General features: G+C 41.3%; 3 protein-coding genes across 6 annotated transcripts; all 3 read right to left on the minus strand.

Moving 5' to 3' along the window:
* Positions 1-24,480: 24,480 nt before the first annotated feature.
* On the minus strand, positions 24,481-28,843 carry LOC101841805 (cytochrome c oxidase subunit 7A2, mitochondrial). Its single transcript, XM_005073701.4, has 4 exons — positions 28,692-28,843; positions 27,353-27,442; positions 25,253-25,337; positions 24,481-24,675 (listed from the first exon to the last, which is right to left on the minus strand). Exons 1-4 carry the CDS (start codon positions 28,707-28,709, stop codon positions 24,617-24,619), a joined length of 252 nt encoding a protein of 83 aa, XP_005073758.1. The 5' UTR covers positions 28,710-28,843; the 3' UTR covers positions 24,481-24,616.
* A 9,349-nt stretch (positions 28,844-38,192) lies between these two features.
* Positions 38,193-64,424, minus strand: Tmem30a (transmembrane protein 30A). The gene is given in 10 exon segments (XM_040740360.1): positions 38,193-40,699; positions 42,376-42,582; positions 43,452-43,601; positions 44,696-44,783; positions 48,367-48,474; positions 51,688-51,795; positions 63,863-64,226; positions 64,228-64,313; positions 64,316-64,350; positions 64,353-64,424. Coding segments are annotated over 10 exon segments (1,386 nt in total). The 5' UTR covers positions 64,399-64,424; the 3' UTR covers positions 38,193-40,505.
* A 6,139-nt stretch (positions 64,425-70,563) lies between these two features.
* Filip1 (filamin A interacting protein 1) lies at positions 70,564-243,506 on the minus strand. Of its 4 annotated transcripts, XM_013116041.3 has the most exons (7): positions 243,119-243,506; positions 170,737-171,015; positions 128,151-128,324; positions 123,689-123,867; positions 89,608-92,413; positions 86,798-86,855; positions 70,564-74,473 (listed from the first exon to the last, which is right to left on the minus strand). In XM_013116041.3, the coding sequence occupies exons 2-7, from the start codon at positions 171,007-171,009 to the stop codon at positions 74,433-74,435; spliced, it is 3,531 nt and encodes a 1,176-aa protein (XP_012971495.1). In that variant the 5' UTR covers positions 171,010-171,015; positions 243,119-243,506; the 3' UTR covers positions 70,564-74,432. The 4 variants fall into 4 exon arrangements, with proteins under 4 accessions (XP_012971495.1, XP_005073757.1, XP_021084997.1 ...); XM_005073700.4 differs by lacking the exon at positions 70,564-74,473 and having other exon boundaries at positions 86,011-86,855; XM_021229338.2 differs by lacking the exons at positions 70,564-74,473; positions 170,737-171,015; positions 243,119-243,506 and adding an exon at positions 134,243-134,359 and having other exon boundaries at positions 86,011-86,855.
* Between the last annotated feature and the right edge of the window lie 36,315 nt (positions 243,507-279,821).

Here is a 279,821-nt window from a genome sequence, read left to right on the forward strand (position 1 = left end):
GAAATCAGTATGGTGGTTCCTCAGGAAAATGGGAATCAATCTACCACAAAATCCAGCAATTCTACTCTTAGGCATATACCCAAAGGATGCACATTCATACAACAAGGACATCTGTTACACTATGTTCATAGAAGCATTATTTGTAATAGCCAGAACCTGGTAGCAACCTAGATGCCCCTCAACTGAAGAATGGATGGAGAAAATGTGGTACATTTACACAATGGAGTACTACTCAGTGGGAAAAAATGGAATCTTGAAATTTGAAGGCAAGCCAGGCGTTGGTGGCACACGCCTTTAATCCCAGCACTCGGGAGGCAGAGGCAGGCAGATTTCTGTGAGGTCGAGACCAGCCTGGTCTACAAAAGCTAGTTCCAGGACAGCCTCCAAAGCCACAGAGAAACCCTGCCTCAAAAAAAAAAGAAAAGAAATTTCAAGGATAGACTGAGTGAGGTAGCCCAGTCACAAAAAGACAAACATGGTATGTACTCACTCATGTGTGAATTTTAGACATAGAGCAAAGGAATACCAGCCTACATCCACACTGCCAGGGAAGCTAGGAAACAAGGAGGACCCTAAGAGAGACATACATGGTCTCCTGGAGAAGGGGAAAGGGACAAGATCTCCTGAGCTAATTGGGAGCATGGTGGGAGGGGAGAGGGAGTTAGGAGAAAGAGAAGGGGAGAAGAGGAGGACATGAGAGAGAAAGGAAAATCAAGTCAGGAGAAGAATACAGGACAGCAAGAAAAGAGATACCATAATAGAGGGAGCCACTATAGGTTTAAAGAGAAATCTGGCACTAAGGAAATATCCAGAGATCTACAAGGTTGACTCCAACTAACAATCTAAGCAACAGTTGAGAGACTACCTTAAACGCCCTTTTCTAATAGTAAGATTGATGGCCACCTTATATGGCATCCTAGAGCTTACATCTAGTAGCTGATGGAAGCAGAAGAAGACAACCACACCTAAACACTGAGTTGAACTCTGGAATCCAGTTACAGAGAGGGAGGAGTGATGAGCAAAGGGGTCAGGACCAGGCTGGAGAAACCCACAGAAACAGTTGACCTGAACAAGGGGGGACTCATGGACCCCCAGACTGATAGCTGGGAAACCAGCATAGGACTGATCCAGACCCCCTGAATGTGGATGTCAGTTTGGAGGTCTGGTTAATCTATGGGGCCTCTGGTAGTGGATCAGTATTTATCCCTAGTACATGAATGGACTTTGGGAGCTCATTCTGCATAGAGGGATACTCTCTCAGCCTAGACACACGGGGCAGGGCCTAGGCCGTGCTCCAAATGATGTGAAAGACTTTGAAGATCCCCCATGGAAGGCCTCACCCTCCCTGGGCAGCAGAAAGGGGATGGAATAGTGAGTCAGTGTGGGGCAGGGGAGGAGGGGAGGAGGGGAGGAAGAGGGAAGTGGCATTGACATTTAAAACAAGTTTGTTTCTTATTTACATTTTAAAAAGGGGGTAAAGATTTTTGGGAACTCTTGGGAGGGAGCAAGCACTATATCTTTAAATGATTCCTGAAAATGTTCTGGAGGAGGCAACTACTAAAGAGCTATTACTTCCATTATAATAAAAGCAGATAATTAGTAAACATAGGAATGATAATGGATTTAAATAATCTTGTAAAAAATCATGTCTAATTTCACAACAGAATTCCTGGCACTTCTATGGAAAAACAGCCTGTGACAGCAAGAAAATATAACCTAAGAGAGAAAGTACCAGTGTTCATATAAGAACTGAGGTTCTCACTTGAGGAAGATGGTTCAGTGGGGCATATGCTTGTGTTGCAAGCATGAAGATATGAGTTTGGATCCTCGGCAACCATATCAAGCGAGGTGAGGCAGCATATGTCTGCAAACTCAGCACTGGGGGACAGGGTCCTGTGACGTCAGGAGGATACCTGAGGCTTGTTAGTCAGAAAGCTTCAAACTGCAGGTTCAATAAGTGATCCTACCTCAAAAGAATAAGAGAATAAGGCAGAGAGTAACTGAGGAAGGTGTGTGTGTGTGTATGTGTGTGTGTGTGTGTGTGTGTGTGTGTGTATAAAAGAAATCCAAGTCTCACATCAAGAAACGCTGTTCATACCAACAACACATGGAGAAATATGACTGGCTTAGTAAGTAACGGTTGATAATTCAGAAGGAAGAAGCAGAGATGGGAATGAGGAGTTCGAGATGAGCCTACACTACATAATGAGTTCTTCATAGCCTTCATAGCATAGCCTTCATAGCAAGACCTTGCTCCAAAAAGGAAAAAGAAGAAGAAAACAAGGAAAGAATAAGGATTGAAAACAAAAAGCATTTTAAGATGGCTTAGCAAAGTCAAGTGACAGAGAACAATGGTGATGGTGAAATACGGGGAGGTGAACCAGATTTAGTAGCACAATCAAATGGCTTTAGAATTACTCCAGATATGATCAAAATCCTCAGAGATTCTTCCTAATAAAGAAAGTTGTTTGGTGATTTTTCCCATAAGATAAAAACAGAAGGGGTTTTCTTGAAGAATTTTCTTTCTACTTTTTTGGGATTTTGCAAATATGAAAACTACTAATGAAACAAATTTATATACTATGCAACAGGAGTTATTCAAAGGGAAGGGATAGCATACTTACTCCTTGGATCCAAAGCAAGCATGTCCATGAATAAATACATAATATCATGATATACAAATAAGCATCTAGGAAACTCCCACCTTACTGTCCATCAACTGCCCAGTTTCCTTCAGCATGCTAAAGGTACATGAAGACTCCATTCATTGTTTACATTGAAAAGGCTATCTCAAACTCTCATATGCACCTACTTTTTCAAGAGAAAAGGAGTTGTAATTTTACTTATTGAACAACTTCTTATCCTGGATTTGTTTCTTTTCCTAATAAATGTAGCTTTTGAAAGATTAAGATTAAGATCAGGCAGGGAGCATGCATGATAGAGCAATACCTAGGCAAGTGTTGAGTGTTGTGCGGGCATTTCCACTGTTTTGTAATGAAACTTGGGCTTTTACTATTGATTATTACTCTTGAAGAGGTTGAGTACTCTTCAGTACTTATTCAGACCCTTCCGTAGGAGCTAAGGCTAAGGGTCTCAGCATATAAGCACTGGTTTTGAATCCAGTTACAACATATTCCTCACACCTGAGCTCTGCTGTGAAACATGCATGGCCATAGTAGGGCTAAGAAAATGAGTCTCCAGCCATTGTCTTAGAGACTAAAAAAACTACCCTGGTATCTGAGCTCTACCTTTAGACAGCCTAATTCCACCCCTGGGGAAGGCCAGATCATCTCTGGAGTTTTGAAGTTGCCCAGATAATTCTGTTGGACAATGAGTAGACATACAGGAATCTAAAACATGTTGAGGACCCAGCTGCCACCCAGAAGATTAAGGTAAGGGCTAACCACTAATAAAACTGATCCCCTAATCATGGTTCAAGTGGATAGTGAACTGTGGATTTGATATAAGGATTAGTATTAGGGAAGTTATGAGGAAACAAAATTGATTGCCCAGGATTAGAAAGGTGGTGAGCAGAGAAACCAGAGTCAAAACAGGCTGCCTGCTTCCTAAGCCTCTTACACTTCAAATTTCATGTTGCACCCAGAAGAAATCTGCACACTATCATCACTGATTTAAAACCTAAACTAGACAAAATCATGGTACAATTTGATGTACCAGTGGACACGCTAAGTGCTGTTTTACTTTCTTGTTCTGACTAAAGTTTACACTACTACATATATATCCAAAAAGGAGATTAGATTATTTCTTCTGAAGAACTGCAGCTAATACTTTACAGCATTGATGCCTAATAGATTAGAAATACACTTCTGACAAAGCAATGACACTGAGTGGTCAGCCTGACCTGGTGGAGATGGAAATTCACACAGCAATGGGATCAGGAAAACAAAGCTCAGGACTGAGGAGATGGATCAGCAGTGAAGAACAGTGTTTGCTCTTCCAGAGGCAATTCCCAGCAACCACATGGTGGCTTGCAACCACCTATAAAGAGACATGGTGCCCTCTTCTGGCATGCATGCATATATACAGACAGAACACTGTATATATAATAAATGAATCAATCTTTTAAAAAAAAAAAGGTCTTTAATTCCAGCATACAGGAGAGGCAGGTGGATCTCTGAGTTCAAGGCCAGCCTGGTCTACAGATAAGTTCCAGGACAGGCTCCAAAGCTACAGAGAAACCATGTCTTGAAAAACAGAAAGAGAGGGGGGAAAGGGAGGGAGGGAGGGAGGGAGGGAGGGAGGGAGGGAGGGAGAGGATAGGAGAGGAGAGAGAACAAGGTTCTTTGACATCCTGTAACCAACTCCTTCATCTTGCAGCAACAAAATCTGAGAGCCACATGAGACAAGAGACTTGCTCAATGTCTTGTCACTATCAGCAAGGCCATGACTACAATCCAGGTGCCAACCACCTGGATGATCTTCTTTCAGTTAATTCTGGTACCGTTTCTGGGAATTTTGGTAATTTTACAAAACATTCTAGAATTCATTGCTTCACTGTCCCCAGAAGGGGGTTGGAATATAGCCAGGAAGGCTAATGCCTATCACAATATATCTGCATCTATAACCTTTTAAAGTTAAATACAGCAAACAAGCACTGACTTGTGCAACTTGGGCCACCCAACACTACCAGGCCAACTGACAGAGCTGAAAAAAAAGACCAGATTCCATGGCTCCTGCTCCAAATCAAGCAAAATGGGAGGGATCTTAGGTGTACATGCACGTACTCGGCAGCATTGAGAATATACTCACATTTCCAGGTGAAAGAACACGATGTAGACACAAAAGGCAAGCTGTGACTATTTCTCAACCCTATCCTTGGGGTCCTTGAGAGTTGTTGGGGAAGACCTGTTATTTGCCTGTTATTTGCCAATAAAGCACTGTTGAGCCTGTAGGAATCTAGATGGGTGGGGCTAGGAGTCCAGGAGGATTCTGGGAAGGAGAAACACAGAGAGTCAACATGTAACGCCATGGGGGTAGGAAGCCTGGAACTATTCTCCGGTAAGAAACATACTTAGATTAACAATTATGGGGTAATTACTTAAGTCAGAGCTAGCTAGTAAGAAACAAGCAAGGCCAACAGCTTCATAATGAATATAGCCTCCTGTGTGTTTATTTGGGACTGATGCGGATCTGGAACCAGGCGGGCGGGAAGGCTTCTCTCAAGAAAAAGCTTCTCTTAACAGAGAGTGTTACTCACCTTTCCATGCTCCTCTCCCAAGTTTCCCAACACTGCCATTCTACTGCTTTGGCAACAAAACATTAATATCAAATAGTGAAATTCTGAAGTCATGAGCAGAGGTTCTCAACCTGTGGGTTGCAACACCTTTGGGGGGTCACATATATCCTGTATATAAGATGTTTACATTACAACTCATGATAGTAGCAAAATTACAGTTATAAAGTAACAATGAAATAATTTTATGGTTGGGGGTTGCAGCATCAGGAAGGTTGAGAACCACTACTCATGAGACAGGTTGTTCATGTGTGGTTCTCTGAACCCCTTAGACATCCAAGTTCTTTCTACAGCACTGCTCTACATATTAAGGCTCTGTTTTAAAATACCGCCTGCTGCAGCATGTTTGCCTGAGCAAAAGACACAGCATAGAGATTTCACTGAGGAGAAAGAAGCATTTGCTACAAGCAGTTGGGAGAAGGGCTTATATGGTGGTGTCACCACCTCCCCTCCTGAAGGCACTAATCCCATACAGAAGATTCCCACTTACTTCTCCAAGTCCACATTTCCAAATCTTGGAGTGCAGACTTTCACCGTGTGTATTTCACGGAGACACAAACATTCAATCTACAACAGAAACACTTTCCCTTAAAGGAAGTCATTGCTTTATGACCTTGAAAAACTTTTTCATAGATTCTTTCATCAGTAAAAAGCTACTGGTGACCCACAGACACTGTGCCAGGTACTAAAGCCAAACCCTCTCAAAGTGTCAACAGTCCTCCATACAGACATCAGATTTACCAAGAATTTGACATTTTGTCTCATTCCACTCCGTCTGGAGAAACAGCTATCAAGCACAGAGGAGGTTTGCATGACTGTCTCCAGAAATTCCTGAGCTCTTGGCCTTCATATATAACACAATTTTGTCATTTGCTCTCTTTGAAGCCCTGCTTTGAGTTAGATGATCTATGGACACAGCAGGTCCCCAGGAAACAAAGGAGCATGGAATCCTCGTGGATGACATCACTCTTAGACATGTGTTTTCCCTAGCAAGTCATTTATTCCATTAAAAATTTCATAACAACTTACATTTGATCTTTCCTATAACAGATGTCATTGAAAAGATTACAGGACATCTTTTTTTTATAAACAAACATGCTGGAAAATAAAGAAGGAAAAATAAATGGAGCTATAAATAGACAGGAAATACATACAGGTTTCCAGAAAAGTCTGAGTATCTTATAAATGACTACTATGGGAGCACTAGTATGATAAGACTCTATTTGTACACAGAAAGTAAGTCACAGTAGGACTCACATCCTCTCAAACACCCAAAGACTCCCTGAAGCACTGCAAGCTCATGGGATTCCCCTCAGCTTTCACAGAACCTCGGATTAAGAGCAAGCCTCTACCACATCATCCCAGACTGCTTGGCATTGCCTGCCATTATCCTTTATTCACCACTCCAAGACCTCCTCAAGCCTGCTGCCCTGAGACTCAGAAGATAGCTCAGTTGGTAAAGTAAGAAAAATCATGAGGACCTGAGTTCAACCCCCAGCACCCACATAAAAATCTGCCATGGCAGCACATAGCTGTAAGCCCAGGGCTAGGAGTAGAGACAGGAAGATCTGTAGCACTTTCTATTCAGTCAATCTAACCAAATTGTTTAGTTCTAGGTTACGTGAAAGACCCCGACTCTAAATGGTAGGTGGAAAGCAATTGAAGAGAACACCAGACATTGACTTCTGGCATACATCACACACACACACACACACACACACACACACACACACACACACACACACGCAGTACACACAAACACACACACACAAGAACCTGAAAGATGAAAATACATGTACATATAAATATACCCATGTGAGAAAGTGTATTCTGTGTGTGTGTGTGTGTGTGTGTGTGTGTGTGTGTGTGTGTGTGTGTGTGGTTATGGGGATGGGACCTGGAGCTTCATACATACTAGGCAAGTGCCCCACCATCTAGCTCCATCCTCATCCTTTATTTATACCAAAATTATTCATAATAAATTCTAGAAGCTACCATATTGTCCATCGAATGAATAAACACAGGCTATGCATTGTTGTGGATATTTGTACATTGTGTGAAGATGTATTGATCTTATTGGCTTAATAAAGAGCTGAATGGCCAATAGCTAGGCAGGAGGTATAGGAGGAACTTCCAGGCAGAGAGAGGAAGTAGGAGGATGCCAATGAGGCATGAAGAGAGGGAGACATACTTAATGAAAGAATGGTAAAAAGTCACATTGTAAAACAGATTAATTTTAAAAACAGGTTAGTTTAAGTTATAAGAGTTAATAAGATAAGCCTAAGGTAAGGCCAAGTTTTATTAATTAATTAGTTATTTTTGAGCTGAGTGGCAGGACAGAAAAAAACTTATTACTATGCTTACACTGGATAAACTCACATATGAAGAGAACAAACTGCTGGTAATACGCAATATGGATAGATCTCAATGAATTTTGCCAAGTGAGACACAGTAATACATAAAGACATGAATGCTACATGTGATTTCATTTTTTACCCCTCCACACTAGCAAAATAAAAGGGAAAGAAATCAAAAGAGGGTAAGAGGAACTGTGATAAAGAATAGAATGAACCTTAGCACATGGTGGAAATGTTCCTATAATTATGGAATGGTTACAGGACTGTGTACATTTTATGATGGATTAACTCTTCTGGGACCTTTTGCTCTCCTCTGAACCCGGAAGCACTCTTCTCCTCCCCTTGGATATGCTGACCCTAGGTTCTCCAGTCTTTGTCCTTGGATGAGAATTCCACGGTTGACTCCTATGGTTCTAAGACCTTTGGAATTAGGCTGAGCCACACCACCCACCTTTCTCATTCTCCAGTTTTCAGATGGTCTATATAGGATTCAGCTTCTGTAACTGTGTGAACAAATAATAAGCTCCCATAATAGGCTCCTCAAAAAGCTAGAAGCAGAACTACCACACGATCCAACTAAACCACTCCTTGACATATGTCCAAAGACTTAGTACCTTACCACAGAGACATTTACTCATCCATGTTTACTGCTGCTCTTTTCACAATAGCCAAGAACTGGACGCCTAGATGTTCATCAATTGATGAATGAATAATAAAAAGTTTGGCACATTACACAGTGGAATATTACTTGGCTGTTAACAAAAATTAACAACTTAAATTTTTGAATTTTAAAAGTTATTCCCAAATTCATCAATATTAGTTTCTTTAAGAAACTGAATGTTTTTAAGGACTTATATTCTTTTTATTTTTGTGCATGTGTGTTCACAAACAGTGCCAGCAAAGGTCAGAAGATTTTATCTATCCTATGATACCACAGTTACAGGTAGTGGTGAACTGTCTGTCTGATATAGGTCCTGGGAATTGAACCTGGGTCCTCTACAAGAGCAGCAAGCTCTTTTAACTGCTGTGCCATCTCTGCAACCCAAGAAATTTGTTTCTTTTCATGACTGACCCTTGGAATTCAGGTTTCTGCGTGCCTTTTGCAGTGAGCTACAGTTTAAGAAGTACTATACCAATACATACACTCTATTTTAGTAGATATTTCTTGCTGACCAGTTTTACATGCCTGATCTGAGAAAACTTAGATAAGATTATTGTTGTATTGTTATTTTATCATAAAGCACCCTAAATAACTTCATATTGCCAAAATTTTCCTAGAGGGGAAAGGGAGTAACTATAAATTTCCACTGAGATCGCTATGTAATAACAAATTCTGCAAAGGACATCGCTATTTAATTTCCTGAAGCAGAAACAGTTTCTGGAATTGTATTTAGAACTGGGTCATGGGAACAGATTAGCCTCTAAACAACCATAAAAATGAGTCAAACAACAGAGGATACTCTTCAGGAATGTGTTTACCTACTGGCTATGTGGGAGATTATAATCAACAATAAAACCTTCCACAAAGTCCTTTATTTATTAATAAGAGTTTGAAATGTCTCTAACATCTCTATTTCATGGTTATCAACTATCTAAAACTTAGTGAGTCAAATTTTACTCTATCTCCTTTGCACAGACTGCATTATCACACATGAAAGAGACTCCAATGTAGTTCATGAAAACATCCTTCTAACAATCTTTGCTTCTTCAATTCGCTTCTTTTGTTCAAGAGTAACAGCAAGGTTTTGGATGAATAATTTTAGATGGATGTCAGCTGAATAATTTGATCTTTGTTGTTTTTGTATTTTTTCTGTTTTAGGAATTATAATACAATTACATCTCTCCCTTTCCTTCCCTCCCTCCAAACCTTCCCATGTACCCCTCCTTGCTCTTGTTCAAACTCATGGTCTCTTTACTGTTGTTGCATGCATATACGTATATACATATATATTCTTAAATATAATCTGCTCAGTGTGTATAATTTTACTTGTATGTTTATTTTTCTGGGCCAATCATTTGGTATTGGATAACCAATTGGTTTGCCCTACCCTGGAGAAGGGTAGTTTCTTCCATTCTCAGAATTTCTTACTTGCCTGCAGTTCTTTGTGTAGGGTTGAGGCCTGTGGTCTTTCTCCCATTCATTTTGGCATGTCTATTGGTGTCATGCTCATTCAGCTCATGTTTAAGCAGCCATGTTAGTGAGACTTCAAGTGTATACCTTCTGACATTCCTAGAAGACACACCTCACAGAAAACTCTGTTCCTCTGGCTCTTACAATCGTTGCCACCCTCTCTTCCACAATTATCCTGAGCTTAGGTACAGGAGTAGTGCTATAGATGTATCAGTTGGGATTGGGTACCATAGTTCTATATTTTGATTAGTTATGATTTTTACTTAATGGTCTCTGCCTTTTGAAAATAGAAGTTTCCTTGGTGAAGATTGAGGACTACACATATCTGCGGTCATGAGGACAGATATTAAGATGTAGTGAGGGATTGTGCTGGTTTGGTAAAGTGGCAGTTGTAGGTTCTCTTCCAAGATTCATTACTTCACTAGCCTTGGGTAGTTGGGTAGATTTCCAGTACCAGGCATGATCTCCTCTTGTTGAATGGATCTCCCTCTTGTTGAATGGATCTCCTCTTGTTGAATGGATCTCCTCTTGTTGAATGGATCTCCTCTTGTTGAATGGATCTCCTCTTGTTGAATGGATCTCCTCTTGTTGAATGGATCTCCTCTTGTTGAGTGGATCTCAAGTTCAATTAGAGAGCGGCTGGTTACCACTAAGATGTGTGTGTCACTACTACATCCTTAAGGTTATTGCTTCATGCTTGTTGCTAACGTAGTTCATAGTTGGTTGCTTCCCTCCTTTGGAAATGTGCACAGAGTTTTCTGGAATCATAAAAGGGTAATCCTTGGAGAGAAGGTTTCCAGTCTGCCAGAATTTCAAAGAAGATCTACAATAAATACTTAAAATCTTCCAATAACAACAAAATAGAAACATGAGATGTACTTAAAAACTCCTAAAAAGTCAGCATTACTCTAACACCACAAACAGGTAAATATAATAAAGAAAGAAAACGATAGTCAATATCCCTGATGCAGAAATTCAATAAAATATTCACAAACCAAATGTATGCACATATCAAAAACTTCATCTACCACAATCAAGTTGCTTTTATTTCAGAGATGCAGTTAAGGTCCAACATATACAAGTCAATCGTTAATAATATAAATGGACTTAATGGCAAATACCACATGATCATCTCAATAGAGATGTCAAAGGCCTTTGACAAAAGCTAACATGCCTTCACAATAAAAGTCCTAAAAAGTAGAGGAAACATTATAAAAGCTATATATGAAAAATACACATATGCAGCTGTAACATGTAATCTTCCTGCCAGCCTCCTGGGCCCTGTCAAGCTGTCTCAGCCCCCAAATAATACACAAGACACTATAATCATAAAGCTGTTGGCTGTTTGCTATGATTTCTTATCGGCTAGCTCTGACTTAATTGTTAACCCATAATTGCTAATCTGAGTATTTCCATGTGGTGGTCTCTTACCGGAGAAAGGGTCCAGACTTTACTCCTCCAGTGTCCTACATCCGTGACTCACTGTGCCTCTGTTTTCCAGAACCTTCCTCGACTCCTAGTCCCACCTATCTTGCTTCCCTATTATTCAACAACCAATCAGACAGATATATTTACAGAATGACATCTCCTATCATGCAACATTATCATAAATGGAGAAAAATTTGGAGCAATCCCATTATAAAGAATGACACGGGGTTGTTCACTATGCTCACTCACTCCTTTTCAATATGGTTCTTGAAATACTAGCTAGGGCAATAAGACAAGAGATTAAAGGAATACAAATTAAAAGGATATGAATAGGAATAGAAGTAGAGTCACCAGGCGAGGGGGTGCACATCTTTAATCCCAGCACTCAGGAGGCAGAGGCAGGCAGATCTCTGTGACTTTGAGACCAGCCTGGTCTACAAGAGATAGTTCCAGGACAGCCTCCAAAGCCAGAGAAACCCTGTCTTGAAAAAAAACAAAAAATAAAAGAAGTAAAATCATGCCTATTTGCAGATGATATGATATATGATATGATCTGATATTCCAAACGTTCCACCAGAAAGTTTCTGTAAGTATTCAACAATTTCAGCAAAGTGGCCAGATACAGAAACAACTTAGATGAATCAGTAGCCTTTCTATACAATAACCACAACACCTTGATAAATAGATCATTGAAATACTATGTACAATAGTCTCAAAGTAAAATATCCTGGGATAAACCTAACCAAGGAGGTAAAAGACCTCTATGAAAACTTCATATCTCTGAAGAAAGAAATTGGGGAGGACACCAGAAAATGGAAAGACCTTCCATGCTCATGGATTGGTAGAATTAACATTGTGAAAATGACCATCCTGCAAGGATACACAGATTCAATTCAATTTTTGGGAACAAAATCCCCACAACACTCTTCATAAAATGGAAAAATACTAAAATGTATAAGGAATCACAAAAGACCCTGGAAAGCCAAAGCAATCCTGAGCAAAAAGAGTAGCAACCTTGTTATTCAGCACCCTGGGTCTCTGTTGCAACACAGGCTTTGCCTTCACAGAGCCTTTCAATATAGCCTTTCAAGGCTTCCTTTCAGGAAATCTGACTCTGCCGTGTATTGCCTCACTCCAGCAGCTTCTTAGAACCTTGGCTCATTCCTCTACAGCCTCATTCTTATATTTTGTATGAGGGAAAAAAAAGCAACCAAACAAAAACATCATGTGAACTATGCTTTCAAGTTCTGTTGCTGGGATGAAAAACATCGGACTCCCTTAAACAACAGCTCTGGTAGCTTTTGTGGAGAAATCTAAGAAAATTTCATTAAGAAGTTGTTTTTAAGGAGAGAATTCCTTCAGCAACACTCTTAAGTCAGGCTTCTTTCAAGAGCTTACATTTTCCTTCCTTGGTAGGATGGGATCTTGCTTAGTGGTTAGTGTTCTGAAGGTATTCCCTCTATGTCACTGACGTCATGAAACAGCATCTGAACTATCTGAAAATCTAAATGTGCTTAAGTCCTTTTCTTCCTCACTCAATTACATTATTTTCTTCTTTCTGTCCCATCTCTCTCTCTCTCTCTCTCTCTCTCTCTCTCTCTCTCTCTCTCTCTCTCTCTCTCTCTCTCTCTCTCTCTCTCTCTCTCTCTCTCTCTCTCTCTCTCTCTCTCTCTCTCTCTCTCTCTCTCTCTCTCTCTCTCTCTCTCTCTCTCTCTCTCTCTCTCTCTCTCTCTCTCTCTCTCTCTCTCTCTCTCTCTCTCAGTTACCCTGGATGAGAACACTGAGCAATAACCATGCCACAGTCTGAATGTGGTTTTGTCTTTAAAACTCCTGATAAACAAATCAGTCCACTACTTTTTTATTTGGCCTTACTCAAGTCCTCAGGACATAGGCAGAATGCAGTCTGGTTCTTCATCACATGAACGCCCATCCCACTTCCTAACAGAGACCTTCTTTCCCTCTGAAACCTCGAGAGCTGGGCTTCCATTGCCACCACTCTGATCTTCCAAACTCTTATTAGGATGGTCCCTTCAGCTCAGCTTACAAAACCCTAGTGCTTCTCTGGCACATACTCCCAAACTCTTCCAGTGTTTGTGCAAACCAGTTTCAAGCACATAAGAACCACACGTTCAGGCTTATTACAGCAATGGTCACAGTTCTTGGGACCGATTTTATGTAGTAGCTGCCTGTCTAGTTTCTCTGACAAAAGCAACTTAAGGAAGAAAGGCTCTATATTGACTCACAATTTGAGGGTATAGCCCATCGTGTTGTGGAAGGCATTGTGGGGATAGTGGCTCTATCTGTGCTGCCCGTGTTGAGGTGGCTGGCGGATCCACAGGTAGGAAGCAAGAAGCAGAGCCATGACTGCTGATGCTCAGCTCTCTTTCCACTTTTTACTCGGTATGGTGGTGTGTTGGGAGCACCTCAGGTACCTTGATCTTTCGGAACCAAACCTGTACTTTCTAAAGTCTAAAGATTTATGTAATTGGCCTATAGCCCTAACAAAGGAGCCTTCTGGGAGTACTCAGAAGAGAAACCACAAAGGTAGAACATAGGAACACCATGACCCAGAAAGCTTGTCCAAACTCAGCCAACCCTAACCATCACCTAGACTACAGCCCTTAGCCCACCCATTCCTCTCCCTCCTGAACTTTTTTCTTTGCCAATATCCTGCTCTATGTGCTTCAATAATACCCTGCTATGTGCACACCTGGTGCACAAAGCAACCCTCTCACCTCCTTATCCCCCTCCCATTTTCCTGCTCTACCAAGTATATTAGCTGGCCTGAGAAAAATAAAAATTGCCACTTGGCCAGGCATGCGCCACCAATGCCAGCCTGGTCCTAGAGCCTCGTCAACCCCAAATAATACACAGAGACTCTATTAGTTACAATGCTGCCAGCCAATGTCTGGAGCCTCTCAATGGCTAGTTCTGTCTTAAGTGTTACACATAACTACTAATATATATAGTTTTATAAGGTCTTATCTTACCAAGGACACCAGTCTCATACGTACTGTCTTCCTGGGACCACATGGTGACTCCTCAGTCTTAAGTAAATTTCCCAGAATCCTCCTCAACTCCTAGTCCCACCTATCTTGCTTCCCTATTGGCCAACAGTGCTTTATTTATCAACCAATAAGACAAACATATACACAGAAGGACTTCCCCCATCATGTATACGCATTGCCCAGATGTATGTTTCTATGGCAATTCTAAGTCTAGTCAAGTTGATAATAAGGCTGACCATCACATAAAACATACACAAAAACTGGACTCAGGGCCAAGCAATGACTCACATATGAATATCCCTGGAATTTAGTATACAAAGGCAGACGTTTGAGGCCAATCTAGGCTCCAGAGTGATCCTATAGTCCTTTCTCACAATGAAATGCCTGGTATACATTTCAAAGTTCACCAGCCTCCTGATCTTTCTCACCTCAGATCTCTACTCTCTTCATACTCCCTCCCCCTATTCTCTCTCTTGCTATCCTGTATCTCCAGTGTTCTCCATCTTGCTATACTCTGCGATTCCTGATTCTCTGGCCCTAGCCATGTTCAGTCTTTTTTTTTTCTTTCTTTCTCTCTGCTCTGGACTCTTCCAAATGCCTCTATCTGTTCTTTCCCTCTTATTTACAATGAAAACCTTCCCCCTAACGGAGTGGCCATGACAGTAGTTTCTTTACTACACACCTTTCATACAAAAACAATCTGTAACTCCAGTCTCAACAGATCCCACATCCTCTTCTGGCTTTTGGGGCATTGCACACATACATGGTAAATGATATACATGCAGGCAAAGCACCCATGCACATAGAAATACTTTTTAAGCAATTGAGAAAGGACTTGAATAATAAACATTTCTCAGACGATATACACATTAAACAGCTAAACTAAAAAGTGCTTTGCAACACTATTCATAAAACTACAAGTCACGTTTTATACATGTTAGGATGGTTATCAAAAATATGAAGGTAGGTATTGGTAAAGATGAGGATAAAGGGGAAACTGCCTTCCATTGATGGGATGTAAAGTAATATGGCTGTTAAGGGAAACAATATATTACTATGGGGGTACCTGAAGAGAAAAATTCACAAGATACCTGATTAAGTCATATAGGGTCTTTATTTACTACCAGTGGGGCTATCCCAGGGAGTAGCAGGAAGCATCCTCAACTCCATTTGTTCAAGTTTTAAAGGCAAAACCTACAATTATGACATATAGAAAGGCAGCTCTTATCTGCAGTAAGCAAGCAAGCATTGTTTACAGAAGCAGAGAGAGAGCAGTTAAGTAGCCTGGCAGTTCTCATAACCTTTAGGTCAGGGACACATTGTATGAGAATTTATGGCTGACTCAGAGACTAGCTTACTCTAGAATTTTATGGATGGTCCACAGATCAGTTTACTCTAAGAATTAATGGTTAGTCTAAGTCACTAGAGACCAGTTTGTTCAAGATAGTTTTAGTAGTTAAAATATTCTTAGGAATACTTTCATGGGATGGCATAACTATAGTTCCATATAAATACATCAAATACTACCATATAAATTCTTCAAAAATGAGAAATAGGGTTATCATGTGACCCAGATATTCCACCGTTGGATATTTGTGTGTATAAATATATACAAAGTGAAATCAGTAAGCCAATGATATACCTGCTGAATATAGGTATACCCAAATGGGTGAACAATGCTACTCACAGAAGACATGGGGTATTCAATGAAAATCTCAGTGCCAGGCACAGGTCCCTAGGAATGTGGGGGTCAGAGAGGCCCAGGGGATAACCCAGGCTGTTGTTATTGCTCTTCTCTGCCCACTAGAATGTAAGAGCCATTGCTGAAAACACTTTGGTTGTGAGATTAAGGAAATGGCTCTTAAACTGTCTGGGGAATTCTTGCCTTGCTGACTGACTAGCTTTCATAGTGCTAAAAGGTATATCTTAAGATTTCTATTGCTGCGGACACCAAGACCATGGCAATTTTTTTTTTTTTTTTGGTTTCTTGAAGCAGGGTTTCTCTGTATTGTTTTGGAGCCTGTCCTGGAACTCGCTCTGTAGACCAGGCTGGCCTCGAACTCACAGAGATCCGCCTGCCTCTGCCTCCCAGTGTTGGGATTAAAGGCGTGCACCACCAACGCCTGGCCCGGCAACTCTTATAAAGGAAAACATTTCATTGAGCAGGCTTACAGTTTCAGAGGTTCCGTCTATGATTATCACGGTGGGTGTTGTGATCTTTAACAAAAAGGGGGTTGTGACAGAGTCCAAGTGGAAGGGTTTTTTATTAGGGGAAAAGGGATTGTAAAAGGGGGAAAGGGGAGAGGGGAGACTGGCCTCTGGGGACAGGAGCAGCAGGAAAAAGGAGAGGTGGGGGGGCAGGCAGATGGAGAGAAAGAGAATGATGGTGGGCAGGGCCCTTTTAAAAGGGAACACTGAACAGGCTCAGGTGCTCTTAGGGGCTGCAGCTGAGGGTGTAGGCTGTCACGACTCCAATGGCAGGTCAGTGCAGATGCCCGATTACTACAGTGGGGAGCACAGCAGCATGCAGCTGGGGCTGGAGAAGCAGCCAAGAGTTTTACATCTGGACCTGCAGGCAGCAGGAAGGGAGCCAGCGGGCCTGGTTTGGGCTTTTGAAACCTCAAAGCCCACCCCCAATAACCTACTTCCTCCAATGAGGCCACACCAACTCCAACAAGGCCACAACTCCCAATAGTGCCAGTCCCTATGAGTCTATGGGGCCATTTTCTCTCCGCCAGAAGCAGCTTTGTGTGATGCTGGAGGAGACATCACTAGCCTTATCCAGCACTGGACCCCACATGCCACAACACTCATCTACCAGGCAAGACGTGCCCACTGGTGCAACAGTGGGCAGACAGTTTACGGAGGTAACAAGACCCTCTCTAAACTGGATTGCAGGCCTGTCCCACAGGAGGGATCCATGCTTTGTATTGAAAACACAGTCAAACCCCAAGGCCGGGGATGTCCTAGGCACAAGAGAAGAGCCTGTTTATTTTGTTTGCTAAGTGGTCATATTTTCAAACTGCCTTCTAATATTTATGTTTTATCCATGGATCTGTGCTGCTCTCTTGGTCAGAGAAGCCGCTTTACGCAGGGGTCAGTAGTTGGCTGGTAACTGTGTATGCCCAGCTGTGGATGAATCGTCCATATTAACCTCTCCCTGTCCAACACTCAGGAGCCGCTGCACAAGAGCGAGCAGATGGGGAGAGCAGTGAAATGTCTTCTGGACCACGGCATGGCTATTACACACATGACCAGAGCAACTGCAGTTACCTGCGCAAGAGAAAGCCAGTTAAAAATTCAGCATGGAGCCGGGCGGTGGTAGCACACGCCTTTAATCCCAGCACTCGGGAGGCAGAGGCAGGCAGATCCCTGTGAGTTCGAGGCCGGGCTGGACCAACAACCTCCAAAACAATACAGAGAAACCCTGTCTCATAAAACCAAAAAAAAAAAAAAAATCAGCATGGAGTGGGAGGAGCTCCCAAGGTCCCACCTGTGGGAATATATTAGCAGTTAATGGCTGCTCGGGAGAGTCATTTTTCTTTGTGGGTGGTTGACTGGTGGGAGGCCCCTGCCCCAGAGGATGACTGCATACCTATGACCACATGAGCAACATGAACTGGATTTAGGGGGCTCTAAAAAGAAAAACAGTTATGAATTTGGGAGATGTGTTGTAAGGGGCCAGGGGGTTGGGAAATGGAAGATGGGTATTATTCAGATATATTACATATATATGTATTAAATTTTAAATAATAAAAATAAATTATAAAAGACAGCATTTAAATTAAAAACTGGAAGCACTGGGGGAAAGCGTGTGTCTAATACACACATTGATTGCTGCTGTACTCCCAATAACTAAGATCTAGAATCACTTAAGTGTACATCGGGTGATGAATACATGAAGAGAATTAGATAAGTAGGTAGTAGGTAGGTAAGTAGGTAGGACAGAAAATAGGTAGATAGATAATGATAGACAGATAGATGATAGATAGGCAGACAGATAATAGATACCCTAAAAATGAACAGAATGCTATTGTTTTCAACAATATGGATAGTTCTTATCCTAGTTAGGGTTTCTATTGCTGTGAAGAGACACCATGACCATGGCAACTCTTACAAAGTTTATTTATTTATTTGAGGTGGCCGTTTATAGTTTCAGAGGTTTGGTCCATTATCATCATGATGGGTAATTAGTGTGCAGGCAGACATGGTGCTGTCTACATATTGATCAGAAGGCAACAGGAAGTAGATGGAGGCACGGGGTGTGGCTTGGGCATATAAAACCTCAAAGTCCACCCCCACAGTATGGACTTCCAACAAGACCATACATTTTCCAGCAAAGTCACACTTCCTAATAGTATCACTCCCTAGGAGATTATGGGGAGCCAATGACACTCAAATTACCACAGTTCTAGAGGGCACTATGTTAGGGAACAGAAAGATAATCTCTGCATAATCTCATTTTAAATTAGAATGTTAAAAAAATGAAGTCATAAAGAGTAAAATTGAGTTTTGGAGAGTGAGGATTTTTGTTCAAAGGACAAAAAAACACTGGGTAGATTTTATTAGTCTTGGTGACCACATCAGTAAGAAGATCTTATTGTGATGGTTTGAAAGAAAATGCCCCCAAGGGGAGTGCCACTGCTAGGAGGAGTGGCTTTGTTGGAGTGCATATGACCTTGTTGGAGGAAGTTGGAGTCACCATGGAGGCAGGCTTTGAGGTCTCCTTTGCTTAAACTATGCTCAGTGTGTCCACAGTTCACTTCCTGTTGCTTGAAGAGCAAGATAAAGAATTCTCAGCTACTTCTTCAGCACCATGCAGTCATGATAATGGACAAAAAAAACCCTGAAGCTGTAAAACCAGCCTCAATTCAATGTTTTCAATTTTATGGTCATGGTGTCTCTTCACAGCAATTGAAACACTAAGACACTTATATACTTTGTTTTTGTTTTGTTTTTCGAGACAGGGTTTCTCTGTGGTTTTGGAGGCTGTCCTGGAACTAGTTCTTGTTGACCAGGCTGGTCTCAAACTCAAGAGATCCACCTGCCTCTGCCTCCCGAGTACTGGGATTAAAGGCATGTGCCACCACCACCCAGCAAGACGCTTATAAGAGTAGAATTTAAGCTGGGAGGTGGGAGGTGCACGCCTTTAATTCCAGCATTTGGGAAGCAGAGTCAGGAGGATTCCTGTGAGTTCAAGGCTAGCTAGCGTGGTCTACTACAGATTGAATCCTAGAACAGGAAGGGCTACACAGAGAAACCCCATCTCAAAGAACCACACACACACACACAAATAGATTTTGTGTTTTCACCACAAAAAGTAAATGAATTAACACAGATTTTGAGGGCTTTTTGCGGGGGGTCAAGACAGGGTTTCTCTGTGAAACAGTCTTAGCTGTCCTGGAACTCACTCTGTAGACCGGACTGGCCTCAAACTCACATAGATTTACCTGCCTCTGCCTCCTGAGTACTGGGATTAAATGTGTGCACATCATCATGCCAATAGTGCACATGCTAAGTATAAATAATTCTACAATGTATGAATACACCATGATATCATGTTGCGGAGCTGGAGAGAAGGCTCAGCGGTTACGAGTCTACACTGCTTTTGCAGAGGACCTGACTTCAGCTTCCAGCACCCATATCAGGTGGCTTATAACCATTCTGCAAATCCAACTCCAGGGTACCCAGTACCCTCTTCTGGCCTTAATAGGCACCTATGTTTGTGTGTACATTACCCTACATAGACAAGCACCCATTCATACATACACAATTAAAATGACATCTTCAGAGTTGGGAGAGATGGTTCAGCAGTTAAGAGCACATCTGTTATTGCAGTGAAGCTAAATTCAGCTCCCAGTGCCCACATCAGGTAGCTTACAACCAGCTGGAACTGCAGCTCCAGGAAATGTGAAGCCCTTTTCTGGACTCTGAAGGCACATGTACTCACATGTGCATATACACATATATAGACACATACACATAAAATTAAAAATTTTTAAAAATCTTAAAGGAAATTTAAATATTTTAAAAATGTGTATATATTGTAAACACTTTGGTATGCAAAAAATTATCAAATTCCTATATAAAACTTGTCAACTATTATGAAGTCAGATTGCAATCAGAAGAGTTCATAAACTGTTCTTTCCTTCAATAGTTATAGCATGCAAAGTGTAGGGGAAAAATTAGTAGAATCATTGTATCTAGTGTAAACATTAGAAACAGTTGTTTTCACTGTATTTATGGTCAGGTTCTAAAAGTACCTTGAGAAATGGTTGAAAACAGTGATTGTTTTCTGTTATTTACAGAGTTCTCCAAAGGCAATTTACCACCTTTGCACGACTTCTTGCTTTATCAGTTACTGCAAACAGTACCCAGTAAGGACAAAGTTGTAGGGGTGTGTGTGAGGTTGCCTTCAGAAAACACAGATCAGATCAAGGGCTTTGGATATGAAGAACTTGTTTTACCAAAAAACAACTTCTGTGTAGCAACCAATAAATACACTTCTGCAGGCTATTTGAGGTTCAGTTCCTCAGAACTGTTCCTCTTGCTGCCAGATTTGACTGTATTTGGAGTGACCCTCTTTCTTTGAATGTTCTGCACAGCACATATCACTGACTGCGAAGCATGCTTGTTTCTGGATGTGCGCTTAAGCGGTAGTTCAAAGAGGCAGACTTTCCCACTGGCATGATCCTTACTAGATTTACAAAAATATTTATGTGATAGCAAGAAAAATGATATCCTTCTTCTCTGTGCTCAGTAGTGCCCTCTTGTGGTAACATTGCTCTTTTGCAATCCCTCACAATTAAAACACACACACACACACACACACACACACACACACACACACACAGCAAAACCAAGAATTCTCACTGCATCAACAAACTGCTATTGAGTTGAACTGAACTGATTGGATTCCAGTGGAACTGTTTCAACTGAAATTGTTATTTACCATAAATGTATAATGGAATCTGGAATGCCAGCATTTTATTTGAGAGTGCACTGGGAAAGGAAAGAAAAGAAAAAGAAGCAAGTCAACCTTCCCTTGGAAAGTGGTTCCTGGTTATTTCGAGACAGGGTTTCTCTGTAATAGTCCCCTCCTTGTAAGACTGCAAGGCCCTACTTGATGGGCATCTTACTTCTTTGTCTGGGTCACCCACAGCAGTAACTACTCACTACCCTTTTCTCTGAACATGGCCAGAAACTTCAGGGCATTTGCTCTGGGTGGTTTCTTTTTCCTGAAATGCCTTTCTTCTTATACCTAATCGGCTACAAATCTATATGGATATTAGAAAAGAACGAGTGGAGGAAAAGGAGGAAGACCTTCAGAGAGAAGAAGCTGCCAAGCTGAGGGACTTCAGTCTGAATCCCAGTGAAGGAGTTAAAGAAGGTTGCACAGCCTCCATGGAGCCTGCTTCAACAATTGAACTCCCAGATTATTTGGTGAAATATATTGCTATTGTCTCCTATGAGCAACGCCAGAAATACAAAGATGACTTCAACGCTGAGTATGATGAGTACAGAGCTTTGCATGCCAGGATGGAAACTGTAGCCAGGAGATTTAGTAAGCTGGATGCACAACGAAAGCGCCTTTCTCCAGGTTCAAAAGAGTACCAGAATGTTCATGAAGAAGTCTTACAAGAATATCAGAAGATCAAGCAGTCCAGTCCCAATTACCATGAAGAAAAGTACAGATGCGAGTATCTTCATAACAAGCTGGCTCACATCAAAAGACTAATAGGTGAATCTGACCAACAGCAAGCAGAGTCATGGCACTAGAACTCTGCTTGGACCAGAAGATGTGAATAAAACTTAAAACTTATTTATTTAAAATTCCAGATGAGTTGCTTTAGATTCTAAAAGATGAAACTTTGCTTGTTGGAAGTTTCAGTATTAGTAAACTTGAGTTACTTTTTTTTTCTCCTCATCCTACTTTGCTTCCCTGGATTTTAAAGCTGCTTTCTTTTTCTGGTCCCCCCCCCCCCAATCCCCAAAGTTGTTAATAGAAGCAGTGTTTTAGATAGTGGGGATCCAGTGTCTATACTTCAAATCAATTTTTCCTTGAAAACTTGTGTTTGTCATTAGAGATGATTTTTTTAATTTAGGTATCAAGGATGCAATGTCCACACTTAAGAGTTGCTTGTATTTAAAAACAAAACAGTAATGTGCAAACTGAAATGCTTTTCATAAGCCTATTTTCTGACCTTTCTTAATGCAAACTCTTTGCCTTAAATGGTAGAATATATAGACATTTGCACACAATTCAAGGGTTGAAAAATAGAAAGTTGTTTGAATATGTGTGTAGTTTTCTATGCACATACACACACATACACAACACACACACACACAAAGGGCTGACTGGCTCTCCAGTGTTAAACCTGCCCTGCAAGTTAAACCCCCCATTGCAATGGCTAGTTGTGTACATTGTGTGGTTAATCAGTAGCTGCACTGTTCCCCTGTGCGACAGCCACGGGAAACACACTGTGGCCTACCAGCGTCAGAACGTGTGTGTGTGTGTGTGTGTGAGTGTGTGTGCGTGTGTGTGAGCTGCAGGAAGGTGAAAAGCGGCTACTCAGTAGGCCGGACACTCAGGTTAAACAACTGATGAGTGTTATAGCAGGTTATTGGTGATGTTTATTTGTTTCTGTCAAATTGCTACTTCTATTGTGGAAGAAAAAAGCATTTCCATTTCAACAGTTTGTCAGCTTTATTAATGTTGGGCAAAAAAAATTGATATATTATAAAAATGAAATATATAGTTTTGGGGCAAATGATAAAATTAAATGTGTAGGTAACCTACTTATATACTGCTATAAAGTATTTCTGAAGAGAGATATGCAAAGAAGCTATTACCTACATCAGATGTATATTAAAGATTTTTCATCCTGGATACCAGGAATACAAAAAGTAGATATATTTACCCATAACATACTGTGATTCATTGAACAGCACAAACTTTCATTTCATGGAGTTTATCTGTTAATGTTGATTTAAACTATCTCTTGTCTTATCATGTGGGAACATAAGTTATGTGGTCAAAATATAAGGATTTTGAACTAATGTTGATTCAGGTTGTGTTGTCTTGTATCGTCTTTTCAAAGTGCTGCTGGTTGAAAAGGGAAGCATTATGTTTACAAATCTGTTTTGAAATGTTTGACAAAATTTTGGTAGTATCTTTAATAAAGATGTTTGTCTCCAGCATCCAAACAAACAAACAAACAAAAAAAGAACCAGCAGTCGGAGGCGTTGGTGGCGCACACCTTTAATCCCAGCACTCGGGAGGCAGAGGCAGGTGGATCTCTGTGAGTTCGAGGCCAGCCTGGTCTACAGCATGAGTTCCAGGACAGCCTCCAGAACAATACAGAGAAACCCTGTCTCGTAAAACCAAAACAAAAAGTACCTTAAATCACTTATGAAAATTAACTAAAGTCCCTCTTGCTTGAAAAAAAATGCTACCATTCTTTTCAAGACATCATCAGTGGTTCTTTTCACCAGGAGACTATGGCTTGGTCCAGGTTCTAAGTCACTGGGGAACCTTCTCAGCTTTCAAAGACCTCTACTGTTTACTTCCTCCTAAGCTAGCAAGACACACACTACCATCCAGCAACCCTTTAAACTTCAGAATCTAAGATTAAATTATCAGTAACTGGCAACCTTTTGAGAAAACTTTACCTCCATGTTTTCATATAGCAAAGACTAATTTGGTTATTTCAAACAGTTCAAGCTTTCTAAATTTTTTTTATTTTTTGTCTAAAAATTTAAGCTAAAGAAAAACCTTACTCATGCACTTCCCTTAATTCTGACGTAGGTTATTTTAAGAGATTATCAGGGTACACCCTGTAGAAGGAAAGAAAAGTCTGACTCCTTATAATCCCCCTAACTTTTATAATTATTTTTAGTTTATGCTAAGGATTAGAATAAAATCATAAAAACTCATTCTGGATGTAGAAAAAGTCCTCAGAAGCCTAGTAAACACTAATACTAGGATATAATACACTAACATCTCAGCATAGAGAAAAAAGAGCAGACAGGACCACCACTTTACCCTGGGAACACATGGAAGGGACAGAGAGCAAAGCAATATCCTTTCAAGGGTCAACCTCAAATGACCTTGAAGACCACCTACTAATTCTTAGCGGCTGAAAGTAAAATTTCCTAAATAATGTCATAATGACAGTGCTTTAGAAAGATTTACAAAGGACTTTTTAAAAAAATTTTGTCCCTTACATAAGATTTGCAAGCACTGACCCAAAACTGATTTATTTTTCGGTACTGTACATTCAAGTGAAAAGGGAGACAAAGCATGGTAAAGACTGCTTTATTGGTGGCAGTTAGTACACATCAATAAATATTGATCCCCAAAGAAGAGCTCAGTTACTCATCAGATTCCTGGTCCGAGCGCTGAATGCAACTGAACCACGGGAAGGCTGGGATGAAGTCAGTTCTGCTTCTTGGGAAATGAAGCCATGGCTAACTGATAGATGGCATACACTGTTCCTGAGAAACACACGAAAACTTATTAGGGATGCTGGCATTTCAGTACATACACTTCTTATTTCAGCTCAAAGGTTAAAGGCAAAGCTGTTGTTCAGACAAGCTCGGAGGTAGGGTGTTTTCTTCTAGTGCCTAAGTTCCTGGGTTTGATTTCTAGTGAGAAGACACACACCTACACAACTCTTAATCAAACATAAGTATTGTGATAGATAATGAAATTTTTAAAAAATTAATCTAGTTTCATCATTACTTCATTTCTATTTTTAAAAGGTAGATATGTCACAATACCCTTCAACATAATGAATGCAAACTTTTGAATGTCCCTACTACTGGAGGCAGGGTAGTGTGAATGTTTGGGGAAAGGGACACTCACAGAAAGCGAACCACAAATCTGCGAGTGAACCTGTTTTAAAGGTCAGATTGCTCTTGGGTTGTATATTCTAAGTGGCCTCTCAATTGCTTATCTGAGGTGCTGTGAGATGGCAGACAGACAGACTACCTGCAATAAACACAGCCACAGCAAAAGTAAGGAAGGTGTCACTGCTGCTCCTGCCCTGGAAACACTCAAACAATGTCTTACCACCAAGTGTCAGAGCCATTGTAAGTCTGTAGAGGAGAGCATCAGATGTCCCGCCCTTCAGATGCACTGGGATCCCATTATCCTCCTGGGTGAAAAAACAAAGACATTGATACATATGTCACTTATTTCCAGTTAAGAGTCAGAATATTAATTATTCATATAAAATCCAATAGCTCCTGACACTCCCAGAATTTAAATAATTTAAGAGGCTTATAATTTTTATTCTTTCTCTACTGCTTTAAAATTACAAACATTTAAAAGACAGCATCGTTTTCAAGCTAACTGAAGACGTAATGATATCTTAAGGACTATACAAACTTCAGAGCAGGAACAATTACCCCTTGAATACAACAATGTAAATAGAAGGCCCATTGATCATTAGGAAGATTTTTCCCCTTATAAAATAAGGCAAGAGGCTTTGTTTATAACACTAGTTCACTCTTATCTACTTAAGAATTTAGTTTTATGAAATACATATTAATACTTTAACCACTTTAATTTTACTTAGGAAAAAGTTATAAATCACAAGACAAAAATCATTCACAATCTAATTACTGATAAAGGTTAAGTGCCATGTTCCATTGGGCCTTTCCCCAACTATTAACAGTATGGTACATATCACCATTTTTAAGATTTATATTTATCAATTCTCCTAAGTTATATATATTTAATATATAGAATGGCTTATGCTATATAATGATGTTATACAATATTTTCAAAAACAGCTTCTAAATCCATTCAAATCTCTCTTCAATGGCTACATAATATTCTACCAACTGAAAAATGTCTTAACTGAATTAGCCAATCCTTTAGCAATTTCTAGATTGGGTTCTTTAAAATCTTTCATCTATTTTCTTATATATATATATGCATGTATTCTAAAGTGTCTTAAAGAGGGTGCCTTAGATGACAGGGTATGTGATTAGTTTACAATGTTTCAACTACTAGATTAACTTCTGTCCCTAATATACTCCTGCTTAGCTTTAGCTTATATGGAAACCCTGTGGATGGTATTATATCTCCTGTTTGCCTGACAAATACAATGTTTTAAATCTTTCTATTTAGAGCACAGGGAGTGGGGTTGCCATTCAATCTGTTTGCTTTAAGAAGACTTGGCTCCAAGAGCTGACATAGAAGCTATAGTTTTTCAGTTCTAAGAACAGTTACAGTCAGGGTAATGTAGCTTTAAATCTATAAAACGAAAAACAATGACATGGTTACAACCATTTCTTGGTGACACTCATATGGTCAAGCTGGTGTATAAGTCTGTGTCCAGAAAGGGGCTGGAAGAACAGTGTTGGAGCCTTCATGGCTTTGAAGGAATCACCACATGGCAGTACTTCTGCTCCACCAACAGATAGGGGCCAGCAGTGGTCCCTCCATCTAGATCTCCAGAGAAATCATGTTCTGGCTCCACAAAAAGGTGAAGTCCAGATCTCTGCAGTTTCCCAATCCACTAGCTAGAAGGTGTTTAGGGCAAAGGGAACTGAATAGAGGGTTAGCAGTCAGGAGTAAAATGCCTGCAGCACTCCATAGGAGTATTCCTTGTCCAGACAGCTATGCTGACTTGATTTGCATTTCTTACAGACCTCAAATGATAAAACCATATTTGGAAAAACTACCCATCTGTTCCTTCTCCTTACAGAGATAAATCATATACTTTTAGGGCTTGATTGCTCTCTTCAGGTCTTTTGAAGTTTCCTTAGAAATCTTCCCCACCTAAGATTATTTACTCTACTCTTTCCTGTAGGTATGCTACGCCTTGTAACATCTACTAAATTTCTGCAACATACATTTTTTTTGTTTCTGGGCCTTTTATTTTCCTGTTCCTATACAATTACTTCCCAAAGAATGCCAATTCATCATAAATTACACACACACACACACACACACACACACACACACACACACACACACACCTATGCATGTTTTCCACCTCCCCAGGCACTTCTTGGATATAGCAAATAACCAGTTACCAAAGAGTCCCATATGCTCGAGCTTATACAAAAGAGGCTCTAAGAAGCAGACCTCTGGATTTGCTCCCTAAATTCACTTTCTGAGTTCTATTACAGGTAATGGTCACCTAAAATAGTTCAGTACCTGAAACAGCTTTTGTTTCTCTGAAACTTTGTTTTCAAAATGCCGTCGTGAAGTAGTGCTGATGGTCCTCTGGGTAACCTGACGGAGGGCCTGAGACAGAAAATCCACATCGAGTAAACAAGACTTAGAGCCTAAAGAAACCTTCTGAGGTCATTTCCAGTCCTTCACACAGTGAAAGGAAACTGAGTTAAACCATATCTAACTCATCAATACTAAATCCCAGGCTTTCTAGATGTTGTCTCTCCTCTGCTCTGTGTTTCACACTATGAATTGCGGTCTCCAGAAGCCATGGCCTATATAGCCTGTGCCTGAAATCAATCAATAGCATTTTATTTTTGTTGAACAAAGCACAATGAAACACAGAAAAAAATAAATTTAAAAGATAGACAACGTTCAAACATTTTCCTTTAGTATCCACATATGCTGAATACTTCACTGAAAAGTAAACCAGAAAGATTTGTTGTTTTTCAAGAAGGGTTTCTCTGTGTCACCCTGGCTGTCCTGTAACTCACTCTGTAAACCAGTCTGGTCTGGAACTCAGAGATCTGCCTGCCTCTGCCTCCAAAGCGCTGGGATTAAGGACATGTGCCACCACCGCCCCGCTTTTGGGGGGGGTTGGGCTACCCGAAAGATTCTTACTCAAGATTATTTTTGCAGTGGACGGCACACGCTAGGCAAGCACCCTACCAGTTACACACCTAGCCACCTAAGAAGATTCTAATGGCGTGTACGTCTTGCTTTTACTTGAATCAGTTAACATGCAGTCCACTTTCTAAATGGTAATTCTAAGTTACTAAAACTGTTAAATAATTACAAAAGAAAATCAAATCACATCTTTTTAATTTCTGGGAAAATACTTCACAAACCCAGTCAGAGGTGTTAAAAGGCAACTCGGAAACGCCATTACACTTCAGCCGTGAATACCCTTTAAATGCCAACCAAAATTGAGTAATTTCGTTCTTTAGCTTACTTCTGATGCAGATAATACCCGTGTAAATTTATATCCTTTCACTATGATACAAAACAAATGACAAAAGCCACTTTTCCGCCTAATGTTTCCAGGTGTCAACCCTCTTGCCCGAGCCTACATCAGAGATACAATCTTACCGATAATCGCCGGTTAACGGTAGTGACTAGGCAAGCAAATGTGGTCATGCTCTCCCCTCTACGTCTACCCGGCGATAACGAGCGGAGAGTATTCGGAAGGTCAGGGCAAGAGGACGCGGCCAAGGTGACTCCCGCCGCTGTCTTCTGCCCACTTCCAGTACGGGCCTCCGTCGGGGTCCCTGAGCCTCCGCCCGGACACCCCAGCACCAGGCAAACCCCAAAAGCTACTTACCAGCAGATTCCGCAACATCTTGGCTCAGTTGCTACCCACCAACCGCGACTACCGAACGCCAAAAGTCGGAAGCCACCGGGCCGGAAACGGAACTCCCTCCTGGCACCGCGCGTGCGTCCAGAAAGAGCGCTCGTTCCTGGAGGAGGGGCGGGGGGGGGGAGGGCGAGGAACTCGCGCTGGCGACCATAGAGACGAGAAACCGAGCTAGAGCGGTTGCTCGCAACGGCCTCTCTATCCCGCCTGCCTTCCGATCCATCTGTGCCATTCTGGGTCAGCGGCCGCTCTCAGAGCTGGGGCTGGAAGAAAGCAGAGGCTGTCTGCGACCCAGACGCGTGATGTCTGCAGCCCTTCGCTCTTTGGGGGAGTCAGTGGGAGACCAGACTTTCCGGAAATTCGCTAGTCATTTGAGAAGGCCTTTCTTTGAGCCATTGTTTACACGTCGTGCAAGCTTAAAAATGCAAACGCTCAACACGGATACAGTCCAGTTTGGGGGTTTGGCTTCCACAGATGAAAGTGGGAAGTGTTAAGTCTTCGTGCCGAGACCATACCGGGAAAGGCAGTGTTGGTATCCACGGGTATCTAGCACTTTCTTACGCTAAACTACGCGTGCTGGAAGCGCTTTTTGTGTTCCCAGACTCTGGAATTGGCTGGCTTCATTATGAGTCTGGGAAAACGCTGGAAAGAGGGGAGTATATTTTTAATTGAGTTTCAACATAAGTATCGATTGCGTCTTGCTTTCTCCGACTACACTCTATGGAGTTGGCCGGCGTGCGCGTATTTTCCAGATAGGCTGTCAGCGTTTTGCATCAGTCCGGCTTAACTATTCCTTCTTACAACCTCCTTTATTGTCTCTGCTCACCCTATGTATGTACAAGTAAAACCAATCTGCCCAGCACTACAACAAATATCTTTCCATCCTTTTGCAAATTAGAAATGTCTCATAGCCATTTTATGTAAAAGCAAATGATAAATGGGTTCGACAATGGTGTAGGAATAAAAACTGGTAATGCTTAATGCTTAGATTTTTCAAATCCTAAGGTATTTTTCTTCTTCATAACCTACTGAAGGGGCTCTAGCGGACCCAAACATGCAAGCATGGCTCTGGCAGGCTTTGCCCTTCTCCCATTCCCTCTGCCTTGCTAAAACAGATTACTTTTTTTTTTTTTTTTCTGTTTCCCCATCAAGTTAGGGTTTCTCTATGTAAGGGACTGGCTGTCCTGGAACTTGATTTGTAGGCCAGACTGGTGCTGGGATTAAGGGCATGCACAATTGGTTTGCATTCTTAAGAGCTAGTCACCAGGGTCTATCCCCATATTTGGTCACTTCCTCCTTCTGAGACTGACTACCTATGTCCAACCATAAAAGTACTGAAGTCCAGCAATCAAAAGCTCTCTTTTGTTTCACTTAATTAACACGCCCAGTTAGAATTAAACACTTCACCCTAACATAGGTTTCCCCTTTTATAAACTGTCGTTTGCCTGTGGACCCCATTTGTCTCCTCTCTATCCTTTTCTCTCCCTTTTGCTCCTTTCTCCTCCCTCATTCTCTATCTCCTGTCTTTGTCCCACTGGGGCAAATAAATCTCCTTTGTGCTAAGAACTTGCTCTTGGGGTTTCTTGTACAATACCTGTCCTTTTATCTAGTCTGTTAATTTGCCCGTTAACCTAACATACTTGAATTTTTCTTCCCCACCAAACTTATACACACCCATCAGGGCCAACTTATTTTCTACCACCTCTGAATGTAATCACATCTTTTGTTTTTTTGTTTATTTGTTTTTGTTTTTGGTGACAGGCTTCTCTGTATTGTTTTGGAGGCTGTCCTGGAACTTGCTCTGTAGACCAGGCTGGCCTCGAATTCACAGAGATCTGCCTGCCTCTGCCTCCCGAGTGCTGTAATCACATCTTTGAGTGTAATTACCATATATGTCAATAGTTAGGGTCTTGGGAATTTTCTACATTTATTTTCTGTAGTTGGAATTCCTTAGTTTGTGCTGTTTTCTCTTGTTTCACCACAGGCTACAAATTTCCCCAAGATAGACTGTATACTTATCATTCCCCTAGCACTACTAAATTAGAGGTAAATCCACTCACCAACAGTAAATGCATACTGTTTGACAGACCTAGGAATACTGACTGTCCAAAAAGAACCAAGAGTTCACATTAAAAGGACCTACTGCCGATACAGATCTTTATGACAACACACTTTTCTCTTTAGAGGATCATTTCATCTCAAACACATTCCATTTGAAAAAGGAGAGCACATGTGCAAAGTATTCACTATCCCATTCTCTCCTCCAGAATAAAAACAGACTTCTCTAAACTGTATGCCCTTTCTTTGGTCCTACTTTTTAAAATCCCATTTGAGGCAAGCTTCTGCATTATCAACAAATAACACAGCTGCTCAATTCCTTAGAGTACATTTTAATTTGGAAATAAACCATCAAGGAAAATAGCAACATGAGTTTGAAACAAGGGGGTTTTAGTGAGGCTTCCATGCACATTCTGCTGAAGTACTATTTCACACTGCTCCCTGTAGTTTTTGCTTGGCCTCTCATCCTTTCAACACCAAAATTTCAAACTATCCTACCGTTCTCTAAATGTGAACTGACATTTTCCTTAAACTCAAGAAATATTTTAGATGGCTAATGTACATCCTAAAGTATCTTATACTTTCTATTTTTTATTGTTACACCTTCTCGGCAATTTCCCCCAAACATTTTACTACCAGGATCAATTCTATAGGTGCAACCTCAACATCTAATCTGACCATTTATGATCTGCAATACCACCACTGCAGGCCATGCCAGCAACATCTCTTGCTTGGAGTTTTGCAAAATCTTTGTTTCCATCTTCTCTTCTGTTACCACTCATTCCCAGTATCCAGATGGAATCTAAAAATGCTTAATATTTCTTGACAAATAGTACCCTCTCCCCCACACAAAAAGTTATTACATATAAAAGCAAAAACAACTACCATTTGTTGGCCTCCTTCCACAGCTTTGTCAACTCCAAGGTTATTTACTAATTCCTTGTTTCTGCATTCTGATGTTTGTTTGTTTTGAGGAGGGTTTCTCTATGTAACAGTCCTGGCTGTCCTGGAATTCACTCTGTAGACCAGGCTGACCTTGAACTCAGAGATCCGCCTGCATTCTTAAATCATTATTTGGATAAAAAATGTGGCTGAAGCAAGGTGGTGGTGGCACACACCTTTAATCCCAGGAGCTGGGAGACAGAAGCAGGGAGATCTAGGAATTGGAGGCTAGCCTGGTCTCCACAGAGTTTCAAGACAGCAAGGGCTACACAGAAACCCTGTCTTGAGAGGAAAAAAAAAAAAAAGATAAAAGAAAATTGTGGCTGAAATTTGCCTTGGTCTATCAGACCTCACTGGTTCCTCCTATGTATGCTGGAAATTTATTACCAGAAATCTGCATTTATCCAATGACCCATAAGTTAACTTTCAAAATGGGTTCTTTTCCAAAATACCAGTTTGATGTTGCTTAACTTTGTTGATATTCGTTCTTGTTCTTTTATATTACAGAATGGCTCTTTTGAGTAATGCTTACATGAGATTTAACTCCAGATGCAAAATTTTGAAGTTGCTCGTCATTTTATATACTGAGTACAAATTTAATCAAGGCCCTGTCTGAGAAACTAGAATGTCTAGTGTCATTACTTCCAGATTACTACTATCTCCCTTTATTGTATATCACAGCTGGATTGATGGATCATTTCTTTACTTTTCTCAATCAAATCTTTGATGATTGTGGTTTCTATGTTGATACTACTTAAGCTATTACTGATGAACACAAGAGATCAATAAAACTCTTGGTAGATGGTAGAGCATACACAGGTAGAGGGAAGGGAACAGATAGTGTGGTATCATTTTGAAGGTGCCTTGGAGCCACTCACAGCTTTAAGGAGTGCAGGTTTAGAACACAAATTCCATTTTAAGATAATGCTAGCTGTAATTAAAGGTTGGAGAGCTGGAGAGGACCCAAGGTACTAGGGCCAGGGAGTCAGAAGGTTCTGTAATAACCCAAAAAAGAAGGGAGGCTGAACTTCAGCAACAACAGCAGCAGGACATAGATGAGTGGATACATATGATAGCACATTAAAAAACATGTACCTTGAAAAAAACAGTAGTGTGTTTATTTAGGTTAAGCAGCTGAAAAGCTTAGGGTTTCTACATTAATTCATAATAGAGTCAGTCTATTCAGCAATCCATGGAGAGTAATATAAAAGAAACTCTTTGGATAGGGGTTGTATGTGGCCCAGTAGAGTCTGGGCACAACCCCAATATCCATTCCACCTCCATCAGCAACAAAAGAAAATCCAGGATTATATGGAATGATTACTACTTTTGTGTTATTAACAGTCTAATTCAATATCAATCATTTTTTCAAGAGAAATACTAAATAACCTAGAGCTCAGGAGAGATATCAATGAATACACATAAAGATCCACTGTAAAGATAGTAGTGAAAATGGTAATTTACTAGGCCAGGCATGGTAGTTCACATCTTAATCCTAACACGCAAGAGGGAGGGGCAGGTAGAGTTCTGTGACTCTACATGCAGTCTGCTCTACATGCAGAGTTCAAAGCCATCCAGGGGTACACAATAAGTCACTGTCTGCAACAAATAAGGCATTAAAAATGCTTCTTTTGTTCCAGAAGTATGTGTATGAGTCCAGACCACAATCTCTAAAACTCCCAATATTTTATATGGTGAGCATAATTAATATATACAAAGGAAACTAAGGAAAATAAGTAGGGAGAAAAATCCGGTGTTATTCACAAGCCAGATACACAGGATAAAAAGGAAAGGAACATGCCTGTAAGAAGTATCGAGATCAAGGTAAATTTGTTTGGCTTGGCAGACATGAACAATTCATTGGGTATCTAGTGTCTTAGTTAGGGTCTCTATTGCTGTGAGGAAACACCACGACCAAAGGCAGCTTGGAAAGGAAAGGATTTAATTTGCTCCCACTTCCACATCACAGTTCATTATCGAAGGAAGTCAAGTCAGAAACTCAAGGCAAGAACTTGGAGGCAGCATCTGATGCAGAAACAACAAAGGAGTGCAGCTTACTGGTTTTTCCTCACGACTTGCTCAGTTTACTTTCTTATATATTCCCAGGACCACCCACCTAGGAGTGGTACCACTCACAAGATGTGAATTAATTTCACACCAATCCCTAATTTAAAAAATATCCCACAGACTTATCCGATCTGGTGAGAGCACTTTCTCAATTGATGTTTTCTCTTCCCAAACAACTTTGGTTTGTGTCTAGTTGACAGAAAACTGGCCAGCACAATTGACTCCTTGTCAGCTTGACACAAACACATCACCATTAGACCACAACCTTTCCTTTCTTGTTCATCCCCTAAATCTCACAGCAATATCAATATCAATATAAAGTAATACAATATAAAACATTCCAGCATTTTGTTTTTTCTTTTTTTCTGTTTTTTGAGACAGGGTTCTTCTCTGTGGCTTTGGAGGCTGTCCTGGAACTAGCTCTTGTAGACCAGGCTGGTCTCGAACTCACAGAGATCCACCTGCCTCTGCCTCCCGAGTGCTGGGATTAAAGGTGTGAGCCACCACCGCCTGGCTTTGTTTTTCAAGACAAGATCTCTATGTTTGTTTATTTATTTGGTTTGTTTGAGACAGGGCTTCTCTGTAGCTTTGGAACCTGTCCTGGCATTTGCTTTGTAGACCAGGCTGGCCTTGAACTCACAGAGATCTGCCTGCCTCTGCCTCCTAAGTGCTGGGATTAAAGGCGTGTACCACCAACGGCCGAATGGTTTCTCATTTACAGCCCTGGCTGTCCTGGAACTCAATTTGTAGACCAAACTAGGCTCAAGCTCAGAAATTCACCTGATCCTGCCTCCCAAATTCTGGGATTAAAGGCATGCACCACCATATGAAGCTTAACATTCCAATGTTAAAAAGTCCTACAGTCTTTAAAAATCTAAGCACAGTTCAAAGTCTCCTTAAAATATTCAAAACTTTCTAAAACTCCAAAGTCTCTTTAAAGTTCAAAGTATCTCAACTGTTGAACTCCTGTAAAATTAAAATCAAAATGGTTTCTTATTCCATGAGGGAATAGCCAGGGCAGTCACAATCAAATCAAAACCAAAGTCCAATAGCATGAATGTCAGAATTTTGGGATTCCCATATTATCTTCTGGGCTCCAAAGGGCTTGGCAATGACATTTCTCTGGCTCTGTCATACATAACACATAGATTATCTTGTAGGAGGCACACACCCAAGCAGCTCCACTCCAGGGATGCTGCTATGCTTGGTGATCATCACATCATAGTGACATCTCCAAAATATTGGGGTCTCCACGGCAATTGGTTGCACCTTTACCTATAGCCTCATCTGGGTTCTTTCCAGGGACTTGACCTTGCTACATGGTGCTACACCTAAACTTCTACCCATAACTCTTATCAGTCCTAGGGCTTCTACTTCAACTGAGGCTACACATTCACCAATGCCCTCTTCCAGTGTTAAGTCTTGACTGCTCTCCATGGCCCCTTTATGTATTAAAGACCAGAATCACCTTGGAAACTCTGGCACATTACCAAGTTGGCTGCCAGGAGTTGTAGACTTGGCCACCTCTGGACCACAGATCTTGTTGACTGACCACAGGTCTTATGAGCTAACCCCAAGGAAATGCTGCTGCCCCTCATCACCTCCTACCCCATGGTCTATGTCATCCTGGAACTTGCTATGTGGACCAGGTTGACCTCAAACTCACAGATCCTTCTGCCTCTGCGATTAAAAGTTGTGTCACCAAGCCCAGCTACTGTTCTCTTCTTAACCACTACCAGTTTTTCAACTCCAGATAACCAGCATCAACTATCCTAGTAAAGCTAAGGTTTTTATTTGGTGGTGTTGGTCACTCGTTAATCACAGTCAACTCTTCAGTTCCAGATGATCAGACTCCACAAGCGTCTTTAAAACTCTCAAACTTATCCCTGAAATTTCACAAACCAGGCCTTCATTGTCTGCCCCACTCTTACTTCCATGTTGTTTCTCTAGCCCTAAGTTCCAAAGTCCCCTCACAATGACCAGGTCTATTATAGGAATATCCTCACCACCTGGTACCAATTTGTGTCTTAGAGTTTCTATTAATGTGATAAAACTCCATGACCGAAAGCAGCTTGGAGAGGAGTTTATTTCAGCTTACATTTCTATATTACAGTCCATCACTGAGGGAAGCCAGGGGAGGAATTCAAACAGGGCAGGAATGTGGAGGCAGGAACTGATGCAGAGGACACAGAGGAGTGCTGTTGACTAGTTTGATCCTCATGACTTGCTCAGTTTGTTTTCTTATTTACTCTCAAGACCACCTACCCAGGTGGGCTAGGCCCTCCCCACATCCCCCACTTAATTAAGAAAATGCCACACAAGTCAGTCTGGTAGGACCATTTTCTCGGCCGGGCGTTGGTGGCTCACGCCTTTAATCCCAGCACTTGGGAGGCAGAGGCAGGCGGATCTCTGTGAGTTCAAGGCCAGCCTGGTCTACAAGAGCTAGTTCCAGGACAGCCTCCAAGGCCACAGAGAAACCCTGTCTCGAAAAACCAAAAAAAAAAAAAAAAAAAAAACCCCAAAAAAACAAAACAAAACAAAACACAAAGCAGGAAAAAAGTAATGTTTACCATAAAATCTTAAAAGGAGTTTAAGCCCCAAATAGATTAGACAGAGAGATAATCAACTTCAACAAATTTGTGAAAAACAACCAGATGTACTATAACTAAAGTGGACAGAGGAAGCTGTAATCTGAAGAAGCTATAGGATGAAATCAGTATGAAGCACACCTGTTGGTCCACAGGCCCTCAGAAGCTTAGATATGGAACAAAGGATACAGCAAAGGATAGACTTAGGGACAGGTCTGAAAATGGCAGGTTGAAACTAAAGTCATATCTCTAAGATGTTATTCTTCTTAGCCAAACTGTAAACTTGGTCAAAAGCCATGGTTGAGGAGCTCACAGGCCCCAGAGGTAAAGACTATTAATATTCTGCTAAAGGGACAGAGAATCAAATTGTCCTAGAAATTTGTATTTTTATACCCACAGATTCGTGTAGTTAATCAGAGAAGTTTCTTCACACAGTGGTTGGTGGTTAACACAGAAACTCACAATTGACAGATGCAGAGAGTAAATGTCAAAAGAACAGTCAGTCAAAAATGGGACATCTACATTACTCCTACAAGACTCATTATAGAATATGAAGATCAGAAAAGCCAGAGGTTGGGGAGGACAAGAACAAAATGCACACATGTGCACACACACTCAAGCATGAAGTACTAATGTATACACACCAAAACATAGGAGAGAGGACAACTATGCAGCCATCTGAAAAAGCCAGCATCTAAGATCAGATTCTTTAAAAGTAGTGGAGAGAAAATTGCTTTTAACTGGAAACTGTATGTGTAGTCAAGCTATTAGTGAAATATGAAGGTGATAAAAGGATTTATGTTACTTCTTTTTAATTAAAAATACATTTATTTATTTTGTGTGTGAGAGAGTCTCTGAGGAATAAAAGGAAATTTCTATTAAGGATTATTCTTTTTCATCATAATAGCTTTAGAATAACTATCCGACTTTGGAAACTGCACATACCTTCTTTCATATATAAAAGTCAATAAGGTCACCATGGTCTCATTTGGTTTTAGACAATATATTTATTTTAAAATTTCAAATAACATGAAAAATGTGCCTTTGACATTTACTGACTGATGGGTGCATGGACCAAAGTGATCTTAAAAATACAGTATTAGATCATCGAAACTCTACAACAGGCATTTTACTTTGTAACAGCAGCACTTCAGCCCCCTTCACATTTAAAATTACCATATTCACAAAGAACAAAACTTTGCAACCTAAAGAGCAAATGTAGTAACCTTCAGGCAGTGTTTCCATGCCAACAGTGTTCCCAAGCCCTGCCCCTCACCTACTTTATGTTAGGGTTTTCATTTGCTGCCTCCTTGCCTTCACTGCTACCATTGTCCATTCCCCTCGATATAATACCAACCCTAGCCAACCTGCTTAGACTCAAATAACAATCTTCCTGCTAAGAATAGATGCTCGTTGGTCACATGAATACGTCTCATGATTATGCTGTCAGTGATTAATAAATATAATTCGATAATTGATGGCATTTTATCAAATGCACACATGGAGAAGTTCAAATAGTGTTCTCAACCTTCCTAATGCTGCAACCCCTTAAAATACTTCCTCCTGTTGTAGTGACCCCCCAACCATTAAAATTACTTTGTTGCTACTTCATAACTGTGATTTTGCTACTGTTGTGAATAGTATAAGTATCTGATATGCAGGATATCTAATATATGATCACTGTGAGGGGTCACAAGTCGAGAACCATGGAGTTAAAACCAGGACTCCCTAAGCCTGGTTAAAACTGAGTACTAACCATTAGCAAGAACAAAGGGACATTGTTATTTTAGTAAGACACTTAAACATAACACAATTAATTTTGTTCACTTTTATTAATACAAAACATCCTAACAGAATGTTAACTTTTAAGATAACTAAGATTACAAATAAACTGTTACTATCCAATAAACCAATGATGTTCACTTGGCTCTTAATTGAATTATTATCTATTAGAACAGTTATTTTCTTCAGTTTATTTTAAACTGCCTTATGACTTCAATGAAATGTCTTAGCTCTTGCTTACTGAATAATTTATTTCAGTTAGAAAATTTCTCATGCCAAAACACTCCCTTGCAAGTTAACATTTTTTCTAAGCCTTCTACTTTGTCGCCTTAATGACATCAACTTTATGAATGTCCCAGTTTCTTCATATATACAATAGGAGTTGATTTCAAATGACAGAAGCTAGGGAATAACACAGACCATCAATGCACTTGTAAAACAGATAAAGCTTCAACTGTACTTTTAAAGATTCCATCTTCTCCAAGACGTGGGAATGTCAGACTTCTTTAGTTTTTCTTCAGACCCATTGGCCCCCAGTTAGAGAAAGAGATGCAGGCTAGCAGTCCTCCTTAAAAAGCACTTACTCTAGAAAGACTGGCAGAAATATCTCATGTCTTTGAAGAATCCCCCAAATAAACTGAACATCATATGCAAGAGAGACAATTTTCAGAACAGCAGCATTCTGAATGACTGACAAAAAAATAGTTTGAGAGAAAAAAGAACTTATGTCCTGAGAACTTTTTATATATCCATAAATCACATAACCAACCCATGCAAGTAATATTTTTATAAGTTAAAAGTCACCATGAATTACAAACTCTTTTAACAGAATTTCATATCATACAAAGCTTAAGTGGCACATTTCCACTATGAACCATTGAGTTTTTTGTTATCTTAAGCACATCTTAATCTAAACTGAAACATTACTCAGACCTTTTGATTTAAAATATAACCAAAAACAATAATTACACAGTCTGAAAACACAAGCATTACTTTAGTATAAAAACAAGTAATTTCAATGCAATGAAGTCAACTGTGATTAATACATACATTTTCATGCATGTGGAAAAATAATTTACATTCACTTCAGGAATAACTTCCATAGCAAACAAATTACAGCATTTATTCATTAAAAGAATATTAAAATAATTCTAGTTAGAAAATAAAGTAACTTCAATCAGATATATATATTATAATCTTTTTATCATGTACATACTCCAAATCCCCCCTGAATTTAAGTAGGAAATGTATAGAACATCTTTTTAAGGGATATCTTAGGAAAACTAATCAAAACATTACCTTCATTAAAGAGAATGTGTATACATATCCACATTTGTTTGACCTGTATGTAAAAATTTAATGAAATATGGAAGAAATTAGGATTTCAATTTTTTCTGGGCTATAATATTAGTACTAAGTTAAAATACTTACCTGCTAAGTAAGAACAGCTTGAGGTATTTCCATGGCAGAGCAATCACCTTAACACTTACATACCACAACAATGAAAGCAGTCTCCTTTGAACATTTACACCTGGCTTACAGTTGACAGAGGATGTGGGTTTGCCAAGCAGCTGTCCCATCTCACTTATATTTTTTCTTCCCTTCTGAAGTATAAGTTTCCAGGGAGATGATCACATAAACATTTCAAGCAGCTTGAACTCCAGAATGCAAAATTTTAGCCAAACGAAAAGGATTTAAAATTCTATCCAAGACCTACCTGACCTCTTTAGATATTAATTTCTATACTGGAAAAGCTAAGTATGTCCTCTGAAATCAAAGTTATTATCAAATAACTATAATAGAGAAACTGAACACATGAACACCTCAACAAGGAGGGACTTTAAGCCTTTACACACGACACATGAAAATGATGAAGTGTTTTATTTATATTTAGTCTTTCTTCAATCTGAACTGTAACCAAATTTCAAAGGGTTAGCAAGTCATTACACTCCTACATCTCATAATCCCTTTCTTCACACAGTAGGCACACATGTACAACATCATGTCAATATAATGTTATCAACACAGCATAAACGCTTAAGCAGTAGACTCATTTCATATGAAAGAGGCTCTATGCATCACATGGCCTGTCCCAATAAAAAGCAGGCATTAGAATGCCATTTTAGCAGTTACAATATTGATATGATCAATATACCTAATTTTTATACCCGTCACATATTTTCATAAGTCATCCATATGTAAGAAGCAAAGGACAAAGGCTTTTTTTTTAAAGTTATGTGCCAACTTCAAAATGACATACTAACCAGACATCAGCATTCAAAAGCTAGGTTGAACAGGACTGGCCTTGATGCACATGCAGTAGATTTGTTTTCAGAATATAAAGTTAAATGGTGATGTCAGCAGTATTACTACTGTTTCTATATTTATGATTAATTACTAGCAGTACAACTCCCAGAAGGAAGGAGATGGATCCAATAGTGATGTAAGCAATTCCCAAAAATGGATTTTTTCCTCCCATCCATGAAATAGTGCTCAAGATCATCCGTTTTCGTCCATCAAAAGAATGTACTGGGTAATCTGACAAGGGTATAGGAAGACTTTCTGTCTGTGGTTATTTGATGTTTAAAATACAAGTTTTAAAGTTAACATTTAATTATTTATAATTCACTTCTACAATGTTGATACATAACTTGGCTTGTATATTCTGAATCACAATAGATAGATAGGCAGACAGACAGATGATGATGGATGAATGAAACCATTTTTTTGGTGTTGTTTTTGAGACAGGGTCTCCTATGTAGTTTTGGCTGTCCTGGAACTATGTAGACAAGGCTGGCCTTTAAGTCACAAGAGATTTTCCTGACATTCCCTCCCAAGTGCTGGGATTAAAGGTGTGTACAGCTATGTGCTGCAAATAAAACCATCTTAAAAACCTAATTTAGAAAATTTTCTCTATGTGTTACTACACATTGAACTCAGAGCAAGGCACTCTACCCCTGATAAATATTCCCAGACCTGAGCTAGTGAAATGTTACTAGTAAAAGCCAAATGTTTTATCAAAATAATAAAATTCAAATCTATATATTAACTTGGGTAGTTTTACTCTTATTTACTACCTAAGAGGGACTAAAGGCTTCACAGTAATGTAACATAGAAAAATAGGCCAGATGAGCAGCAATGATGCCCACACAGGATGTTAACAGACAAGAAAGCAGAAAAAATTTGTGTAAGCATGTAGTTACAGGACAGAGAGCACTTTAAGTAGAGGGTCACAAAGCCTGATGCCCAAGTGTTAGCTGGCTCATTTGCAGCAATAACAAAACTCATGCTCTGAAAGAACTGATAGCCCAGACAATGCAGAAGTCAAAACTGACTGGTGAGGAGAGACCAGAGAGGAGACAGCAGTGTGCTGGATGGACTATTTACATGGCCCATTCTAGGATACTGCCAAGAGTGGAGAAGACAAAACTAAAACTAAAATTGGAACTGAAACTCCTGAGAAGGGGACCAACTGCAGCTGGCCCATTCTAGTTACTGAAATCAATCTTAACCTGAGGCAGGAATCATGATACTTAATCTAATTCTCCAAGGCCAGACACAGTATCAACTCAACTATATTCCTCTTCCTCTAAAAATATGGGCTCCCACTTCGACTCCATTCAGCTGTGCTCTTAATTTTCTCCTTATCTTGTACTTTTACAGCTAACTCCTGATATTTCAAGGCCCCCAGTATTGTTATACAATAAATAACAAACAAGCAGAGAGGTCTTGTCTTGAAAAACAAAACAAAGCCAGGCGGTGGTGGCTCACACCTTTAATCTCAGCACTCGGGAGGCAGAGGCAGGTGGATCTCTGTGAGTTCCAGACCAGCCTGGTCTACAAGAACTAGTTCCAGGACAGCCTCCAAAGCCACAGAGAAACCCTGTCTCGAAGAAAAAAGAAAAAAAAAAAAGAAAACAAAAGAAAAGAAAAAGAAAAAAGATCAACTCCACAAAGTTGTCCTCTTACCTCTACACATGTACCTTGGCACATGTGCGCATATCATACATGAATATATAACAATAAAGATCTTTAAAATTAAAAAAAGTAAAAAGGCTTGATATCTATGCAGAAATGGAATAAGACTACATTCAATTACCAGTATCACACAATAAACAAATCTAGAGTGCAAACTAACAAGTCACATTACTGACATAAAGCAATGAAACTCTTTCAGATTCTATGTATACACATAACTCCCCCCAAAAGGATACTGTATGTGATGTTCAAATAGTACTGTCCAGCTGGTAATGTTGGATGTAAATCATTTCTCCGCTCTATAAGACGGTATAACTTACGAAAAGTCGGTAACGCTGCAGTACGCATCCAAACAATGAAGTCCTCATTTATGAATCCATTATTATCCTCATCAGGATCTAGCATATATACTGGTTTATGCCAGTTTACTGGCTTTGTTGTATCTTAAATATAAGTTGGGGAGGGAGAAAGATGTGAAAACAAAACACTCAATTCTATGAATAGTTTTAAAGAAAATCCATAGCACTAAAAAGAAAAAAGGAAAAAAGTACAAAAACATAATGTGAATATTTTCAAAGGTATAAACATATCCATATCCTAAGGATATCTTAAAATCTAAGAGGAAAAAGAATGCAAGCAAGTAAAAAAAAATCTAAGAGAAACCAATTCTATCTACAACAAAAACTAAAAGACAGTTGATATTTCAAGAGAATTCAAAAATATAACTTAAGGCAAAAATGTACGACTAAGAAATGCATGGGCCAGTGAGACGGCTCAGCAGATAATAGTACTTGCCACCACCAGAGTGGAGGAACAGAATTCAACCACAGGACCACAGGGTTAAAAGAAAAAACAGATTTCTACAGCTCTTCTGACTTCTACACATACGCTATGGCAAACACATACATATGCTTGTACACACGCATACAAATATATAAATGCACAAATAAATGCAAACCAAAATTTAAAAAGAAATATTGCATTATGAAACTAATGCAGCATAGAAACAAATGTGTGTGTGTGTGTGTGTGTGTGTGTGTGTGTGTGTGTGTTATATGCATTATAAATAGGGGCTGATTAAAACAAACTCTGTTGCAGTTTGTAAAGATTATAGCTAAAAACACCAGAAAAATTCAAATCACAATGAAAAGCAAACGTTTCCTTTACAATTTTAGTACATGTGAACATTTATATAACTTGGTATAAGGCTGAGAAATAAAATGCTATTCTTTAAAAATAAAGACTCTAATGACACAATTTAGGCTACCTTACTCAAATTACTAGACAAGAGGGAATGCTGGTCATGTTTTACCTTTAAATTTGTCTTTGAGGCTTTCTTTTCCAGGCGGATTTCTGAATTTCACATTTTTATCTGTCCACCAAGCAATACCTTTCCTCTTCAAAGGAATTGGCGTAGGTGTGGGATCAGATTCATTGGCAATCAGAAACAACTCTAATGTATCTAGCATGAGAAGTGGAAGATATTACTAACATCTACTAAAAATACACAGCATCTGATCAACTCTATGAGAAATGAGAATCTAGGACTTTCTCTGAAAGCACTTGACAGAAAAGGCATAGGGCTAATGTGTACCCATTATTACAACTTTAGAATCTAGATGGCTAGATGGACTCCTCTTTATGTACTACAGATCTTGATCACGTTCCTGAATGACTAACTGATATTAGAAGAACAAGAATTTTAATACCAATCCAAAAAAAAAAAAAAAAAGGCAATGGTGTCCTTTTTCTCTTCTCTTTCTTTGACTACTGTTGCATTTCTAACTGCTCCTGCCTTTCCCGTTTTTGTACTTGGTAATCCTGAAGCACCGTTGATACAAATAAACAAGTTATGTTGAATGTGTAATACACACCAGCTACCAGGGGCTTAGTGTAAAACACAAAAAATATTTCAGTTACGTTTATATGCTGAAATGATACTATTTTGGCACACTAGATTAAATAAATTATTCAAGCTAAATTTTACTTACTTCCTTTGAGGGTTAATATAAGTACTAGAAGATTTGACACAGTTTGTATTTAGGGTTCAAACTGTATTTCTATCATGCAATGCATATCTAAATGATCAACTATAACTCCCTTTTAATGGTATAAATCAGTAAAAGTAGCTCCGTGGCTTTTACTTTTTTATACGAAATAGGAAGATTCTTATTTTCTTCTCAGAGATAGAAATCCATTCTCATAAAAGAACACTCAAAGGGAAGCCACGGAGCATTTAAATCCTATTCGTTATATGAGTATTTATCTTGAAATTGAATCTCATAATTTCATTCATATTACTAGAGTATTACATAGTTTCCTACTCACACACACAGTTTCCTTAGTGCACACAACTTTTTTTTTTTTTTTGGTTTTACGAGACAGGGTTTCTCTATATTGTTTTGGAAGCTGTCGGTCCAGCCCAGCCTCAAACTCACAGAGATCCGCCTGTCTCTGCCTCCCAAGTGCTGGGATTAAAGGCATGCACCACCACCGCCGGGCTATGCACACAATTTTCTAAACATCTGTCTGCATGAATGTTTATATCAAGCATACCATTAAACATGCTGTTGGCAATAGCTCCACATGGAGCAATTGGTTTGTCTTCATCTCTTCGGTAAGGTTCACATTCCTTACTTGGATTCTATTTTTCAGGAGACAAAAGAGAGAAAGAGGAGAGAAAGAGGAGGGAGGGAGGGAGGGAGGGAGGGAGGGAGGGAGGGAGGGGGAGAGAGAGAGAGAGAGAGAGAGAGAGAGAGAGAGAGAGAGAGAGAGAGAGAGAGAGAGAGAGAGAGAGAGAGAGAGAGAGAGAGAGAGAGAGATTATCATCTAGATCTCTGGAAAAACAATGAGCTACTCCTAATTACTAATTTAAAATTCAGCTCTTGTATTTTCCCCACTCATAAAGCATGGGACTTGTAAAGAAAACAAGCTCTAAACTAACACCACATTTGAGTACTCAAAATATTCTTTAATATTACAGTGCTTTTTAAATACAATGCTTGTTCACCTCTACATAGCTATACATGACTTACCAAATATTCTGCTTTTCATATCAACATAGAAACCACAACCACAAAGATTTCTGATTGAGAAAAACTACTTAAAGACACTACCCATTCTAGCTTCTTAGAGAAGTCCCTTGATAAACTTGGCCTTGCTTATAAAACATTTGTAATTTGGGGTTAAAACCTCTGTTCTAAAAAAATTAATACTCTAAAGCAGCTATACTAATCTTTAAATTATTCAGTATGCTGGCAAAGCAAAGCATGTGCCAGCCCTTCAGGCTTAGTCTTTACTCATTACTTACTAAGAGTGTCAAGGACAGGGAACAGCTGAAGTGTGTATCTGAAAAATATTCATTAGTACTTATGGAACATTCAAGCAGGCTACAGTAATCCCTACTTTTTTTTTGTAATCCATATTTTTAAACATTTAACAAAACAAGGTAATCTCAATTTGAACTTATTTTATATATGTAGTACACACACACCCTTTAGTTAACCTCTTGGGCTGTTCTACTCCTGACTGACTTGTATTTACGCTCTGTGTTTGCACTAAGAGAAGTACTATGTGCCCAGAAAGGAGAAAAAACTGTGATAGGGTCTCATCATATCTCTTCAGTATTCTGAGTACTTTGAAGCAAACTCTGATTTCAGAGAAAGGGTGGGATACATCAGTCGGGAATCACATCAGCGTCTTGATCAGCCATCATCAGAGAAGCTTTCTCCTACCGTAGATGGGAACTAATACAAAAACCCACAACTGGATATCGTACTGAGGAGAAGAGAACTTTTAACACTCAGTCCTAGACAGGATGCCTCCATCAAATCCCCCTCCCTTAAGGCTCAGGGAACTACTGGGAAGAGACATAAACATTGTAAAAGCCAGTGGTGATGGGAGACACAAAGAAAACAGGGCCTTCTCACAGAGAAGCACAGGCAGCATGCACAGGTCCAAGTCAGATAAAGCCCCAGTGCTGAGAAACAAAGTGGATACAAGCCCCCATCCCTAACCCAGAAATTACCTCCAATTGTCATCTGCTCCACAGGAAAAATTATGGGCATATAAACCACACTTAAGGGCAAGCCCCATGCCCAACAATAGATGGCTAACACAAAACAAACTCAATGGTATTTTTGCCTCACAATGCAGTTTGGGCCTTTTTTTTTTCCTCCTTTTAAATCTTACTGGTCTTCTGTTTATATATTATGGCTTCACTTTTATGCTTTTATAGTATGCGTATGTGCATGTGCTCCTCATGATTTTTCTTTGTTTTGGTTTATTCTGACTTTTTTTGTATTTTTAATTTGCCTGTTTGTTTTGTAGACAGACAGAAAGGAGTGGAATTGGCCAGGTGGGGAGGTATGGAGGATCAGCGAGGAGATGAGGGAGGGGAAGCCATGATCAGAATATATTGTATGGTATTCTTTCACTCTAAAAGGCAGAGGGGATGGAGAACCCCAGCAGAACAAATCCCTCTAAATCAACTTGATCAAAGCTCCTAGGAACTCACAGAGACTGAGGCAGAGGCACTGGGCCTCAACAGGTTTGCAGCAGGTCCTCTACATAGAAATAATAGTCTCCAGGTGTGTCAGCCAGTTGGTCTCTGATTTTTGTGCCCTCTCGGGCTCTTTTCTTTCTCTTTGTTTGTTTTGTCCAATTTCAATGTGTTAGTTTTTGTTTTTAACTTAGATTTTATTATTATCCCTTAGAAAACTGTCTTCTAATGAGATATAGAAAGGGAGGGGATCTGAATGGGAGGGGATGTGGGGGAGGAACTTGAGAGGAGTAGAGGGAAGGGAAACCATAATCAAGATACATTATGTAAGAAAAAATCTATTTTCAATAAAAGGGGGAAAAGAAAATAGCTTTATCTTAGTCTTTAGCAGTACAAAAGCAAGGAATATATTATATGGAAAAAATTTTACTTTTAATAAGAAGCATAATAGCTATTACTATACCCATGTCATCCTACGATGCATTTTGTCATTCTCTAACCAGGGGCACCTTTGTCACAGTTTTCCTGGAGTAATCTTTTCTTTTTATGAAGCAGGGTAGCATCTTTCATTATATTACATGCTACATTTAATGAAATGTGATGCCTGACACTTAACTACATACCAAGAGCTGTTCTAAGTGTTTCAAGTAAATAAAAGCATTTACATCTCCAAAAAAGAAAGGATTATTAAATATAAACTCATAGTAGAGCAAATATACTCTAGCTCTTAAATTCTTAGTTAAATTTTAACTAACTTTAAGTTTGTGAATCAGGTATTGAACTAAGTTAACAGTCCTAGATACACTGCATTAACTGGCTTAAGAAAGCAATTTACCAAGTACATAAAGTACACTATAAACCATGCAAAGTGCCAGAATCAAACTCAGAGGTTAATGGGAATGGGGGGGGGTAATCCCAGTTTGTCCTTCGAAGACCATGTAAATTAATTCCTAAAACAAGAGTAGATATCAGCAACGTGAAATTCAGGCAGAAGAAAAGGCAGCTATTCCCACAAATATCCACCTCTAGCTATCATATCAGAAATATCAAGCTCATTCTAAATGGTTCTATGCTAAAATTCATTTCAAATTCCCCAGGCCTCCACCTCCCAAGTGCTGGGATTATATGCATCGCCCTGCCTGGCTCTCTAATAGTGTACTGTAAGAGATTCACAAATTCTAAGAAATCCTAAACTACTCCAGTCTTCAAAGGTTTGCCTCAGTGGCAAAACCGACATAAAAAAACCGACACTAAACACTACTATGGAAAGATGAACAGTCAGGAAATTAAGATGCCATTCATAGACTCCCAAAAAGAACCAAGATTCAGAAAAGGATAAAATTCTACTCCTGCAAACACACACAGCAGACTTGGGAATTCTGGAAGCTTAAAATTTTGCTGCTTCGTCTTTCTACAAGTTTAAAAAGAGGACAGTTATTCAATTTCAAAGCACAATTCTAGAAATTAAAAACAGTTCATCTGCATATCCCTACCTAGCACAAGACTAATGAACAGACAGAACACACTTACACATCATTCATCAAAATCCCATTACAGAGATGAAGCCAAAATTCCCGATGACTACTAGAAACTTCTGTTAAATCTAGAAATGACAGGTAATACTTTAATTTCCCATAAGATTAAGTACTTTAACATTTCTAAATGGATATTTACTATGCTCTTATTTCACAGATGCCACATTTCTGTATTTCATCATTTTACTTACAAGCAAAGCACTAGGGTCTCCATTTAACTGGCTATCATCTCGAGATTTCACGTAACGGCGATGATTTTGATAGAAATTAGACAGTCCGTAATACATAAACACATTGCCCTAGAGAAAACAGAAAGGGGAAGACTTCTTAATATAAGAATTGATATTTGTTTCATATTTTTTAAAACTTAAGCAATCTGTACTTGACTGGTTTACAATTTGTGATAAACTGGTACTGAGGTGAAATAGCACTAAATTGTACAATTAAATATAAATAAACTCATAATAGAACAACTATTCCATAGCTCCTAAACTCTTAGGTTTTAAACGAAGGGGGAATATTATTACCTATGAATCAGGTATTGAACTAAGCAGTCCTAGATATACTACATTAGCTGGCTTAGGAAAGGTCTACAAAGTGAGTTCCAGGACAGCCAGGGCTCCAAATGAAACAAAATCAACAACCGAACAACTTACTTGACTTAGAATTCCCTTTTAAAGTGGCCATTTATTCTTCGTAGGTACATTTCTTCACAGATTTTGAATTGAACTAAACCATTTTAGGGAATTTAAATATTAGTGTATTTTATAACAGACTTTATTGAGAGGATCTAGTTTGTGTCAGAATTGATTGAGAGAATCTCCTTTCCAGTTTACAAATTGGACTTACTATTATTGGCTCTTAATTGAGATGCCGTTCTTTTTTCCTAAAAATCATATTTACATGTTTTTGTCATACAGTTTGATACTGTTGCCCCAGTGATTTGCACTTAAACATCTTTCGTGTAGAATGGAAAAGTTTATGGTTTGCTATTTAATAGTCAATATTTTCATTCATTCATTTACTTTTTGATGCTCAATTTCATTATGTATTCCGGGATGGCATTAGACTTGCTGTGTAGCTCAGGTTGACTTGGAATTAATGATCTTCCAACAAACCCATCCGTATTTAGTCTTTAAATAGTAATGTCTGTGAAAGTAGCAAATCAAATGAATCACTTCTAAATTTAGAGAATTCCTTTTAATTGAAGATATAAATATACCTGCGGTGGCGCATGCCTTTAATTCTGGCAGAGGCAGGTGGGTCTCTATGATTTTGAGGTCATCCAGTCTACATAATGACTCCCAGGACAGTCAGGGCAATACAGAGAAACCCCGCTTAAGAAACTAAACTAAATTATAATAAATAATATATATTATTCTATGTATATATTTCTCTCTCTGCTGTAATCAGAAAGGAGAATTAATATTTTTCTACCGCTAACGATTTTAGTCAGATGGTTTCTTAGTACCTTGTAGTTAATTCAGTATATGTATATTGCTCTGTTTTCCCCGATATTTTTGAAGTTGCCTCTGTAAGAGTACCACTCTTCATTATTATTATAAAGCATTATAACTGAATATACTTAAGCAACTACTAATTTACTAATGCTAACAGTCTGTAGCATCCAGAGGGAATATCTGAAGGACAGAAGGGGACCAGTGCAAGCCTGGAGGAAGAGTAATGAGCAGGGATATGAGCAAGAAAAATGACATATATGTAGAAAAATGCCACTATAAAATATTTGGTACACCAACTTAAATTTTTAATAAATAGGAAAAAGTATATACAGCACCTGTTGAAATTGTATATTCTCATTCCATTTACAGTTTATTTGGACAATAAATCTAAAGTTTGATCATTCTTCTGAAAAGCAGATGCTAATTGGATGAAAACCAATCTGAATTAGAGAAAATTTTATATTAAAACTAGCTCAGAGTACACTATTATTCTTTCAATATTATTCTTTAGTGAAAACAATGTTAAGTATGTGGTTTGCTGTATGCATGTCTTCCTTTGTCACCTTATTTCATGAGTCAGGTCTCTCCATGAGCCTGGAGCTTGTAATTTAAATTAGAATGACTAGTCATCAAGCTCCTGGGGTTTGCCATTTGCCCCTGCCCTCTATCACCCTCCATCTCCAGTTAGAGATGTTGCCTTGCCTGACTTTTTTTGTAGGTGCTGGGATCCACACTGAGCTCCTCATGCTTGCACAACAAGCACTTTGCCTACTGAGCCATCTCTCCAGACTGCACATAATACTTGAAGGATAGTTTAAAAGTTTACTTGTGCGTTTTCGTAACATAAGTTCTTTAAATTTACTTACAATTGCACAATTTATTTTTGTGTGCTTGCTTGCTTTTGTGGTGTTGGGGATTGAATTCAGGACCTTACACATGAACATTCTGGGCAAATACTCTTATCACAGCTGTAGTCCCAGTGCTTATTAAGTACTGGAACTCACAGAGATCGATCTGCCTCAGCCTTCTGAGTTAAAGTAAGTGTTTTTTAATAAGGAGGAGATAACAGAATTTCTAACTTGTCCAAACTCTCTGATTTCCTCAATTATGCACAGAACCAAGACTTACTGCATCTTTATAGTTTGCCCACTACACTACACTGAAAACTAGACTTTTCAGACTTTTTCATATCTTTGTCCCAAAGCCAAAGGCACTTTTCCCTTAGTGCAAGAGCATCTGTAACCACTAGATGGCTTCCATCAACCAGACACTAAAACTGTCACTACCTCTAGAAAATCTGAAGAAGGAAACTTAAACCTTGGTATGTATTATGACAGCTTTGCTTCCTGAAGAATGTTTTTAAACTCAATTTCCAGGTAGAGGGCAGGAAAAACTGGTCTCTATCCATGCCAATTCTTTTATGTCTTTTCCCATATGCTCAAGTACGAAGAATAGAGACCAGTATTAATACTGTACGTATGTGTGTGCATGCATGCACACACATACACACACACACACACACACACACACACACATGCACGCACGCACGCAGGAGGGCATTTTCCAAATACCAAAGTATAAAATATCAATAAAGTTTTAATAAGTGTTTGATTTTTGAGTACTGTTTCATCCCTCACAAATAATTCAATTAAGTAATGGGATGATTGGTGTTGTCCACAGTAAGACTTGTTTTACAATTAAAAGTTATTTTAAAAATTAAAAATAATTTTATTTAAAAGGCTAAGAATGTATAACATCTACAGATAGATCAAAGTATCAAGAAATAGCCTCGTAATACAAGATTTTTGCCATTAAGAATGTGGCTAGTGAATATCAAAATGATGCCTAAAATTTTGTCTACAAAATACTAAAAGGCAAAGAACTCAAATAATGCACTGAATTACCAGACTTAATTAATTTAATTATGCAAGAACCAGATATATAGAATAATCTTCAAATGTCTATAGATTTCTCAACATAAGTTATCTTAAAAAAAAAAGAATGTTTTAAAGCATGCCTTTTTAAAATACATAATTATTTTAAAACACAGACCTCAAATGACTGTTCCAGTGTGAAGTTAATGGTACAAACACAGGATGTCACATTCGGAGACAAACATTTATTGCAGGGGCTGGAAGGTTCTGTTCCAGTGTAATCAATCTGCAAAAGAAAAAAGTTAAGCAAGCAGTTCCTTGGAGAAAAGAGAAACCTAAAACCTACATAACCTACTACTAAAAGGAAAAATACGTCCAACAAAGCAATGTACATCCTATACAAAAGCTGCTGCTGTGTACTTGAACAATGTGAGCCATTAAATACTAAAGAAACTTCTCTTTGTTCACTCTGTTCAAACTCCTTTTATAGCAATAAACTAAAATACAAGATTCAAAACTGCATGATTTATAAAGTTGTAAATAGTTACAAGCTCTAAACTACTAAAATACCAGATTCGTACAGATAAACTCAACTTTTCTTCTTAAATATGACAGTTTTAAATACTTTCATATTCACCTCAGCTTTCCAAGAACATTTCCAAATTCAGAAAAAGAAGGGAGGGAAGGAGGGAGAGAGAAATAAAAGGAAGGAAGAAAGGAAGAGAGAGAGAGAGAGAGAGAGAGAGAGGGAGGGAGGGAGGGAGGGAGGGAGGGAGGGAGGGAGGGAGGGAGGGAGGGCATAAGGGCTCAGAAACCAAGTCAAGGTAGTGCTTGCCTTGCATGCACAAGGCCCTGTACTTGATGATCCCCAGAACCAGGAGAAATCACAAAACACTTCTCCCCATCCAAAAACCTGGTGCTAAGTCTGTCATCTCTTGACCTTGGTTCCTGGGTGCTTTAGCATAGGGACATCCCAGGTGACTGGGGTATTTTGTTACTCAGGTGTACCCCTTGATTCACACCAGAGTTACATGAAAACAAGACTGTTCCCCAGTCCCAGAAAGGCCAATCCTGTGATTAGGGACTTTGCCCCATCAAAACCCCTGTGGAGAGAAGTAGGGCTGCATATGTATAGTTAAACAACTATGTAGCCAGTATTCAATCAATCAAGCCTAACTGTGCAGTCAGTCCTGCACTTCAGTCTAGATACAGGGGAGCTTTCTGGTTGGTAAGGAAAAGATATGCTATGAACCTGATGTACCCTAAGTACAGAGAGAAGGCATGGAAGCTCTATGTTCAGATACCACCCTTTGTATTTCTTCCAAGAACCTCCCTCTTCCCATAGCATGTGGCATCCTAAATGAGGACAATCTTGTGAGTGGCAAGGAGAAGGGATCTTGGGAATCCCCTGACTCGGAACAAGAAGTATGTTTAGCCTACGGAACTGCTTTGTCCAAAGGCCAGTTATTAGGAACTATGCTTTGAACCTGTAGCATCTGATGCTGTCAAAACTGAATTGTACAAGACCCTGTAAAGTCAGAAGACCAGCCCTGGTACCCAAAATTCCTTTTTCCATTATAAATAAATAAAATAATTAAATATTTTATTTTTAATTTTTTAGAGTATTTTTAGCAGAATTCCCACATAGTTTTTGTCTGCAGATGCACAGGCTGACCTGTTGATATGGTTTGGATAGGAAGTGGCCCTCAAAGGGCCTATAAAATATTGGGACCTTGCTTCTAGCTGGCAGTGCTATCTTGTAATGTCCTGAGAAGTGGACCTGGCTAGAAGCAAGTTGCCCACCTCCTCTCACTACTTCTTGCCCACCATATAAGTACTCCCTGCTACATGTTCCTTCTACCATGATGCTCTGTCTCATTGCAGACACAGAAACAAAGCCAAGTTATGAGCAGACACAGAAACAAAGCCAAGTTATGAGCTGAATGTCTAAAGCTGTAAGTCAACATGAACAAATCCTTTCTTCCTTGAGTTGTTTTGGTCAGGTAACTACTACAACCACAGTTAACATGTCCCTCCAAAGTGGTCTATTACAATAAATGGACATTGACATGATCATAACCTTAAGTTTATAGTTTAAACTTCACTCTTGGTTGAAAATTCTATAGGTTTAAACAATATAGAATGATATATAACCTACTACTACTACTATTATTGTTGTTGTTGTTGTTGTTTGAGACAGGGTTTCTCTGTATCAGCTCCAGCTGTCCTGGAACTAGCTCTGTATACCAGGATGGCCTTGAACTCAGAGAGATCCACCTGCCTTGCCTCCCGAGTGCTGGGACTAAAGGCATGCACCACCACCGCCCAGCTATAACCTACTATTATAATATAAAATACTTTAACTGGCCTAAAAAAAAAGTTCTGTCTTTCTTTGGTCTATTCATCATAGTAAGCACTGGCCCTTTTACTGTCCTTGTAGTCTCATCTTTTCCAAAGCTGGAGTCATACTGTTGGTACCTTTCCATACTGGCCTCACTTGCAGATCATGACCTCCTCTTCTACAGACCCCTTTTTGGTACACACTCACTTTGTCTACCCACTACCCAATCCGTGTACAATTTGCTGTAAGATTAACAAATCTTTTATCTGAAGGACTACTGGCATTCTAGAACCCTTCTTCACTCCCTCTCCAAGACCTACACTTAAGCCTTAAGGAGAGGGGAGACAAAGACACTTATGAGTCTCCTTTCCCCTACCAGACTATCACCTTGTTTCACTGGCAAAATTGCTGTATTTAACAGTAATGTAGGGCTGAAGCTGGTCTCCAAAGGGAGGTTTTTATTTTGTTTTGTTAAAAAAAAAAAGGCTTTCATCTATGCTTATCAAAGAAACAGACCCATGCACAAAAAACTCTGATAGAAATAGAAGGGGCGGGGACTTTACAACCCACAAAAACAAACAAACCAGGACTCTTCCCTTTTAAAACTACGAGATCTCTAAGACATTTTCTTCCATCCAGGACTTGACTAAAAACTGTCTCTGTAGCAGAGAACCAATGGGAGCAATCTGAGGCCCAGATCCTTTCACTCCTGTGGAAGGACCTGTAATCTTGTCTCACACCTAATTTCCACCTTTAGTCAGTCCAGTGGACTTCTACGAACTGCAAAATAACATAGTGGGGTGGAATTACATTTTTGCTCCTCTCTCAGTCATACTGTAAACAACCTACTTTCCTTCATCGATATGAGTTCATTAATTTCTTTTACAGCGTCAGGCTTATAGATCTAAGTTCCCAGGATGACTTAGCTATGCAAAACTGTCTTAATGGCTTCCCATTACATTGCCTGGAGTCATAATACTGGTCCTTGTAATGTGCACCCTAACACTGTACCACTTTAGCCTGATCTATATTCTTCCCGCACTTCTGACTCTGCCCCTGCCACACTGGTTTCTTTGCTGTTCCTCCTTCTACCTAACACACTCCCTCACTTCTCTTTCTACTTCTGCATGGAGTAGTCGTCCCTTGCACATCAATACCATTACTTAGGACTCCCCAACACATGCTATTTTGTGGCAATGTATGACAACAAAAGTCTCTCTTACAATCTAAGAGACTGAAGCTTTTATGAAACCTCACAGCCATAGTTAATAATACACCTTGAGGTCACTTTTGACAGTATTTGTTCAACTTGCTTTTCAGAGAACAAAGTAGCAATCAAACTCACTTGCCTGTGATTTCCCATGTAATCAATTCTTTCAATCTAAGCTAATACATAGCTGCAATCTAAAAGTATGCACTTTTCCATGGCCATGACCTATGCAAGTGTATAATTTATTGAAAGCAGCAAACATGGAGGTTGAGAACAATCTTCTAAACTGAATATTCCACCATAAACATTTAATTTATTGAAAGCAGCAAACATGGAGGTTGAGAGCAATCTTCTAAACTGAATATTCCACCATAAACATTGAACACAACATCTGGATATTGCTTGATAAACAGTGATATCTGTAGCACTGTTTGTTGTCTCGGTCACTTGTGGTCTGTTGAAATCAGTAACTTAATTCCCCTGTAAAACTCTCTTAAAGATTTTTGTAAAGTATCCTTCATTCCTTCCCCTATGTAATGCTTTGTGTGTTATTCAGTAAGAGACAGGGCAAAGGCCTCTGTTAGAGACAGATAATGCACAGACAGTCAGACAGACACACACACAGAGTCATACAATAGACAGACACACAGGAACAGACACAGTTACCAGCACAAGAACAGATTCACAAGAGCCTTCAGGCAGGCACAGATGCATGCAACAGACAGAGAACAAGACACCAGAAGCATGAAATAGAGAATTCAAGTCTGGACTTGTCTTGGTGAAATGACTCCAGAGGGAAGTCCTTTTATTTCTTTCCTTAATGTGACACTGATGCATTATTAGTGACTTGGAGTTAATCACTAATTTGTTTAATCCATGTGCTATTTAAAACTGTAAACCATCCTTCAACCCTTCCCTTTTCTTCTGAGCCCTTTCTAGTATCTAACACACTTCAAAAGCAGCAAATTAGGAAGTAAACTAATGATTGATAAAAATATACAAAATTGGGCTGGAGAGATGACTCACCCAAAATAACATGAGAATAATAGTAGAATCATATGAAATCAGTAGCCTCTTAAAAAGTAATAGTTAAGTTTTAATTGCTAAACAGATTAATGTAGGATGTTTTATAGAGAAAATGAAACAAATATGTATGTTGAACAGAGATCATTTAAAAGATTGAAGAAAAAAGTAATGATATTCAATATTTTACCATATATTATACCTATTTATTTAATATTTTACCATAAATTATACATATTACATATATAAAACATTATGCAATATAACATATATATTGTATCCTAACTTACTGACAAAACCACATACCTAATTTGCTCTTCACATAAAAATACACATAAGCCATTTTACTATGAAATTCAACTCAATACTAAAATAAATAAGAAATTGCAATCGTTATTTACTCATGACAATCACATCTAGAAGACCTAAACCTCATTTGACAGACATACCATTTTATTAGATGGTAAATATTCCTACAACCCTGTGACACAGAGATTGACTAACAAGCTCTCACCACAATTTTTGTGTTACTTTTCTTATTAATAGTATAAAAATAAAATTTCCAGCCTGCCTTGGAACTAGTATGACTAGTATGACCAAGCAGGGCTGATGCAGTACAGCAGCTCCCAAGAACCTTCTCCCTTTAGCTCTTTGTTCCTCCTTCATTCTACACTTCACTTCTGATGCCCAGAAAAGGCAACCAGAAGTCTGGCCTCCAACTTGAACCTTCAGCGTGAGAGACAAAGAGTGTCAAGGCATCTTCATATAGAGGATTCTATAACAGAAAAACTGTGTTATGTTTCCAAAGCATTTGATATGCAATGAAAATCTTGACTTACCCACTGTTGAACCAAATTCTAATGCATATATATTATGTCAATCATACTTGCTGTTGAATGCTAGAAGCAGAGCTTAGTGAGTTGTTCTTGTGCAAGCTTAGAAGGTATTAAGAATGCTGAGACAAATGAGGACAATGGATACCCAGTTCACAAGGTTTCAGAGGGGAACAAGGACTCTATCAGGAACTGGGACATGGGCACTGGTGAGTTATTTTTGGCAAGAAATTGGTATTTTTCTGTCAGTGTCCTGAGAACATAAATAAAGTTTAAATTAAAGATAATGAACTGATTTGTTTGGGAGAAGAAATGTCAACACAGGATGGCATGCAGACTGGTGCTGGAGATGCAGCTGTGATACATACAGAGACCAGCTCCACTGTAGATCCGCCTCCTGTGCTGCACTGGGACAGCAGCAAAGTGCTTTCCCAGGGTCAACACAAGCTGATCCAGCTGTGGTCCAGGGATACCTAGGGTATATCTCAAGCTGGCATCAGCATCTGGCAATGTAATAAGTATCCTCCATGTGGTGCAAGACTGATAGTGTCATGAAGAGAAACTAAGAGAGGCAACACATGTCAGAGTCAGAGTCCCCTCCACGAAGTCCTCAGAAGTCGCTATGCAGAACTGGGAAACTGAAGACTCATTTCAATGGATTCCAGGATACTGAAGATGCAGGACCTTAGGGCATCTGCCAAGGCCTGCTATAGAAATGGAACCCAAGCAATTACTTTACACGCCCCACCCAAATGTAGTGTTTGATGTTTCTCTGCCAGGCTTTTGCTTTGCTTCGATATGACTGTTTTACACCCTTGGTTCTTCCTTTTTAGAAGAATGTTTGTTTAGTGTATTATATATTAGAAGTATGTATCTTGATTTTAATTTTCTAGGAGCTCACAGTTAGAGACTTTGGACTTTTAAAAGTGTTAGAATGTTTAAAGACAATAAGAACTTTTACAGTTGAATTGCATTTTATATTACAAGGTAAACAGACTTTGGAGGCAAGCAATGTCATGTTAAGAGTTAAAGGGATGTTTACACATGTAGAGTTATGATAGTTACTTTTAATTGCCATTTTGATGTAGTCTAGAATCATTTGGGAAGAGACTCTCAAAGTGGTTGTCTAGCCTGGGTTGCCCTGTGGGTATGTCTGTGGATGCTGTGTTGAGCAGGTTCACTGATGCAGAAAGATCTACACTAAAAAGGCAAGGCACATTCATGGGTTGGGTCTTGAGCTATATAAAAAGGGGAAAAGATGAGTACAATCAAGGATGCACTCTTCTCTGGTCTTGACTGTGACCAGATACTCAAGTTCCTGCCACCTTGACTCCCTTGCAATACGTACTGACACCTGGAAGTAAGCTAAAATAAACCCCTTGTCCACTAAGTTCCCTTTGTCAAGGTGTTTTATCACAACAAGAAACTAAACTAGGACACATGCACTACCACATCCAGCAAAGGCTTGTCTTTCTTTGAACTACTCAGGCACATTCTGCGTGTACCACTCACATAGCAATGGTTAATTTTCCTGTGAGATTCTTTTGTTTGCTGTTTGCTTTCTCCCCTAGATTTTGGTTTTGTTTTGCTTGTTTTTTTGTTTTGTTTTTTTTTGTGGGCGGAGGGGTGTTGGTTTGTATACAGCCCAGGATCAGCTCAAAATCTCTATGTAGCTAAGGTTAGCCTTGGACACCTGATTTTCCTGCCACCCACCTCCTAAATGCTGGGGTGTAACACACCACCACACCAGCTAATGTGTGTTTGTCTTCCAGCCTGGGGATTGAACGCAGGACCTTACACAGCTAGGGAAGTACTCTGTCACTGCAGAATGTCATTGATCCCCAAAAGGATTGCCCTTTGCTGAAAAGAGGCAGGGGAAGTCCTGTCCTCAAAACTTTTTCAGTAACTCCCTATTCCCAAAGAGGTACTTTGCATATAGAAAATGTCCAACAATGTCCTTGATAAATGGAAAATGTTTGAGTTTTCACTATCAAATAACCACTACATCCCTTGAGCTGAAACTCAAGGGGACCCTGACCTAATAAAATCTGCCAACTATAAGTAACATTCACTAGATTCCAAAACCCAAATTCTACATAGGAGTGATAGTTCTAAATGTCTAAGGAAAAGAGGCTGCCAAGTAGAAGAGGTGACACAAATCCCTTATTTTGAAAAGTAACACTGTTTTAAATGGCAAAAGTATATATAAGGCACAGTTCAGAATACAGTAAGCTTAAGACCTTGCAACTAGCTTGTATCCTAATGACAAAGCACCACGGGCAGTACAGGAGGATAGGTGTGGCTCAGGAGATGAACTGAAAAGTAGCAGTATTTCTTGTCTTTGTTCCCAGACAACTATGAACGCGCCCCTAAGTCAACCTAACATTTCTCCTTAGTAATTCTAAAGACACAGCCTAGTCCTAAGAAACAGACTCAATATAATGTGGTGACAAAGAGAAATTTGAAAGACATGCATTTTTACACTGTATACAAGGAAAGCTGGAAAACTTCCATTGTTTGAATGTTGATTTATCTAAAAGGAAATCGATAGAAGACCTAAATAGGTCACATAACAAAATGCTGACTAATAAGTCACTTTAAGTATTAATCAGACTAAGTTAAAGGGGGCATTTTAAATACTTAAAGAATTTTCTGAAGACCTTAAAATGAGTAATTTAACTTAGTAGCAACTGCTAAATTTACCAATATGTTTCTTTAAAACTGTAAATAAACGGGGATGAGGGGATTGGGGGGGGTGTCTATGAAAGACTAGAAAATAAATATTTTAGGCCACAAAGACAAAGGAGGAAGCTCTTGACTAAAAAGAAGGAAGGGTTTGCACCTTTTTTGGCTGATGAAATTCAAGATATCATCACAATAGTTACATACAATTTCTTGGTAGCATCATAGTTCTACTTATAAGAACTTAATTCTTTGAGGAAAACATCCCATAAAATTGGTATTAAGTAAGTTTTTCCTATAACCAAACTGATTGCAGACACTCATCTGGAAAACCAGTCTCAGTTCCTGGCCCTAAAATAAACACTCCAGCAGTTACTTACTGGAAACAAACCCTATTACTCAAAGCTCTTAATTGCCAAAGGTTCCCCGTTTACTTACTGTAATACATTTGAGCATTAAAACCTTTAAATTTCTTAGCATAAAATGCCTAATCTTTAACCATCATTTCTAAGAACAAGTTATCTTTCCTTGATCCTACACTAAAATTTAAGTAAAAACAAAGATTACTAAATGCAGATGAGCCTTCAAGAAACTTACAATCTAAGGATTCAAACTTGAAAGGAGTAAAAACATAGATACCAAATTTTTATCAGAAATGGAAACAAGAAATAAGCAGAACAAAATAACTGAGAAGAAAATGAAATAAGGTTAAAAAAAAAGGAAAGGTGGTAATTTAGCAACGTGAAGTCCCAAAGATGTCAACATTTTAGTATTATTCACATAAATGTTTACGCTCTAGATATTACTGAATTTACTTTCTGTATTAAATGTTGCTTTAAATAATACACCCATTAATTAGTTTACCTTTTACTGCTTTTGGACACGAGGTCTATGCCACCCAAGCTAGCATTTAACTACTAGATTCAAACAATCTTTGTGCCTCAAGCATCCCCAAAATATCTGGGGCTACCTGACTGTGCTCTCTAAGCACTAACTTACAACTATGTTAACTTCACACTGATAAATGCTTTTGGAGAAGTTACAAATGGTACTTTCAATAGCTGTGTACCTCCGCCCGGCTAAGAGTTCTAAAGGAGCCTTGTGGTGATGCTTGACTCCTAACACTGTCAAATTAAAAGAAATACTCAGTCTTTGCTGCAAATAACACAGATATTAAGTGTTAATAAATATATTCATAATTAAAATATTTTAATGGCTAATAAAATTATCAACAATACTTTTCTAAAAACCTCATTTTACTTAACTTAGAAAATCTAAAAATCAAGCAAATAAGATTCATAAACTTAGCCAGGTGGTGCACATCTTTAATCCCAGCACTCAGGAGGCAGATCTTTGAGGCATTTAAGGTAGCCTGTTCTACAGAGTGTGTTCCAGGACAGCCAAGGATACACAGAGAAACCCTGTCTCTAAAAATCAAAAAAGAAGGAGGAGGAGGAGGAGGAGGAGGAGGAGGAGGAGGAGGAGGAGGAGGAGGAGGAGGAGGAGGAGGAGGAGGAGGAGGAGGAGGAGGAGGAGGAAAGAAAGAAAGAAAGAAAGAAAGGAAGGAAGGAAGGAAGGAAGGAAGGAAGGAAGGAAGGAAGGAAAACGATTCATGGACAAAGGAAGGTAATATGATACTAATATGAACACTAAGACAAATACAAAAAAATAAATTAAATAAAAGTACCTTTTCTAATAAACACCTTTTAAAAGGGGGAGTCCAGGACATAATATTTTACTATGGTATTTCTGGGAGAATGTGAAAGGTCCATTAGCTTTACTTTAAAATTTTCAAGTTCTGAGCAAAACATTTAAAGCTAAGCATTTTGATTTACAAGTTTCCTTTGCCCCAGTAACTTGAACTAATACAGAAATTAGGCTACTGGGTTTTCAAAAAGAAAACCATGCTTGGCTTTAAAACATTTTTATTATTTTATTTTTATGTGTATGGGTGTTTGCCTGCATGTCTGGAGATCATGTGGGTATCTGATGGCTGCTGAGGCTAGAAGAGGACAGGGGATCAAGTAGAACTGTAAAGACAGCTGAGAGCCACTATGTGGGGGCTGGACTCAAACCCGAGCACTTTTGCAAGAGCAGTCAGTGCTCTTAACTGCTAACCCAGCTCTCCAGCCTCTTATTTACTTTTCTCTTTTTTTGCTTTGTTTTGTTTTTTTGTTTGGTTGGTTTTTGTTTTTCCAGACAGGGTCTCTCTGTGTAGCCCTAGCTGTCCTAGAACTCACTCTGTAGACCAGGCTGGCCTTGAACTCACAGAGATCTGCCTGCCTCTGCATCCTGAGTGCTGGGGTTAAAGGTGTGAGCCACCATCACCCCCCCTCACGGAAATATACTATTAAAATCAAGGTCACACTGAGCACTAGAAACTTCCATTTACTAATAACTAAGTGTACAGAATCTTACTTTATTTCAAAACCCAAATGTTTTAAAGAAAATTAAAGATATTTCCATAGTATAGTAAATAGTACCAGAAGTTTTTTAACAATTTAGTAAATATCCATATACAATTATAAATCATTATAAATTATAAATAAAAGGATTCAAATTTCTAATGCTTAGTTAGAAGGAATTCCGTTATTTTTACTATCATCCCAGTAAGGATCTTAATGTAGTGTGAAAGCTTAAAGCTCGGAGTGAGGACTGTAATAAACAGTTCTCTGTCATGCCTCAAGTTGATCCTTAGCTCTCATCTCCAGCTGAAGGGTCATATCTTACAACTATCTTGCTTCTAACTGTGAAATCTTAAATTCATCGTTCTATTCATTTTAGAGGTGAAGAAACTAGCCTTCGGAGAAATAAATTACCCCCAAATCTAAAAACGGCAGCAGAGTTCAGGATTTGAGTGCTATAGGGCACAGAAGGCAGCAGAAGTGTTTCACATGTGAGGATTTTTTGTTTTAAACATCCTGGAATATTTGTATGGTCTTCTCCAGTTAAGCATACCTAATCTGGAAGTTTACAATCCAAAATACTCTGAGATGAAAACTTTTCTAGCCAACCCATTTTGGAGCATTTGGGCTACATTTGCAGGAGTACCACAAGGATAAAAACAGGAAGATAAAAATATACATCAAAACCATTTGCTGTGAACTTGCTCTAGTCAACACGTTGAAAATAATTCTAAGCAAAAGATTTTAGAAGTGCACTCTTGCTACGATCCTTACTGTCATTAACACTGAAGCACTGCGCCATTAAAAATCCAACAGCCTTGCTTCAGCGTTGATATTGTAAATTAAACTGGAAAAGAACACAAATACTCCTTAGCTAAAAATGACTGGCGAAGTCCAATTAAATCACATCCATGCAATCTCTATCTTTAAAATATGTACACAAAACGAATGTTATATGGCAGAACAGAAGAAAGGTTACTTAATCTCACTCAGCCATTTCAAACGTCAGAACTCCCTAACATATGAAAGAGGTCCTGTAACTGTCCAACTCTGTACAGCTCACAGTACTTATACTCCGTTATCCACCAATCTTCATTCAGCACCACGGATGGATAAAGATGCCGTGATTAATGCACCGGTACAAATCAAAATGTTCCCCCCAGTTGAGTGTTTCTATCATGTCTAAGTAAAATATTCAATAAAAACAATGCCAGTGACCTTTTTTTTAATAGCTAGATCCCAACTTATTCCTTGTGAAGTCATTGATCCGCACAGTTAAAAAAACAAACAAAAAAACAAAAACCAGGCAGGGAGAACTGTGGCGATTGTGGAGCATAATTAGAAGGAAATACTACCTAAAAGCAAAGCAGAAGTGACGTTTCGTGTTTTTTAACCGTATCATGGCCAACAACTAAAAATATCTAATCAGCTCAAAATGAAAGTTACTGTGTGTGCCCTGTAACATCTGACAAATTTCTTCACAATAGAATCAATACCTCTATGACTCCGGTCCTTCACCCAACAACGACCAATTTGCTAATCTCGGTGTCCCGGAATAATCCCCAGGCAAATACCAACTAGTCTGACCCTGTGAGATGCCTCTGAGTTATATCTGAAGCTAACTTTTTCTTCTCTTCTCTCCTCCTAGAAAAACACACACTCTAACCCTCAGAGAACCACACACAAACGGCCCAATAAACAAGTTCTGTCCACCTGACATGCACTCCGTTTCCAGCCATGGAAGACTGACAGCAAAAGGAAGCTAGACGCCAAAACTGCAAACTCAGAAAAGCCGCAGAAGACACCGGGAGGGCGGGGCCCGCCGAGGAGCCGGGGACCCCGCCACGCCCCTCCCTCACCTCGATCTCTCGGATGTTGTTGGAGGTGACGAAGATGCCGATGCCAATGGGGATGAAGATGAGGCCGATGATGAAGAAGGTAGGCAGCACCGTGCCGGCGGTGAGGATGGGCTGCCAGGCGGGCAGCCGTTGCTGTTTGAAGGCCGTGTTATCCGGCCTCCGGGTCTTGGCAGCGCCCCCGGGAGGGCACGGAGGCCCGCCGTCCACCTCGTCCTTCGCGTTATAGTTCATCGCCATCGGCCCCCGGGCTTCGGCTCGGCCACGTCCAGCTGGGCCGCCCAGGGCACCAGCCTGCCGACTCTGACAGGAGACGCGCAGGCGCCGCTGCCGCTACCACCTCCTCCACCCGCGCCGCCACCGGGGAGGCGGAAGAGGCGGGACACGCTTCTGCAGCCCGCCTCTGACCGGAAGCGGGAGTCTTCAGGGGCCGCCCCACGGAGGGAGAGAGAGGAAAGAGGGAGAAGATTGAGGGACGAGGGGAGGGAAGGGGGAAGAGGATGGAAGGGGGAGAGAAAAGGCGGACGCACCCTGATCATCTGCCCTGTGACGACAAAGTGAGGGGCTTAGGGCCGGCGCGCGACGACGTGGGCGCATGCGCGGCCCTGGGTGCCGGCGCGGCGCCTGCGCGCTGGGACACTAGCGTCTTCGCTTCCCGGGAGGACGCTTCTGTTTGCACACACTTCCTGTTGTGGCTTTGGAGCCTGAGGAGTCCCGTCGGTCTCGGTGACCTGAACTACCTGTAATTTCGACGCTGGGTTGATTTTTACTTTTAAGGCTACGCCTCTTCTGAAAGGAATTGCAGCGTTCCAAAGTCCACGCGTTTAAAAGAATGCGGATCCTTATTGAGTTTTAACTCGCCACTCAAGGTGTGGCTATGAATTTGAGGTTACATGTGACCCGTTTGACCTAAAAAAAAAAATCAATTTTTTAAATTTCTTAAAGCTGTCAGATCAACATCTTAAGTACAATGCATATGGGAGCCTAAGCATAAAGATAAAACTGAAATTGTAGACTATCTGAGAACCCTAAATCTGAAAAGTTAGTTTAATTTTTGAAATATGTTTTATATGGTTTTTATCTTTTAGTTCAATGACTGTATTATGCCACTAAGCCAGAAGGAAAAAAAATGAAGAATAACATCTTAACGTTGCCTAAGAAGGTTGAAGAGGATAAATGCCACTGTTCTTAGAACATAAGTTTCGGAGAAGGCTCCCCTCCCCACCAAGACTTAGTTTTTCTGTGTAACCCTAGATGTCTTACAGCTCTCTTTGTAGACTAGGCTCGCCTGGAACTCAGAGATCTACCTGTCTGACTCTCCAGTGCTGGGATTAAAGGTGTGCACCACTACTCCTGTCTTAGAGAAAGTCTTTGATGAATACTTTTCACTGTCTTTGCTCCACTTCTGCTCAGTTAAGCATAGCTGCTTAGAGACTTTGCTAGGGCCCTGATGTTTTTTTAGGAGAGTGATGTAGACTTTGTCTGATTAATTTCTTGTATTATACCAGAAATCCATCTGAGCTGAAAAAGTACTTGTAAAAATTAATCTTTTCTTAGCCAGGTGATGGTGGCACACGCCAATTTGAGGCCAGCCTGGTCTAGAGAGAGAGTTCCAGGACAGTCAGAGCTACACAGAGAGACCCTGCATGGAAAAAAGTTTTTTTTGTAGTTGGTCATAATGATGTGCACTCATAATCCCAGCACTTGAGAGGTGGAGGCAAGAGAATCAGGCTGGCACTGATCCTGCCTCAAAAATAAGGACAAAAACAAACAAACAAACAAACAAACCTTTTCCTGATTTTTATGTAGTGTGTTTACTGAACTCTTAGACTTAGATGTTTAAGAACCCTTTTGTTCTCACACTAAGAGGCTGTCTGATTGGCCTGGTCACTGCTGTAGCAGGCTCTTGCATAACCAGTCAGCAATCAGAAATACTAGTTAAACAAGATATTTTTATTGTGAGTCATTTAAAGGAAGGACAATGATGCCAAATTTCAGAAATTCGAGTAGATGGCGTATGAACTTAAATAAGGTTTCATTTCTCCCTCTAAGTGAAAGACTATCCAGTGAGACCACAGAATTCACAACTTCAATCGCTTACGATCAGTTGATTACATTCCCAACAGGTTATCATCAATTATAGATAAAAGCTTATCTTAAAATAGAGTGCCATTTCTAGGTTGACAGCCAGCTGACATCTGTTACAGCCATAACAGAAATTAATTATTTAAAGGGGAGTGGGATAAGAAAAGGAAAGAGGCTTAGCTTATTCCATGAAAACCACAGAGGTAGAAAAATACCTTTAAAAATATTCTCTCATTTGGGAAGACCGCTTTTAGGCTTAACTTACTTTTTTTTCCATTTTGACAAGTTTTAAATTGTTAGATGTCCTAGCAGTGGGAGGTACATTTCTTTTATTTTTCGAAGCACCTATGAAGTTACTGCTTTAAGTAACTCCAACTCCTGTCTGAGCTCAAGGGGATAAACCTACCTCCCACCCTGGAAGGGTGTGTCTGCTTACACCTGTCTTGATAGATATAAAGTCAAGGACAGACACTTTATATATAAAAAGATAGATAGATAGATAGATAGATAGATAGATAGATAGATATAAAGTCTGACCAAAGACAGAGACTGTTTATTCATTTCTAAAGGCCCAACACTTGGCAAAAGGCCTGGGACATAAAACATACTCAGTAAATCTAGAGCTTACCTGGCAACTCTCAGTGGATTCACATTTCAGTGGAAGAGATTACTTGCCAACAAACAACGTTGAGCTCTTTGTTCTGTGAGTCTACAAAGGGTTGTAAGAGGCCCCCTTTATGATGTCAAACACTAAGCTGTAGGGAAGGAAGTCCTCATTCAAGAGACTAAAGGAGCCTTATGCTATATGCTTTGTTAATACTCCGTATTACACTGGGTGAGCATGTTGTTCTCAAGCAAGTGTTTGTAGATGTCTCCAGTCTCTGAATGTGGGTGAGATACCTGTTTTGTTAACTGGTGGTTTGAGTGAGAACGACGCGCATGGGCTCACTCCTGTTTGGTCACCAGGAAGTGAACTGCTGGGAAAGATTAGAAGGTGTGGCCGTTCTGAGTAACTGGCTTTGGAGGAGGTATGCTTCTGAGAATGGGCTTTTAAAATCCCACAGCAGGCCCAGTCTCTCTGTGGATCCAGATATAGCTCTTGGCTACGTCTCCAGCACCTTGCCCGCCTGTGTGCTGCTGTGTAAATGCCTTCTTTTTTTTATAGAAGAGTGACCTTGGTCATGGTGTCTCTTCATAGCAATAGAACAGTAACTAAGACATTAACTTCTACAATTCATTTGTCCCACTCTGCTGGAACCAGTGTTCCGTGTGGAAACCAATGCCTAGCTTCTTTGAAAATGACGTGAAGCCTTTAATCCCAGCACTCAGGAGGCAGAGGCAGGCGGATCTCTGTGAGTTGGAGACCAGCCTGGACTACCAAGTGAGTTCCAGCACAGCCTCCAAAGCCACAGAGAAACCCTGTCAAGAAAAACCAAAAAAAAAAAAAAAAAAAAAAAATGGCGTGAAAACAAATGAGCCCATTTCCCTTGTCAAAGCAACGCAGACTATCTGGTAGCCCGTTGTGGACCCCTGGTCCTTACAAGCAGCACATCCTCCTTTAGAATCAGTAACTCTGGATCTAGAACTTTCCAAGGGCACAGAAGTTTCTGGGAGGGAAGTACTGGCGACCAGTACCTCAGTGAAGAAGACACAGATCATGTGAAGTACTCACCCTCGAAGAACAGTGTTGAGGGTTAGAAGCACATCACTGGGTGCCATAAAACATAAACTGGAATTGACTGTGGCTTCCTGCGGCAAATGTGAAAGAACTAAGCGTAAAGATTAGCAGGGGAGGTAAAGGAGACAGAGGGGGTAGAGAGGAGGGTAGAGAGTGAATGTGGCTGTGATCAGGAGAGAAGATCCGGAACTTGAGGGAAGGGTAGACAAGGCCTCATTCCAGCAGGGATTGCCACTTAAAAACACTTATCTAAAGAGTTTGGTGTGGCTCAGTGGTAGAGCACATGGTAAACATGTAAGAGACCCAGGTTCAATCTCTAACACATAAAAACAAATGCATCCGGTGTCATGTGTAAGCACCAGATGCTAATCAGTTGGGCTGCTGGAGCTTGGTGTCCAGTTTCTTGAATTCGCTGTGGTTAATATGCAAGGCATAGATTTGTTCAATACCAGCTACCATGGCGTCAATCTGTAATGGTTCCCAAAGTCCAGTTTATTGATGGCTTGATCCCAGTTTATGGTGTCACTGGGATGGGGATAGTAAAATCATAAAAGGTGGAGCCTAGGGAGGTTTTTAGCAATGAGGGTGTCTTAGGAGTGCCGTTGCTCTGACAAAACACCACGACCAAGGAAGCACTTAGCTGGGGGCTTGCTTACAGTTTCGGAGGGTAAGTCCATGGTCATCAGGCAGCAGACATGGCTCAGAACAGTAGCTGAGAGCTCACATCAGAACTTCAAGCTGCAGACAGAGCAAGAGACTGGGCCTGGTGTGCTCTTTTGTAACCTCAAAGCCCATCACCGGTGACATACCTCCCCCAAGGCCACACCTCCTCTAACCAGACCATGCCTCTGAAAGATCCTTCTTAGCCGTCCACCATCTGGGAACCAAGCATTCAAGCACATGAGCCTATGGAGGCCATTCTTACTCAGTCCACAGCAGGGGACACGCACTTGAAGGGAAATACAGAGATTTTGTTCCCTTCCGAGTGTTTGTTTGCTTCCAGGCTGCTGCGAAGTGACTAGGCCTCTTCTACAGCAGACTCTCACTGTATGCAACGGGCACGCCCCAGGAACTGACTTCTGAGATTGAGCCAGTGTAAACTCTGACCTTATCAGTGGACTTTGTGGGCATTTTATTACAGAAGCAAGAAACTGGCACACCATTCAGTATAAGGGAGATTCTAAAAATTAGGGTCCTGAAGGGAAGAAAAAAGTTTTATTCTCCTTAGAGATTATTACTCTAAAAGAAATACCGTGGCTGCCAGGAAAACCAAGGAATAAGTGATTGACTTTAAAGAGAAGGGGTCTGAGTCTGGAGATCTGGCTCAGCGATTAAGAGCACTGACTGCTCTTCTGGAGGACCTGCATTCAGCTCCTACCACCCACATGGCAGCTCACAACTGTCTGTAACTCCCATGCCTGGGACCTGAAACCCATGGCATAGCACTAATGCACATAAAAAAAGAGAGAGAGAGAAGAGAGGAGAACAAATCATCTGTGAAATCCAGTTTCTAGGTTCCTGTTCTTTCCCAGTGGATTAGGTTACTGTACCTGGAACTAGAAGTTGCCTTGGCTAAGTTTTCGTTCCCAAAGTAGACAATGTACCCTGTTGCCAAAGAAGCCTGGGATGAAGGGGCTGTTCTGTTTTCCATCTACATGGTTATTAACCTGGAGCTCTGAGGTTAACAAATTCATTTCAATGTGGTTGAGACCCTGGGACATTTTCTCTTGTAAAATCCAAGTTACGAATGAGTTTTTCAGCCAGTGTTCTGAAACCACAGTGCACCCAGGCTTCTCTTCTTCATTCTCTCGATTGCCCACGACCACCCCTGGTAAGTAGGGTAGACTGGCATCTGCAACTTGTATGCAAGAAACATTTTGTCTTAAATATCCTTCCTGTCTGCTCCTTTAAAAGGTTCTTTTTACATTTATTTAGTGTGTGTGTGTATGTGTGTGTGTGTGTGTGTGTGTGCGCGCGCGCGCGCACGCGCGCGTGCGTGCGTATCTGTTTATGTATGTATGGGAGCACTTGTCCCACAGTGTACATTTGAAGATCAGAGAACAAGTTCAACCATGTGTGGGTCTGAGGGATTGAATTCAGACTGTCAGGCTTGGCAGCAATATCCTTTTTTATCTTGCTGGCCCTTTGTTTCTTTGATAGGTACATCTCTAACTAGTAAGCAAGAAAAACTCATTCGTTTATTCCAAGTAAGGACAACAGTAAGCTAGGAATGAATGGCTTTGGTTTTGGGCCACCATTTCTGGCACCAAGCTGACAAGGGGTTGGGCAATAACCCACTTCACTGCCATCCCTCTTTACAGAAACTATTTCTCAAACTGCCATTGCCCCAGCACGCCTGTCAGCAGAGCTCGGGTGTGTATATGCTACTGAGGTTTCTGCCTTTAGAGTAACAGTAGAAAGCAGTAGAATAGTACATTAACACTGATGACACTACATTTAGTATGGTAAAGGAGCAAGAGGACCCTCTTAGCCAGTTCCCTGTCTTAGAAACCTTAGTTTTTATTTTACTAAAGAATCTAGAACAGTGTAACTGGGAAGAACATCCTTCGTTCTGACAGTCCTGCTCTGCTACATCTACACAGCTGTAGTGAAATACACTAAGAGAGTATGAAATGTGGAGCTAAAATAACTATTTTAAAGCAAATGATTTTGAGTAAAAGGAAGTTCTAGAGCAGGAGAAATGGCTTAGTGGTTAGGAGCACTTGCTGCTCTTGCAGAGAACCCAGGTTTGGTGCCCAGCACCCATGCCAGGTGGTTCAAAACTACCAATAACTCCAGTTCCACCCAGGGAACTGAATGCCCTCTTCTGGCCTCCTCAGTTACTGCATGCACATGATGATTACATATATATACACATACATATATATACACACATCCATATGTGGGCACATACACATGAACATACACATAAAATAGTAAGTGAATTATTAAGTTGTACATTTATTTTAAATTGTTTTAATTTTATGAATATTCTTATGTAAAAAGAATATTGCACAATGCTTTCATATTTCACTGTTATCTTTTCATACTCTGGTGAGATTTCCATAAATGTATTTGATTTCAAAGTAATACAGAAAGTGCCTAATTGTAATTTAAATCACCTATGAAGAACTGAAAACAGGATATTACTTCCATATAAAAGACAAGTACATAAAATCCTATTACTTCAGTGTGAAATAATAAACTTATGTACTTAGAGGACGATAGGGAAATAGAATGTATTTCTAAAAATCTTCCAAAATATACTCTTGCTTTTGAAAACTCTGTTAAAACTTGAAGAATTCTAAGACTGATCACATTATACATTTATTATATTGGAGAAACAAATACCTTATTTTTTAATTAGATTAAAAATTCAAATTTGCACTTGTAAAGTAACAAAGTACATTCAATGATAAGGTGAAATTCCCCCAAATAATGTGAGCCAAAAACAAAAAAAGCAAAAAATGTCTGAATCACACCATGGCGACCATAAACATACCTATCCAAAATTTGTGAAACTTATATTTTCCATAAACAATTATTATGTAGTTGTGAAATGAATACTGAAAATTTAAGAAACAAATACTAATGGTTAGAAAACTTCTAATTTTTGTAAGTTTATTACAGTAACTTTTATTCTTTTTCCTCTTTGCCTTCTAATTGGCCTTTTTAGCATTGGTTTAGCAGAGGTAAGAGGATGTAAGCCTCAGGTACCAACTATGATTTTAAGTTTCAGTTTGTACTTCTGAAACAATTCACAAACACACTCAGTTTCCACTATGTTTTTTCTGTATTTCCAGAAAAGTTCAACCATGGCATTGGATAAAAACCTCACATGCCTAACACAGCGTTTACTCTTGCTTTGCCTTTGACTTTTACAAGCTCTACATTCTTTCAGTAGCATCTGTGTTGCTGTTAGTGCTTAAACTAGATAACCCACATCATGATTTCTCGGTGATTGTCTTAAGACTCAACAAATTTATATTTTATATACATTCTGGGCACCACCATCCTGTGCATATACTCTATCCTCTATCTTCATCAAGCTCAATACTTTATGAACTCTTAAAAAACTGCAGACAATATCATGGTAACCAAATTAAATACACAGAAATAGTTACCAAGAGGAAAGGCATAGCCAGCATTGTGGCTTACCCTGGTAATCCTAACACTCAGGTGACTGAGGCAGAAGGATCACAAGTTCAAGCCTATCCTCAGCTACATAATGTGTTTGAGGACAGCCTGGGCTAAATAGTGAAACCCTGTCTCAAAAAACAAGTGTAAAGGCTGGTTATTGTATTGCATACCCTAATTCCCAGCACTCAGGAAACAGAGAGGCAGGATTTCTGTGAGGTCTACATAGCAAGTTCCAGGCCAACAGGACTACATAGGGAGACCCTGTCTTCAAAACAAAACAAAAACAAATCAAGCATAAAATAAATTGACTAGGTCAGTTGTGCCTTGAACTAAAAATACTGATTGCACTTTGGGAAACATCCAAATTATCCCATCAAAAATTAACCTCCTTCAAATTGATGAAGACATATTTACAGTACAAGAAAGTGAAGTTATGTGATGTGATTCAGGTTAGTGCCGGGATTGCTTGTGAAAGCAACTTTTACAACTAGACAAGGTTGCTAAGATGTGATTGTGATCCTGTTAATATTCTCTTGTTTGTTTTTTTCAAATTTAATGTGTTCATTTTACTGTCACTCATGTTTAATCAAAGATATTCAAGGTATGGTAGACAGAAAAATCTCATCATCTACCCAGATGACTGCTTGCAACATGATCTTCACTGTCTTTGCAAATACCAAAATTCCTTACAACTCTGGTGGGAAAGAAACCCATCAGATTCAAATACATCTTAGTAATGTTTTAGTTGAAAGCAAATAATTAAGCTTCAGGCAATTGTGTCACCTAAAAATTTTACCTCCCTGTCAATATAAAAATACTAAATATACTGGACAGTGGTGGCACACACCTTTAATCCTAGTACTCAGGGGGCAGAGGCAGGTAGATCTCTGAGTTTGAGTCCAGCCCAATATACAGAGTGAGTTCCAGAATAGCCAGAGATATACAGAGAAACCTTATCTCAAAAAACACAACAAAACAAGCAGAAACCCTAAATAAAATAAAAACTGTTTTATGATCGAAAATGTCATTTCTCTTTAACATTTTAAGAAAACAAAACTTAACACTTTTAGTAATCTTCACACGCACATACTCAAGGCTTCTGTGTCGTAATTAAAATGACACAATGCTATGGGAGACCTCGACAGTCCTTCAAGCTCAGGGAAGCCTAACATAACTTTGACTTTTTAAAAAGCAAGAATTATTTTTAGAAGATAGTTATTTTATTTACAGTATGAATTGACTATGATTTGTCAGCTCCACAGATTACATGAAAGCCTTCTAGGTTACACGAGGGAGGAGATTTAGCACTGTGTGTTCCTATCCCAGAGACTCTGTGGCTGGCCTGGGCACAGCTTGTTGACTATAGTGGTGAGTATACAGTAGTTAACTCTGGTGATCTTGCTTACGTCCTAACATTCAGAAGAAGTGTTGGCTCTTCATTCACACTACAGTAGCATGACAAGTGACTTCTGCAGTTAGAAATTCGAATGTCAACTCTTAATTTATCTGTAAAGTTATTTTAAAGATCTTATTGGAAATAGTCCCACCCCCCCACATCGACAGTATTTTTTTAAACTAGAGTTTCAAGTAGACTTCACACTTTCACATAAACCTAAATTCAACAGCAGCTCTGACACTGAGATGTGAGTAATACAGTTTGGGCTTTTAATTCTTCAAAAATATATCCTTAGCTGGGTATGATGGCATATGTCTTTAGTCCCAGCACTTGTAAGAGGCGCAGACAGACAGATAGATCCCCTTGAGTTCAAGACCAGCCTGGCCTACACAGCTACTTTTATGTCATCTAGGGATACATAGTAAGAACTTGTACCAAGAAGAATAGCAGGAGGAGGAGGTGGCGGTGGAAAAGGCAATCAAAATCAAAGGGAAGTGGCTATGTACATTTGGGTCTCCCTATTTTAAAAAAAGTTGACATTTTCTAGATTAGTTTTTATTTGCAAGCTTTCATGGGATTGGAGTAATATGTGGGAAACTCCCTGACATCACAGTCACTATTAAATTGTCTACACATAAATAATGCAGATAGAAATAAAATTGAACTGCCAGTCAAAGCTGTTTGTTTCCGATACAGAACACCAGCAGGAAACACGGACTGGTTTTAAGTACTTAAACTCCTAAGTCAGCACACCGATTTCAGTGTTGAACCACTATCAGAACCATAGCATCATATGAGTAATAAAACCCCAGGAATCTACTGTTTCTAGGTTTTGCCTCTTAAAGTTGCCCAAGGAAATAGAGTGTTGTACTTTGTTTTCCTTAAAAATAACAAATTAATAAAAATGATACGTTAATCTTTTGAATACACAATATCAATACTTTGAAGAACTGACAGTGTAGTATACAGATATATGTGCCACTGACTATGAGAAAAGAAACAGTTTAGGGAAAGAAATCACATTACAAAATGTATTATAAAAATAAGTTATACAGCATGTGCCCACAGACCTGAAAGCTTTGCAAAGAGAAGAAAACTTTCTTTGGCACAAAGATTCAATAGCTTTTACTACATATGTTCATATCATCCACAATGTGGTTTTTAACTGTTAAATTGTATCCTCAAAAAAAATCACTGGAAGTCATAAGGTGTTTCCAGTCAACATCAGTAGCATGGAGGACCTTAGTGATGACTGAGGGCTGTGCTTGGCAATCTCATCGGGAGCTCATTCGCAACTGGTGAATGATGATGCTTTCTATAAAGAGAAGAAAGATACAGCATTTTCAATTAAACTCGAGTCAGGAGTTGATGTGAAGACCAGTACCACACCATCTCAACAAAAGACTGTAAATGTTAACAAAATAAAAACACGCACATGAGGTTAGTACCAACAGCTCTGCAGACTTTGCTATTTGGGATAACTTCTTTATATTTACATGTGCCTTTTACTTCCAAAATAAATAAAGCCTTTTAGAAACCATGTCTAATACTCTAATAATATTAGGTTGATCTTATTCAATGAGAGAACTGAACATATGGTAATTTCTATATACAAGTCTCATAATGGGAAAATACTTTTCCTACAACTGTTCCCCCAGGTGAACACTCCCTGTTGTGAACAGTGCCCACACACCTTTAACTTCTTTTTTCAATGCATGTGTTCATTTTTTTTATTTTAATGAGGACATAATCCCTTCATATACCAAAGAAGTCAGGAAACAGTTTGCCCTCTGACTACTGCTTCTGCATAACTGGCTAATGCTTTTCTATCTAAATGTGATCTCTTTGGCTAATTACATTACTTACTCGTGTGAGTGTGTGTTGTGCAGGTGTGCATGCTCTGAAGCACCTCTGTGAAACTCAGAGGACAATCATTGGGACTTGGCTACCTCCCTTCACTTTGTAGGTTCCAGGATGTAAACCCAGGTTGTCAGGCTTGCAACCTCCCTCCTCACTGAGCCACCTCACTGGCCCCATAAACTCATGTTTTTTAAACAAAGCTTTACATTAATTTAGTGTGTGTAGGTGGGTGTGCATGTGGAGGTCAGCTGATAACTTGTGGCCATTGATTCTCTCCTTAGCGCTATGTGTGTGGACCCAGGGATGAAACTTAAGTTTGGCAACATATGCCTTTACCCACTGAGCCATCCCACCTGCCCACAATTCAGTCTTAAATTTCAAAACTGCATCCGTAATTAAAGCAGCCCAGCCACACTACAAACATTAAATATCACATTGTTTGATTGGTTTTCCTTTTAATATTAGCCTTTATGCCCTCATAAACTTGTAGCATCACATTTTTTCATTCAGTCATTTTGAATCTAGGTAGTGAAGGTGGTACACTGTAGTGTGCATGGAGCTAGCTAGCTTGGTGAGAAGACACAGTTCTGTAGTCCCTGACATTGCACAAAGCAGAAGAAAGAAAAGCAAGACAATTGCTCCACCTCAAACCTTTACCTCGCTGTCAACCTGTGGCTATGATGTAAGTGCAGAAACTTACATCAGGGCTTTCCAGTAACATGAAGAGCAGCTGTGGTGTTGCTCAACTGTAGCGTGCTTGCCTAGCATGTGAAAGGTTCTGAGCTCCTTTCTCAACTACCTACCCAGCCCCCCACCAAGAAAGAAATGCATTTCCACCTATTGTTTCACTTTAATTATAAATGCACACAATTGTAACATTAGTTTACTTGGGTAGTTAATAGTTAAGTAAACATTAACTAAATTGCATTACATCATAAACCTATAGGTTTGAGCTAACTGCGAGATGGATGATCCTCTGCAGAACAAGCTTTTGAATTTTGGTTTCATGAACTACCCCATGGAAGCCACTAGGTGGAGATATTTCCACTCCCTTTCTCAGCCTTTTGGCTAGCATTTGGGTTTAAACAAAGTTTAAATGAAGAACATAAATGTCTTATACTTAAGACATCTGAAGGCTTTGCACAGTTCCCATGGCTAAGCACTGAGCTGAACTCAAGAAAGCCAGTAACAGAGAGGGAGGACTGATGACCAAAGGGATTAAGACTGGGCTGGTTTAACCCCCAGAAACAGCTGACCTGACAAGGGTTAGCTCTTGAATCCCAGATTGATGGCTGGGAATCCAGCATGGGACTGATCAAGACCCCCCTGAATCTGGGTGTCAGTGAGGAGGCCTAGGTAATCTATTGAGCCTTGGGCAGTAGATCAGTATTTATCCCAGGTATACAAATGGACTTTGGACTCCCATCCAACAATGTGAGATGCACTCTCACCCTGAACTCTTGGGGGAGGGTCTAGGCCCTGCCCTGGATGAAATGACAGACTATGGACACCGCCATGGAGGGCCTCACCCTCCCTGGGGAAATGAGGGGATAATGGGGGGGATTGGGGGGAGGGCAAGGGAGGGGGGGGGAGGGAAAGGGAGAGGGACCTGGAACTGACTTGTGAAGCAACCTTGTTTCTAATCTAAATTTAAACTTAAAAATAAATAATAAAAAATATACGTACAAAAATATTTTTCTCTAGACCTAAAACATGTTTGAAAACTCTAAAAATGGATCAATCTTCATGCCAAGAAAATAAAAGCACTAAGATACTATGTAGAAATCATCATCTAAGATTAAAATACTATTTCCTACACAATACTTTAAAAAAACTACATAGTATCCATTAAGGAATCTTCAAGAGACCTATATTGAAAATCCCCCTTCCAATGTAAACATCTCCCCATATCTTTCCTTAAAGGAGCACAGAAACAAATGTCAGAGAGGAAGCCAGAATCATTCTTAGTGTGGCTGTAACTCAGAATCCTTGTTCTCATCCAGGATAAACAATAAAGGTTCCAGAAATCCCTGTAAGGTCTCCTGCATGGCGACTTTGACACCTTTCTGTATGTGCAAGACTCTTCATTCTCATAGTTGCCTTCTCTTAATTCTATCATTGTACAATCCACACAACAATGACTTTAGAATTCATATTTGGTGAAGGGTTGGCTGAGGGCTTACACAGAAGACACAATATCATGTTCTCACTATTTGGCTTCATTAGCAAACTGCAACCGATTTGTAAATGTGTATGTTTACAATAGACTGTCAGAAATACTTGATATTCCCAAACAACCGGTTGTTATTTATAAATTTTGCCTTCATAATGAAAGATGGCTAATATCTGTAATTGCTTATGATCTGTTTCCCCCACATCTGAAATGAACTCAAATAAGAATCATCCATCTGACACCTGAACTTGTGAGAAATAAATTTTGTACAGCGTAAGGTTTTGAAGCTGATCATTAGTTTTGTTTTGTTTTGTTTTTTAATTGTTGAGAGGCCAGAAAGATTGCTCAGTGAAGATAACTCAAGTTTAATGGCTTGAGTTTGATCCCCAGGACCCACATAGGAGAGAGAATGGACTCTTTAAGTTGTTCTCTGACCAAGTTATATGTTCTGTCACACACACACACACACACACACACACACACACACACACACACACACAGAGAGAGAGAGAGAGAGAGAGAGAGACAGAGACAGAGACAGAGAGACAGAGAGACAGAGGAGAAAGAGAGGTGAGCAGAGTAATAAAATCATAAATCTTGTTAAATTTTTGTTGTTAATGATGGTAACAAACTTGTCAAATATTTTTGCACTTCTTAAAATCTTTCATAGTATCCCAGAAAAGGGCCCAAGTACCAGTCCCCTGGGGTCTCTAAGGAGAGGCTATTACAACCAGGAACAATTGTGTAACAATTTCCTCTTTCTGTAATTACACCTTTCTGACACTTGTAATTTACAAGTATTTAATAAATAGTAAAGACCAATAAAATAGTTAATTACCACTTATTGACAAGCTCAAAATAACAAAAACTACTTGTCAACATAATTTTCTTTTTTTTTTAATTGAAAGAAAAAAATCTTAAAATTGTGACCATCATATACATAGGGAGGGCACTAGATTTTTTATATACTTTGGACAACAATTTGGCAAAATCTAAACATTTTCCATTTCTTTCGCTTGTTATCATGCTGTTTTCTCCTTAAGGAACTTTGGGCAAGATAGCAAACACATTTGCTAATTTGACGTTGTTGTGAGATGGTACTAATCCATTATTTTGTTATACTAGCTGTTAGATAAGTTTTCGGTGAAACAAATTAAATGTTATCAATTCATAACTTTGCTTGATTTCTGACCTTACTAAGCACCCATCCTTCTATGAGTGGTATCACAGAACTTTTAGCCAACCAGATGACTTGGATTTCAAAGCCACCATGACTGGGGTGGGATTTGGGGAGAATTTCATGGAGCATTCCCTTGAGAGCTGAAGTGGGATGTAACAGCAAGTTGGAATTCTCCTTCTTCCTGGGAGAGTGCTTTGGCTACAAAGTTGGAAAGATGTCCTCCCTCACAAGGCATTACCTCCTTCCCATGCAATGTGTGTATTTTTACTCTGCCAAAATATCTACAAAGAACTCTTTAAGCTCTGCAAATTCAACCCTCTAGTAAATTCAACCAAACTAGTCTAATAGCTAAACTCTAAGTTCACACAGCAAAGACAAACCATGGTGGCATCTCACCTTGTGACAGGGCTTTGCATCTAGGGAGGAGAATGGCTTTGATCATAGAAAATTCTACATCAACTTAAAGAGAACATTTCCTCATGACTGTTGCCCATCTGGCTGCCCTACAGCTGCCTCCCTGTCCCATGCTCCCCTCCCTAGCAGGGACTCTGTGGAGAAACTACACCAGCTTACTTCTTCTCTTTGCAAACTTCCAAACCTCAGCTTCAAGCTCGCCGCGCACCAGGTAACTTACCCACCTGCATCCTATATGCCATTTAGAAGGGAGTACCTAGACATTGTTTTTGTGCATTTCCAAGTTCCATAAACTACATTGGGATACAATCCTATTATCACATTCAAAAATCCTGATAAAACATCTGTTTTAAATAGGAAGTTCAATAAACTTCCTCTGTTGGCTTACGTTTGTACTCCTTTTGGATTGAGCTCAGCTAATTAAAAATACTTCCGATAATCAGTTCTGTCATTTGTTCCAGAAAACTTTTGAACCAGATGATATAATCTCTCTTGGGGTTTCATAATCATCAAACCCTCTCTTTGATTCCTTCCAGAAACAGTTCTTCCTCCACCATCAGCCCAAATAAGCCCACCATCTCTCAAAGTTATAGGAATTACCAATAATTATCACTAATAACTTGTTTTTCAGGCAAGCTGATTCTTAGCTCTAGCATAGAATGTTATTCCCAGAACAAGCAAATTTGAACTCAAATGCAACATTATCTATAAATAAGAGCTAAATGATGGGAAATACATAAAATTGAGCCCATGATGCCCAGGTTCTATTTTTTCAGGCACATAGGCTAAATGTTTGAATCTTTAAATTTAGAACTGTTAGGGTAGGGGTGCTGGAGAGACGGCTCAGTGGTTAAGAGTGATTACAACTTTTGTAGAAGTACCCACCTGGTGGCTCTTAACCACCTGTTACTTTAGTTCTAAGGAGTCTGATGTCTTCTTCTAACCTCTGCAGGCTCCTGCATGCACATGGTACACATGTGTACAATTCCCAAATAAATTCAGGATTTGGGACTGGGAAGACAGCTCAGTGCATGAAGTCAATGTGGACCTAAGTTTGGTCCTGCTTAGAGTCCCACACTAGAGAAGCAGAGACAGGTGACTAGATCTTGGGTGTTCGTTGACTAGTCACTCTAGCCTCATCAGTGAGCACCAGGTTCCAATGAGACAAAAACCAAGTGTGTGTGTGTGGGGGGGGGGCTCGACATGGCTCTGCAGTACTGGCTGCCCTTCCAGAGGACCTGGGTTCATTTCCTAGCAACCACATTGTGGTTCATAACCATGTGTAATTTCAGTTCCAGGGGGTCCTCATTGGCCTCCATGGTATGTACACGGAGCACAGTCACAGACAGAACACCCATACACACAACATGAATTGTTTTAGTTAAATTATAAAGACCATTTTCACTTTTAGCTGTAAGGGCTGAATCAGCCCCTCCTACCTCTGTGACTCTGCAGCTATGTCCATCATATATTCAGAACACAACAAAATGAAGAGAGCCCAAACAAGAAAATAATCATTAGTTTTCAGAGGCCTAAAGCAGGCTCTAGCAAGTGGCTTGCTACGTACAGTGATGTAATCATATTATGACTTCAGAAGGATTCCAGAATCTTCCTAGCTAAACGCTATGGTACATGGTAACAAGCTATGGTAAGGTGATTTGCCAAGGGACACAGCATTTTGGTGACAAAAAAAAGGGTGTTACCCCAATCCCTTGGTTTTTAGCCTTCTCAGTATCTTGTCCACTGTTCATCAATGCCCTCTTTCTGGAGTCTCAGTGCTATTTATCCTAAATCTGAACCCTGCTTGAGGGTGGCAATTTTTGGTTTATAAAATGAGGAGTGTCCTCCATGAAGCGGAAGAGCATACCCACCCTCTGAGGTATCCGTCCTTTGGGGAAGTCAAGAATCAAGAAAGGGAAAAGACATTCATAAATCTCTTTTTGTTTCCCATAAAGGCATGTGAATTTCCTCCAACTCCACCAATCCCCCCCACCTCACCCCGCCAGTGATGGTCTCACAGGTGTGCATCATGAGCAAAGGAAAGAAAGGAGACACTTTATTAGACCCACTTCTTGTCACTTCAGGGGCTTGCTTCATTTCTCTACCAACAGTGCCAAGTCTTACAGTGAAGGGCAAGCCTTGTAAGTCCTAAAATAGACCCTGAGAGTACAGTTCATCTTTCTAGAGACAGTGTTTGTGTAAGAGACTTAGAACAGGGAGGAAGGAAACTACCACCAGAAAATAGAAGGGAGGCCAATACAGGAAGGAGAAACAAGTTGAGCAATCCCTTGAGCCCAGAGTGTAGTGTGACTCCGAACAAGGGAAAGGTGCTCAGATCTGAAAGCTACAGAGCCCAGTCACGGAAACACCACTTTCCTGTTTGTGATGAGACGTCTTTGGAGACTTAACTAGAGGAAGACAATGATCAAAGTGCACATTGGAAAGCACATGGACAAATGAACGGGGGTTTCTGAGAGGTGTTGACAGCAGGGGGGCATGAGAGCAATGCAAATGAGAAGTAATCACAGGCTCAATTTAGGCACTGGTGATGCAAATGGAATGCTAGAGAAGTGAGGGCGTTGGAACAAACAGAATTTGCTGAAGAAGCCCACTTGGACAGAGAGCAGGAACCTACACAGGTGACTGAGTTCCTAGCTCTGGTGACTGAAGAATCGGTTTATCACTGCCGAGCTAGAAAGTCATAGAAAGGTCTTGGAAGAAAGATGGAGAGATGCCAAGAATCGTTTTGAGACAAGCAGACTTGGTAGAGACACAGTACAAAGCTGGATGGATACACACTTGGGATAGAGGTTTGGAAGTCATCAGCACATGGGTGGCAACTGAAGCCATGGGAGTCTATAAAAGAACCAGAGCAGGTTCAGGGAGTGGCAATGGAGCTCTTGACAGATGAGTGAGAAAAAGCAGTCTACCAAGTATGTATCTAAAATAGGGAGCGAGAAACATGATGTTATGATCATGGGAAAAGAAGAGTATAGCCTAAAGCAATTGTCACCTAAGGCCAGAGATTTATTCTCATGGGAAAAAAACTGATTGAAGAAGTCTTGGCCATAGGTAAAACAATGGACAGCACAGACTGAACGAGGCCATGGAAAGTTGACACATGGGAACAGTGACATATCTGACCTAGTTCTAGAAGCAGGGGACCTGCTTGAGAGAGATTAGTACAGGTGTTACTTCTTGAGAAACTACAGAAAAATATATTTTTTGAAACAGAACATGAAAGACAGTAATAAAAGAAAACAGGGTCCAAGGTCTGGAAGATAAAAACAAGTTAAAGCACTTGGATCACAAGCCTGGCACCAGAGTTAGGTCCCTGGAACCTGCAGTAGAAAGAGAATCAACTCCTGAAAATTGTCCTCTGACCTCTTCATGTGGGGCAAGAGGGGAGGGGAGGGACGGGGAGGGACGGGGAGGGGAGGAATAAGAGGAGAGGGGAGGAGAGGGAGTCTGGATTAAGTTTATGCAAAAGGACAACAGCTGGGCAACAGTCTTGGAGGACAACCAGTCCAGCTTGAGGGAAGCAGAGGGCTGCACTAGGAAGGCCTCCTAGGGGGAAATAGAAAACTTCTGTGTTTAAGTGTTGGAAAAATTACTGATCGGTGTTTGGCAGACCAAATGGAGTGTTTGGGAAAATAGACACATAGGAAACCAAGCAGATGAAAGAGTAAAGTAATTGTTCCTTGGAAGAAGTGTCAAGAGGAGAGAGCACACTCCTAGTGTACAAGTTGGCTCATCAGGGAGCCATATTCAAATTTCCACTGTGCAATATATAATTGCTATATCAAAAACATGTGACATGAGCCAGGTGGTGGTGTGGCACACACCTTTAATCCCATTACTTGGGAGGCAGAGGCAGATGAATCTTGATGAGTTTAAGGCCAGCCTGGTTTGGACATTCATGGCTACACAGAAACCCGGTCTTGAAAAATAATAAATATAACGTGATCATCTTGAGATGAAGGGTAAAGGGGAAAGCTTACAAGCCTAAATGTTTACCACCAAAGCAACAATAGGAAGATATATATCTAAAATCTAGAAATAGGATGCTAGAGTACTAGGACATTTTACAAATATGGAGACAGATGTTTGAAGAAATGAGTAAGAATTGGAGAAGATGTCCCCAAGAAAAATCTTGGGTCAGAGGGAAAAAGTAAGGAATGACTATTTTTATTATCTTCTACTATGAACTGATATTTTAACAAAGGCATGGATTATTTTTTAAAAAGAAACAGTTGAGGCTGACTTAGCAGCTAAGAGCATGCACTGCTCTTGCAGAGGGCTGAAGGTCAATGCAGCTGGTAGCTCACCATTGCTGATAACTCCATCTCCAGGAGGTCCAACATCTCTGGCCTATGAAGAGCACCTGCACTCCCATGCATTTACCCACAATGCACATGTTTGAAGGCAACATCTTTAAAACACATAAAAACACAATGTTGAGGATAAATTCTCCGTGTGAGAGTGGAGGCAGGACATGTTAACTGTCCTGTCAACAGCTCAGGTTGGCATGGATGGAGACCGTAGGAGCTGCAGAAACCTGCAGAGATGAAGGGGAAGATTTGCTACACTGGAAGATGCAGAAGTATGCTTATTGCCTATATAGAAGTGAAAGATAAAATCAAGAATCTAGGGGTAGGAAGGTATCACAGTGGTAGAGCACTTATGGAAAGGGGGAGGGGAAGGGAGAGAATCTCTGTCTTTCCGTCTCACCGTCTCTCTCTATCTCTCTGTCCCTATCTCTCCCTCTGTTCCTCAGCCTCTGACACACGGATCTCCCCTCTTTTACTGCTTCAGATAAAAACTAGGATGTTACGATGTTAGACAATTGCCCAGCACGGAACCATCTCAGCAGCCCCTGTGCACTCCTCCCCCTAGGTTCCTATGCCTTGCTCAGCACAGAAGTCTCATTCTTCCCTCCATGCTCTGAATTTACGAGGGACCCAAGTCCTCTTCATATTTTGTACTCATGGGTGTGTTTTGTCATTGAAATTATACTTTCCTTTAACTACACCTGGATGCTGGGTTTTCATTTGATTCTTGAAAACAGCCAAGTAAGGGATCGGCTGACATCCTTGATGAATACACTAACAACTCCAAAGAGACCCAACTGCTATCCATCAACCTGTGCTCCTGCAAATATAATAGGAAGCCAGTGGCTCTGCTTAATCAAATAACCTAGATATGAAGCTCACAGCATTAACGTGAGCATTCCTGGGATCATGTGTGGCAGGGAGACACCATCTGAGTGTCCCCAATATGTTTAGTGGATTCACAGGTGTGGAAGACCAGGGTCTCCTCTTTAGCTGTGTGGATTGTACCAGCACATCCTAGAAAGCATTATCACAGCAAAACTGTGGAAATGACAGTCCCACCTGTTAGACTTTCTCCCTGCAGGATCTGAACAGTAGTTATACGCATCAGTCATTGTGAGGCTGCTTTTATTTTAGCATACAGAAGGATTCACAACAGAGAAAAAGTCTAAACTTTTAGCCCATTCAGTCCTACAAAAGCACATTAAGCAGCATCTTAAAACCATTTACCAATGGGAGATGGAGTCAGGCTGCATTTAATCCCCCACTTCCTATCCCCTGTGTATTCCACTTCTAATGTATGCTTTAGAACAAAACCATCCAATAAATGTACAGTTGGTTCTAAATTCACAAAGAGCAACTTCCCCGGAGGTTACTGCTTGTCATTTCCAAATGACTATGTATTGTTCTGCCAAGTTTTCTTAGTAGTTGTGCTTTGTATATGGCTCTATGCCAGATCTACATACACAAACATCCTGTACATTTACTGTTAAGCCTTTCTGAGCACACTCCCAGGGGTGATGTGAACTTCTAGGAGGAGGTGAAGTAACCATGGTGTGGGCAGGTAAAAGCTGGAAGATCAGCAAATTACACTGAGATTGTAAGCCACTTAAAGAAGGTTCAGGCAGAGTCCAAAGGAGCACAACAGTCAACACTGTCATTGCTCAAGCAAAGGATGTCATATAACAGTTATCACCTCACACCTCCCAAACACAAGGTAGGCACTAGTAAAACAAAGAATGCCCTTGTCTTTGAAAGGGTTGGATGGCCATTGATTAGAGTACAGAAAATCCTTTATGAAACACAAGTCAATATTCTGTCAAACTGTCTTGTTTAAGCTTGTCCAAAGATCATACATCTTAGCTAATCTCTGTTTTTCTTTAACCATCCTGATGCAGTATTCTGGATTGTTGTTAACGTGGTTGCTAAACATATTTTCATATATTCACTGAGAACCAATGAGCAGCTGTTGACAGATGTGCCTAAAGTGTGTAGATAATCGGAAGTGGCCACATACAATTCAATCCACCTTCTTTAGGGTATAAGGTACTTGGTACAGAAAAGAATGCAGAGAGGCACTTCATCATGAAACGTTGACTCCCAGTCTGAAAACAAAGCACACATCTTCATTTTCCAATTTGCCTTTCTCTAATACCCAAAGTGTGTGCTATTCTATGTGATTTTGGAAATTTAAGAGTTCAGAAACTTAAGAAAATGTGCAAATCTGTAGGTCTGTAGTTACTGTAATTTTATAAAGTTCACCTATGTGGCTCAGACATTCTGGCAAAGACATGGCCTGCATGAGATGGTTGTATGCTAAGTGGTAGTTTATCAGTCTGGAGCTCATTTGTGGTTATAGAACCATGAAGCACAAAATCTACTTTTTTCAAGGTTAATCTCACAGACACATGGCATTCTGCATTTACACTCTGTTCCATGCTTATTAGAACATGCTCCAAAATTAAAGAAAATTATTCAAACATGAGTAAAACTGAGAGTAATAATAAAGTATGTCACCACAGCACACATACCAACAACAGGCACACACACACACCCCAAATCATGATCTGTTCTACATCTGCAAACAGAGTCTACACTTAGCTAAGGAAAATACTGAATTCAATTAAGCTATGGATGATGTCACTTTTTCCTTGGCATTAACGTGTCTGAATTTGTTTTCTGCTGTTTTCTGTTCGTCACTGTTTCTGTGGAGCTTTTAAAGGGACATTTGGCAGCTCTCTTCTACCATTCTGCAATTGCAACCAATTGCACATTTGAACAGAGTATAACTCTGAGCCTTATGGTTCAAAGTTACTGTCTGTGAGATGCTGGGAGGGGTTTGAGATGGCCACTTCTCGTTTACACACAAACACACACAAATAAATCAAACTCTCTTTTTCAGATTCCACAGTTCGTCTTCATTTTATTTCATGTTCAAATTATTTCCTGACGTCATATTAGGAGCTTTAGTTTTTCCAATTTTTAAAGGTTCTGTGATAGCTTTGAAATTCTTTCCCTTACATCACATATCTCAAACTCAAGATTTGATAGTGCACAATGACAATTGTTAAACTCTGTCTTATTTCAAAATAGTTTTTTTTTGAAAAAAATGTAGAACTAAGTCTATTAAACTTGGCTTAAAATTAGAAAATTTGGGAGCCAGCCTTCAGGAGAATGGAATGTGACTCCCAAATCTCACTGGTGAAGACACTGGCAGCTTTTTAACTGATGAGCTAAATTTGATGGGGCCACATGCTAGAAGTAAAACTAAACTCAGGCCAGCCCCTGTCTCAGGACCAGTATCTTCAACAAAACATTCAGCAAACAGCAATTTTGCTAATCAGTTCAATTTCCCTGCATTGAAACAAATGCACAAAATAGTAAAACCGCATGGCTATTAGATGGTTATTTTATAAACAAGATACTTAAAACTTAAATTAGTAATACATGTGAAGGGTTGGCACAAACAGAGAGAGGTCTGTTTCCACGGCAGCAGTAGCATCCTTATAACATACCCCCTTAGCCACTGCCCTCAGCCCTTCCCCCCTCCAAGAGAGGTAGTGCTGCTGGCTGCAGATTTCTTCAGCTCTATTTTCATAGACTGAGTCTCAGCTCGAGGCTGGAATTTGGTCAGATTTCCTGCTCCTGGGGCTGCCACTACTGGCTTTCCAGCTTTCATACCTTTTGACATAGGAATGCGGGTGGGTGTAGGCCGCTGAGATGACCCATCTTGTCCTGACTGTAAGAGAAAACACAGACAAAAAGGGATATGTTGGTGAGTTTCCCCAGTCATGCTCTAACCCTGTGCGTTAGCATAATTCCTGCCACAAAGGAGTATCTGTCCCAGGGAAAGGGACTGAGAAGGCTGAAGTTGGCGTCTAACCTACTCTGGATCCTTCCCTTCTCCCTTTTTTGAAGCATCTATGCTGAATTTCCCTCTGAAACCTTAGTTCACCTTCTCTACCCCTGCACAAGATGACCTTAAAGCCTAGTTCTTAGAAGCATGACACTGTCCTTTCTTTCTACCATTTCAGAGGAAGTGGCTCTTTTCACCTATTTATGACTTCAGACTTTTTAAATTGGCACTCTGACCATACCCCCCTTCTCACAATGTTCCTCACAGTGCATTGCTTTGGTCTCTGTATGTGTGTCACCAATGCTTCCAAGCTCTGATGACTCCTTTCTTCTCTTGATGGTTCATTCGCTCCTGCCTGCCTTCTAGATGTGTCGCCATGTGCTAGTCTCAGCCCTTTGATTAAGGGTTTTACCCTGAGAATTCACTTGCTTGTAATCCCATGCATCCAAGCTCCAGAACCTCATGCCTCCAGTCCCTTCTGAAGTGCAGATCTAGTTTCTAACTGTTCACTGGACATGGACAGCATCATGCAGATATCCACACTGCTTGCTGCCATCCCCAGAAAATCTCCTTACATTTCTCACCCTACTTATACAGAAAAGACAGGAACCCCTGGCCACCCTCTACATGTACTGTGTTGTAAAAATCTTTTAAATTCTTGTTCTTTCTCTTCCTTTTGAGACAGGTTCTTACTGTGCAGTCCAGGCTGGTCTAAACCTGCAGCCTTCTTGCCCATTTCCTGAGTGATAGAATTACTAGCATGTACCACAACACCTGGTTCTCACTTTCATCTTCAAGATGTCCCTATTTACATGGTCACTACCACCCTTTAGTCCTTTACTGTCTCTGGCCTAGAGGCTTGGAATGGTACTTGTCTTTAGTCCGTGTTCTCTCCTATTTGTCCTTTCAGATGTTTGATAGAAACATCTTTAGTACATAGTGTAAAAATATTTTCAGGATCACTCATTAACTTTTCAATGACTTCCTTTATCTATTCAGAGAAACTAAATGTAGGTTTCATAGGCCAGTGCCTGACCCCTGTGTGTGTTTGCATATTATACACCTGCATCTCCGCTAACCCTGCCCAAACCACTGCTGCAGCACAATGGGGTCACTCACCGTGCCCCAACTCACAAGGCTCCTTCATGTGGCCCTGCCTTCACACATTCTGCTTGTCTATACACTCCTTCCCATGCCTTCTGACCTGTGACGCCTCCTCTGGTAGTTCCTTTGTGCACTTCTTTACCACAGAATGATTGAGTCCTCCTAGTCCTGCCTCCCTGACTCTGGGACATCTACAGATCTCTACATACCAGCCCCAAACACCATGATGGAATTGTGGCTAAGGCCCGATAGAAAGTAAATGAATGAATACCCAAATGAACTAGCTCCGCTGATGATGTGCTAAGAGAGGTCTCCTAAACCTTTTTGTTGCTCTAAATTTTATTTTGTTGACTTTAGTAAAATGCATGGACCGTCATCGTTTAGGCTGAGAAATCATACGTAATTGTTGGTAAATCTTATTTGTATAGGGCTTCAGTGGTAGTTAGGGCGTGAGACTTTCAATCCTAACTTTCAAATGAGGAGAAGATGCAACAGCAGGAGAATCTGCTCTAAAGTGCAGTGATTGACGCCTGCACTGTCTGTTTACAAAATGCAGAGACACAAGACCTTGCCCAGTGAAGCTATGCTTTGTCCTGCTGAGAAGCAGTCCAGCATCATTTGAGAAGGCCAACAATGCTGAATGCTGTTGGACTCCAGGGAACCAATAACTCAAAGCTTTACTGCCAAAGCAACGACCATTCACACTTTAAAGTCTGCCTTGAATCTGTGCACAGAGAATTGGTGTAAATGATACTAAGGGTGTGGGAAGACAGGCGATAGCTCATGCATTTAAATAATGAGTTTTTGCTTAAGAGATTTCAGCGTAAACTATAGAATGTGTTCTGTAGAATCACAGTGTCTAACCTGTTAGCTTGAATTAATATTTAAGAGGTATGTGCTGTTGTTAAAGAAATTTGTCTCCCCAACTTACAGATCCAAAACAGCAGAATCTCCACTGCAGCAGAAGCCAGAGGCCTGACCAATGACTACTTGCAATGAACACTTACAAGTAAAGATGAATGGACTGAAGGGTAGACTGTGTGACCACACTACAGCTTCCATGACAAGATCCTTCTCTTTTGTTGTTTGCTTGCTTGGTTTGGTTTTTCAAATTTTCTTTTAAATTTGTTTTTTTGGGGGGGGAGTTGCAAGGGCAGAGGGCAGATGTGAGGGGACAAATAAATAAGTGGGATCAGAATGCATGATGTGAAATGCACAAAGAATCAATAAAAGTAAAAACTCTTACATTCCAAGAAATTAGAACTTTTGCTGAACCTCACAGCCAGAGTCAATCCACCCTGAGGTCACTTAGCCTACTGTGTAGTCAGCCTGTGTGTTTAATGCACTTTCAAAAGAGCAAGAACAATCAATTTTATTTGCTTCAGATTTCCCATGTTATCAGTATTTACTACCTACGCTAATGCACAGCTATAATCTTAAATTATGTACTCTTCCCCCTCCCTGTACACACCCCTCCCAGCCCCCCAACGCCCCTCCCCGTGTGCTCTGCTGTGGGTCCTCCCTTACTCACCACCGACTGGGTTCCTCGTGTGGATGATGTTGTGACCGGGGTTATGGTTATAGTACTGGTCACTTTGCTAGCACCAGGTCGTGAAGAAAGGTGGTTCCTAGGAGAGCGAAGGACTGTGCCTGTAGAGACCTCCTTCTCCGCTGTCACATTGACAGGTCTGACAGTGATTACTGGACTCACGCCTTCAGCGGCAGGCCCGGGGGATCGTTTAAACTGAGAACCCAGGTGAATGTGAATTTTATTGTCTTCCGTGGTGATGATATTGGCATTGGAGTTGTACTTCCGCACCGGGGTCGGAACAGTTTGTTTTTCCGGGGTGACTTTGAGGATAGTCCTTCCCATCGGCACTTCCTGGGGTTCGGGAGAGACAGCGATTTCAGGGGGAGCTGCGGACGTTGACACTGTCATGATCTGGATGGGAGACGCGGGCCTGTCTGCAAATGCACCCCTTCCACTATCTGGGCTCTTCTCTCTGGAAATAGTAGTAATCGTGACAGGGGACATGGCTCGTTCTGGGCCGAGAGTAGGATCTGCGCTTTTGGGCTTTTGCGACATGACATTGGGTGATGGAATAATGGTTATCCTTGGTTTCTGATTGCCTAAGGTAGGAATGACGGTGGTACTAGAGAAAAACTCTTCAGACGTTGGGCTTGTGATCTCCAGGGTCGCAGTGCTGTTCTCGTGGTCCGGTGTCACGCGGATGTGCAGGGGCTGGCCCTGCTTTGGTGCTAGGACCAGCTCCCCGGGGTGCCCTGCTCCTGGGTTCGGCCGAGGTCCTCTCTCCTGTGGGGTAGTGGGGCCGTTTTCTCTTTTTCTCATCCAAGGAATCCACGACTTCCTCATGGTGAGCTCATTTGCTGCTGGGGGATACCTGTCGAGGACCGAGGACCGTTCCATGGGTTTCTTCAAGCCCACCTGTCGAAGATTACTCATGATGTGATTTTCTTCCTGGAAAGATTTGCGAATGAACACAGCCGGGGTCTCCTCCTCCGCCGCATCCCCGCACACCGCCTCGGTCTGCACTCCGGTGGAAGCCACGGGCACGTCCACCATCCTCCTGCCGTTCCCGCTGGGCCTGAGAGCACGGCTGTAGCGCTTGGAGAGCTCCAACTCTTTGGTCAGGTTGAGAACCTCCCGCCCCATGTTCTTATTCTTATTTTCTTCTTCCATAAATCTTTGCTGAAGGACCGAATAGTCCACTTGGAGCTGAGACAGCTGGTCTTCTTTGTTCATCAGTTCGTGGATCTTCTCCTTGAGAGCCTGCACCTCAGCCTGTAAATCACGACTTTTAGCCTCCTCCAGCCGGAACCTGTGTCGCAGCTCGGCTTCCTGGCTCACAGCTTCTCCTTTCTCTATGGCTTTGTTCTTGGCCATTTGGTGTTTGATTTCCTCTAGCTGCTGGGAGAGGAAGTTTGCCTTATCCTGCTCGGTTCTGAACTTCTGCTCCAACTGGTCATACTCGTCTTCGGTCTTCATCAAGTCCCCTTCTACCACCTCCAACTGCTGGAGACGCTTCTTCAGTCTCTCGATTTCAAGCGTCAGTTCCCGGATCTTATTGTCCTCTGGGCAGGTGAAGTCGGGCCCCTTGCACGACCTACCTCTGTTTATTTCCCTCTCCACCTCCTCTATGCCATCAAGCCGCTTCTTCAGCAAGTCGACACTGCAGCTTAATTCACAGGACCGCTCTTCTTCATTCCGCAGCTTACCCATCAACTCGTCTCTCTCCTTGGTCAAACTGTACACCTTTTCCTCCATTTCCGTCTTGAGTTTTAAAAGCTTCTTGCTTTCCTCAATTAATTTTTCCGTGACGTCCATAACCTTCCCCTGTTCTACCTTAAAGTTTTTATTCAACCCGTCCACTTTTCTCTCTTCTTGCTTTATCTTCTCCATCATATTTTTCCTTTCATCGACCAGCATCACAGTGAAGGACTTGAGCTTCGTGAGGTCATCTTTGAGGCTTAGTTCAGCCTTCTCCAGTCTGCTTTCGGAGCACTCCAGTTCTTTAACGCGACTCTTGACCACCTCCAGCTCGTTCAGCAGGTCTTTGGTTAGGTTCTTCTCTTTCTCCAGGTTCAAGTGGAGCTGCGTGCATTCCGACTTACTCCTGCTGAAGGCCTCCTCCAGCCTCTCCAGTTCGGACATCCTCTTCTGCAGCTTCTCCACTTCCAGGCGGAGCTCCTTGCTGTGGTGCTCCTCCTCTTGCAGCTTCTTCTTCAGCTCCCTGCACTGGGCCTCCGTCTTCGTGATCTCCTCGTCCTTGCCCTCCATCTCCAGCACGCGCTTCCGCAGACTTTCCACTTCCGCCATGAGGCTGGAGTTCCCACATTCCCCCTTGGCAATTTTATCCCTGAGCTCCTGAAGTTCCTCCTCTGCCTTCTGAAGATTTTTATTGGTCTCTTCCAGCTCTTCAATCCTTTGAGATAAGCCAACCAGCTTGAGTCGAAGCTGCCTGTTGTGAGACTCTTGGTTAGCCAATTTGGCATTCATCTCTTCATGCTCCTGGGTGAACCTGGAGGCCCTGTGTTCAAAGTCCTCTTCTAACTTGAGCAGTTTCTGGCGGTCTTCTTTGGATTTGTAGGTGATGGCTTTGAGCTTCTCTTCCTCATCCCTCAGTTTCTGCGTGAGGTCCTGGACTTTCTGGCTCTGCAGGCCCAGCTGCTCAATGTGCATCTGCCTCTCGTCCACCAGCATGAGTGCAAAGGACTTGAGTTTCACAAGTTCGTCTCGAAGCTTATTGAGCCGCTTAGCGTTCTCTTTTTCTTTGCGGGCTTGGTAAGCCTTTTCTTGCTCCAGGAGCTTTTTCAACCTAGAAACAAAAACATAAGCTCTATGTTAAGAGAGTCATTGGCAAATAGATGAAGTCTTAGCTAAAAAAATCGACAACAAAAGGCTGCACCACGGTCCCCTATTACTTCAGAATAGTACGGTTTACTAACGGCTCTCAGTACAACTAATGAGAGGCCAGGATAGTGGTTCCCCTTGGAGACGGGCAATGACTACCAGGAGATATGAGACAGGCTCAGAGGGCAGAAGTTTCTGTTTTATGATTTACTTACTGGATTGCTTAATTTATGACATTTCATAAGTTGCACACGTGATGTGAGTACCTTAGGTTGGGCAACAATAATGACTTTATATAGTGCTTTCTGTATTCCGGGAACTAGTGTGTACTTTATACTAACAGGAACCCTAGGAGAAAAGTACTGCTACTTCACCTTCGTGTGGTGAGTGGTGAGTGGGAAAGGGGAGAACATGTAACCTGCCACATACATGCAAGATGGGTGGCAGTGCTGGAATTCAACTCAGCCACCAGGCCTCCTTCTCTTCCACACCATCTAACTTCAAGGGGAAATCGACTTAAGAGACAGATCAGAAAAGAACTTACAGGTCTTTTTATTTTGACCTTTAAACAAAACTGCACAAGCCAGGCATGGTGGTACATGTCTTTAATCCCAGCACTCAGGAGGCAGAGGCAGGCAGATCTCTGAGTTAAAGATCAGCCTGGTCAACAGAGAGAGTCCTGGGATAGCCAAGACTATACAGAGAGACCCTGTCTCAAAAAACAAAACAGCCCCCCCCAGAAAAGACTACACAATTATCATCTTACAGAGAGAAGGCAAAGTATGCTCTCTGTACAAAAACCACTCTACTCGAGCAATTCCATTGATACCAGAATTGGCAAAGATTTAATCAGTTTTGTGAGTTAAACATTTCTTTTTAATTTGATGATTAAGTAGAGAAGAAGTCTAAATGGTGGCCAAAGCAAAAATGTGGCAGCCACAGGGATTAGATTTTGTAGGTATGAAATATGATTTCTCCATGTTGTTTATGTATAGCCTTAAAAAGGAAGAGATATTTATCATTCTTGTGTTGGTCAGTTGACATAGTAAGTCTTAAAATTTTGTGTACCTATATGAGCATGTGTGTATGCATAAACACATGCACAGAGACATCAGACTCCTTGGAGCTGTAGTTACAGATATTTGTTGGACATCCAGCTTGTCACATGGGTGCTGGGATCTGAATCCGTCTTCATGGCTGCACAGAAAAAGCTCTAAACTGCTGAACAATCTCTCTAGGCCTTAACATACTGTTAACAGTTATCACTAAATACCCATAAGAACAGTTAAAATTAAATTCACTAGCCATAAGTCAATGTATGAATACTCTTCAGTAATTATTATGTTTATAAAAGGTACAAATTATAAGCTACTAGCACATGTTTAAGTATTATTTCAATGTATTTTGTAGTTTTGTTATTTATAATGGTTTATTTCATACTTATGATGAGGTCAGCTGTTAATCAAGTGTATAAAAATGTCTCACATTACCTTACACAATAAATGTTTGGGCATATTATAAAAACTACTTAAAATAAAATCAATTGTCACATTATTACTATAGAAATTATAGTGCTGTCTACGAGTTTTTTATGGAATTCTATGGAATTTATAGGGCGTTTTGGTGTATTTAAGAACAAAGAGAAAAGCTTGCATTTAAATTCCATAGATTGCCATGAGTGACACTATAGCAGCATCACTGAATCTCTCTTTGCATGAATAAAAGGGCATTTTGTTGGCCATTTTCTCTTACTTCTTAGGGTAACAGAATGACTTAACTATGGTAGAAAACATAAACTTGTTTAGTAACCTAAGGCATAAATGGGTGAACACAGAATGAGGAAAGATGAAGAGAGGGGAGCTGACCTTTCTGGGTAGGTGCTGGCAAGAAAACTTCTAGGGAAGTAAGGTTTGAGGTCCTAGGGAATTGCTATGTCTTAACACATTTCTAGAAGTTCATTAATGCCCCTGCAATCTTTACCTTTCAATAGTTAACTCAATATAGAAAGGAGGATGGATGGATGGATGGATGATAGATGATAGATGGGTGGGTAGGTAGATAGATAGATAGATAGATAGACAGATAGATAGACAGACAGATAGATATGGATGGATGAATGGATAGACGGTTCATCTGATAAACGTGCTCGCTGCCAACACTGATGACCTGAGTTCAGTCCCCAGAATCTACAAGGTAGGAGAAAACAAAAGTCAAAACAAAAATTTTCCTAAAAGTTGTCATTTGGCTTCTACGCGCATGCTGTGGGACACAAGCATGTGCAAGTGCACACACATAAAGAATATAATGAAAATATAAAAGGTAGACGACATAGTTAAATATATGATAGGGTGTATATAGAGAGAGCATAGAAAGGTTTCTTATGCAATGTGTTGCATTATTTCACTTAATTTTCATTTTGAACATAACCCATATCGTTTTTTAAATAGACAAGAGACATTGTTGAACTGAATCAAAGGCACATAATGAGGAAGGGCAGGTTGAGATTTGAACTAGATCTGTTTGAGCAAACATTGCATTTTAATAGCAATTCTATTAAAGAGACACTGCCTGTACAGATCAAATTGACAAGACTTTGTGTAGGTTAACTTTATCCTGTAATTGTCCAGTTTTTATTCTTCTCTTTCTCTTATATTCCCACATTCGTTTTCTCTGCAAGTCTCATCATCTCCATCTTTAAAATAGGTCCTGAATCCAATTACTTCCCATCTCTGCTATTCCTTTCTCCCTCAATCAAGCCGCTCTTAGCTGGATTGTTGAAAAGTCCTCTACTCTGACTCTGAGTTCCCATTCTTACCCACCCTTGAGCTCCTCTATTTTCAGAAGCCTGGGTGATTTCAAAGGGAAGAGAGAGAGAGAGAGAGAGAGACAGAGACAGAGACAGAGACAGAGACAGAGACAGAGACAGAGACAGAGACAGAGACAGCGCAAACCAGATTGTACCACACCACTCTGCTTGGGAAAAGAAGGAAAAAGGAAGTGGAAACATGTGCAGTGAGATCAGTTTTTAATGTTGTATATATATATATATATATACATATGATAAAAATATATTCATATTTGTGTGTGAGCATGCTCTCACTTAACAGTGTCCTTTTATTTAAAGCTTTTGTTTTCCTTCATAGCAATAGTTGAGTTGATGAAAGAATTAATGATAGCATAATAGTCTTTTTTTTTTTTTTGGTTTTACGAGACAGGGTTTCTCTGTATTGTTTTGGAGGCTGTCGGTCCAGCCTAGCCTCGAACTCACAGAGATCTGCCTCCCTCTGCCTCCCGAGTGCTGGGATTAAAGGCGTGTGCCACCACCGCCCAGCAATAGCATAATAGTCTTAATAAATAATTATATGTAACATATCTGCAATCCTGTTGAAATAATAGATGCAGGTAACTCTTATCGATGTCTATCAGAAAGGAAACTGCCAGAAATTGTATAAATACATGCATATCACATATGAAATATTCCTGCTGAGAAAGTAGAGCCAGGTTTATATTAGGTTCCTATAATTAATTAGTAGGTTACCAGAAATATTAGAGCAAGAAACTGCTAAATGACATCATGATGATGAATCTAAAACATGGGCAATTTATGGAATAAGGAACCTAGTTTCTTCAATAAATAAATTTCAATATAAAAATCACATGAGGGTCATTTACAGAATAAAATACAATTAAAATCATTTCAACCAATGGTTATCTACAGATTCAAATAAATTTAGAAGATATACCAATATAATCTTTCAGATTTATATTTAAACTTCATTTTGAATGAGACTGGAAAAATTTATGTTGTTGAGGAATTAGCAAATTTGAGATTTGATTATAGATTTTAAATAATATCTTTCAAAATTGTTATCTTTTAGAAATACATATTGAAATATTTATGAATTAAGACATAAATGAGTGTAACATTCTAAGAGAATAAGAATGGATAGAAGCAAGTTGGTGGTGAATTCATTGGTGAAGCTAAACAATGGGTACACAAGGTTTCATTACACAAGCCACTTTATCTCTGAAAATGTTTGAAACTGTCCATATGGAAATCTTTAAATCTCTGAATTTTTAACTTCTCCCTGTTTCCGCAAGTCTCCTTTCATCTCTGACAGTTTAACCTTCCTGACAGCGTCATGGTATTATGTGGTCATGATTCTTCCATTCTTCCCCACATTTACAAAATGAATTTGTTATTTTTAAATTTTTGTATTCGATAGTCTAGCTTGTGCTTTAAAATAAAAGTGTTCTTTCTATTTTGATCCACATGGTATTTGTAAATTTATCTTTCTTTTTACAGTCTAAGGACATACTCTTATGAGGAATAATTGAGAGGTGAGATCCAGTTCTTTGGTGGAGTCTTTTAATAAACACCAGCTTTGAAGCAGTAGTCTGTGTTCCTTCCAGTGTAGGGACCTATATACACCCTGACTTTTCCCTGGAAATAAGTGGTGTAAGATTTCATGGATTATTTTCCCTCGACTTCCTTGATACTTCTTTTAAACCATTTTCCCAGATGTACTGGTATTAGTCCCACGCAGCAACTGTCTCCTTGTGTCCTTAGGAAGGTGTCTTTTGACAACATCCCCATTGTGAATTGCTGCTGTCACTGAAGTCACCCTGGGCTTCTGCTAGCCACATCATGTTTATTCCCCCTCTGCTTAGCATACTATTTTTGCTCCTCCCCACCCCCAACTCTCTTGTTATGTCTGTCTCTTCAAGAGAGAGGGCAGGTTCAAACTAGCAAGAGCATGATAGTAATTAAGCATGAATGAACCTCAAAAGAGTCAAGCTTGCATGCAATTCAAAGTCTTTAATAACAATGCATTTTTTCCTCAACCAGAGAATTGCCCAAAGCTAAGCAGTTTACTCACATGATGGGGCATGGCTTTATGAAATGACTGAGGAACAAGAGCCTCTTTTTAATAAATCACCCTGGCTCTTCAAGTCAGTGACTATTATAATTATCTAGAAATAACCTAATATCCTCAATGTGCTACGCAGGAGTGGTTTTGAGGGAGCAGTTGGCCAGGGTTATGCAGCTTCAGTGTTAAGATTCCACCTTCATTTGCCATGTCAACATTTTTTTCATCATGCATTTGTGTTACTGAAATATAGTATGTCTTGATTACTGATATTCTGTCAACTTCCTAAATTGTATACTAATGTGAGAATCTCACCTGCCTGACCCTACACCTAGCTCTGATAACTTGAAGCTAGAAAGCCACTTTGTATATATAAAGAAATGGTGGATACATCATAATAGTACACAGCTTTTGACCTTTATGGGTATGTTAAACTTTCATCTTTTGATTTATTGTGTATGTATGTGTAGGGGAGGTCAGGGTGCACATGTGTATGTAAATGGAAGTCAGAGGACAATGTGGAGTTGGTTGTCTCTTGCCACCATGTAGGTCACAGGTATTGAACTCAAGTATTCAAGCATAGTAACAAGTACCATCACCAGCTGTGTTTGTTTTGTCTTTCTTAGTAGTGAGGATGTATTTATAACACCCTTATACACCTTTCCTCCTTTCCTTCTTGCGAAGACTACCACAATTGTAAGCCATCGTCTCGAAACCCTTGATCCTAGTCCACTTTAAAGAGACAAAGAGCTTAGTGACCCAAAACCAAAAGAGAATTTCAATGTCAACTTGTTGGTAGCAGCCTTTGTGAGTTGCTCTCACTTCATTATGGACAGCCCTGCAGTCACAGTCATGATTTTATACTGTTACACTATAGCCTCTGAACTTGAGAATAATGAATGGTCATTACTTATACTTTGGTAGTATAATACAAATAATCTAAATAACACACACCTCATAGGCAGAGCACCATGAAGTTCTACTCAATATGATTTTGTAGCATTATATGGAATGCTGCTCTAGAATGGACATAAATAATGTGTCTTAAGGTCTGGTTATTGAAAATTATAAGAGAAGCATATTATGGCTATTGTTCGTTGTTGACTTGACTACATCTGGAATTAGCTAAAACACAAAGATGGAGAACACTTCTTGTGAGAGACTTCTGCTTAATTTGAAGTAGGAAGATCCGCAGCTAATCCAGACAGATCTGAGCACGAAGACACATCTTTAATACAGATCATTTGATCTGGGAAAAAACACCTCTAATTTGGGTCACACCTTCTGCTGGAAGCCTTGCTAGCAAGTCCATCCCATCACTGACATTAGAGCCTACTTCTTTGGGATTCCAAGATATATGGAAGACCAGCTGAAACATCCAGCCTCATGGACTGAGCAACTACTGAACTCTTTGACTTTCTTTTCACAACTAGCCCTTGTTGGATTAGCTGGAGCATAGCCTATAAGTCATTCTAAAAAATCCTTTTCTATAGATAGATAGATAGATAGATAGATAGATAGATAGATAGACAGACTGTTACTCCAGAGAATCTTGACTAGTACAAATGATATTCTAACAACGAACTAAACTGACTAGGAAATTAAGCCCATCATAATTTATCTTTAAAATGTATAGATGGTAGCAACTTAAACATATACATACACACACCTACACAGATAATAAGAAATTATCCTTCATGAAAATTATAGTATTTCTTACTTGCAGCTAAGCACATTGTATTTATAGACTAGGGTGAAACATCAATTTATTTGAAATCTAGTAACATTTTAATTTCCAATGATAAATCTTATAGTTTTAAAAATAATTTAGTATATTGGTAGTAAACAATTATTTGTCATAGCAAAACTTATGCTTTACGTAATTGTTAGCCATTTGTGTATAGAACCATAAATATGTTTGGCATTTTCTAATAGTTTGCTGTCTACTATGAGACCTATATTTGAAAATCATCAAGAGGGAAATTTTTGATCACACATACTAGTATGAAGTTCCTTGATGTGTATAGAAATAATTACCACCATGACTCACTCATTAACTCACTGAGCAATTTAATAGAGATGGACTGAATGTCCTTTACCTAACATCAGTGGACTATATATTCTTAATAATTTTCCAAGTCATTATAAGGCAACGAGAAAAGTGCCATATATACTTTAAATATAGGCTACCAAGTCAAGGATGAGAATATGGATGGCAAACTTCATTACTTGATCCCTTTACCATTGTTCCTAATACTCTTCTCCTGCTGTCAGAGCTTAGAACCATATGGTACCTCTTTGAGAACCAGACTAAGATCCTCCACCTGGCCAACTAGTTTCAGTGTACAATGTCTGGCTTGACTTGTTGAATGATAGCTAGATGCCAGGCCTCATCTTTTATGGTCAGGTACTCTTGCAAACCAAAACCTGTAAAATGAAATGGATTACAAGTTTGTAGTCTTGAAAATCCTAATCTCTAGTTCACTGGTTTTTAGGGGTGATTAGGCCATGAGGTCAGCTCTTGTGAATGAGATTGGTGTCCTTGGAAAGAGGACCCCAGAGAAGTCTTTCTTTCTCTCTACACTGAGAGGTATACAAAGAAATGGTGGAAGTCTCAAGCAAGAAGAGGGCTTACACCAAAATTTAGCCATGCCATCACCATGGCCCACCACAAGGGAAAATTTCTGATGTTTATGAGCTATCCCATCTTGTCACAACATCATGAATAAAGTAGACACAGTACACAATACCCCTACAGACTTTCCTCTCTCAGCCCTCAGGCTTCAGTTCATATGTCTTCTCCCAGGAAAAAGCATTTTCATGTGTTTCTCACTTCCTAAGTTGTTCAAAGTACTTTGCCGACACTCTCAGATTGGTAAAATGAAGAAATGGGTAGGCTGAAGAAAGCAGACACTAGTCTCTGTTCTTGAGGATTTTTTCTCTAAAGAATTGAGTAAATACATCCATTTAACACTTGTCACAAGGAACAGAAAAAGTCATGAACCATAACATACTTGCCACCTAAATGCATTCACCTTGGGCTCGCCTTCCCAGAATCACTTTCTCTTCTCTCCCTCCTCCAAAGAGGATTTCCACATTACATCCCCCAAAATGTGTCTCCAAGTTCATCGCACCTAATTATGAGATGCTCCATCTAGGGGACACTTGTGTCACAGAACAGTCTCCCTCTGACTCTAAGTTCTACGAGGGGTTTACTTAGGGGTGCTGCAACAAGACAGGTTACGCAGAGGGCATCTTTTCGTGTGTTAATGTAGGCCTTTCTCCCAAGGAGTTTGCTTGTGGTCACCCAGAGCATGAAGGAGATATCCTAGGAATATTCAGGCAAGTGAACACACTTCTCAAAGGTGTCTGTTGTCTCATTTTACTGGGCACAAGCATGCACAAAATTAGTTTTTAAACATATTCATCTGGGGTGTACCCAAAATAAGAATATCCTACTGTGAAACTTTTCATTAAAGTACATTAATCAAATTTGTTGTGGGTGAATTCATTTCTATAAGACTTGTTTAAAATAAAACAGACATAAATTAGGCAGCAAATTTAGTAAGCGCATAAAATCATTCATAGTAGTGCATCTCCGTGCATTTATTATCTCAGAAGAACAACCTTCCCCTCCTCTTCAGCATATGTTGTCATTGTATTTAAAAGTTTTTTAAAGCTGTTAAATATATGCTAATATGTAGGTTTATTAAATACTTTTATAATTAAGATTTAGCTAACTATTATTTTAGTCAATCTTGGGACAACTTTAAGGCTAATGAGGGAGGAAAAATCAAAGTCAAAATGATGAAACTCTAAAACATCATCCTTAGTTTTACATTGATTTTTGACTTTTTTAATCCAGACAAGAAAGACAGCTGAACCCATCCCAGCTCTCAGGAAGGGTCGTCAGTTTTACAAGTGAAGGGGAGAGATCCAGGTAGGCAAGTCAGTGGTGAACCTAGGCTTTCCATCACTGTTGAACACAGAGACAAAATGTTACTAACAATGGGGTTAAACAGATGAACTCTGACAGTGCAGACCATCCCATTTGCCCCATAGGTTCAAACTTCTTCAAAACAAGTCATGCGAATCTGAAACAACACCATGAAAACTAGATTCCTTTTTGAAACACAGCGCCCTCCAGCCCTGCTGAGCATTAACTATAAACTGTTTATTTTGATATGCCTTGCTGAAATCAATGTTCCTCAACATTCTGAGAAACCACTAAAGCTGAACTTTTTTCACGATTGTTTAATACAATCGGAAATTGACTCCTATGCTGACTCTGAGATCAAGCCTGTTTCCACTGCAGCTCTCAAGTGTTTCAGAACAAACACGACTTTCTTTAGAGCCCTGCTTCTAATCGCTGCCAGCTTTTACAAGATTCCACACTGTGGAGGGAAAAAACCAGCAGCCCATGAATACAACCACAACACCAACAATACTGAAAGCAGCAGGTAACCTTAAATTAGCATCACTTGTTTTGCTTTGTTTTTGCCTATCAATAATTATAAGTCAGAAACTACCTGCTCAGCAAGGCTTCCTGTCCAAAATGTTCAGAACATATCAGTTGAACTGACCGTTAAAGGTAAGGGATTTTTCAGTTCTGACAGAAATTGCCTGTGGTTTCTGCAGAATGAGATGCTCCCCTCCATCAGAAAATCAGTGTTCATCATATCACAACAAGGGACATCCTGGCTGGTTTCAAAGGTTCTGAAGCATCAGGAAAAGTCACCATCCACATTCAGTACAACCTGTAGCGGAAAGCTGAAAGTCTGTTGTCCCTACAGCCCTTGTCAGTTAGTCAGGATACTACAAATGTCCCACCCCAGCTTCCAAGAGGCTCTGCAGTAACTCTGAAGAAAAGGAGTTCACTGCCAAGGCATCCTCTCAGCAAATGAAAAGCGCGTGACTGAATGCCAGCATCACTTGAATCACAGCAGAACTTGACTTCTTTACCTTCCTGCTAGGAAAGCATGTAGCTTTTGTTTTCTGTTTGTTTGTTTTTAATATAAGGAGGTACTGAAGTTGCTCCGCAGCAACAAGCCCCTTATTGCACAGGGAATTAGCAATTGCGTTCCAGCCTTGTCATCAGAACAAAGCAAGGTGGATGTCGTGTTAAAGCAGCTTGGGACCACGAAGCCATGATGTCATTCTTCCCTTACATGGCTCATTACTGTGCAGATTTACTTTGGGACTGTGAGAAGGAGTGGAGCTACCCTGGGCTGGGAAGGCACACCTCTTTTAAGCAGGAATTGTGCTCCACATAGAGAAAAATGCACTAGGGAGAAAGCTGAGGTTGAAGAGGAAGAATGCGAGATATATAAGAGATACGTATGAAACGTCCTCATTTTTTTCCCAACTGCTAAACCATACAGTTTGACTGAGTACAGGCTGGAATTAAAATGGGATCCCAGCAGAGCCTCATCTATGATTCATGCAATGGGAGAGAACTCAACCAAACTGCCTGGTAGTTAAACAACAACGCCGTAGCATGAGCTATAGAGTGACAAGCAGTTTAAGGATGATTTCTGCCTTCAGAAAAACATTATTTGTGTGTGTGTGTGTGTGTGTGTGTGTGTGTGTGTATGTGTGCGTGCATGCGCACACATGAATGGTGTATGTACACATGCAAGCGCATACATGTGGAGTCCCAAAGTTGACTTAAAGCGGCTTCCTTAATTGTTCTCCAACTGATATATTGAGGCAGTGTCTTCCACTGAATGTGGAGCTCAACCCTTAGGCTAGTCTATGTAGCCATCTTACTCTGGGATTGATCACCTGTAAATCCATGCCCTGCGCACCCATCACACCCACCTGGCTTTTCCTGCGGATTCTGGGGATCCCAACTCTGGACCATGTTTTTTTCTCAAACCTGTGACAAAAGGCTAACTGAGGTGCCTATTAAGGTAGCAAAGCATTAGGTAGCAATGCCATTAGGTTCTCCAAGCATCCCTCAGCCCCCACCCATTAGGGTTCCTCCAGGCTGGTATTCCCTGTCCACTACCTTGAACTCTTCTTGGGCTGCACTTTCTGAGCTTCTCTGCCCTAAGTAACTCAGCCATTTTGCCTACAGTGGTCCCTTTTGCCCTTTTTGGCCTCTGGACGTCCTGATCTTTTGGCTCCTGTTTCCACCCCTCCCAACATGGCCTGGTTCAGTCTGCTAGTCATATCCATTCTGACTCCCCCAGATTCTCTGCCTCTGCTTGTATACTCTCCCTATGTCTATAATAAAAACCCACAACCTCTTAGGAGCAGTCATGTCCTTTTATTTCTTTTTTCCACTTAGTCCTCACAGTTGCTGTGTAAACATTTTACTTGCTGAGCCATCTCCCTAGCTATGTCCATGAGGCTTTTTTGTGTTTTTTTTTTAACCTGATTTTCCCCCCCTTAAAAGTAATTTTAAGTGAAACAAAAGATTTGGTTTGGTTTTTCGAGACACAGTTTCTCTGTGTAGCCTTGTCTGTCCTGGAACTCACTCTGTAGACCAGTCTAGCCCCAAACTCGCAGAGGTCTGCCTGCTTCTGCCTTAAAAGAAATCCAGTGACAGAGAGGGAGGACTGATGACCAAAGGGTTTAAGACTGAGCTGGTTTAACCCCCAGAAACAGCTGACCTGACAAGGGTTAGCTCTTGAATCCCAGACTGATGCCTGGGAATCCAGCATGGGACTGATCAAGACCCCCTGAATGTGGGTGTCAGTGAGGAGGCCTAGGTAATCTATTGAGCCTTGGGTAGTAGATCAGTATTTATCCCGGGTATACAAATGGACTTTGGGCTCCCGTCCAACAATGAGAGATGCACTCTCACCTTGGACTCTTGGGGGAGGGTCTAGGCCCTGCCCTGGATGAAATGACAGACTATGGACACCCCCATGGAGGGCCTCACCCTCCCTGGGGAAATGAGGGGATATTGGGGGGTTGGTGGGAGGGTGTGGGAGGAGGGGAGGGAAAGGGAGAGGGACTTGAAATTGACATGTGAAGCAACCTTGTTTCTAATTTAAATTTAAAAATAAAATTAAAAAAGTGCTGGGATTACAGGTGTGCATCACCACGCCCACCATACAAGTCTAACTTCTTGGCAGTGTAGACTGAGTATAGTTCTTAGTGCATGTTTTAAGACTACAGTACTAAATAAATAAATATGATCAGGTTATAAAGCTACTTTGGTAAAAGTTACACAAAGTGACATTCATTGCTAAAGTAAAATGACAGATAATAACTTACCAATGGTTATATGAATGGGAAACTGAAATTAAACAAGAAAAGGAATGGCTGCCTTTGGTGGGAGGGGCATCTTGATTGACTGATAAATCTGGCCTTGGCTTGGCAGATGGCTAGCAATGTGTTTTCTGACAGCTCTGGCTTCAGTCCGCTGTGCTGCATGATAAGGATTGGATTTTAACTTGCAAGGCTATTATGAGAATTAAAGAATATGTGTAAGTCGAGACCTGGAAGCCTGACACATGGTAGGCCCACAATAAATAATTAATAATATGTTTATGCATAGCTTATTCAATTTGATAATTGTTCCTCTATAAAATATAAATAAGTGGTCTAATTTTGACTCAGAAACCATAAACCTCTGTGTTAAAAGGACCCAAGGAATCAGGGTTGACTATCCCTTGGTGGCATCCTGAACCCAGTGTCTGGAGATTCAAACCTGAGTTTGACACTGATTATGCTCAAAATTACGAGAAAATCATGAGTTAGAAACAAATGATAACAGCCAGAGGAAATATTTTAATATCTCTGGGAAACATTTTTTTAAATATCATGACTGTCCATCACAGGCATGTTTTTCTTATTTAAAACCATTAACTGATAGCATTCCAGATTAATTTAAAAACTCCATTGCTAAGATTCATTAAAATGAATATTTGTGATAATTAATTAATGGTTTTTCAATAGATGATAGTTATTAGGAGCCTCTTGAAGCTAAAGAAAATAGTTAAGAGGTGACATAACTCTCCTTAAGTGAGTGTGTCTAAAAAGTCCCATTATCATATCTGGAGAAGCAGGGACTGCTTCTTTTTGAGAGGTTTTGCTTTAGGAAAGTATCTTATATTCATCCTCACAACCAATATCTAATCTGCACAGGCAGACCAGCCGTTGTGTTGGGCACTGGGAACACAGAGAGCAAAGTCCCTATCTTGGGAGAGCCACACTCTATTTACTGCTAATGGCCTGGGGGAAGAGAGCACAAAGTAGTTCAATGATGTAAGTAAGTGAAGCTCACACTGTAAAGACCTTCCCTAAGGAGTGGCATTTCAGGCTGAGGAGTTACCAGAAACTGGTCATGTGAAGTGCAGAGGTCAGGGACTCCAGACAACTTACAGCAATGTAACTCCTTGAAATGAGAATGAGAATGGGAGGCTCCAGGGTCCAAACAACCAGAGAGAGGAGAGAAAACCAGAGAGGTGCCAGGTCTGTTTAAATGACTGGTAAAACATTTTTACCAGGGATACAGGTTCCAGAGGTAGCTCTGATAGATCACAGCCTTCACAGTGCAGTAGAAGGTTTTCTAGCTGGCAAAAGAAATGTTAGAAATCATTTGTGTATGTGCATCAAGTCTATAGCTAGTTTTCTGGAGTTTCAGCTATAATCCACAAATATTAAATAGAAAACTGTAGCCATAAAAACATCAAGCTTTAAATAATCTTCGTTATGGTATGTTGTTACACTTGTGCTGTTTAGTTATTGTTATTAATATCTCACTGTTGCTAGAACTTTGCCAAACATATATGTATATAAGAAGAAAAACATTTATCACTATGTCTGTAGTTCTGTGCATCTGGAGGTAGTCTTGAACCCTGAGCTCTGATTTAGTGACACTGTAAGGATATATTGCTGCCTGGTTGAACCTTTTTGCATGGGAAATTTGTAGACATGGCCTCAAGGCAGAGGATGGAAATGCCACCAACTTAAAAGTACTATTTTCTGGCAATTGTATGTCCTACAAAGTGAAGTTTCAGATTTGCTTTTGTTGTGACACATCGTTTGTCATGACTGACCAGTATATGTAAGAAGACCAATAGACAACTGTCGAGTTGACAGGAACCAGTTTGCCATCCGGTTGTAAAACTTGAACATTATTTTGATGGTTCAATATTTACACAAATTATATGTAAAGAGTTTGCTGGAGAGCAAAGAGGATACAGGTGGAACAAAGCATCTAAAAGAAGCTGTTGTGCCCCCCCCCATATCAACACAGCATTGACAGTTTAGATAAAAGAGTTCACTTTGGAACAGGACAGTGGCAGTGGTTCTGGAAGAAAATGTCCAAATTCCAAATTTTAATTTGGAAGCAGAATCAATACAACACAACACATTTGGTATCTGTGTTTGGGAGGCTGAACGATAAGGAATAATCCGGATTTTTATTTGAGTAATTAGAATAAGGTCCTAGCAGAAATAGCTACTCGAGGAGGAATGGAGTTTAGGAAGTAGCCAAGAATTCTTTTTAGGACACACTGAGTTGAAGAAGCATATTCGGCATCCAAATGGACTAGCAGTATGGACAATATAGATGCTTACTCAATTAAATAAACATTGTTTCATTTAAAGACTAGTATTCTTCTATAAATTGTAGGGAGAGATCATGTACCTGCACTTCTGACACCAAAATGTGTTGGGAAATGAGTCACACCAAGGATGCCGGGGGAAAAAGGGAGTTGGATATTTATTAGGATAGAGAGAAGTAGCTTACATGAAAAACTGAGAACTGGTCAGCACTCTATGGTCTCGGAACCTCGGCTGGAATCCAAGAGAGCAGGGGACCCACTCCAGTACCCTCTTTTATCCTTGGATTCTCCCACATACCTGTAACCACACCCCATGTGGCATGGTCAGTCCTGCAGGTACGTGATCTCAAAATTTGAGTACAAATTAACTGAAATGTATACTCCAGTGTTCTCTAGCGTATGTAGGATTTTTGGTTCCCCAGGCTGAGTCTTAAGTGGGTCAGGGATGGTCCTAACTTTTCAGACTGTTGAATCTGAAGACAGAGCGTCCGTCATCTGACTGCCCCTGGGCTTCAGAGCAGAACAGATGGTGCAAAGTCAAGTCTTCTCAGGATTTTTCTTTATTCAAGTTGATCACAAAACTAGGTGATAAGAAGGGCAAGATTCCCGAGCATTTGTGAGAAAGACCTGGCTTAGTTTGTGTGTAGTGGGTCACTAGCCAGTACAGTGTTTCATCTCAGGTTCTGCTCCGTATCGTGAGGAGTGGACGCCGAGAGGAGCCAGGTAGACTGAGCATACAAGAACAAGGTCACAGGACAAAAGCCCGGACCTGGAGTTCATTAGCTGAGGTAGAGATGTCTTCCTCCAGGATCTCCTCCTGGAGGCCTAGAGATGCATCATGAATTCCATGTCATCACATTGCTACATGCAACTATGCCTTTTTCTTTGAGACAAATGCCTGTGAGTTACAGATATCAGGAGTTAAACCTGAAAGCAGTGGAGAGCGGAGCAAATCAGAAAGTCATGGAGGGAGGGAGAGGGAGAGGGATATAGTTCAAGGCAGGGCATGAGAACATTTGCATGATTAGAATATAGGATTTAGTGACACTGTAAGAAAGGATGAACGCTAAGTATATCAAAATATTGGTCCCTTCTACTCCCATGCTGGATGTGGAAGAGCCATCGCCCTTTATTTTTATTTATTTATTTATTTATTTATTTTGGTTTTTACGAGGCAGGGTTTCTTTGTATTGTTTTGGAGGCTGTTGGTCCAGCCCAGCCTTGAACTCACCGAGATCTGCCTGCCTCTGCCTCCGGAGTGCTGGGATTAAAGGCGTGCGCCACCACCGCCCGGCTCCATCGCCCTTTATATTTCAGACCAGATTAGTGTGTTTTCTTACTTAAGGAAAAGCTAAAGGGTAAAACTGAGCATGGCACACACTTGTCATCCCAGAACTTGGAACCGGGAGCTGACAGGAAACAGAAAGGATGGGCAGGGCACCTTTTCTCTATATGCTAAGAGCACGCTTGTACTTGGTGCTGTAGAAAGCAATCTGTAGGTCACACTGCTAACAATTTGTTCTGAGTCAGTCTTTCACGGAGATGTGTCCTGGGAGGAATGTGACACTGGACAGCCATGGCTATATGCGACCCTACTGCACAGAGAGAGGATAATGAAGGCAAAGTATAGGCACCAACAGAGAGAGAAAAAAAACACCAGTGCTAAAACTGGAGTCTGTGGGGACAGACAAGGCCAACTCCAGTATTGCAGTTACAGTGGCAGGATGAATAGGAGTTTAGGGTCACCCTTGGCTACATACTGAGTTGAAAGTCAGTTTGGGCTACAAGGGATCCTGTCTCACAAATCAGAAAAATAGTCTAGTTGTATATGATGAAGCATGCTTGCAATCCTAGTAGTTGGGAGGTAGAAGCAAGGGATCATCAGAAGTTCAAGGCCATCTCAGCTACATCACAAGTTTGAGACCAGGCTGGGCTATGTGAGACCTTGTCACAAAACAAGCAATCAAGTAAGCAATAAACAAAAACAAAACAAAAAAGCAATCGTTTAGTAAACACTTACGCTTCAGGAGCTATATAGAAATATGATGTAAATTCTTATGGCACTGTATTTCTGAACTTGAGAGGAATCAGTTAAGACTAAGTTAACCTCTAGTTTAGTTGCAGCTGGAGCTCAGACACATCCTTGAATATTATTTAACTAGTTTCCTGGCTAAGAGCTCACATCCAAGAACTAAACATATGGTGCATTGAGCATGAAAGACCCAACCTTTGATTCATCTGTCCTGTTCAAACTTTTCACCACCAGGAAGCACTTTCCAAACACAAGCATTCCTAGGGGGAAAAAAAACTGCACACTAAGTTAAGGAGCCAGAGAGGAGCAAAATGCAAACCCTTGAAATGCTGTCACCCAAGTTCCAGCTCCCTCTCAGAGCACAGGCTGAGTAATGCTAATCTGATGACCTTCTTCCTCCATGGACAATGGGCAGAAACAGAAACCTGATAAAGTCACTCGCTGCAGTGCTAACACATGGCAGCTTTCCAGCACTTTCTTAACTCTTTCCTGGTGTATGTAAAAACACTGACCTGATACTTTAATGGTGACAACTAGGTGTCAATTCAGAGCAGCGCTCCAGAGTTTGCAGTTCAACAGAGTGGTGCAACTTCCCAAGTTTTACTCTCTGAGTTTATCCACAGTGCTGAAAGACAACATCCACTCAAAATGATGTCTGTGGTCGGAGGCTGCAACGGGCTGCCTTTAAATCAGCTGTTTTTGCCTTTTTGAGTAACTTTTCTTTGTCTGGAACTTAGACATCTCGCCAATTAAAACTATGTGCTGAACACTGATTTTACATTGTCTGACATAAAACTTATCAGTCAGATAGATCATTACATCCAGCTTTACAACTGCCTGTAGTGTAGACAATGGAATCAACGTACTCGTAGATCAGAGCATCAAAACACAGTCGGTAGGAAGTGGTATTGGAGGTTGGCATTCCGACACCTGGGTAGCCACTGAGGCTACAAATCACTGACAGAAACTACAGAGCACCATTTGAGCATTTGTTATTTCCTTGTGATTTCTTTTTAAATTTTTTTATTTATTTACTTTATGTTTATGAATGCTCTATTTGTATGTATGCCTTTATTCCAGGACAGGGCAGCAGGTCCCACTATAGATGGTTGTGAGCCACCCATGTGGGTGCTGGAAATAGAGCTCAGGACCTTTGGAAGAACAGTCAGTGCTCTTAACCACTGAGCCATTTCTTCAGTCCTCCTGGTGGCTTTCACTGAATGACTGTAAAACCTCTTCTGCTCCAGCTCCTGAGGGCTCTCTGATTAACCAGAAAACATTTGCATATTTTTACATAATATTCAAATCAACTTTTGAACCTAGACATTATAAAGTGAGCCTGTACTAGACTTTGTAAGTAAATTTGCATCTGGATTCCAGGAAGCCATACACAAATCGGTGCATTATTGGTACAGCTCCTAACATCAGGTTTTCTTTTCTTCATTTTTTTTCACTATTTAAAGCAGTTTGTTTTCTTGTAGCTGTTGGGAAAAGAATTTACTCTCTACATTATTGTAATAGTCAGGATAAGTTGTGTCCATCTGCAAGTCTTTTCAAGATTAAAGTATCTCATGCCACTTCTTTTTGATTTATTAATTTTTTAAGTATAAGAAGTTGTAGAAATATAATGAAAATTTACTGCTTCATCAACATTATTGCAGCAGTTTTTCTTCCAACTGATACTTAAAGTTACCACATACTTTACTTTTCATAAAGTTTTTTGGCTAAAAACCAAAATACTGGTTTTATTTTTGCTCTTCTGCTATATATTTTACAATTATGTTTTATTCCTCTAATATAATTTTTTATTACATAGGATTTGCCTGTCTTTTGGAAAGTTGCAAAGTAAATGCTACATTTTCCATGGACATTAACCAAAGCTGTTCTATGGTAATTTTCTTATAAGAAGAAAAGACAGACCATGTAAACATTTCAACGGATCCAAATGGGATGGATGGGCATGGATTATGGCACTTGGGAGTCACAGAATACTGAGTGTCACAGCTTAGATGGAAAGGTATTCTGGCAATCAGGAGCCAAGGAATACCAAAGGTCACAGTAGGCATAGCAGCTTACAGCCCTGCTTCAGGGAGAGGCTTCCCCAGTGTACCAGCCTGCTCCAGCAGGAGAGGGTTTCCCTGGAGAAGTTGTTACAGTTCGACTCCAGTCCCCCAGAGTGCAGAGCGTGAAAACTTCTGCTTAGCCAAGGGAAGGTTTCCCTAGGCAAAAAGTGTTACAGCCCTGCTCCCCTCTGCTCTGGTGAAAGATGGTCTTCACTCAAACCTCATTCAAGAGATTTATTAGGAGGGAAGAATCCAGGAGAATGGTTGCCCTCTGCCTGGGTGGCAGAGGACAGCGGGGCAGCCGGAACAACCACAAGGTGAACAGACACAGGGTTTATATAGGGATTCTTAGGGGGCAGAGTTTTCCAGGGTGGGGATTGGTCAGATTTCAATCCCTGATCTTAGGATGGTTAGATCTCCTGCTCAGGGATTGGTTAGTTTTCTGCACAGGGTTAGGGTCAGATTTGGCTCTGGTTTCAGGGCTAAAGTGTGTTTCTTTCTCTGGTTCTTTTTAGACTTTTAACTACAGTTTTAGGGCCAGGGTGTATTTCTTTCACTGGTTCTGATTCCAGGGACAAAGTGTGTTTCTTTGGCACTGGTTTCAGGGTCAGGGTACATTTCTTTGGTTCTGGTTGCAGTGCCAAAGTGTGTTTCTTTGGCTCTGCCCAGGGTGTGTTTCTTTTGCTGGCCCATTTCTCTTACAGAACAGGCCAAAGGGAAATAACACTGACTACAACATGGTCAGCTGTTCCCTGTGTTCATAATGAAACAGTTTGTACTCCACACATAAAGTGGCTAGGGCAACAACCATTACTTCCTAAGGGACCCAACTTTGTCAAATGATTTTAAACAACATGTTTTTAAAAACACAGATTTCCAGCCGGGCGTTAGTAGCACACGCCTTTAATCCCAGCATTTGGGAGGCAGAGACAGGCAGATCTCTGTGAGTTCAAGGCCAGCCTGGTCTACAGAGCAAGTTCCAGGACAGCCTCCAAAACAATACAGAGAAACCCTGTCTCAAAAAATAAAACATAACAAAAACAAAACAAACGAACAACCCCCCCCAAAGATTTCCATGTCTTTTCTGATACTTTGCATTACCTTCAAAGTATCTAAGTTTGATAAAATGTAATTTGTGGTTTCTCAAACTGTTTGTAGTAAGTTTTCCATTTTCTTGAGTCCATCTATGATTAAATTCAAAACATCACATTTGAACAAGAATTGACTTTTAAAAAATTAAAGTTAGATTTATTTGTTGTATTTTATGTGTGAATGGTATGCCTACATGGTAATGTATGTCTGTGTATCATATTCATGCTTGTTGCCAAAGGAGATAAGAAAAAGGCATTGGATCCCCTGTGGCCACCTTGTGGTTGCTGGCAGTCAAACCTGAGCCCTCCGTGAGAGCAACAAGTGCTCTTCACCACTGAGCCAGCTCTCCATCCAAGACTTCACTTTATTTATTTATTATTTGGGTACTCTGCATTGTCTTCAAAATATCTAAGTTTGATACAATGTAAATTCCAATTTCAAGAAACTTACATAGTTTCCTACAAGTGTTTACTATATAAGGTAGGTAGAAGAAATGGCAACTTGGGGATATATGTCAACCACTTGATATAGCACACAGCATGTTATTCCATCTCTCTACTCTTGAAGGGAAAGCCACACATGCCATCATGTCCTCTTTGCATTGAACTGTGGGACTCTGTTCTCTTTCCCCTCCTCCTGAATTCATACGTCAATGCTCTAATCCCTGATGTGACAGCTTTTAGGGATACAGTTTTAAGGGAGGAAATTATGTCAGGTCAGACAGGCAGGGTTCTAATCTGACCTCATACAAAATAATTCACATTTCTCTTCCCCTTCCCTCCCCATTTTTCTCCTTCAGCAGAAGAAAGCACCGTGAGGAGGCAGCCATTTTTTTGCTTTTTTTTATTAATTTATTTTTTTACATTCCAATCCCAGTTTCCCTCTCTTCTCTCCTTTCGCTCCCCTCATTCCCCCCATCCCACACCTTCCATCTGCTCCTCAAAGAGGATAAGGCCTCCCCTAGGAAGTCTACTAAGTCTGTCCCATCAATTCATTGAGACAGGACCAAGGTACCTCTCCACCCTCAATCCCTGTGTCTAGGCTGGACAAGGTATCTCTCCATATAGAATGGGCTCCACTAAGTCAATTTGTGCATTAGAGGTAGATCTTGGAAGCACTGTTGGTGGCCTCCTATTGTCCCAACTGCACCATGGTTAATTAAAATGGACAGAACTAGAGAAAAACATCCTGAGTGAGGTTAACACAAAACCAGAAAGACAAAGATAGTATGCATTCACTCATAAGTGGATACCAGACATAAAGTAAAAGATGTTCAGCCTATAATCCACAACCCCAGAGAAGCTAGAGCCCTCTTCTAGAAACAGATGGAAGCAGATGCAGAAATCCACAACTAACCATGAGGCAGTCATTTTTAAGCAAACAAAAGAAGCTCCACCAAAACCCAATCATTCTAGAATGTTGATTTCAGATTTCTAGGCTGAAGAATTATGAGAAAATAAACAGCTATCATTTAAGACACCCAGTCTAAATTATTTGTTATGATAATCTACACATACTAAGACACATTTGAACCCCACCTAAAAATCCCTTTAGCCTCGAATTTTCCACATCTAATCTATCTGGAGTTTATATTACTTTATATCATTGCTCTCTAGCCCCCCAGAACTTAGAATCTTATTATTTAGATGGATGGATGATTTCTTGGTGCTGGAATTTGAACCCCGTGCTTCCTGCGTGTTAAACATGTGCCCAACCACTGAATCTTATCTCCAGCCTAGAGCCTTTAGTTTAGACTGTGCCACTTGTCTCTGTCCTCTTAGAGAAGCATTTTATCTAACTAGGATGGAAAAGGAGTGGTGGAAGTTGTAACTACTTGATTACATACCCTCACTAATCCAAGTAGCCCTCAATGATAACCTAAACTTTGCTTCTGAAACTCGAATGATGAGATGGTGACTATTGTCTAGCTGGGGAACTTTCCCTTTAATCAATGGTTGCCCTTGGTTGGCTGTTCAAATGGGACAGGTAACAGAAACCACTAGGTTAAAAGACCCAGTTACTACCACTTGACAGTACTTTTATGACAAAACATAGGCAAATAATAATATCAAAACTATTATGATGAGCATTTTTGGAATATACTCCAAAGTGAATTAATACAGGAAACTATCTCCATGGCAAACAGGCCCAGGCTGGATGTCCTTTGCATCCTAAACCTAATGAGGTTATTATTGATTCTTAGATCTCCATGTTCCAGTAGGGATGCTGTTGTTTTATTTTGTTTACTTTTTCCTGTTTGGATTCTGTTGTTTTACTTCCTTTTTCTTTTATCATGCTTCAAGAGACCACCACATGGGGTGAAGTGGTAACTAACAAGCACAGCACATTATTTAGTGGGGTTCTCATGCCAGATTACTACATAGACCCGAGTTTCTCTTGTGTCTAAGTCATGAATGGTCTCAAACTAGATGCTTTAGAGATAAACTTGAGTCAATGTTGAGACATGGGAGTATATGATTAAAGTCAGAGTTGTGTTCTTTGCCAGAAGGAAAGAAGGAAGGGAGAGAGAAGGATGGAGGGAGAGACAGAAGAAAAGAAGAAGGGTGTGAAGGAGGAAGGAAGGAAGGGGAGAGAGGGAGGGAGGGAGGAGGGAGGGAGGGAAGGAGAGAGGGAGGGAGGGAGGGAGAGGGAAGTGGCATGAGTCTGGCTTATACTCTAATAGAGCCAATCAGCCTGAGCTGAACTTAAGTTTCCATGGAAGTCTCTGCAGCCAGTGGTCCCTACCAGGGAATGTCATGTGCTGAAGTACTGGGTCTGCTTCATTGTGTTATTGTGTGGCTCGGGAGGCACTTGAGTTAGAGACTTTTGGTGACCTTTATCTAGATAACTGTCCACTTATCCATCTGTCTGGTTGTAACCAGGATTTGCTGGGTAAAAATAAAATAAAATAAAAGAACACCCCCTTGAAAAGCACAACTTCTAAATACATCTTGGCCTCTTTGGTGAAAGAGCAACATAAGTGTTTTGGGAGCTACTTGGCATTATTCCAAAAGCCTCCTGAAGGAAAATAACCCTAAAAGTTTGGCTGAAATCTAGCATTTCTGTAAACCTCACTGACTCCCAAGGCTGGGTTCTCATTCATTATTGCTCACATTTAAATTTTAAGTATCATCTGCTTCTCCTAGAGTTCTTGCAGAATAAGGACACTGACATGTTTCACTGCTCATTAGACCCTGAAACAATGAGGTGTATTCTTGTCCAATTTTCTCTTAAGCCCTCTCCTTCAATGCTGTGTAACAAGAGGACACAAAGTTGGGTAGGTAGGAAAGGGCAGGTGGATCTGGCAGAGGTGGGAGGACAGGTGGATTTGATGAAAATGCATTGTGTGAAATTCTCAAAGAACTAATTAAAAAATGAAAGAAGAAAGGGAGAGAGAGAGAGAGAGAGAGAGAGAGAGAGAGAGAGAGAGAGAGAGAGAGAGAATTTAAATACGTATGATAGGTTGGGGATGTAGCTCCATGGTGGGGACCCTGCCTTGAATATGTCAGATACTGAATTCTACTGCAAAGAGAAACTCTAAGTCTAGAAAACATCTTCATCACTCTTCTTGATAATAAAACACAACCACAACTGAAATTTAGACTTAGTTATAATCTAATAGACAGTGGTTGTGAGCTTTACCTAGATATGGATATTGCAAGATTCTGAATTATTAAACTGGATTTTGTGACATTTTTTCAAATTGAAGTAAAGGGTAATGCATTTGAGAAAATTTCACTCTAGTATTAAACTAATTTATAATCTAACCATTGGCTAATCAGAAAATTTTGTTGATCATATGGTTCATTTTTCTAGGCTTCTCTGTTGTAGTATTAGATCCCAGGCATCAGGCTACCAACCATGATAACTAGAATTTTACAAAGAGAAAACATCACACTCATGAGACAGAGCACATCCTTGGACAACTAGTCTTATATCTCAAATACATTTTGATAAACATTGAATATTTAAACATTACATAATACAATGTAAGTGGATGGAACAGAAGTGAATACATGTTTATTCGTCAGATTTCTAAGGGCTAAGAGTACCCCATAAGTAATATAAGGAAAATGTTTGGACTTCTTGTTAAGTTTAAACCCCTCCTGTTTGTTCTTTACTGAAGGGTCTTAGAGTTGGAAAGGCAATGATGCTATCACCAAAGAAGTTTCTGGCACAATGATCTTACTGTCTGCTAGCCATGTAATGGAATATATCACTGCAGCTTCAGCCAGGTGAGTCTGAAGGCTGCCTTTTGAGGTGAGACTTGATCTAATACAATGGACTGTGAGGTCTTAGTGTCTTGTGAGACACTATTTTGTGAAAGGACGTTTTTCTCAGGACTGCTCATCCAAACCCCCATGACTGAAGAATATATTTCTCAGGACTGCTCATCCACACCTCTATGACTGAAAAATGTATTTCTTAGGACTACTCATCCAAGCCCCCATGACTGAAGAATGTATTTATCAGGACTGCTTATCCACACCCCCATGACTGAAGAATGTATTTCCGTTCCTCCAATGTCAGAAACTGCTTCCTTAGTTAGTATTACAACCCCACTCCACCCACCTGTGCTAACCCCAGCCAGAGCGGAGAAACAAATACACTATTTCAGTGGTCAACAACCCATCTTGAAATTTACCTTATGTGTATCATGGCTTTTGCTAATTAAACCATGCAATCCATGACACCAGGTGTCTTCTTCTCTGCTGTAACTGCTTTCAGGAATTTTAGAAAACAGTGTCTTATGCCCATGTTCACTTTTTTTTTCACTCTGAGGATCAGCATTCTCCAGTGGCATTCTTTGTCTTACAAGGTCCCTTTATCCCTGATCTCAGACACAACTTTGCTAGCAGACATGGGAGTCCCCAGTCTTTGAGAATGGCATTGAGAAGAAATTACTGAAAAAGATTAAAGGGGACTCTCAGCTCTAGAAAACCCTGCATCTAACATTTTGTTGTTGCTTTTGAGACTCTTCTGTATTTCCACAGCTATTGCCTTGGGGTAGTCTTCCTGCTCAAGCCTCCTTCTTTGCATTTCTAGGACAGCCAATCTTCTGGCTGCAGTCCTCCCACCATCTCCTTTCTTAAAACTGCTCTTCCTAAGCCAGGAATGTGGCCCATTCCATTAATCCCAGCATGCAAGAGCCAGAGGCAGGCATTTGGTTGTGAGTTCAAAGTCAGCCTACTCCACAATAGTGACTTCCAGGCTAACCTTCTAGGTGACAGTGAGACCTTGTCTCAAAAACAAGCAAGCAACAACAACACACCCAAGCCAAATCAAACAACAAAGCCCACCCTAAAACAGTATTCCCAGCAATTTCTTGGTCAGTAGGACGCTAATAGTAGGTGGTAAGTCTCCTGATCAAGTTTAGACTCTGAAGTCAATGTCAGACCAACTTTCCAAGTCACCTCTCTCTCCTTCCTCCCTCCATACATTTGGAGAAATAAAGTGTTCCTTTATTCAGAAGGTAAACAATTGGAAGCAGAAAAATTCTTTTTCAAACCTGACTCTGGCAGTTGGTTAATGTGCTGGAAAAGGAGCTTGGTGGAAGGAAGATAACTGCCTTCCCCATTTGTCAGTGGAGACAAGAACGAACAGCACAGTTTTGTGAGATGTAAACAAGGTGGTCTGTGGGTCTGTCTTATCTTTGTGGTGAGACGCTGATTCGTACAGTTCTTCAAAACAAAGAGCATGTTCTTGGAAGCCTTGCTGTAATAATATATGATGATGTCATTATTTATGTTGTTCCCAGCTGAGTCTATAAGATCCAAAAGCTTTACAACCTATATCTACAATGGTAGATGTAGACAGCACACACACTCTCTTTATGATGTAACTGTGTTCTAGTCTGACATTTGTGGAGCAGCCCCAGTGAACCTTAGGATTATAATCACAAGGCATGCAGCTCAGTCAGAGGATAAAGGGGAAACTCTCGAGGTGATCTCAGCTGCTCAGATTTATGCTTTTAAAGATCAAGGCCAATAGAAACACGGGCCAAACTGAATATAGTACACGATTTAAGCAAGGAAGCCTTCTTTATCTCATTTTAATTAATGCAACAAGATACTTTCATCTTCATTACTAAAATTCCAAATTAAACCAATACCTTTGTCATGCTGTTTTCTCTTTCCAACTTGGGAGTCCATGTATAGAGGTAAATATGCAGTAAATGGTGGTAATAAATTATGAGCAATCTGTTAACATAATATAGAAAGGACAGAACAACATGTCCCTTTGTAGTAATTAATTTGTGGGACTATTATACCATATGAGTCGAACAGTCCTTGAAAGGTGAAAAATAGTTTCTGCATATATTGTCTTCACACTAAAAAAGGTAATAGCAAGGGGATAGTTTAGGAAACTTTATGTAGTTGTCCATAAACATCATCAGCTTCAACACACAACCACCCCCAGCAAAATGCACCCTAAGTAAAATACCGTATGTGCAGTTTAAAATCAGCTTCAAAACTACTTCAGGGGCTACTTTAGCAGTAGACTGCTCCAGAGAAGATGCTGCCTTGACATCCTAAGACGCCACATAATATCTCTCTTTATATTTTCTTACAACCTCAATTCTGCCTTTTAAGATTCTTCAGTAGAATTTGAGCACAGGAACCTGAAGGGTAAGTGAAACCCCCTTCCTCAAGAGACCAAGCCGTTTTTAAGGAACTAATTTACATGAATCCAGTGCAGTAACATTAGGTGCTGATCTTAGAAGTGGCTGGCAATGCCCAAAGCCTAGGGTTTCTGTACTCACTAAATGTTTGGGTGTGGACTGTTATCAATACCTGCTACCGATCCTGTATTCCTGGCTCCCTTTTTATTAACTTATACCAGCTTCCAGGAAAAGGGCTGGTGCAGAAGGACAGATATAGAGAGTGGGGTTTAAATGATGCAGGTGACAGTAGAGTTCTGCTCGTTTGTGTGTGTGTGTGTGTGTGTGTGTGTGTGTGTGTGTGTGTGTGTGTGTGTGCATTGCAGGGGGAGCTGGCAGCTTACCCTTCCATAGCCTTCAAAGTCCCCAGTGGAACAAGCATAAAGTCACTGGGACCTGAAGTACGTCTTTCATCCTTGCACATGCTTAGAGTAGACACAGGGATCATTTATTGCCAACAAATTGGGGGCGGAAGAGAAGGAAAAGCAAGCAGATATGCAAACAAAGGACTTGGCATGGTCCATTAGGACTGCAGCTTATAGTCAGAAATGTGGCTTTCCAGGAAGAGAAAGAGACAAGGGTACCAGGAGAGGGAAGAGGAAGAGTGAGGAGAGGGAGGCTGGTGAGGCAGGAGAGTGATGCTAGGGAGTCAGAAGAGGGAGGATGAAAATTCACAGAGAGGGGCTGACGAACAAGGAAGGGAGGCCAGAGATAGGGAGAGAAAGGTTGGGGAGCCCAGAGAGGCCAGAGGCAGGGCCACAGCATGGGCAACCTGATGTCCTGCCAGCTCCCAGAACATCTAAACACAAATGCTCACTTCAAAAGGACTGACCCAGAGCGTTTTAGCCATGTGTTTTCCAAACATACTCAAGTCTCCACTGCCTGAGAGCCAGCCACACTTCAAATGTGAGAAGAATTCAGAGTGCCCGTCTAAGTTAGCAGGAGCCTACAGGGGTGTTTAATAAGGTGCGAGTGCCCTGTGGCTTACTCAGTAAAGAAGTCTAGACAAAAGCAAATTAAAATCCCTGCGAATTCTTCCCTAACATGTGAAAGCTGGGTGACATGCCCCAGTGGTGTCCGCTGATGACAGTATGGAAGGCTTGTTATGATTCTGAAGTTTCCTGACTCCTTCCACTGTACACAGTACCTTGCACGGGATAGCTGACCCCTCATTAAACAGCCCAGAAAGACGGGGAGGATAGGGACTGTCCTTCTGGGGTGGACCGACTTGAAGGTGGTGAGTAAACAAATCTGATACTGTAGACTGAACGCAAAAGGGCCCTCCATCACGTGTTAGTTTTCCAGTTACTCTCTCAGTACAGAAGAAACAGCAGAGGCAGTCTTTCTGTCCACGCAACCAGATTAAACCAATTGGTGCCACTTCAGGCGGTCAGCTTTAACAGAGAAATCACAGGAAGGACAGACGGACAGCTGGTTCTAAACAGTGCACAAAGTGTTCAAAGGTAATTCGCATCGGGGCTTTAAAATTGTTTGAACTGCCACATTTCAGATATTTTGTAAGTATTTCTGTGGTGCTGTAGATCACATCCCCACCCACTACCTCTACCATTATGTCACAGGTACACCCCCATCGGTTTCAGACATTTTAAAATGTTAGCAGCGAACAAGTTGCTATGTTTTTCCTGACAGTACTCCTACAGGAAATATCTAACTTGGTGGCTGTAGTAGCTACATGGATTTATATTGTGCTCAGAATCTGGTTTCTGATATCTGTTTGTTCTGGTCTGGATTTTTTTTTTAAGATCATTTGCTTAGTATGTATACAGTGTTCTGTCTGCAAGCCAGAAGAGGGCACCAGATCTCATTATTGTTGGTTGTGAACAACCATGTGGTTTCTGGGAATTGAACTCAGGACTTCTGGAAGAGCAGCCATTAACTGCTGAGTCATCACTCCAGCCCCTGGTTTGGATTTTTGAAGCACGTACATGAGCGTTTTGTTTGTGTGTATATATGTGCACCTGTGGGGTAATACTGTGTTCAGTGCCTTCAGAGGCCAGAAGATGGCATAGGAAGCCCAGGGAATGGAGTTACAGATGGTTCTGAGCCACCATGTGGATGCTGGGAACCAAATTAGGAACCCCTACAAGAGCAATAAGTGCTCTTAACCTTTGAGTCATCTCTCCTGCTTCCGGGTAGTATCTCAGGTAGCCCAGGGTGCCCTCTAATTCACCATGTAGCCAAGGCTAGCCTTGTATTCCTGATTCTCCTGCCTCTACCTCCCAAATGCTGGGAGGCCAGGGAGTTGGGAGATGGAGGCCTGATGGCCCTAGCAGGGCTTCCCATCTGCCATGCTCTGGACACACAGGACTTTTTCTCACTGGGTCTATAGTTTAAGAATGGATAGTTCGCAGAGACTAGGGGTGGGACCTTATTCTCCCTGGTTACCCAGAAATGCCAAATCAGCTCATCTGTTCAAACATTAAGCCAGCCAGCCTTGGCTTGCTGCAGTTTAAAAGAAACACAAAGAAACCGTAAATAAGGAATGTAGGACATAAAACTTCATTGTTTTCTTTCATTTCTGCCTCCCCAGGGGAAGGACTACACCCAGTAAGAGGTAACATTCCCAATTACGTAGTTTAAAAATCTTTATGAATGCAGTCTCTTCTGTATCATTTACTGGCTTCGTTTGGTTTTTGAGGCAAGGTTTCGCATAGCACAGCCTAACCTTGAACTTGTTATGTGGCTGAGGCTGGTCCTGATTCTCCTGCCTCTACATCCCAAAGTCTAATGTTAAGGGCAGTTCAGTGTCGGTGGTTTCAAACACCATGGATGGCAAAGAAGTAACCATTTAGTTGAAGGACAGGAGAAGAATATTTTAAAAGAGTGAGTCCAACAGCTAAATAGCCTTACAAACTTTGGGGATGGGGGTCCTCTGCTTCCTGTCTGGCAGTCTCTGATTTGAGGAAACAGTGCTGTAAGAATGAATGCATACAGTGAACCCTAGGAAGCCGAGGAAGCCCTGAATGAATGAAGTCTGTAGGGAGAGCCATATCGAGGACTCCAATGTCTCAGGCTGAGAAGTGTCAAAACCTTCCCCAGGGAAAGCTCAGGGGGATCACAAAGCCTTCCTCCTGGGCAGTGTGGACCCTCGACCAGTTTGTACAAAAACTGGCAAGTGCAGCTTCTTCCTGAATGTTTACAGCATGAAACTAGCTGCCCACAGAGAACTCCTATAGAGACTAACCGACCCTACGCTGTGCAGTACATAGTACTAGGCCATCAGAGTGGGCACACCCCACCTAATGCATGTGTGTCTATCATTTCTTCCTTACCTCACCTCCCCTAATCAGGGCTCCAGGACCCACATCTGGTGGATCACAATAGAACACACTTAGTTTTTGTTTGATTTCTTAAAGTTTGAAAGTGTGTAGCCTAGGGCTGGAGAGCTGGCTCAGCAGTTAAGAGCAACTGTTGTTCTTGTAAGAGCACATGGTGTTGGGCCTAAAACACGCTTGGATGCGAGGCCCAGTGTTACCTCCTGTGCCTGGCTACAGTTTGGTGACCTGTCTCTGGCCTGTAACCTCCACATGGGGGTGACTCAGCAAGGCCTGATGTAAGACTGCCTCCTGTCTAGCTACCTGCCAGCTTGGTGGAATACTATTGGCCCTTAACTCCTCACATCACCTTACCCCATCCTCAGAGTCCCATCCCCTACCTCAGCCCTATATAAGTTCCTGCCTGTTGGAATAAATCGAGATCCTGCTTCAACAAGTCTCCTGACTCAGTGTGTATTTTCTCCAGGTAACTAGTAGTGGGTAGGGTCTTAGTCATTGGCACTCACCATCCTGATCAACCCCAGGAAGACACAGGCTGGACCAGCCCTTCCCCCACTCTACCTGCCTGAGGATCTGGCAACATGGCAGCTCACAGTCATCTGCATCTCCAGGTCCAAGGGGTCTGAGGCCCTCTTCTGACTTCCCCGAGGCTCCAGGCATGCATATGCTACGTGTGTGTGTGTGTGTGTGTGTGTGTGTGTGTGTGTGTGTGTGTGTGTATGTATGGGCAAGACATTCATACACATACAGTAAAAAAAAGCATACAACCTTTTAAACGTTAAAAGGTGATAATTTATATACATCCAATATTAAGATTCAGTTTCACTTATATTTAACTGTAAGAATTTACCTTTCTGAAAAACTGGATTTCAACCCCAGAGAGAAAGCTTACAGCATTCCAATAATGTAAATTATTTCAATTTGCATCATTATCAATGTGTAAGAAGGCTTGCATATGTAAGGGGCTTCACTGATCAGATTCATATACAAACCCCTTAGGTGTCCTTCAAGCTTTATGGTTTCCAGGCTCTAAACATCCTGGTGAGAATATTGTACCACATTTATGTGCACCCCAAACACAGTCATGTGATAATTTCAGATAAGTCTCCCCTACCTCTTAATCTCTCTTCCCCCACAACAAAACCTTTGTCATATGATCATCTCAATAAATATAGAAAAGCCTTTGACAAAGTCCAACGTATCTTCATAATAAAAGTCCTAGAGCACTGGTTCCCAACCTTTCTAATGATGTGGGCCCTTTAATACACGTCTTCACGTTGTGGTGACCCCACCCCAACCATAAAAGTGTTTCGTTGCTACTTCATAACTGTAATTTTGCTACTGCTCTGATTTGTAATGTAAATACCTGATATGCAGGATATCTGATGTGCAATTCCTGTGGGGGCTATGATCCACAGGTTGAGAACTGCTGTGTTAGAGAATGTCAAGATAGAGTCAACATGCCTCAACATAATAGAAGCTCTATGTGAGAAACCCACAGCCAACATCATCATAAATGGAGAAATCCTTGAAGCAATCCCACTGAAGTCAGTAACGAGACAGAGCTGTCCACTCTCCCCCTCATCTTCCATATTGTGATAACTTCTTTTCCTATGTGGACCCCTCTAATTCCCTTCTCTTGCCTTACTGCTGCAGCTAGTGCTTCGAGTCTGGCCTCTGCAGGGAGCCAGGCAGGGTTACCTCTCTCGCTCCTGCTCCAGCAGGTTGGTGAAGTCATCGCTCTTGTTCATGTAGTCAGTGTGCTTGTGCTTCTCGTTCTCTAGCTCGTACACTGTGCGCCGGTGGCACTTCTCTGCCAGCAGCAGCTGCTCCAGCATGCGGCGGTATGTTTCCCTCTGTTTCTCCTCGAGTCTGTCCAGCTGAGAGAGCAAAGCCAGGAAAGAGCTTAGTGCCTGACTTCATCTGCAGCGACTGTACCTTTTGACACTGGCCTAGGGACCCTTGACCTATGACGGCACACAGAACTTTGAAAGGGAAATGGTGTACCACTACCTTCTGGTATTTTCTCAATGCCAACGGGCTCTGTAAACTAGCCATAATGGCCCTAATGCTTTTGGTTTGCTGTTCGAGACTCAATCTTGTTATGCAGCCCAGGCAGGCTGACCTCAAACCCACAATCCCCCTGCTGAAATTACATGCTTATGCTGTCATATCCAATTCGCAGTGCTATAATTCACCTGCTGGCCTTCTGGGGCACACTCCTTAAATTTTAGGATATTACATTATTTCACAGAAAGTGGATAACATCTTCCCAACCTCAGAAAAGTTAGGATCTCATCATGCACATGTATCAGCCTTCTCTTCTGGGTAGTAATTATCACTGGCATAATATAAGGCTTGTAACTAACTGAATTTCTAGGGAAAATATAGGAAGGGTCCATACTCCTATTTCTTTCAACACATGCTAAATGGCTTATTTAGAACATTTGAAGGGTACTTTTCTCTAAACGAGGTCTTAAAAATCGTACACAGGGCTGCTGCTTCTCTGTGGCCAGAGTATCCAATCTATGAAACCATGGCTTCGTGAGCCCTTAGTTCTGACTATGTAGTACACAGTCCGCACAAAGTGTGAGTTTAGTAGGTGTCTGTTCAAGGGGACTGGACCTTCCAATATCGCCACTTCCTCTCCTACTCCAGCACAGGACCACTGGCACTGCTGAGAAGAGACGGCTCACTATGGGGCTGTGCGTGTGGCACTGGTCAACAGAAGCCCTGTCACTCACGGTCTCATGCAGCAAGGGATGTCACCAGCATCCTTCTGACCTAGATGCCACCAACACCATATCCATCTGTGATGAACAAATGAACTCACTATGTACACCAGGTTGGCCTGAACTCAAGCGATCCACTTGCCTCTGCCTCCTGAGGCTGGGACTAAAGGCATGAGCCACAAAGCTCAGCTTCCTATGTCTTTTTACTTACGTTTTTAATTAATTCTGTCTCTCTCTCTCTCTCTCTCTCTCTCTCTCTCTCTCTCTCTCTGTGTGTGTGTGTGTGTGTGTGTGTGTGTGTGTGTGTGTATGCATATGAGGGTCCCTATGCTAAGGCACTAGTGTGGAGGTCAGAGGACAACTTGTACACAGCAGTCATCTCCTTTCACCCCCTGGGTCCAGGGATTAGACTCAACTTGTCTGGCTTGGTGGCAAGCATCTTTACCTGCTGAGCCATCTTTCAGGGCCCCAGAAGTGGGCAAACAAGAGAAAGGGGACAATTTCAGAATGTTTTATGATAAAGGACCATAGCAGGAAAATAATTCTAGCCCCGTTGTCTGTAGAGGTTTAACTCCAAGCATGGAGGAATTGAGGAAAAGAGAAATCAACTGAAGGGAACATACAAGGTCTTAGCAAACAAACTGGCATACACAGAAGGGGCATGGATTTGAGGGCACTTAAGATAAGACTATTTTTAGTCGTTGTTGAATCACAATGCAGAACAGTGGAGACAGGAACACCCCAGAGTGGGAAAGTGTGTCTTATTATACATAGGGGCTATCGGGACCCAGGACACAACTCAAGAACATGCTATAACCTTTCAAGTGGTCTCATGAAATCACACATTGCCCTTCCCCTGAGGATGCAACAGATTTTCAAGGTGATTTAACAAAGTCCATAGAGACTAGAGAATTGGGTTTGGGAAGATCAGGAAAAGATATCAGAAGCACCAGTTGGTGACAGACTGAGTTGCTGACATTGCTTGGAGCCTGACTAAACATGTCACATAATTTGTGACATTTGGGCTTACATCAAAAGAAAAAGAAGGCAAACTAAAGGGGATTCAGACAGGGCAGCATCAGTGCAGTCCAAAGACATCTTAGGAGTGATGGGGAAAACACCCTACTGAGGATTATCCAACTCAAGGACAAGAAACTCGAAAAGATTCCTGTCAAACACACATTCCTGCAGTCTCTGAAGCCTTGATTTTGTGTCTCTTCCTAGCGGTGACCCACACAGCACAGAATGTGAAAGGCTATATAAGTGTAGCCCAGGCTGGCCCTGAACCAGTTATTGTCCTGCCTCAGCACTTAAGTACTTGTGTTTCAAAGCATAGGGAAAAACAAAAGCAATAAGATAAATTTCAAAATATCATTGAAATCCATAAAATAGTGGAGAAAGAAGGGAGCCACTTGAAGAAACCAATGGAAATACCAAAAATAAAGAAAATAACTCAGCTGAGTTCTCCTAAGCAGAAAATCTACTAGGACTTCACTAGGACGAGTTACCCTTTAGCAGGTGAAATGTGAAAGGAGGCTAGTTCTGAGATAAATGGTACCCAGTAGGCTAAAGTCACACAGGCCTCGGGAAGGATGGTGGCCAGGGCCTGGGAGCTGAGGAAAGAAAAGAACTGGGCTGTAGCTCAGCCATAGAGCTGTTCCCCAGCATGTGTGAGGCCAGAGGTTTGATCCTGGGTAATGCAAAATAAATAAATACGCACACAAATTAGGTCCCACTAGGTTATCCAATAGGATTCACTGAAGACTACAGTGGGGGCAGGAAAACCATTGCTCCTCTTAATATTATATTTCTTTCGCAGAGCTGGACTTCATGTGATGCTGTGAGGAAAAGCGGATTCCTTTCCCCTCCTTAAAAGAGGACAAAGAACCAGAAAAGTAGGCCTAGCACCATGATCCAGGCCAGCTCACCGCTGAGCATTTCTGCATGGCCCTCTCTCCCGGGCCCAGGTGCATCTCCTGGGCTCATTAGCAGCCCCTCTCTGGGTACTGTTTTCAGAGTTCCATAAATTAGGAGTAGTGATTGGTAAATGAGTCTGCTCTGATGGCCTACCTGTCCCTTGGGGTTCCGGGAGTGCCCTCAAGCCCTAGTTGAGGGAGAAAAGAATTAGGAAACCTACACTGAGCTTTGTAATCCCAGTTATCGCTGTTACCACCGCCGTCATCATTGTGAAACTGGCATTTTCACTTCCGTATTCGTTTTACTCCTCACCCTCCACCCTGCCCACTTGGGGAAGAAGGTGAAGATGTGAATAATTATCATCTTCTACCCCAAGCCGATACTAATGGTTAGCAGCGCCTGAGTATCTAGCGCGTGTCTGATGCTATGTTAAAAACTGTATAGGCATTGTCCCACCTAGTCCTCAAAACGCCACTGTGAGATTGATGTCACTCCGCCACCCCACGGACAAGGAACCGAGGTTTAGTGAGCTGAAGTGGGCTCTGCAAAACCACACAGCTGGATCCCAGACAGCTCATTGTCTGAATCCTGCCCCACCAACAACTTTGGTTTGTTGTTTGTTTTGCATTTTAGGAAAAGCTGAGAGTCCAGACCTGTATTAATCAGAAAATAATGGTGCTGTCAGTCTGTTTTGAATACCAATTAAATCAGATCTTGCCACTGATCTAGGGTAAAAGTTACATTTAAAATTAGTTTCTTCTGCTGTTCAGTTTCTGCTTTTTAGTTTATTCTACTAACTGCAAAGCTATGAGTCACTCACCTGAATTTTGAAGTATGTATGTAGCTACATCCATTAAATGAGTACCCCAGTTTGACACTGAACTTCCACTATAGCATGGGGAAATTTGTTAAGTGTCATGTCATAGGTAATAACAGTAACCCAGAATTCCTAATGCAATTTTGCATAAAGTGACTCATTATAGCCCTGCTGATATTATTTCATTTTAATATTGCCCTAAATATTTCATTGGGATTTTTGTCTTCATCACTGGAATTCACATAAGACCTTTTAAATTAGGACATTATAAAATACTCCCAATGCAGTGGTATTAAACCATAGCTATCAATAATGAATTCAATCTAAAGTTAGGTTATCATTTTTATAGTAATCCTGAAAACTCGATGTGAGACCTAGTCAGCACCTCAAACTTTTTATATGCTATTTCTTAGAGGAGTAAAACAATAATGCATCTCAAGAGCATATAACTTTCCTATTCACATGGAAAAATATATTTCAAACCTGAAGCATATTTAAGTAAAAGCTGGAAACTCCCATCAGAACTTACCTAGTAACTACTGCTTACAAATTACTTAATTCAGAATTACCATACTTAATTCTACATTAGGGCATCCTAACAATTGCATTTGGGAGAAAGCATCAAAGCATATAAAAGGAAGAGGGGCAGTCTCTCTGCAGTTTCTTCCCAGGAAGGCTCGCTGCTGCCCTGCTTTACCTCTGAGATGGGTTTCTCATAGACATCTTCTCCTATGGACTTCTCTTGAGCGAGGATGGCATCTCGATGCAGGACCCGAAGCACTTTCTCTGGCTCTGCCGATCCGTAATGTGCCTCCAAAACCTCAGGCTTGGTTTTCTCTGTCTTCAGCATGTGGATCACATCTTCTCTAGCCTGTGGCAGAAAGTACAGTAAGGTCAGATGTCCGACAGAGCAGCTCAAACATCATACTCACGAGATCAGCTTGGAGCTTACTGGATGGACCCCACTGCTTCAGGTCTATTGCAGATTCACTGGGGATCCTGTACTGTTCTTATTTTTTTTTTAACCAACTGTAGATTGGCAAGCAGAGACTCTGCTTTGGTTGCTAGGAGGCAGGGGAGCAGAAAAAGAATTTGTGCTAATATTAACTACACAAAATTTTCTTTACTTAAGTAGCACTGGTATGAGAGAGGAGACAGGAAAACCTGTTTCAATGTGTATGAGGTCAGCAACAATCAAAATCCTCAAGTTTTCTATTTATGATCTCAATATAGCATTTAAATCTGTTTTATAGAAAACCCCACTCCCTTTATTCTACAACCATGTTCATTGTAGTTATAACTCTACATGCAATTAACAAACGACCTTTCTTACTGATTTCCTTCTCATAAGTAATTTGCTTTGCACAGAAGCACATGATTGAGAACTGACTCTATACTGGACTAGGCTTTTAACTAATTCACATCAAGTTCTATCATTTTACCACCAGACTATCACCAGACAAGTCAAGTTGGTGGGTCATGACTAATTTTTCAGTGGTTTAGCTCAACATCTTACTGAAGCTCTCAAGAACACCACAGCTGTGGGTCTATGTGGCATTGTCTTTGGTCCCATCATACAATGCACACACCTCTTGGTGCTTTTTTATTATTATTATTGATTTGTTGTGATGCAGCTGATGTTTGCTGTGCCTTCCTCTCTGCACTTGGAGCCGCCTTACCCTTTTCTACCTAGAATCTTGGTCCCGAGGAAGTCGCCTTCATTCTGGCTATACATGACCCTATTCACAGTGTGACTGGGATCTAAAACAACGACATAAATCCAAAGTCATAAAGATGGTGCGATGCCCACTTGTTGGTGTTGTCAGGGTTCCTTTTAGATCACTCAAAAACAGCAGTGGACCTGAGGATAGAGCAGTTGCTGAGGCAGGCAATGCCAGGCACACGAGGAGCAACAGGTTCTCGTCGTGTTTGTTCAGATTCAGTCACATTCCTGTCTCGCAGAAGGAACTACCACGTAGATGTTCACACATTAGCCCCACAAACCACATTCTGAAGAAGGTATCCCTCACTGTGGATAACAGTGTTCAGGAAGTTGCCTTTCAAGCATAAACTGAAGTAAATACTCCTGACAGCATGGATTGCTCTATAATTGACACTAGTGTATGTGACAGAAGCATAAAGGAAATTAAATAAATCCTAAAGCAATAAGACAAATAAGAACATAATTAAAACATGGAATACAATCTGCATTGTTGTGTAATGGGACGACCCTATCTTTAAAGAACCTCAGAATTATTTTTTTTGGTCCTAGACCTGAGTGATTTACACATGTTTCTCTAAGCTAATTTTATCACCTATGGAATAAAATCATAAGAGCTTCATCACATGAATGTTGCCAGGATGGAATTAGATATACATTCAGAGAGTAACTAATGTAGAACTTGGCATAGAGTAGGTTCTAAGTCAATGGAGACATTTACAATAATTTTTTTCTAGATGGCCTTCACTTTTGCTGGAGTGTATTTATTGTCTTAGATACTTTTGTACAGTTACATCATGTACTTTGATCATATTCACTGTTCCATTCCCTCTCGTTTATTCCCTTTCCTGTTATTATCATCCCCCTAGTCCTCACATCTTCCTTCATGTATGTGGTTTATGTATCTGTACAGAGTCTAGGATTCACAGATGAGAGAACACGCAGTATTTAGCTACCTGAGACTGATTTATTTAGCTTAATATGATGGTCCCCATTTCCATCAATTTTCCTGTCTTCTACATAGTTTGTTCAACTTTATAATGGGATAAAATTCATTATGCATGTACCATTCTTCTTTCCACATCTGTCAACAAACACCCTGCCTGACTCATGGCTTGGCTACTGTGAGTAGCCCTGCGGTAAACATGCAAGTGCAAGGACAGGGTTTGGAGGGATGGCTCAGTGACTAGCACGTGGGCTGCTTTTTACAAGGGATCTGGTTCCTAGCACCCAGGTCAGGCTGCTCAGAACAGCCTGTAACTTCAGCTCCAGGGGATCCAACACCTTCTTTTAGCCACTGTAGGCCTCTGCTTCCCCATGGTGCACATAAACTTACACAAGTAAACACAAATAAATGTAAGTAAAAAGAAATCTTTAATGTAAAAAAACTGCAAGAATCTCTATGCTGTGTTGACTTAGGGTCTTTTGTTTTGTTTTGCTTTGTTTTGTTTGAGACAGGGATCTCTGTAGCTTTGAGCCCTGTCCTGGAACTTGCTCTGTAGACCCGGCTGGCCTCCAACTCATAGAGATTCGCCTGCCTCTGCCTTCCGAGTGCTGGGATTGAGGGCATGCACCACCACTGCCTGGCTTTTCTTCTTTTTCTTCTTCTTTTCTTTTTTGTTACTTAGAGTCCTTTGAGTGTATATTGCCAGAGTGGTATAATTGGGTCATATGGTAAAGATAAACTTTTAGTTTACTAAGGAGCTTCTATAGTGCTTTCCATAGTGGTTGGACTAATTTACAGCTCACCAACAGAGTGTGTGTAAGCTCTCCCTCCCCGAGTCCTTGCCAGCATGCTGTTTTCTTTATGATAGCCATTGTGACTGGGGTGGGATAGAATTTCAACATTGTTTTCTCTGATGGATGATGTTGAACATTTCCTTGAACATATTTATTGGCCATTCACACCTCATCTTTTGTGAGCTGCCTGTTCACTGCTTTAGCCCATTTACTGATTCATTTGTTACTTTGCTATTTAGCATTTAAAATTTTTTAAATAAATTCTAGATCTTTAACCCTCTTTCGGATGTGTGGCTGCAAAGATTTTTATCTTCTTCTGCAGACTTCTCTTCACTTGTTTTCTTGGGTAGATAGAAGCCTTTGGATTTCATGCAATCCTATTTGTAAATTCTTGATATTATTCCTGAGCTACCAGAATCCCTCTCAGATAGGCTTTGCCCGTGTCTTGAAGTGTTTTCCTCTAGAAGTTTCATGGCTTGGGGTCATATACTAAGGTTTTTGATGCAGGTTAATTGATTTTTGTACTGGATGAGTGATTTGGAACTAGTTTTATTCTTCCACATTCAGATACCCAGTTTTCCCAACACCTTTTAGTAGAGAGGCTGTCTTTTCTCCAATGTGTGTACTTGGCATCTTTGTCACATATTAGTTAGCTATAGTTACATGGATTTATTTATGTGTCTGTCTGTGTGTCTGTATTTGTGCCAGTACTATGATGTTCTTGTTACTATGGCCCTACAATATCTATTGAAGTTGAGTATGGTGATACTTCCAGCATTGTTTGTCGTTGTTGTTGAGGAAGCCCTTAGCTGTTCAGTTTTGGGTTTTGTTTTGTTTTTGGGTTTTGTGTGTGTGTGTGTGTGTGTGTGTGTGTGTGTGTGTGTGTGTGTGTGTGTGCGTGCGCGTGTTTGTGCTTCCACGTGAGAAAAGGAAACACCTATTTCTTTTACTAAAACAAACCAAAACAAAACACTTATTCTTGAACTTAGTCATAATATGACACCATATGTTAAACACTTCATCCTAGCTTAATTATTTTAGACACTAATTACCAAATAAAAGAGCTACAGTGTATCACATACTTAGAGCAACTCCAGCCATCATGAACTTACCAGGGGACTCTGTAAATGGCTGTAGAGATAACACTGGAAAATAACAGTAATGCCATTCCTATAATATTGCTACCTGAAAATAATTTAGCAGAGTAAATCAACACTGTGGGATCTTTTTATTACAGTTGCTGTATTTACTCATTATTTATTTGTTGCTTGTGTGTGTATGCAAACTGTTGCACCATGCATGTGGAAGTCAGTGGACAATTTGCAGGAGTTGGTTCCCTCTTTCTGCGATGAGTGTTCTAAGGATCAAACTCAGATCATTAGGCTTGGCACCAAGCACCTTTATATACTAAACCATCTCACCTACCCTTGTGATGTGTGTGTGTGTGTGTATGTGTGTGTGTGTATTTTGAGACAGGGATTCTCTATGGCTGGCCTGAAACTCACTACTGGTCTTAAACTCATAGAGATCCACCTGTCTCTGCCTCCAGAGTGCTGCAATTAAAGTTGCATACCATTACACGCCCTGTGTGTAACATCTTTTGAATCAGTGGATTAATGATGACAACTGTGCAACCACAATAAATTTGTTCACTGCTTCAAATATATGATTCAGTTTATGGAAAAAGATCCTGCACTTTGGGGATAAAATCATAGTACAGCTCCATTTTCAGAGATGTGTTAATTTGCTTGGTGGTGGTGGTACATGCCTGCAATCCCAGTACTCTGGATGCAGAGGCAGCCCTGACACTTAGAATCCCTGTCTTGACAAACAAACAAACAAAAAAAATGTTAAAAAGGCAAAAGAAATGTGTTGATTTTTATGAAAGAAGATAAAATTCCACATGTCAGAAAGCTTCTGACTTTGAACATTATTTTCTCAGAGAAGTCAAGCCAGAAATAAGTGGCTAAGGACCCAGGACTCTAGGGAGCTCCCAATAGACCTGAAGAATGTGGCTGGACCAGAGAGAATGCTTTGGAAAGGGATCTCAAAATGAGCTGCCTTCTGATTGAGAGGAGGAAGGGGATTGGAAAAGAAGCCGACAACACAATGTTCAGTCTACTTACTGACAATAAACAAGTGAGGTCCAGGCACATAAAGAAACATGGGAGTCCCATGTCTCTGCCATCAGACCTACTGCCCTTTGTGCCTGTGGTAACACAGGAGAACATTGGGTGTGGCCTCAGTTGGCTGCAGCAGGAGCTGATTCAAACATGTGGGGGCAGCAAAGAGCCACCCCATGCTGCCCTGGGCCACAGGTGAGTCATGAAATCAAGGCAGAGCATTTGGGCTTTGCAGAGTCAGAGGCATAATAAAATGAAACAGGCTCAAAAGCAGAGCTGAATCCATCATTCATTAGATAACATACATTCACATTGTACATTATTTAGTATTATAAAAACAGTTGTAGCCTGAGAAATCCAAGTGTGAAGGGATACTGACAATGGGAAATAATTTATCATATGGCACAGTAAGCATGTGCTGAAGGAAACACAAGGAGTAACGACGTTTATTCGGAATGCTTGACCTGAATCTGAGCAAAGAGAGGCTTCCAGGAGGACATATCTGAAATCTCACAATGAGTAAAGATGGAGAAGGGCTTAGTTAGCTGAGAGTGTTCCAGGAACAAGACTGTAAAGATGGGGCTGGAGAGACTGGTCAATAGTTAACAGCACTTGCTCTTGAAGAGGGCCCAGGGTTCAACTCCCAGCTCCCACATCTTGGCTAGATAACAACAGTCTGTAACACCAGCTTCAGGTGATCTGATATCATCTTCTTAGAGGGCACCAGGCATGTTTGTGGTTAAAACACACACTTGCAGGGGAAACTCTTATATTCACTAAAGAAATAATAAGAATCTTAAGAGAAAGGCTATGAAATATCCAAAAAGATGATAGAGCACAATAATAATGATGTCCTCACATTAAACCCTGTGAGTCACACGCTGAGTCACGGAGCAGCAAGAAGCTTTGGGCTTTTAATCCACAGGACAGTGATGTGGTAAGACACGTATGTTATGAAGACTCAGAAGGGACCCATCAAGATGAAGACACTGAGTGGGCAAGCCTGGTTACCCGAAATTGAGTCTTAGAACACTTGTAAAGTGGAAGGAGAGAACTAACTGTTCAAAGTGACCTTACCTCCCCTCCCTCCATCCCTTCCTTCTTCCTCCCCTCTCCTCCCTTCCCCTCCCCAGGGCTATATGGGAGCTCTCCTTACTTACTTTCTCTTAAACTCTCACTGAAAATAAAGCTATTCTTTAAACTCACCATTCCATTGGCTGTGAAAGACATTCTTTGAGGTCATCAGACAAAACACCTGGAAGCCGCTGGCCTGTGTCGTTGGTTGATGACTACTGATGGTCTGACCCCAGGCCCTTGAGCCATGCTTACCTGAGGCAAGAAAACCTCCATTGTGTGGTTGTTTTCCCCCATGTCACTGTGTTTTGTTTTTTTTTAAAAAACATCTCTACAAGTGATTCTGCAACATAGCTGCATTTGGAAGTCACGGCTCTGGGACAAGCACAGCAACTCAGCACCACAGACAGACTTCTGTGCCTTAGGTCCAAAGCCCCTCCCACTAGTCACTTTATAATCCCTGTGACTTGTTCACCTGCACTCTCTGGCGCTATCTGGCTTCTCTCTACCCTGCTTTCTCGTGCTGTGTGGAGAGCCAAGCTCTCTTGGCCTCTGTCATGCTCTATCTTTTTCGATCTCCACTATTCTCTCCAGCTCTCCTGCATCCTTATAGCCCTGGCCATGTCTAGTTTGCTTTATTTTCTCTCTGCTCTGGACAAATCCAGAGGCCTCAGGATCTTTTCTCTCTCTTACCCACAATAAAAACCTTCCCCCTAATAGGACGATCAAGTCGGCAGTTTTTTTCTGTGCCCTCTCGAGTACACGTGATGTTAACTGAAGGTTCACTCATTTCCAGGGACTTTCTGTCTCCTGGATTTCCTCCATGATCTTCTGGGGTTATTAGTACCATTGACGTTTCTTCACCAAAGGATCGTGATCCCTTCACACCAACAGAGTCCCTGGAAATGGCAATGTATTTACCACCTGAAGACAAAAGAGACTCACCGATTATCCCAGTTTGCCTGCAAATTAGCCTTAGTGACTAAGGAAACAGAATCCTGGGAAGCTGGGCTGAAAATCCAGGCCAGACCCAGGCACAGGTACCAGTTGTCCACACTATGGAAGATGCCCGTAAGGAGACTGGGTAGTTCACAACATCCGGTTTGTAACAGAGCATCCCTAACTGACCTCACAGTGCTCAGAAGCTGAGCCTCAAAACACATGTGTTGAAAGGAAAACTGCTGTTATTGATTATTTGCCTGTTACTAATTTTTACTGTGTTTAAACTTGCTGGATTCTGAAGTCTCTGAAAAGAGCAAAGTTACAGTGACCAGTGTACAGGGAAAACAATCTGGCTCTTGTGTCCTCCTCTGCATTTCTGAAATGGGGACATGGATCACCTTAAGAGCACAAGTGGAATGACGTGGGGGCATGTCACCTTGGGAGCACAATGGGAATGACAATGACCCTCTGACTCTCACATAAACAGTGCAAACCTCCTGTGTCAGTACTCACAGGAAAACTGTAAGTGACAGTTTATAACTTTTCACAAGGTTAGTATCACTTATTTGGTTTGACACATCCTTACAAGGAACCATGTCATGCCTCAATGTATATTAATATGTAAGATCAAGACAGTTTGAGCATTTACCATTTTTTGTGGTAAGCACATTCAAAATCCTCTCAGGTACTTTATTCCTACATATGAACAGCAGAACAACGGACCTGCTCATTCCAGTCTCACTATGACTTAAAACTGTTGACAGCCCTTTCACCTTCCAGAATAGTAACAGCATCTTTTTTTAAATTTTATTTCTTTTTATTTATTTATTTCTTATTTTAAAATTTTTTATTATATATTGAAATTAGAAACAAGCTTGCTTCACATGTCAGTCCCAGATCCCTCTTCCTCCCCTCCAAATAACAGCATCTTAATATTAAGCTGTGTGTTTATGACAAAACACAGACTTCAGAAAACACTGACCTAAGGTAGGCAGCTTGCTGCAGACTCTTAGGTGATACCCCTCTGGCCCCTGTCTTCCTCTGACTTGGCTGGGAGGAAGCATACCCAGCAGGGAGGGTAGATGGCCACCCCTAGAAAATGATCTGGTATGCTTTAAACACAGCATTTCTGCCAAAAGCCGCTGGCTTTCAACCAAGGATATATTTGAGAAAAAGAAACAAAAACAAATCTGTCTTTACTTATGGAAGACCCAGAATGATGCTATTCCCAAACACTACCACTCCTTTGTATGGTTTAGTTAACTGCTTAAATATAGTCCCATCTCTGCAGCAGGAAGGTCGGAACATGGCTATTCTGTGAGTGCTTCCCCATTCTGGGAACTCAGTGCTCTGTATCTATTTACATAAGGTAATTTATTAGTTTACTTGTCTATTTCCTCCTGGAGTGGTGAGCCACTGTGAGGACAGAGGCTGTGTCTACCATCCCTCACAGAGTGCCTGCCACATGATAGGCACTCCGTAAATATTTGTTGAAATCAAGAAGAGTAAATTTAAGTTATGTGAAGTGAGAAGGTCAGCCGAACTGGTCCTGAGCCCCTCAGGACAACCCTAACTACTAACCCTTCTTCAAAAGATCTAAACAGTTCCATTTTGTCAGCTCCCTTAGCCTTTCATCTGACAGCTTTGTCTATAATTCAGGAGCCACTTTGTTCTCTATAGTTTATTCCAAAAGAAAATATGTAAACTAAATAAGGAAAAACAGTACATTCCACCAGAATGTTGCAAGAGGGAACGGGTTATCTTTAAATCTCATACAAATTAAATTACATGTTTATCCAGCTTAGGTAAATAGTAATGGTATAAGTGGATTAAAAGCTAAAAAGTTGTAATTTATAATGTTATTAGCTATTATTATAGAAACGAAACCCAGTTTTTCCTGGATTTTAAAAAGCAAAGATAATGTGGTTAGTAATACAACATACCAGGAGAACATTCAGACATGGTTGGTTTAAAAGGGCATTTGGGCTTAAAATGTTACTTTTTACATTCTCTGAAATAATTTTCCTCTACAACTGTATGGCACAGAACAGCCTAAAGTTCTCTACAGAGATTACCCACAAAAGTGTAGCATTCACACCCCTAACCAAGAAAAATCTTTCATTAGAATATGGGGAAGAGATGCAACTCATCATGTTAAAATTTGCTTTTATATTCAAGTTAGCAGATTGGTATTTTAAAAATAAAACATTCAAAATTGAAATGATTTTTTTGTAGAAATGGAAGAACTCAGGTTACTATTCACATGGAATCTTAAGAGCTCTATAATAACCAATGCGCTTTTGTGAAAGAATAATGTTAGAGGTCAAATGCTTTCTGATTTCAAAACTAATTACAAGACTATGATAATCAAGATGGTGGGGTGCTGCCATTAAGACAAAGATGTAGACCAACAGAATGGAAAAACCTGTAAATAAAGCTATACAGAAGATTTCCCACAAAGATGTCAAGATTGCTCAGTGTTGAAGGACAAGAGCTTTCAACAGCGTTGGAAAAATGGATATCCACATATGTAGTAAAATTTGACACTTATCTTTGAGCATTTACTAAAGTTAGCTCAAAAATCAATCAAAATATATGTAGAAGTCTCATAAAAACACAAGGAAATTATTTTTACGATAATGAATTTGGCAGTTGTTTCTTGAACACACCAATGGCACAAGCAAAGAAAGGAAAACTGTAGATTACCTGGACTGTGCCAAGCTTAGAACCTTCCAAGCACTGAAGAATATAACCAGCAGAGTGAAAAGAAACTTACTGACTGGGGAAAAGTGCATGTATGGCCAATGAAGTTAATATGCAGAATAATAAAAAAACTTCTACAAGTCCAAAACTGTTCATGAACAAAGGGCTTATACAGATGTTTCTCCAAAGGAGGGGGATAATAAACGCAGTAAAAATACATGTGAAAAGATGCTCAATATCACAAATCATTAGAGAAATACAAATCAAAGCCACCATTGAATGATAGATATTTACACCATTAGAATGGGTGCTACCAAAGCGAAAACAAAACAAAATGTTAAGTGCTAGTGAGGTTGCAACACATCAGAGCTCTTGAGGTACCTGTGGGCAGGTAAGATGGTGCAGCCAGTGCACACGACGAGAGAAGTCCCTCAAAAACTTGAGGTGCCTGTGGGCAAGTAAGATGGTGCAGCCAGTGCACACGACGAGAGAAGTCCCTCAAAAACTTGAGGTGCCTGTGGGCAAGTAAGATGGTGCAGCCAGTGCACACGACGAGAGAAGTCCCTCAAAAACTTGAGGTACCTGTGGGCAAGTAAGATGGTGCAGCCAGTGCACACGACGAGAGGAGAAGTCCCTCAAAAACTTGAGGTACCTGTGGGCAAGTAAGATGGTGCAGCCAGTGCACACGACTACAGAAGTCCCTCAAAAACTTGAAAACACTTTGCTATATGATCCAGCAATTCCACAGCTGGGTGTGTGTTCAAAGGAACTGAGAACAGTGGTTAGAGTAGATAGATGTAGAAGTCCTTCATACCAGCTATGCTCAGTGTCAAACTGGAAGGGACTCAAATGTCCACCCCCAAATGATAGATAAACAATGCAGTAGACCCATCCGATGGAATGCTGTTCAGTTTTAAAAGCAGGGAAATTCTAACACATACTACAGTATCAACCAAACATAACGATGTTATGCTAAGGGTTATGTGTCGGTTACAAAAAGGCAAATGCTGTGTGTGTCGCTTATATGAGGCACTTAGAGTCATCCAATTCATGGAGACAAAGCAGAAGTGGTTTCTAGGGATGAGATCCAGGAGGAAAGCAAGTGCTGTGTAATAGGTGCAGAGTTTCCAGTTTGCAAGAAAAATACTTCTTGAGCTCTTTGGTGGTAACAGTTGCCCAACAAGGTCAACAGAGTTAATGCTACTGAGTTATACAGTTGGAAATAGTCACAACAGCCAGGATGTGTCGGCACACACCTTTAATCCCCGTACTCAGAGTCAGAGGTGGGCTACTGTATGTTTGAGGCCAGTCAAGGCTTCAGGAGTTCCAGGCCAGCCAGGGCTACAGAGAGAGACCTTGTCAACAAAAAAGAAGGAAGAAAGAAAGAAGGGAGGAAAGGAAGGAGAGAGAGAAGGAGGGAGAAAGGGAGGGATGGAGGGAGGGAAGGAAGGAGAAAGAGGTTACAATGATTTTTTTTTGTAGAATTGTCTATTTTGCTAAATTTTAAAAATTCAAATAAAGAAAATAAAAACCATTCCCAATTCACTGCCTAGAGACTACCATTTTTTAAGAAAAACTAAAATTCTATGCAACACATTTTAAAAAGCATAGTCAAATTTCCTTGTTGTTAGTCATTCAAACATCACTAACATCCATGGATGTAAATACATTAAAAAAAAACTTAGGTGGTCTCTCTCTCTCTCTCTCTCTCTCTCTCTCTCTCTCTCTCTCTCTCTCTGTCTTTCTCTCTGTCTCTCTGTCTCTTTCTCTGTCTCTCTGTCTCTTTCTCTGTCTCTCTGTCTCTGTCTCTCTGTTTCTGTCTCTGTCAGTCTGTCTCTCTCTGTCTCTGTGTCTCTGTCTGTCTGTCTGTCTCTCTCTCTTTCTTTCTCTCTGTACACATTGGGATATTAATAGTACGGCAGCTGCTATGTCCTGGATTAGAAATTAGATAAGGTCACAGGTTCCCTCATGCAGTGCTGTGATGATTCCTTAAATTCCAAAGACTTCGGGGCCTGCCCTTAAACTGCTTACCTCTGTGTAGTTAACTCTCTGTGATTCCAGCGAGAAGCTGAAATCGTTGAAACATGGGAAGTACATACAGATATTTCATCGTGGCTTCTCTAGCTCAGAAAGTGTAATGCTGTCAACATAAGCCAGCTAGTCAGGTCGTAGAGCAGACCAGGCGTCTCTGCCATCATTGGGCTTATGGGTGGACATTCCTCTCTCCCTTACATTTATTTCTCTAGGGCTGCCTCCCATCCAGCTAGTATAGAAAGCATGAGGTCAGCCCTGGAGAAATCTGTTGATGCTATTTCCTCTGAGGAACTGACTGGCAGGCTAGTCTTGCCACAGAGCTGTTTGCATGACCAAAGCTTTTCATGGGAAAGGGCTCATCCCAAGGGAGGAAAGGCACCATTTTGGTTATAGAACAATGGGACAGGGCAGAGGGTAAGGGTAAATCCGAGTGCAACCAGGGGCCTGTCACTCAGACTCCTGTCCAGCCCACCACCATCTATTCCTTCCTGAGATCCACAGTAAGGGATGGGCAACAAAAAACCCAAATGACAATTAAAAGAATTCGTAAATTAGAATTCAAGGCATGCAGTTTCAGCACGAGGGAGGGTGGGGAGGAGGGGCCTGCTGTCTCAGGTGGCGCTTGGGTGGGTTTCATGGAGCACTCTTCAAGTAGACACCTGCAACCTTGGGCCACGCACAGCACACTGGCTGTACTACAGCAAGCACCGACCACACGATCGCTGTGGGTCAAGGGCAGGAAAAAGAGGCAACTGCCAGTGCCTAGAGGTGTAGGGCGTGTGTGTTTGCCATTCTCCGCAGCCCCTAAAACTTGGCATTTCTATTAGGTATGAGAGGGGCATAGGCAGGGGAGGGAAAAGATAACTATATAAGCCTCTCATCTTGCTTTTGTACCGTTGTGGATCGGGACTGAGAAATATAGACATTGGTTTTTCAAAAGAGAAAGCATTAAAGTAAAAAAAAAAAAAAGGTAAGACTAGATTGGTGAGATATAATTTATAGATGAGGTTTATTTGAATCACACAGCATTGTGTTCCCCTGAGGTGAGTGTGTTTTCTATCCATTTCAGTTCCTGCCTAAGCAAATTCTATATTTGTACCATACAAGTGACCAGCTGGCAAAACTACAATTTAATTTAAACAAAACAAAGAAACCCTCAGCCATCCTGACCTAGCAGAAAATGTTACACTGGATATTTGCTAGAAGGAGGGCGAGGGCAGGCCAGGGCAGGGAAGGGCAGGGAAGGGAAGGGCAGGGCAGGGAAGGGCAGGGCAGGGCAGGGCAGGCCAGGACAGGGCAGGGCAATAGTCAAGTCTTGTCCCTCCAGGAGATACAATGTGGTAGGAAGGGCACACACCTGAGAATCTGTGCTAGAAACATGCACAGCAGTTGTGTGACTTTGAGGGAGTGAGTCAGCTTGTGAACTCAGTCTCTTCATCTGTAAAATGGGCACAGCAACAACAACCTCACAGATTGTACTTGACCTAAAGCGTACAAGGTACCTGGTAAATGAACGCTATTATTCCCACCCTCTGGGAATCACACCCTGAGGTTCTGCTGTTCACTGTAGCTGTGTGACTTGGAATGGCTGGATCTGGAATGAAACGTGTGTGGGGTTGCTAGCATAGTTGCCGGCACATGGTAGATGTCCATTGAAAGCAATAGGCACATGGTAGATGTCCATTGAAAGCAATTTCCTCTTTTCGTTCCCTCATCACAGTGAACTGGCTGAAGGGGAACAGCTGGATCAGTTGGGCAACACTACAAAAAGCCTTTCCACAGACTGACTCAATAGGTCAAAGCCCTGGTATTTTTTTTTTCTCATTCCTGTTGCTTTCAATACCCCGTGACTTCCAACACACTCATAGCCATGCCTTCAATTCTTACCCTATGAGTCTAACAGACTGATGGCAGCCCAGGCCAGTGCTAACACCTTTTCTGAAACACTCTTTTCTTATTTGTAAGACTTATTTTATACATAGGAGTGCTTTGCCTGCACGTATATATGTGCACCACACATGTGACTGGTCCCAAGGAGGTCCAGAGGCAGAGATGGTTCCCGGGGAGCTGGAATTAGGGATGCTGTGAGCTGCCAGCTGGGTGCTGGGAACTGAACCCGAGCCTTCTGCAAGAGCAACAAGTGCTCTCAGCTCCGAAGCCACCTCTCCTGTCCCTTGAACCAGGTTTTAAAATGCGATTCAAGAAGTTAGACTGCACTGTCCTAATCTGCAGTTCACTCCCTGTTGAGAGAACACATTGCAGCAGAAGCTGCATTTCTTTCTTAACCTTTTCTCAGCACTGCTGAAAGCAGCATCCATTAAGAAGCACATTTCGTACTGGCACTCATGCCAACAGTGGACCATCTACGGATGAAGATGTAATCAAAGCCAAGTCCTTCGGTATAGGAAAAGAGAAACATAATAAAAGTACAAACAGGAAATGCTAATTTTCAATTTTTTAAAACAAATTTACAGTGTACCTGTAAAGTCCCCTCTTGATTTGAAATATCACCCTATAAATACAGGCAATTCATTAAAGAGCCATAGGCATGCCCAGTTTATGATGTTTTTCAGAGGTAAACAATGTATGTGTATATATATAAAATGGGTTTTATTCCCCTTACTCCATATAACCCTCCCTCATCTGCCCTTTGTCTCCCACTGAAACCCCTTAACTTCCTAGAAAGTGCCTTTCTATTTTCATGTCTTTGTGTGACCTGCAGTTTAAATAGGAGTGTCCCCACTAGGATGGGCAGCTCGTTAATGGTTACACCACTGAAGAAAGTGGTATGCCTTAATCTGGGGGCATTTGAACATCAACAGCAAAATAAAACAAAATAGGAAACTTGTATGAGTGCTAAATACAAAGGTGGAGCTCATCCCTACCTGGGGGTGTGTGTCACAGGAACTCAGGGTTCTTGCATTCCTTTGTGCGGCTGAGAACAGCAGCAGATACGTTGCATTGGGGATTATCAATACATGTTATTAAGAATCACAGAATCTGAGAATAAATGGGGTCATCTCCATTGCAAAGTGACCAAGACCACTGGACAGAGGTGGGGAAGGTTGGTGCCTCCACTGAATGCTCTGGGCTGTCACATCACCAAGGCCCAGTCTCTGGCCTGGAAGAGGCTCTGAACATAAATTCTAAGCAAACAAACCCAGAGTCTTTACAAGTAGTAAATTAAAAAATTTAATCCTATAACTTTGTTTTTTAAAGATAAAGTCTTTCTCTGTGTAACTCAGGCTGGCCTCAAATCTGCAGCAACCCTCAGGGGCTTCTGCCTCCCAAATTCTGGGATTATAGGTGTGCATTATCTTGTCTGATTCCCATTCATACCTTCAAATTATGTTACTTGAGAGGTAAGAGGATGTTCAGTTGACAATATATGTTAGAATAAATAAAAAACCTGGCAATATGATGCACACTTGTAATCTTAGATGTGGAAAGGAGGCAATACGCAGACTCCTGGGGGCTGCTGGCCAGTCAGCCTAGCCTGTTGGAGAGTTTGAAGCCAGTGAGAGACCATGTCTCAAAAATCAAGGTGGATGGCCTCTGAGGAATGACACCCACCCATGGTTGACCTCTGACCTACACACACACACACACACACACACAAACACACACACAAACACACACACAGCACTCAAAAAGATATGTACTACGTATCCCCCCAAAATATGTCATTTAAACAAGACAAATGAATGTTGTTTGACAAACACGATGCCATTTGTAACAAAAAATTTACAAAACCTCTTCTATTAGGAAGCATTGTATAAAATATAGAGCATTCATAGAAGAAGATATCACATGGGGTTTTTTAATTGGGTATTGAGTCTGAGACACTTCTTTCCTTGGTGGATGGTGATTCATGCAGAGACTCATAATGGTCAAAGTGCTGAGCATAAGCAACTGCGGGGTGTCCAGCTGTATGGTCATCTATATCACACAAACACATGCGCGCGCACACACACACACACACACACACATCTCTGAAGAGGTGAAATGGTATGGACGTTGTCCTCATGAACTCCCTGAAGCCATAGTTACCTGCATCAGACCTCTACAAGCTCCAGGCAACACTGTCTGTCAACATTCTAACAGGCAGCGCTGACTAGACTCAGTGGATTTAAAAAAAAAAAAGTGGAGAGGGTATGAAGGTAGGAGGGGAAAATCCACTGGGGTTCAGGAGGCATGGGAGGAAAAAAAAGGGATAGACAGGAAATATTGTATACACATACAAAATTGTCAAGGAATAAATAGATGATATAATAAAAAATTTGAACTTTCTGAGATTCAAATGATACAACTGTATTAAAAAACATTGTGACTAAGGAATGCCACAACATTGAAAACGTCTTGTCAGGTTTTCAAAATTATAAATGATTTATATATTTTTTGTAACTTTTAATCAGTACTATCTTCCCAAGGAGATTCTTTCAGATATTTTACTCCTTAGGCGGCACTATGAAATTTAGTATCATAGACACATCACATACAAGTCTATGTACTAGGGTACTTTTAAGGGCCATAAATCATCTAAAATTCTTCGCATCTCCTCCCCAAGGTCCAATTTTTCACTGTTTAGGAAACTATAGTGGTCTCACTGAGAATACACATTCTAAATAGCTTAAATATAACTGGTTTTATTTAGGCAATTATATAAAACACTTCAAAGAAAGATTTGGATCAAAGGAATATGTATGTCTCTGAAGGTGGAATATGTGGCACCTCAAATTTTGAAGCTGATTTTCTATGAATATTCTTTAAGGTGTTATGTAAGTGAAGCTGTTTTGGCCAATAAAAGCCTAGCTCTAGACACCTAACATGATACTAACATGTTTTACAGGGAAGGGACAGACTTGAGTTTAACAATGATCCATACTTCATTGCCTACGGACAAACGTCTTATCAGGAACATGAATGGGTTTCTCTTAACTCCACAAACGTCTTATCAGCAACAAACAATGGGTTTCTCTTATCACCAATGCCACAAGAAAGACTAAAGCTTTGAGAGACTCCATTGCTTGTGCAAGGTCACTTTGGTAAGAAACGGCTCAGACTTGAGCTGTGTGCTCTTGTGCAGTGATGCAGTGCGGGTAGGTGTGGGAGTCAGTGTCCTGTGAGCACAAAGCAAAGGAAGTCTGAGGGAGAGCCGGGAAGCTTCCTGAGCTGACCTCATCCACAGCTGAAGCCTCGGCATCTGCTGCGATCTCCTCACACTACATCACTTGATTGGCTTGCCGGGTCTGGCCAAATCTTTTGAGCTTTGTCATCTTTCTAGTATCTTCTCTGAGAACAGCACACTCAGATCAGGCCACAGCTTGTGTCTTGGAACACAGCCCTCCCATCTCCCTCTCTGCTGCCCAGAGGGCCCTGGCCAAGTCATGGAGGCAGGGAGGCAGTCCCACAGAATGACTCCTCGCAGTGCACTTTGAAGTTGATAAAATATGCACTCGTGGACATTCATCGGTTATTTCCTGTGCTCACAGCTTTGTTCTCCTTTATTGCCAGAGAATTCTACGAGTGATGTCACTTTTCTCTGAAGAGAACAGACCATCAGAGCTTTTTACTGACATAATTAATTATCTGGAACTTGATTCTGGGCCAGAAAATTCTCAAGGCACAGCCCGCAGAGAATCAACTCCATTGTGATCCCTATCCTTCGGCTTTTAAAGAGACAGGGCACCGTGCCTTTTTCCTTCGTAGACAATGATAATGGTATTTTTGTTTTGGTGATATCAAGTAGCTGAGAGGGAGCTGGGGCACTAGTCTATGATTTCACAAGGAAGACCTTCCACTCAATGGGCAGCAGACACCAAAGGTCACTGCAGATCGAGGACACAAAAGCACAGCTTGTAGGACTTAGTCTCAAGTGTTACAGGAATACATCTCAATCACTGAATAGATTCTGGGGGAACTCATGAATCCAAGGCCAGAAGAATGAGATGCAAACCAAAGTTAACAAAGTCAGTCATTTGTAGGGTGGAAATCTTGGTTTATCAGCCACAAAAGCATAAAGCTTTAGCATGTTTAAAACTTACTAAAGATAAGAAAGTGCCAGAATAATGATGGCATGTTATGAGAGTTTTCACATATGTTTTTATGTAGATCTAAAATAAACAAATCAGGTCACCAGAAGATGGTTCCTCTTTGTTATGCTGCTGGGTTATGAGATTATGTAAATGAGTTGTCATTTGTCTCTACAGCTGAGGTTCTTGGGAAGCAGAGGGCACTGCAGATGGCAGAAAGTAGGTGGGCAGGCTCTGATGATAGAAGTCTCAGTTTTCTCAACTTTGATGGAAACAATGATACTAAAGGTTTGTGCAACTCCAAGAGTTGCATTTGTTTATTTATTTTTGGGTTGTTTGTTTTTGTTTTTGTTTTTGAGACAGAGTTTCTCTTTGTAGCCTGTCCTGGCACTGGTTCTATAGACCAGGCTGGCTTCGAACTGAGAGATCTGCCTCCAAAGTGTTGGGATTAAAGGCATGTGCCATCACTGCCTGACCATGGCGTTTTAATACATTAAAATATTATCCCCCACCAAAAGAAATTAGCATTGAGTTTGAATTGTGCTGTAGACACATACCTCTTCTAAACTGGGTCTCTTTTCAGTTTTCTCAATTAATTTCCTTACCTGAATTTATAAACCAAAATTTAGATAAAATTCTAGTACATTTTTTCCCTAAGAGAAGAATAAGATATGTGGTTATGTTGATCTTGAGTTCCACATAGTAGATACATTTGAAATAAAGATCTTCACTGTAATTTTAGTAGAGTGATTAAACCATTTCCAACATTTATATAATTTGTTCTAATTTTCTTTCTGCATAAAAATTGGGGGACAAGCTAATCATGGTGGTATATACATTTAATCCCAGTATTTGGGATGTAGAAGCAGGCAGAACTCTGTGACTTCAAGGCAACCTGTACTGCATAGCAAGTTCCAGAACAACCAGGACTACATAGAAAGACCCTGTCTCAAACAAACAAATACCACTACCAAAAACAACAGCTGGGGGACCAGTCTACCTCTAACCTTTCCTTTATCGCCTGCCCACCATTGGGAGAGCAGTTAGCTATCTCCTCCTATCACTTCTCCACCCCCCCACCCCATCCTCACCCCTTCCCCACCTCCCCCACCTCCAACCCCCCCCCGTCTTCCTTCATTCTATGTGCCAACTTATTTTAGCAGTGGTATTCAAGATGTCCTGCTAGCCACTATGGTGAATCCACAAAAGCAGACAGATACCCGCATGCTCATATGACTTTACAGACTACTGGGAGTGAGATGTGGGAAGGCAACAGCCACAGCTACTTATAATCAAACCACCTTTCAAAAAGATAATCGGAAGGAAGGTTCTGGAGCATATAATAATTGATAAGTACCAGGAATGCTAAATATAAATTCCAATTTTTGTTGTTGTAGTTTTCTAACCTATGTCACTTCTTAGTAGGCAACAGACTCTGGGGATTTAAAATAAGAAAGAGCTATAATTGTTTTAAAATGTATTTTAACTGTGTGTCTGTCTGTCTGTCTGTCTGGATATGGATAAGCGCACATGAGTAATAATGCCCTTAGAGTCCAGAGGCATCAGACCCGTGGAGCTGAAGTTACAGGCAATTGTGAGCCATCCAATGTGGGTGTTGGGATTTGAACTTGGATCCTTTTAAAGAACAGAATGCTCTCTTAACCTCATCCATCTCCCCAGCCCCCAAGGACAGAACTGTGTTTCTTAAAATTAAGGGCACAAAGGTTCACAGAGGTCAACGATTTTTCCCAAGTAATACAACTAATTGATTTTCTTTGAATTATAGATCATAACTTGGGCCTCATTCTCAGACCAGAGGTCTCCATTATCTTAAATTGCTAATAATTACACAGCAATAGTCTCAAGTAGTAATTAATTTATATACTGATCAATTAATTCTTAAAATGTAAAATGATTAATTTTTCTGAATTCAGTATTTTATGTGTTTGAATGTTATTGGGTACACCAGAAAAATGTTGTATATATGTCAATGGCAATCTATGACTGAAAAGTCAACACCATCAAACAATTAGCTGGATTTCACTGAAATGTCACACAGTGTTCCAGTACATTATTTGCCCATTAGCAATAGGAATATAGTCAAAGTGCTCAAACATTTAACTCATCATTTCTACCTTAATATTCAGGTGTGTGCATATATAAAGTGTTATTTATAGCATGCTTTCTCCCTGTTTGCGCTTCCCACAGTCAGCCAAGAACTGGTTGGTAGGTTTTGTCAGTCTTCCTGAGGGAAGATGATGGGAAACTCGATCTTCCTACAAGCACATGAGTAGCTACTTCCAAACATCTATCATCTAAAATCGGAGCAGTTAGGTTAGGCATGTGGGCATGGTTTCATGTCTTACGTATTTTGCCATAATAAATTAAACTTAAGCTGTATGGGGCAGCATGACATTGATTCTGATGTTGGAAATATTTGTTACACTAGCTACTCTAATATTGCCAATTCATCTTCTCTTTTCAAGATAAACGGCCAAGAGCCACTAGCCAAAATTTAGATCCATAGCTGAAAACTTGCAGGAAAAGAACTTTCTAGATTACAATAGAATTGACAAAATGGCCCAGAGTTCCCTCGGTTTATTTCAAACTCCCTACTGTTTATCTGCACTCGCTGAGCTGCCAAACATAATTGCCTCAGACAATTGATATGCACTGATCTCTGCTGAGAATTTTGTGGTCAAGAGCCTTATCTGAGCTGTCGTCAGAACACTTTGTCATCCATAAGTGAATGGTCAGATCAAAGCATGGTGACGATGACTAAATAGAAGAGGCAGGTGGGTGAGGTAAGTCAGCTAGAGCAGTCAGATTTCTTAGCACTGAACTCATAGTTTCATGTTTAACAGTGGTCAGTCTGGTTAATAACACTATGAGCATATCCCTAAATGCCTTTCACATTTCTCCATGACCCATAAAGTCTAACAAGTGTGAAGTATAAATACTCTCTTTCTACTGACACTCTTTAACAGGCTTAATCCCAAAAGAAACCAAAACAACATGAACACACCTGATATAGCCAAAGTCATAGGGGCATGATGTCACATTCACAGAGATCAGTTCTGAAGGTTCCCAGGTGACTAGACTACAGAAAACCATCTCTTCTTCAGGAATCTGGCATTGCTCTTCTAGCTGGATCTCCAAAGAATTCACCAAAACCATGAGAGAAAGAAATACTCATGTTCTTCTGGTACTGCAACCGCCAACAGGCTCTAACAAAAGAGGAAACTCACCCCAAACTCAAATTGACCCTTGCCTCTCCCTATCATCACTTCTGATCGTGTGTATTTCCTATCATCATAAATTTTCCAACAGTGTTCTCTGAAACATACACTCAACTACAGGCAAATTCTCATATATTCAGTAACTCTTCTGAGTAATTCTCATATATTCATGTCCCCTTCACCTCATTGGTCTAAGGTAGTGATTCAAATTTAGCAGCACTTTGGAATCAGTGATCTCTAAAAGTACACACACACAACACACACACACACACACACACACGCAGACAGAGGCACATGCATGCACATATGCATGTATGTGAGTACCTGACTCTTGCCTCCAGACATCATTAAACTGCCAAGCATGAGAATCACAGCCTAAAGAGAACATACTAACTTGCATACCACTAGCCCAATAGTTCAGAAATCAATGATTTCTCTCCACTCTCCTTGTTCCAATAGGCTTGGATATGATAAAGGTTTTCTCTTTGTTCTTGATCACTGCTCCAGAACATTCTCTCATGCCTGAAATATCCTATCATTGATTCTCATGTCATCACATATTACCAGCTATTTCCTTTCGCCTTTTTGAATTCAATCACCCTTGATTATTCACTCTCCTTCCTTAAAGCTATTGCCTCTGGATCACTGTCAAGTTTCTGGATGAGTCTATAATTCCCTAGGGTCAGAGCCTGTGATCTAGCTGCCCTAAAAGCCAAGCTTCATCACCATTCTTGTTGCTGCTTTTTTCTTTTTTTTTAAGATTTACTTATTATGTATGCAGTGTTCTATCTGCATACATGCATGCACACCAGAAGAGGATATCAGATCTCATTACAGATGGCTGTGAGCCACCATTTGGTTCCTGGGAATTAAACTCAGGACTTCTAGAAGAGCAGGCAATGCTCTTAACCTCTGAGCTGTCTCTCCAGCCCCTCATCACCCATTCTTAATAAACCAATTAAAAGAGACAAATTAATGGTTACAAGGAGGAAAAGGAGGTTTATTCAATGTGCCCACACTGGAAAGGACAAAGAAATTCAGTGACAACCCTCCCCTCGAGTCCATCTTTGGCGTCCTAGCAAGAGGTTTAGATTGAAGTAGAGGGCCAGAGAAACACATAGTTACCAAATACAGCCAGTGCCTGGTGCCACCCATCACTTCCCATCATGGTCCAGTGCCCAACCTCTTTTATAAGGCAAGGTCTGACAAGCAACAACTCTCTTCACTGCTCTGAATTTAGCCGTTTTCTTATCCCAAAGTGAGATTCCTAGGAAATTACAATTTCTTTGGGTCCACTGTCCAAAATGAGAGACACAATATCTTTAGAACCCTCATACTCATGGGACCAGGTGCCCTCTGACTTTGATGGTCCGTGAAACATCTATTCTAACGATCTGTCTTTATTCTGAGTACCTTGTAAACACTTTTAGTCACAATCTAGTTCTCTGGTATTATAAAAACTGTAACCATCTATAATTTCAAGTGTGTACCACCATCTCAGCTATATGCCATTGATTCTTTCTGGCACCTTAAATATAACACTATTTGATGATGGCAGAGTCCATAACTGTTGACTTTTCCATCCTTTCACTGACTTTCATTATCCATTTCTAATATGTTCACTTTCCTTCTCATCTTGCCTCAGTTTCCACTGCAGACATCATTTTCCTGCTCCTTCCTTCACTTGATTATACTCTCTCAGTCAAACTATATACAACCTTGTTTAAATCTAAGTCTTAATCTCTAACATTCAAATCTGTATCTACATCAAAAACTCATCATACCAACTGATCTCACTTTAAATCACTATTGCAGTTCTCTACCCTAACGCTACCAACAAATCATCACTATAGTTCTCTACCCACTCTCACATATGTTCACATCACAACTTCTCCCTTACCAAGTTATTCACACATATTTCCCCTTACTGGCCATCATACCAAGAAGATCAAAATAGCTGGGAATAAACGTGCATGATTTCCACCACCTCAGATTCTACTGTAGCTTACTCCATGAAGCTTATGTCCTATGTGGAGAATTTAACTGTGAAGGCCAGATTTCTTGCTGGGTACACTGGGGTCTGTCTCCTCTCAACTGCTCAGTTGTCAACAGTATCTGTGCTCTTTATGCCCTAGCTCATTTTCATGGGCCTGAGTGTAAGTCAGCTTTCCCTTGCTGTGACAGACATTTGAGGGAGTAAGGTTGAAGGAAGAGAGATTTGTTTGGGCTCAGCATTTTAGAACCTCATGGTGTCAGCTCAATAGCTTTCAGGCCCATGGTGAGGCTGCCCATCCTTACAGAAGCATGTAGTAGCCTAGGATGGCCTAGGTACCACTGTCGCCTTCAAGGGCTACCTCTCCTACAAATCTATTTTCAACTATGCCCACACAGAGACATATAAATACAACAGCTAAATAAATTTAAGGAGTCTGTTTTTATTGTTTGTGCATATAAAGTTCGAGGGATAAGTACTTTGCCAGTAAGGGGGCTCATCCCTAGAAGATGCTAATTCCTCTTCTTCAGCAGGCATTAGTTTCATGTAGTTCTTTGCCTAGAGGTGGGACCATGTGAAATTTTTCCCCATCGACTTAATCTTCCCACTGATGTTGTCATTGTTTGAGTCTTATTTATGCAGCCATTTCTAGAAGAGACATTCATAGTAAACTTCTTCATATCCTGGCTCTTACAATCTTTCTGGCCTCTCTTCCATGATGTTCTCATTCCCTAAACCACAGATGTGGGAGCCCTGATGTAAATGTATCCACTGGGGCTGTATTCCCTGTGATCCAATGATCCCTGCATTGTGTCCAGCTGTGGTTTTCTATGATGGTCTCATTTGCTGAATGAGACACTTCTTTGATGAGAACTAAATCTTTAACCCATGAATCTTTGGATTATAAGAACAAACGAGCATGCAGTTATTTTTCCCATCAGAATAAGACTGTCTTGTGACTCTACTTCCCCCACAGACCTCACTTCACCTCCTTTCTCCTTTCCTTTCCAAGAAACTCCCTGAAAGAGCAGCTTGTACTTGCCCCAGCCTTCACTCCTCAAGACGAGTGGGATTTCTTTGAACTTCTTCTCATCAGGATTGGGCTGCAGAGGCTCTTCTGAAGCCTCTTATGAAGATAGATGGTGGTGTCCCTGTTGCTAATTGCAATGGTCAATTCTCATTCTCCATTTTCCGTGTTGCAGCATGACACTTTTGATTCTTCTCTTCATGGATAAAACTTGAACCCTGGGACCATGTGCTAATTTCCTCTGGACCTTTTGAACCACTCATTCCCAGTCTCCTCTCCTGTTTCTCCAGCATCTTATGCCAGACTTGTCTTCTTACCTCCTATCTGTACCTAAATGTGTTTCCTTCATGATTTCACCCAGCTTCTACTAAACCCACATGCCTACAGCCTGGTTCCCTCAGTATTTATCTTTTACTCTTTCAGCCTCTAACATCTGTGTCACCAAATGCCTCTACTAACTCCTTTATATTTCAGCATGTGGTGTGATTTCCATTCTCCCAACCACTAGCCATGTACAAAAGAGTAAAGTTGCATGCTTTGAACTAAAGTGAGTCCTTGATGGATGAATTACTTAAGTAGGAAAACTACAGGGAGGTGTTACTACTAGTAGTAAAATTAGAATACAATTATTTTCTTAATATAAGAGAGGGAATCTAATTTTCATCCTTATCAGAGCCATAAAGGGAAAGACTGATGTCTGGCTAACAATAATTATTATAAATTCCACAGAATAAAAAATGTTCCAAAAACAAAATAAAAATTACACAGAGAAAATATTTGACTTATTGCCCATGTCATAAAGAACTAACTGCCATATAAAGAATACTTATTAACATAAAACCTCAAAATTCCAGAGGATCAAAGAGAACAGACTAGTCAGATAAATGGAAAGACAGAATCTCTAAGAACATTTGAAAAGATGCTCAACTTATTCATAAGATAACAGCAAATTAAAACTATCAGGAAATACCCATTCCATCTACCAAAGTGTCAAAAGAAATAAAACATCTAACTGCTAAAATAACAGTCTGTAGTTTTTGTTGGCAAATGTGTGAACACACATCACCAAGCAAGGCAAGTGAGCAAAAGACTACAATAACACACACTTTGGAGTCACCAGTTCTGTGTTTGAGGATTTAACCAACAGAGAATGAGTTGCACATATGATAAAGTAGAAAAACAATGAATTCATGCAGTATTAGTATGGTGCCCAAGACTCATATACACACACATACACAATAACAATAAAAGTTTTGGATAATCCCACAGGACTGTGAACTTACAAATGTGTGCTCCTGATGCCTGATGCTGAAGTTTGGGTGAGAACAGGGTCTGCTATAATTGGTTCACATTGTTTCATGTTTCCTTTCAGGCCCTTAATCAGGAAGTGTTTAACACCAGAGCAAGCATTTCCCGACCTCGGCAGCTGATGTTTGGAGAGGATGATAGAAATCCTGTCCTGCTCCAGGCAGGCAAGCTTGGCATTGTTGGTGTGCAGGACTGGTCTACAGATAGAATTGCATGTGAGCTGGAAATCCTGGAAAATAAGCATTCTTTTTGAGAAAAAGAAAAAAGAAAAGTCTTTTTGGTATTTTATGTGCCCATGTATGCCATGAGCATGTGGGTGCCCAAGGAGGCCAGAAGAGTGCACTGGATCCCCCAAAACTGCGGTTGCAGGTGGCTATGAGCCACTGGATGTGGGTGCTGGGAACCACACGCCTTGTTCTGTAAGAGCAGAGCATTAACTTAACTGCTGAGCATTTCTCTAGACCCCAAATAGTCCTTTTAACTCAGAGTTTATGCCCTTCCTTTTATTATACATGAATATCCTGCTGAAATTATTTCAACAATTCTCATCGGTGCCCTGTTTTTCCTCTCCAGTATCCACAAGTTGATTAAAAATATTTGCTGCTGACAGTGATGGCATGAGTCACTTTGAGTAGTTCACAGCTTCAAGGCTGGTCTGTAAACTGGTTGATGTGGTGCTTGTGAAGTTCAACTTTAATCCCAGCTGGGCTTGTCAGCTCTGCAAAGACAAATACTGTACGAACTTGTCTTCCCTCACCTTAACACCCTGATCTCCTGAAGACCAAAGGGAGGGAAAACAGAGAAGAACAAGAGTGAGCTGTCCTTCATCTACTGTCTTTGTCAAGTGGTTTCCAAGAAAAGAGAAGGGAGTAAAAGATGTTAAAGATTAGAGAGGATACCATATACAATGTTGAGGTTTACATATAGGTGATGTCAGTGCAGTGGTACCATCAGTTTAAATTTACTATGTTCTGGACACTGTGTCCTACATTTTATTTGGCCTGAGGCCCCACCCTCCTTGGAGAGTGGAGTGGGGATTGGAGGAGGGGTTGGGGGAGGGTTGAAGGAGGACAGGAGAGGAGGGGAGGGAGAGGGAGCTGGGTTTGACATGTGAAACAAACTTGTTTTTAATTAAAATTAAAAATTAAAAAAAGAGTGCAGCCCTTAGTAAGTCGACCCCTCTCCAGTGGATGGCCACACATTCAAGGATATCTGGACACCACAAAGTTATCATGAAGGATTGAAAAAATAGGTGGCAAATGCCTTTAATCCCAGCACTCAGGAGGCAGAGGCAGGCAGATCTATGTGAGTTCTAGGATATCCAAGACTACACAGAAACTCCGTCTTGAAAAACAAAACAAAATAATACAAAGTTGAGTGTGTAGGGAATGGGGGTGAATCAGAGAGGAGCTGGGGGACTGAGTATGATTAAGGCATATTGAATAAAACTCTTAAAGAGCTAATAATTTTAAAAAGAAAAGAAGCTTTATTACATTTATTGTGTGTGTGTGTGTGTGTGTGTGTGTGTGTGTGTGTGTGTTCACCATGTGTATCTTGGGACTCAAATTCAAACCACTAGGTTTGGCAGCGAAGCCTTTCTCTGAACCATCCCATCTCCAAGCCCAACATCATTCATTTTTAATATTAAATATTAATGCATAGTAATCATATAAGCTAATGGATTTTCCTGTGGCATTTCTGAATATGCACATAGCATACTTTAACCACACCTGCCTTCTACCATCTCTTGTCTCCTGCTTCCCTAATTAGAAACATCTCATATAATATAATGATGCAAACAAGAAATATACACCTGCCAGAAATGCACCTCTTTCCTTTATTGCTTTAAATCACCAACTACAGACTGACACTGGTGCAACCTGTTCTGGTGATTAAACTCCTGTTGCTAAGAAACAGTAAAAAAAAGAGTCGGATGCTGGTGAAGTGTAGCCTCGGTTCAAAATATGAATTAGAGGCCAAAATGTGATCCAGAATTTCAAATCCAACAAATTAAAAACAATAATGTTTTATATGGAAAACATTCCTGTTGGTCGATGACTTAAACTTCTTCCCCTTATCTACAGAACAGGATTCTTTGCCCAGTGTTTGCTTTCTTAACTTGGACTGCTAATGCAACAGTGATATGTTGCTTTCTTTGGCATGCAATTTGGTGATTCAGTGTAATTTAAAATCATTAGCAATCAGAATGTAGTACAAGGCTGAATTTTTAAAAGACAGTTTAAAGGAGAGTATGATGCCAAGCCTATAGGAAAGTGTTGTGGAGGGAAAGAGCAGTAGCTTTGGAGTTCCTTCACATGGCAAACGGTCAGTCCCCACTCCCCACAGCATGAAGAGCCAGCATGGCCATGGAGAGGGTGATTTAGAGATGAGTGAGAGGTATAAAAATACACATAATGAAGGTGGCAGTATCAAATCAATAGAACTGTCCTTGACAAAAAAAAAAAGGATATTTCACCCTCAGTGAGGGGAAAGGGGAGGAAAAGGGAGCAATAAGTGGAGACCTGAGGTTTGGAAGGGAGTTAAGAAGACCTTAATCTTCTAACTCAGCTAGGTCAGATCCATGGGGAAGCAGAAACCTCAAGAGCAGGAGCAGGCACTAGGAGAGGAAAATGCCAAACCCAACATCTAGATTGTGTTCAGTGGCCTCTTTAAAAAGAAAGAAAGAAAAAAATGACATCATGAACTTTGCAGGCAAATGGATGGAACTAGAAACAAAAAACAAAAAAAACAAAAATATCCTGAGTGTGGTAATCCAGACCTAGAGAGACAACAAAGGGTGTGTACTCACTCATAAGTGGATATTAGCTATAAAATAAAGGACAACTAGGCTACAATCCACAGACTCAGAGAGACTAGGTAACAAGGATAGTTTATTGGCCGAGGGGTGTGGAGGGGGAGGGGAGGGAGGAGAATAGAGGAGATTTCATGAATGGACTGTGAGCAGGTGGAGATGGGATCAGGAGTCGAAGAGTACTGAAAGATACTACTGGAAAGTGCCACCATTTCTGGGTCAGGAAGAAATCTGGTGCAAGGGAACCTCCCAGGAATCTACAAGGATGACCCCAGCTAAGACTCCTAGCAATAGAGGATATGTAGCCTGAACTAGCATCTCCTGTGATCAGGCAAGACTTCCAGTAGAGGGGCTGAGACACCAAACAAGCCACATAACTATCTTTGACATATGGCCTGACCTATGTGGGTGTGCTGGCGTAAGTAAGGGTGGCCTAGAGATTGAGGGAGTGGTCAACCAAAAACTGATCTAGCCTAAAACTCATTCCAGGAGAGTAAGCCCACCCCTGGACTCACAGGGTAGATGACCCAGAGACCTAGGATAGAACCAAACACAACTGGAGAAAAAAAAAGTCAATGTAATGGTGCCTAACAATATGGTACCTAACCCAGTTGTCATCAGAGAGGCTAGATCCAGAAACTGATGGAAACACACAGACCTACAGTCAAACATTAGGAGGAGCTCTGGTAATCCTGCAGAAGAAGAGGAGGAAGGCTTGTAGGAGCCAGAGGAGTCAAGGACACCACAAGAAAATCCACAGAATCAACTAGCCTGGGCTCACAGGGGCTCACAGAGACCAAACTGACAACTAGGAAGCCTGCATAGGACAGACCTCTGCATATATGTGACAATTGCTGTGTAGCTTGGTCTTCTTCTGGAACTCCTAACAGTGGGAGCAAGAGTTGTCTCTGACTCTGTCCTGGTTTTTGGGACCCTACTCATCATACTGGGTCAACCTACCAAGCCTTAATACATGGAGAGGTGCTTAGTTTTACTGCAACTTGAAAAGCCATGTTTAATTGATATCCATGCTCTTTCCTGAACAGAAATGGGGGGAAGAGTGGACTTGGGGTGAGGGCAATGGGGAGTAAGCAGGTGGGACTGAGAGGAGAGGAGGGAGGGGAAACTGTATCCCAAGATGTAAAATAAGTAAAAATAAATAAACAACAAACACACTTTCCACCATCCCTGCTGTCACTCAGATACAGTACCACCATCTTCCCTCTTTTGAAAGCATCCCAAAAAGTCACTTTCCCAAGCTCACTGGGACACCAGCCATCTGTTGTGATACTAACCAACCAAAGAGCCTATTCAATAATGGACTGTTTTGTTTCCATCCCTTGGTGGCTGGTGTTAATTTTCAACTTGAAAGAATCTACAATCAAAGGGGTCATAGGTCTCTGGGAACACCTCTGGTTGGTTTAACATGAGACGCTCGGCCACTGGGGCTCTCTGACTGGATCCTGAGCTGTGTAAATGGAGAAAAGTAGTTGCACAGAAGGCAGCGTGTGTCCCTCTGAGTTCCCAATGGTGGATGTGAAGCTCCTGCTCTCTTCAGTTCCCCCACCATACTGGATGTACACTTGACCTGTCAGCCAAAATAAGTCCTTCTTCATGCTCTTATTGGTTGATGAATAAAGTTGTTTTAGACAATGGACAAGCAGGATGTAGCCAGGCAGAAAGTATAGGCGGGGCTACCAGACTAGGAGAATTCTGGGGAGAGGACACAGAGAGGAATCACCAGGGAGATACCATGCAGCTACCAAGAAGACAGGATTCCAGGCATTCTCCTGTAAGATAAGGTCATGTAGAAATTCATAGATTAATAGTTATGGGTTAATTTTTAAAAGAGAGCTAGCCAGTAGGAAGTCTAAGCTATTGGCGAAACAGTTTATAATTAATATAAGCCTCTGTGTGTTTATTTGGGGCTAAAGGGCTGTGGAACCAGGTGGGATAGAAACTCTGTCTACATTCCTTCCTTCCTTCTTTCCTTTCTTTCTTCCTTTATTTTTTTTCTCTTCTTTTGAAACACGGTTTCTCTACCATGTACAGTTCCTTAAATTGCCTTTGTCAGGGTTGTTTTTGTTCTATTTATTTGTTTGAGACAGAGTCTCTCTGTATATCCCTGACTATCCCAGAACTCTTGTAGTCCAGGCTGGCCTTGAACTCCCAGTGATCCTCTTGCCCTCTGCCTCCTACACACTGAGATTAAAGGAGTGTGCCACCACGCCCGGCTTTGTTGAGGTGTTTTTTAAATCACAGCAGCAGGAAAGAAAACTGAGACCCATCCTGTGCTCTGAAGCAGCCCTGGGATCTATAAATGTCTTCTGGAGTTCTCCCTCCCTTGAATCCACGACACATCGCTTTCTGCTCTGTATCCAGGGCCCCCTTTCCTCTAGCCAGCTCTTTTCCTTCTGCCACTTAAACACATGTGGCTACTTAAATTAATTAGCAAGAGGAGCTGGAGAGATGACTCAGAGGTTGAGAGCACACTGCTCTTCCAAAGGACCTGAGTTCAATTCCCACATCTACCCTGGGCAGCTTAGGAGTCTCTACAATTCTGGCTCCAGGGTAACCAATGCCCTCTTCTGGCCCCACAAGCACTGCACACATGTGTACAAACCCACACACAGACATGTGTATTCACACAACTTAAAAAATGATAAGACAATATATATATGTCTTTAATTATAACTAAACAAAAGTCAAAATACAGCTTCTCAGCCTAATTAGCCACATTTCTAGTAACTACAAGCCACATGTGGCTAGTGACTACCATAGATGTTGGGGCAAGAACGGATTATTCCTTTCTTCATCAGTTCCAGTTGAGTAGCACAGCTTTTGCTCTTGACTAAGCAGCAGTGTAAAAGGGCCCCAGACCTTAGCACAACTAACCCCATGATGGAAGTACCATTCAGGGTGTAAGACTCAGCATGTATACAGTACCACCAGGCAAAACAAAGACCTAATCCATGGAATTCATAGTTCTGGTAAAGTCTCTAAAGCCTTACTTTTGGGCTTCTGTAATTCTGCTTCTGGGTAACTGTTTTTGTTAACGGAAGTTTGTCTAACCAAAATAAGTTTGTTTTTTGTTTTTTGTTTTTTTGTGCTTAAACTCTCACCCTGAGAAAGCTTCTAGGCTACACTGGGATCCCCAACACGTAGTGTAGTCACCGACTGACTAATAAAGGCTTTCTATTGGCTTAAATCTGTATCCGAGCAGTCTTCTCTAGCAGATACCCCACAATGGAAGACCCAGCCATGTGTATGTGTGCTTGACATCTCCCCTGGAAGCCATTCTAAAATCAGGAGGCCCTTCTGCTCCAAATGCATTTAATATGTGCAGACCCTGATTTTACTCAAAACTGATTTCGTACAACAAATGCACACGTACAACAAATAATTGGGAGGTGTTTCCATAGATAATTGGAATATTTGGATAAAGTTTGCTCATCTGGGATGACTGAAATCACTTTCACTGATAGAAAAGCAGTTCAGGAGAAAGGAACTGTCCCCTACAGGGCACTTTCTCCTGCCCAGATTTCAGCAAACAACAAAAAGCGCTTGGCAGGAGGTTTTCTTTATTAATATGTTTTTCCCCCACACTTCTCAACAAAACCAAAGTTCTGCCCTGTACTATCAACAAGTATATTGTCCTCACTGCAGACTGATCCTGTTAGGAACGCCAAATATATCCCACCACAAACAGTGAAAACCAGACAGCAGAGCTCTTTGTCAAAATGCAGACAATACTGCTACTCGATTCTGTGGCTTTATAGTCAACAAAAGGCCTGGTCTGGTCTTGATTTTAATCAGAAAGTGGCCTGCCTTTCTCCCTCCTGAACTCAGCGAAGACATGCCATTCTCAGCACGCCGATCATGTCAGCGGTGTGAGGTTTCACTGGGCGCCTTGCTCAAGGTGACCTCAGCCTGATATTCTGCAATTGAGAGCAGGTGAGTCATCGAGCTAAAAAGCCAGAAAGGGTAACTGAAATCCAGCACTTCAGAAGCACGGAGTCTGTACTGGAGGCCACACCCTGTGACAAATGGGACCCATTTAGGAGAAGAAAAGTTATTGTCAAAGGAAAAGGTGATATATTGCACCCCTTCGAGACAAGCCTGTTGTGCTTGGCTGCACTAAGTGATTCCATCTGAGTTGATTATCCTGGTCTTCAGCTGAGTATGACAGCTCTTTCTAAAGATGACAAAAAGGGGAGCAGGAGAAACAGATCAACTGTCCAAAGTGCATAATGCTGCAGGGAACCTGAATTAACTTCTCAGCATCCTTATGGCGTCAGATGGCTCACAAGAGCCTATAACTCCAGCTCTATGGAATCCAAGGCCTTGGGCTCCTGAACTCCTTCCTACGCTTGCACACAAACACATACATGCCATTAAAGACTGCTCTGCCCCCCCAAACAAACAGCCAAAGCAACTGCAAACAACCCTGGACTCATTGTATGTGTGGTAGAAATATCATTGTAAATGTTTATGAGCATTATCAGTAATTCAATAATAACACAATTTTGTATATGATCCTTATGCTTTATATAATTCAAATGTTTTTGAACACATTACAACATCAGTTTTGGTCTGAAGAGATAGCTCAATTCATAAAGTTCTTGCATGAGCACATACACATGTGCCCATATAACACACAGACATTTATCCATTCACAGACATGATCATGTACACACACACACACTAAAGTTGATCTTATGAATGCTTCAGAAGTTGTACAAATATTAGAACATTTTGAGATTATCAGTCACCAGTAGACTAACAATGATGATATATGCCCAGTCCCTTTCAAGTCCCTTTAAAGTTTTTGGGGTTTTTTGGCAACACAATATAAATATATAAAACACTTGTAGAACATGTATAGATGAGATGCTATGATTTGTCCATAACAAAATTATGCAAGATTTCAGAGCAGAACAAGGGCAAGTGTTGGGGGGGAAGGATGTATAAGAGACTTCACAAAGGAAGTAAGACTTTGGTCTCTAAAGACACATAAACTTGTTTTTTAAAAAAGTAAAGAATAAATACATTACAATTTCCCAGAAGAGACCAAATTTTGTCTTGCAGTATTCTCAATGTGAAATAAACAGAAGATAAATTCCCCCTTGGAATGGTGATGGTGTTTGAGTTTATGTTTATGAGTCAGAGTGGTGGAAGAGTGTCCATCGTGGATATTTGGATAGGAATGGTCATTTAAAGGAACACTAACAATGACTTTTCATAGCTAAGGAGTAGATACTTAACAGAGTCTACCAACCTGCCTGAGAAGTTTCAGTTTCAGTCTAATAAAGGCTCTGGTTGTCACACAAATTCCCAAGGAACAGAATGACATAATCAAGAGGAATACTCAGGCAAAAATTGTCTACAAAGTCATCAGCTGACCTCTTGGCCTCCGGCTCTCATGTTTGACCAATGATTACAGACATGGTATCCATTCCAAATCTGCCTTCATTCTAGCTTTCAACACTTAACGGGATGTTTAATCAATATCCTAACTTGACCATTTCTTCACACCACTGACTCCAACTTCCTTCACTGTTACTTCCAAGACCACACTCTATAGCCTAAGTTAGTTAAGTCAGTGTCACATCAAATCTTATGGGCAAAGAGACTAATCTCCAGTCTTCCTGGCCCTTTCTTGATCATTCTCTGTTGGCCTGGTCACTCAATGCAATAGTTCTTCCTTGCCGGGTACTCCTCACCTACACTCCTTACCTTCCGTCTGTGTTTTCACTGTAGCCACCCTGACAACCTCAACCCTAATTTCAACACCATGAACTGTGTCTTCTTCTTAAAAGGAGACATATGCAGCTTCACTTCCTGTATATGTCTATATTCTACTCATGAGTGACCACATTATCCATGACAACCTTCATCTAACACCTCACCCCCACTTTAGCTGACTGAGGAGACAGGCTCGTCAGAAAGCTGTTAACTGTCTTCTCCTGAGAGTCAAGCTTTCATCCTCTTGTCACACACAAGATGGAGGGTTTCGCCGGGCGGTGGTGGCGCACGCCTTTAGTCCCAGCAGAGGCTGGCGGATCTCTGTGAGTTTGAGGCCGGGCTGAACCGATAGCCTCCAAAACAATACAGAGAAACCCTGTCTCGTAAAAAAACAAACAAACAAACAAACAAAAAAAACCCAACAAAACAACAACAATAAAAAAAAGATGGAGGGTTTCCCTCCATTTCAAGATCAAAATCCAGGTCAGCTCCCAAATCATGACTTTGATTCCCTTTCTTCTGTCTCCTCCAAGATTCTGTCATCAACAATCTTTTCGCTGCCTATGTCCTTGGCACTGCTCCACTCTGGTCCTGTCACCTCTTAACCTATCAATACAGTGAAGTCCTTTCGTTGTTGAAAGCCTTCCCTGAAGTCGTTTCCCCATCTGGCTGATCCCCTCTCTCTTCTTTCCACGTTCAAATGTGTCCAGGTAGTATCGGTATTAACCAGGTTTAGTAACAATCACACTGGGAATCCTCCTTCATACATCAGGGACTTAACAGAGGCCCTGAGTCAACGTTTCAGGGCCAAGCAGCAAGCCTTCAAAATTCTATCGCACTTCTCTGTAAGATTTAACTTTTAAGTCACACTGTTTACATCGATTAAAGAAATCTCAGAGTAAAGTACTGTAGTGGTTTCAAATAAGTAGGTGAACATGTGTATTCTAAGAGTCTTAGTTGTGCTAAACATGTTTTACTGCTCAACTAAAGAGGGAAGAAATTAGCATCTGCTGCCATTTATGAGTGTATTTCAGAGTTAAATAACTCTTAACTATTTTTTTCTGAATTCCTAGATGTCTGATAGACATGACTCGCTATTTCTTTAACTTCCCTCCCTGCCTCTCCCCACTGACAACAGGCTTAGAATTGCTGGGATCACTGTGGAAAGCAATTCCAGTGAGTCAGTTCAGAGAGCCAGAGCGAACGCCAGCCCTCCTCAGGCAGAGCTCTCTGCCAGCCCAACTGATGGACCTCTTGGTTGCCACCTCATGCTGAGATAAGAACGATCATAAGTTTGAAACATCCTGGGCATTTGGACTTCTTCCATAATAATGTTCTTCAAATATTGTAAAGCAACCACCATTAAGTGATTGTTAATTAAAGTTGTAAGGATGAATGAATTGTCTTTGTGAGGAAGAAGTGAAGAGAACAGGCTTCCCTCTGGTCAACGGAGTAGACACAAACGAGTGAAGTCTTAAAGAAAATGGCTGGACATTCCAAAGGGGCAGAGCTAATGTCATTTGTGCACATTAGCCTGTTTCTTGAGCCATGTTTGAAATGTATCACCTTCTGTCAGTTGCCTAGGGCTAGAGATTGACTTCCCTGTGTCAGTGACTATATGACACGCCTGCAGAACACCAAAGCCAACAGGTCTCTGACATGTTATCTAATTGTCTTATCTAGTGTTCTCCATATCTCTGTATATGCAGGGAGAAGAGGACTAAACTTAACAACAAAGGGAGAAATAATGAAACCCAATTTGAGGGGTCTCCTCCCTAAGATGTATTGAAACAGGTAAGCCAAGGGAATTTACAACATACAATGCTTTTTTGAATCAAGAAGAAAAATTTCCTTATGTCTTGTTTTTGACTTACTTTAAGAATGTACTTTTGCCAAGTCTTTTGTACTGTGGTTTTTATGATGAGAGCACTACTTCCTTTTAAGTTTTGTTTGTTTTAGTACAGCCAAGTTGAGCGGATTCTTAAAAAGTGCTATTTTAGAACAAACAGAAGGAAAAATGAATCACGGTGCCCAAACAATGGTTTGGGTGTACGGTTTCATTACTTTCAGTCCAGGCTGGGAAATATGTAACTAGTTTTTCACCCAGAGAGTAAAAATGTTCCAATTTATTAGAAAGCCCATAATACTGGAAATAGTCAAGGACAGAACTGTAATAACAGAAACCAGCTTAGTGACCTTGATTGATGCCAGCAACACTGGCTGGCCCGGGTGCTGAGACAAGCTGTATCTGCTGAGGTGTGGCAATGAAAAGTCTGGAAGATGTTCTCCTCTAACAGACTTCACCTTTGTCTTCTAGCCTTGACACCATAGGCCCACATCACCATATGTTTCTGTGGATTTTTCTGTAGATTGACCTATAGATATGCCCCCAGAATGCTCCTGTATGAACACCAGCCATTGAGCATTGAATGCAAAACCTCCAGACTTGCAGAAAGCTCAGCATGTGGCATCTTTACTGGGCCCACGTTTAACATTTGCAGCACAGCAAACTTTGGGCTCTGACCTCACTCTGTCCCTCTGGTGAAACAGAACCTCTCAGCTTCTCTTGCTTAAAAGTTATCTTTCCACACAATGTCTTTAGTTTCTGAGTTTACATATGAATTTACATGAAGTTCTGGAGATCAATGATAAATATATAATTCCTGAAGTCTAGCCCCATGTGAACATTCCCAGAATGCAAGTGGTAAGATGGACAGGATGCTGGACTGGATGCAAGACAAAGAATTTAAATCTATGGCAACTATGACTAAAGGGCTGACTCTCCATGGGCCAGGGTCATAACTGTCTGTGATATAAAGGAGATGGGGTGAGTCAGGCATCTCCAGTCTGCATTACAGTCCAGTATCATACAGAACCTTGGGGTGTCACCCCTTAGGGGAAGGGCATTTGAGTCACATATGTTCAGCCCATAGAGAGACTGGTAGTCAATGGAGGTCTGAGAAACAGCACACTAACGGCTCCATGAATGTTAAGCCATCCCTACAGTCCTGAGCTGACAGTAACTCACTCCCTAATGCACATTCCTGCATCTTCTCCCAGCACCAGCCTTTCAGACAGAACTCTTCCCCTTCCCCTGGCCAGAAAGCTTAGCAAACAGCCAGCATATTTTCATCAGCCCACTCACATTTGCTAGTGTGAACAGCTTCCCGCTATTAGTCACAATACCCACCCCCAGTGTGATGACGCTTACAGAGGATAAATGTCTACTACACCTCTACATCTCCAAATATAACATCACTTTCCTCTTAAACAAATGTAACTTGACACATGTACATTTACAAATATGAGCATAGGTGCCTTTGTATGCACGTGTCTGATTGTTAAGAGAAGCTGAATATCATTTGTAGAAGGCAGTTTACATGCTATTGAGGTACTTGCTAAGGATGAGAATATTAGAAATTTGGAATCACATGTAAATGATGAATGTAAAAAAATGAAAGATTCCATGACATCCTTAGAAAATCATTTGTCCCAAGAACTTCAAGAGCTCAGAGAAACAATGATGAATAGACTGCAGGATTTAGAAGACGCTCAATCTGATACTTCAGAATCAGAAATACAGGCAACAGGTCAGGACAGGAGTTTCCCAAAGCTTCTCAAATGCCGGAATGATTTCCCTAAGGTTGCTATGCGTTCCCCTATGGTTTTTCCGGTATCTGTAACAGAAAAACCAGCAACGAAAAAACAATCAAATGGTCCCATTGCTTATCACTGGGAGCCTATACAGATGAAGGATCTAAAAAATATTAAGGAGGCCATTGTCATGTATGGTCTTCATTCTCCCTTTGTCAGAGAGCTCCTAACCTCATGGGCTACTGTAAATAAAGTAACCCCAAAAGACTGGGCCCAATTAGCCTCTGCAGTACTCGAAAATTCTTGCCAAATTCAATGGAGAGCTTTATGGAGGCAAGAAGCAAAAGCAATAGAAATTCAGGAATTACAGAACGGTCATGAAGTACCCCAAGACAAGATTCTTGGGGAGGGTCCTTACGCTGACACGCAGGTTCAATCTGCATATGACGAGCACATGTTGTCTTTGTGCCGTACAGCTGCTTTAAATGCCTTGGATAAGGTTTGTGAAACAGGAGAGATAATGCAACCCTACACCAAGGTATTACAGGGCCCAAGGGAAAGGTTCACTGAATTTTTAGAGAGATTATCCAGAGCAGTAGAGGTACAGGTAGCGAACCCAGAATCCAGGCGTCTTCTTATAGAATCTTTGGCGTATGAGAACGCGAATCCTCAATGCAGGCAGGTAATTTGGCCATTAAAAATAAGATCAGCGCCATTGGAGGAATGGGTTCTGCATACAGCGAACCTGGAATGTAAAAGTCAGGATACAGGAGCTTGGGTAGGTGAAGCTATTTCTACAGGTTTGAGGAGGCACCAGGATGCCAAATACCCTACCTGTGATGATATAGAGGCATGGGTAGGGAAGGCAATCTCAAAGAATTTAAATAGGCGTAAAGATGCAAAATGCTTTAACTGTGGTAGAATAGGACATCTTAGTAGGAACTGTAGACAACGCATTCCTAGAAATAATGCTTTTACCAGGAATGTATCAAACAGAAGGCCTAAGCCTCCTGGTCTATGCAGGAGGTGTGGGAAGGGGCGCCATTGGACTGATGAATGCTTTTCCACAATAGACAGACAAGGTAGATCTTTACAGCAGGGAAACGGGCTTCCGGGGCTCCATGGAGCCCCGAAGAGGAAGATTATCCGGTCATTCCCAGTGACAGTGGAGGACAGCCTCTCCCAGGACAATTAGAAGATCCACTGCCCATTGTAAATAATACGGCACTGGATAATACATTAGCTCCAGAGGATGAATCAATTACATCAGGAGGAGATACAAAACATATATTTTGGCAAACTTCTATACAATATCATAGACCCAAACTTCCGGTTAAGGTAAATAATAGGGTGATTTACGGATTACTGGACACCGGAAGTGACGTCACTATCCTTAATCAGCAGTCCTGGCCACAAAACTGGGCTTTAAAAGAGGTTAATGTTCAATTCTTAGGGATTGGAACCCTATCTGAAGTTAAACAGAGCGTTAGATGGATTGACTTTATTGGGCCAGAAGGACAGAGAGGAAGGTTAAAGCCATATGTTGCAGATATTGCTATAAACCTCTGGGGTCGTGATCTACTCCAGCAATGGAATACGCAGATTAAAATTCCTCCTGTATCAGCTAGGAATTATAGACAAGCTCTTAGTGGTAGTAAGAATATAGTAAGACAGTACAGAAAACAGATGCCAAATGTACAGGCTGTACAGAAGCAAGATGCTAGTGCCAAACCTACAGAGCAACCAAAAGCTCTACCATTAAAATGGCTGACAGATGAACCCGTCTGGGTGGGTCAATGGCCTATGACATCTGAGAAGTTAGAGGCTTTGGAGAAGTTAGTTCAGGAACAGCTAGATGCTGGACATATTGAGGAATCAACTAGTGCATGGAATTCACCTGTTTTTGTTGTCAAGAAGAAGTCTGGTAAGTGGAGAATGGTTACTGATCTTAGAGCCATCAACAAGGTAATTCAGCCTATGGGGTCTCTACAACCTGGGATGCCGTTACCTTCTCTAATTCCTAAGGATTGGCCAATTATAGTTATAGACTTAAAAGATTGTTTCTTCACCATACCGTTACAAGAAAACGACAGAGAAAAGTTTGCCTTCACAGTACCTACCTATAATAATTCCCGTCCGGTACAGAGATTCCAGTGGAAGGTACTACCTCAAGGTATGTTAAACAGTCCAACTTTGTGTCAATATTTTGTGAATAAACCTCTAGAAATAATTCGTAAAAAATTTCCACATTCGTTAATATATCATTATATGGATGACATATTATTGTCTGATTCAAATAAGGATACTTTGGAAAAGATGTTTGAGGCAGTAAAGGAAATTTTGCCTCGCTGGGGATTACAAATTGCCCCAGAAAAAATACAAAGAGGAGATTCTATTAACTATTTAGGTTATAAAATAGATGCTCAGAAAATTAGACCACAGAAAGTACAGATCAGAAGAGATCGTTACCGGACTCTTAATGATCTTCAAAAACTATTAGGAGAAATCTCTCAATTACAGACGATTATTGGTGTAGAAGGGCATGATTTAAAACACCTGAAAATGGCTTTAAAAGGAGATAAAGACCTAAACAGCCCACGAGTACTATCAGCTGAGGCTGAAAAAGAATTAGAATGGGTAGAAAAGAGAATATTAGAAGCACATGTGGACCGTGTGGATCCAAATCTGGACTGTATTCTGGTTATTTTACCATCTAGAGAATACCCCTCAGGAATATTAATGCAGAGGGACGACATCATTCTAGAATGGGTATTTCTGCCACATAAACAAAATAAAAAATTGAAAACATATATAGAAAAGATATCTGATTTGATATTAAAAGGTAAATTAAGGCTTCGTCACCTGACTGGGAAAGACCCAGCTGAAATTATTGTACCGTTAACGAATGAGGAAATTTCCTCCTTATGGAAAGATAATGAGTATTGGCAAATAGCTTGCAGTGACGTTTTGGGAAGTATTAGTAATAACTATCCCAAAACAGAGAGAATCAAATTCATAAAGAAAACAATTTGGATTCTTCCACGTATCGTGAGGCAAACACCTATTTCTGGAGTTCTTACCTTCTACACGGATGCAAACAAATCAGGTAAAGCAGGGTATAAATCAGGAAATATAAGTAAAGTAGTTCAAAGCCCTTACAACTCCGTACAAAAGGCAGAGTTATATGCCATTCTCATGGTACTTAAAGACTTTACAGAGCCTCTCAATATAGTCACGGATTCTCAGTATGCAGAAAGAGTTGTCCTGCACATTGAGATTGCAGAATTTGTTCCTGATAATACAGAATTAACCTCATTGTTTTTACAATTGTAGGAAATCATCAGAAACAGGACTCATCCTATATATATAACACACATCAGATCCCATACAGGTCTGCCAGGTCCTCTGGCACAAGGCAATGATGAAATTGATCGTTTATTAGTAGGTAATGTGTTGGAAGCTTCAGAATTTCATAAGAAACACCATGTTAACAGCAAAGGTTTAAAGAAGGATTTTTCTATCACCTGGCAACAAGCCAAAGAAATAGTAAGAAATTGTCCCAGTTGCTCATTGTACACTCAAACTCCATTACCAGCAGGTTGTAATCCTAAAGGTGTTCACAGAAATGAACTTTTGCAAATGGATGTATTTCACTTCCCAGAATTTGGCAGTTTGAAATATGTACACCATACTATAGACACATTCTCAGGCTTCCAATGGGCTACTGCCCTCAGCTCTGAAAAAGCTGACTCTGTTATTACACACCTCTTAGAGGTAATGGCTGTTATGGGTATACCTAAAACAATAAAAACTGACAATGGTCCAGCATATGTCTCCAGTAAATTGGAACAATTCTTCAAATATTATAATATAAAACATGTAACTGGTATACCTTACAATCCCACTCCTGACACCAAATTGTTGGCTTTACGGACGCTGTAACGATACGCGACACACAATTACGGAAAGTGAAACTAAGTATTTTATGTAGAAAATTACTCACAAGATACCAAACCCCGAGAAGCCCAGCAGATCTCAGCTAGCGACTGGACAGGAAGCCGAACTCCAGGAAAAGAGAGCGAGACTTCCTGTGCGCTGTCTTTTATGCCTTCCCCCGTAACGCCCCTAGCCATGCCCAAAAGTGGGCTTGGCTAGTGACGTAGTTCCGCCTACGTACGTATACGTCTTTCCGTCCAGCCGTATACGTCTTTAGTCCTGCCTAAAGTGGGTGTGGTTAGCGGTGTGGTAAACCGCCCTTTTATTACCTCATCTGTATGCGCCTCTAGTAAGTCACATGTTTAATGGCGGCATAGACTTAGTAAGTCACATGTTTAATGGCGGCATCAGACTTCCTCCTACATCTGATAATTCGCTTTACAATTTAAATCACTGTGGGAGTCTTTGAAGTACCAGCCCCTTCATTTCTCTTTACCGTCACCACCTCCCTGTTGAATAATATTGTACAAATTTACTCTTTTATAACTGACTAGGAATACATGTAAAGAAAGTATCTTCTATTCAAAGAGACAAATGAAAACACCTGTCTTTGGGACATCTGTTTATTTTCCTCAGGTACCCTGGAGTGTAAGCTTATCTTTTGCATACCAATCTAGAATGACACATAGTGCCACTGTGTCCCTAAAAGCCACATGAGTGGCCTCAGAGTCCATCATGATCTAACAGCCTTCTACAGAAAGAAGTGCCTGTAGGAGTCACAGATCCAGAGTAACCAGCAGAGCTGAAATGGGGAGAAGATGGTGTAGCTATGGAAGGAACTGAAGATGGCATGCACACCCTCACCGTATCAGTCATCAGCTCTCACTGGGGCACAGTTTGATACGCTGGAGCCATCATTTAACTCTACCCAATAAATGTAAGACAAAGCAATGACCATGCTTCTAGGAGTGGCAACATTTTGAGTAACGGTTGTGTTCTGGAAAGTTTTTTTCTGACTGTGAAATTTAGATGATTTTGTTCCACTGTATTTGCTTGTGTTTTTCAAACTTTAGCTCTGTATGCTTTATATTTCTGTTTACCCCAGAGGCTTCCTTATCTGTACACACACACAGAGATGGGATTTAGGCATAAATGAGGAAGATAAGCACCCCACCCCCTTCTCAAAGATGCTCACAGTCCACTGAGGGATAAGTATATAGGTCAGGAGCTAGAAGCAATGCCCTGAATAGTCTTTCTCTACCTGCAGCTCCCCCTCCATTATACTCAGGAGCTGGATGAGGTCCTCCTTGGATAACTCCAGAGACTTCTTGGTCTTTTTTTCACTTTCTCCAGATGGTCTGAGGTGCCGTTTGACAGTTCCCGAGGCTGTGACATCATCTTCCTTCCTATTTGCCTTGTTCTTTTTTGCCTCTTCTGGGAGGCCTTTATCACCAGTGTTGCTGATGATAGAGGACTTGGGGCAGGAGACATGCCCATTAGAAGTATTTTCTCCACCTTGGTTTCGTGATCTCATTCCCACCTGCAACACATGAAAAGAAATGCTCTTCACCACCGCTAAAACTGTTTTTGTCTAAAGACGTAGAAACTTCTAGCAACTTTACAACTTCAGCAATAAAGAGAAGCAGAACAGCTCCCATTAGCTCCCTGGTAGCCTCAGTGAATAAGATAATAAAGTTTCCAGGAATGCTTGGTTGGTTTCAGAAAAAAAGTAAAACCTTTCCAAGCCAAGATCAAGACTGGTATCATCTGTTCTCAGTCACACTGATGGTATCCGATACAGTAAGATGAGAATGGCAGTGTACGTTCTCAAGTCAGTTTATTAATGAAGGAAACACAGATGTGAATTCTCAAAATCCGTAGCCAGGAATCCTTAAAATTATCACGTTTATCAAAAGCAATAAAAACTTTTGCAGCCCGGACAATTAATGTGACTGTGGCTTCTAGAATGGGATCCTAGAAGATGAGACACAACAAAAATGAGTACAAAAAATGGGGGAACATGATCAATTTCAAAATAAAAATTTTAAACAATATTTTCTGGAGAAAAAGGAGAAAGCCACTGGTAAGATACGAACGCACCCTACGGGGAGAACATTCCAGTCATTATATGAAGACTGTCTTAAGGCCGTTCCTCCAGCACAAGAGAACAGGAGCAACGGAGAAGCCGAGCTCAGGGGCTGGAACTTAAGTACGCAGAAGAGAGCTCTGCTACCCTCGGGCCGTGACTAAAAACTTGCGAAGCAGGTGGTCTGTGGTGGTTTGAGTGAGAACAGCCCCCATAGGCTCATACATTTGAGTGTTGGCTCCCAGGTTGGTGGAATTGTTTGGAAAGGATTAACAGGTGTGGAGGAGAGGTATCACTGGGGGTGATCTTGAGGTTTCAAAAGCCCACACCACTCCCAGTTAGCTCTCTCTGCGTTGTGCTTATGGATAAAGCTCTGCCCGCCCGCCCGCTGCCTTGCTCCACACCAGGATGGACTCCTCTGAAACTGTAAGCCATTCTTTCTTCTATAAATTATCTCATTCATGGAGTCTTAGCACAACAAGAAAAAGCAACAAAAACATGGCATTATTTAAAATTCACAGTATAAACAGCCCTCCCCCAAAACAGCTAAACAACAAGATATTTATTATCCATTCCAAACAGAATGACTTTGTTACTGGAACACAATATGGACCCAATCATATTTTAGGAACTAAGGAAACCTTTCAAAAACATATTTTACAACAGATAAGTCTTCGAATGTATGTTGAAATCAACATTTCACGTTCTTTTTTGAAAATAACTCTTACAATGGGATAGACACTTTCATAGGTGAGAGCTCTCTGTAACTGCAAATGATGAGAACTGGAAAAGGATTCCTTGAGACTGGCATATTCCTCTGACTGACTCAGTGATCGCGTCTCAATTTTAGAGCCTCTTTTGTGCTTCTCTAGTAAACAATAACCAAAAATGACGTTATTTTATAATGGAAACCAGGGCGCTTGGGAGTATATCTAATGATCCTCACCACAGCTTATCTGTGGGCTAAGTTTCGAGATGACTTAAAAGAAGAAAGGAAGTGGGACTTGAAAGATGGCTCAGCAGTTGCTACTCCTGCTCGAGGACCACGATTCTGCTCCCAGCACCCACATAGCAGCTCATAATCATCTGTAACTCCAGTTTTAACGGATCCAATGCCCTCTTCTGTTCTCCACAGGCAAGAGGCACACATATAATACACAGACTTATGCAAACTAAATATCCAAATACATAAAATTTAATTGAAAATTAAAAAGAAACAACGAACTTAAAAAGTAAAAATAAGAGAAGGAAGATGGAGAAGAAATAATGAATGAAAAGAAAAAAGTCCAAGAGATGATGAATAGAGTTTCAGATTAATCTCATCACCACACTTAGCCTGCATAGGCTGCCCAAACTAAGCCTCAGCAACTCCACACACAAAAGTTGCTTTTATCTGAAGGAACTCTCTCTCTGTAAACTCATAAGGCCTTTTGAGATGATGGATCAACTAGTAATTTAATAACCTTGATTTAGAACACGAATTAGCAGACTTTCTCTTTCCAGCATGGGAAGCGGGATGATAATTTAAACTGCCATAGCCCTGTGATCAAAACACATTATTTGTGCCTGACGAAATATGTGTGTGTTTATCTGTGTTGTGTGTGTATACTGATCAAAGTTGTAGTTGCGAAAACATAGAAAGCAGAATCAGCTTCTGACCTGGTTTCTTTATATTTGCTTCTTTCTAAATATTTCCACCTGAAGTTAATGCTCTCAAGTAAGTCTTACCATACTATATAAGTGAATTTTGTAAAAATCAATACATACATAAATAAAATGCACCCAACATGAATTTTAGAACTATCCAGTAATTTTACATCATTATTGGCTGGAAAGCTTGAGTTCCAGCTCCCTTCTACATGGATTGGCTTTGGCCAATGGAGGACTTTCTGTAGTAGACCCTTGATATTCATTTTGTCTAAGCAAATTTTTTTCTTGGTGTCATTGAACTTTCACATTGATGACTTTCTTTTTTGACATGGGGATATAGATTCTAGTCCCACTTCCTACGCTTTGTGAACAATTTCTCGGTCTTCTATCTCTATTTCCATTACATCAGTGATCAGTACCTTTCTGTCTCCAGAATATGATAGCCATCAGTGATAACACACTAATCAAGACAGTTCAGGAAGAAATTAGACAGGGCCTCTGGGGATAAATTACGATTTTTTCAATCTTATAACCAACTGCACTACCACAGAGAATTACTTTAAGAAGCCTTATGGAGACTAATGTCCTAGCAAGGCACTTTCTGTTGCCTGCTTGAGGGGACCCATGCTTGTCTCATTTCCAACATTTCTCCACTGCCTCTTATGTACACACAAGGATAACATCTGAATTTTACATCTACCTCAGAAGCAGGTACCTCTAGTGTGAGACTTGAAGATGAGGCCAATGAGGTTTAAAGACATAGGCGAGCGCTCCCTTAGTCACTTAGATGGGAAGAGCTAGGTCTGAGCATATGTCTAATCAGAGGATGGAGAAAATATCATGAATGCTCACAGATAATGTCTTCCGGGTGTGCACAATGGAATTGGAGAAATGCATGCATATGTTCTCCTCCACAGGCACCTGCAAAATTCCTATAGTAATTGAAATTTGGTTACTAAAGGAAAAACAAAAACATCTATTTCCAAACCAATGAACTGCAAAGAACTTGTAAAATGATGAATTTTCTTAGGCCCCTCCTGAGAAACCACCTGATCAGCTCCAAGGGTACATGCTATGGAAACAGGATGCAAAGTCTGAACAGGGATGGCCATTACATACATGGGTACTGTCCTTAAAGCCCCAGAGCCAAACAATAGCAAACATCTAATGAGAAACGGTTAAATCGAAGAGAACAGGCAGGCGGCCTACAGTGCGGGTGGAGCCCCACAGGCCTTCAATAGCCCACTGCAAGTTTGAAAACTGTAGGTAAATTCCCTGAGAGAACTCAGACGCCTTTGTAGCCCTCCATGGCATATCGGTGAAAGAGATTTCCCACTGGAGACAGGGAGAGTACAGTGAAGAGTCACACGTTTTGCAGCTCTTTTTGAAAACGGGTATTCTTTGGGACACAGATCCATACTTTCGTAAGCAAACCATATCACAACAGTTCATTAAACACACTTATTTGTCCTTCCATAGCAACCTGTCAGCAACACAGGGCATGGAATGTGCTGAGTGGAGTGGGAAGAAAGGAATGGCTGAATAGCATCCTGAAACTCCTTCTTTTATCTGTGGTCCTCCCTCCTCCTCATTCCTGCTGCCTTTCACACTGGGCAGCACCACAGAGTTCTGTCAGATGGGTGATATCACACCAATTGCAAAACATAAATACAAATATGTGGAGTCATTTATGCTGCAATATCAGGCATTTCCCAAAGTGTTTGAAGAAAAGACTGGAGAGATAGCTCAGTGCTAAGAGCATCAACTTTTGTAGAGACAGGTGGGCTCCCAGTACCTGTGTCCTGCAGCTTACAACCCCCTGCAGTGCCAGCTCCAGCCTCTAATGGCGCGCACGCGCGCACACACACACACACACACACACACACACACACACACACACACACACACACTTTAAAAATACAGAAAAGGGGAAAGGGCTAAGTGCTTAACAATTAAAATTCCATTCTGGTCCCAAGCTTCCTTGGCCCTTCGAGTTCCTACTCTGAACTTCCACAGATACGCCCACCCTCACACATGGTCCATATCATATACTTATTTCCCTGTGGTGAGTCAACACTGCTAAAAAATACTCCCTATTCACCATCAGCAAAGACTTCTTTTCTGCAGGAGTTTGGCTCTCTCCTGTACTTTTGGTTGTGAGCCTAGCCTTTAACGGCTGAGCTGTCTCTCCAGCCTGAGTTTGGCTCCTTCTTAGATGCATCAGTTTCTCAAGCACCCAACCCCTGTCTGTTTCTGGCTTTGTTTTCTCTATTCATAGCTTCAAGAGCCTACCTGGTACACAAGATGAGAAGCCACAATATCATATGGATGCATATATTTATATTGTTGATTACTTCATAGAATTATAAGAAAAAAAAGCCTAATACACAGTTAAAAAAAAAGGTAACCCCATCATTTGAGAAAGGCTTATGCTTCATAGTGTAGCCTAGCAGAAAAAGCCCAGTGGAGTGCTGGACCGTCACCACAGAACAGTCCTCATTTTCCTTTCAGATAGAAAAGAAAAAAAAGTGTTTAAAACCAGGGGCAAAAAGAAATAGTTGGTTCTAGTTTTATGTCCTCCATGAATTAGACCATGTTGACATCCGTGGTCTGTGCTGCCAGAGGGGGCCATGTTGATGTCCTTGGTCTGTGTTGCCGTTGGAGACCATGCTGAGCTGAGTGGTCTATGCTGACCCTGGAGACCATGGAAGAAACTCTTAAGAATGGTGATAGGGGATGCTAAAGGGTAGCTCTTCACAGTCGATGGCTTCTGACAGGGGTGAGGGTGGGGAAGGACTCAGTTTTCTTTAAGGGACTGGCCATTGGGTGTTAGACAATGTCCCAGTGAGTATATGGTCAACACAAAGTGAACTTATTTCTGTTTGTTTTCTTCCTTCCTTCTTTCCTTTCCTCCTCCTCCTCCCTTTCCCTCCCCCTCCCCTCCCTCCTCCGTCTTCCTCCTCCTCCTCCTCCTTCTTCTTCTTTTGGAGGAGTCATAAAGGAGGAATGGGCCTGGGAGGACTGGGAAGTGAGTATAATCAGGGTGCATTATGTGAAATTCCCAAATAATCAATAAAAAATATTGTGTTGGAAAACAAAAAGGAAAAACCAATCAAATGCCATCCTCTGTTTCTCTACTTCCATGTTATTTCCTGTGTGCATCTTAGTTACTCGTTTCAATCTGATTTAAAAAGTCCTGGCCCAAGAAGTATTTGAGCATCTCTTAGATTTCCAGCATAATAGCTAACACCGTTCTGCCAGACTCCTGGGCTTACCCTAAATGTTACAATTTTCTTCCAGGTTTTCCCTAAATATTACCATGTTTTTCTTTTGTTCCTCACACTCCCTGTGACAAAACAAGCAGGAATATGTACAAGACCTATAAGTGAATTTTTCACCCCTCATTGTCTACATTCTTTAGATCTTTGAAATAATCAGATTTTAAAATTCTTAAATGTTTTTTTCTTTTGCTAGGTCAGATCTAGCCAGACAAGTTGAATATTCCATTAAATAGTCTCATAGCGCATTAGAATTGGGGGAAGGAGGATTTTTCTGAGCTCCTGAAACCATGTTTAATCAAAAGGCCAAAGAAAACACCACAACTGTGGCAAAACAGAAAATTATTATTCCGCCCTAGCCTAAAACTGTGCTGAAATGTTTTTAGGAAGCTCTGTTTAATGTGACTCAAGGGCGATAGCAGCAGACCTATGAAAGTTTTCCAGGAAAAAACAGTCTAAAAACCAGTAAGGACCCAGGTCAGGGACATCCCACGGAGTGAAATGAGCATGTGGAAATGGAAGAGTGCACAACGTGAGTTGCACTGAGTGACAATGGAGGGCGACCTTTCCCAGACATAGTAGTCTCCAAATGTTAATTCCTCATCATAGTGTCTTCTGTGCTGCCCTTTGCCCCGCTCTCTGGACCAGCCATCACCCAGTACCCAATATCCTCCCTGAGAAAAATTAAACTTCCAGTCTTGTCTCCCACACAATGCCCATGCTTATTTGTGCATAGACTTGTAACTGTCTACGTATCATAGCAGGTACATTTTATTTTTGCATGTTAATGGTTGCTCATGGGGCGAGAGAAGGGCTCAGCAGTGCAGAGCACTGGCTGCTCTTTCAGAGGACAAGAGACTGATTCCCAGTGCTCACACAGCGACTCACAAGCATCTTCCTCCAGTTCAAGGGAATTCTTCTGTCTCCTCTGGCTTCTAAGGGCACTGAATGCACACAGTGCATAGATTCTCAGACACATAGTTTTTAAAAACTTGAAAATATATTTCCCCATGAATTTATAAAATAGTCTAGTCCAAAAGTAGGAGAAAGTGGTCAAAAATGGGGGCATGAGGAGGAATATGCACAACATAAAAGACATACTTTAAAAAATAGAAAGGGATATGTGAGAAATTACTAATTTGTATCATCATCATCAATATTGTTATTGTAGTATTTTGGAACAGGGTTTCTCTGTGTAGCCCTGGCTGTCCTAGCATTCACTCTGTAGACCAGGCTGGCCTTGAACTCAGAGATCCACCCGCCTATGCATCCCCAGTGCTGGGATTAATAGTGGGCACCACCACCTCCTGGCTTGCAATATTCTTTCTAAGTAAAATCTGATAAATTCAAAGACTACTCCACCCTCATATTTTAAATTGTTTTATACTGATTTCTCTCTGTGTGTGTACACATGTGGGTAGCATATGTGCACACCTACATGTATGTGTGTTATATATACACACATGTGGATAATACATGTGCATAGCTGTGTGAGGACAACTTTGGGAGTTGGGAGTTGGTTTTCACCTTCTACCATTTGGATCCCAGGGACTGAACTCGGGTCACCAGGCTTGGTGGCAAGTGTCTTTACCCACTGAGTAATTTCACTGGCCCCACCCTGGTGCTTTTAAAATCTCCTCTGACTATTGCAACAAGTAGCATTTCTTCTCCCTTAACAGTTGTGTGTGTGTGTGTGTGTACCTGTTCGTGTGGGCGTGTGCGTGTGGTAGATAAAAAGCATGTGTGCATACATGTGGAGGCCAGATGTCAACATCAGGAGACTTCTTTGCTCATTCTCCAACTTATTTTTCGACTCAGAATCTCTCCCTGGAGCACTGAGCTGGGGTCTCTCCCTGGAGCACTGTGTAGGGGTCTCTCATCGGAGCACCGAGTCAGAATCTTTCACTGGAGCTGGGTCATTCAGCTAGACTGGTTCACCAGTGAAACTCGGAAATCTGTCTGTCTGAATGCAGCCCCTCCCCCAAACCCCAGTTTTAGAGTTACAGATGCATGTACCATGGTGCTAGGAATCTAAAATATGTCTTAATATTGCCATGTTTGTGCTGCAGACACTGCACAGATGGTGCCATTATTCTAGCTCCCTTCATCAGAAATTTCTTGGCAAATATATAATCTTGATAATTAGAAAGATTTCATCATATCATCAAAATTCCTATTAATAGACAATGCTATTTGACTTTACAGTACCTTAAAAAATAAGATACAGGCGTATGGAAATTATACCTTCCAATAAATATTACCAGTGAAAATCTAGTTAGACTCAAGAAAGATTACCTATGTGCAGACTAGCAATTGCCAAAAGCAATTAATATTTGGAGCAGTTCCTAACACTAAAAAAGAAAAATTTATTAGAAGTTAACACAAACATTCTGTTGGAAACTCAGAGCATTAAATAATTGTACTTATTTCCAATCTCAGCTGCAACACTAGGATAACAATAAACAAATGAAGGAAGACAGTTAAGAACATAAAATAGCCAGAGATGAGAGACGCCATTGATTTCAGAGAACAGAAAGTAGGCACATTCAAGGGTACAGATTTGAACACTAAATCCTGGCAGCATAGGAGACCAGAAAGACTCAGGCAGCTCTCCTTTCCCTGGTTCCTCTGAAGTTAGGAAGTGTAAGCTCCCCTGGCTAAGAGTATAACCAAGACACCCCAGACCTCAGGGTACAAGTGGCCACAGCAAGAGACAAGGCAGACTCCTCAGAGGTGAAGGCGGAGCTTCTAGAGCCACACTGCTGCCACATGTCAGCAGTGGTCATTGTCCTCCTTGACACCTCCAGTCTCCTGCCTGCTGCTGCTAGGGCCGCTCCCTCCTCCACTACGGCTCCGGCTCCCTCCTCTGCTGCCCTCCTGCAGCACACGCCTTCCAACTACCCTTTCCCTAATCACAGGCTGTTGGGCTGGGTTCCTGATGAGATTCTGGTGTTAGTCTTGTGGATTCATCTAGAATATAAACTGTAGCTCATACCAACAGTTTCTGGTTTACCTCCCTAAATCAATCGTACACTAGCCCCTTCACCTCTCCCTCTTAAAAAGCCAAGACACTGCTGGTAAATGCGGCACTTGGGACCAGGACATGAGTCTCCTTGGGTGTCCTTATTTCCCATGCACAAATTACACCGTAAAGGTCTGTGACCCTGCAGCCTGAGTACCCCAGTTGGCCTCTTTTGTTCATTTATAGTATCTATTGCATGAATTGGGGATTTTGTTTTCTCTTCCTTAATATAAGCAATTTCATTGTAAATATATAAAAGAGAAAAGAACTCATCCATTTAGTTGTAGACTGGTATATACAATAATGATAACAGAAAAGCATCTCTGACATGTTTTAAATATATTTCCAACATCAGTTACTAATTCTTGACCTTTAAGTACATTTTAAAATATATTTGTTATAAGTGTATGAATTTTTTGGAGGGGTGTCCTTGTTTGTTTGAAACAGGGTTTCACCAAGCCAATCTGGTTGGCTTGGAATTCACCACGTAGTTCAAGAGGGCTTCAAACACTAAATAAACTTCCTAACTAAGTTTCCTGAGTTTAGGACTATAAACACGAGCATTATGCCAGTTTATAATTACATTATTATGAATCTGAAGTCACTGCTACACTGGGCATTGTGTATAATCAACAACTACTGATTGTTTACATACAAAGGGTTAGGCTTTCAAATGTATATGATTTTGATCTCTATGCTTTTATTTTTCCTACTTGACAAAAAAATTTAAAAATGAAGATAGGCCAAATGAGGTATAGTTATTTGCACATATAATACGGTCAGTACCTGGGAAAACCTTCAATAGAACACAGGGAAATCTGGATCCTCGAGGTGCAAGTCAAAGTCTGAATGGCATCTTTTATCCCTAGGTCAGAAACACGCGTATGGAGGAATTTGCATGGGTTGAAATACATTTGCAGGATATACACACTCCCACTGCCTCACACAACAGCGACCAATGTAAAACCTCACAATCTGAGACATTTTCTCTAATTTCAGCTCACAGGATACCTTGTTCTTCTAAGACTACATTCTCTTACCATTCTTCTCTAAGACTGTCTTTGCATTCCATAGTACATGAGTCGATCCCCACTCGGGGTGATGAGTGGAGTGTTTATGGATGTGAAGGTCAGAGGTTAAGGTCTAGCAAACTCCTCTATCACTCTCCACCATGTTTTGAGGCAGAGTCTCTCACTGACCCTGAAACTCAGTGACCCCAGGGAGCTCTGTCTCTGCTTCCCTCAGGCAGGGATCACAGGCACACATTGCTGAGTCTTAATGTGTGTGCTGGAGGCTGAACTCGGGTTCTCATGCTTGTCCCAGAGTTTTACTGAGTGAACCATCTCTCCAGACCTTGTATGAGACTTTCATTTTCAGTGAACCTAAAGGGTAACTTGGCCTTCAATCTTTTTTTTTGGGGGGGGGGTTTCGAGACAGGGTTTCTCTGTGGCTTTGGAGGCTGTCCTTGAACTAGCTCTTGTAGACCAGGCTGGCCTCAAACTCACAGAGATCCGCCTGCTTCTGCCTCCCAAGTGCTGGGATTAAAGGCGTGCGCCACCAACGCCCGGCTAGACCTTCAATCTTAACCCTTAGTTTGTAAAAGTCACTGGCACTCCAAAGACATAACTATGATGACAACTAAATATTAATTGAACCAATTTTTCAGCTAGCAAAATGAAGAAAAACTCCAGTTTCTAGATGAGTTATTCTATTAAAATAACCGCAAAAATTTCACATTATAAAAATGTTTGCTTATGGGAAAAACATTCTTAAATAATTTCATTACATTTTCGAGAAACATGAGGCAAATCCCACTTGATAGCCAGCATTAGCCTTGGTTCGTGAAAGGAATGATGTCATCGTCTCATGCTGACAAAGGAGAATACTGAGAAGCTGAACTGACTGTCCCATGTGTGCTCTGACAATGACCCTGTGTGTTCTAACTGCCTGCACATGTCAAGTGTATTCACTTGTCCTTGCAGATGTCTTGTCTTTGAAATTCTTAGACTACTTATTAGCATGAAAGGGTAACCTCAAGTCATTTGTAATGTAAGGAATAAGGGTATGTCTATTTGAAACTCCCAGACTCTGTGTCTAATTGTCCTCCAACATTCCTGGGCTGAAGTGCCCAAATTAAAGCCAAATAAAGCTAACTTAGAGACCAAGGAAGTAGAAAACTGAAAAAAAATCACTCCCATCAACATGTGTGCTGTGAGGGTAACTTAATGTCATAGGCATTGATGATGTTTTCCACTCTGGCACTAGACCAAAAAAGACTATGTCTTCCTCTTCAATCAACCAGTCATCATAAACTTAGCTGGTAGCTGAATGGGAATGCTGGTCCTAAGGTTGGAGAACTTCGTGATAAACTAATTAAGGTGCTTGGCAATTTAACATGTAAAATAACACACACCAACACAGAAATTTCAGATCCACCATGTGTTGAGGAAGTATGCATATGCCTTTACCTTTGCAACAGTTTTAAGAAAGATGCTATGGCACCTGGACACCTTTCTTCCCTACCTTACAACCACCCTATCTCAGGACACCAACCAACCCCATAACCTCGTGCATCAATAGCTGGAGGAGATTGTGTTCCCGACCCGTCCTAATCCTCTTTGCCATTAACTCGTTGGAACCAAAAGGGCCAGAACCCTGCACAAGTCACCTCTCCAGGTCACAATTTCTGATTCTGTAAATGGGGTAATAAGGTTCAGCTACATTACCCACTGGATGGTGTGAAGCCACAAGCTTGTTGTACTCGTTGTATGTGAAGGTCCTTCCCAGTAGTATTGTGGCAGATTAGCCGTTGAGGTTTCAGACACCTCTGAATACAGCCATGTGGTTAAGCACTAGAGACAGGGCTACTGTATGTTCTGCTGTGAACATCTAGGATTGGCAAGCTGTGTGTGGATACAGTCCATATTTTACACATGGTAGGCTATATGGTACTCAGCTCTGCTACGTGCAAGAGGCGATCACAGACAGTATGCAAATGACCGGATGTGGCTCTGTGTGGTCTTTAGCCCTTGGTTTGCCCACCCTGATCTAAGGTGCAACAATCTTGATTGACAGGGTGCATCTAAGCTAGAGAAGTGCGGTTCCCACCCCTCTCCATTCTGCCCCCAGATTTCTGTAACTTGAACAGAATGAGAGAAAGAGACAGAGCAGTCATGATGTTCTCTGTCCCGCCCTCCTCCTTTTTCACATACACTGCTGAAGGAATGAACATAAAAGGAAAGGAATTCCCATGAAGTTTTCCAGCTACAGCTCGAGAGGATTCCCACTGGCACTAGTCAGTGTTGTGAGATGTGCAAGCCTATAATCCAGATTTAGCAGTGTGTGCCTGGAGCACCACTAGGTATGTGTAAGAGACACAGAAGTGACCAACTGCTCAGTAAAGCTAGAAGGCAGACTGGAGGGGCAGCTGGCGTGCTAACACACAAGTCATCGGTGAAGGGTGCTTTCAAGGTGGACCATGAAATTGGGGTTGCAATGGAAGGTGTGGGGTGTCTGTGGCACGCGTGTGAATTGGGCTGGAGCTCCAGAGATGTTAGGAGATGTAGAGGCATTTCACCAAGAGTAGTGCGGTTATCTCACCAGGGGTCAGACTGGGGGATGACAGCAGTGAGCACAGCAGCCTTCACCATCACGTGAGTCAAGCAGCCATACAGGTCCCTGTTTCTGGAGACTGGTCATTATTATTTCCCTTTTTTGCTTTGTTTTTATTTTTTTGACATGTATCACATGACCTCATAGTCATCATGCAGCCAAGGATCTTTGAACTCCGGATCCTCTTGCCTTCTTCACCATACAGAGGAGAAGATTACAAGCCTGAGCTACAAGCCCAGCTTAAAATTCTTCATTACCTTTGAACATCTACCCCCCACATTCTCATTTTTCACTAGGATTTTTAACTATATAGGCAGTCCTGACAGCAGCCAAGAGCAGCAGACAAAAACTGGGCTCCCTGTTGCTTCCAACAGACGCCTCTCTCCTACCACCAGTGTGCAGGGCTTCATTTACACCTCAAAATATGAAGGGGAGTTTGAGAGAGGAGACAGGAAGACTGAAATGGAATTTTAATTTCATCTCAGAAGTCAAGCTGATAATAGTGAGTTTGCCAGGAAATATTTAGGTTAACGTCCTTGCCTAAGGAGGTGTTTGGAGAAAGGAGCTCAAGAGCAAAGTTGAAAACAGTCATGAAGATAGCAAGTGGGCCAGGAAACTGGATCAGTGGACAAGGGTAATTCCACAAACCTGGTGATGTGAGTTTTCAAACTCTGCAACCCAAGGTAGAAGGAGAGAAGCAAATTCTCACAGTTATCATCTGATTTCCATACATGTGCCATGACATTTGCATGTGCGCGCGCACACACACACACACACATACACATGCAGATACACACATGAATCATTCACACACTTAACACACATACTAATGGCAACAATAAATACAATTTTAAAATCAAAGAAAAAAATCAAGTAGTAGAATTGTGCTCTGAGGGCTTTTCTTTGGGAGGGTGTCTTCACTTTGAAATATGAAAATGGTTGTGATTTTATAAACTAAGTATAGAAGGATGTTCAGACCATGAATGTGAAGTCTCCCTTTATATAGCATCATGATCAGGAAGTCTGGGGGCAGAGCTGCTCCAGTATCAAGGCCATCAGATCCCTGGAGGCCCTGTTTGCACAGACTGCCATCATTAGGAAATTCATTATAAACAAATGCAATAGGCACTCATATCTCAAGGCCCCTCATGCAACAATTTACCAAACAGAAATTTAAGTTTATTCTACGTTTTAAATAGAGGATGCTTTGGACATACATTAGTAACAGTGTCATAACTGAGAATTAAGTAAATGTGATGTAGACTCATCCCTGATATAAGAAACCAGAAGCATGCAAAACCAGAAGGCTGAGACCTGGGCAAGAGTGTAAGTTTTGAAGAATGATGTTTGTTGTTGTTGCAGTGTTTTGTTTTGTTTTGACCAGGATCTCACTTATCCAGGCTGGTCTTGAACTCAGTATGTGGTTTTGTGCAACCTAGGTAAGCACTCTGCCTATGTAGCTACATTAGCTACACCTCTATCGCAGGACACTTTGGAATGGTGGCATTCAGCCGATCCTCAGGGGATGAATAAGTTCCTTCCATCTGAGGCAGAGGGACACAGGTGCCAGGTGCCTGAGGAGGAGCTAAATGGGAAGGTCAAAATGGAGGACAAGCAAAGAAAAATCACAAGCTGTGACAGGATCCCAGTGGGTTAACACGTTGCATATCACAAGACTACACTCTGATTTGCATTTCCAGTCTTTCTATGGCCCTGCCATCCTGTCATGTCAAGAAAAAAAATGGCTTTGTTAGGAACCATGGCAACTAAATACTGGGAGCGAGGGCAGAGGAAGGTCAAAGAATGTTCTATAGTTACACATCAAGAAAGTACAAAACACAGGTTATTTTTAAATTTGGCTACATGCCAATAGTTTTCGTGTCTAAAAATTAAGATGTACATAAATAGTAAAGCCTGTTTCTCATGTAGCCATGAGAAAAAATACTTTCCCAGTAACTCAATACTACCTTCTTTTCATCAGCTGCCATTCAAGCCAACAAAAATGCCCAAAGTGAGCGTTTTCCAAATTTGTCACTAGGGAGGGCATCCTTCCCGTCTTCCCTCACTTTCTGCCACCTCTGTTTTTGGTCCACGGGCATGACTCACCAGCCACAGAACGCATAGGGGGCTGCTCTCCTAGGACTGTAGAGCTGTTTGCCTTCAGTGCCCACTTTCTCTCTCCTAATGACACTTGTGGCCACCAACGAAGATTTACCTGACAGCTGTCAACCAGAACGAAGGTGTGGCATGCTTGCACACAGAGTCTTCCCCACCGCACAGCCACCCATCCTAGGCAGGCCAATCAGCATACAGATTGGGGCTCACAGGCCAACTGAGGTAATGGCCGAAACGCCTCTCTGTCTTTTCTCTATCCTGGTGCTGTGGGAATGTGTCCAATGGCAGACAGAAGTATGTCCAAGAGGAAATGTAACAGACAAGCTCCCCAAATCAGAAGCTCCAAAGAGGGATTCTTTATTTTAAAAATCTCTTAAAGTATTCTATATGAAAGATTACAACATGCATGAACTGTGTAGAAACAGAAGTTTTTTGAAATACTATGAATAGACTTTGAGTTAGGGTCTTCCATTTGCTGATATACTTTACCTAAAATATAAAGGCATCATACATTATGCTTGGTAGACGGTTTAGACTTGCCCACATGGTCACACTCTTCCTTATTAGCTTTTTTTAACTGTATATTTCAAAACACCAAACTCTATGTATGTATGTATTGCTGAAAAGGAAAATTCAGAATAGCTCTTCTTGATACTTTAAAGAAGTTTGCAAACAGAATGGATGACAATCAGACAGATAGGGTTGCTTATGTGAGCAAATATCAAAGTCCTCTTTACTGTCTTTATTTGTGACCCGAGAGTGCCAGGCATTTGGTAGGAAAAGAAAGTCTCGGTGGTTATTGTCCTCAGGGTTTCACAGTCTAGGGAAACTGTTCCAGTCTAGGGAGGTCATGGGCTGAGCTGGAAAAACTTGGAACATCTTTTGTCTGCTAGTTCATTGACTAAATGAGTTTTAGCCAGGTCAACCCTTACTTTAGTTTATTATAAAAATGAGTTTATATTCCTATTGCAAGTCAATTCTACAAAAAAAAATAAACAAACAGACCAGAAAAAAATTTTTTTTACAGAATACCTTCCCTGGGTATGGCACTACAAGTTTTTCCCACAGTATGTAATTTTTAGTGTAATCAATTAAAAACTGAAAATATACTCTGTATCCTAGCCATTGGATAGTTAAAAAAAAACTTGAATCATCATGCAATAGCAATTCAAAGATCCTGAAGAAAGCTTCATTCAGTTTTCTTCTGAGGAAGATTCCCCTCATTTCCATCTTGGAATATGAATGAGTGAAATAATTGTTGTTGGGGCTTAATTAATATAGTCATGACAGCCAGGCTTGGCTTGTAATCCCAGCACTCGGGAGGTTGAGGCAGGAGAATCACAAAACTGAGGACAACTTCAACTACATAATGCATACTAAGCTAGCCTGGGCTACATAGTGATAACCTAATTCACAGATTCCACAGTTTTTGCCTTTTGGTTTCACAGAACAAGAATTAAAACCAGATCCCTGAATTATAGTAACCTGGATGTAAAATTGTGACCCCTCAAGTACCAGTTCCACCTATGACTAAGGACCCCCAGGCTTTACTCAAAACCTCTTAGTAGGCCGTTTCTAGAAGTCTTGAGGAGGAAAATGAAGAACCGTGTTCCTAACACTGTCCGGACAGCTAGAGAGACATGCTTTTATTTCCTTGTCTGTTTCTCCCACACAGTCTCCATATCATTGAGATAGCCAAGATACTATCTGTGGTATCAAGGGAAAAAAAGGTTCAAAAGCCCCCAGGGTTTAACTCCATTGCACCAAACTTCCTATGCGCCAAGAGCCACGGTAGAGACAGAATCTCAACATTTCAGGTTCGTGGGAACAACGAGAATAGCAGACTTGCCACGGTTCATCTGAGGGTCTCAGAGGTGGGAACAGGGGCCACTTCTGAGCTTCTGACGGGGATGAGGAACCCAGCTGTAGAAAGTGCCCTTTGCCATGCACTGGGATTTATTTAGTGTGCTTTAAAAGATTGCTCCTGGATATTATGAGGCAGAGACGACCTTGTCCCTAAACTACCTTTTAGTACTGACACAGGTGGACCTTCCTAGAACATTCTGCGTTGTCGTCTTGTGCTTTTGCATGGTGAAGTTTATCTGGACACATCCTTTGGGTACAGGTTTGGGAAGAATAAGATAAGGGAGGAAGGAAGGGAGGGAGGGAGGGAGGGGAAAAGTGAGAAGGGAGAGGGAGAATGAAGGATGGAAGGAGGGAGAGAAAGACAAAAACCGCTCCCCACACAACCACCCAGCCTTGATTGGCAGCGTTTGCAGATCTGCGTGGTGTACAAACTCCACCATGGCCCATTTCTAGCTGCCAGTGTGCGGAGACGGGAGAGATGAGCCCAGCATGGCCCTCTGGCTGTAGTCCTCCCCTGAGCAAAGGCCTAGTCAGTGACTCTCAGCCTCCCTGCTCTTCTCCAGGGATCCCGAATCATAATGGAGGGCTGCCCACACATCACCAAGTAAGGCATTTTGAAGGCAGCACTAAAAAGACAAGCTTGGCATTGCTCCCTGCTTCCTTCATTTCACCCTCCAGCTAGGATAAGAAGGGCTCACACTGACCAGCCAAGCCTTCCAAATATAATTCAAAGTATCACAGTTATTTAAAGTCATATTTCTGTTCCAAAACAATGGAGAAGCACAGAGGAGGAGGGAGGGAAGTCAGGAGAAAAAGGCTGCTCTTTTAAAGGTATGTGACGATAAGCTTGGAAGAAAAACGTTTGATTGTGCATGGACAACTGAAAACAAATGGCCTCTATAAAGAAAACAAGCTGGAGCTTGAACTGAAGTCAAAGATCTGTTCTTGTCTTCCTTTCTTTTAATGTAAATAAAGTTTAGCTCGTGAGGATACTGGCTTGCACGTCTTCCTCACGCCCCTCACTTCAGCAGTCCTTTTGGCCAGAGACTCCTCACGTGAGAGCCTGGGCCTGTGATATTTCTGTAACAGTTACTGATGTGTTGATGTAGTCAGGGATCGCTCTGTGCTCACTATGAGGTAATGCCTCAAGTAGAGTCCAAAGAGATGATGTCACAGATTATATATATATATATATATATATATATATATATATATATACATATATATACACATATATAGAGAGAGAGATTAGATATAGATATAGATGTAGATATATATATATATATATATAGATAGATAGATAGATAGATAGATAGATAGATAGATATACAGTGTTCTTGAAGCTTCCAGTGCATCTAACAGAGCTGCACTCACTAGTCGGGGTTCTTCATAATTTGTAAAGAACACATCTGAGCTGGCAAAAAACTGTTGTCAAGACCAGAAATTAGTCATCAGTATTGTTGGCTAACAGACTCTACAAGCATTCCAAAGAAATTAACTGCGAACTGAACATCTCAGAAATCAACAGCTTAGTTTTCCCTCAATTTCTGTAGAAAGTCACTGGCTTGCCTTTTTCCTGGAGCTAACCTATGAGATTCATGAGCACATTTATGGAAAGGGAAGATTTTAGAGAGGTGTCCATCCTCATCAACACCGCCTTCGCCATGCATGTTTTGACAATCTCTGCTCTGTAACTGTGGCACAGTGACCACTGAGAGGCAGTCAGTGTCACCATCAGAAGTTATAGAATATTCGCTTTTCAGCTGAGTTGAGTTGTATGCTTTTTAGGGAATCCTTCCAGGTAGGAGATAGTTGTAAAGGATGGTTAATGCCTCATCCAAGCTATGGAAAGCTACGAAGGCAAAAGACCATCTGCATCATCCATCCAGCGGTGGTGGAACTTCAACATCTACCCTGTGTAGCTTGCAGCACACCCTCTCAACAGCAACAGAGGGCTGCGGATTTTGCCTTCTCTCTTTTCCTCCCTCCGTTATGGTGCAGCACAGTGATTAGAAAGCTTAAGATAAATTTAACCAAAGTAAAGTGTAAAAATGGAAACAGAAATTATACTAATTTTGTCTGCCTGTGACAGCTTTGCAGCGCTCACCACTTCTTCCATCCCACAAGATCATAAACTGCTTGCAGGCAAAAGCTGTCTGAGTCACTTTTGTGATGACTGCACAGCTAGTGCGGGACTCAGAACGCACCTGCGGTCTGGTATGTCTTTGTATACCTGGGTTAGTCGAGGGAAAACAAAAGTCAGGGTATGCACACATGGGTCGCGCGGACACTCCCGTATTACTCAGACTCCTACAAAGGTCTGTCTTGTCAAGGATTAAATAAACTGGAGGTAAAATCATAGTACAATCTCTCAAAAGTTCCTAGAATCCTAAGGTCCCTATGAGAAATGAGAAGCTATGCCCTCTCCTCTAAGATGAAGAAAAAAGGGGAGGAAGGGGGCTGGTAAAAGGCTTCACAGTGGGTGAAGGCACTTGTCCATCGTCTATGCAAGCCTGTCAATCTGAGTTCAATCCCTGGAACTTACATGAAGGTGGGGGGAGAACCAACTCCAGAGAGTTGCCCTCTGAACATCCACCCACACGTTGCTACAAATCATGCACACAGACAGGCGTGCAGGAATGCATGCACACATGAATAATAACAAATAAAATGTTTAAATGAAAAAATATGAAGAATGTGGAAGATTTACCAAGAATTGTAGAAAAATTGGGAAAAACAAAAGGTGACGAAAAGGTTAACAACGAAGTAGATAAATTATGAATGACTTCATTGGGAAAGCTGAAGCTGGCCCGCCTGGGGTTGTGAGCAAGCGGCTGAGCAACTTGATGGGCCAATCTTACCTCCTCCCCAATGAACCTCTGATGAGTGCCCCCAGCTCTACAAATTCTCCCCCACAGCATGGGTACAGAGGGCCTGCGTAATAACCATCTTGGCAGTGTATGGGAAGGAGAAAATCTGAGCTACTAAATACTCTGGGAAAAAGAATAAATGGATGATAAGCAAATGTGAGCAGGGCAGGAGTGTGCAAGCCCACGTTCCCTGTCTCTTAAAAAAAAAAACAGAACAATAGTCACAGAGCGGAAACGTGAGAAACCCCAAAAGTAAGAAGGTGGACAGTCAAAAGGAAGCTATCCTTAATAAGGTTTTACTACATTTATTTACTGATCTGTTACTGTGCATGTCACACGTGTAGCCAGGCATACATGTGTAGGCAGGCACACATGTGTAGGCAGGCACACACGTGTAGGCAGGCACACATGTGTAGGCAGGCAGAGTGTGTAAGCAAGCCTATGTGTGCAGACAGGCACATGGTTGTGGGGGCAGAAAACAGGCATGGAAGTTGGTTCTCTCCTTTTGCCATGGGGGTCCAGAGATCAAACTCAGGTCATCAGTTTTGGTTACAAGAGCTTTTAGGTAATGGGTCATTTTCACCAGCCCCAAAGTAAGCTATTCTTATATAGAGAATAAATGGAATATACTTAACCTTTGGGAAGAGTCAAGAATCTCAGTCTTGATAGGATTAAAATGAATCAATAGATGATCACTTTTAATAGGACCTTAAAAATAGTTAGGAATATTAGGCATAACGCTAGGCTTCAAATATAATGTAAAGGTTCACTGTTGGAGCTGGGAGTGAAGCTTGGTAGTTCAGGCCATGCTGCATATGTGTGACACCTCTATGTTCAGTGCCTAGAACCACATTTTAAAAAATCATTAGGGACTTCTATCAAAGAAAAACTCTAGCAGCTACACATTTAAACACGTGTGTGGTAAATTCTTCCCAGTACACAAATAGAAATTAAACTGCTATCAAGAAGTGTCTCCCCAAAGTAACCTAAGTGTGTAAGTAATGCTGTTCTCAGAAGCCATAGATTATTAAATGAAAATAACAGTGCCAGTTGTGGGATATCACCCCATGAGTCATCGTTCAGGGAAATCACAGAGGCCACAAAATAATGCAAGCTGCTGCCATTGCTTTTGGTTGCCCACCAGAACTAGATGACAATACCCAGTTGATAACACACACTTATGTTGAACGACATGGAGAAATCAAGCAAGAACTGGCCTAGAGACTTCTCCCTGACAGCTAGCTTTATCGTACTTTAAGGTAAGCTGCTGGGGGAGAAAAGGTTACCAATTGTCTCACCCAGCTGGGCATGCCCTAAACTATAATAGGTGGCATGACTCCAACTGGTGGTAACCAGTCACTTTCTGATTGGACATGAGGCTCACTCCACAGAAGGGAAATCACATCTAGTACTGTAAACCTGAACAAAAAGTCCATAACTGGTGAATTCAAAGGCCCCAGGAGGAAAGTTACTATTGCTGGCTTGTTAAATACACATGGTATCAAACTGCCTTCTAATTATTTATATTTTACCTACAGGTTAGTGCTGCGCTCATCCTTAGAGAGGCCTCTTTTTGCAGTGAACAATGGTTAATGTAGAGACTCGTAAGTGATGGTTGAGAACCCAGCCCTAAACAGGACTTCTATGTTGTCCCCGCCCCACCCCATACCCCAAAGCTGAGGGAACGCTGGTGAAGAAGGGGCAGAAAGAATGTAAGAGTCGAAGAGGTGTTTTCTGGAAATAACATGGCTATTGCACACTGACCTCACAGTAGCAGTAGTTATCTGCACATGGCTGGGCCCAGGAGAAGCACTCATGAGGTCCCCACCTTTCCCCAAGAGTGACAGGCAAGTTAATGGTCCCTTGTGGGTGGGGGGTCATCATAGTCCTCAGTGGTGCATTCCCTGGTAACTGTCCTTCCTCAAATAAATAGTTCCCCATTCACATTCATGCAAGCAGTTCTAATTGAATGCAATGGGTATTGTGCACATGCATTCATACACACACACACCAAAGACAGAGGGAGAGACAGAAGGAGAGAGGGATACAGAGAGAGAGGGAGAGGGAGGAATGGAGGGAAGGAGGGAGTCAGGGACTTCAGGAAGGCAGCAGGTATAGCCCCTTGGTCTGAGCTGTAGCAGCCGTGGCTATGCAGATAGTGGGAGCCATGGTAGGCATGGAGACAGCACCATGGTGGAAGAACTGATTTCTGGTTTCATCAGATGGCTGACTTCTTCCCGCAGTTACACTCAGAGAGTGAGAAACAACAGAAAGCGTGTTCTGTATTCATCCTGTGCCACCTACCAGACTACCACACCCTGCCTAGTGGTGCAGCTACAGCCTGAACCAGCTACTGTCCTTCTCCGTGGCCTGGGCCTCTTCCTGAGGCACAGTTTTAATGTCACCTTCTAGACAAGGTGATGGAAATGACTTATGGGATTGAAGAAAAGATCTGTCATGGTTTACTATCAAAGGGAATTAATGAAAAGGCATCAATATCTATCATATTGTCACCACGGGTGACAGGCTTAGGAAAGAGGCTGGGGTAAAGGTGCCTGAATCTTGACGGGTCTTGATTCCTGATGTTACTAACATAGAGGCAGCTAGAATGAAAAGTAATCCAGCTACATGAGCTTTGCACATATCTTCATTTTTCCAGTAGCTATTAACTGTAAAGGAATACATGAGTGTTTATGTATTTATGAATCATGAACTCTTAAGATGACTTTATCAGCATCATCCAAGAAGTCAAGCTTTGCTTTAAATGTTTTTGGGTGGCTGTAATAATGGCAGGTGACAAATTTTACAGTTCAGAGTTTTCAGCAAAGTGACTTTAAATATGATGCTAATTCCCTATCCCTCCAACTCTTTTTTGTCCTGCAAGCCAGATCTTTATTTCTTTGTTTCTATTTTAAATTATTCTATACTTATACCTCATAGCTAGTGATTGCACATGAGCAGTGTGCTAATCGACTATACCACTGGTGCTCCCCTACTGCTGGGCATATTTATCTTTTTGTAGGAAATGAACATCATGCCATAGACCTGTGAGCTAGCTCATAGAAAGGAGAAGCTTACAAGAAAAACATCTGGCCTTATTTTAAAATCACTGAGAGCTGGGAGGTAGTTTGGTGGTAGAATGTTTGATTCCTAGTACTGCTGAGAGAGGAAAAGAAAACAAATAATTATCTAGATAAAACTCATTGTTGGGGAGGTTATATGGCTTTGTCCAGGCAGCCATTTGATTTCTGGAATCCAGCTCTCCCGAGCTGCTGAGAAAGTTCATACTCTGTCTCTAGAGGGCATCTGAACTAGGGTCTTTAAACTTGAAGAACTGCCTTGCAGATCACATCTAGAAACATTTACAGTGCAATCCTGCTTTGTTCTGTGATGGTGGGGTGATACAGGCCCTTACAGCTAATGTATCTATTCTACACCCACTTCCGGTCCTTTGTGTTTAGCCTCCAACCCAATAGGACAGTAGAGCCTGCCTTAGCTTAAAATACTGAATACAGGAAATTGAACAACCAGACACTGGGGCCTATGGTGGCTGAGGGCAGAGGAGGGGGACAATACACAAATGCCTTTGTGTTCATCTTCTGCCATTTCCCTTAAAAAAAAAAAAAAACCTCTACAGTCTCCTATGACTTGCTGTCTTAGTCACTGTTCTATTGCTGTGAAGAGACAGAATGACCACAGCAACTCCCAACAGAGTGCTTGGAACACTCTGTTAGCTGTTGACGAAGCAGAGCTGCTAAATTCCTGTGCCCCACACATTTGCGAATTCTATTCTACAAAGTCCCAAGGACTTATCACAATACAGTTAGTGAATGATATATTTTCACCCATCATTCCTTTGAAAACATCTGTTTTCTTCATGTATTCCTTTGAATCAGTCTGCATTCTGTGTCTAACAATGGTCAATGAATCTGATCCTGGCATTTTCATGAGATCATGGTTCTAATGGGGGTCTACAAATTGGAACCATCTCAACTATTACAGTCCATTTATTGTAAAATTTAGAAGATAGTCACACGACAGTGTGCTTTAAGTACACATTTCTAAATGTACAATTTAGATTTCAAATCGCAAAGGCAAAAAGTAAGAGATTTCTATTATAATTAAGCTTTTTTTTCAAATCACAAAACTTAAGTGGTTAAGTCTGTCCCTTGTCTATTCACTATTCAAATCCTCCTCTTCACAGTTATGGCATCTCTGCTAACCACAATGGGGAGGCAATATCTGTAGCTCCAATCATTATGAAATATGACAAGCTTTTATATTAAATGAGGCAAAGCCCAAATTCTCCACAGTGGTCTAACTGTGCTTCTTAGGAACTGAATGCTGTGGATGTAACCACTGCCCATCTTAGGAAAGTCTCCCTCTTGCATGCTTAGTCTGGAATGTCAATGATCTAACCTGCACTGCGGCCATTCACAGAGACGGTGCTGTCTTCAAGGGCAAGGCTCTGGTAGTGCACGATGTGCCTGGGTGGTTTCAAACCCACGATGGTTCTTCAGTGGTGAATGTTTCGTTTGCCTGGGCTCCTACCCTTGACTTTTATGCAGACAGACCTGCCAGCTCAGTAAGTCAGAACTGCCAACCTTTGCATGGTCTCTTCCCAATCCCCCTGGCTATAAAAGGAGACTAAACCTTGCTTTGCCCCGTGTCACCCATGAAGATGATGAATCTGTCATTGCACTGCGGCCAAGGATGACGTTCCCCAGAAAATGTAAACCCAAGAATAGCATTCTGCCAGCTGTAATTTGGAGAGTCACATTCTTTACACCCAATGTGGCACATTTCCTCCATTGGCTACTTGAGCCAGTAACTTCTAAAACTCTGATGCCAAAAACCCGTCCAGACAGTAAAAACACCTTTCTTTCTGGTTTTCCAGTGCTCATACTTCCTTTCCTTGGTCAACATTGGTACCATATCAGTGAAGTCACCAAGCCTCAGGGAGGAGGAGACAGCTTGCCTCCCATGGAACAGAGATGGTCAGTCAAAACCAAAGAAGAAATCATAAAAACACAGTTGGTGTGAACAAGTCAATACATTTGAGAGGTTCTAGGAGCGTGTTTTAGCTAAAAGGAAGCTTGACATAGCTGAGAAGATAAAGAAAACTGCTGTATACATTTAAAAGTCTTTTCTTTTAAAGAGTTGCTGTTGTTTTATAAATTGTTCTCTTTAAGAAACACTAGCAAGGAGCTGGAGAGATGGCTCAGAGGTTAACAGCACTGGCTGCTCTTCCAGAGATCCTGAGTTCAATTCCCAGCACCTACATGGTAGCTCACAACCATCTATAATGAGATCTGATTCCCTCTTCTGGCATGCAGGCAGAACACTGCATATATAATCAATAAACTAATTTTTAAAAAAAGAAACACTAGTAATAAAACTTGAAACTTTGGGTCCCTGAAAATCAGTTATAATATATATTTATTTTCTTGATTCTTAATCAGCAGGAAAAATTTTCAGTGGACATATCTCATCGTCTGTGTTTATTTGAGTCAAGAGCCAATTTTTTGGATGAAGTCAAGGTCACCTGAACCGCATGAGGGTGTCTGGTCTCCAATGACAGGGCCACTGGTAAGGAGAGATTGCACTATCCACTAGTGTGTTTATGCACATAAGATTGGCTTTCCAAGCTGAGATGGTTGTGAATAGTACAGGACACGACAAGAGACAGCAGCTAACTGTCCAACTGACTGACTTTTGTTTGTTTGCATTTTGGTTTTTCGAGACAGGATTTCTCTATATTGCTTTAGAGCCTGTACTGGCAATCACTCTGTAGGCTAGGCTGGCCTCAAACTCACAGAGATCCACCTGCCTCTGCTTCCCAAGTGCTGGGATTAAAGACATGTGCCACCAACACCCAGCTCAACTGATTGACTTTTGAAGATTAATGTTGAGGAAGGGAAGAGTTAAGGCTCTGCCTGTATCCCAGGCACCAGTTAGATCTGGGAAACAGAAATGATTGTTCCTTTTCAGCTCGCCATCTCCACAGTGTGTCCTCACCAGAACACCCAGATGAGGCCCCATCTGAGAAGACTGTGTCTTTAAACCTCAACAAATCGTGCTGCCTGTCCTACTCTGAAGACTAAGCCCTTAAAACAAACCGAATGTCAGTATGTGAAAAATGGCATTCCCTCGATTCCTCCTGATATTCTTTAAACAGAGGAGGTAAACATAAGGGTGACGTCAAGCCATTGCTGCAAAGAGACATTCTTACAAACAGTGTAACACCCTCCAGGTATTTGAGAGAAAACTACTGTTACTTTTATTTCAAAAGCAACATTCCAGACACTAAGCCCCTTTGAAATACCTATTTGTAACTCAACTTCCAGAGAAGTTAAATTTCCATTAACGTGGGTGGTGAACATACAGCATGAATTTTCTCCTCCTAGATCACTAATTAGTATGGCTTTCTTCGGCTGCTAAGTCCAATACATCCTCAGAATCCTTCTTTCATCATTTCAACCACCTCTACTAAAAAATCAGAGTTTCTACTTGCAAGATATTTTTGGCATTTCATATTAGTGCACAATTATGGGCCTGTACAGTATAAATAGATCGGGATCTCTTTGCTATCTCACCAAGATCACTTAATGGGTAAGGACACTCGTCACCAAGCCTGATGACCTGACTTTGATCCCAGGATCCACGTGGTAGAAGGAGAGAACCAACTCCTTGCAAGTTGTCCCTGACCTCCACATGTGTGACCCTTACCATAAATAGACATGAATAATAGTTTAAATAAATGCTGGCTTGGGGGTACAGCTCAGAAATAAAGCCCTTGTCCACTTGTACAGGCTCTGGGCTATCCTCCAACATGGGGGGCAAGGTAACAATGTTACAATGTGTGGCTAGCATGCAAGAGATATTGAGATATTCAATTCCCAGCACCAAAGTAAATCAATCAATTAAATATCTATGAGATCCTGGCTAAATCTAATTGCTGGAACTCAAAATGGGCAAAATAGTGTGCCAACAGAATTGGAAAAGTAATAATTATCTTAGTGTGGCAAAAATTCTGAGTCTTACTCCTAATTTTTAGATTAAATGCTAAAATCTGGAATTTCCTTCATAGTAAAATGATAAATTAGAAACATTTACTCCAGATTAAAATGTATACATTCCTGTGAATTACAAAGGAATTCACAGGATGTGATAACACTAGCCTTTAATCCCAGTACTTGGGAACAGAGACAGGCCGATTTCTTTGAGTTCAAGGCCAGCCTGGTCTACATAGAGAGTTTAAGGCCAGTTATTACTTCTATTTTTGTTGGATCAACTAATTTACTCTCAGTTTTGTCCTAACCTAAGTCAGACATTGGTTTGAGGGCAAAGGAGAATATTTGTACATTACCTCATAACGCCCCCAAATATGCAACCTTCTCAAAGGATAGCTCAGACCCTGCAGTGAGCAGAAACAGTACCGGGGATGTGGGAGCATCAGAAACAGGCACCTGGCCTTGAGAGGGCGGGAGAAAGCACAGAGTGGTCAGAGAGCGACCCTGGAGCAGCACAAATGGACTTTGAAGAGATTGTAGCGGGGACAATGCCAAGCTGAAATGACAGCCAACTCTTTTAGTGTTTGCACAGTGCTACATTCATCTGAGGAGGTAAAAGAAACACTTCCAAGCTGGATCCCAGACAGAGGGGAGCCCAGGTTTACACAGCCCTCTCTGCCAAGGACAGGAGGCTCTTCTTTGCCCATAAATCAAACAGTTGCCAGGCCCACTGGTGACATCACACCTGGAAGAGTGAAAAAAAATCAAACTGCAGAAGGTTTTGTTTGTTTCATAATAGGAAATACATCCAAAGCTCATCTTACTCCAGTGTCTAAGGATGAATACTATTTGAGAAGAAAAATAAAGAAAAAAATGTTATGTCCTTGACAACACACCTGGGGGCAATCAAATTAGAAAATGCAGGCAGAGGTGCTTTGTAAATTTTGAGCTACTATTACAAGTCTCCAGTCTCACACCTACATCTCGCCAGTGGGGAAAACAGCCTGGGAACAGCTTGTTTTTCTCAAGATCGTGGAGTCCCTTGCTCACAAAGCTCAGAAGGCTCTCCTTCGCCTTTTATAATTTTCACTCAAAGCTTTCCCATTTCTGAACATTCGCCTTTCAACTTCTATCAACCACTGATGACTGAGCGGCCACAAAGCTCAAGACAGGTTGGCTACAGCAGAGATCTAGCTGTTGTGAGAAGCATGCAGTCGGGTGAGTCCTCATTGTGCTAACAGCCTACAACGGACTTCTCCAAAGCTGGATGGTGGAGGTCAGCCACTCAAGCTGGCCTCTTGATTCAGACACAGAAAACAAGGTATCTAAAGGACTGCTACCTTACAACTCATGCTGACTTAAACATTCCTGTAAGTAGGTAATACTCTAAAATAATGGCAAATGATATAGTAGACACATTTACCATCATTTTCAAGTGTTATGACTACATAATTGTGTTTGACTGGATATGTGCCTTGGGAGTATATGTGAAAGTTTTCCACAAACACAAGAGTAAAGAGTAAAGTATGTATTAAGTAGGTGGCCTTGCCAGCTCTACGGTCATTTGTGGACCATCATTGTAATTGTGGTTCGCAGCTGTCTGATGTTATGACGCATGTGACTCCAGCGCTGGGGGCACAGACAGAATCACAAAAGGAGTCTAATCTTAAAGAATATCACGGTCCTCCTGTTTGTCACATGAACAGTACGTATACAATTGAACACATCTGCCTGAGGTACCCTAACCTTAGCCACTCACTGCCTTTCTGCCTTAGCATCCTTTATCATTCTCATTCCCTCATATGACATGCCTTCTACCATCACCTCTTTTGTCTTTAGAAATGGAAATCACTGTTCAAATATTCTCTCTATCCCTTTCTCTCCCTCTTTTCCTCTTTCCCTCCTCCCTTCTAGCTCTATTATGCGGTGTTGGTTTCTGCTGTATTGAGGATCAAACCCTACCTGGACCTTGTGAATGAACAGACACTACCACAGAGCTACCCATGGACTCTTCTCCCTACATACTACTAGACCTGCAGTTCTTAACCAGGAACATTTTCCTTTCTCATTCCTGTCTTTGATGTCTTAGAGACTCTTTTGATTTTAACAAAGGTAATAGTATTTGTGATGGCTACTATTAATGGTAATGTGACAGACTCAGAAGGCCTCTAGACATGTGTGGGGGCATTTATCTTTATTGAATCAGTTGATGTGGGAAGATCAACATTAATTATGGGTGGAACTATTCTCTGGGCTATGATCCTGGACTGTATAAACAGAAAACAGTGAAGTAAATGCTTATGTATTTGATGTGACTACATGCTTCAACCTCCTGCTACCTTGGCTTCCCAGCATGGTAGACTGCACCTTACAACTGTGACCAGAAACAAACCCTCTCTCCCTTAAGTTTCTTTTGTCACTGTATTTTATCACAGAAACAAGAAAATAAACCACACAGTCCTATTGGTGTGTATGAATGAAAACCAGAGATATTGCTAAGTTCCTACAATATGCAATCCACTAAAACAAGGGATTATTTCAGTCCAGAATGTGTGTGTGTGTGTGTGTGTGTGTGTGTGTGTGTGTGCTGGGAATTAAACTGGGGCTCAACCATGCTAAGCACAGACTCTACTACTGAGAAGCCCTGAAACAAAGACTCATACAGCCCAACATGTCAACAGTGCCCAGACTGAGACTTTCTGTACAAGAAACAGCATCTCCTCTGAACTCCTAGAAAACCAGACGTGTGAATAATCTTGTAGCATAAAATTATTTGCTATATTTACAAAATAAACACACTAGATGCTCAGTTAAATCAGAATTTCCAATGAAGGCCAAATAAAACTTTACTATAAATATGTTCCAGTCAGTATTTCAGACATTTTTCTTTTTTTAAATACTCATTGCTTATCTGACATTTATCTCCCATTTTCTCCCTGTCTGCTTGAATTCTTTCTCTAAAATGTTTGGAAGCTTTTGGAAGGCTTTCAGCTGGTCAGCCTATCAGAAGAAACAAACCAACCAAAACCAAAACAAACTTTTGCTGGTAGCCATGGCAAATCATGCTTCCATTCTGCAGGGCACATGTACTCCAGGGTAACAATTTATCACCCTCATAAGTTCCAGCATCCATAGTGTTCTCTCGTCCACGCTGCCTTCAGATTCCCTGCTTTCATGAAGATGGCGAATCTCAGTGGAAAAAACACCAGATTATGAATAAAATGGGGTGGGTTTAAGATGGAAAATGTTTGGCATAATACCAGACATACATACAAATCATCTTTATTTAATCATCAATTTCACACACACACACACACACACACACACACACCTGCTTGCTTGTAGTGCTTTTCAAATGACCTGCTTGAGTTTTTGAATCTATAAATAGCCAATTGGTTGAGTTTTTGAATCTATGAGTGACCAAATGATAATAAAATTAAACTGATTATCAATTGTTTATCCAATATCAAATGGTCAGTCCTGAAAATACACATACAGGTAATATCATACATGCTGAGCAGGTTATTTTTAGGAATACACATATGTATCTGTAACAATTAATAATGAAAGAGGGCCATGAATTTGAAATAGAGGAAGGACGGGCACATGGGAGGGTTTAGAAGGAGGAAAAGGAAAGGAGAAATGATATAATTGTATTATAACTTCAAAAGATAAACACATAATTTAAAAAATGAAATTAGTGTAACTTCTCAAGTGCTTAGAGCAGAAGCATCAGCTGGTAACTCATTAGTTGATGGTGCTGGTAGAAGCAAAAGCAAAAAGTCCTCAACTCAGGATCAGGGTCAAAGCACTATTTGAGCTCTAACACCAGAGGATTTAATACCATCTCCTGGACTCCATCAGCACCTGCACTCACTAAAGAACACCCCCCTACAGACACACACACACACACACACACACACAGAGAGAAATATAAAAAAGAAGCACTTTTTCTAAAATGTACAAAATGACTAGAATAAATTACTCCAGTCCTACTCTCATTTGTCATTCACAGCCATTTTAACTTCCTCCATAGTATCCCATATTAAAAATTAAAAAAAACAAAATTGAGAAATCTTGACCTAGGATGACTTTTGAGACATCTAATCTTGACTCCATTTTGTGGGGAAATTGAGCCCAAGTCCTCACACATGGTAAGCACATGTTCTGCTGTTGAATCTGGGGGAATTCATGGCTAGTTGAAAGCCTTTCAGTTAATGGCTTGCAAAGTTGGTCATCGAGGAGGCAAAACCAGAAAACTGGTTCCATTTCTGTGTGGCCCGGAAATCTCACCACTGAAGGAGACGCTCTTCAACAACCAAGAGTGATACCTTCACAAGTCTCCAAGACAGCACCAGTCAAACCCCTGGGTGGCCTCTGCCTAGGAGTAAAGAGCCGTTTTTCCCCCTTGGGATACAAGTCTCCTTCAAATATTTTTCTAAATATTTCCCATTTCTAATTTTATTTAAAGGAAAGAAGGAGAGAGAGAAAACGCTAGGTTGGAATGAACTCTGATTATCTTTAGCTCCTAATCTCACTTTTCCTTTGACCTACAAAGACCCATTGTTTTGGTTTTTGGGAGAAATTGGCTCTCCTTTCTCAAGGGTCTCACTGCTCCTAGATGTGGAGAAGTTACTTAGCTAGAAACCACCTTAAGAAGTTAGTAAGTATTGCAAAAGAAAAATGAAGGCACTGATGAAACCTACTAGGGTCTGTTCCGGGGAGGAGGCCAAATGTCAGAGGCCTATGAAATGACACATAGTGGTGTACTGAAAACGTATTCATACGCCAATTCTTGCCACATACGGTTTGCTTGGAGGCTCCAAAGCAAGCGGCATGGCTCATCTAAGTAAAGAGCTGGCCAAGATAATCTAATGACCTAAGAATCTAACGACACTGCATGCTGTCTCTGGTCCGGCTTGGTTTTATATTAACAGACCAAATTTTATTGCTTCTCTTCTGCAAGTGTCTGTGATGTTTCCTTGCCACTGCTTTCAGAAATATTTTAAGTTAGGAGCTGAATTTTCTTAAATGTGGTTCTTAAGTTTTACATCCAGTGTTCTAGTTACTAGTATGATTTTTGTGTGTTAGTTACTACTGTTATTTTTGTGGGTCAGGGCTGAACTTAGAGGAATAATTGCCTTAACCACATTACCCAAGAAAAGTCCTCACTGTATGAAAAGAAATTATACATGAGACACAAAAATTAATTTTAGGACGAATTCATTTGGGAAAATGTTGAGAAATTCTCGTTGCTGCCTCAGATCCCTGGCTTTATTATTCAATTGCTGTGTGCCTTTTGAAAGAAGTTAAGACTTTGTCCTTGACATTGCTCTTGCTACAGCTCTGCCTAGTCTCAGAACCGATGCTTTCTGACACTCCCTAGGATCACCCACTCTGTCAAGCGATCCACAATAATGTCCACACTCCCTCACAGGCACATCCGTTTCTGTTGCTTTCTGATCCACTGATTTAGCAGAGATGCATTTCATTTGCAGTCTTACCAACTGTCCAACACTTCCTGCTTCCACATTCAGTTTCCCCACACACTTAGCGTGTGTAAGAGAATTATAAGATAATATTCAGAGTTTCAAACCACTATGTGTTTCCTGGGAGTCGGCTTTCCCAAATGGTTACATTAGTCCCTGGAAGTAAGTTAAGCAATTATACAGAATCCCAGGCAATGTTACTTTGAAAAGGGATATGCTACTGAATCCTGGCTCTGATTTTCAAAAGTACTCAGAGTTGGCCACAGCCAACAGCCAGCAAAGATCCCATGACTAGCAGTCCCCAGGACCCTGAAGTCATTAGCTCTTTCCCTGAAGACGGCCGAAAACCTCCCAGCAGGTAAGTCACAACACATCTTATAAGAGGCTTCCGTTGAAACTCCATTAAGAATTTGGCATGGACGGCTCGTCTGAAACGTTCAGGAAAAGTTAGACCTTACCATGCTGACAAGAACCAGCAAGCCATTTTTGCTAAGTTCCAGCAAAAGTATAAAAAGCAAGGAAGGATGAAGACACTCTTGCTGGAATGCAGAGGCATCCTTAGAAGGAGGTCACCTATCTGCTGCCTGAGGGCACTCAGTTGTCACATCTTTCCCTTGACAAGGTCACTTCTGTATATTAACAGTTTTCAACAGGATCTGAAAGAGTTTAATTTTATCTTGGAGGAAGTAATGTTAGATGTTGGATCATTTTTGAAGGTGAGAAGTTGGGATCAAGAACTTATCCTAAGGGCAGGGGATGGAGCTTTCTAGGTAGATGCCTGCCTAGCATGCACAAAGCCCCAGGTTTGATCCCAGTACTCATAAACAAAACAGATGTGGTGACACATGCCAGTAATCTGAGAACTCAGGAGGTAGAGGAAGGGGAGGCTGGTCCAAGGTCACCCTTGGGAACACAAGCTTGAGACCAGCCTGGGAAGCATAAGCTCCTGTCTCACAAAAAAAGGTATTATACAAACTAAACACCTTGAACTTTCAACTATCTTGAAATAATTGCCAGAATTAATTGTCTAGGTTGAACACTCACGTGACTTCATCCTCAGCTTCTGCATCCTGGTCCTAAGTCTATGTTTTTGTGCAGCTTTTTTTGGAGATGATCAAGGCAATACAATATGCCCAAAGAAGTCAGAACAGACTGAGCTTTTCTGAGAGTTATAGGAAAAGAAAAAAATCCACTGAAGTGGACATCTTGTTGGTCCTGCCCCTAGCTTCAATAGACATTGAAGAGAGATACAACATAGTAGTTAGGAAAATAGAATTGACCCAAACAAGCTGACTTATGAAAAGCTATTTAATACTTTCAGAGCTTTCTCTGGTAAATACGTTGTGCACAAAACTCCTGTGGAGTTTACTGAGATGGTCCCCAAAGGCCTTTCTTTGTATCTGACCTTATGCTTCATAATCTGAGTTCAGACACACACACACACACACACACACACACACACACCAGTAATAATAAATTTTAAAAAGAAACTAAATCTCTATTTAAATCTAGGTTCTAGAAAAGGTAACCCTGTGAAAATACATATAAGAAGAACTGGCACATGCAGCCCTACTGTGTGCCTGCAATTGCTCTAGTCTGAATCATCTTGCATCATCATCAGACCTTACACCTGAGGAATCTGAGGTACATAGAAAAAAAAGCACTTTGGTATTGGAATTTTAGCCCAAGAAAACTGGACTCCAAAGCCCATTTTATTACTTATGATAGATACCAAATAAGAATATTTACTGACTTGGATATAGAATTTCTCTATTCTCTAAAATTATGTCTGTGTATATTTTTTAAGCAAGAGGGTTGAGGGGAAAGGGCCAAAGAGTGTGCCTATTCAGATATTTATTTTGTTTTTGTTGTCAATGCTGCCATTTGTACTTGCAAACTTCACAGTCATATTATAAGAAAAAATGAAATCAGGCAATGTGGCACATTCCTTTAAACTCAGCACTTGGGAAGTAGAGGCAGGCTAATCTTTGTGAGTTTGGGGTTGTCCTGGTCTACATAGCGAGCTTCATAGTACTACATAGTAAAACTGTCTCAAAACAAAATAACAACAACAAATACAATTAAAAAATACATCAACAACAAAAAAAGAAAAGCCTACAAGACGGTATGTGAAAAATATGAAGTAGAAATATTTATCTCTTGGCCCAGAGTAGACAAATTGTACTGATGAGAAAAAGACATGGCTGTGAGCAGAGAGCTCTAAGGTAGGGCATGGAGCGTGTGTATTCACTACCTCAGCCCAAGACATTGCTGCTCTGAGCCACCTCTCATGCTCACTGCTGTCTCCCACAGCATCTAAACTATAACCATAACCAAACTATAACTGCTGTATTCTTTGATAGATTCTTCTTGGCATTTAGCATCCAATACAGAGAAAAGGGAATGAAATCACTGAGATCATCTGCAAGGGAAAGAAGAGGCAGCCTATCGAAGGCAAAAGTTTTACCAACTGTGTATCTGACAGAGAATTAATATCTAGTTCTAGTGTCTAGAGTCTAAACGAACTCCAAAAGTTAGACACCAAAAGCATCCAATCAATAAATAGGTAAATAAATTAATAGACGTTTCTCAAAAGAAATTCAGATGGTCAATGTATACTTACAGAACTGTTCAGCATCCTTAGTCATGGGAGAAATGCAAAATGTGATTTGAGATTCTATTAATGATAGTCAATGCTATAGGAAAACAATATATTTATTTACCAGAGAGAGAGAGTCGCACAAACCAGGAGTTAGAAGCGTGGCTGGCTTCCAGGAGAAAAGGGAGGTTCCTTTTTCTTTCACTTCCTTTTATATCTACCTGTGTCAGTTTACATGTCCCCTCCCTCATGGGCGGATAGCTTTGTGGGGTTCACTCCTACAAGATTCAATCACCCCCTAGTCAGAATGACCATCATCAAAAAAATGACAAATGCCATCGAGGAAATGGGGGAAGAGGACTCCTCATTTATTCCCTGCTGATAGGACTGTATACTGGAACAGCGCCATAGAGGTTTCTGGGGTTCCTCAAAAAACTAAACATTGATTTTCTTTATAACTTGTGTACACCACTCTTGAGCATATATTTAAGGAAATCTAAATCAGGCTACCAAGAAGACTCTTCTGTTTCGGGGTTTGCGCCTGCATGGAATCCCCTACACACCCATCAGCAGCAAGTCACTGTGTATATACACAGGCAAGTTTTATTCAGCTCTAAAGGACGAGGAAATTATATATTATTTGCAAGAAAATGTGTAGAATCATAGATAGTCACATTAAATAAGACTCAGGCAAATATTACATGTTTTCTCATATGTTGGATCTACATGGTGTGTGTGTGTGTGTGTGTGTGTGTGTGTGTGTGTGTGTGTGATGAAAATAGAAGGGAAACTGTGGAGATGAGTGGAAGAAAGGATGGTGAACATTATGTATTTCCTCTTACACGTGGGATCACATGCATACACACTTTATTTGGTACACTAAAAATTTTAATAAAAACTTACTGAACTCATGAAAGTATCCTGCTATCACAACTAAATTAGCTACAGTGATTAACTACAGGGATGGGATAAAGAGAATGAAGAACAGTCAATCCTTTCCAAGGATAAACACAGCAAAACATTTTCTCACATACATACATAGTCTGAGATTGCTCAATTAACTGCAAACAGCTGAAAACAAGCAGATCCAGTGAATTTCCGGTGTTGACCCACGAGAGCCCCACTGAAGCAGTTTTCTGGGAACCATATGATAACATGATCACTGAATGCATTCGGCACAGAAAGGACCCTGTTTTAACCACAGAAAATATGTGAGTGAATTATAAACAAACTACTAAATATGTCTTATCTTAGTTTACCTACATAGTTTCTTTATATTTATAGCCCTTACTCCTGAGCTGGACTCGTGTTTTGATATCACCTTATTTTCTTATTCACAAATACATGTAAATGCTTTTATTTCTGAAAGAAAGTGACAATCGGATTGTTCACATTAAGGGTTAACCTCGATTCTCCAAAACACCAAAGGACCCAAATAAAAAGTGGGGGACTGAACTAAATAGAGATTGCTCAATAGAGGAGACTAAACTGGCTGAGAGACACTTGGGAAAGTGCTCAACATCCTTAGCCATTAGGGAAATGCAAATCAAAACAACCCTGAGATATCATCTTACTCCTGTCAGAATGTCTAAAATCAAAAACACCAATGACAGCTTATGCAGGAGAGGATGTGGAGAAAGGGGAACATTCGTCCATTGCTGGTGGGAGTGCAAACTTGTACAGCCACTTTGGAAATCAGTATGGAGATTCCTCAGGAAAATGGGAATCAGTCTACCACATGACCCAGCAATTCCACTCTTAGGCACGTAACCAAAAGATGCCCATTCCTACAACAAGGATGTCTGTTCCACTATGTTCATAGCAGCATTATTTGTAATAGCTAGATCCTGGAAGCAACCTAGATGCCCCACAACTGAAGAGTAGATAGAGAAAATGTGGTACATTTACACAATGGAGTACTACTCAATGGAAAAAACACAATGGAATCTTGAAATTTGCAGGCAAATGGATGGCACTAGAAGAAACCATCCTGAGTGAGGTAACCCAGTCACAAAAAGATAAGCATGGTATGTACTCACTCATATATGGATTTTAGACATGGATCAGGGGAGTGTCAGCCTCCAATCCCAGGGCCAGTGAGTCTGGGAAACAGGTAGGTTCCCAAGAGATATGCATTATACCCCAGAGAAGTGGAAAGAGGCAAGATCTCCTGAGCAGATTGGGAACATGGGGAAAGAAGAGGGAACCAGGAAAAAGAGAAGGGGATAAAAGGGGGATAGAAGACATGGGGGAGCAGGAAGGCTGAGTCAGGGTAAGAATAGAGGAGACCAGGATAAGAGATACCATAATAGTTGGAGTCATTATAGCTTTGAGGGAAGAGCTGACACTAAAGAGATTCCCAGAAATGTACAAGGATAACACCAACTGGAAAACTAAGTAATAGCAGAGAGACTACATTAATAGCCCCTATCTGATAATAAGGTTGGTGACTACCTTATGTGACATCCTAGAGCCTTCATCCTGTGACTGATGGAAGCAGAGACAGATACTCACAGCTAAACACTGAACTGACCCCCCTGGAGCCCAGTAACAGAGTTGGAGGAGTGATGAGCAAGGCGGTCAAGACTATGTTAGTGAAACCCACAAAGACAGCTGACTGGACAAGGGGGAACTCTTGAACCCCAGACTGATGACTAAGAGGCCAACAGGGGACTGATCCAGACTCCATGAATGTAGTGTCAGTGAGGAGGCCTCAGAAATCTCTGGGGCTTTGGATAGTAGACTAGTGTTCACCATGGCATACAAATGAACTTCGGGAGCCCATTCCACATGGAGGGATGCTCTCTCAGCCTGGACACATGGGGAAGGGCCTAGGTCCTGCCCTGGATGAGATGACAGACTCTGGAGATCCCCCCAAGGAGGGCCTCACCCTCCCTGGGGAATGATGTGGGGATTGTACTGGGGGTGGGGGGATAAGGGGTGATGGTGGGGCTGGTGGAGGGAGAAGGGGGGGAGCCAGGATTGACATTTGAAGCATGCATGTTTCTAATTTAAATAAAAAACATACATAAAAGAAAAAAAGGGTTAACCTTGATTAAAAATAAAAATCAGTGTAGAGAAAGGAGGAGAAGGCTGAACAAAACTGCTATGCTCCTGTGGCTTTGAAAACAACAACAGCCGTATTTTGTGAATTAAAACCATGGAAAATGATCATGATGACTAAATATTTAAATGGAAAGATTATGCTTCATAGAGGTCATTCTGGCACAGATGTCTGGCTGTTCCATGTCTGGTCTTAAGAACCCAACACATCAGACCTTGATGTCATCCTTCAGATTACAAAGTTCCATACCTGCTTAACTTATTTTGTAAGACACAGGCCTGATACCCCCAATGCTTACAGCTTATAGGTTATTATTTCAGATAGAATTTCCCTCTACACAGCACTGTTATTAACACAAGATGCCAAAGTGCTTGCTAGGAAAATTAGAAAGTCCGAATCAGCAATGGACATAGATGGCACCCCCCACCTCCAGACTTTTGGGTCTGCTGAGCCCACAATCAACCAGGAGCCTGCCTGGCACATTTGGTGCCATGTAATCAGGTATCATCACACCAAATATTGCTTACGGTCTCCAGGCCTGGTCATGGGAAAGGGAAAAGGCAACAGCTCCATTCCATCCTTTATGACAGGGAAGGGCAGTACTCAACCAAATGTCATGTGTGACCCAACCAAGAGCCCTGGCACTGGACATCTGGGCACCATTTTGGTGAGAGAGTACAAGGTGGAGGTCGAGGTGGATAAGAGGGAGAGGCGGATGTTTTGTGGGCTGGGAGAGAGGTGAATCTAGAGAGGAGAGGGTGGTGAGGAACAGGCTGACGTGAATGGCCAGTTGGCCACCCAAGTCCAAAGAGATGCCTGGGTCTAGACTATGACCAAGGGCCAGGACTTGATCCTGGGCCCTCTAGAAGCTGAGGGGACTGTGTTAACATCTGTGGCTCTTGTCATCACTGGGAACTATACAGGGACCTGTGGAGGGGCCGTGTTGGTGCCCGAGGGCCATGATGCTGCAGGACCATACCAATTTGGGTGGACTGGATGGCCACTGGGGGCCATGGTGATAACCTGGGCTGCTGCCTAGGACCATGACTGGGTCTGTGGTCCTACAACAGCCAAGGTCTGTAATGTCTGTGACCTGTGTTGCCACCAAAGGCAACATAAATGCCCAGGGTCTGGTTCACAAACTGTGGCCATGAGGGCTTTGGAGAGAGGGCCATGCTGCCACCAGGGACTTCCTGATCTGAGAGTCTGTACTGTCACCTGGGGCCATGGTGTCACCCAGGCCAAGGCTGCTGCAGAGGGCCATGTCTGGATCTGTGGCCCTACAGTAGCAAGGTTCTGCATTGATGTCCAAAGCTGCTGTTGTCACCGAGGGTCATGCAGAGGACCAGGATCTGGTCAGCAACCTTGGACCATGTCAGTGTCTGAGAACTGTGCCACACCCAGGGCCATGCTGATCTGTGTGGCTGGTACTGCCATGTGGAGTCATGGAGACTCTGGGCATGGACTGCTGCCTAGCGCCCTGCTGAGGCCCGGGTCTGGGATGTTATCCATGATTCCAGTTGCACTGAGGGCTCTATGGATGCTCAGGGTCTGGCTAGCCCACCTGGGATCATGCTGATTCCCCGGAGACTATGATCTTGCTAGTGCCTTGCTGATCTGAGGGGCCTATGCTGCCACCAGCTCCATGGTAGCATCTGGACTCAAGTTGTTGCCAAGGGCAATGTCTGGATCTGTGGTCTTGCTGCAGCTGGGATCTGTGGCGATGTCCATGGCCAGTGTTAGCATGGGTATCACTGGAACCATGCTGTGCTGAACCAGCTCCGCCTTTCACTGCCTCTGGGATGGTTGGTCCTGCCCCTTACTGAATATTGCAGCAAGCAAGCTGGCTTGGGAAGCACTCTAGAGCTGACCCTGTGGTCAGGTACACAGGTGAGCCATCTCTGAGGGTATGAGAGCAGGAAAGTTGACCCCTTCTCACGTGGTGACATGATGAGACAGTGGGCCCTAGGGTCACAAAAGTAGGAGAGTTGCCCTGACCCTCACCAGCTGCAGTCTCTGCTTCCTGTCTGGGAAGAACACTAGAGCTGACCCTGTTGTCTGGAGGCAGGTGAGCCAGCCAGGACGCCGTGAGAGCAGAAGAGCTCTCTCTCTCTCTCTCTCTCTCTCTCTCTCTCTCTCTCTCTCTCTCTCTCTCTCTCTCTCTCTCTCTCTCTCTCTCTCTCTCATCTCTCTCTCACACACACTGTTTTTGTTTCCCACCTACAGCAATCGGGAAAGAGGCTCTCTTTGAACATTGCCTGGGCAAAACAGTAGAGCTGGCCCTGGTGATATGAATGAGGAGGACCAGGATCTGAGTGCCTGAGAGTAGGATAACTGTCCCTGCTCCTTGATGTAGGCTGCACTAGGTGAGCTAGCCAAGACAGTGCTAGTGAGCTCCTCTGGGTAGTGATGATAAGGGAAAGCTAATGAGATGACCAACCCAACTACCAACCAGGCCCAGAACCAGGACTATGAGTTGGCTCACCCCAACATCCACCGAATCTATGAACTGTTGGAGCACGTGAAGGGGATGGACCTGCAAATCCAAAACAGCATGGTCTCCATGGCAACAGGATATCCAAAAGAGGAGCCCCAGTGAGAGACCAATCCCAGTGGTGTAGCAGAAGTTAGAGGCCTTGAACCATAGCAATGAACACTTACAAGTAAAGATGTATGGACTAAAAAGTAAACTGTATGATTAACCGAGCCACACTACAGCTTCCACAACAAGATTCTTGTTCTTGTGTTTTGGTTTTGGTTCTTTGCTTTGTTTGGGTTTTGATTTTTCTTTTAAATTTGGTTTTATTTGGGGGATAGGTTGCAAGGGCAGAGGGCAGATACGAGGGAACAAGGAGATAAGTGGGTTCAGAACGCATGATGTGAAATCCACAAAGAATAAAAGTAAAATAAATAAATTTAGAAAGTCCTGCACACTAAGAATCCATGCCTTTAGGAAGTACTGCTTTTTCTTAATGTCAAAATTAACACCTGACTGTTTTGTAACTATTTGTGAAGCTAAATTTATGAATAGTTCTCCCAGTTCCTGCTAAGAACAAAATGGTATTTTTATCCCACCTCACAACTAGCCAAATATCACCTTCAGACATACAAAGACTCGCAATTCATTAACAGAGAATGTATTTGCTCACCTGTCAATACACTTGTTTCCATCCTAGATAATTCTCACCAATCTGTACTTGCACATGCGGCCATCTCCTCGACATCTTTGATTCTGCATTTAAATAGGCATTCCAAGCTCAGCATGCCAAGTGCAGTCTCTGGTCCTACTCCTGCAGTGTGCCCATTCCATCAGTGGTGACTCCACTCTTCAGGTTGCTGTGTGAGACTCCGACTTCCTCTTTTCTCACCCTTGCATCCCCAGATCTCAGAACTGCATTGATGCCCTGTGCACTGCTTTCGTCGCTTCTGCTCTTGACCTGGCTCCATCTTTACCTGGATATTGCAACACAGCCGTCCCCACTACCTGCTGCTCTTGTTTCTGTTCTTGTCCCACCACAGCATCGTCACTCCCTCCTCTTGTTCTTCTCTTTTTAGAGACAAGATCTCTCTGTGTAGCCCATGCCGTCCTCAAGCTGACTGGCTCAAGCTGGTGTTGAACTTGTGAATTTCTTGTCTTGAGCTGCCAGAATTCTGGGATCACAGGCATGAACCGCTATACTCAATAACAATGTCTTTCAGGTTTGTTTGCTTGGTTTTAATTGTTTGTTGCTTTATGTTGTCATTTTGGGACAGAATCTAAATCTGTAGTCCAGAATTGCTTTGAATTCCTCTGTAGCCCAGGATACCCTCAATTTGTGTTAATTCTCTTATCTCAAGTGCTAGAACTACTGTGGGCTTCCACAGCTAGCTTGCATTGTTATCTTAATTCAGAAGCTATCCCGAAGCTTCTAAATGATGAAACATTTAAATGTTAAGTCAAATTATGTTCTTTGTCTGCTCCAAACCCTTTCCAAGGAAAAAAACAAACTTCTTACCATGGCCTTAAAGCTGATACCTTAGTTTGGTTTTCTATTGCTGTGATAAACTCCATGACCAAAGTAGGTTGAGGAGGAAAAAGTTTATTTGGCTTACAATTCCACATCATGATATATCATGAAGGGAGTAGGGCAGGAACTCAAACAGGGCAGGAACCTGGAAACAGGAGCTGATGCAGAGGTCATGAAGGGATACTGTTGACTGGCCTGCTCCTTTTTTTTTTTTTTTTTTTTTTTTACAGAACACAGGACCACCAGCCCGTGGGTAGCACCACCGAAATGGGCTAGGCCCTCCTACATTAATTACTAATCAAGACTTGACTTTAGTAAGGCAGATGAACTAGTAAAGGCCCTTGCTGTATAAACCTAACAACCTAAGTTGAATGCTCAGAACCCACAGGGAAGGAGAGAACCAATTCTCCAAAAGCTTTCTGACATTATATACTGTGGCATCATAAGCCTACACTCTCATACCGCACACAAAATATTATAATAATAATAGTACATAAAATAAATATGCAAATAAATAAATATTTTAAAGGGTTAACTTTCCCCAATGATAACAAAAAATTACTAAAAGAAAATTCAGGTGAATACCCATGAATTTAGAGTTGGGAAAGATGTGTGGAAATGAAATCTAAAAGGCAAAAGTCATTTAAAATTGGGGCATGACCAAAGTACCAGGAAACTTGCTGGAAAATGGCTGGCACAGCTCAAGTATTTGAACGCTTGCGCTCCAGCTGGTGGTGCTGTTCAGGAAGGTTAGGGAACCCTTAGGAGGCAAAGCTTCCCAGGAGGAAGTACATCCTGGAGGCAGGCTAAGGTTTTACAGCCTAGCCCACTTCCTCATCTCACTCTGCTTCTGAGCTGTCAGTGCAGTGTGCCAGCCAGCCTCAGGCTTCCTGGTCATGATGGACTACATGCACCCTGAGCTGTAAGCCAAAATAAACCCTTTCTCCCCTAAGTTGCTTTTGTCAGGGCAAAAGAAGGGAAACTAACCCAAGAGGTCAGATAAGGCATTCTAACTTAAGTAACAATAAAAGATTAGAATCAAGTCATTTCAAGAGAGAAATTCAACTGAAAAAAGGAGGCAATGATAGCAGCCAGTGGCTCACAGGAGAACTTCTTAAAATAGTCAAGATAAAAGTAAACTGCTACTCAACCTCCCCCTTAATGGGGGAAATTCAGATTCACTAAGCATGTTCACACACAACTGGAGAGCATAGAGATTCAAGTAAAGTCACTTAGTGGTTGAACTGCAGCCCTGATCACCTTGAATTTCTGTTTGTATCTACTCTATCCATTTCACCATGCACCCCAAGAGACAAGTGTATGGATCCTTATTTCAATGATATTTGTAATTGTGAAAATCATAAATATGTACTTCTAAAAACAGAAATGACTAAATAGAAAATTGTGCATTCCTTCAATGGATGACCAGGTTTGCAACTGTCTAAACTTAGGTTAACCTACTTGTATTGACAGGAAGAATTGTATAAATGATATTGGTATTTGTAATAATTCATGTATTATTTTGTTTTATTGATTTCTGTTTTGTTATCATTGTTGTTATGAGACTTGTTCTCAAGTATCCCAGTCTTTCTTCCAACTCTCTATGTAACTGGGGATGACCTTGAACTGATCCTCCTGTGTGTACCTTCCAAGTGTTGAGAATACAGGCATGTACAGCCATACTTGTTTTTATGTGGCTCTGGGATCCAAACCTCAGGCTTCCTGCCTGCCTGACAGCCATTCTACCAACTGAGCTATACTCCCAGCTCCAGATTCATTTTTAAACAACAACAACAACACACACACACACACACACACACACACACACACACACACACCTTCTTTCCTAAGAGTAACTATGGAAAAGTCTAGAGGTACATTCATTACATTGCTAATGGTGAATAGTTCTAGAGAGATGACTAAGAAAGAGAGCAGTAGGAGAGACATTCAAAGGTGTATATGCCAGTATAATCTGTAAAATTTACAATTTTAATATGCAGAAGCTAATACAGTGGAGACTAAATTTAATATACAAATCATGTTATGCCACCAATGTGAAATATAAAATGACCTTTAATAAACTATAGCATTCTAGTTACTTCCCCCATTGATATGAAACCACAAAAAAAAAAAAACCCTGACAGGAACAGCTAAAAGGAGAAATGATATGTTCTAGTTCACAATTGGAGATGGTGTTTGGGCAGAATGTCACATTACCATGTCATCATACTATGACACTATCAATGGACTGATAGGTCAGAGCCTTCGAGACCTAGTTGTCTCTGGAAACGCTATCACAGACACACCTGGAAGTGTGTGTCTCTAAGTCCTTGGGTGTTTCTTAATCTAGTCAACTGACAATGAAGATTCACCATCACATTAGATAAGAAAAGCAGTTGTAAACTGTTAACGCCAATGAAACAGCAGTCTTTGTAAAATCTAAGCAATTTCTTCCCTTCATTTGTACTACTGGAGAATCCACAGAGGCTGCAGTCACACACCGGCCCTATCTTCTTTTTCCCTCAGTACAATCATAAAGACAGCAGGTACCTTGGGTGTCCTGCTTCTGTGACTGCTTTTTGGATAAAGTTTGCATCATCTGTCTGCCTGTCGTGACATGTGTCCTCTTATTTAATTTCTGATATTACTACTCTGGAAAGAGAACATGTCCTCTTAGTTTAAGTACATTCACATATTAACTGAGAGGAAAGTTTTGCTCAAGTCTTAGTACCATATTAATTGGCAGAACAAATTTACAATCTAAGAATTACGCCCTTTTTCAAAAATTTAATTCGCACATTCAGTGTTTTGTGTTGCCAGGCTAATTGAATTTGGCGTTCACTGTGAAATGTAAGACTGAAGGCCAAACATACAGACATTTATTCTTGATAACCACAAATAGCCTCTGGTTAAGATAGAACCTGATAATTTAAGGAAAATTAACTTGTCTAAAGTGAGAACAGAGAGTAATTCATGAATGGACTCATTTTTCTTCCTCGTTGGCCATTGGTCATTAGCTGTGACATGTTCAAACCAGTGAGAAAATATCAGCTATGGTTAATGGACTGAATATATTTATTTAAGGATCCACAGTATCCACAGCACATTTATTGACCCCAGAGACATAATACTCAGTATGCAGCGATTTCCATTTCTTCCAAAAACCCATCTGGAGACCTCAAAGAGTGAAAGAGACAGCATATATCTACATTTAAAGTTTTTTAGCCACATTTTTCTTTTCTTTTCTCATTGTTTATTTCAATATTCTCCCATATTCCTAATTAAGGTCTCTATATTCTGGAAGGAAGCCTGGGGTGTGGTGAACACATACTTTCTCAGGCAATCAAGACTGGGTCTGGTCAAGTCTGGCCACTCTCCGACTCCCCGAACTACAAAAGGTCCTGTGGTGCTGCAGGATTTCCCAGATAACCTATGAGGAGGAATCACAGTTTTGACATCCCCAAATAATCTACTTAAGATACAAGAACACCACAGGTCCTCTAACTATATGACAAATAAATAATATGTGCTATATATCCCACAAACATTTAAGAAAAAGGGAAACTTATCAACGTAATCCACCATATAAACAAGCTGAAAAACAAAAATCACATGATCATCTCACTAGATGCTGAAAAAGCCTTTGACAAAATCCAACACCCCTTCATGATAAAGGTCTTGGAGAGATCTGGGATAATAGGGACATACTTAAACATAATAAAAGCTATATACAGTAAACCAACAGCCAACATCAAACTAAATGGACAGAAACTCAACGCAATTCCTCTAAAATCAGGAACAAAACAAGGCTGTCCACTCTCTCCATACCTTTTCAACATGGTACTTGAAGTTCTAGCTATTGCCATACGACAACAAAGGGGGATCAAGGGGATACAAATTGGGAAGGAAGAGGTCAAACTTTCACTGTTTGCAGACGATATGATAGTTTACATCAATGACCCAAAGAACTCTACCAGGGAACTCTTACAGCTGATTAACACCTTCAGCAAAGTGGCAGGCTACAAGATCAACTCAAGAAAATCAGTAGCCCTACTATATACAGATGATAAAAGGACTGAAAGAGAAATCAGAGAAACATCACCCTTTACAATTGCCACAAACAACATAAAATACCTTGGGGTAACGCTAACCAAACAAGTGAAAGACCTGTATCGTAAGAACTTTGAATCTTTAAAGAAAGAAATTAAAGAAGCCCTCAGAAAATGGAAAGATCTCCCATGCTCTTGGATAGGTAAGATCAATGTAGTAAAAATGGCAATCCTGCCAAAAGCAATCTACAGATTCAATGCAATCCCCATTAAAATCCCAGCACAGTTCTTCACAGACCTTGAAAGAACAATAATCAATTTTGTATGGAAAAACAAAAGACCCAGGATAGCCAAAACAACCCTGTTCAACAAGGCAACGTCCGGAGGTATCACCATCCCTGACCTCAAGCTCTATTATAGAGCTATAGTCCTGAAAACAGCTTGGTATTGGCACAAAAATAGACAGGTAGACCAATGGAATCGAATTGAAAATCCGGGTATTAACCCACACACGTACGAACATCTGATCTTTGACAAAGAAGCTAAAAATATACAATGGAATAAAGAAAGCATCTTCAACAAATGGTGCTGGCATAATTGGAGACTCGCATGTAGAAGAATGCAGATCGATCCATGTCTATCGCCATGCACAAAACTTAAGTCCAAATGGATCAAAGACCTCAACATAAATCCAGCCACACTGAACCTCTTAGAAGAGAAAGTGGGTGGTACCCTTGAACGAATTGGTACAGGAGACAGCTTCCTGAACATAACACCAGTAGCACAGGCAGTAAGATCAACAATTAATAAATGGGACCTACTGAAACTGAGAAGCTTCTGTAAGGCAAAGGACACAGTCAGCAAGACAAAAAGGCAGCCCACAGAATGGGAAAAAATATTCACTAATCCCACATCTGACAGAGGGTTGATCTCCAAAATTTACAAAGAACTCAAGAAGCAAGTCTCCAAAACAGAAAAGGACCCTATTAAAAAGTGGGCTGCAGAACTAAATAGAGAGTTTTCAATAGAGGAGTCTAAAATGGCTGAGAGGCACTTGAGAAAGTGCTCAACATCCTTAGCCATCCGGGAAATGCAAATCAAAACAACTCTCAGATACCATCTCACCCCTGTCAGAATGGCTAAAATCAAAAACACCAATGACAATTTATGCTGGAGAGGATGTGGTGAAAGGGGACACTCCTCCATTGCTGGTGGGAGTGCCAACTGGTTCAGCCACTTTGGAAATCAGTGTGGAGATTCCTCAGAAAAATGGGAATAAACCTACCACAAGACCCAGCAACTCCACTCTTAGGCATATATCCAAAAGATGCCCATTCATACAACAAAGATGTCTGTTCCACTATGTTCATAGCAGCTTTATTTGTAATTGCCAGAACGTGGAAGCAACCTAGATGTCCCTCACCTGAAGAGTGGATAGAGAAAATGTGGTACATCTACACAATGGAGTACTATTCAGCAGAAAAAAATAATGGAATCATGAGATTCGCAGGCAAATGGATGACACTAGAAGAAACCATCCTGAGTGAGGTAACCCAGTCACAAAAAGAGAAACATGGCATGTACTCTCTCATATATGGATTTTAGACATAGATCTGGGGAGTGCCAGCCTACAATCCTATGGCCAGAGAGTCTGGGAAACAGAAACTTTATTTAGTGGCTGATCGAAGAAGAGGCAGACTCCCTTGGTTAAGTACTGAGCTGAACTCAAGAAAGCCAGTAACAGAGAGGGAGGACTGATGATCAAAGGGATTAAGACTGGGCTGGTTTAACCCCCAGAAACAGCTGACCAGACAAAGGTTAACTCTTGAATCCCAGGCATTAGCCTGGGAAGCCAGCATGGGACTGATCAAGACCCCCTGAATCTGGGTGTCAGTGAAGAGGCCTAGGGAATCTATTGAGCCTTGGGCAGCAGATCAGTACCCATCCCAAGTATATACACGGACTTTGGACTCCCATAGAACAATGTGAAGTGCACTCTCACCCTGAACTCTTGGGGAAGGGTCTAGGCCCTGCCCTATATGAAATGATACACTATGCACACCCCCATGGAGGGCCTCACCCTCCCTGGAGAAATGAGGGGATAACGGGGGGGGGAGGGCACGGGAGGAAGGGAGGGAATGGGAGAGGGACCTGGAACTGACTTGTGAAGCAACCTTGTTTCTTATCTAAATTTAAACTGGAAAATAAAATTAAAAAAAAAACAGAGCAAAAAAAAAAAAAAACCAAACAATCCAATTAAAAAGTGGGGAGTAGAATAGAGAATTCTCGATAGAGGAATCTAAAATGGCCAAAATACACTTAATAAAGTGCTCAACATCCTTACCCATGAGGGAAATGCAACTCAAAACAACTCTGAGATGTCATCTTACACCGGCCAGAATGGCTAAAATCAAAAACACCAATGACAGTCTATGCTGGAGAGGATGTGGAGAATGAGGAACACTCCTCCATTGCTGGTGGCAGTGTAAACCTGTACAGCCACTCTGGAAATAAGTATGGTGGTTTCTCAGGAAAATGGGAATGAGTCTACCTCAAGATCCAGCAATTCCTCTCCTGAGCACATTCCCAAAGAATGCACATTCATACAACAAGGACATATGTTCAACTATGTTCATAGCAGTGTTGTTTGTAACAGCCAGAACCTGGAAGCAACCTAGATGTCCTTCAACTGAAGAATTGATAGAGAAAATATGATACATTCACAAAATGGAGAAAAGAAAAAAAACAACGGAATCTTGAAATTCTCAGGCAAATGGATGGAATGAGAAGAAACCATCCTGAGCTAGGTAACCCAGTCACAAAAAGACAAGCATTGTATCTACTCACTCATATATGACTTTTAGGCATAGAGAAAAGGATTACCAACCTACAAATCCACACAACCAGAAGAGCTAGAAAACAAGGACCCCAAGAGAAAAAACTCATGGTCTCCTGAAGAACAGAATGGGGGACAAGAACACCTGAGCAAATTGGGAGCCTGGGGTGGGGAAAGGAGGGAGATGGAAAGAAGAGAAGGGGAGAAGAGGGGAGGAGAACAGGAGGACTGAGATAGGTGAAGAATAGAAGAGGGAAAGAAAGGAGATGCCTTGATAAAAGGAGCCAGCATAGGTTTGAAGAGAGGCCTGGCACAGAGGAAGTGGTAGGGGATCCACAGGGACAAGCTACCTTTGATGCCCTTTCCCTATAATTAAATTCATGACTATCTTGGTTACCATCCTTAGAGCCTTGACCCAATACCGGATCGAAGCAGAAACAGACACCCACATCTGAACACTGAGCCATACTCCCAGAATCCAGTTGTAGAGAGGGAGGATGACCAAATGAACCAAGATGGAACTGGAGATATCCGCAGAAACAGTTGACTTGACCTAATGAGAGCATGCGGACCCTAGTTGTAAAGTGGAGGAGAGATGACCAAATGAACCAAGATGGAACTGGAGATATCCGCAGAAACAGCTGACTTGACCTAATGAGAGCATGCGGACCCTAGTTGTAAACTGGGGGAACCAGCGTTGGACCAAACCAAGCCCTCTGAATGTGGATACCAGCTAGGAGGCCAAGGCAGTATATGGAACCTCTAACAGTGGAGCCACGGTTTATTCCTAGCCCACAAATGGACTTGGGGTGGCCAGTCCCAATGGAGGGATACTACTCCATCCAAGATACAGAGAGGAGGGCCTGGGCCCTCCCCTAAATGATGTGATGGACTTTGATGAACCTACGTGGAGGGACTCACTATCCCTGGGGAGTGTGTGCTGTGTGGGTTGGGGTGTTGGTGGGAAGCATGGGAGGATGGAAGGGCGAGGGAATGGGAGAATGAAATGTAAATAAGAATCTTCTAAAATAATATAAAAGCAATTTGAAGGAGAAAAAAAAGAAAAAAAAAGAAAAAGAAAAAGGGAAACTTAATAACAGAAAATGAGTAAAAAATAAACCAATTTTTAAAATTGTTAATGGAAGAACTGAGTTCGTGAGTCTTTGCAGAATGAAAAATTAACAGCATCTCTTGAAAGCCACTTTCCAACTAAGAGAAAAAAGTCATGTGACAGGAATGAAATCTCAGGTGCTTTTCCTGCCTTTATACAAGTTTCCAGGAAAATGTTATCACTCCAAGGGTGTCTACATGTGAAAATGGTAACAGTGGGGAGGTCTCAGGAAGTTCAATACAGGATTTAAAGATCTCTTACTTCCGTTCTGAGTTAAGGAGTCATAGGGCTTCTGGGAGAGCAGGGCGGGGCTGAGCACCAGAACCTCTCCCAGAGCCTCTCTGATTGACTTGATTTTTTATCTCACTAGCCTCACAAGTGTCATTCAAGATGCTCCCACCTCCTAGCTTGGAGGCAAGCTTGGTAGCAATCTGTCCTACTGTAAAATATTTGGTTCTCACTTCCAGCACGAGCAGCTGAATTGAACCTTACCCCATGCTCATTGACTATTAACTCCATACTGTAGCTGTATTTCATGCTTGTAGGGAATAGAGAAGAGGTGCGTACACTTCTCTATTTTTGAGGACCTTCCACTCCACCAGAATACTGAAATCAAGTGTAAGGACAGAATAACTGCTTGCCAAGGTGTGCAAACTAAGTAAGTATTCTTAGAAAAATGAAAAGAAGAATGGAATTTAAAGTCTATTACGGAGGAAAGTGGATACTGTCTGTTTGGGGGTTTTGTTTTTTAAGAAATTCTGAACGATGAACAACATCAAAAAATTTTCTACTCGTGGTGATACGTGCTGGAAAATGGACACTAAAATTAAGTCAAGCAAATTTCTTGCCCAGAATGAAAGCAATAAAACTGAACTAGGTATATTTAATACGCTGGTGGTAAATATGGTAAATGTTCTGCCTACAGGTAAACCAGGATGAAACCAAAGTAGAAAAAATGTTTGTCTCAACTCTTCTCTTTCTGTTTCATAAAAGACTTACGGACCAACAGGGTTCAAGCCATAGAATCAAATGAGCTATGCAGCAATTCTCAGCCATGGGCAATCTTATCCCTAAGGGAGATCAGACATCATCTAAAGACATTGCTAGTTGTTACTAGCAGGCAGTGAGTGCACTTGTGTCTAGTGGATGGAAGTTGTTGATAAACATCCACAGTGCTCAGGACAGGTGCCTACAGCAGCATACAGTCATGCAGTCCACAAGTCAATTGTGTTGAGACTGTGAAGCCCTGAGTGACAACATCATAACAGTCAGAAGTGTGACTTTCTACCACATGCCTAATAATATGCTGAGTCGAGGTCTAAAAAAAGTGTTAATATTATAAAGGATGGGATCTCACAGAAATCTAAACTGAGTACATGACCTTGTACTAATAAAGTTATATTTCTAGTATCAAAGAAGAGTTTGGGCATTTAAAAAAAAAAGACAAATGCTCTGCCAAAGACGAAAAAACTAAGTCTAATCATGAAGAAACATTAGAAAAGACAAGTGACCTGTAATCTTTAGAAACATCAGTGAAGGACTAAGGAAATGTTGCAAACTGAAATAAATTGAAGAGATACAACTCAACACAAGATTAAGCTATAACAACATCTTGACCCAGAAGACTCAGAAACTAGAACCAGTAAGGCTTCTGCGGCAGAGAGGTCACTGTCGGGCTTGTAATCTTGTCTAAACCGTAGCAAACAGAAGCTTGCCCGTGTTTGTGGGTAATCCATCCTGACAGACTGATGAGCTTATTCATGCCAGCATTCAGAAAAAAGGATGCTTGCACCTTCCCATGAATTGGTGATGTCTGAGTTTTTAAACAAATAAAATAAAAAAATTCTAGTGAAAGAAACCATGCTTGGAACTCATATAGACATGGAAGGAGAAAACTGACTTGCCAGGAGTTAGTGGTGCACGCCTGTAATCCCAGCACTCGGGAGGCAGAGGCAGGTGGATCTCTGTGAGTTGGAGACCAGCCTGGTCTACAAGAGCTTGCTAGTTCCTGTACAGACTCCAAAGCCACAGAGAAACCCTGTCTCGAAAAAATAAAAAAAAAAACTGACTCCTCAAAGTTTTTCACTGACCTCCACTCCACATGCACTCACATCCATCACATACATACACCTCTCTCTCTCTCTCTCTCTCTCTCTCTCTCTCTCTCTCTCTCTCTCACACACACACACACACAATAATAATACATTTTTAATTAAAGAACATTTTCTATAGGGTGCTTATTTATTTAACATTTTTATTAACTATTTCTTCTGTTAAATTTGTCTATGGAGATGTATGAGTTGTTGAAAGAAATACAAATTGCACCTTTATTCAATTATCTGTTCCTCTTACTAAGCATGTTTGTCTATACTTTTTTAGTATAACAAAAATGCTGCAGTAATATAAATATGATCCAGTAAATGGTTTCAGTTGAACTCAATATTCTATTTACTACCACTTCAAACAAATTCATGGCCAAGTGAAGGAGAAGGTAACACTGCAATAGAACAGAAGACCCAGGAGAAAATCCCACAATTACATATGAAAATGTGCACCGGGGAAAATTTAGACCTTCCAACAAATGATGCTGAGAAAACTGTTATCTGCAAATAAAAGAATGAAACTAGACTAGTACTTCTCACCCTGTACCCAAATCAAGTCAAAATAGATCAAAGACCTTAATGAAAGACTGGAAACTCTGAAACTACCAGGGGGAAAACATAGACATATCTGAAAAAACTCCAATGGAGGGAGAGATCTAGGTACCTGTGGCTCCAATACCTGAGGAAATAAGTCCAACAATTAACAAATGTAATTGCATGAAATTCAAAAGTTTCTGCAAGGCAAAGAAAAAAAGAATATCTAAATGGTAAAGAGACAGCCTCCAGAATGGGAGAGAAACATTGAAATTGTACATCTGGTTTGAAGTCATATATCTAGAATCTGCAAATGAACTGGAAAGTTAGATATCAAAAGAAGGAATGGCCAATAAGTATATAAAAGTGTTTTCAACATTCTCAGTCATCGAGGAACGGCATAGTAAAACCGCACTGGGAATCTGTCTCATTTAGTCACAATGGCTGTCGTCAAGAAAACAAATGACAAAAATGCTGGTGAGGATGTGGGCAAAGAGGATCCTTATTCACTGCTGATTGGAATCTACACTGCTTCAGCTGCTATAGAGATCCCTATGAAGGTTGTTCAGAGAACTAAGAGCAGAGCTATCATGGAATCTCATAGAATTCATCTGCACTGCTCCTGGGTATATATCTGAAGAAATGTAAGTCAGCATAGCACAGAAATACTTGAACATCAGTGTTTATTCAGGCACTATTCATAACAACAAAGACACAAAATCAGCCCAAGCACTCATCAAGGGAGAGAGGGGGGGGAGAGAGAGAATGCGCATGTGTATACAGATAGTGATAAAATTATGTCATTTATACAAAAGCAGACGGAGGTGGAGGCCATGTTAAGTGTAACTGGTCAGGCTCATGAAGACAGAACTAGACCAATTATTTAAATGTATATGGCATTAGGGCTGGAGAGATGGCTCAGCCATTAAAGGCTAGGCTCACAACCAAAAATATAAATGTATATGGTATTAAAGTAGAGTGGGGGAGGCAATGGAATGCGGAGGAAGGGTCTAAAGGAAGAAGCAGGATAGTAAAAGTAATGGGAAAAACATTGCATGCTTTCTCTCACATGTAGAATCTAGATTTAACTACCCGCTCCCCACACACACACAGCACGAAAGCAGAAGGAGAATATTTGGGTGGAGGAAAGGGATCAGCAAGAGAAGGGAGGAGAGATGGGGAGGTAGTGAAGGGTGGATATAAACTGGTATGATGATACATATGTATATAAGTGTCTACATGAAGCTTGTTTTTGTATACTAGATAAATTATTCTTATTCCAAGAATAATATCAATAACAAATGTACCCAGATACAAGTAAAAACTTGAGACTTCTCTGTAACTAACTCATAGGTCCCACTGAGACACCAGGACTTTCCTTCCAGGCAATGTTTGCTCCAGAGCTTTGCTCCACAACTGAGCTGTGTCCTCAGCTGTATTTATTTTAAATGCCTATTTGTAAATCTCCATTCAAAGGTAAACCATTGCTCTAGTCTGCCTGTTTTTGTTTATCTAATTTACTTTGCTATGCTGGAGTATGAATCCAGGGCCTTGCGCAGGCTAGGCAAGTGCAACCTCCTACACAACATACTTAGGGATTTTCTAGAACTTAGGTGATGGCTTCATGTAACCAAGATTCTAGCTTTTTCTTAGTATAATTAAAAGCTTCTATAATCACTATACATATAGCATGCAGACTCTGTTTCATAGTATAGTAGATACTACTCTACAATGGACAAACAAATGTTAAAAACCAAGAAAGTCAACTAAGGTCGTTATCCTGTTCCCAGGTTTCTGGTTTGTCCCCCACATTGACTGGTAATTTACTCTTCATTCTCTATTGTACAAGAATCCCTCCCTTAGTGATTCTTATAGAATTACTAAGATTAATAGTGATAACTAGAAATGAATAGAAAATCTTGAAGTTTGAAGGTTAATTGTTGTTAGAAACATCTTTGTTTGTGAATAAAAATTTTGTCCCTGGGGCTAAAAAAAAATGGCTCAGCAATTAAGAACACTGGCTGTTCTTTGATTCCCAGCACCCACATGGCCTCTCACAGTGACTTGTGACTCCCGTTCTAAGGAATCCAACACCCTTTTCTGGCCTCTGCAGGCAAAGGCACTCATGTGCACATACCCCTCCGCCCAACACAAACATATACTTTAAAAAAATATAAAAACAAATCTTTTAAAAATTAACCACACACTAACAAGTGTATCCTGATTTGTGCAGCTTTCATATAAATTAATAGTAAAGTATGTCCCAAATTTGATTTAAAAGGAAACCACAGGAAGCTGACTTGGAAAAGAGGAAATAAGGTACAAGCAGAGGAATTCATGGAAGGTGGCTTAAAAAGCCTGACAGAGGAACCCACATGAGAAGCCCATGTGGAGAAAGGGAGCAAGGCTTGCACAACAGAACCGGGTGTGACGCATCCATGAGGGCAGCATACCAGAGGAAGACCAGGGACTCAAGTGACTCTGGCTAAGTAGTGAGTACAAGGATGATGAAACAGCCTCAACAAACAATTGCCAGACATCACAATGTGACTGCATAGGGGAGACAAGAGACAGTATAAAGCACAGATGTAAGAATATTATAGATAAGCTATGGAAATGGAAGGACAGAGTAATGAGATCTTTGAAAAATGCATAGTTAGCTAAATCAGAGCAATCCCTGTAGAAAGACAGGTTATAGCTCCAACAGTAGAAACCTGAAACTTCTGATCATACCATACAAACCCTCCAGATAATATCTGTCTTTTTCATGCTTATGATAAAGCTTAATTTGTAAATTAGACACCAATAAGAGATCTTCTGAGCTAATTGGGAGCATGGGGGAGGGGAGAGGGAGTTAGGAGAAAGAGAAAGGGAGAAGAGGAGGAGAGAGGAGGACATGAGAGAGCAGGAAGATCGAGTCAGGGGAAGAATGCAGGAGATCAAGAAAAGAAACACTATAATAGAGGGAGTCATTATAGGTTTAAAGAGAAATCTGGCACTAGGGAAATGTCCAGAAATCTACAAGGTTGACCCCAACTAACAATCTAAGCAATGGTCAAGAGGCTACCTTAAATACCCTTCTCTGAATATAAGATTGATGACTACCTTATATGCCATCCTAGAGCCTTTATTCAGTAGCTGATGGAAGCAGAAGCAGACACCCACAGCTAAACACTGAGCTGAACTCTGGAATCCAGTTGCAGAGGAGGAGGAGTGAAGGGGTCAAGGGGCAAAGGGGTCAAACTCACAGAAACAGCTGACCTGAACAAGGACCCCAGACTGATAGCTGGAAAACCAGCATAGGACTGTTCCAGACCCCCTGAACAAGGATATCAGTTTGGAGGTCTGGTTAATCTATAGGACCTCTGGAAGTGGATCAGTATTTATTCCCAGTACACGAATGGACTTTGGGAGTCCACTCCACATAAAGGAATACTCTCTCAGCCTAGTAGGGTCTAGACCCTGCTCCAAATGATATGATAGACTTTGAAGATCCCCCATGGAAGGCCTCACCCTCCCATGGGGAGCAGAAAGGGTATGGGATAGGGGGTTGGTGGGAGGCTGGGGAGGTGGAGAGGGAGAGGGAACTGGAATTGACATGTGAAACAAGCTTGTTTCTAATTTAAATTTAAAAAGGGGGAGAAAGAGTTAATAACAAGATGTAATAGGTATAGCAATGTAGTATAATAAAGTCATTCAACTTATTCTCTGTCTCTGTCTCTCTCTGTCTTTTTCTCTGTGTCTCTCTGTGTCTCTGTCTCTGTCTCTCTGTCTCTCTGTCTCTCTCTGAAAGGACTCTGTGACTTATCTTTGCCTGTCTTTGGGAGCATTGCTAAGTAAAACAACAGTTCCTTGAACACAACACTATGTACCAGACAGCTGATCTTATAACAGAAGTGGCTACTCATGACAACCTGGCCGGAAGTGTGTACAGCCTGGGTGATCTACATCTCAGGCAGGATAAATCTAAGAGGCCCAGGAGATCACACCACTCAGAATAGTACTGAACATCTAAAACTTACCAGTTGTGCATTTCTGAAACTGTCTGGTTAATATTTTGCAGGCAACATTGTGTGAGATACTAAGTGTCTGAAAGCAGAGAAAGCAAAATGGTTCCTAAAGAGTACAGATACATTTTGTCCAGCAGTCACCAGACAGAAGGTGGCAACAAAGTTCCGCCATGGCCATTGTTCGAACTCCCACTGTAGTGAACAGAAATATATGTGATGCTTGGCCTCAGCCCTCACCTGTGGGTATGAGAAAGGTAAAAAGATCTCAGGCTGGAAAGATATCTCTGTGAGCAAAAGCCCTTGCCATTCATGCCTGGCTACCCACGTTCAGTTTCTGGAAACCACAGGGAAGTGGAAGGAGAGAACCTACTCTACAAAGTTGTCCTCTTGCCTCCATACACACACACACACTCACATGCACACACACACCAGGCACACACACATAATAATAAACAAGTATAAATAGTCTCATCACTACACTCAGTGTGTGAAAGGCACATCTGGAAAGACAAGGCAAGCACACACCACTACTGATCTCAGCCCCAGAATCAAAAAGCAAACAAAGATGATGCAAATGGCAGGCTCATCTTCATGAAGTGCCTACCTGCAGGAGAGGTTGTTCTCAAAGCAGGGCTCCCACCCCCACCCCACCCTCAGGAAATCAGATTGTGAGCACACAGATCTCAAGGGAGATTCCACTCACATCCCTACTCCGTACCAGTACACTAACTGTCAAGCATCTGGGAATTATGTACACCACCCCCATGGGTAAGACTCCCCTTTTGGGGCACCTCTACCCTACAGGACACTATATAACATGAGCTATCAGTTCATTTTCAGACAAGAACGTTACTCAGGACACAAGATACCACCAAGATGCCCTTGCTATTTCATGACTACATAGAGTGGGCTGTGAAGCCTGCTTCAAAACTCCAGTTCAGAAAGCTCCTCCCTAGGAAATCTACCAAACAACTGAGAAGTACACTGGCTTTTTTTTAAATAAGTCTTTAGGTCTGCCAAATTTTTAGGAATCAACGTAAGATTTGAGAACAATAGGAGGAAAAGAAAACAATGTGCTCTCAGAACCATCACATGAGTGTGGGCTCTCCTATTTTTTTTCAGATTGGAAATAAGCTTATTTTTCTTCTGACTATAAGCATTTTGTCACATATTATTGAATTCCCTTCCAGGAAGCCTGTCGCAGTTGCATTTCCCACCAGTAATATATAGCATCTATTTCCTATTGTCCCTACTACACTGATGTCGGAATTTTTGAGTCCTTTGTTAATATGCTGGCTGAAATCATATCAAATTCTTTCAACTTGAAGTTTTAATTCCCAGTAAATGTAAACAATATGCCACAGACTTGTTAGAATTATGCATGCCACTTATATATTTCTCTATTATGGTGTTTGTTTTATTTATTTAGAAGAGCTTCCTATTTTAAAGATAAAGACCTTGATCACTAAATCACAAATTACTATTTAAATTTTAATATTGCTCATGAAAGTTGTTGGTATTTTTGTTTCATTTGTTTTGGATGAGACAGAGTTGCAAGTATCATAAGCTGGCCTTGAACTCAGCATGTAGCTGAGACTAGCCTTGAAGTCCTGATCTTCCCGCCACTCTCTCCCAAAGCGTTGGGTTTAGACATCAGCATCCATGTCTTATTCTGTTGTTACTATTTTTGGTGTTTGTTTCTATTTTTCTATTTAAGAGTTTTCTTCAATTTTTAGCGTCACATTTATTTGGCTATTTTGTTTCCCTGGGCTAAAGCTTTTTGTTTTGCACCTACTTATGTGGGGGTGGTAGGAGGGTGTACAGTGTCGCAGAGTGCACTGGAGGTTAGGGAACAGCGGGAGTTGGTTCTCTCCTCCCACCATGTGGGTCCCAGGATCCAACTCAGTTCTTCAGGTTTGGCAGCAAGCTCCTTTGCCCACTGAGCCCTCTCACTGGCCCAACTTCCTGGAGTGTTTGTCTTAAAATCTAGATTAGGAAAGTTCCCAAAAACAATATACATATTTGGGGATTTTAAATTCTTGCTCTGTTTTTTCTTAACTTAAATCTCTGGTGTATTTAATGTATATTGGAGTGTGACATAGAAATTTTAATTTCACATCTCCGGAGTCGGTTAAGTGGCAATGGCCCTATAGTTTGATGTGTCTGCTCTCCAATACTAAATGTTTCTCTGACAAGGTTTTGCCCGGGGGGGGGGGGGGGGGTCATTTTTTACTTTCCGTAGTTTTTTCTTAGTCTCCTCATCTGATGTAAACGGATTTTGATACCACTGTGAAAGTGTTTCTTTTTTTTTCTTTTTTATTGATTCTTTGTGGATTTCACATCATGCATCCCAATCCCATTCATCTTCCTGTCCTTTCATATCAGCCCTCTGCCCTTGTGACCCCCGCCCTGCAAAATAAATAAATAAATAAAATTTAGAAGAAAAACGAAGAACGAACAAAAAAGGAAGAAAGAGAGAGAGAGACAAGTGTCATCATGAGTCCCACAGTCTGCCCTTTAGTCTAAACATCTTTAGTTGCAAGTGTTCATTGCTATGAGTCAGAGGTCTGCTTCGAGGCCTCCGGCTTCTGCTATACCCTGAATACTGGGCCCTCACTGGGACTCCTCTTGGATATCTTGTTGTTGCCGTGTGCTGGGGGAGGTCCTGCACTTTTGGATCTGCACGTCTGGCCCCTTTGCATGCTCCAGCAGATTATAGATGGGGTAGATGTTGGGGTGGGCCAATTTGAAGCCCTGGTATGTGGTCTGAGATTTTCCTTAGTCTCCTCATCTGATGTAAACTGACTTTGATATGAAAGTGTTTTAAGTTGTGTGGTTTCAATTTTTTAAAAGATCTATTATTTATTTATGTGTATATATCTCTGTGTGTACATGCACGCAGGTGCTCACAGAGGCCAGAAAAGGGCATGTATCCCCTGGAACTGGAGTTACAAGCCCTTGTAAGCCAGAGGGCACTGGGAACTGAACTAGAGTCCTCTGCAAGAACAGGAAGCTTCCTCCCTGAGCTGTCTCTCCAGCTCCTGAAGTTTTACTTTAATATGTGGTAAGGTGACACTTTGAAGTTGTGCTTCCAAACTTTCCCGACTGCTGCTGGAGTTTATTGCCTCAACAGCAGCTAAGCACTTGGAGGATTTGATATGCCTAAGTATTTTGTTAAAGTGCACAAACTTGTAAAAGGCCAAAAGCAAACACTTTTGTAGGACGTCTTCATCACCCCTTCTCAAACATATCGAGAGTGCTCGCTGTTCTGAAAGAACACTAGCAGTGAGTGGTCCTGATCAGGGATTTTCCAGGTCACAGATGCATATTTTCTGGACTCATTAAGTTTACTACAGTCTAAAGTGTGATGAAAATGTGTGTATATAGTAGATTCTCTTCACGATATCTTTAAGACATTAAAATTATCATGAGAAGGAAGAGAGCAACTTCCTAGCTCACCAGTTCAAGCTATGTGAACTTGTCCCAACAACTCTGATATCAGCACCTGTCAATCAGGTTCCTTTCTGCCATGTCCCCTGTGTTCTTGTTCGTCCCGCCCTACCTCCCTTTTGGCTTCATCCTTCCTGCTTTACCACAGCAAGAAACAATTTATCATATATATCACTGACATCCCCAAACTTGTACGTGCTCCTGCTTCTGGGATGCCAGGACACCAAGTGCTTACTGGTTACATGTTGTTGAAGTTGCGTGATTTTCACCTGTTCCCCTGTGAGAGAGTATAGACAATGCAATGTTGACATAGCATCTCAACCTTGGCCCTTGTTGTGCTTTGAATATGAAATGTCCCCTTAGGCTTGTGTGTTTGAACACATGGCTGTTGTCTGGAGGTGCTGTTTGGGAAGGCTGTAGAACATTTAGGTGGTGGATCCTCCCTGAAGTAGTCATGGGAGACCATTGGCCCGCTTCCCACATGCACTCAGCTTTCTAGATGTAGATGTGATCGAACAGCCAGGCTCCTGCTCCTGCCACCATGCCTTCACTGTCTGCTGCCACATCTCCCCTGCCATGGTGGACTTTATCTCCTAAAAATCAAGCCAGAATAAACCACTTGATCCTTTAGTTACCATTGTCAGGGTATGTTATTACAGCAATGAGAAAGCAACGAAGACAGTGTGAAACATACACGGGCCTTAACAATTACTACTTAACCAGTGAGTGATGCCTACTGAAGTGAAGCAAGAGTCACAGAGACCTCCCGTTCTGTTCCTGGACTCGGTACCACCTAGTTGCTTTGAGGCTGGATTTGAGTTGTGGCCCTCACAGCTTCCAGGACTGCCTTCCTCCACAGCTCCATTGTCCCTGAATCCCACCCCCCAAACCTCCTCCCTGCCTCTTCTGATATGCTTTCACACATGGTGTAAGAGCTCAGCTGCGCTCCACCCGTAAGCACCTGTCAGACCCACAGAGACCAGCTGCTCTATGCGACCTCTGCCTGCCATCCAGTGTCATGCCATTTGGAGCCTAGGTTCTAGCTGTCACGCTTCCAGTCCGGCATCAGTCTAGCCGCCCTTCTGGCTATAGCAGTCTGACTGGACCATAGGGCACGTTCTTCAACATGAGCTGCTGGAGCAGACCTCCCTCTAGAGTCACTCTCTTCCACATAACCCAAATCCTTTTAATTCTCACACAGTACTGTGGAAATTCCACTCCTGTGAAAATTTCTAGAAACAGAAATTGAAATGATAATGTAATTCAGCAAGGCACCCAATCGTAGGATCCTAGTCTTTCATTACCACTGTGTGGGGAACAAGAGATCTGTCTTTTGTCTAATTTGTTTCTCAAATGGACAGAAACCTTCACTTTCTGAGAAACCACAAGCCACTTTCATCTGGCTGCTCCCCACCCTTGTCTTCTGTTTGAGCTCAGAGTTCCACGTGCTCGTCTTGGTAAGAGTCCATCACAGTACATCACCGGGAACACATGTGTGCACTGGGACTTTATTCCCTGGAAGCTGGGGATGCTCACACACATTACAGCATCGTTAAAATCTGGAGGAAATGATGCAAGAAAAAAAAGCTGTGGCAAAGAAGGCGAGATCAAGCAAGTTCACTCAACCTTTCCTCTGGGAGCGACACGGGGAACATGCATGCGGGTGGGGAAACTCGGGAGGGTATTCATCAGTTGGAGCTGTCAGCAGGGACATTCATTCAACGGCAGCTGTTGCTCAGCACTTGTAGGGGAGTGGAGCAATCGGAACTCCAAAATAGATCTCTGAGGATGAGAGCCTTCCCAGCTCATGACTACAGGAGAAGCCTGGTCGTGGGGTTTTTGTTGTTGTTTCTCATGGGCTTGTGTGAAAAGATGAGGAGCAAACAGTTGCAGATAAGCCTGTGTGGATGGTCGAGCCTTGGGCTGTGGTATGAAGGTATGCCAAATAGCATTCTAGCTTGCTACCAGAAATGCATCTGTACCTCGGTAGTCAGAGTGACAGGCCACCCCCACTCACCTAGCAACATCAGCTGTTCAAAGAGTGTTGGTTGATTTTAGTTTGTTGTTTAGAAAAAAGCATTAATATGACCACTAGGGGTAGGAAGCAGCAGAAAGACCCATAGTCACTGGTTATTATTTTCCTGGTTTGGGGTGGATAAGGAGGCAGAGCCTTTCAATAATAAAGACTGATATGGAATACTTTCTCAAGTTCATGATAGTTAATGACTTCAACTTAACAAACATTTGTTCAACATTTGTAGATGATTCTAAAATCAGTCTCAAGTAATAATTGAGCCCATTTTAGCACACATTTATTTATTAGAAAATAATCACAATAATCCCTTGTTTTCTCTTCTTAGAGAAATTCATGATACAATGTGTGTCATTGATTTTTATCTTAAAAAAGGTTCAGTTAGCCAGGTAACATTTATAAATTTTCTTATAGATATTCAATAGCCTGTTCTGTGGGAACTTGAAACTTACAGAACCCATCCTGAATTAGTTCCATATGTAATACCTAAAAATGTAGATTTTACAAGTTCTTCAGACTGACCCACTGACCTGTCAATCTCACATGACAGAGCAGCTTGCTTCCAATGCACCTGCCACATAGAGGGGAATGGATTAATCCCTTCCTGTTGCTGTCGACCTTGTTTGAGAAGCTGGCGTGTGGTATGAGAGCATAGACAGAGGACTCACGGGCAGAATGGAAGGGAAAAGCCAGACTCATGGGGCAAATAAATGTCAAGGATCTAAACAGAAGTAAAATTTGTGGTTAGAATGACTGGAAAAGTCACAAGAACACACTCCCGAGAGAAAGGCACACAGTATTACACAGACCACAAGAGAAGGACAGGCCAGGTCTAAGACACAAAGTCACTGGGAGAAGTCTTGAAGAAAATAGGGATCTTCAAACCAGATTACTCGCTGGGAAAAGAGAAGGCAAGGCACAGACCTAGTCCCTAGTCAAGCAAAAACCCAAGCATAAGAGCTAACAGCACCAAAGCCAGCTGCCACCAGACTCTGAAACAGGGAGCAGCTGCTGTTCAACACCTTATACTCTCAGAGCAAGATCCAAAATAGCAGAGTGATTAAGAGTGGGTGAGCACAGGCTGGGGAGTGCCTGGACTCATTTCAGACCTGCCACCTGCTTGCTGTGGGGAGGGAGGCAGATGCAACTCTCTTAGCTTCCTTATCAGTCAAATCAGTGCATATGAGTATCTAGCTCATACACATACTTCACAGAAGGCATCAATATCAATGTTCGCTAGTGGCTATAATGTTTATTAGACCTGTGTGATAGAGATAAATACGCTAGGACTCGACGGCCTTGCTCTCAATCCATCTACCCATGTGCCACTTCTACAGAACTGAAGTGCAACCACAAAAATGAACCAGAAAGCTGTGCCTGATCCAGAATCAAGACCCTAAAAGTTAAGTCAAGATATGACCCTGAGGTCAGTTCACCTACGACCGAAATGCAGCCAGTAGGAAATATGGGAAGTACCCACTACCAAGCTCTGGCTAAGCTCTGTTCCCAACCCAATTGGACCATGAGAGGACTTGGACTCTTCTGCCCAGTGACTTTCTCTTAGGATGCTCCTAGAAAACTGGTTCTAACACATGAAGACAAATTATAGTCACATGAAAGCCCCCGCATGGGACAATTTGAATTAGAACCTCTGGGGCCATACATAGTCTAGGCACTTCCAATTTTAAAGTACTCCCAAGAGACTTAGATTCATAGGTTCCTGTTATCTCTGGGATGGAAAATGTCCAACTTAGGCTCGTGTGTTTGAACACTTGGTCTCCAGTTGGGAGTGCTATTGCTGTCTTTGGGGCTGTGGCTTCACTGACAGAAGTGGGTTGCTGGGGCTGGACCCCAGACGTGGTATCTACTTTTAGTTTCCAGACTGAGTGCTCGGCTGCTTGATCTACCGTGCTTTATGCTCCCACTGCCACTGAGCAAGCCGCTATGGCCGCCATGCCTTCCTGGCCATGATACACTGTTCCTTCTGAAACTGTGTACCAAAGGAAACCTCTCCTGTAGGCATTTCACCACAGGGCATAACTAATACCAGAGTGTTAAGACACACCCACCCGGATGCTGTGATGGCTCCCGCTCGAAGTGAGTCTGCAGGTCTCCATGCTCTTCTGTATCTTGTGAGAGATGGCCCCAGAACCAAACCTGCAAAATCACTGGCAGTGTAAAACTCAAAGCCCCCATTCCTGCTTGTTGTCCGACCAAGCACAGAAATGCTGAAAGGATTCGCAAATCTTACAGAAATCTCAGTAACTCTTAAGTATGATAAATTGTTAATATCTTCCACTTAAGAGGCTCTCACTAAAGAGCAGTATGGAAATTATCACTCAGGTTTTTTGCCAAAAGAAATTTAGGATAATTGACTGGGAGAAAGCTTCTGGAAGCTACCCAGGATAGAACACTAAGGATTTTCCTCCTTAGACAATGCTATGTCTTTTTACTTAAAGGCAGAAGAGGACTAAGGGAGGGAGGGTTCTGAATTTGTCATAGGGGGATCTACAAATGAAGCAGAAGGCTTTGATGAAAACAATCTCTGTCGCTGCCTCTTTTCCCCATTGTTCTGTATTAAACAGGCCTATGCCACAAAAGAAACAACAGCAGCTTTGCTTCAGGGAGACGCACAGCCTGCAAGGCACGGTGCAAGCCCTGGGCATCAGCTGAGAGAGTAACCGGGAGTGGGTGTGTGTTAGGAGGAGGCACTCAGCTATGCTCACACAGTTGCCAAGACACTGCTTTCAACTTACAGAATTCCTCAGAAGGCAGAAATCAGTTCTATTTTGCATCTCCATTCTATGTGAAACATCCTCTTTGGAGGAACTATTTGATTCACTGGGAAAAATAAAGTGTTTACAGTCTCCAACATAAGAAAAGGCAAAGCACTATATGCCCCATCAAAACTTTATTAGGGACATGGAGACAAGACTCGGTGGTGAGGAGTACTTGCTGCACTTGCAAAGGACCTGGGTTCAGTTCCCAGCGCTCATACTGAGCTGCTTACAACAGCCTGTAACTCCAGGTCCAGGGATTCCAACACCTTTGGCTCCCATGTGCACATGAGGTTACATGAACATACCTACATACAGGTGTATACATAGATGCGTAAGTCCAAATAATAAAAGTAAGTATCTTTTATATTAAAACTGCCCCCTTTCAAACTGTTCTCCTTTTATTTCAGACAATCCAGAAGTTAAATGCCAACAGGTGAACAGAAACAATCAGTAAGTAAGACTTGCTGCTGCACTCTGTACTAACCTGGCTCTCCTACCTTTTCCTGGGTTATCGAACTTCACTGGCCCTTGAAGCTTTTTGCTCTGCTTTGGGAACCCTGTAAAAGGGCCCTTCAGTCCATTTATCCACTGCCCTTGGTGAACCTTCTGCATCTACAGGGGCAGCGAAGCCCTTTAGTGTTGAATTCTATACTCTCTCAAAAACATGGCCTGGCCACGGGAGGCGGGGATTACTTCCTGAGCAACTTCCTGCATTTCAAAAAGACAGTTGAAAATAAGGCATAAAAATAGACAAATACTCAGGGTTTGGATTTTGTATTTGCCACTGGGCAAATTACTTAGCATGTTATAAACCTCATTTTCCAAATCTATGAGTTAGGGCTAAAAGCAGTCAATCATTTTTGTAGTATGTTTGAGGCCCTGAGTTCAAACTCCAATTGAGGGTGGCATCGTAGAGTTGATATGAGAAGAAAATAAAGTCATTTACATGATATGCTTGGCGTAATGCCTAGAACAAAACACTCTTACGTGTATACTGGCTGTTACTAACATCATTTGCATATATTACATATAGTGATATGTAAATGGGAATACATATATAGCTACTAGTATCATTAGATTATGTATAGAGACTTGGGGCGTAAGTATTCCAGTTACAGGTAAACTGGTATGCTGGGCAATGATCTGTTGAATGGCAATGTCATACCAAGGTTGAGGAATCCCCTAAGGAGGGAACACCACACACACAGCTAGCTTACTTAAGAGCAGAACAAGCAACAAGCTGTGAATAAAGCATTTGGTTGGGTGGTGCCCAAACCAGCAGATGTCTGAAAGGACAGCATGAGAACACCAAACTTATATGATCCAAATACCAGGCTGCTCTCTGAGTGTCTCTGCCTTGCTAAACAGTTAAAGGAGCAAGAGAGTCTTGAATATGCCCAGTGTTACTTCTCAAGACTTGTAGAAGAATCAGGAGCTTGCTGCCTGTGCTGGTGAGCAGACCATCTTTGTTTTCATTTTACTATGTATTGTCGTCACAGTGACTGCAGGCTCCAGACACAGGCCTAGGGTGTCATTTCCTCATGTGCTTCTACTGCTGCACTGAAATAGCATTATGAACTCAGCAATGCCCCTTCCTTTCCTGTTGTTCCATAGCACTCGAGCCCAAGCAGAAAGCTCTAAAATGAGTTAGTTGAGACATAAGTATATTAAAGAGAAAGAAAGTTAATTTATCCCCATTACTGTATTGCCTGTGACTCGTGCGCATCTGTGGGGGCAATTATTTTTGCAAAAGTCTTGCAGATACCCAAGACAAGTTAGCAGTAACTTGATTGTCATGGTGATGTCAGCAGTCTACTGTTTTCAATCAAATCATCTTCTGGTGTCAAATCTTTAGGAAATTGATTTTAAAAAAAAACACACATTTGACCAATCCTCCTATGTCCATGTCATGGCTTTCCTATAGGTTTTCTTTACAAAAGTGAGGAGTAGATAATTCATTTATTTGAAGTACCTGACAGGAATGCAGTTACAATGATGATAAAAGAAAAGACAACTAGTCCTAAGTGTAGACATTAAGATCCTCAGCCATAAACTAACAAGCATTACTTCCACTACATTTAAAATAAGGCAATAGGTAGCAGCATTTAAACAAGAAACTCAGCCCAGAAAACTCCTTAACCTTAAGGGCTCAATTAAAGTCAAATTGCTTGAGATAAATTATGTCCTAACTTTAAAATATCCTTTGGTTTGTCTTTCACTGGCCCCAGAAACATATAAATCACCCAGTATTGCACACTGACACCACTTCCCAAAAAGGAAAAGCAACACAAACCTATGCCATGCCTGTGGCTTAAACAAGGCCCTCAGGGGTTGGGAGCATGGAGTGCTAGTGTAGTCTCATTACTTCATTTCTCTGCCCAGAGTTTCTCAAGTTGTCAATCAGATGTTTAACAGTAAAACGGCTCAATGTTTGACTTTCCTCCTGAGTTCTGACACAAGAGGATGCCTGGACTTTGGAATTAAACTGCCCCAGCTACTACCAGAGACAGTTGTATTCTGCCAACAGCCTTTCCCTTTTCTCATTAAGGAAAGAGTAAGATTGACCATTTAAGGAAAAATAATATACCTCAGTGTGCTTGCCTGAAGTTCCTATGTTTTGAACTTAAAACCTCTGCAGTGCTATCTAGGTAAAAAAAAAAAAAGGGACTTTCTTCCCCCCCCCCCCCCTTCCTATCTATCTGTCTATCTGTCTCCATCCTTCCTTCTCTCCCTCTTTTTCACAAGCAGGTTTTCACTGGAGGATGGTAATTCTCAAACTAATTTTACAGACTCCCCCCTGTCAGCTAGGGAAACAGAACAGAATTGGCAGGTCTAAACCATAGTCACCCCACACTGCTACTGCTACTGCGTAGACCACCCCTCATAAGAATGCTTCCTATATTTTGTTAAATTAGGTGAACACAATGTGCAGCATATGCATAAACAACTTCGTAATGTGACACCATTTTTGTCTGTCTTGTGGTAAACTTTCTTGTCATTTTTTTAAGACTGACTGGAATTAAGAGTAATGAATAACAGGAATTCATCTCTACTTGTTAAGGTTGAAGTTAGCTTGAAGTGACCTGTTTGGGGCTTTTCACTTTATCTGTTACTAAGTTAGTCAGACAAGACAAATCATCTAAGGGAAGAAGTAGAGAATAATAGATTTAACATCATCCCCTCCATGGAGGTCTGCATTACTGTGCATTACCCAATGTAGCTGGCTGTGGAAGAGACAGCCAAGCCCTAAGTATAAAGACATTTTATCTCCAAGTGCAAATATAGAAACGAGAACAGTCTACCCTGTGGGTGATTTCTTAACCTTTTTAGTAATGCTTCTAGAAGACACAGGACTGCTGAGTGATAACAGGGGGAAGGAGGGGTTACAGCCTAAATTCCATCTGGAATTATTGGCTGCTATTCAAACTGTGTCTGCTTAGGACGCCCAGAAGCAGTACAATGTCCCACCCCAGATTCCAATGTAAAGAAGGAGTCTTCCCTTACTTACGATGGTGAGCGTCCGTCTCCAAATCATCTGAGAACTCGGTGTACAACCAGGATTAAATAAACAATTGCACTTAAAACGTGACACTAAAGGTGAGACTAAATTTATTGGACAATATATCAGGCACATACCTCTGCTATTAGCTATACAATCTTCAAACAACACCATGAGGACAAAACACTGTAACCCTCAGGTAAGGAAACTGAAGCTCAGGGAATCTGTCCAAGGCCACAGGCAGCTGAAACCTGAGTCTGGGTCACCAGACTTGCCTATTACTTGATGTTCCCAACCTCTCTTCCATGACTATGTCCTTACTGTTAGAACTTCAATCAGATTCAAAGAAACAATATTCTTAGCTTATCTTTTATTTTGTTGGCATGCATTAAAATACTAGATAAATTAATTTATAACGTTGATTTTCATATCATTTTTCTAAGTTGTTACTAATAATTATCCTCTTGAGCGTTGGTTTGTTAAGGTATATATTAACCTAAGCTTGCCCATCAGACCCATCGCTTTCTATTAAAAGATGTAAGGTTAGGGAAATAAGTAAAGTGTGAATTAAACTCTGTAATACTGTAAGTCTGAGGCACCTATTACACTCTTTGCTATCTTTTTAAAAAGTGCTCGTCTGGAGGCTGGAGAGAAGGCCCTGTGGTTAAGAGTACTTCCTGCTCTTGCAGAGCTCACTTCCCAGCACCCAACAGTCATGGTGTGCAACTCAGGGCTCCAAGGAATCATGCTGTCTTCTGACCTCCTCGGGCATCAACACACATATGGTGTACTTCCACACAAATACAAACACATACACATGAATGAAAACACAACCTGGGGAAGATCACATATTTCTCTTGCATTGGAGCTGAGTTGAATTCTGAGCATCCACATCAGGTAGCTCACAGTGGCCTGCAACTCCAGCTCCAGCCAGCTCCTATACCTCCGACCTCATCAGGCACCTGCATGCGAGCACGTTCTCTCTCTCCCTCTCTCTCTCTCTCTCTCTCTCTCTCTCTCTCTCTCTCTCTCTCTCTCTCTCTCTCTCTCTCTCTCTCTCTCACACACACACACCAATTAATAATAATAATAATATTTTAAAAGAGAAATGCTCATCTAAAATGAAAACCACAATGTACGCTATTTCAAATGTATAACCCCCAACATTTCATAATTAAAAACTATAAACCATGTGGAGACCATTGCTTAATGAGCATATTAATTATTTCACAAATCCCAGTAGAAAACCACCTTAGAATATGTAGAAAATGCATTTTTTGTTGAATAAAGAGCAAATTGCTTCAGAAGCCTTGTACATCCTTGCTGTGTCTCAACAAGGGGGCAGGTTTCATGAGTAGCTGGAAGGAGTACTCAGAAACATCTTGTTTTAAATACCTAGGAAGAAAATATCTAAAATGACAGGAATGTTTTATTGCTCATGACCAGATTTTAATTCATGACTCATAAATAGAAAGAGTCATGATTTAAATTTTAAATAAGTTGACCAAAGGTACCCATATGAGAAATTTGGCCCTAAAAGATGATTTTTCAAGGTATGAGTTCCGGAATTTAGAGGCCCAGAAGTCTGGGTTCACATACAGGAAGTAGGTAGATAGATGTCCTTTTGATATCATTTGTGAGGCATACAATATCATCTCCACAGTCAGACATGTCACTATGAAGATTTTCACTGAGAAAAGTTTCAGGTAAAACACTATTAACCATACTTCTCTCTGGTTTTTTATTTTATACATTCTCATATACTCATCATTAGATATCTAGAACCTAAGAACTTAACAGATTGCCCACAGTGTACACAGGGCCAAGAGGCTCCAGAGCTATCCAGATTTCACAAAACTTTCCCAACTTTCATGAGGCCACTCCTACCATGAAGAACCCTGATACAAACAGCATACACGTGTCCAAACCGAGGAGTCTCTTCTGGAATCACTGTGAAGATGGGAGACCATGGTCTGCGTCTCAAAGAATAAACAAGGTCTCTACAGGAGCAGAGTGTGTCCCAGGCAAGGTGAATGGCATGAGGAGGGGTAACATCTTAAAGTAGCCACTGTTCCTGTGTTTGAAGAATGGTCTCTGACCTGAAGTACCTGAAGCCAGGGACCTTTTGCTGAGTAGTGGGAATGAAACTAGAAAAGTTAACTAGTGCCGGGCGGTGGTGGTGCACGCCTTTAATACCAGCACTCAGGAGGCAGAGGCAGGCAGATCTCTGTGAGTTCGAGGCCGGGCTGGACCAACAGCCTGCAAAACAATACAAAGAAACCCTGCCTCGTAAAACCAAAAAAAGAAGAAGAAGAAGAAGAAGAAGAAGAAGAAGAAGAAGAAGAAGAAGAAGAAGAAGAAGAAGAAGAAGAAGAAGAAGAAGAAGAAGAAGAAGAAGAAGAAGAAGAAGAAGAAGAAAAGAAAAGTTAAGTAGGTGCCAGATGATGGAAGATTTTCAAATGCCCAGCTTGGTGTTTGGCAGAAACAAGGGGTCCCTCCGGAAAACCAAAGTGTAGACAGACAAGCACAGCAAAGTGGAAAAGTTAGTCCCTTGATCACCAGCGGCGTGGTTGGGATGGTAATGAGGCTGAAAGTGGTCAGCAGTGGCATATCCTGAATTGAAAAGAACAGCAGTGGAGTCCAACCGCTCTTTAGGGGAAGGGAAAAGGGGACACTCCAAAACAGCACACAAGCATGCACTTGAGTGAATCGGGGATGGGTCTGTGTATTCCTGGAGTGTGATAGTTTGTTCAGACAGTGGAGGAGACCACGTGGTTTAACTTATCACCCCTTAATTCTCAAGGGGAAACTTAGAACCATGGAAACAATTAATGATACTCAAAACTCCACTTCAGCAGATATGGCTTTCACTCAGGGCCAAGCACTGTGCTGTTATCTAAAAGCTGTCTCAATGACTTCAGAGAAAATCGAATGCCTCAAACCAATGGCAGACTCTGGCCTTCCCGACGCATGCGGAAGCCAGCAATGTAACTCTTCCTAGGAGTAAAACAAGAAAAATGTAGCACATCTAGTTCTGACTTTTCCTAAGTCTTTTAAGACAAAGATACTTCATCTCCAGCAAAGAACCATGAGTTGCCTCTGTCACCGGGTAGCAACTGGCATGCACACTCACTAGTATTCCTATATGTTGATTATATAGGACTAGCTTCTTTTACTTTGCAAGCTAATCGTGTAATCAGAAGCATGTTACATGATACACAGTGAAATGACAGTGGTGTTTCTTTTCCCTAAACACAAACTGTATAGTCATCAAGCCACTATTCTTAGGATGGGAACATTTACCAAAAAGGCTTACATAGTCCTGTTTGTCAAAAAAAAATCCAAACTTGCTAATGGAAAGTCTTTTTTCACATTGACAAAATAGACACAAATAGGTTTTCTGTTTTGTTTTGCCTTGTTTTAAAGGCTGGGCTGAAATTTGCTGTGTAGCTCAGATTTGCTTTGAACTCACAGCTGTCCTCCTGCCTCAGTCTTCTTCCCAGTGATGGATTATAAGAATGAGCCAGTGTTCAAATAATTGCTTTTTAAAAATATTCCTCGGTATTTTCTTGGATATTATCCTTGGGTTCATTTATCCAAACTCTCTGGATTACTTGAAGAAATAATCCATCCTCTTATGCAAATTTGGCCCCCACTACAGACCACCAGAAATCAAAATTGACTTCATCAGCCACATGTGTCCACGAGCTATGAGACTGACCATGAACCTGTTCACTGTAAGCAACTCTGATTAAGGAGCATGTCACCTCGTGGACAGGGAGACAACACACTCTCAAAGGATATAAGAACTCCCTTCACACTACTGTAAACACACTCTTACACCCATGCAGCTTATGGAAGGATTTTTTTTCTAAAGAAATTCCGTCTAAATTTCTTAAAGCAGAATCTATTGTGTCCGCACAAAAGCAATCACTCCATTAGGCCAGTTTAATTAACATGATATTCTTCTGAATATGAATCTTATGCAAACTACTACAAAAGCCATGGATCAGCAGCAGGCATATTTCGTGCACGTCAGATGCATTTGGGCAACTGCCGGCAAATGAGGTCAGACCCAGCACAAGGTGTGGGTGCAATCAGAGAATCGGGCAAACCCAGCGGTGCAAAGAAGCCGGTCAACAGCGTGGCAACAGGACCACCAGACAGGACTCTCCTCTGTTACCACACTATTTACAGTAAATAAAAGCAATTTTGCCCCCGGAGGAAATGTCCTCTCTGTGGCTTAGTTACCCTGGATGTGAAAGGAGCTGTATTCTCCTCATATTCCTATTACCTGCAAGAACAGGAATAACTCAGCAGGGCTAGCTTGACGACTGTCAAGACATCACAAAACATTGTGTTTAAAAGGAAATTGGTAAGACTGAGAAAGAGAAGTTTCTGTTTTTTTTAGGAATCCACACAGAGTCTAGTAATTCCTACACGTGCTATCCCATCACAGAACAGGAGCGGTCCAAGCAAGAGACAAAGTAGAATTGGAGCGAACCGTCTTCTTGTGGAAACAGATTTCTTAAAAGAGTAAATATCTTTTGGGGAGCAGGGGTGTCTTACCTGCTGGCGGCTCCTTTAACCAAAGATGTGTCCTTTCTCGGAAGGTTTATCCCTTGAAGAAGCCAGTGGCTTGTCCCACAGCCCAAGACTGAGTCCTGGAAAACTAGCCAGCCCAAAAGAAGGCTAAAGAAAAACGCTTTTCCCACTCTGCTGGGACTAGCCAGTAGCTGAAGTCATACAGGAAACGACTCAGAGTAGCTGCAGCTTCTCCTTCAGTCGGAATCAGCAGGAATTGGAAGCCGCCTATCTCCCACCCCGACTTTTGTTTCAAAGTTTTTTCAACTGTTGCTAGGTGTTGTTGGGTTCTGAGATTAGGTTTCTCCTCTGCGGCTCCCGCACACTGTCAGCGCGGTGACTTTGTTGGGGCGCTGAGCTGCGCGTGCTATATTTAACCAGTGTTCTCAGCGAGGCCAGCCTGTCAACAGCTGAGGAGTTTGCAGCCGGCCCTGCTCAGTTCCTAGGCAGCTGGGTTATCAGCCCCGCATCCCGCTCACCCCGGAAAGAGCCGGGGAAGCCGGCAGACCCTTTTAAGGACCTCTTTGCTCATTTCAGAGAGGTAATTACTGTGTGCAGACGGTGAAGTGGGACTTGGGTTTTTAAATCTGAAAAGAAACAGAGCAGACAGTTGTCTCGGGCAGAGCTATTTCCCAAGGCAATATTCTTCTCAATTAGACCCTTAGATAAGTGTTGTGATTTTTTTAAATGCATTTAACAGTGCGCTACAAGGGTTGAGAAAATTCACAGTCAGAGATAATTTCCAAGCAGCTTTCATCATTGGAGAGTTACATTTATAGCTTGATCACTTACTCACTCTTAAAAGATGTGCCCTGCTGCAAAAACGAGTGTTTTTTCACATAAGACTAATGTAAAGGAATGTCGGCAGCACTAGGATTCTGAAAGAAGTTAAGTCAGGAAGGAAACTCTTAATATTCCCACTCAAGTCATTCATTCAAAGCAGCACATGGCAAACACCCCAGAAACACCGGGACTTGAAACATCACTAGTGGTTGACTAGCTTGAGTCATTATTAACCCTCCATTCTCCAAAACCAGTGAGGAAACAGCCCCACCTTAAAACTTCAAGTCTCAGGATTTTTTTCCTACTTCATTTCTGTATTACAGAAAAAGTATGAATCTGTCATATTTAAGGCTCATTAAAAAAAATGTGTGTTTAGTCCTTTGACTTACTAAGCACACACGGGAAATTAATGGCCATCAGGGGCTGCAGAGAGTCTTCCTAGAATACTGCCCCAACACAAATCTCAACAATGGCCCTTTAAATGTTGACCCTATTCCCAATATCAATTCGTCATTCTAATAATAACCTTCCTCTTAGACTTGGTTCAGGGGAACATGCCTATGATCCTAGCCTCGGTGAGCTAAAGTTGGAGGATCTGGAGCTACACAGAAACATCCTGTCTCAATAGAATGAAGTAAAATGAAGATCACCAGGTGGAGGCAGGAGGACCAGAAGGTCAAGGTCAAGGTAGCCTGGGAGTGTAAAACCCTTTTTCATACAACATAAAGTAAAAATAAAAAAAAAAGATGCTTTCTTTTTGACATGACAACTGCAGGTGGATCAAAGAGATACAGAAAGACAGAGGCACTGTATTTTAATGTTGCACATGCCCAGTACATGCCTTCTATACCAAGTAACCCTACTCTCCATCTGGAAAAGCTTGCCACTTTACAGAGCAGAATGTGTATATGGTATGTATGTGTCCTTATTCTTAAAGACTCTTCACCTCCACAATTAAGAGTTACCTACATCTCAACCCACCAGAGAACAGCCCAGTAACTCCTATTCTAACAGCATACATGTAATATATCATTCCCCTAAATGTATTCGCTACTAAACATATGTGAAATTGCATTTGTTTAGGCTCAGTTTTTCTAGATCTGAGTTAACTCAATTAAGGGGGAGGGAGAATGAAATGGGGGAGAGGGAACACAGGTAAGATGGTTCTGCAGAAAAAGCGTGAAAGCCTGATGACATAAACCCCCATAAAGATGGCAGGAATACACAAAGCTGCCCTCTGACCTCTACCCAGGTGCCCTGGCACACATGCTTACACACCACATACATACATTAACAACAAATACATAAATAAAATGTTTAAAAGGAGAAACTATTATGCTTTTATGTGTAACTAGCTGTATCTTATAGAATAATAATGGATACTTCATTCACAGTTCCTACAATGGATTGCCTATTCACAGTCCCTGAAAGTGAGTTCTGATATAGGCAGAAAGTGTGCGAGTAGGCTACAGATGATTCAGAACCATCAGAAGCATATCAGTTGAATTTTATTATTATTATTACTATTATTATTATTACAAAGGTAGAAATAACTTCAAAAAATACATACAACCTGGCATCATCATCATCATTATTATTATTACAAAGGTGGAGATAAGTTTGAAAAATACACACCCTCCTGGCATCCATACCACACACAACAGTTCCAAGTTGAAAACCACCAAAGTAAACTCTGGAAATGTATCATTTCCCCTCTACAGAGTTTCTTAATGGCTGGCTCCAATCCACAATGCAGCGAAGAAGAGTAGAAACAACCCACTGTTCTTTAAGAGCCTAGGTCAGGCCAACTAAAGAAAATGAAGTTATTTCTTCTGCAAACATCCAGAAAGAGTTTTCGGGGTTTGTTTTATGTTATGGAAAGTGAATCCCCTTCTACTATTTACTTTAACCTTTGGATTAGCTGCCCACTATTGCTATTAGTTTTAAACAATGTGGTAATAAGCAAGATCATACAGAAAAATGGCTTACAATCAGATACTGTTGCTACCTTCAAAGTATGTTGGGTTTTGTTTTGGTTTGGTTTTTCTCCTGAGGCAGTGTCTCTGTAGTCCTGGCTATTCTGGACATGTAAACCAAGTTGACCTCCAACTTGTAGAGTTCTGCCTGCCTCTGCCTCCTGAGCTCCTATGTGCCGAGATGAAAGATGTGAGCCACCACACCCAGATGACTAAACTGTTCTTTGTTATACTAGGCATGTGCACTTAACTGATTAGTATTCTACAGCCTGTGCTCATGGGCTGTCTCTCTGTGTCTCTGTGTCTCTATCTCTGTCTCTCTGTATCTCTCTCTGTCTCTATCTGTGTGCGTGTGTCTGTGTGTGTGTGTGTGTGTGTGTGCGTGTGTGTGTGTGTAAAACATTTTGAAGGCTTCTCCCTTAGGAACAGTTATTCAAACTGAAGTATTTCCTACATAATCCACAGAGGAAGCATGCGATTAAAGAATACTAGAAATTTGTGATTTGTCCACAGTCAATGATTTTCAGCACATATTGTTCATATATACTGTTCAGCTGCATCCTTTCCCACAGTCTTAAGTGTGAGCACGCTGGGAACCTCTGGAAAAGCATGCTCCATTTCCCAGTTTTAACGATGAGTCATGAGGAGGGTTTTTTTTAAGATTGCTATCATTTGGAGAAGGGGCAAATGAATGAAATAGCTGTCAACAGACTATCGCTAAATCCATTTCTAAGACTAAATCTCTTTACTTGTTTATTTTAAAAACCATAGTGATTTAGAGACTTTAAAAAGCAGAAAGTTATTACATTCTTTAATACATTAGTGAATAACTGGCATGATGTTTACACTGGTAATGTTCAGGACTGGAGAGGTGTCATGAACAATTATTCACACAGATACGCCCTTAATATTTAATGACCAGTTCTGAAATCTGAGTGTAAGCTTATGAGTAGCAGTTTTTTTGTTGTTGTTGTTGTTGTTCCTTGCTGAATATACAAACGTCATATTCAATAATAGTCAATATAAAAATGACTGGATGAGCAAATTAACATATTAAGATTTATAAAGGAAACTTTAGAGCATACAGAAAGTGCTTCCAGACCCTTCACACACAACTGAAACACCATTAGAGATGTAAGAATATGGTGGAAAGAAAGTAAAGTGTTCTGGCTCATGACTGTCGTCCCAGCTCTCAGAAGGTTAAGGGAGTAGGATGAGGGATTCAAGATCAACCTTAGCTAGATACTGAGCTTAAGGCCAGCTATGGCTACCAAAGACTCATCTCAAAACAACAAAACAGCAGAATAATAATAATAATAATAATAATAATAATAATAATAATAAATAAAATGATAAGAAGAAACTGCAGATTGTGAATTGAACATAAATTTTGTGTAAAATTTCCTGCTAAAACAATAGATTTCAGGATACAAACAAAAACATCTTTGTCAACGTAATGGTTACTTTTAAGGAGCAGGATGGCACAGTCTAGAACTCCCTGGGAAAATAACCTTAAAGAGGACTATCTAGATAAAGTTGACCTACAGGCATGTCTATGGTCAGCTGTCTTGATTATGTGCATTGATGTGAGAAGACCTAGGGGCCACCCCTGGACAAGTGAACCTAGATCATATAAAAAAGCATTTGCTGTTCTTTCAGCATCAAGCATCTTGCGAACATCTTTCCGGAACTCCAGCTCCAGTCAGCTCCCTCTTCTGGCCTCCAAGGACGGACACACACACACATACACACACACACACACACACACACACACACACATTCATCATCATCAAAAAGAGAAAGTCTGATTTCTAAAAGCAAAGAATAAAATGATCATCTTTTGAATACTTGCTATAATCTGAGAAGTACTGAGAACTTGACACATAGGGGCTCACTTAACTCTCATAGCAACCATACGATGTAGGAATGACTACCTACAATTGGTAGGCAAAGAAACCTAGGTGCATGGACACCAAGTAAGTAAGTCAAGGTCACAAAGTTCATATTAAGTAGCAGAACCACAACTTAAGTCAGAGAATATGGTCCTGAAAACGTATGCTTCAAACCTCTTAACTCCCTCCTGTATTTGGTAACTAAAATAAACACAGTAATTTCTCACTTGATCTCTGACCACTAAACCGTGTGGACTTTATTACCTCTGAATGCATATACTTTTGATAAAAATAATGCTTTGTTTTGTTTTGTTTTGTTTTGTTTTGTGGTACTGGGGCTTGAGTCCAGGGCCTGACCTATGTTAAGTAACTATTCTATCCTAAACTATAGCCCTAAAGAAATACATTCAAAATCCCATAGTTTTGAAGGCAGAAGATGAGATAATTTCATGATGAGCATAGTAAAACAAAGCTCACTGTAACTGCAAACTGGATGGAAAAGAAATAATTACTTTAGTAAAAAAAAAAAAAAAAAAAGATCTGGCCGGGCGTTGGTGGCGCACGCCTTTAATCCCAGCACTCGGGAGGCAGAGGCAGGCGGATCTCTGTGAGTTTGAGACCAGCCTGGACTACCAAGTGAGTTCCAGGACAGCCTCCAAAGCCACAGAAAAACCCTGTCTCGAAAAACGAAAAAAAAATCTTTTTAAATACTATACATATGAGCTGTTTAGTACTTTCTCTGAGAAGAGTAATTCATGGTGGACTCAGTGATGAAATAGTTTACTATTTAGTGAAATTCTAAAATAGTCTTTTAAAAATACGTTTTGGTTCTGTGATTTGATAAGATTAGAAAATGTTTGTGAGCTACCTGTTCATAACCAAAACTTCACAAAGATACAAACCACAACAAGAAAAACAAAAACAGCATCAGAGAAGAATTCATATTTGGCTATTTGGGCTATAATTGATGCCGTTTTTACTGGATATAATCAGGTTTTCCATTTTCTATTAATCTGGTTATAGTTCTATTAGGATTTTACAGAACTTGGGGCTGGAGAGATGACTCAGAGGCTATAAACACTGGCTGCTCTTCCAGAGGGCCAGGTTACATGGTAACTAACAACCATCTGTAACTCTAGTTACAGGGGATCTGACTCCCTCTTCTGACATGTCTGAGCACTGGGAACACATATGGTACACATGCATGCATGCACCACAACACTCATACACACAAAAGTGATTTTAAGACTTTACAGAACTTTAGGGACAGAGATCCCAACAATTGGAGTGTGATTCCCTGAACCCACTTAATGGACAGGGAGAACCAGATATAACCCAGTGTCTTAGTTAGGGTTTCTATTGCTGGGAAGAGACACCATGACCACAGCAACTCTTACAAAGCAAACATTTAATGGGGGTGATGCCTTACAGTTTCAGAGGTTTAGTCTATTGTCATCATGACAGGAAGCATGGTGGCATGCAGGCAGGCATGGCGCTGGCTACATCTTGACCAGAAGGCAGCAGGAAGTTGACTGACTGTCACACTGAGTGACACCGGAGAAAAGAGACCTCAAAGCCTGCCCCATCAGTGACACACTTCCTCCAACAAGACCATACCTACTCCAACAGGGTTATACCTTCTAGTAGTACTACTCCCTTTGGGGACCATTCTCTTTCAAACCGTCACACCCAGGTTGGCCTCAAATTCTTTTTTCTACCTGCCTCAGTCTCCCAAATTAATAATAATCAAAAAGGCAAGAATACAAGAAAGCAGGGCTGGAGAGATGGCTCAGCAGCCAAGAGTGCTGGCCGCTTTTGCAGAGGACCCAGGTTCAGTTCCCATCACCATGCAGTGTCGTTAACTCCAGTTCCAAGGGATCTAAGGCACACTTCTGTCCTCTGTGGCATGTGCCTCCATCCATCCTCCTGCCTCTATCTTCTGAGTGCCAGCATCGCAGGTGTGCACATTACACCTTGGTCAATGTTTTTAAAGAAATTGGGACTTTCTAAGAAACAGATTAAAAAAACTCTGAAAACTGGAAATTGGCTACACAACTCCACATAATGATCATATTTTTCCTCCACAAAACATATAGCTTTATATCAAAATGCTATATGGATTACTAGATAAATCCAAACAAATAAGTAAAACTATCTGTAGCTAGAGTGAAGGTAGAACCATTAAGATTTCAGATCCTAGAGTCAGGCAAAGCTAAGCCTGAATGTTCAATCTCCACTATTTACGGGGACTGCATGATTTTAGCAAATTATTTTCTCCTAAGCCTTACTTACACATTCATAAGATGAATAAAGGAACTTAAGGGCATACATTAGGATGCTATCAGAAAGAGATAGGTTAGGACAGTTGCACAACTGCATACTCTATAGCTTTGAGAATGCTATTTGTCTACACAGTTACAATGGCCACATAGACAAAATCTCTCCAACAAAATGTTGTGAAAGAAGCCAGACTCAAACAGTCACTGTGTGACATCATACACAACGATCTTACAGCCAGAGCACAAGAAGCTACAGTATGGGAGCAAGGATGCCTAGGGCATTGGGGGGTAGGACACTGCTGGAACTGGCCAGGAGGAAGGACCCTGTGGCACAGCTAGTGTACTTCTTACAAGTTACAACAGTGAGCGCAAACACTAGGGTTAATCAAGGTCACTTATGATTCAGGTATTTTTCTGTCTATAGGCTGTAAGTCAGTGAAAACCCCAGACACATGAAATATATAATACCTGAGCGCACTTGCCTTCTGAAATACTCACAGATAACAAGGTTTTGTCTGAGATTTGCTTCGAAGCATTCCCCAGTGGGAAATGGAAACAAAATGGCCAGTGAAAGTAGAGGGCCACTGACGATGCTGCTGCTCCACGGACTCTCACAGACCTTGAGTTTTCTCTAGGAAAATGCATTTAAAGACTGCTGACTCTTGGCACAGAAGTACTCACCCAACAAATGTTACCTATCTTAGCATTAATATCATTATGACTATCAGAGATGGGTGTGGTGGTACACACCTTTAATCCCTGCACTCAGGAGCTGACCATAGGAAGACCAGGGGTCACTCAAGGCAATCAGGTTTGAAGCCATGAGTCTCAAAATAGCAGCCACCAATAGATGGATGAATCGATAGATAGACAGACAGACTGAAGATTAAAAACATTGAGGAGCTAAAATCTTTGGGTCCAGCTGAATCCTTCCAAGAATGCACATGGAATTTCACCGGTGTGTTTAGTTCTTAAACTAAAGAGAATTAAACTAAAAGAAAATTAGATTTATAATATTAATACACTACTAACAGTTGATTTTTTAAAAAATGACAACACAAAGGAAACTAGCAATGCCTACCTGGAGCCCTTCCTGTTTTTTACAGCACTCATGAGCAAGTGGGTGACCTGTTTGAAACTACAGAGGAAAACATCAAGCAAGTCAGGCGTTCAGGGACAAGAGCTGCTGCAGCCCAGCCTGTGTGTCAGCACTGACGTCACAAGGTCAGCCAATCAGTTGAAAACATGGGAGACACACAATTTCTGATTGTGAAGAAGAAATCTTGACTCTGGCATTTATCTTACAGCCAAGCAAGCCTTCGTGAGCTTACTATTTGCATTCATTTTATTTCCTTTTTCTGAAGATGGGGTTGTAAATCACCTTTTAAGGGAATTGAAATAAATATTCAGGAATAGCAACATGTTTCCAAATGATCTGAGAACTTTGTGGCTCTAATGTGTACCTCTTGGTTACCCATCTTGAAGACTGCAAGTGTATTGGAGTAATGGAGAAAGTTCTCTTGAAGCCTGTGTTAACTAAATATAATACAAGCAGGCACATGTAAGTTAAAATCACTTAGTAGAGTAAAACAATAAAAAAGTAAATAAAAACTGCAAAGCAGTAAATATTTGAAAATAAAGGTAGTCTCTATAATCACAAGTTCCCCAATACTTCCTCAAAATTAACATTATAGTTATGAGGCTATAGCTTGTTTTGGAATATTTGTTTACACTGTAAAGATGTGTCTTTGCCAAGGTGCCTTTGATTGATTTAATAAAGATCCAAATGGCCAATAGCTAGGCAGGAGAGAATAAGTGGAACTTATGGGGAGAGAGAAGACTCTGGGAGGAAAAGAGCTAGGGATGCCAGCAAGAAACAGAACAAGTCAGATATGCCATACTCAGGAGAGGTAACTGAGCCACATGGCAGAATGTAGATTAAAAATATGGGTTAATTAAGTTATAAGAGCTAGTTGGAAACAAGCTTAAGCTAAGGCCGAACTTTTGTAATTAGTAATAAGTCTCCACGTCATTATTTGTGGGCTGGTGGTCCAAGAAAGTCCAATGAGAGAGTACCACTACAGTAGCTCACTCGGTTGGTAAAGTGCTTGCCTAGTTGGAACAAAGTTCTGGATTTGCTCTCCAGCACCACATAAATCAGGTATGGTTCATGCTTTTAATCTCAGAACTGGGATATTTGAAGGTCAAGGTCATCCTATGTTAAATAGTGAGTTCCAAGCCAACCTAGGATGCATGAGACGCTACCTCAAAAAATAAAAATTTACAGCTAGAGAGATACTCAATCAGTAAAGTGTTTCCTGTACAAACATGAAGACCTGAGTTTGGTCCCAGAATCCACATGTTGGAAGAAGACAACTTACTCGTGGAAGTTGTATTCTGAATTCCACACATGTGCCATGGCATGTACACAACACACATATACACACATGCACACATGTGGACATGCAAATGCACATATGTATACACACGCATTAGCACACATATACATTAGTAAATAATACAAACCTTTAAAAATTAAGATATATTACAGAACTATTTCATGAATTAGAAAGAACTTCACTGAAAGGTAAGTAAGAATGGCATCAGGTAAGAAAGCGCAATTAAATGGATAATTGTAGCTCTCAGGAGATAGTTGTCAATGTATCTGTTCTTTCTCTGAGCATGCACATTATTTCTATAGATGTCCATGAACATATTGGGGTACAGTGGTGTTTATCTGAACTGCACATACGATAACAAGAACATAAGATGGGTATCTTCCCAGTGTTCTCTAAGCTTCTGAACTTTATATATTCACTATACTTCATAAGAGGGCAAGATCACTCATTTCTCATTGGAATCATTTGCAACATTTCACTGAAGTGGAGGCATGAACTTTCACACTTGGATGGAGAGATGGTTCATCCATTAAGAGCACTGACTGCTCTTCCAGAGAACTCAGGTTCAGTTCTCATCACCCACATGGCAGCTAGCTCACAACTGTCTGTAACTCACGCAGACAAACAGGCAGGCAAAACACCAATGAGGATGACAAAGGAAGAAAAAAAAATTTTAAAAAAAGATTCATACTTGGACCAGGTGTAGTTCCTGTCTGTAGTCCCCACACTCAGGAGCCTGACCCACATAAGGATAGCCTGTCTCTAAAAACCAGGACTCTTGAAGCACAGCTTACCTTTCTTGTTACTACTCAGGATTTCAATGGGTTTGCCTAAGAATAATTAATTAGGCAAATAATACTGATTTTTTTCCGGTGTAAGTGAATTCTAGATTCAAGTTCATTAACTTAATCCCTCTCATTAATGGGTACTTCCCATTTTCTCAAATAATCTTCCTATGTGTCTCTGGCTGGCTTCTACCTTCCAAGTACAGGAATTACTGGCTGTCACTGAGAAGCCAGGCTTATTGTCTCTGCTATTCGCCCACAAAAAAAATAGAAAAAGGTCATCTCATAGTTTTGGAGGTTTTTTTTAATAAATTAAGCTTCCTTTGATGCCCATGACAGAGTTTGGGGTATTTTGCTATATTTTTTCATAATGTCTTAAATTCTCATACCACACCTCTATGCATTTCTAATGTGTCCCTTCCAACGACATTTCCTTCTAAGCCATAGGTTGTGTTTGGGATCTACAGAGAAATTTTGCATGGTGTTGGGAGGAGGTATGTTCTCCTTTGGGGTTTACCTCAGAAAAGAGTGTCGTCATTCTGCTGCAATTGACCTTAAGAAGACAAAGAAATTATTTTTCCTCTTCTTACCAAGAACTAGAATATGACATCATTATCTGAATATGCTATGCGGTTATGAAGAGTCTTGGGAAGAGGAGTCCATCTGACCCTACTAGTGGGATGATATTCTTTAATGATTTAACCCCTTTCAGCCAGTTTCCCCAGTTGTCCAGGGGTATGATGGAGTCTTAACCTTCACAACTCTGCCATCTCTACCACCACCTCTGCTCCTAGTCATGCTCTTGTTGGTGACCGGGCATCAGTGCCCTGAGGTTAGGGAAGCATCGTGAAAGTCTCAAAGGGCAGTATGCTGAAGGCTCAATCTGGCCAACTTTCATTACCTAAAATGTGTTATTTGTTATAAGCTTTGTTTTAACATAAACATCTTTCTTTGCAAAACATATTTTATTGCTTGGGTTTCATACATAATTCTAAACTGTTGAAAACACTGTCAAATATGTGCACATAAGAAAGCATGAATGTTTCTTTTAAAAAATTGCTGACTTAATTATCTGTAGCTTTACTAAAGGAGAAAGAAATGTTAGAGTTCCAGGGCCAGATTGTTTATCCCCCACACACACACCAAAAAAATACTATTGGAGTCCTCAATATCTCTGCACACTTGGAAACTGAGGCATCTGTAAAACAGGTGCACTGGGGTGCGAACTGACTACCACATTTGTCAGAAAATGAATCTGCATGTTATAGAGGCAAGGAAGCTTTACCTGCACACCAGCACTGTAAACCTCCAGATGTCTTCAAACTATAAATAAGTGGGTGAGAGTGGAGGAACAGGCTTCGAGGGGGGAGCTGACGCTGAGTGACGACGGGAACACCGCTCATCTCAGTGTCAGTCCAGACCTGCTGACGGGACCAGCCCAACGCCAGACCAGTTTCCCCCAAACAGCGCAAATCTCACATTGTCTTTTTGTGGGATTCAATTAAACTCTGCCTTAGGAATTATGTCCTAAATAGACATGAACACTAACTTAATGCAAGGGCTCTCAAATCCAGTGCTTCTCAAACTGAGAGGAAAATCAGCATCACGCAGATATTTGGCAATGTCCAGAAGGATTTCTCAGTTTCACGTGGCGAGTTGGACTATCATCCAATGGCAGCACAGCCTGGAGAAGAAGTATACCGCCCCAAATGTCAGCCTTGCTGAGGCTGATGGACTCTGTTCTAGACTAAAGCAGTAATAGCAGACAAAATTACCAGCGAGCGCTTACAGTCTGACAGCAGTGGTACGACAGAGACATAAAACACACACACACACACACACACACACACACACACACACACACACACACACACACACACACACAGAGCCACAAGAAACACAAAGATGAGGTTGCAGCTAGGACTCAGTGGTGGAAATCTTACCTGGCACGGATGAAGTCCTGGGTTTGATGCCCCTAGCACCAAAACCAAGGAGGGGAAAAGTTAAACAATATGGAGATTTAAAGTGGGGAGACCTAGGCAATCTATTGGGCCTTAGGTACTATTTATCCCTGGCATACAAATGGACTTTGGGTGCCCATCTCACAATGAGGGATGCTCTCTCAGCCTGGAATCTTGGGAGAGGGCCTAGGCTCTGCCCTGGATGAAATGACAGACTATGGGCACCCCCATGGAGGGCCTCATCCTCCTGGGGAAAGGAATGGGGTTGGGGAGGGGGGAATGGGTGTTTGGTGGGAGGGTGTGGGAGGTTGGGAGGGAGAGGGAGAGGAAGCTGGGATTGACATGTGAAGCAACCTTGTTTCTAATTTATATTAAAAATTAAAAAAGACTTAAAAAACTACTTTTAGCTTTGAGGTCAGGGAATTTTAAAAACCTTAATATCTATCTAACTTACTTTTAAGTAAACTTAGATGCCAGTGGGGGGTTGGAAGTTTCTGGTGGTGGTAGTGGTGGTGGTCGTGGTTCCAGTGGTAGGTTTTGTTGTTGTATTTGTTTGTTTGAGACAGGGTCTCCATATAGCTCTGGCTGGCCTGGAACTTGCTATATAGACCTGACTGGCCTCAACTAATAGATCTGCCTCTTCCTCCCTGGAATTGAAAGAGTGCACCACCACACTAGGCATGGTTGGTGGCCGTTTGAGATGGAATTTTGTTGTCTATCCCAGGATGGTCTGGACCTCACTATGTAGTTCAGCCTAGTCTCAAATTTGCATTGATCCTCCTGTTTCTGCCCCAAGTGCTGGGATTTGAAGCCATGCCCCGCCAAAGCAGCAATTGACATTTGTAGTTCTTTTTAATATAAATAAACTAAATAAGTGCAGAAACATTTCTCTATTCTACAATGGTACTGAATTCTATGGGAGACAAAGGCCCAGCAAATGAAGCCCTGAGTTCCATTCTGTCATTATATACTCACACATGCACACATGCACACACAGGAGCACATGCACATGATTAGAATCTCAAGCTAAAATCTCTGAATACATTAGGATCTTCAAAGTAAAAGAAGAAATAAAATGATAAAGACAAGAAACTAAGAAGGAAGCCTACCTATCTTGCTCTGGTTCTTTAGATGGAGGAGGGTACACTGAAAATTCCTTAGCACAAGCCACATTTCATCAAGTTTGGTGAGCACATAAGCATCGCCATGTTTTCAAGAATCCCTAATGCAAGATGTTGCAGTACGGAGTTCACCATTGTTAGGTGGCTCAGAACACCTAGCAAAAAAAGAAATGTTGGGTTTCCTATTATTTTTTAAATTTGAGGATTCCATATATGTATAAAGTAAAACATGATCCTATCTACCCTCTCCCCAGTCCTATTAGCCCATAACTCCCTTCTCCCCTCTACAATGTTGGATTTTTATCTAATTTTGAGATAGTCTATGTTGACCTTGAACTTAGGATCCTCCTGCAGTTACCACACCCACACAGATCAAGTTTTTCTTTTGGATGTTCTGAACCACATAAGAGTTGTGCCTCTTCATGCATGATCCTGAAGTGGCATCACACAGCAGGATTCCCACCCTACATTGTTCTGCATTTCCTCGGTTTCTCTGGTCTTCCTGTTCTGAGATTTCCCTGGTAATAGCTAATAATGAATAATCATCACCATCTTGGTTCAGCTTCTGCTCTCTAGGATACCTGAGCTAAGTTAAAGACATCCACAATGCAAGGTCTATTTGAATTTATGTCATCCACAGAGATCTGAAGGAGAAGGAAAGCTATGAATGTTGTAGATGGACAGAGGAACTCTGGCAGAGGGAATAATCTGTCCAAGGGCTGCATAGTGGGAGAGCACAGAACTGTCAAGAAACATAACGAAGCCAATAGAAGCCTATGGAAGAGAGAAATCTGGAAAGCTTGTTAAGAGCCCATTGGTACAGAACAGTCTTAGACCTTGACGTGGCCCACAGACCTCTGGGTTTTGTAAAGTTTCTCCATTTTGGATGAGTTGTAACTGTAAGCGTTTTGGGATGGGTTGGGACAGGATGGAACAGGAGTGGGTCAGGTATTCTGGCACTTGGGAGTCACAGAATACTGAGTGTTACACAGCTCAGGTGGAAAGGTATCCTGGAGCTCGGGAGCCAAGGAAACTGAGTGTTACACAGCTCAGATGGAAAGGTATCCTGGAGCTCGGGAGCCAAGGACCATCACAGGTTGCAGTAAGCTTGGCAGCTTACAGCCTTGCCTCAGAGAAAGGTTTCTCTGGTGTATCAGCTCCGCTCCGGCAGGACAGGGTCTTCCAGCTGGGGATGGTCGCCTAGTGTAGCAGTTTTGCTAGGCAGGAGGTTTCTCGGGCGAGGTTGCTACAGTTCAGCTCTGCTCCTGGAGAGCAGAGAGCAGGGAGTGTAACAACTCCTCTCTGCCAAGGAAGGTTTCCTGGGCAAGTGTTACAGCCCTGCTTGCTCTGCTCTGCTCTGCTCTGCTCTGCTCTGCCCAGAGTCACCTCTGCTTGCTATGCTCTGTCGCAGCCGCAAAAGAAGATCTTCACCCAAAGCTCATCCAAAGGGGTTTATTGGAAGGCAGCTGGACCAGCCAAGCTGAACATACACAGGGTTTATATAGGGATTCTTGGGGTTGGGGAAGTTTTTCCAGAGTAGGGATTGGTCCGATTTCAGTGCTGAGCTCAGATTGGATAGAGCTCTGCTCTGGGATTGGTTACTTTTTTACACAGGATTAGGGTCAGATTTGGCTCTGGTTTCAGGGCCAAAGTGTGTTTCTTTCTCTGGTCCTTTTTAGCCTTTTGGCTCCAATTTTAGGGCCAGGGTACATTTCTTTCACTGACTCTGATTCCAGGGACAAAGTGTGTTCCTTTGGCACTGGTTTTAGGGTCAGGGTACATTTCTTTAGTTCTGGTTGCAGGGCCAAAGTGTGTTTCTTTGGCTCTGCTCAGGGTGTGTTTCTTTGACTGGTCCCTTTTCCCTACAGTAACAATTCCCAAAATGACATTAAGTTGGTTTGCATAATTAAAGAGGTTTATTTGTCTGCACTCTTGACCTCCCCAGCCTTATAGCTGACTCAGGTACAACCTGACTCATCAATCACATGGCATGAAATGTTCCTCCTTCCTCTGACACCTATAAAAGGGACCTCTCTCTCTCTCTCTCTCACACACACACACACACACACACACACACACACACACACACACATTCTACAATGTAGGCCTGAACTCTGCTCATAGCCCATGCCATGCTGCTGTCTGCTTGCTCATGGTGTTATTAACAATTCCAATAAGTATCTTTTCCCAAGTGACAACCTACCTCCATTTCCCCCTTGAATCTCAAACTTAAAACCTTTCACAAAATAAGCTTATTACTACAAAGTAGAGTAACAGCGTGAGCCAGAACCTCCTCCAATGGGAACAGAGAACAGGACCACTGGTCTCAACCATCAAATACTATCTTGCAAGCTTCCTTCCAGAAGTTGTGAGGACTCCTAGGTCCTATTTAAGATTCAGAGATAAGGCAAGGTCCAACCAAGAAAGTTAACCCTTGAGAATGCCTCCTGGTCATACTGCATGGTCAAGTTCACTTTGTTATGGATGAGACCTGAGTTGTTTGGAAGTCACCCCAAAGGCATTAGCTTTCTCATACAAAATTGATAGAGCTTAGCACATCTCTTGCTGTTCAAGCCAAAGCCCTAGAAGCCATAGGTGAAGCAGTGCCTCCTCTTGTCTATGGGAAATCTCCAATCAAGTTCCCCAGACTTCCCCTTGACAAAGAAAATCAGTATCAAAAAGAGGTGGAAATGGCTCTCAAATCCACTAAGCCTGGCTTTCAACCTTGTTGCCGTGTTAAAGAGACTGGGAGCAGGAAGGCTGCTGAAAGTTGAGGACCAGCTTACAAGGAGTCTATGAATGGAAAGCAATTTAAGGGAGGGGCTTAAATATTTGCAAAATAGAATCTCTGCTAACATACCAGGAGCCATCCATCCTCACACATGTTCTGTCAACAGTGAAATAACATTCAAAAGTAAGATTCCTGGCATAGTCTTTTTTGTTGTTTGTTTTGTTTTGAGATAGTATCTCACTCTGTAGCTCAGGCTGGCTTGGAACTTTTATTTTGGGATAACCTCAAACTGAGAGCAGTTGTCCCAAGAGCTGGGATTATAGGTATCTGCCCCTATGCCCAGCTTCTATCTGGTGTCTTTTACAAACAGGTTTACTTATGTTTTTGATTTTTAATTATGGGTGTCTGTGTGTGAGCATATACATAGATGTGTGGGTGCCTCTGAATGCCAAAGGCTGTTGAGTCCTCCTGGAGCCAGAGTTATAAGTGGTTCTGGATTTCCAACATGAATGCTGGCAACCAAACAAGGGATTCTGCAAAAGCAGTCAGTGCTCTCAACCACTGAGCTCTCCTGTCCCCTGCCCTTTTGTGGCCTTATAAGTTTGTTTTCATTAGGATGAAGTAGTTAGAGATGTTTTACAGAACTAACTGTACTCCCATGCAGTTTCGCTTTGCTAAGTCCCATCTAATCTGGATGTGTAATAGAAGATGTATTTCTGGGAATATGTAGTTGTGCAACACAAATTTCCAAGAAATTATCTCGGAAACTCCAGTTTGGAGGGAGTAGTTTAATGAGTGAATAGAAATTTGTGTAGCCAGGGCAGGGCCTAGGCCCTGCCCCAAATGATGTGACAGACTTTGATGATCACCCATGGAAGGCCTCACCCTCCCTGGGGAGCAGAAAGGGGGTGGGATAGGGGGTTGGTGGGGGGTGCTTGGGAGGATGGGAGGGAGAAGGAACTGGAATTTATACATAAAATAAGATTGTTTCTAATTTAAATAAAAATGTATAAAAACAAAACAAAAAAAGAAATGTGTGTAGCATGTTGAGCTTGGCCTTTCATTCCTTTTTGAATAACGTGTATATGCGGGGAGGGAGTGATGAGATCTGCCCTACCTCCATCCCAGATGTGAACCTGCTTGAAGATGTTCGCTGGTCTTTGAGAGGCAGTTGCCCTGCAAAAGTTCATTGTTAACACTTCAGAGAAGTTTCTGACATTTGACTTCAGTTTATCAATCGTAAAAGCACGATAAAATCCTTTCCAGGTAAATCCCACCTGGCTTCTTCTTGGTATCTGTGTAGCCAAACCAATCCATATTCGGACACTTGTTTGGAAACTGCACAATGCTGTGTAGAAGTTCTTCCGGTTAGACTTATTCAGAAGCAATTGAAGTGATGATATGCACTTTGTTGTTGCTGTCTGACACCATTAAACATACTAAATACAATGTGAGTCCGTTAAAATGCCCTTGTGCAGCATCATGAGCTTGACAATCCCTGCTCCCCATTGGGAAAGTGTTTCCTACCACTCTAAAACATTAAGACTCCCAGTTCTACTGGAGGCACTCTAAGGGGCAAGCAAAGCCCTAAGTGGAAATCTGGTAGATAATAGTTTGTGGCCTTTCAGCATTGAGAACAAGACTTTCACAACAGTAAGAGCTGACCTTCAACTTCTGAAGTCTAACAGTTCTGTCTCATAAAGGAAGGCAGTTTATTTAGTTTACCAAGAACATAGCTAGATATGGTGGATCAGAAGTTCAAAGTCATCCTTGGCTAGATAAGAGTTTAATAGAGGTCAGCCTAAGCTACACGAGACCTTGTCTTTTAAATAAGAGAGTAAACCAACTATCACACAGTCTTTGAGAACCAACATAAAGAAAGCTTGTTATTAGCAATGCAAAGAATTATAGTGTTGTCCCTCACATCAGCAAATATCATTTAGTGGATGTAACAAGCACATAATCAGGATTTATACAAATTACATCTAAAACAAAATAATATAATGATGAAGTATTGGAAGCATCTGTCTCCAATGCAGGAGCTTGCTTATGAAGAAGAGACTCTGTCTCTGTCCAACAAGTATATGGCATAGATAAAATGCAAACTAGCCAGTTCTCAATTACACATGATTATAAGGACAGAAATTATATAAGTGGCCTAAATACATCTAGGAAATATTCAAATATTCAAACATTCCAAAGTTTTATATATCATGTGTCTACCTAAAACATGGGACCTAAAACAAAATCTTTCAAGTCACTTGACTAAAAATCATTTGGGCTCTCACAAGGTGGTACCATGTACAAACTGTTGTCTATACACACGAGGGTCTGGTCTTCATCAGAACAGCAAGCTGTGGACCATTCGTTCCCTTATGCCTGTGATTTCAGAAGCACCACTACTACTAGTGTCTTGTTACTGACAAAAGTCACAAGCCTGAAATAAAATTCTACAGGAAACAGAACCAACTACATAGAAGAGACAGATGATAGGTAGATAGATGAGAGACAGATAGATAACAGATGATAAATAGACAGACAGACAGAAAGACGCACAGACAGATGGATAGCAGATTCATAGGTAGACAGGAATAAAGACATAGAAAGGAATACAGACATTGTTATGGAAATTGGTCCACATAATTATAGAAGCAGAGTCATCTCCAATCTGTTGACTGAGGTGAAGAACCGGGAAAGGTGGTAGTGTAATTCAGTCCCAGTTCTAAGAACTAAAGTGTGGAAAAGAAATACTGTAAGCTGGGAGAGTTTTCTGGAAGGAAAAGATGGATGAACTAGCTGGCCAGCAGTGGGGGTCGAGGAGAGATTTCCCCGGAGCTTTGTTTCTACAGGGGCTCACCCACGCCAGTTGAGGAAGACCTCCTTTACACATTTAACTGACTCAAATGCTAATCTCTTCCAGAAACACCCTCACAAACATACTGAGAAATAATGTTTTCCAGATATCTGAACATCCATTAGCCTATACAGTTCACATGACTTACCATCCCCAGGCAAACATAAGACCCCATCTCACCTATAGTCATATATTGAAGACCCACACTCTTGAAGATCTTTATTTACCATCTGGCTTACTTGAATGTGGGACATGGGAGAAAGCAGTATTTAATTAAAATATATTTATAGGTAATATATTATGACATATCTCTGAAAATAGACTTTATGCATATACTGAAGACCTTCAAACATTGCGTTTTTTGTTTTGTGGGGGTTTTATTTTTATTTGTTTGTTTGTTTTTATTTTGTTTTTTGACACAGCATTTCTCTGTGTAACAATCCTGGTTGCCTTGGAAATAGCTTTGTAGACCACGCTGGCTTAGAACTCTTTGAGATCCACTTGCCTTTGGCTCCCAGGTGCTGGGATTAAAGGCGTGCATCACCACCATCCAGTTTATTTTTGTGTTTTGAGGAAAGGTATCATGATACAACCAAGGCTGGCCGGGACTCATGACGCTGGCTTCTGACTCCTGATCCCCCCCACTTCACCTGTCAGGTCAGACACCACTCTTGTGAAGTTACTGTGTGAAAGCATGGGTCTTCCTGCAGTGGCTCTGTTCATTCTCTTTTCATTTCTTTTTTTCAGTGAAAGAACAGAAGTCGTTCAGTAGAAGATGGGGGGGGGGACGGGCGTTGGTGGCGCATGCCTTTAATCCCAGCACTTGGGAGGCAGAGGCAGGCGGATCTCTGTGAGTTCGAGGCCAGCCTGGTCTACAGTGATAGTTCCAGGACAGCCTCCAAAGCTACACAGGAAAACCCTGCCTCGAAAAACCAAAAAAAAAAAAAAAAAAAAAGATGGGGGGGGAATAGGCAAGCTTCAACCTGAATACCTTTTCTAACAAATCAAAACATTAAAATATGCAAGAATATGTATTTCTAGGCAAGAATGTGGTTGGATGAGGATGAAAGTTGAGGTAATATCCCAGAATGTCCACTGGTAAATAAATAGACCTGGGACTTGATTTAAGTAGGAAGACACCAAGCAAGGTGGCAGTTTCATTCTGTCCTTCTTTCTGTGGTAAGATGCATAAGAACCAGAATAAAGCCTAGAGTATATTCTAAAGTACCAAGATGTGACTCAGAGTGACAGCTGTCCACCAAAGCCCATTTCAGGTTTGTTAGATATTCAATTACCTAACTATCTAATATTCTCCAACCTCATTGCAGTTATACACAGCTTTGTGACTAAGGCCTGCCCTTTTGAAGAGAAGAGTTGTGTGCCACTCAGGATCTAGGCCCGAGATGACAAAAACACATTCCTCCCTGTCCTTCTTTTCTCCCCTCTGACTGAATCTTTTTTTTTTTTTTTTTTGGTTTTTCGAGACAGGGTTTCTCTGTGGCTTTGGAAGCTGTCCTGGAACTCGCTCTGTAGACCAGGCTGGCCTCGAACTCACAGAGATCCGCCTGCCTCTGCCTCCCGAGTGCTGGGATTAAAGGCGTGTGCCACCAACACCCGGCCCTCTGACTGAATCTTAAATATGGAACATAACATTTCCCCCAGTAATACAAAAGCACTGTCCTGGTAGATCAAGCAATGAGGCAGAAGGAACTCAAGTCCCTGAATCACCATGTGGAGCAGGTCTGCCATACTGAACTAGCCTATTCTATTCAGATCTTTAGTCTTTCACCACTGTATACATGGCTTCAGTTCCAGAAGCTTAGCCTTGCAAGGACTAGCTTGGAAGACAATACAGGTTACGAAGGGAAAGTTATCTCCAGTAACCATGTCTTTCTTTAATTTTCTTTTTTAATTTTAATATAGTTTGGGTATCCCTTCTCTGAAATGCCTGTGCCTAAAAGATTTCACTTTTTTCCCTTTGGGGATATTTACATATATGTAATGAGAACAAGACCCAAGTTTACATATGAAGTTCATTCATGTTTCATATACATCTCATACTCATTGGGCTGAAGGTCATTTTGTTCGGTGTTTTTTAAATGTGTGTGTGTGTGCTTTAACTCGTCACACAAGGTCAGGTGTAGTATCCTGTCAGTGCTTGGGTGTCTGAATACTTGGTGCTGGTGGTGATGCCTAGGAATCTTTAAGAGGTGATGTCTCAAGGGAGGAAGTATGTTGCCATGGACCACCCCAGCCCGGTATGGGGGAGTCCCTAGGATGAGAGTTCTCAAAGACTAGGAGGGTAAGGATTTGGCAGTGACAAACAGAAACAAACACAGAGGCAGCTTGAATCTGAGTGTATTTTGTAGCTTTCAAGCAAGGCTTTTTATCCAAGATAGAGCATAGCTTCTCAGAGTTTGTGTCCACTGAAACAAACCCAGATATAACAAATGACACCATCATTACTAGGCACAGTAACACACAACTTACCCAAGGCTAACAATAAACCAGAAAATCATTCAAGGCTAACCACAGCTAACTGCCTATTTCTAAGATCAGGTTATAATCAGTTATTGGTTGACATCTTGTTACCTAGTTCACAATTGCTTGATATCTGTTGCCTAGATTTTGTGAGTCTTGGAAATATTGAGCTATTTTGACTTTTTCTTATCAAAAAGCTTTCTTTACCAAATGTTTAAACCTACTCTCAATTACACGTGAAAATTCATATGAAATTTTATTGTTGGGAAAGTTTTCATCAATACTATTTGTACTTATGTGAATGACGTGAATGATTGGAAAAGCACTGGTTTCCCTAGAGACGAGGTCATGGTCAGTGACCATGTCTCGGGGGACAGTTTCTCACTTATATCTTTCATTTAAGATGTCAGCATAGGCTTTCAGGAACATTTTGCTAATATGAGAAAAGAATAGAAGAACAGAGATTGCCATGAGAACTATGGCTCAGTATTTTTCTCCGGCCAAGAGTTCCACAACCATTTCCAGAAGACCTCCTTCTTTTGAAGTTATTGCCTCAGTCTGTGGAAATTGTCATACAGAATCTACACCTTTCTTGTGCTTTTTAGTTTTAAGTTTAAAGGTGCAAGTATACTTAGAGGACAACAAAAATCTTTAACCTTTTTGCAGTAACAGTATAATCTATACACTGTTTCTTATTTTAAAGTAATAACACAGGTGGGAAAACCCTGTGAAGTTGTCACACACAGGGAATACTCTCTGTTAAAATAATGATCATGGGGACCCAGCAAAGACTCAGTGATTAAGAGTTTCTATTGTCTGCATGGAAGCCTCCAGTTTCTATTCCCAGCACCCACACAGTGGCTCAGAACCACCTGAGACTCCAGATTCAGGGGACCCAACACCTTCTTCTGGTCTCTGTGGTACCAGACACTCGTGTAATACACATACCACACATTCAGGCAAAACACTGATAACATTAAAAATGATTTTATAAACAGCATAAAAGCATGTCAAGATTTTAATGGCATCTGTTTAATCTTTAGCACATTCAAATAGACTTTAAAAATCATATTCCCACACAACCCTGGAAATTGCATTCCTTCCTTGGTCAGCTGAATTGTGTATCACGATCTTAAGCACTGGCTATTTGAGATAAAGGAACCCTGTCCATGGCCATGCCTGCTTCAGCTGAGTCTGATGTCAATAGTGATGGGCATGAGGGAGAATACTAAAGCCTGAAACTCCAATTATCTTTAGCAGTACATGAATCTGTTCCCAGTTCCCACTCTTACTGATGTAAGATTTTTTTGTTTTTTGTTTTTCTAGACAGAGTTTCTCTGTGGCTTTACAGGCTGTCCTGGAGCTAGCTCTTGTAGACCAGGCTGGTTTTGAACTCACAGAGATCTGCTTGCCTCTGTCTCCTGAATGCTGGGATAAAAGGCATGGGCAACCACCGTCCGGCGATGCAAGATTTTTGTAAAGAATGTTACATCACATTAAGCCTGAACAAGGATGAAAACCAACTGGTGATAACACACAGTGCACAGGCTGGAATTACACACTCACCCAACTTACAAGCAGAAATATGTACACTGGAAACACATTCATCTAACTTAAAGTAGAAAACAAATTTCACATACACATGTGAATAAAAGGACCTAGTCTGTCTCCAGAAATGCATGATTTTCATCTGTCCAATGTCCTACACACAGAATATATAAAGTTATACAAAGCTTACTTAAATAATGAAAGGATGAGCATATACGCAATAAACAGCTTTCACCTTTAAAATCTGCCTGTTTATCCCTGCCCCCATTTAACCATCATCTACAGCATATTATTAAAGTTTCAAGACTGAGAGCCTTCCCTTGAGGATGCCACCTGCCTAGCTGAGCCTTAGAGCTCACTCTGTGCCCCAGTGACAGTACTGTGAGTTCTCTGTTTGCCACACAAACTTGAGGATTTACAAACAAATGCTAGTAGGTCCTACTGGATTTAAAAAGAAAAAAGGGAAAAACTCCAGATAATTTTGAGAAATTAAGATTGTGGTTCATAGAGGTAATAGTAACACAGAATGTCGGTATTATCAAAGCTAAATGATGCTTATTTATTCCTGAGTGTGGATGCAGGGTATCCTATAACAGAAATATGGTTAAGTATAGGCAAAGATGGGCTAGTATTGATTTTTGCTTTAAAATTATTATCCTAGATATTTTGTGATGTTAATTCAGCATAGGTCTAAAAGGTTTTAACTGCCTAGTGAAATTGCAAATCTTTTCCATTATATGAAGAAACTATCTTGTCCATTATATGAAGAAGCTATCTTGTCCATCGTATGAAGAAGCTATCTTGTCCACTATATGAAAAAGCTTTTATCTTGTTTTAAACTTTCTTTTTATTTACTCTTCCTGTCTTTCACATCATGCATCTCTATGCCATTTGTTTTCCTTCCCATTTGTACCCATCTTTGCCTTTACAGCCTGCTCCCCAAAATAAAGTAAAAAATAAAACTGAAAAAAAAAGAAGGGGAAAGTCAGTCTCACTGTCGAAGCTGTAGTGTGACACAGTGAGTCACACAGTAAACACTTTTATCCATGTATCTTACTTACAAGTGTTCATTGTAGAATCATTGGTCTGGTTGGAGGCCTCTGGTTTCTGCTACTCTATCCATGCTGGGCTCTCACTGGGACTCCTCTTGGTTATCCTGCTGTTGCCCTGTGTCATGGAGGTCCTGCAGCTTTGGATCTGCAAGACTGGTCTCTTCATGTGCTCCAGCAGATCACAGATGGGGTGGATATTGGGGTGGGCCAACTCATAACCCTGGTTCTGGGCCTGGGTAGTTGCAGGGTTGGTCAGCCCACCAGTTCTCCTTTGTCCTCACCACCAGGGTGGGCTCTCCTGCATTGCCCTGGCTAGTTCGCCCCTTTGCAGTGATGAGCAAGGCGCAGGGCCAGTACTCCTGTTTTCATGTCCTCAGGATCAGTTCTCCCACACCTACATGTGAAGAAGCTATCTTAAGGTAGGTATGAAGGACTGAGACCAGTCAAGGATGTGGAGCAAGGGGAACACTCCTCCATTGCTGGTGGGAGTACAAACTTGTACAGCCACTTTGAAAATAAATATGGCAGTGTCTCAGAAGATTGGGAACTGACTTTCCTCAATACCCAGATATACCACTGATGGCATAGACCCAAGGGCACTTGCTCAACTATATTCATAGCAGCTTTATTTGTAATAGTCAGAATCTGGAAACAACCTATATGTCCATCAATCAAAGAATGGATAGAGAAAATGTGGTACATTTACACAATGGAATATTAAAATCAATGACATCATGAAATCATCCTGAGTGAGGTAACCCAGACCCAGAAAGACAAAAATGATATGTACTCGCTTATAGGTGGATATTAGCCCTAAAGTAAAGGATAGCCATGCTACAACCCACAAACTCAAACAAGTTAAATAACAAAGAGGACTCAAGGGAGAACACATAAATTTCAATGTCTCTGTGAAGGGGAAATAGAAGAGACATCACAGGTGGATGGGGAGGTATCTGAGTGGGTGGGTGGGCATGGGAACAGGAGGGATCGGGTAGAGGGGAGGATGGAAGGAGAGATACTGGGAAAGACAACTGGACTCAGGGGCATATCTGGGACGAGCTAGAAACCTAGAGCAATGGAAACTCCCAGGAATCCATGAGGGTGACCTTAGCTAAGACTCCTAGCAATGGAGGATATGGAGCCTGAACTAGCTATCTCCTGTAACCAGGCAAAACTACCAGTGAAGAGATTGGGACCCCAACCCAGCCACATAACCTTTGACCTACGATTTGTTCTGCCTATAAGATATGATGGGGTAGAGGCAGCAGAGCTATTGTGGCAGTAACCAACCAATGATTGGTCCAACCTGAGATCCATACCAGGAGAGGAAGCACACCCCTGACACTGCCTGGAGGGCCAGGACCCAGAGGATGGACAGCCTATAGACATAGGACAGAACCAAACATGACTGCCAATGGTAATTTTTAAAGTCAATGAAATGATTCCTAATGATACTCTGCTATACCCATAAACTGTTGCCTAACCCAATTGTCATCAGAGAGACCTCATCCAGCAACTGATGGAAACAGATGCAGAGACCCACAGCCAAACATTAGGCAAACCTCAGGAAATCCTGTGGAAGAAGGTCAGGAAGGATTGTGGGCACTAGAGAGGTCAAGGACATCACAAAAAAAAAACCCATAGAATCAACTAACCTGGGTTCATAGGAGCTCACAGAGACTTAACCACTAACCAGAGAGCTTGCATGGGACTGACTTAGGCACTGTGCACATATGTTGTAGTTGTGTAGCTTGGCCTTCTCATGGGACTCCTAACAGTGGTAGCAGGGGTTGTCTTTGACTCTGCTACCTGCTTTGGGGGCCCTTCCCTCCTGCTGGGCAGCCTCAACTAACTTTAATAGGAGAGGAAGTACCTAGTCTTACTGCAACTTGATATGCCATGTTTGGTTGATATACATGGGAGGACTGCACTTTTGGAAGAGAAAGGAGGAGTGGGTTGGAGCAGGAGGAGGTTTCAGAGAGGAACTGGAAGGAGAGAAGGCAGGGAGGAAGGGAGAGAGGGAGGGAGGGAGGGAGAGAGGGAGGGAGGGAGAGGAAATGATTGGCAGGAAAAAATTAATTAATGTTAAGGGATATTCAATCACACTGTGAACCGCGAGTTTGCATTTGCATTAATTAAATAAAATTAACCTTGGGTCAGTTTAGCAATTAGTTGACAGAGCATCAGAGGGCATCCAGGAGAGACAGAGAGACACAGGATGTAGGAGGGAGGGATTTAGAGTGGAGAAAGGTGAGAGGGATAGCTAGCTGCTATTCAGCCTTTCTGAATTCACAGGTTTTCACCCCAGTCTTTGCATATTGAGACATATTTATAAGCAGAACGATAGAGATTTAGTTAAAGCTACCTTTAGCAACAGCGACGGGGTTGGTGCCTGCGAGAACAGAGTTGCAACTGTTGACTGAAACAGCAGTAGATTAGGGTGCATCCACTGTGCTGAAGTTAAAACAAGTTAATTAATCTACTAATTAATTTTAAAAAAAGATTGGGGCCAGCAAAACAGGTTACTGGGTAAAGGCACTTACTGTACAAGCTTAGTGACCTGAGTTTGATTTCCAGAATCCACATAACGGTGGAAGGAAAGATGGGCTCCACAGTTGTCCTCTGAACTCTAGAAGTGTACACGCTCACAAGTGCACGCACACGCACACACACAGACACACGCACACAGTAACAAAGAGGAATTAAAATATATTTACAAGTATGAGAGTAAAAAATACAATTTTCACGTTCATAATTCTCCATATTTTGTCAGGGTATTGGCTTCCTTGTTTACTTTGTGTTGTTTTTTGAGGCAATGTCTCAATATGTTGCCCTGTGTGGTCTGGAATTCCTCCTGCTTCTACCTTCTCAGTGCTGGGATAAAATGTGCAATCCTATGCCCAGCAAAAATGGTTAAATTATAGCATACTTTTACGACTCTTGCCATTTTTCCTTCCTCTTCCTGTTTCTGTTTCTTCATTTTTAAGATAAGATCAAGCTCTCCTTCGATTCCTAATCCTCCTGCCTCAGGCTGTCAGGTACTGCGAATACAGGCAGCCATTTCTTCCTGCCTCGGGTGTTAGGATAAACCGGGTGCAGGACCTTGACGGATTCCATGGCAGGCCAAGGTGACCAAGGCGGAGCGACAAACATGTCAAACAGACAGCTTAATGAGAAGTTTTATTAGAAAGGGAAAGCGGGGGGGGGTAGGTAAAGAGTCCCAGAGACATAGAAAGGACAGAAGAGAAGAGCAGGATAGGAAAATACCTGTCTGCACGGGGAACAGCAGGAAAGAGAGAGGAAGTGGGCAGGGGTCTGTCTTTTAAAGGGGTCCTTTGCGCCTGGGCTGACCAGGGTGCTACCTGAGTGCATTCTGCCAGGTGACAGGGGCAGGGCAGCATAACGCCTGAATCCTTACATTAGGCTCTCGGGTACTGAGATGACAGGCAGCCATTTCCACCTGGCCTGGCCTTTTCTCTTGAGTACTACTGGGACTCTGTGAGTGATGTGCTGTGATTCTTTAGTATTTGTCGGTTCTGTTGCCTCTTTTTCTAGATATGGGGTCTTGCTGTGTAGCACAGGCTGATCTAGAACTCCATAGGACTACCAGGTTGGCCTCAGTCTCGTGATCCTCCTTCCTCAGCCTCCAGAGGCTGGAATTACAGGCATGAACCACCACGCCTGTGACTTCTTGGGAAGAAGTGTATCAGTTAGCCAGCCTCCGGGGAGAAGAAGCCTCCAGGGACAGTCTCAGGGGAGGTGCATCTGCACATCAAGCAGCACTCTCCTCAGTTGCTCATTGTACAATCTCCTCCCTGCCTGACAACCTCTCTGACCTTCCCCATGCTAGAGGAAACAAAGCAAGACAGACAGCTGATGAAATTTTATTTGGGTTTAGATGGATTCTAATAATGAAGTTTGTTTGTATAATTAGAGTTCAACCATATATGTTAAAGTTAAGTACGTTTTTCAATGAAATTGATTTTTATGCCAATGTACACCAGTACACTAATCTGCATGTATTTGCTGCTTGGCATCAATGAATGGCGTTTGGGTGCCACCTGGTGGCTCCTTTGCTATGTGCAGCATGGGTCTGATCTGCTATGACATGGTCCCTCATCAGCCAGCCTGACACTGACAATGCATGATAGAACACCTGCTCAGGGCTATAGAATCCCACACCTCACATGACTACATACATAACACATGCTGTGAAATGTGCAGATGGTTCTTTTATGCTATGCTCAAATACTCTAGGACATAGTAAAAACTGAGAGAAGGGCCCCTTACTGGGACCGTATCACTTGCCTGGAAAAGGACAAGATCTATCAGCAAAGAAACCTGTTTGACTTCATTTGTCTGACAGAATGGCAGGGCCGTGTGTGCTCCACTTTGGTAACCACCTCTACAGTGACCTGGTGGATCTCATGTTGTGGCGTGGCTGGCACACAGGAGTCCTCATCCTTGAGCTAGATGGAGCTCGAAGTCCACGCGGAACAGGACGTGTCCTCCGTGACCTGTCAGCAGGTGCTCACTGGGCTGCCAGAGTGCATGCGGACTCATCAGGATGCGGAGTGGGGCAGGTGCTGGCTATCTGGATGAAGGAGCCACAAGAACCGAGGTGCGTCACAAGGCCTAGCCATCGATCAGTCTGGAACATCTTCCACACCTTCCACAGCCATACCTGGTGCTCCAGCAGCCCCGGGCACTTCTCCGGCCTCTACATAGCCTCCCTAAGCTGCTTGCTCAACTACCATGTGGACTCACTTCCTACCCATGCTGCACACCCCTGCAACATGAGGCGCCCCTGTGAATAGATCAGCTCTGCACTGGATGCCTGAAAACACCCCCCCCCTCTCTCTCTCTTTCTCCTGTGTGTGTGTGTGTGTGTGTGTACATGATACATGTGTATGGGTGTTCACAGAGGCCAGAAGATAGTGTTGGATCTGGTAGAGCTGCAGTTATAGGCAGCTGTGAGTCACTTGAGTGGGTACCTGGAACAGAACTCTTGTCCTCTGTAAAAGAAGCAGGCCATGGGATGGACCTAGGCCCTCTGCATGCATGCTACAGTTGTGTAACTTGGTCTGTTTGTGGGGTTCCTAGCAGTGGGATCAGGACCTGTCCCTAGCACTTGAGTTGGCTTTTGGAAAACTAATCCTCCATGCATTGCTACCCTGTGTGGTAGACTACTCTCTGGGCCACGGCCCAGAGTTTGACCAAGTACACCTCTGTAAGGATATGATGGATGCCATCCTGGCACTGCCCAGTCTTGATGCAGGGGTAGAAGCTTGGTCCTGCCTCAATTTGATGTGCCACACTTTGTTGATGCCCATGGGAGGACTGTTCCTTTCTGGATGAACAGAGGAGGAGTGTATGGGGGTGGGGAACTGTGGTTGGTAGGTAAAATAAATGAAAGCATGTAATTAACTAAAAAATAAATTTAAAAAAAATTTTAAAGAGCAGCAGGCACACTTAACTGCTGAGTCATCTCTCCAGCCTCCGTTTGTACTCCAGATGAGCAAAGAAGACTCTTCCTGCTTTGTATGGATGAAATGTGTTTCAATACTCACTTTGGTTTTTCCCATTACTTTTTATGGTCTCCTATTAATCAATAAGGAAGTTAGGTGAAGCATGCAAGGACAAGTCAGCTTCCAAGGCAGTTATACTTCACTTCCTGACTTACAAGGCAGGTTCTGAATGAAGTACCATATCAATTCACTGAAAGCAACAGTCAGGGCAACATGAGGTTCTCCTGGACTCTGAGGGACATGAGCCATACCCAAATCCTGTGATTTGTAAATTTCCTTCCACTGAGCACTGGGCTTTATTCTCCCCCTTTTGAAGATGCTAGGGAGAGTAAGACAACTGCTATCTGTGGGCAGTGGTGGCATACACCCTTAATCCCAGCACTCGGGAGCCAGAGGTAGGTGGATCTCTGTGAGTTCAAGGCCAGCCTGGTCTTCAAAGAGAGTTACAGGACAGCCTCCAAAACAATACAAAGAAATCCTGTCTCAAAAAAAACAACTGCTATCTGTTCCCAAAAGTACATATGTTCTGTTAATCCATCATGTGAATATAACTCCTCTGCAAGATATTTGATTGCACTGTGTAAACATATGTCACTGTGACTGGTTTAATAAAAAGCTAACTAGGGCTGGGCGGTGGTGGTGCACATCTTTAATCCCAGCACTTGAGAAGCAGAGGCAGGCAGATCTCTGTGAGTTTGAGGCCATCCTGGTCTACAAAACAAGTTCCAGAACAGGCTCCAAAGCTACAGAGAAACACTGTCTCAAAAAAAAAAAAAAACAAGACAAATAAACAACAAAAAATATAAACAGTCAATAATTAGGTAGAAGTTATAAGAGCAGAACTTCTGGACCAAGAGAGCTCTGGGTAGAAGGAAGAGAGAGATGCCAGCTGGATGCAAAGGAAGGAGGACATGCAGGAGGAGAGGTAAAGGCCATGACTGATGGGGGAAGTCCTATATATATGTCAATAAAGCACTGTTGGGCCAATAGGGAATCAAGATATGTGGGACTAGGAGTGCAGGAGGACTCTGTGAAGGAGAAACACAGGGAGTCGAGATGTAACGCCATGCGGTAGGAAGCCTGGAAACTTCTCCGGTAAGAGATATAATACTTTGATTAACAATTATGGGGTAATTACTTAATTCAGAGCTATCCAGTAGGAAACAAGCAAGGCCAACAGCTTCATAATGAATATAGCCTCCTGTATGTTTATTTGGGACTGATGCGGCTCTGGAACCAGGCTGGCAGGAAGGCTTCTCTCAAGGAAAAGGTTTCCCTTTACACATGAGTCTTGTGACAGTACACAGATTAATAGAAATGGGCTAATTTATATTATATGAGCTAGTTAGAAAAAAGCCTAAGCTAAAGCTGAGCTTTCATAATTAATAAGAAGACTCTCTGTGTCATTATTTGGGAGCTGGCAGTGGGACAAAGACTTGCTACAATTCGATATTATTCTAAGTACATGAGATGATTTTCTGTCTCACTGTCTCCGCATACACTGAATTCCTGTGTGTTGTGCGCCACCACCGCCCAGAATAATCATTTTCATCTTGCTTGTTTCCCCGCCCTGAGTACTGGGGACTGAACACAGGACCACATACATACTTGCTAGGTAAATACTTTACCACTGATATGTTCCCAGCTTTAAAAAAAAGTGTGTGTGTGTGTGTGTGTGTGTGTGTGTGTGTGTGTGTGTGTGTTGAGGCAAGGTCTAATGGAAACCATTACAGAAAATCACACAGGCTAAAATGCAGAGATAATTGATCATGGGTCCTCAACCCCAACAGATACATCTATAAACACAACTCCTGTACCTAAGGCTCAGGGAACATTGTAGAAGAGAGTGGCAGGAGCCAGATGACCAGGAAGTCTGCTGGGAGAGTGTGTCTTCTAGACCACACACACACACACACACACACACACACACACACACACACACCATACTTCAACAACATGGCTGCCTAAACAAGACCTAAACAATGACAACACCAATAGACATGCTACTATGGAAGGGGGAAAATCTCAAGCAGTCCTACTCCTAGACAAGAACTATAGGCAACTAATAACTGCTAAGAGAGGGAGAATTAATCTCTTCTTGGGAATGAGCCCCCTGATTGGTTTATGCAATAGCCCTGAATCATACACACAAGCAACACTAATGGATTCAGCAGGTTGTATTTATATATTTATGTGTATACTCACATATACACTAATAATAAAAAAATGAGGCCATCAATGTGAGAGGGAGTGAGAAGGCTGGGGAAGGAAAAGAAAGGGGAGAAGTTATGTAACTGTATTTCAATTACAATTTAAAATAATAACTTTTGATCCTCCTATGTCAGCATCCTGTAGCAAGGATTACAGACTTGGCCTCCTATATGTCAAGTTCAGGGCTAGCCTGGGACACATGAGATTCTGTGTATCTCTCCACATGAAGTGATAGGCAAAGCAATTGCATTGGAAGCATGAGAACATGAATTCCATCTCCTAAGTCCATGTTAAAAACAAAACAGACAAAAACCAGCTGGGCACAGTGTTGCATAATTACAGCACCAGAGCTGGAGAGACAAAAACAGGTGGGTCCCTAGGACTCACTGGCCAGCAGCCTAAATTAGCAAGCCTTAGGCCAATTACAAACCATGTTTCAAAAAAACAGGTTGAGAACTGGAGAAATGACTTAGATATTAAGAGCATTTACTGCTCTTACGGAGGACCCAGGTTCAGTTCCCAGCACCTACAAGGATGGCTCACAATTGTCCTTAACTACAGTTCCAGGGAACCTGGTGCCCTTTGTGCCACACATGTAGGGCACTTACATACATGCAGGCATAAATGCTCATACATATAATATATAAATTAATTAATTAATATTTAAAAATAAAGTGAATTAATGCATGAGATTGTCTTCCAGTCTTCACTGGATATCCTCACACATATATCTACACACACACACACACACACACACACACACACACACATACACAAACGTGTCATGGAAATTTAATCACTTAGTTAAATAAATAAAATATAACCATAGCCAGGCATGTTGTCTTCTACCTTAATCTTAGCATTTGGGAAGTAAAAGCAGGAAATTCAGAAGCTCAAGGTGACCTTCAGCTATACAACAAGGTTGAAGCCAGACTGAGTTACATAAGATTTTGCCTCAAAGAGAAATTTGCCTCTAATGTAACAAATGATTGAAAAAATAATTAGTAATAGATATAAGCACTTGGTTAAGTATGGTTGCTCCTGTCTGTCATCCTAGCACTTGGGAAGCTCAGGTGTGATCATGGTAATTTTGAGACAAGCCTAGACCACACAGAGAGTTCAAGTCCAGCCTAAGCTACATGTCGAGGGAGGAGTATAGCTCAGTGGTAGAGTACTTGCCTAGCATGTGCAAAGCCCTGGGTACAATCACCACCAGAAAGAGAAGGGGCGGAGGAAGGAATGGGTAGTACTATGCTCACATAGTCTTGAAAAAGAAACCCATGAAATGCTTACCAATCCAAAAAGAAAAGAAAAAAATCTCTTTCAAAAGAGAGCCTCCTGCAGCATGACCTTGCCTAAAGGAGCACACAGCATCACTGGTTATGAAGAATTGCCTTCCCCAGTCTCCGGGAGAAATGCAATGAGCTCACATCACTAAGAATCAGTCTTGCAGACATGTTACCTAAATCTAATCAGAAGGAAACCGTAAGATACAGCCAGATATGCAGCATCCTAAACAACAGGAATTAGGACTGAGCAGTTCCAACCCAGTTTTTCTTTATGGGCTGTGATTAAGAGGACGAAGACCATCCACAAGGACCTAGTCAACTATCTAACATGTAAGTTTTATTTGTATATATTTGTAGAAACAAAAAAAAGCAAAAACAAAAAAGGTAGAAATGTCCTCTCTTTATCTGACCTCATCCAGCGCCTAATTCCAAATGACCTATGGTATTTTACCCCAAATGATCATTCTCAAGAAAGACAACTGCTAGCTAAAATCTATTATTTCATGAGACAGTGACAGCCCACTTACATTTCAAGCTATGAACCCCACACAAATTGGAACATGAGATAGGACCAAGAACCTAGCCTTGACTGTTATAATAGATGTCCAGTCCATCTTTGAGAGGTGATCCCCTTCCCTCTCTGAGAAGTCATTGATTGTGTGTCTGTCTGGGTTGCCAAGCGTTTTCTTTGTTAAGTCTTTCTTACATGTGTCCTGTCTTGGTAAATATGTTTGCCTCTGTGGGTTGATACTGTCATTACTGCCATGATAACATTTATATTGTGTTTCATGATACCAGTTTGGAGATAGATAGAAATTCTTTGTACTCATCTTTCAAGTATCTATAGATATAAAAGTTTTCAGAATATGCTAAAGAACAACAGTGTCAGCTGGAGCGATGGCTCAGGGCTGGGAGCACATGATGCTCTTCCAGAGGACCAGAATGAGAATCCTAGCACCCACATGAGGTGGCTCACAACTGCCTATGTCTCCAGATCGAAGGGTCCAGCACCCTCTTCTTCCTCTGCAGGTACCACACAGGGATACATACATATAATTTATAAGTAATAGTATGTTTTAGACAGGGTTTCTCTGTGTAACAGTCCTGGCTGTCCTGGAACTCACTCTGTAGACCAGGTCCACCTCGAACTCACAGAGATCCGCCTGCCTCTGCCTCCTGAGTACTGAGATTAAAGGTGCATACCACCACCACTGGGCTAATAATAAAATATTCTAAAAGAACAAAAGTACCTTTATTTTTTGAAAAAATGTTATAAAGCAGAAGGATTATATAGGCAAAAAAGCAAATCAAAATCACTACTTTTAAATGAGTCTTTGCTGTGGTAATCAAAGATGTCAGGAATGGCATCTTAAAATGTAAAAGCAAAAAACCAAATACGGCAGCACTGGGGAGAGAGAGGAAGTAGAATTGCCGCAAGTTTGAGGCCAACAAGGGTTACAAAGGCAGACACTGTCTCAACAAAACCAGAAAAATAAATACAATGAAAGGGCATTGAAATCCTCTAGCTCAGCACTCTCATTCTGAAGACGGAAAAATCTGACTCTGAGAGATTAAGTGGCTTGTCCAAAGTCAACAAACACAGAATCCACTATTATTTTTTCATTAACCTACATATTTAATCGTTATTTCTTGGGCAGTTCCCAAAAGTCTCGCAAGAGCTTTTACTTCTCATTCGAGATGACCAAGGGCACATTAAACAAGAAAATGCATGTAAACTTCAACTAAAAACTGTGTTTCTGGGGTGCTGGGGTGGAGCCCCAGGGCTGTGTACATGCTAGGCAAGTGCTCTCCCATTAAGCAGTATCTGCAGCCTTCAAAATACTCTAAAAGGATTGAGCAATGCTGGCAGAATGGTTGCTCGTCATGAAAGTGGAAGGAGCAGGCTCTCAAAGCTGAGCGCCCCCAGACAAAGCCAGTAGGAAAAGACCTACCACAAGAAACTGAATTCTGCCAACTACCTAAATGAGCAAGGAGATGGATCTTCTTATGGCCTCCAGAGAGTGACATGGCCCTGCTGGCACCTGGTTTTAGACCATTGTGACACATATTACCCACCTCACTACAACACCGTAAAATAATATTGATGCGTTTCATTATTTTCAAAATTGTATTATATTTATTGAAGTGGGGGAGGGGGAAACATCCTATGGCATGTGTGCAGAGGTCAAGGGACGACTTTTAAGCATTGGTTCTCTCCTCCAATCATGTTGGTCCCAGGGATTGTACTTCAGTATTCAGGCTTTATGACAATCACCTTTACCCACTGAGTCATCTCACTGGCCCCTATTTGCACTATTTTAAACAACAAATCCATTGAGCAAAAAGAGAAGTCAAAGATTTATTGACTCATATAACCGAAAAGAATAGGTGTGGGAAATGAGGTGTGTCTCTATGACATCAGTGAGGCAAAACTCAAAGTATTTTTATTATTTCTCATCAAATTGTGCCTCTGTTTCTCATTGTATGTGAATCTCTGTGTTTTTCTACAGAAAGATTTTCTCCATAGTACAGAAGATGGATACGATCATGGAAAACTCCAAAACTGTGTTTTTCCATTCAGCAGCCTCAGAAAAGCATGAGACTTACTTCCCTCTATGGTGTTCACATCGAAGTCCCATGGAATGTTACCCGTTAAACAAATTAGATCATATAAACCCTTCCTGACCTAGAGAATACAGCACCACACTTGACCAGGTCATGATCACGAGTGGCCCCAGAGGCCAGCTAATAAGTATAGCACCTGGTTAGCAACAGCCTTCCTGCTGTCCCCACCTGCCCAGTGCAGGCCACATGGAATGAGGGAGGGACAGATTGCCTGCAAGAAAGGAAAAAGGGAAGACAGACAGACAAGAACATTAGATGACCACAGTTATAGTAGGAACAAATTGTAAACGGGAGTGCTATCCCACTTGAGGTGATCCAGATGAATTCCTCCCCTGCCCTGATCTTCTTGGCCTTTGAAGACAGGGCATTTATAGCCAGAAATCCCACTTCAGCTATGCTAGTGGAGACCTGCTGATTCTAAGATGGCTGCCAGAGTGACCAACCTCTACCTTCATTGTAACACATCTGCATGCTCAGTGCCACATGCCCAGGTGCCCTGACAGTTGACATTGCCATGGCTACAACCAAAACAAACTGTGACAGGAGTAAAAATAGGCAATGACCCAAATTCTGGGCAAGTCCTAATTTCCATACAAGAATGAATATTTCTCCCTACCTCCCCCATTTATTTCATTTATTTATTTATTTATTACTTTTTGAATGAGGTCTCATATAACCCTGACTGGGTTTGAATTCAATGCAACCTAGCATAGTTTTAAGTTCTTGATCTTCTTGCTTCAGTCTGCTTAGCGCTTGGATTGCAGATACGTGCCACCATGCCTGACTGTTTCCCCTCATTTATTTTACCATAAATTTGTCACTCCATTACACACACACCCCAAATGGACCCAGAGGCTGACTCACAAATTCATCTCCTATTGCAATCAGCTTGGTTTTGTTACTGGTTCCAGGGTTCCAAGAAGGAAAAAATGCCTGTGGTTGGGGTCCAAGATTGCAAACACAAACTTCTCGAGGAGGTTTAAAGGGTCAATTTGGGTAAGGCTATATAGCAGCTGTTTTCAACTTGTGTATACATACCCCTTTGGAGGTCAAATGATATTTCACAGGGGATTCCCAAGACCACCAGAAAACATAGACATTTACATTATGTTTATAAGAGTAGCAAAATTACAGTTATGAAGTAACAACAAAGATAATTTTATGGTTGGGGGT

Source organism: Mesocricetus auratus, unplaced genomic scaffold (genome assembly GCF_017639785.1).
Source record: "Mesocricetus auratus isolate SY011 unplaced genomic scaffold, BCM_Maur_2.0 Super-Scaffold_100691, whole genome shotgun sequence".
In the NCBI taxonomy this organism is placed as follows: domain Eukaryota; kingdom Metazoa; phylum Chordata; class Mammalia; order Rodentia; family Cricetidae; genus Mesocricetus; species Mesocricetus auratus.

What these genes read in the sequence shown, in the direction of transcription:
- LOC101841805 (XM_005073701.4), bottom strand. An exon ending in AGAAACAAAAGCTGTTTCAG is followed by an intron (nt 25,338 to 27,352) that starts GTACTGAACTAT and finishes TTTTTCACCCAG; the next exon opens with GAGGATAATGGGATCCCAGT. An exon ending in AATGGCTCTGACACTTGGTG is followed by an intron (nt 24,676 to 25,252) that starts GTAAGACATTGT and finishes TGTGTTTCTCAG; the next exon opens with GAACAGTGTATGCCATCTAT.
- Filip1 (XM_005073700.4), bottom strand. Translation starts at nt 171,009, where the DNA reads ATGAGATCACGAAACCAAGGTGGAGAAAATACTTCTAATGGGCATGTC. An exon ending in ATGAGAAACCCATCTCAGAG is followed by an intron (nt 123,868 to 128,150) that starts GTAAAGCAGGGC and finishes TTGCTCTCTCAG; the next exon opens with CTGGACAGACTCGAGGAGAA. An exon ending in CTGGAGCAGGAGCGAGAGAG is followed by an intron (nt 92,414 to 123,688) that starts GTAACCCTGCCT and finishes TTTTGTTTCTAG; the next exon opens with GTTGAAAAAGCTCCTGGAGC.